This window comes from Homo sapiens, chromosome 13 (genome assembly GCF_000001405.40).
Source record: "Homo sapiens chromosome 13, GRCh38.p14 Primary Assembly".
Classification (NCBI taxonomy): Eukaryota; Metazoa; Chordata; class Mammalia; order Primates; family Hominidae; genus Homo; species Homo sapiens.
Window position 1 is genome coordinate 31,118,236 of NC_000013.11, and position 288,358 is coordinate 31,406,593.

General features: G+C 41.6%; 2 protein-coding genes, 2 long non-coding RNA genes and 1 pseudogene across 22 annotated transcripts, besides 10 other annotated features; 3 read left to right on the plus strand and 2 right to left on the minus strand.

The window, feature by feature from the left end:
* On the minus strand, positions 16,738-44,153 carry HSPH1 (heat shock protein family H (Hsp110) member 1). 12 transcript variants are annotated; one of them, XM_011534887.4, is made up of 19 exons: positions 43,747-44,153; positions 40,571-40,628; positions 37,279-37,419; positions 36,398-36,520; positions 34,617-34,716; positions 33,374-33,507; positions 32,712-32,956; positions 31,719-31,947; positions 30,139-30,245; positions 29,724-29,857; positions 27,328-27,533; positions 25,557-25,688; positions 22,887-23,024; positions 21,949-22,074; positions 20,765-20,872; positions 20,546-20,665; positions 20,172-20,333; positions 19,133-19,289; positions 16,738-18,882 (listed from the first exon to the last, which is right to left on the minus strand). In XM_011534887.4, the coding sequence occupies exons 1-19, from the start codon at positions 43,857-43,859 to the stop codon at positions 18,854-18,856; spliced, it is 2,562 nt and encodes an 853-aa protein (XP_011533189.1). In that variant the 5' UTR covers positions 43,860-44,153; the 3' UTR covers positions 16,738-18,853. The 12 variants fall into 12 exon arrangements, with proteins under 12 accessions (XP_011533189.1, NP_001336633.1, XP_016875851.1 ...); NM_001349704.2 differs by lacking the exon at positions 43,747-44,153 and adding an exon at positions 43,241-43,669; XM_017020362.3 differs by lacking the exon at positions 25,557-25,688.
* Positions 42,763-43,308: an enhancer, noted in NCBI's record as "H3K27ac hESC enhancer chr13:31735135-31735680 (GRCh37/hg19 assembly coordinates)". NCBI's record gives its function as "activates a minimal SCP1, AML or CMV promoter by ChIP-STARR-seq in naive H9 embryonic stem cells {active_cell/tissue: H9 hESC(naive)}" and the evidence as "EXISTENCE:reporter gene assay evidence [ECO:0000049][PMID:30033119]".
* Positions 43,309-43,854: an enhancer, noted in NCBI's record as "H3K27ac hESC enhancer chr13:31735681-31736226 (GRCh37/hg19 assembly coordinates)". NCBI's record gives its function as "activates a minimal SCP1, AML or CMV promoter by ChIP-STARR-seq in naive H9 embryonic stem cells {active_cell/tissue: H9 hESC(naive)}" and the evidence as "EXISTENCE:reporter gene assay evidence [ECO:0000049][PMID:30033119]".
* Positions 43,466-43,545: an enhancer, noted in NCBI's record as "active region_7549". NCBI's record gives its function as "activates an Ori minimal core promoter by ATAC-STARR-seq in GM12878 lymphoblastoid cells {active_cell/tissue: GM12878}" and the evidence as "EXISTENCE:reporter gene assay evidence [ECO:0000049][PMID:35858748]".
* Positions 43,676-43,795: an enhancer, noted in NCBI's record as "active region_7550". NCBI's record gives its function as "activates an Ori minimal core promoter by ATAC-STARR-seq in GM12878 lymphoblastoid cells {active_cell/tissue: GM12878}" and the evidence as "EXISTENCE:reporter gene assay evidence [ECO:0000049][PMID:35858748]".
* Positions 44,026-44,295: an enhancer, noted in NCBI's record as "active region_7551". NCBI's record gives its function as "activates an Ori minimal core promoter by ATAC-STARR-seq in GM12878 lymphoblastoid cells {active_cell/tissue: GM12878}" and the evidence as "EXISTENCE:reporter gene assay evidence [ECO:0000049][PMID:35858748]".
* On the plus strand, positions 44,425-53,534 carry LOC105370148 (uncharacterized). 3 transcript variants are annotated; one of them, XR_941825.3, is made up of 3 exons: positions 44,425-45,862; positions 46,919-47,007; positions 53,202-53,534. It is a non-coding gene; the product is annotated as an uncharacterized LOC105370148 (long non-coding RNA). The 3 variants fall into 3 exon arrangements; XR_001749804.2 differs by lacking the exon at positions 53,202-53,534 and adding an exon at positions 47,620-48,139; XR_001749805.2 differs by lacking the exon at positions 53,202-53,534 and adding an exon at positions 47,620-48,139 and having other exon boundaries at positions 46,919-46,990.
* Positions 81,381-81,440: a silencer, noted in NCBI's record as "silent region_5239". NCBI's record gives its function as "represses an Ori minimal core promoter by ATAC-STARR-seq in GM12878 lymphoblastoid cells {active_cell/tissue: GM12878}" and the evidence as "EXISTENCE:reporter gene assay evidence [ECO:0000049][PMID:35858748]".
* Positions 81,491-82,390: a silencer, noted in NCBI's record as "silent region_5240". NCBI's record gives its function as "represses an Ori minimal core promoter by ATAC-STARR-seq in GM12878 lymphoblastoid cells {active_cell/tissue: GM12878}" and the evidence as "EXISTENCE:reporter gene assay evidence [ECO:0000049][PMID:35858748]".
* B3GLCT (beta 3-glucosyltransferase) lies at positions 81,740-214,041 on the plus strand. 6 transcript variants are annotated; one of them, NM_194318.4, is made up of 15 exons: positions 81,740-81,919; positions 96,816-96,865; positions 104,717-104,756; positions 110,950-111,059; positions 128,788-128,864; positions 129,620-129,731; positions 142,711-142,847; positions 150,979-151,042; positions 156,274-156,393; positions 158,467-158,536; positions 166,413-166,526; positions 168,485-168,584; positions 199,331-199,450; positions 205,516-205,660; positions 211,266-214,041. In NM_194318.4, exons 1-15 carry the CDS (start codon positions 81,850-81,852, stop codon positions 211,431-211,433), a joined length of 1,497 nt encoding a protein of 498 aa, NP_919299.3. In that variant the 5' UTR covers positions 81,740-81,849; the 3' UTR covers positions 211,434-214,041. The 6 variants fall into 6 exon arrangements, with proteins under 6 accessions (NP_919299.3, XP_011533238.1, XP_047286067.1 ...); XM_006719768.4 differs by lacking the exon at positions 81,740-81,919 and adding an exon at positions 88,052-88,104; XM_011534936.2 differs by lacking the exon at positions 199,331-199,450.
* Positions 82,451-82,700: a silencer, noted in NCBI's record as "silent region_5241". NCBI's record gives its function as "represses an Ori minimal core promoter by ATAC-STARR-seq in GM12878 lymphoblastoid cells {active_cell/tissue: GM12878}" and the evidence as "EXISTENCE:reporter gene assay evidence [ECO:0000049][PMID:35858748]".
* Positions 90,755-91,282: an enhancer, noted in NCBI's record as "H3K4me1 hESC enhancer chr13:31783127-31783654 (GRCh37/hg19 assembly coordinates)". NCBI's record gives its function as "activates a minimal SCP1, AML or CMV promoter by ChIP-STARR-seq in naive H9 embryonic stem cells {active_cell/tissue: H9 hESC(naive)}" and the evidence as "EXISTENCE:reporter gene assay evidence [ECO:0000049][PMID:30033119]".
* Positions 183,738-184,350: an enhancer, noted in NCBI's record as "H3K27ac-H3K4me1 hESC enhancer chr13:31876110-31876722 (GRCh37/hg19 assembly coordinates)". NCBI's record gives its function as "activates a minimal SCP1, AML or CMV promoter by ChIP-STARR-seq in primed H9 embryonic stem cells {active_cell/tissue: H9 hESC(primed)}" and the evidence as "EXISTENCE:reporter gene assay evidence [ECO:0000049][PMID:30033119]".
* On the plus strand, positions 193,050-194,693 carry ANKRD26P4 (ankyrin repeat domain 26 pseudogene 4; annotated as a pseudogene).
* Positions 251,659-256,559, minus strand: LOC124903148 (uncharacterized). The gene is made up of 3 exons (XR_007063745.1): positions 254,560-256,559; positions 252,861-253,063; positions 251,659-252,070 (listed from the first exon to the last, which is right to left on the minus strand). It is a non-coding gene; the product is annotated as an uncharacterized LOC124903148 (long non-coding RNA).
* Between the last annotated feature and the right edge of the window lie 31,799 nt (positions 256,560-288,358).

A 288,358-nucleotide genomic window follows, 5' to 3' on the forward strand; every position in this document is an offset into this window, starting at 1 on the left:
TCCCAAAGCTATGGAAACCCGGGGTACCACAGAGACCCTGTGCGCCTGCCTGGTCTCCCTGTGCTGTGATGTGGTGGGCTTTACAGGGAAGCAGGGCAAATTAGTGCCTCTCTCTAGCTCTGTGGGTTATTTTGTTCCCTGTGTCCCACACTGGCCTTCTTGGGTCACAATCCCTATGACATTTGCAAAATGATAAAACCCCCTAACAATGCATTTCTCAGAATGGAGATGCATGACTGTATATCTTTTAAGTCAAGGAACCATTAAAAAATGATGCATACATCCCGTAAACATTTTATTTCAATTTGCAACGTTAAGATGTACATTCATTTGCCAATCTTTTGATGTAGAGCCAAGGCTGTTTCTTCAACTGAGAGATGAGTTCAGCATGGTCTTCCATAATGCATTATATATGATTTTCAATTTCCACTTTGTAAAAGTAGAGTAAGAATTTAATGATATTTGCAAAGCAATATGAGTGCAATATCTTTGCAGATTTTTATAATTTCTCCGACACTTTAACAGTGGTTTCACATATCCTCAATTCAGTATCACCCTTCAGCTAGTCTTTTCAAAGTCTTCACCTTAACTTTCACAAAGTTTTTTTTATGAATTTCATGAATTTTCATTTTATTTAAATAAATTTATCAGCACAATGAAATGCATGACGGGCACAAACAGGTTTGAGAACAAACCTTGTTCTAAGCACACAACTCAATCCCTCACCTGCTGGAGCAGAAGTATACCGGCCACTTTCACCACCTTCCAGGCATTAGTGTTCAGAGGGCTGTGGGCATTTGGCAGGGTGTTGACAGAGAGCCAGCTAATCCATCAACTCACCTAAGACAGTGTCTGCTGCAGCGATCCTTTGAGCAATGGATTCCCTAGAAATAAAATCAACACTTTCCCTGGGCAGCTTGGCTGCGGGACCAAGGACAGAGAGAGAGAACCCAGGAGGGAGGAAGGTGATGGCCCTGTGGTCAGCCCACGCATGTTAGTTCTACAAGATACCTCACGTACATTGTCTTAGTGTGGCCCAATTTCTCAAATAGCACACACCTTATTCAATATCAACAACATGTTGATGATCTTCCACCCAGGGATATCTCACCCATTTAGGTAGGAAATCACTAAATTCCATTGTTAGTTCTCACAACGTCCCTGGAGATGTTCTATTTGTTATCTCCACTTTACAGATGAAGAAACTGAGGCTTAGGGAGGACTTGTAATTTGCCAAACTTAAAACACCAATATGTGGCAAGGCAGGAATAGGATCCCACTTCTCTTTCTGCCACCCCACCGTGATAAGGCCTTGGAGAAGGGCTATTATAGGAGCATACAACGGAAGGGGTGTTGCTTACAAATGCTCCGAACACTTTGAAGATATGGACAATCGGCACATTGCTGTGGAATCAAGCATGTCCTTGCAAACTGCAAGCCAAATGATGGTGCTGGTGTTAACGAACAGACTCGCAGAGGCTGGGTCAGCTTACACAGAAAGAAGGAGAGAGATGGCCGGAGTGAGGTGCTTCCCAGGCTGTGCAGGATGAAGTGAGGCATGGAGAGGCGACTGGAAATCATCTCCAGAGAGGTGGGGCCAGGATGACCCAAGGGGATGTGTGTGGAGAAAAGTGGGTGCAGCCACCTCGAGTGCTCAAAGAGAAGGAGGGACGGATTGAGCAGAGATTGTAGGTCAGGCGAGAGGAACCAGAGAACAGGCAGAAAACAGTGCCACAGAGACCAAATATGCTCCAGGAAAGGGTGGTTGATACCTGGTACCCTCGGTAGATCAAGAGCATTCAGATCTGGTCTCAAGGTTTTTGTTGAAAATTCTTCATGAATATTTTCAAGGAAAGGTTGTTCAACATTTCCCTGTGCGATATTTGGCGGCCACCACTCAGTGCCAGGCGCTGTGCAGTGATACAACCACGGATGGAAAGGAGTCTGTGTCCTGAAGGAGCTCACACATCCCTGGCTGTCCCCTGACAGGATCGGAATGCAAAGCATGGTGGGGGTGCTCACTTGGGAGGTCAGCAGGGTGCCTTCCCAGAGGGAGAGAACTTATGCTGAGACCTGAAAGATGAGTAGGATGTGGCCATCTGAAAGGAAGCCTTAAGAGAAGGAAGAGCTGCTACCATGCGGATGAACCTTGAGGACCTTATGCTAATGAAATGAGCCAGTCACAGAAAGACAAATACTGATTCCACTCGCAGGAGGCACCTGGTGTCTTCCAATTCATAGAGACAGAAAGTAGAATGGTGGTTGCCAGGGGCTGGGGAGAAGGAAATGGGGAATTGTTGTTTCATGGGTGTAGAGTTTCAGTTTTGCAAGATGAAAAGCACTCTGGAGATGGATGGTGGTGGTGGTTGCACAACAATGTGAATGTACTTAATGCTGTGGAATTGTGCACTTAACAGTGGTTAAGATGGTAAATTTATGTTATGTGTGTTTCACCACTTTTTTTTTTTTTTTTGAGACAGAGTCTTGCACTATCACCTGGGCTGGAGCACAGTATTGTGATCTTGGCTCACTGCAACTTCCACCTCCTGGGTTCAAGCAATTCTCCTGCCTCAGCCTTCTGAGTAGCTGGAATTATAGGCACCTGCCACCATGCCCAGCTAATTTTTTGTATTTTTAGTAGGGACAGGGTTTCACCATGTTGGCCAGGCTGGTCTGGAACTCTTGACCTTGTGATTTGCCCACCTTGGCCTCCCAAAGTGCTGGGATTACAGGCATGAACCACCACACCCAGCCATTTTTCCACAATCAAAGAGAGACAGAGAAGAGCCTGAGGCAAGGCCACTAGGCAAGAGAGAGGGGATGTTCTGGATCTGGAAATTTCTAGTAGTTCAATGTGGTTGGCACAGAGCTGGGGGTGGCAGCGGCAAGGACAAGATGATGAAGGGAAAGGGTTTGAGGAGTGGAAGCAGATGGCTTTCCGAGGGGTTTAGACACATCCAGGAGGTAGGAAAGAGTGGGCAACATAGGATCAAGTAGAAGGGATTGACGGAAATATGTTTTTGCTGATGGAAAATGTGCAATGACCATGCTCTACCTGGGGTCTTTGCTTTAAGCAGGGGAAGCAGGGGGCCCTCAGGTGCCCAAGGAATCTGCACCCTGTACTTACCTGGTTATTTCCCACCAGGCTGCTGCTGGGGCAGAGCAAGCCCTCCTGGAGAGCACCTGTGCCAGGGGTGGCCCAGCATTCACCAGACCTTCCAGGGCCACGAGGTCGCCTGCGTGTCAGGTCTCAGGGAGAAGCCAGATTTGTCTGTTACTGGCTCAGACTTGTTTAATTTAAATTTTCTTACACAGGAAGAAGAAGGAAGTGAAGCTGCCCAGAAGGAGTCCTGATCATAAAGCAATTTCCTTGTCTGAGTTCTAAAGAGACCCAGCTGCTATTTTCTTTTCTTGGCAAATTTTTCCCTGTGCAATCAAAAGGTCTGACTGAGATTAAGCTTTGCCAGACAGGAGCAAAGAAGAGCAAAACAAGGAATGATTTCAGCCACCGTGGGCTTCTTCCCAAAACAATTAGAGCTTGAATTTAAGTGAACAAATCAGATTTGAGGTTTTTCTTCCTTGGAGGCCGTTTCATTGAGCAAAGAGCACAGGGCTGATGAGCTGAGCCGATGGCTCCCCAAGCAGCTCTGCCACAGATCGAAATGCCACCTACAGCATCTGCCTATAGGTGGGCTGAGGACAGTGGGAGAGAACCATGAGGCTGTTGGTGAAAAACACTGGCAGATTTAAACATTAACTTTGTGCCAGGCAGGCCTTGCTTCAGAGCTTAGATGTATTTGCATTTATTCCTAATAACATCTTTGGGAATAGATACTGTTATCATCTCATTTTACCAACCAGGAAACTGAGGCTCCCAGAAGTTAAGTGACTCACCAATGGTTAACAATGAAATGACCCAGGAGAATCTAGAGCCCGCGCTCTTAACTACCAGACTCCAGAGTTGAAGGAAATCGGCTCTGGGAATAAAATTAGGAGGCCAGTTGCCCTCTTCTTCCCAAGGATGGCCCCAGAGCAGCCACTTTAAAGCTGTAAGTGAGCAACCTCAGAAAGAATAATAGTGTGGCTGCCAGTTCCCAAGCACACAGTGTGCTGATCTCTTCACCAACATTGTGGAATCCTCACCGCAGCCTAGAAAGGGAACATCCAGTTTTACAGATGAGAAAGCTGGTCCTCAGAGAGATGAAGGTTTTGCCCAAAGTCACACAAACAAAAAAATTCACAATCCAAACCTTTGTTTGTTCCCAAACATTGAGCTGTCAACCTCCACCTATAATTCAAAGCCATCACTTTGCAAATGGAGACCGCAAGGGGCAGAGAGCCCCTAACTGCAAAGCTAGGCAATCTCTTGGGCCCTCCTCCAGTCCAACACTTGCCAGTACCCGCTCCCCACTCTCAGGTCCACCCATGACCTGTACCCCTCCTGGAGCAGGGCAAGGGGACCCCTGTCCTGGCCATGCGCCTACCTAACCACACCTCCTTCTCCAGGTCGTGGAACCGGGAAATCCCATGCCCAGACCACCCCAAGTCCATGTTCAGAACCTGCACGGCCTCCTCCCACATCCATCAGTCCCAAGAAGGGCCACACAGTCCCAGGCCCAGAGAAGTGGTTAAGGGGCCAGGGTTTGTTGGGGTGCGGACTTATACTGGACATGTTAGCTGGGGTGGGGGTATTCATGCATATGCACATTAAAGCCTCCACAGTGCAGAAAGAAGCTGGGGTGGAGGGAGAAGGAGGAAAGTAAGAGGCTGAGAGCCAGGGGCTGGCTCTCCCTGCATTGCTGCAATTGCCATGGAACTATGAGGACCCCGAGAATTCGACATCCACACTGGCCATCTGGGGCCTCAGGGAGCTGACAGTGTAGGAAGACAGAACATTCAGCATCTGCTAAATGTTGACCTAAGAGTTTCTCAACTTTCTCCTAGGACCATGGGAAAAACCATCACCAGGGACGTGAAAACCTCATCAGGACGGTCTTTCCATCTCGTGCCCCTGTGTGGTGCTCTCTCATGCAACCTCTCTCTCTGTAGACCAGGTCTCCCCACACTTCAGGAAGCATGGCCACAGCAGCTGCCAGGTTTCACTGGCAGCTTTTGCTCCACAGAGAGACTGATTTTTGACTTCTCTTGGGTTCCAAGTCCCAAATTGAAGCTTGCTGGCATATCTCTGGTCAGTGCTCACTTTGACCCAGCCAACTGAGGGCTGTGGGCTGGTCCCTCAAAAAATGGTTGCCCGATGGAGCCCCAGGGATGAGGAAGCCCAGCCATTACTGGGAGAGGAGGAGGATTCTGGGGCACAGACAATATGTGCGTGTCTCATGCATCTCCTGAGGCTAGACAGTTGGTTGCCATTGCCACGAGACTATCAGACTATGCCTGTCTGCCTTCCTGCCTGACTTCTTTTTTCTCTCTCTCTTTTCCTCTCCCTCCTTTTCTTCCTTCCTTCCCTCCTTTCCTTCCTTCCTTCCTTACTTCCTTCCCTCCTCCCTTCTTTTCTTCCTCCTTCCCTTCTTTCCTCCTTTGCCTTCTCCCTTCCCTCCTACCTTCCTTTCTCCTTCCTGATCTGGATTTGAATTCTGAGTTTTCTCTTTCCCAAGCTCTAGAGGCATAGAGGAGACCAGGTCCCAGCTCTGCCATGCTTGCTGATGGGTCTGGGCATCTTTCTTTCTCCCCTGAGTCTTTATTTCCTCAGCTGTTAGTGGGGGGCATTTCAGCTCCTCCCCCAGTTTTTCCCCCTCTGTTGCTGAGCCTTTGAGCCTCCTAAACAATCAGTCTCAGTAGTCCAGACCCCTTTTTCCAAGCTGCTTTTTATAAACCTTTCAATGGTGGATTTCTCTCGCTGCTCAACGAAGTGTTCCTTTTTCATCCTTGATTTTGGACCGCAGCATTTCGAGTTCAATCTCGGGGTCATGGCCTGTCTACTCAGTACTATTTTAAGTTGAGAGATCTGCGTTGATGCTGTTTCTCTGAGAGCAATGTTCCCTCCATTAACTAATCCCTCGAGGAAATAATGCCATTATATGAAGCCAGCAGTGTTCAAAACAAAACCCACCTCTATAAATCATGCCAAGCAGGGTTCCAGATACCTCCAGGTGCAGCTTCCAATTGGTCTGACCTGGATGGGAGGAAATGGAACCGAGAAGTGACACATCTGACTTCTTCCTGACCCAGCTCCTCTTTCTGCCCCCTTCTCACTCCCTCCTGCCTCTGCAGCCAGCATCCTGCTTTCCCATCTCCCTCGCGTCCATCACAGCAGGGGCAGGGACAAGTGTAACGATTACTCTCGGTTCCCTGCATTAAAGTGGGGGCATGTCAGGCAGGGGAGTGGTTCCCTGAAGAAATGAGTTTGGGAAATGCTGGATTAAAGACAGTTCAATGGGTCTGTTAACCTCAGTACTTTTCTGAGCTCTTAATGTTTTCAAGTGCCTGGTAAATCCCCAGGAAAGGAACAGTTTCCCAAACTTACAAGGAGCCCCTTATTCAAGCTGTGTTTTGTGGGATGAGTGTTCCAAGCAATATCCTTTGAGAAATGCTGTCTGAACTGCAACTCATCTGCATTAAGGCACTCCTCCATTCAGCCTCTTATACATTGTTTTCTATCTAATCGTCAACTTATTTTGCTTTGACATTGCTGAAGAGCTTCCACATCTCATCTTTCAATTCTCCCTCCCAACAATCCTGTGAGACAAATGCTGTTCCTCAGAATTTGCAGATGAGAAACTGGAGCTCAAAGGAGTCTCCTTTTCCCAGTTCTCACCTCCAGGAAGCCCAGAACCTGGCTGAGCAAATGTGATGACTACTGGTGAACATATGAGGAAACTGAGGCACAGAGAGGTAAGCTGTTTCAGTTTGCTAGCAAGCCTGGGACCGATGTTTCTGGCTTCCTGGATCTGTCATCTTTCACTTTCCATAAAGAAAAGCATGAGGCTTGTCAGCCAGCAGGCAGGGAGGATGGGAATGGGATGTCGTCAGAAGAGGGGACCAGATGGGATTCAGCATGCTGATGGCTGGCATTGGAGCAGGGGTCCCAGGAGAGTCTGAATATGCCCTACCATTAACCCCTTCTCCTGGTGAGATCCCAGAGGAAGACATGCAACGAGGAACAATGGAAAATGGAGCCAAGGCACCATTTTATTGTGAGCTGGGACACCTGGTAGTCCCCTAAAGCTGGAGGTTATCTTGGGCTCAGAGCCTGGGCAGGGTCTTTCCCTCCTCTTCACCCAAATCTACAAGAGGCTGAAGACCCTGGTATGAGTGACCCCACCCACTGGTAAATGAAGTCTAGTCAGGATCCTGGTCTCTAATCAGTTGTACTCGAGGAATGGAGCTGCCTTCTCTCCTCCTGTCTAGGACAACTCAAAGTAGCACCACTTGTCCAACTCTCAAGCAAATGTTTGTTTGCTTTTCTAGGATGCTTTGGTAGAAGGTAGGGGACCATCAAGGAGGGACCATGCTCCTCACCCCCTACTAACAGCTGAGGAAATAAAGGGGAGAAAGAAAGATGTCCAGACCCATCAGCAAACATGGCAGAGCTGGGACCTGGTCTCCTCTACCCCTCTGGAGCTTGGGAAAGAGAAAACTCAGAATTCAAATCCAGGCAGGAGGGAGTGGGAAGGGGGCAGAAAGAGGAGCTGGGTCAGGAAAAAGTCAGATGTATCACTACTTGGCTCCAGTGCTCAGAGGAGCCTGGCTACAGCTCCTAGAAGCTTGGTCAGGTCCTTCTGTTATCAGCACAGGGGATAGGATCATTCTTCTCAACCCTGGAGGCCAGTCTGTCTCATCTTAACCGTGACTACTCCCCCTCGCTCAGACTCTCTTCCACCTCCTGTTCCTCATCCCACCCCCTCCTTTCAGGAGCTAAGGTTAAGTCTGGGCCTGCCTTCCCCTTGCCATCAGTCCCAAGATCCCAAAGACTCTATTTTGTGGCTTAGATGCTAGTCTGAAATAACTTGGCTGGTATGACATATTGTACCTTCCCCTGCCTCTCATCTTGAAGCACACCCTCCTGTCTCCCTTTTCATTTCTGCCCTTGGTGGAGATTCTCATGCAAAGGTGTCATTTTTGTGCACCTTTATTATCAACAGAGGTATGATTGAAGGCTTACAAATTTAATCGCTGGTTGGATGTTCCTGGACAATGACAAAGCAAGCACATCTTGTCCAGGAGATTCCTCTCTGGTGAAACATGGGAAAACTTTGCAAGAAAGATTTAGGCAATGTTTTTTCTCATCCATTTGGGAATTCCATAGCGTGCTGAGTAACGGCCACCCAAAGATCCAAGTTCTAGTCCCTGGAACCCATGAATATGACCTCATTTGGAAAGGGGTTTTGCAGCTGTGATTTAGGATTTGGGATGGGGAGATTACCCTGGATTTCCTGGGCGAGCCCTAAATGTCATAAGTGTCCTTACAAGAGAGAGGCAAAAGGACGTAAAAGAAATACATGTGGAAAAGTAATGGAAAGAAGAAATAAAGGGATGTGGCCACAAGCCATGCAATGCAGGGCAGCACCAGAAGCTAGAAGAGGCAAGGACGGATTCTCCTCTAGACCCCTCGAAGGAGCACGGTCCTGCTGACACCTTGGCTTCAGACTTCTGGCCTCCAGAATTGAGAGAGAATAAATGTGGGTTGTTTCAAGCCACTCAGTCTGTGGTCATTAGTTATGGCAGCCCTAGAAAGATGACACTAAGACTTCTGGAATGGAGCACAGTTTTCTTTGGAATATGGAATCTGGCCAGTGCTTATCCATCAATTATTTCATTTGCTCATTTAGTTCACATTTCACTTATGTTTCAGGCTCTGTGCTAAGCTCTGGGGACACAAATAGGACTAAGAACCTATTCTTGTCTCCAGGAACACACAGTCTAGCAGCAGAGAGAGTTACAAACACATTATAAAGTAATGATTTAAATACAATAGGAGAGACACAAAGAGATCTCCATAGAGGGGTTGGGGACCAACTGGAACATTGTCAGGAGGTCTGGCCAGGGATTCCTAGGGAGGGAGAGGCCTGAGCAGCAGGAAGATGGACAGGTGAAGGCTGGTGGAGGGTGGGGTTGAGGGGTATGTGTGGTGCAGTGTGCCTGTGTGTGTGTGTGTGTGTGTGTGCATGCATATGCATGGGGTATGTGTGATGCAGTGTGTATGTGTTAGAGAGAGAGCATATGCACATGTATGTACACCTGAGGGTGGGAGGTTGGGTGGGTTTGAGCAGGGCTGCCATGGCCAGGGATATAGGATTTGGGGGTACATGGTGTCCCTTGGGAGTAACCCCTTCCTCCTTGAAGCCATGGTCCTGCCCCAACATCTCTACCACCTCTGAGGAAGGGCTAATCACCATTTTTAGGGACACTTTTCAACCAGTGCAGGACCTCCCCAACAACCACAGAGGATAGTTTCAGACTGAGGACTGCTCTTCCTTGGTTGCCAAAACTAGCTGTGATGCCCCCACCTCTCTTCCTAAAAGCAAGAGATTTATGAGCTTATGTAGGAAAGATGCACTATGTTAGAAATCTGAGCTCTGCACATGTCACTCCTGGGTAGGTCTCAATGACCTTAGAGCCCCTGGCCTGCAGACCTGCTTTCATGGGCCAGGGGGAGCCCCCAGACCAGTGTGTGCCCTCCAGTCCCCACCGCCATGAAACAAAGAGTCTGCCATGGATGGCAGTCTACATTGGGCCAACGTAGACTCCTATTTCCAAGCCTATTATCTCAAAAAGTCTTTGTGTCAGGCAATTTTTTAACTTCTGTGAGGAATGGTTTTATAGTTCATTATTGGCTAAAACTCTGAGGAGCATGGGAAGGGGGAGAGACTGAGTGAGTGGCTGCAGTTGATATCTCCAAGAGGTTCCTGATATGGTTTGGCTGTGTCTCCACCCAAATCTCATCTTGAATTGTAGCTCCCATAATTCCCGCATGTCATGGGAGGGAGCCAGTGGGAGATAATTGAATCATGGGGTCAGATCTTTCCCATGCTGTTCTCATGATAGTGAATACGTCTCATGAAATCTGATGGTTTTATAAATGGGAGTTCCCCTGCACAAGCTCTCTCTTGTCTTCCACCCTGTAAGACATGCCTCTGCTCCTCCTTTGCCTTCCACCATAATTGTGAGGGCTCCCCAGCCATGTGGAACTGTGAGTCCATTACACCTCTTTTTATTTATAAATTACCCAGTCTCGGGTATGTCTTTATTGGCAGCATAAGAACAGACTAATCCAGGTCCCAAGTAGGAAATGGGCAGAGGGGAATGGGCTAGCACTGGGTGAGGCCAGATGGACAGAAGGGAGAATCCAGGACACCCTGTGGGTTCTTTCCATTTCGATGGTGGCTGAAACAGGTGCCTCTGACTTCCAGACCCTGTTGATTCAGTGGGACCAAAGACAAGCATATGAAGACCATGATAAGTTGAACAAGGAGAGAACCATCTTCCTCTGACACCACAGCATTCATCACCCAAACTCCACCCCAGACTCTTGTGGAATGCATTTATTGTTCCAGTTTCCCACTCAATTTTCTAATTTTACACATGGGAGAGCATTCTCCAAATGCAATGTCCTTTGCTTCCTCACACTCATTCAGCTGCAACTGCTCTCAGAAAACGCCAGTTAACTCTGTGCTTCAGTCTAGTGCACATTCTGGTCTTCATCTCCTTTGGCCACTTTGTAGCACTCGTCCCTCTCCATCCCTTCCTCCTTTTTCTCCCTTGGCTTCTGTGACCTCTACCACCTGTTTCCTTCCAGCTCTCCCACCACTGTTTCCTCAGATGCCTTTCTTCTGCCCTGATTCTTAACATAGGCCTCCTGAGGGTTTCTGTTTTGAACCTCAATTCTTTGACAAATCCTGACTGAGCATCTACTAAATGCAAACCCTGTGCTAGGCACTTGGGCTATTAAAAAATGAATAGAACTGAGCCTCTTCCCTCTCACATGTGTAGATGAGGCTAAAAGCTCAGTAGAGGAGGGTGCGTATGACTCAGGTGCATGGGGGGCACACACAGGACAAAAATCCTTCACTTGGACTGCGTGCACAGCTGGCTTGTGTGTCTGCACCGAGAGCCCGGCTGTCCACTACGACTGCAGTCTGTATTTCAGCTCTGCTTTCTACCGAGTTCCACACCCGGGAGACTCTGCTCACTGGCTGGCTGTTGGCTCTGCACACACCTCAAATTCAACATGTGTCACGGTAAACCTGGCTCTCCCTCACCTTCTTCTCTGGCTCTCTCTCTGCGTGTTCTCCTTCAAGGAAGGGCACCGTTTTTCACCTTGAAAAGAGAGACTAAAGTCAGAGAGACCTGGGAGTCAGCCTGGACTCCCCACTCCCTCTCCCCGATTCAGAGCCACACAATAGCAGGGCAGGAGGCGCCATGCACAACACAGATGAGGACATCAGCGCCTGGGGGTTGGAGGATGAGCTTTCTGGGCAAACTGTGAGGGCCAAAGAGCCCTGCTCAGAGCAACGGCTTGGTGAATTGCTCAGGTTACTAGGCATGATTCCCAGTGGTGGGAAAGGAGTAACGAGTCCCTGCTTCCCTCCTTGGGAGCTGGGAGGTTCTCAGCATCTTGGGCCACCCTCACTTTGTGCAACCTCAGGGTCTGCTGCTTACACATGAGGTCCTAATGCCTATGGACTCAGCACTGAAGAAACATTTCCTGGCCAGTCTCCTCTGTGCCATGTTGGGAGAATGCACATGCCCTGGGATGCAGGGGAGAACGGGAAAAACTAGGTTACGTGCCGGGCAGATGTGCAGCTGGGTCTGCCCAGCATCCTCCATTCTCCTGGAAGCAGCATCCCACTTGCTTTGATAAATATTCTTCCCTCTACCTACTCATGGTTAGAATGGCAGCAGTCATGTTCTTGCAGAGCTCACTCTGGGCACAGTTTCGTCCCTGGGAGGGATGGAAATTTCCCCCTGGGACTTCTTGCCCCTGGGAGGTGTGTTAGTGGTGTCTGCTGGGGACTGCTGTTGCAGCTATGCTTCCCAACCTCCCCTAGAAGCAAGTTATCAGCAAGGATAGTGGAGAGGATTCCCAGTGTTCCAAAAGCCCGGCTGCCCTGAGTTATGCACAGACTGGTTAGTCAATGCTTGCTTTCACTACCTGCCATCCTTCTGCTTATAAATCCCCTTTGAACCAAAGTACTTTTAGGTGGGTTTGTGACATTTTACAACTGAATGGCCTAACTGGTACAGTGAAGGTGATGCCCCTTCTCCGAGGCCCAGGGCTAACACCTGTAGGGAGGAATTCCAGATGGGCAGGCAGGCACTCATGAGGAGTGTGACCAGAACACACCAGCTGTGTGTGGAAAATACATCAACCCACCTGTGTGCAGAACACACAGTATATGTGCCATAAACACATGAAAGCCATAGCAACTGTAGAGTCAATATCTGCTATTCTAGATTTTATTCTTGTGGCTGTGAAGCAGTGGGAACTGTTTATTCCTGGACTTGTATCACCCAATCATGGAGGAACAGTTATGACTCTGATCACTAGAACACTCCAGTAGTTTGTTAAGGTTAGGTCAACAAATACATTCAATATAATTTATGGCAACCTTTTGGTTGATGGGCCACATTTAATAATGCTTTTTGACATAAGTGGATACAAGTAATGCCTAAAAACAACTATCAAAGAAGCATTGTCTAATTCCTCTAACAAAGTAATCCTTTGGATAACATGCTTATGTATAGTAGCTATAAAATCTCCAAAATTCTCAAACAAAATTTACATCATTTTAAAAGTGTTGAGCTGATCATCGTTACCAAATAAAGTATATAATCTTTGTATCCTGGATCCAAAAATACAGTTGTAAAGGACATTTTTGATGGACAACTGGACCTGGAAATACTATTGTGTCAATGAGATTTCTTGGGTTTGATGATGGCCTGTGGTTCAGGAGAAGGTCCCTGTCTCAAGAAGGCACATGGTGAGAAGTGTCACAGTAACTGGTCACATGTTCACTGTGCTATTCTTTCAACTTTTCTAAATCATGGGAGCATTTTTTTTAAATGCTAGTCTGGTATTTGTCATTGTTAGAAGGGAAAGGGGTATTATTAAAAGACTTGAGAGATTTTATTAGGAAACCAAACAGCTTACACACCCTGGCAATAGTTTACATCTCTGGGACTGGGAAAATATTGTCCTCTGCTTATGGACTGTAAAGTCACAATTCTCCAGAGACACTTTTGGCACCCTTCGGCTTTTGAACGCCCCCAAACACTCAGACATGGGCAGTCAAGAGGAGCCACAGGCACCTCAGCAATCATAAAGACTCTTGGGTTCCTGCTAAACGCACAGCAGCCTCCTGGTTCACCAAGCAGGAAGAAAGCCATGCTCTGACTCCCTGGCAATGTCTACTTAAAAAGCCACACTTTCACAGAAACCACGAAGGGGGTAAATAAAACATCAGTGTGTTTGTGTGCAACGGTGGCAATGAGAAGTAAAAAGTGAACGCTGATATCGGAGAAGAAAGCTAACACTGAAGAGGTAGACGAGGGAGCACCTCCCCAGCCAACATAACTTGTAGAACTTCCTGGGTGTCCACCCTGTGCCAAGATCACTCAACACATCATGTGCACAAATTCCTTTAATCTTCAACAACCACCTTGTGGAGGCAGAAACTGAGTTTACAGAGGAAACCAGCTGGAGAGGTTAATGCCAAGGCCATATGGATTGTGAAAAGTGCAACCAGAATGTAAACCCAAGTGTTTGACTTAAAAGCCAAACAACCACTTACACTTTCCAGTACTCCTTCCCTGCTCAGCTGGGCCAGTACTGAGTGCAAGAAGGGGTTGTTTCCCAATTCTCCATGCTTTTCTGTATTTTATTAATAATAAGAGCCAGAAGCAAAAAGGAACACATTGATAGGAAACCCCTGGGATTGTGTATGTGTCCACGCGGGGGACGATGTACGTGTCTGTGCAGAGGATGTTGGGGGGTGAGGGGTGGTGGTGATGCAGGGAAGCAGCCCCTGAAAGCACCAGTCCAACAGTGAACTACAGCAAGATACTCAGCTGCCTTCATTCACTCGGCTACAGAGAGGCTTATTCTCAGTGGGACTCAAAGCTTCAGTGATTAATGCAGAAGTCAGTTAAACATGTACAAAACCTATAGAAAGGTGCAGAAAGCCATTTTGCATCAATCCCAAAATTCCTCCTGTGAGAAGCGGGAGAGGTATAGGGAAGTTGGGTATATGTAAGTGATACTTGAACATCTATAGCCAATGTGAAAAGGATAATTACAGAAAAAATGTAAATGGATGAGTCTATCATCCGTTTATCTACAGAATAGATCATCAGTGCTTTGAAAAGGAAACTTCAAATTCTTAGCACTGAGACATCAGTTATCAAACAGGACACCCCACATACAGTCAACAGCCCTGTGGTTGTCATTGGACTCACCTGGGAAGCTTTTAAAATCCTGATGCCCAGGTCCCATCCCAGACCAATTACATCAATCTCTGAGAGTATGTGTCAGTATTTTGTACAATTAGCCCCTGAGAAATTCTAATATGCAACCAGGGTTAAAAGTCAGTTTCTAGTCCAATGCTCAATGAAAAGGTATGCTTTGTTGTTTGTTTCTTTTTTTAATGAACAATTGCAATTGTCTAAGCCAGTATCTCTCAAACATTTTGGGACACGATCTTCAGTAAGCCTGGACCTAATTTATGCCAAACAGATAAAAGCATCAAGAAACAATCCTTGGCTGGGCGTGGTGGCTTATGCCTGTAATCCCAGCACTTTGGGAGTCCAAGGCGGGCGGATCACTTGAGGTCAGGAGTTTGAGACCAGCCTGGCCTCATACGTCTTTTAGTAGACACATGGTGAAACTCTGTCTCTACTAAAAATACATAAATTAGCCAGACGTGCTGGTGCATGCCTGTGATCCCAGCTACTCAGGAGGCTGGGGCAGAATCGCTTGAACCTGGGAGGCGGAGACTGCAGTGAGACGAGATCGTGCTATTGCACTCCAGCCCAGGCGACAAGAGCAAGACTCCGTCTCAAAAAAACAGAAAACAAAAACACCAATCCTCACCTTAACTCCTTATGATGCATTGATATTTTGTTTCATTAAATTTTTTCTTTTTTTAAAAAAAAATACTGGTCTCGATCGGCTTTACAAAACACTGGACTAAGAATCTGCATTTTGTAAAGAAAAGCTTCAGTGTTTCATATAAACATGGGTTTAGAAAACCGGATACAGCCTGGTGAAAAAACAGCAAATCTTAACATGGTTGGATTTTATGGCTAATTTCAGGGAAGAGATTTTGAGTCCTCCCACGGAGTTTTCAATGACGATACAAGTGCATTTTCACAGTGCTAGTCAACTTTCATCCCTGGCTATGTGCATGCCGACTTTGATCGCTCCGCCACCGGAGAGAACATGGGCCTTACAGTTAGATCTAAGTTCTAATTAACATATATTTTAGCTTGGTCAGAGCGTCACCCCATTTTCCCACCTGTAAAATGGGGGAAACAATGCAACAATGCCTTTCTGAGAAGATCGTTGTGAAGCCTGAGTGAAGACACCTGGCACAGTGCCGGATTGCTTAAAGATACTCAGAAAGGGCCATTTTACTTCCTTCTCTTTGAGTGTTATTTTGAAGTTCAAAGTCACTTTCCCTGTAACTGAAGGACAAGGGACATTGTTGGTTGTCACAACTGGGGTAGAGAGGTGCTACTGACATTTGATGGGTAGAAGCTAGGGATGCTGTTAAACATCCTACAAGGCACAGGACAGCCCCCACAATTGATTAGCCGGCCCCAAATGTTAATATGCCAAAGTTGAGAAACCCAGCACTAGAGGAATCCACCATGGCAGAGACTGGCCCTGTCAAGGTTATATAGATTTGGATGAGGAAATGGGGATTCACAGAAATTGGGTTAATTACCTAAAAACCATAGCACTTAAGGGGCCAGCATGAACTCTTGAACATGAAACAAAATCTTTTCCAACCCCAAAAGATCTTTCCACTATACCATACTGCCTGCCACCTGCCCTGAAGCAGTATAAGAACTGTCAACAGGCCCATGCTATGCAGTTCTAAGAAAACTAAACCACAAGTGACTGAAAAGCTGTTATCCTAGAGCTTTCAAGTATGCTCCCGTTCTTATTTCCAAATCACATGCTAATATGAACTAAAAGACAACTAGTTTCGACTAGTTGTCTTTTAGGAAGTCTCTAAGGCTAACAAACTAGACCAATACAAGAAAACCATAGCACACATGCCAGAGCAAATAGGGGAACACTTCTCATCATTCTGCCCACTTAGAAGAGCTTAACCGTACCAAAATTACTCAGTACTTGGAGAAAGTCAACCTCTCTCCAAATATTTGTATAGACTCCATCTTCCCAGAAAAGCTGATGTCATTGTTTTGTGCTATGAAAACTATGATAGATGGCAAGAGATATTACTCCACAACAATCAAAACACCACAGGCAAAATAGAAGTCTGGATATAAATTGACAAGTGGTAATGTAGAAAAAAAGTATCTTGAATGCTGCTTACAAACGCAAGTCATTAATCACAGTAGCTAAAGATTTTAGCCCTTCAGAAACTAACTTCCAATAGGCTATTTTGTAGAGGCAGGTTACACTAGTCAAATTAATTGCACTATTTCTTTTGATAAATAATCAAGCAAACATTGGGATTTTACTCAAGAAAAGTAAGTTAATCATTGCTCAGACATAATATTCATGACAAAGTAGACTCAAAATTCAACTGTTATTAAAAATGGACGTTGTTTAGAAATATTGTCACAAAATGACAATTTAAAATGAATTGTAAAATTTAATCTTTAAACAGCATTTATTCAAACTGGTGCATATCTTTGAGATCCTCGATGATTACTAGGTATATATCACAACTGTTTGAGCCAATGATATTAATACGTTATTATAAAGTAATCAACATGACAATACTTTTGCCCGCATCCAAAAGCGCAGTACACTGATTTAGGCCAGACTGACTGATGCTCCCTCCCGTCATCAGGTTCTATTTTAGGACAGGAGGAAAAACATGTTTTCCCATTCACAGTTTTTAAAAATCTTTTTTAATGGATGTCCTAATTGTACACAGAACACAAACCTATCTTCACTTCTCAATGTGTAAATGTGTATCTACTAAGTATACATTAATGTGCATTAAAGACATTCAGAAAACATAAAAACCAAAGAAACATATTAACTGCATAAAAATTTAAAGTTGCTAAATGGTAAAGCAGCTAGAAATTATAAAGTAGGGAAATGTTGAATAGCTGACATAAAGATTCTTAGTAAGAACATTTTACATTCCAATATTACAAATGAGTACAATATGCAATGCATGAAAAATAAGCCAATTCTGAGATGTTGAAGCACCTATCAGACGTACAAATGACGAGCTACCTGGTCTAGATGGAATGAAGTGTTAGCTTTAAAATTTGAGTTAATTTAATAACTTACATCTTCACCCAGGAAGCATCAGAGCTGAGGAAATAAACCTCAGCAGTCAAGTGTTACTAAACCTCATAGTTTGAAGATATTACTCCGTGATGTGTGGAGCACAGAGTAGCTAAATAGTACTTATAATAAATTGGCTATAGTTCTAAGATTAATCCCTTGTGGAAGAGGGAAAGTTGGCCCTCATCAAGATCATAAATGGCTGGGCATGGTGGCTCACACCATGTAATCCCAGCACTTTGGGAGGCTGAGGCAGACAGATTGCTTGAGCCCAGGAGTTCAAGACGAACTTGGGCAACATAGCGAAACCCCAGCTCTACCAAAAAAAAAAAAAGAATAAACTGTTGCACCCTAGTGAGGAGCTGGTTGTCACCTATCCTAAGTGCATGTGTCTTCTCCCCTACCTCCAACACTACTTCAATTTTGTGCTTACAAAACAACCAGATAGATTCATTGCAGCATTATTTAGAACAGCAAAAATGAGAAACACCTAAATCTACCAATAGCAAGATTGGTATTTTTAAGTACGTCTTTATAATGAACTCACTACATTTATGCAGTTACAACACTTGACTGTATTTACTAATTTCCCTGGCACAGAGTTTTTAAAAACAGCCTACAGCACTATAACATAGACACTCACACAAATATACCCCCATCATTAGGGGTAAAAGGCTCCAAGGATGTATAACGAAGTGTTAACAATGTTTTCTTCTGGGTGGCAAGATTTTAAGTTTTATTCACTTTATAGTATTTTTAAAATGCTTTAATGTAATAAACATATGCTATTTTTCTGTCAGGAGAAAAACATTTTCACTTAGAAAAGAGAGAACATAAGCAGTAAAAAAGAAAAACTGGACACTAACTTCATTTCTGCTAGAATAATTCATATTCTCCCTCATCTCATTTTTTAAATTAGTGACAAAATCAACAGTTTAGAAATGACACCATAAGATGAACTTTATTTTAAAGCTCATAAAAGTGTTCACAATCAGTTACAACAGGATCGACATTTCTTCCATTCCACACTTTCACATGACAATATACTGTATAGTGAGAGAGAAAGTTTAAAGTTTTTGTTCTGCATGCTGCTAACACATTTGACTAGCTTTTGTTTTACTCATTGAATTTTTAATATCAAAGCAAAAAGTCATTTTCTCTTGGACAGAAATGGTTTTAGAAAGCCCTTATGAAGTCAGACTTAGTCTTGTTTATAAACATCCACACCCACACACATGCTGAATGGAGAGCAAAATGCAAGAAAACTACCTTGGCAGGAACAAATGCTTAAAGATTTTAATCACAGCCCTCTTGAACAAGCAGTACAGTTTTTTTTCTCCAAAAGACAAAAGTCAGTTTCATCCTCAGTGATGCAAATGGTGAGACTGCACAGAAAGCTTAGTATGAATTCACAATTCCACAGGAATCTGAAAGTTACCAAGGCAATTTTCCCTTTTAGGATCATAAAGACTACAGACTTAAGCTTTTTTTCTTTTTCCATATAATACACAAAATTTCTAAATATCCTTAAAAAAGAAAATATAAATAGTTTCAGTATGTTATGTAGAGTCACATACTATGGCAAAAATATTTTATTAATTGAAGGAATAGGCCAATTTAAGGTTATCTAGTCCAAGTCCATATTAACAGAATTTTTCTCATTAGGGTAACATTCACCATTCTGATGTGGAGGTTCAGCACCAAAATTGTTTTTGTCTTCTAAATCTTCTTCCTTTTTATCAATATTTGGGCCATTTGGAGTTCTTTCCAGTTTGGGTGATTCAATTTTTGGTTTCGGTTGTGTTACAACGGGTTCACATGTGTTGTTCAATTCCTAAAGAAAACAAAAACTAGTTATCAGATTAACTCAGATCCATCCAGTTCATTTTCAACTGCTTCTCCACATACTCAACCCACTATTTTTCTACCAACTCCAATTACACATAAAATAATTACATTTTCTCATTACACTTGCCCCAAACCACAGTTTACATTCTGACCAAAATAGAGTATTAATATTCTTCCAGGATGTGTTAGGACTATGTACTTACATATATTCCTTCAATCCTCACAACAGTGTTAAAAGACAGAAATTATAATCTCCACTTCATGGAAGACAATGGTTCAAAGAGGTTAAGTAACTTCAAGATCAGGAAAACTAGTGAGGAAAGAGCTAGAATTCAAGTTTACAGCTTGAAACTGACAGTGCTTAAAAGGGTCACTTTTCCTTGACCTTCACTGTGTTTGAACATTACTCCAGAAGAACACTTTTCCCAGTTTCCTTCCAGCCTCACATACAACAAGACCTAGAATTTCCTAACCCCTTTTTCCTTACTTTGTTTCCCTATAGCACTTAACATCTCTGATAGATGACACAGGCTTGTTTACTGTTGGTCTCCCTCCCATTACAAGATGAGTTCCATAAGGGCAGAGACTACACTTTGCACACTTGTTTAATCCTGAGAACAAGGACTGGTACATGACAGGTGCTCAACAAATACACTTGTTGAAATGAATGAATAAATGGAGAAGTGGAAATTCAACAAACTTATGAGGTCTTCTGTATTTTGTGACAGAATAATAGACTAAGAAAAGCTGGTTTCAGTTAGGATGAGGTAAAAGATTTACAGGAAAAATGGCTATGTTGAAGGTTCAAATGATTGCAACTTGAGTCCGTAAGTGAACCCAGCAGTAAACACGAGACAGTAACACTCACCTTGATTTTTGTTTTAATTTCCTGAGCACGTACAACTGGATCCTGATCAAGACTCTTTTTAGCCTGAGCATTCATGACATTATTCATCCATTCCATCACTTCATTAACAGACTTCTCCACTTTTTTCATTTCAGACTCATCAATATGGTTGTATTTCTCATCCTGAACAAAAATAACACGGTCATTCTGTAGAATTTATTGAACAATAGTATCTCATTTGACTCAACTTTCCAGGAAGCTCAAGTTCAAATCTACCTCTAACCTCAAATACCAAAATTTCAAAGTTAAGACTATTCATGATGATTCCCAGCTTAAGTGTTAGCTTATTAAAATCTAGGTTAACTTCCTCCCTATGTACAAAAAGACTGACTCACCTTATTTCTGAAGTCAGCTGCTATCTTGGCATAATGCTGCAGCCTCTGTCCTAGTTCTTCAAACATTTTTGGCCGTTCTTCAGCTTCCTGAAACCGAACTTTAACTGGAGTGCCAATTTTCTAAAATAAAATGTAATAAATTAATAGTTATCATAATTTTATTTTAAAGTCTATAGTTTAAAACACAAGTACCACCTTTTGGGGGAGAAAACGACCTACCATTAATTCTTCCAACTTGTCAACATATGCTTGTTTAGCTTGGTCCTCTCCTTCTTCATACAGCCAGTCTTCAGTTTCTGTGAGGAGTCTCAAAAAATTTTGATGATCCTTAACACAAAATATGACAATATTAGTGGCACTCGTACTTCAGAATTTTTCACAACAAAACAAAGAGGTATTCTCACACTAGGTAGCTAATCTTATCTAGGAAGGCACTCTGATTTGGCTTCTCTGCCTTGTTACACAGAGACCTTGAAAATGGCTCTCATTGACTTAAAATATTTTATCTTAGAAGCCCAATCTGTACAATGAAATGTGGTTTCTAGAAGAGTATCTTCCTGCTCTCCAAAAAATAAAACCAGGTCTTAGTAACTTTTTGTTGACTTACACAACTATCAAATGCTGAAGGGGAAGCTATACAAATTGACAATCACTGAACACATGAAAAAATCATTCCTAACCGGTTCATGTATGGTATGACTTCTACTGTAGCCCTGGGAGGTCCTACCTGGTTCGGTCATCTCAACTTTAGAGATCCCACCATAAGAAACTCAGAGAATGTCAGGACAGAGCTAAGAACTGAATTACATTACAAGGTAGCCCAGAGACCTTAGAACTATTAATAAAACAGACTCCAAATTTCACTTTAAATGACCCGTAACTAAATCCTAGATTTTTATCTAGTCAGTTTCTTTTTTTCCAAGTCCTATCTTTCACAGTTGTGCTTCTGGGATTTACTCACAGCCATACTAACTGGGAGTCAAGAAAAGGGATAAGGGGAATAACGGGGCTTAGTAAGCTCTGGAATTACTGGATGAACACATCTTATGAGATGAAACAATGACAGGAACGCTACCAAGGCAGCAGTGTCACCGCATTTGACGTTTTTAAAAGCGAAGATTTTTCTCGTATTTATCCTAGACCCTATGACAGTAATGCCATAGACTCTACATAAATATTTGATAGGTTCTCTCTTCTAGATGGTAAAAATGAAGAGTTTTGGGGGTAGGCTAGTACAAAATAAAACTGCTCATCAGCAACAAGCCTTTCTCCATAACTTTGTTTTCTGTTTCTAAAAAGTTTAAGTTACATAATTGAGTAAAAGCTTAAGCCTCAACTGTCAATTTTGATATTAAACACTTCATATGAGACTATCTGAACAAAAACAGAGCTCTAAGACATACCTGCTCACATATAAATTTTTCATATGGTCCACACAGCTTGTCTCTGAACTCATACACATATTCCTCAACTGCATTTTTAGCATCATTCCTTTCTTTTTCCAATTTATCTTGCATTATCATCTTACCCTGTCAGGAAACAGGAAAGGTTAATTCCAGTCTTCTAGTTAACTCAAGCTAAATTCTAAATATGTAGACTCTGGGGTTTAAAAAAAATGATACAAAACAAATTTTAGTGTTAACACAGTTCCAACTTATACCTTGTCAAACTCTTCCTACAAACCAAACAGACATTTCCATTTTCTAAATACTCAGGCTGAAGTTTGATTTTTTTAACATTGTAACCGATTACACAGACTTCATATTTAATGCTAAAAAAAAAAAAAAAAAATCAAGCTACTGCTTAAATGTAATTTTGTTTTCTTGTATACAAATGGTTATCCATATTCAGATTAATACTGGCCAATGTATAACAGTCACACCACTCTGCCACATTTTTAAATCAAAGATAAATAAATGGACTACAGTTTATTGTTAAATAAACTCCTAAATACGATGTTCCCACCTCAGTATGGAAAAACCAAATCTCAATTATTTCACATATTATTCTAGAATTTCAGACTACTAAAAAAATACAATGTATTCTAATAGAAATATTTAGTGTGCCGTGAAATTCCAACTGTACTGTGCTCTGTTATGATTTATTGCCATCCAATTTTTTCACAAGAACTCAGCCAATCATGTTATATCAAGCAGAAAGATTTTTTTGTTAAAAAAAATTAAACTGCAAAATTCGTTAGTTTTGTCTTCATCCTATCCCTAAAACTATATAAAACTTGGGATGAGAAAGAATTATGGCCATTTATCTACTAGAAATATAGATATCAGGGCCAAGAAACTAAACATATTTCAAAATAAAAATATTTAATTGAAGTACTTACCTCTGTCTCAATATACATGTTAAGAAGGTCTTTCCCTAACTGCCAGACCAAGTTGGCTTCAATAGGCAGCTCAACATTCACCACCTTTATTTTGGGCTTTTTAGCTTCTGGAGGCTGGTCAACTTTTTTTTCATTTGCCTTGGGAAGAGGAATAAAAAAAGGAAAAAATTTTAAACAACCCACTTGGAAAAACACAAAAAAAATGTCCTCATACTTACTGATGACTTGGGCAAAAATAAAATCTCTAAAAATCATAAAGTTGGAAGGATCTACAGGATCACCTAATTCCCACTATTTTAAATCAGGGCTGCTATTAAATATGCCATACCTTCCTTCAGGAATTCACTGGGATATTTTTCTCTTCTATATTGAACAATCTCTCCTGCTAAAGCTTTTCTTCGCAAGTCTTTACTTTCTAAGCCCTTTAAATATTCTTGTAAATCCCATGAGTCAAAAAGTGAAAATTACTAAATTATCTTTATAGACTCTAGAACCTGTCACCTAAGGATAAGCTTCGACCAGTACAAAACACGTTAGGATCATCTTAATTCCTGTAATATTAAAGGCCCTATATGCCAGTATGCCTGCTTTAATTACAACTAGCACTATGCTGATGAGTGCCTTTTAAAATTTCCTTATTGAACTTGGAGTACATATATATATACTCCATACACATACATACACACACACACACACACACACACACACATTATTACTATCCACCTTTGAATTGTATCATTTCTCATAAGCAACTTTGCAAGGTAAAAAGAGATGAGTCTTAAAGTAGCAAATGGACTGATGTGACACATGCCAATCATTTATGTAGGTTTTTCAAAATATGTAAATACAGGGCTAAAGAAGTAAGTATCTCCTGTGGCCTTCAATTTTCCAAGCCTTTGCTATGCATTTCCATTTCTGCAGGTTCCTACTAATACAAAAATGACAAAGAACACAACTGAGCAGACTCAGTTGTATGACAGATCAGATGACAACCACAGTGTGTAACATGTATCCTGTAGGTAGGATGGTAAAACGGGAAGAGACTGGCCCATGAGGCACAATAATCATAGCCATAGATAATTTTGAGGAGTTACAATGGATTAAAAATCTTAGGCACTTTATCGAAGAAACTGGGTCTAGAAAGTTCAATGACTTGCCTAAAATTAAAGAGATGGAATTAGATCCCACGTTCCAGAGACTGATCTCAGTGTTCCTTAGAAATCACCTATCAAGTGCCATAAGCTGTATCACTACGGATGAGCTAGGCAGTCAGCCTACAGTCCTCCCCACATCATTTTCCTGCTAGTGCACACAATCCTTCAATACATTATGCATGCTCTGAGGGCATGAGCCACAGGAAAGAAAAATGAATCCAATCAAACATACACCTAGGAAGACACTGGAGAGCAACAGATGTTGGGAAACAAATGGATAACAGCACATGTACGGAAGTTAAATGAAGACAAGACAACCTGATAGTACCCAATTAAACCAACTACTGACAAAACCAGCATCACAAAATGGCATTTCAACATGGAATGGATGAGGAACCGTCTCCAAAGGGGTGAGTAATCATGCTCCAAAAGGTTTGAGACTAGTGGTCCTACCTACAACTAAGGAGCATGAATGAGATCCTACCCAATGTCATGTTCTAGACAGGTACTAAGACTATCGGCAAGAGTTGATGTGTATGCTCATCCCAAGTCAAGGAGTGTGCTGTTGAAACTAAGCATCTATTTTTCCAAATAACCACCATCATCACACAACTTAACAGTAGAAAACAGAGAGCAGCTTTCAGAAATCAGAGTCAGGACCCATAGCTCACATTGGGAGCCCCCAGGATCAATGAGGGGACAGAAAAATTAAAAACTGGAAACTTTTACATAGTATAGAAACCTATCCTGACCCAATGAAAGATTCTGTAATTTGCCTGAGGATAAAAAACTCTACCCTCAGAATATAAGAGAAACCAAACAACCAAGAGCAGGCTAATTATTTACATGTAACTTGTACAGAAAATAAAGTTCTACAAAACATACGGTGATTCATAGTTAACAACAGAAATTTTTCAATATCCTTCTGACCATGAATCTTAAAGGTTTGATTACAAACTGTCATTTTCCAAGGCACACAACATCACTATTTAAGTTAGCTTCCAATACCTACTGTGGAAGCAGGACAAAAAAATAATTACCTTGAAGTGCAATCTGGTTATTACCAGATCACCATAATTAATTTACTTAAATTTGACCGATGGCTTGAGAGGAGAAAGTTTACTAGACTCCTATAGCCCATATATTTATCATCTGATTAGTTCAAGTGAAAACTAATCATGTAGCCCTGGTAAATATCAAGTTCTGCCTTTGGTATTAGAAGATACCTCTGCTCTTTGAAAGACAACGAACAGTATACATTAGTCTCTTGTTACTTCGAGTGGCAGTTAATCAAGAGAAGCTTTTAAAAGTTTAAAGCAGGACATTCAATTCCCTTAATTGAGCTTGAATACCTCTAACTGGTTTTAGTTGAAAAATACATAGAAAATCAACAGAAAAAAATCCTACACAGAACGAAATCAATTGGTGCTTGCTCTTGAAACTGCAATTTAATGATATCATTAATGATTACACTTTGCAACATTGTCTAATGGAATGAACTAGAAGAGTCACTCACTTTGTCAGCATCTGGGATTTTGTTTTCTTCTGAGGTAAGTTCAGGTGAAGGGGGAGACTGTGAGGTTTGTTGAGCATCAGTTTGTACCTGGGGCTGTGTTCCAGCTTCACTGTTGTCTTGCTGGACATTTTTCTGAAATGAAAGCCCAGGCACAAAGGATGTAGAAAGCAGGTGTACTTGTATAAATTTTTAAAGTTAAAGGGCACCAAAGAAAGTACACTCAATTTCTGAAATCTTAACAGGTGGGGAGAAAAGGTACTGGATAAAAACAAAATGAACAAAGTACTTGAAAACTTCTGTAGAAATTCTAAACCTGTAAAAAAATTCTTTGAATGACAGTAGTTAATATCGTTAAATAACACAAGTAAGCATTTAATTGATGTGATGACAATCAAGAATCAAGAACTCTCCCTTAGGAAGCTCATCTAAGTTAGTACAGATATTAATTCTCTAAGGCACTGGAAATAGATTACTCCAGGCCTCTTTCCTAGAAACAAGCTTCCAAAACCTATTTTACCAGCAGCCATCATGGATCTCAACATATCTCCATTTCAATTTACTAAACAGTTACATAAAATGGCCAATTATCAGTTATTTCGGGATTCATCACTTCAGCTTATAGACAGCCAAGACTCACTCTGTCCCCACTTTCTGTGATCCAGCTATTTATACCTTAAAAGATCTCAGAGTAAAGAATAAATGCTACACATTAACAATCCTAATTAAAAATTTGGTAAAGAAAAAGAAGAATGAACCCTAGAGTTTCCTAATTTTCTTTTTTAGTAGCCCTCAATCCCTAATATATTAGTGCTTGCTTGATCTTTACCCATCTTTGGAAGAGGGCTGAAATACTCTAGGTTAACTACTTTCTGTCCACACTGAACTCTCTCATATTTTTCTTCTAAGGTCAAGATTCTAAGATAGACACTGAAGTATTTAGAAACAAGGCATTCCTGATATCCAAAAGGTACTAAAGAGATTGAGAAAGTATATGGCACTCATCATTTAACCCATTACTGTACATTAGAATTTTTCTAGATGAGAATAAAACTACGGTTCAGAATGTTTATGTTGCTTAGATGTTCTAGAAAGGTAACAGTGATCACTAGATAACGCACTTTCTCACATCTTAACTAAAACACCACACTGCCTCCCTCTTAAGCTATTTCTAGTTATTCCCTAGAAATAAACTGTAATTATTGTAATACTTTAGCTTCCTAAAATTCTTCTGTTGACCACACAGAACTAGCACTCATGCTAATGATGAATAACAACTCTTACTATACGCTACACAGACACTTCTCTTCCTTCCTCCCACCATACAGAAAACCATGTAAAAATAAAAACAAGTTCTAAAATATCAAAGCCAATTTTGCCATACAATTTAAAAAACTTTAATATTTGGTAGCTATTTCAAACAGTTTTTGTAGCAGTCTGTTTTTTAAGTTTCTTAAACGTCAGTCAACATTCGACTTCTCAATGTGTGGTCTATGTCTTCAAAAAACCAAAAAACTCCCAACTCAATAAAACATCATCTACTCTGTCATATACTAGTTACTTCAAATTAAGTTACACAGAATTTAGTCACAATTCACCAAATTTCAAGCTGTGTATTACCACTAACCGGCAAGCGCTATTATCATTACCTAAAATTCTGATCAAAATTATTCATGAAGGAAAACATTCATTTTAACCCTTCCCTACCCAATTCTCCTATAGCTTAGAACTAAGTCAACTCTATTCAAACACAAAGGTTTATCCACAAACTTACATCAGTGTCTGGGTTTTCTGGTGGTCTCTGATTCAGACACTCCATGTCAGCTTCAGAAGACATTTCATTCTCCTCAGTTGGGACTTTCTCCACCATAGATGCCGTAGAGATGGTGAAAATGCCATGGGTGTTGACTCGCACTTTGACTTTTACTCTAGATTTTTCTCCATCTTTCTGTGCAGAAACATTCTGAACTACAAAGCGGCCTAGAACAACAACAACAAAAATCACAAAATCACAATTTATTTAGAATTAAGTCTAAATCTCTGTAGAGGAGGCCAGGTGGGTGGTTCATGTCTGTAATCCCAGCACTTTGGGAGGCCGTGGTGGGTCACTTGAGCCCAAGAGTTTGAGACCAGCCTGGGCAAGATAGTGAGATCTGTCTCTACAAAAAAAATACAAATTAAAAAAATGAATAATAAATTAGCCGAGCACAGTGGCATGCGCCTGTAGTCCCAGCTACTCAGGAGTCTGAGGCGGGAGGACTCCTTGAGCCCAAGAGTTCAAGGTAGCATTGAGCTATGATCACATCACTGCACTTCAGCCTGGTGACAAAGTGAGACCGTGTCTCTTAATAAATCAATAAAAATCTATCTGTGTAAAGGAGACAGATAAGAAAAATACAAAGGCTAAAAAAATAACACTTGAGAACTGCTATTGTAAAATCTTCTACCTAGTCTTTACCAAATTGAAGTCCTCTAATATATACTATAACTATGACCTCTTAAAATATATACACTTGAAATTAATCTTAGCATGCCATAAAAACTTTCAAAGGTAAGGGCACTCTTATAACTATTTTAACACTAGGCAAACACTGAATCTAAGATACTGATAACAAGCAGTCCTTGTCTCCTCCTACCCTACTTCTCCAGATGGGTGAGCACAAACTGGACATGAAAATTTGTTTGCAAGCATAAGGAAGATGATAGCAAGCACATGCTGAATTTTAATCCTATAACCTTTTAAAGAGTACCATTCTCTTGGTTAAATAATCAAAACATTTAGCTGTTTTAAATAAGGGAGGTGAGCCAAAATCTGTATGAAAGCCTGAAATTATTATGTACAATACAGTGGGGTTCCAGAACATTACTAATGGTTAAAAGTGTAGACTTTAATCCAGACTGTCTGGGCTTGAATCCTGGCTGTGTGACCTGTTACAAAAGTTACCTTTCTATACCTCTGAGGATTAAGTACAGTGAGCACTTACTACAGAACCAAGTGCTAGGTGTAAGTTATAGCCACAAGTAAGTACTGTTACTCCAGAGACCACTGAGTCAAAAATAAGTATTTTGAACCTATTATGTGCAAAGCTCTAAATGGAATTTAACTGCCTAGTATTTAAAGTGCTGTCTATATAAACACACAGAACTATAGATTTAATTACAATGTCACTGAAAGATGAAGGAATACACCTTGATTAATTGTCAAATCAGTAGTTCAGGAAATATTTGCCAAAAGATCCATCTATCTAAAGAAACAGCATTTACTCTGGAAAGTGGGATGTAAGATGGCTCAAGCATGTACGACGTTTTCAGTTTCAATCAAACATGAAAAATTAGATGCCATGCCAAAGAGCTGGGATTTTATCTTCCACACAGTAACGAGTTAATGCACAGATTCCAATTTATCAAAATCTTACAAGTCTACATGCAATGATTTCTTTTCCTAAAAATAAATTCATGAAAACTGTTTTTAACAATACACCACAACTCTGGGTCAGAACATTTTAGCCTTTAAAGTAGTAAGAAAGAAAACACAACTGATCAGGTTGGACTCCTTCAAACAATTTATTTATGAAAAGGTGTGAGGCAAGGGTACGTCCTGAAAAGACCTAGCAATATTGGCAAATTTCACCTATGGTCTGGGAAAGAGAGTTACTATGGGTAAAAGTAGATGGATGGTGTCAAGTGTCCCCCCAAAATATGTACCAAAAAAAACTTATCTTTAGAAAAGATAACACAAAGGTACACTTGAGAAGTAGATTCACAATGGTCGCTGACTCAGGTTTTAAATTAGAAGTAACAGACTGCAAATTACACTTAATCTAGAGAAAAAGTTAGTATTAAAAGCACGGATAATCCTTTATATACAGACTGTATCAGAACAGTGAAAATATTAAAGTGTTCATATATATATACACACACACATACTTTTAAGTAACAGCAGAACTCCAAGTAACAGAACTACCAAGTCATTCTATCTCTAGACCAGCTGACTCCTCAATAAAATGAAGATATTTCTCCATCACCATTATTCTAAACAGAAAATGTCTTCACACAGAATTATGTTCCCCTCAACATTACTAAGAATAAGACAACTTTTAAAGTTTGTACAATGAGTGAGAAGCTAAGTCTTTAACTAAAAGAGTAAAATATACACAATGAACTCCTTACCTATTTTTGCTTCTGGATATGGAACTCCTTGGGGATCAGAATAGAAAGCTTCTAGCTCAAAAGGCCCCCTTCTCAGAAAGGTGAGAACTTTGGAGAAAGGAGCAGCATGGTTTCGACTAAAGACTTCATGAACACTAGAGAGAAAAGAAAAAGGCATTCAGCAGATGAAGAACTTAAAATATGCTTACTGTGCTACACAAACAGAAAAGAGGCTTTCTAAAATCTTTATCAATTCTATCTCATCATTTACAATACCAAAATGAGAGAAATATTTTGGTAGATTTGGTTGTTCAAAGATTCCAGGTAAATTAATGACTACTAGAGAAGTCATTTGTTAATGACTCTACTAGAGAAGTCATTTGTTAATTTTTCTTCTTTACATTATAGTATCTGAATGTTATTTTCTGCTACATACCCTTCAGTATCTTCTGAATCATGGTTCCAGATCAGAGATATTGGAAAAGGAACTGCATCTGTGACGGAAAATTCTCTAACTTTAAATGCCGGGGAAAGTATTGCACACTTAAAAAAAAAAAAAAAAATCATGAGCACATGAACACTTCCCAGTCATCTTTTAATATAAAACTCAATTCCAATGGATGGACAGGGTTTTCAAAAAAAAAAAAAAAAAACAACTCACATTCCAGAATTGTTTCCAGTATATTTCATCTAAACAAAGAATTTATTTTACCATCTAAATACTATGCCAATTACTAGGTACAAAGACAAATAATATATCTTAGGATAACGACAATTAATCAATAACAGGTTTCACAGGGGATTAGGAAAAAAGCCTGGTCTTTCTAGAAATGCCTTGCTGATAGCAATTTCAAATTGTATCACTTTTGAATATGTATAATACATACATACATGAACAGTTCTGTCTACACTGCTTTCCAAATGTCTGAGAAACCCCCCAAAGGGCCATAATGTTCATATTTTTAAGTAATTTTGTAAATGAAGCAAGCAATGGTAAATTCAAATTTGGGAAAGGCAACACCCAACAGATAGGTGGACAATTCCCTATTTAGACAGGACATATAAAAATAACTAAATAGATGATTAAGCTAAATAGACCAAAAAAGTCAATTCATCATTTACTATAGGATCCTTCAAAAGAGAGGCCAAAATTAGCTCTACTTCTGAAGAAAATATAAACTTCCATCATTTGAAGGAATCAGTTAATTAAGGAGGCATATTCCATTATGAAGAAAAAAGCAAAAACAAAAACCCCATAGAACAGGATGGATAATACAATGGATTATTATTAATATTTAGTATCTACATATTCTTCCTTTTATAAGTATACAAAGGCAGTCAGTCACTCTAAATACCTTTGTTTACAGAATCCTGTTTCATATTTTAAAAACTGCTACTAGCTTAAAACTCAAATGTTAACTTGAAACTTTATTTAAAACTATATTTAGATCTTGACTATAATATCCTAAATATAAACTAATTATTTTCTTTTTTTAACCGAATAACTTCTAGATTTGGTGTTTTTCACCAAACTAACTTCATGCTTCTGGGCTGCCTTTTTATCTGATAAGCAGATTAAAAATCAATTTGGGGATAAGAGAGGGTTATCTATTTTCTAAAACCATTTGTTAATATTTCTAACACCCTGAAAACTTCCCCTAAATCAATTCCTTATTATATCAGATTACCACTGTAATTCCCTGTGTGCTTTTTAAGTAACAACTGCCACTACTACACAGCTAATTAGTGTTTCAGCTGTGTTTTCTGTGATATCCTCAGAATCATGCCTGTTTTTGATTTCCAGCTTGAGAAACACCAGCTTGGTAGTTCTTTCAATTGAAATTTACTGGATCTTTTAGATTTGAGTAGCCTTATCTCCCTACAGCTTTACGGGTTTGTTTAAAATGTCCTTCTGCTACCTAGACACAGGTCTCTGTTTATTATCCCACCATGACGACATCCAGTGGAAACTGTTTAAAGACTGTACACCAAGCAAAAGCAGAGTTGAGAAAGTACCTGTAATGCACATCCTCTGGCTACTGCTTCATCTGCATTGAGTGTTGTGCTAATATCTTTTCCAAAGAATTTGGCAATTCTTTCCTTCACAGCTGGAATTCGTGTAGCGCCTCCAACAATCTCAACTGCACTCACATCTTCTACTTTGAGATGAGTTTGTTCCAACAGTGAATAAAGGGGTACTTCTATCTTTTGCAGAAGTTCAGCACAGAGTTCTTCAAATTGTGACCTTAGCAAATAAAAACTTGTTTTTAGAAAAGTTAAGACCAATATCCTGTCCTACTTTTGACAACCCAATGAATTTCATTATTTTCCCCCTCAGACACCTTGGATCCCACATGGGCCAAGTTTAGCTGTATTGTAGTTTATAGCTCTTTTGTTTTTGATAAATACACCAAACAGGTGCAGAAAGATGATGCGGAAGACAGTTCTCCTGGTATTACTCAAACAAATCATTTTACATGCTTATGACTGCCATTTTACCTTCTAAAATTTTTCCCCCTGACACAGAGTCTTGCTGAGTGCAGTGGCACAATCATAGCTCACTGGAGCCTCAAATTCCTGGGCTCAAGGGATCCTCCCACCTCAGCCTCCTGAAAAGTTGTGACCATAGGCATGTACCACCATGCAGCCCTTCTAAATGTTTTGATCTGATTCCATTACTTTCAATGGTTATTTCCAGTCCCTGCACAGTATCTCTGTGAAACGAGTTTTCAATTACTGGCCCAGAAATACTAAAAAGTGAAAATACCACGAAGACTTGAGGGTAGTACTTAGACCCATGAGAGTACTTAGCAAAGGTATTTTTAAAAGCCCTCTTCACATAAGTGCCCCTAGAGCTAGTGGTGATAAACAACAGCATCTCCAGCCACAGGCATGTAACACACAATTCTGAAATGTAGGCCAAGACTCACAACACCCACTAGAACTGACACCTGGGCTACAGTTTCAAAAGAAGTTCCATCTATTTAATCTGTAGAATTCAAGACACACCTGTTCATCTTTCCGGAAACATCTTTATCATTCATAAAGCATTCGATATTCAGTGGAAGGTCTGTGCTGTTAGAGCTCATTAGCTTTTTCAGTTTTTCACATTCCTGATACAGACGTAGGAGTGCTCGTATTTTGGATTTTGCATCCAACTTGTACTTAGTTTTAAATTCTGCACAAAAATGTTCCACTAACTTTTCATCGAAGTTTTTTCCTCCTAAGAAAGGATCAAAAGCTGTTCCCAGTACCTAATTTGGTTGAAACAACAAATAGTCTGGTTATTTTCAATCACATTTGTAACTAGAATCTTAAATATTACTACTCAAACAATGAAAGACTAAGAGACTCAAGACTATATTTAAATTATAACATGAAATCCAAATCAGTCAGGAATAAATCTCTAAGATATTTTTGACTTTTAAATGACTACATAGAAAATAACTGTAAAAAGCCTTTTCTTTCCTAAACAAGAACACTTAAGAGTATGCTAAGACAATTACATCATCTTTATGGAGCTCAACCTTAGCAACCGTTTCCTGTTAACATCTTTACCTAAAATAAAACTCTTCATTACCAAGAAGAAAAAGCCTAGTAAAGAGGCTCAGTAGCTTAAAGTCACAACACTTAACGTGTTTTGGACACTGAGTTCCAATGTATGACTTTACCTTCAATTTTCCCTTGTTAAAAGCACAAGCAGACACTTGAAAAGCTGAATGTCCCATATCAACAAAAACCACTATCCGAGGTTTCTCATCCAGGCTTGGGAGATCCTGCTTATAAATTCCGTAATTCAAAGCAACTACAAAAAATAAGTATGTTTCAATTCTTTGGTTCACATTTTCTTAGGAATCTCACTGTTACATAAAATTACACATGCAGGAAGCTTGACTATTAACTTGAAACAATTAAAGGTGAACACATTACATTCCTTTTATACCTGACTTCACACTGATTTTCTTGGAATTAATTATTACTCTCTTTCTGATTTCAGAACAATGCTCTATCACTTTTCAATATATGGAGATGTGCTAGACAAAACATATGGCGTGAATACAGTGAAACATAACCACGTATCACAGACAGTATCAGACTCATTATGCAATACTTACATTTTAACCACAACCTGCTAGGACACCGCTTATCCAAAAAAATTAAGAATTTAATATACAACTACAGCAACTATAGTTCCTACCAATTTTTAGATCTGAGCTAAATAGCTGATCAACCTTAAAAAGTTTTTTTCTGAACTTTAAACAACTGTATTTCTAAACATGTATACCTAAAAACATATTTTTACCAATATTTAACAGTTTTCCAAAAACCTAACAGAAATATGAGTAAAACTTTTCAGCATAAAAACTGATTTTTTTCCTTAACTGATTTTTTGTTCATCTGTAATCATAATAAACTACCAAAAGCTCAAGAAAGAGATGCTGTAATCACCTCTGTATATCCACAATACCTAGCCTAACACATTCAAATAGTACAGGCTTAAAGCAATATTTGATAAATGATCACCTATCTACAGTTCAGTAGATAAAAAAAAATTTTTTAAACTAAATCATTTACTTATAAGCCAAGGTAGTTTTGAAGCCCAGAATTTTAAGATTGTGGGAAAAATTGCTTCCTAACTATAAATGCAATGTAAGGAAACAAAGCTAAATCCAACCTACATTTTCAAAGGATTAAAAAACATGAAAAGAATTCTCTAATGAAAGCAGATTCATAAGTTTGATAAAATACCAATTTCTCATTAACCATAAGCATTTTAAGAGGTAGACTTTTGTTTTCAAATCTGACTTGACTTTTTAACAGGCTGTGTTTCTGTATCTATAAGAAAGTAATAGCACTGAGAACATCTTTAGTTCTGATAGTATATTCACTTCCACACAAATGCCTTTTCCTTACCAGCTGTCATGTCATTCATAAGTCTTAAACAGTTTAGGCCAACAATCTGTGCAGCATCTAACACAGATCGCCTCTCAGCATCTGTAAAGAAGGAGGGGACCTACAAACAAACAAAAAATTTTGAATTATCTAGAACACAAAATATACTTAGAAATTCCTCACAAACCACTTATAAATTCACAACAGTCCAGCTAAGTAGGTGCCTCGCCAAGTCACAAAACAGAAATAGGGCTTTAGTTTTCTGCAAGCTCCTTAACCTTCAGAAACAGTAACTACTTTTGAAAAGGCTGTCCCAAAATTACAGGATCAAAATAGTCTTTCTTATAACCAAGTTCAAGCTGAAATAAAAATTAATCAGGAGTTTCATAAGACATATTCAAAGTTACATAAATCTAAGAGAAAACTTGAAATTAAAGCAGATCAAATCTGCTTCCAAACTAGTTGTAAGTTTCTACTGGCATTAGGAAATTATAATGCTAGGTCAACATTTAATGTTCAACATAATTAAACTATAGGTAAAAACTACAGGAACTTAAAGAGCTAATTCTAACATATGCCACCACCCTTTCAGTTCTGCTATTCACTGAGGTGCTCTTTAATTCAGTCAACCTGTTAAGATTACAAAATCACTTTTTGGCAAAGCCTTTCAATTTTCCTAAGAGTAAAAACAACCCAAGGGCTGAGGTTTCTTACAGCACTGACTTGAGCTATTCTAGTTGTAATTCTTTTTTGACTGCCTTCTAGTGCAGCACTTCAGGATACTATTCAGGAAAAAAAGTATCTAACAACACATTCGTAGAATCATTTAAGTGCAAAGTACCTAAGAGAGAGTTTAGTACGGTGATTTTTCAAAGTTGTCCAAAATATTTGTAGATGCTTGAGAGAGAGACATGAGCAAGAGCAAAGGTGGATCTCTGCTCACCTTTCAAATCAGAACACTTCGTCCATCAGTTTCTCAGCTCACCAGGGGAAAAAAAATGTGGCAAAAAAAAAAAAAAGGAAGGGAGAGAGTGGGGAGGGAGAAGCCACTGACTTATAACTTAATTCTTTAATTTTGCCAGAGATTAAAACACTTCCCATCTTGCAAGGACAGCAGGAGAAATGTTAGTTCTTCTGCCTCATTCATTCATAAAGGCTTGTTGCTGACTGATCTCAGCCGGCCACGTTGCTCATACTATAGAGCAAAGACCATGCTGTATTTAAGTCCAAAAGCATACCCCACAACCTATCAAGAAGTGACCCAAGACACCTGGGTGAGCAGAATTTACCTTTTTGGTGTCCAAATAAAAGATGACTTTTGTCCATTTCAAGTACCCTTTGATAGTCTAACTAGTAATTGTCCACTGAAGGTAACAGGCTTGCTAGTGTTAAAAATTTAGGTTTTGTCACTACTGGTAAGCTACGTTTTAAAACTCCTAATACACTGGTTTCTCAACGGAGGGTAGAATTCTTTCACCTGTGAAAAGCTCCTGTGTTAAATGTACAAGCCTGATAGTGCAGCAACTAACTGTATTAGAATACTCACAAATGGAACCAGTCAAAATCTGTATTTTCAAAAAGTCTCACAAGAGATTTTGATTTCCAGTCAAGAACCTTTGCCGCTTCTGGCTAAAAATATCACTCAAATCTACTTTGTAATGCTCTGGAACACATGTTAATACAGTCCAGTAGAACACGGTCTCTAGTAACTAAAGAACAGCTTTCCCACATTTCATACTTAAAAGTAATACAAAGAACGCAAAAATGAAATAAAACACACTGCCTTGCTGAATTATACTTACTGAAATAACACAATCTGTTACTGGTTTCTTGAGGCTGTTTTCAGCAGTTTCCTTCAGCTTAGTCAACAACATGGCTGTTATCTGCTCCACACTAAATAGATGTTCTTCACCCATGTACATTACCTATATTGAAGGGAAAAAATGTTTTAAACATTGTAGTACTTTAAGCTACATGCCAATATTTAACTTCCAAAAATTAGCACACATTCCCTTCCACAAAATCTTTATTTTATTGTTGTAGTTGTTTTGGGAAGAAGGAAGAAAAGGAGGAAAAAGGGAAGGGGAAGGAGGGAAGGGGGAGAGAAAGGAAAAGAGAAAAAAAGAAAAAGGAAGAAAGAACTTCTACCTAAAGATGAAGAGGAGCGGAAGAAAGCTAGGGCAGATATACCCCACCCAAAATCTAAGTCAAAACATTAAAGAAGGTAGTAAATTTCCACTCTAACTGAAGAGATGAATCACTAGGATAAATATTATTGTGTGTTGATCACAAGACAGGAATACCTCTGCAAGTTTAAAAAAAGATTCCTGGTGTTACTACACTATTGCTCTCCAAACAACTGCAACTGGGCTGTCTCAGAACAGACTTTTGTTTGATACATGAACACAATGTCGATTTTTTTTCCAACATCAAATAAACCTAAATTTTACAATTGCCAAAAAGTCAGAAGAAACACAAATTAAGTTATAGCATATATATTACCATTTGAATAATATTCAAAGACAATTTAGCGTCTATCTACTATACTTTAAAAGGAGCTGAATAAAAAAAGAACAAAAAGACCACCTGGTGTAATTAAGAAATTTAAGTAATAACTCAAATAAGTTCGTATTTTTAAGTATTAATAAGTTGGTATTTTTCTAAGGTTGCTCAATTATATTACCTTTATTCCAACTCCACCATTTTTCAATGGAACCAAATCGTAACTCAAGTTTTCCTTCTCCTTTTGAATGAAGGGGTCATTGAATGCTCGGCCATGAAATCTTTTGAAGTTAGACACCGTATTGTTTGCATGAGTGATTTGCTGCAAAAAGAAGTTTGAGATTTTAATTTTTTTCTTTAATTTCACCACCTACCAGTAATTTTAGTAATTTTATTTATTCACTTTACAACTCAAACCAATCCTATGAGTGCACATAAGTTGCCCTGAGGCCCACCAATTTCACTGAATTTCCCATCTATGAACAGATTTTATTTATACTTTTTCCTTCTCCTATAGAAAATGCCAGAAAGTAAGCAGCAAGAGGGAACAAGAGGCAAAATAGTGTGACGACAGACTTTAAAGATTTCAAAATCTGCAAGATAAACTCAAAGACAGTGAAAACTATCACTAAAGCTCTGAACAAACACACTAGAATTTTATCACTGTTTCATTCCTTTTTTTCCCTGCTAAACTTGTGAGGTTTTATACCCAATGAATGAATAGATCTAGTAGCACTATAGCCAAATTATAATTTTGTTTAAAAAAGTTAATTTTTGGCCAGGCGCGGTGGCTCACGCCTGTAATCCCAGCACTTTGGGAGGCCAAGGCGGGTGGATCACGAGGTCAGGAGATGGAGACCATCCTGGCTAACACGGTGAAACCCCGTCTCTACTAAAAATACAAAAAATTAGCCGGGCGTGGTTGCGGGCACCTGCAGTCCCAGCTACTCGGGAGGCTGAGGCAGGAGAATGGCATGAACCCAGGAGGCGGAGCTTGCAGTGAGCCAAGATCGTGTCACTGCACTCCAGCCTGGGCGACAGAGCGAGATTCCGTCTCAAAACAAAAAAAAAAGTTAATTTTTATAGCTGGGCATGGCAGCACATGCCTGTAATCCCAGCTAATTGAGAGGCTGAGGCAGGAGAATCGCTGGAACCTGGGAGGCAGAAGTTGCAGTGAGCCAAGATAGTGCCATTGCACTCTAGCTTGGGTAACAAGGGTGAAACTCATTCTCAAAAAAAAAAAAAATTAAAGTTAATTTTTATAGTCTAATAAATTGCTAAGCGGCCAGGATAAACACTCTGTGCCAGAAAATGCATGGATCGCTACCTTTCCTAGCAATAGCATGAAATGCTAGTTATCTACACCAAAAAGTAGAAGGCAGAAGAGTAATTCAACAAGTTTCTAAGTGACCTAATGTTTTCAACTGCATGTGCGTATTCTGAAGACTTGAGAGCCATGGTTTTTAAAAACAAGAAATTGAACTGCTATCTTACACAACTGGCGCACGTTTGTTAAACTGTTGTAAAAGATGGTGTTTTTTTAATCCACCGTTTTGGTCAAATATTTTAGGTAAACTCTAGATTGAAAAGCCCCACTTCAGAGCACATTTCACTCAAGGGTACCTCATTTGAAACAAGAAATAACTGTAAGATTGAAAACTAAGACTTCTGAAATTATTAGCTTAAAAATACCAAAACAGTATATTATTTACTTTTTCTCTTACCTAATTTTTTGAATAAAGGGAAGAATACAGTTAGCTTGGCAGTACTAGTTTTCAAACAATATAGAATTCAAGCAAGTTTAGGTCTTAAAATTCCTTATGTGTCTAAAACTGAGATGAAGTATGTCTAGTAGTATACTGGCCAAATATGAGTCTCAACAGATTCTTCTCAAGTAATCACAAGGATGCAACAGAATTTTAGGTCTAGGCTATCAATATCCTCAATGGGCACATTTAAAGGATTGTTACAACTAAAGTCCCACTATCCTTTTGAACATATTTTGAGTGTGCCTATTTCTCCTTTCCTTTTTCACCCCTTTTAGTTATCTCTCTCTTCCAATGTAACAAGGAAATAAAGTTAAATCCAACCTACATATTCAAAGGATTAGAAAACATGAAACCATTTTCTAATGAAAGCAGATTCATAAGTTTGATAAAGTGCCAATTTCTTATTAAACATAAGCATTTTAAGAGATGTTTTTGTTTTCAAATCTGACCTGATTTTTTAATAGGTCAGTACTAAATACATTCCATAATATATAATACAGTACTCAATCTAATCCAAAATTTTCTTTCTTAGCAATCTATTTTCTGTATTTAGAAAAATGTTTTTTATTTCAAAGAGCCTCTCAAAGAGCATTTCACGTATCTTTTACTGTTTTTCTCTCCACCTCCAAGGGGTCTGTCTAGATCAGTGCTGTTCAACAGAATTATATGTAAGTCATAAAGGAGAGCTACCTACATAAAATTTTGTAGCAGCCACGTTAAAAACTGGTAAGAGATTAGATTAATTTCAATTAACTTAGGCCAATATATTTTAGGAACTATCACTTCAATAAGTAGTCAACAGAAAAAAATTGATCAGATACCGTACTTTACTTTTCAATTCGATTAAAAAGTAAAAAATCTCATGTGTATTTTATACTTCACATTTTGATTCAGACGAGCCACATTTCAAATGCTCAATACAGTACATGGCTACCATATTTTTTAAACAGCACAGGTCTGGACAAAAATTTCTCCCAGTCCTACCTTAATTACTAAGTAACCTGAAAATGCTTTTAAACACATAATTTCTTAGAAGTTCCTTCTATAAAAGGAATCTCTTAAATGAGTATCACGAGAAACTTCACAAGAACTTAAAATGCCTTGTTTATAATTTCTAAAAATTAGATAAATGAAAGGCAGCAAAAAGTTACTAAAAGTTAAAGTCAGCAGGCCAGGCGTAGGCTCACACCTGTAATCCCAGCACTTTGGGAGGCTGAGACAGATGGATCACGAGCTCAGGAGTTCGAGATCAGTCTGACCAACATGGTGAAACCCCATCTCCACTAAAAATACAAAAACTAGCTGGGCGTGGTGACACGCGCCTGTAATCCCACCTACTCAGGAGGCTGAGGCAGGAGAATCGCTTTAACCCGGGAGGCGGAGGTTGCAGTGAGCCGAGATCGCGCCACTGCACTCTAGCCTGGGTAACAGAGCGAGACTCTATCTCAAAAAAAAAAAAAAAAAAAAAAAAAGTTAAGGATGGCAGATTAGAAAGTTAAAGTCGATCTTAATAAAACAAGGGAAAGGGAACAGAAAGGAAAGAGTGTCATCATCTGAAGGTTCATAAAGAATACTTGAATTACATTTTTAAAACTCAAAAATACATAAACTTAGGCACACTTTACCCTCTTATATGTCTCTTGAGATTTTCCTTTTAAAAACTCCCCCCTTAAAAAGTGATCCGAATTCTCTTAAAGAACATACCTGATTTTTGGCTGCAACTCCGATTGTTCTATTTTTTGATCCAAATGATATGACTGACCTAGAAAAAAATATATTCCAAAAAATTAAAAAGCATAAAGGTTGATATTTTAAACTGATAAGAGAAAAATACTAACATAAATGTCCTACCCATTAGGGGATAGGGAACAAGCATAGCACAATTTTAAGGTCTATAGCTTTCATCAGATACTCAAAGGGGGCTTCCACTTAATTGCTGCTCTGAGATCCAACCTAGGTGGCAGTTCTACTACCCCAAAAACCTCTGCTCGTGGCTCAGGAATTCTCCAGGTTCCAGTTATTATGAACCGAACATTAACTTTGAAAATGTTTTAAATATGTTAACGGTATTATTAATTTGACCCTACACACGACTAACAAAAAATAGGATGTGACTCTACCTTTCAGTCACCAACTCTGTACAAATCTAAATGTCATTGTCATACCGACTTTTGTTCTGATATACCACCGGCTTCTTTAGGAATCAAAAGTTTTTATGCAAACGCAAGCAAATGAACCCAAGTTACACCTCTGAAGTTTAAAGAGCACAAAGAGGTTCCCATCTGGGAGATTCTGCCGGAGAAAGAAAAAAATGATGCACAACAAGTACCATGGCAAAACAGAATATAAATGTCGAGGGAAAGGAGTGACTAATCAGTTACATCAAATCTGTTTTGAAGAGATGGAAAGTGACTTACAACTGTGAAACAACCTTCTCAGCCACCATGGAAATGGAACCGCACAATAACAGAGCAGAGACTAGCTTAAAAAGTCTTGTGAGAAGAAGGTAAGTGAATTAGGTTTTGGATTAGAGGAGTTATCTAATTCTGGATTACTAATTCAAATATAATCTAATTTTGGGTGAGTTACTCCTACCTGCTTAGGTATGAGTAATGGTAAACGAGATGAGCAAAACGGGAAAATACTGAGGGCATTAAGTACCACCCTTAAGTTTAAATTTGCTATAATAGAAACATCCTCAAACTATATTATCTGAGCAAGTGTTAAATAAAATAGCATCCTAAAAGCCAGAGAAGTGTCCAAGCAGAAGCTAGACAAGAAACCGTCAAAATCAGAGCATCACTGTAAGCTCTGAATAACCATACACTTGCAGAATGGATCTACTCATTTTCCTAGGGGAGAATCAAATTAATTGTACTAAATAACAATTAGTAGCTGATACAATAGAATCCACCACAATTATAGTTTAACAAACATATTAAGGGGAACTCCAATACTGCCCTCAGTTCACATTTTTCAGGGCCATACCTGTTGTCTTTGATTTCACACAGTAGTCCCTGTATAACACAATTTTTTTTCCCACTCTCTTCTCTGAAAAGCTTTTCTTTGTTTTATTGGATCAACCAGAACAAAGTATAAACTGTATCTAGGCATGAAAGCCTGAAATACTGTTTTCTTTCTTACTAAACTCCAATTAAAAAAACCTTAACCAAAACACAAACTTAGATCTGCAGGGGTAGACGTACAGGTTGCTCAGAACAGTCTTCCTAACGTTACTAACATTGCCAAATATTTTGCCTCAGATTTTCCACTCAACTTTCATAAACGTTCTCAGCACCCAAATAATTGTATTACCCCAGTCATTCATTCTACCTTTAGGTTCAATGTTTTCATTTTGCACTTTTCATCCTGAGCTTGGGACATTTGAAAAAAATTAATAGGTACAGTATTTTCCTTGAGATGAAATCATTTGTTTTCATCAATGCACATGCAGATATGTTTGTATATATTCTCGTCCGAAAATATCCCTTCACGAAACTTGCTTTTTAAAATGTTGCCCTTTGCCCACCCTATGCTCCTATAGAATATTTAGTTCAGTGACGACATCCATCCTCTTTTGGCGTCCTAGCACAAAAGTATGCAATTTTTATTCTCTTTTAAATAAACTGTGCAAAATTAATTTTAAAAATACGGTTTACAATTCCTCATGAATGGCAAAGAGCAAAAAAAAAGACGTTTACATCTTTCGACAATGATCCCGGGCATTAAGGCCAACAATGTTAGCAACGAAGAGACTGGGTAAAAAGAGGTGGGCTAATCTTTCATAGGACTGCTTCCGTGGTCGCTAACAACAATCCGCCTGCTCACTGGACAAGCAGCGACACAAGCTCTGGAAGCTTCCAGTTCATTTCGAGATTCACAATGCGGAAGAAAAAGGCCGGCAGCCCCGCTCCGCGGTGCGCAAAGATATGCGCGAAGGGAGGAGGACAAGCTGGAGGCGGCTCAGCCAGCTCAGAGAGGCCGGGTGGGGATACGGGGGCGGCCGCGGAAGGCGCAGGCTGCAGCCTGCCAAGAAAAGGGAGCGAAGTTGCGGGCTTTGCCGCAGCCCGACCCCCAGTAGGTTTTGAAAACCCCCAATAGGAAGCCCGCACAAGGTGACGACCCTTAGAGTCTCGACTCTGGGACTCCTCTCACCCCCGTGAATCCCTGAGACAATCCCTTCTCCAATTTGTGATGGCAAGCCCCCCATCCCTCCTCTGGCCGGGTCGCTGGTCCCTAGTTCCACGGAGGGGTGCGCCGCTGCCCAAACGCCTCCGTTTGCCGCGGTGATCCGTACAGCCAGCCCGCGATCTTGGGTCCCCACACTAAGGGCCCAGAACCTCCTCCCATCCACCCTCGCAGACTCCCACTTACGGGGTGCACCGGTCGCTGAACTCATTGGCGATGGTCTCGATGCCCCCGGCCCGGGCTACCGCGATGTAGCAGCTCTGCGAGCCCACGTCCAACCCCACCACCGACATGGCCGGCTCGCGGTCCGCCTCCGCCTCGGGTCTCGGTCTGCGTCCTCCGGCCCCCTGCCTGCTTCTCCTGCCGCCGCTTTCTGCCCTGGCCGCGTTCTGCTCCGGCCCGCGGGGTCTGGCCGTTCCTCTGACACTCAGAAGGACACACAGACAGCCGCGGCCTGTCAGGAGCCTCCTACTCCCCCGGGGACAGCGGCGGCTGGCTGATAAGAAACCCTGGGAGAAAGCGGGGCTCAGCCTCCGCAGGTCGCTCCGCACCTCGGGTTGCCTGCCTCACTCTGCCGCGGCTCGCACACCGGCGCCGGCGCTGAACTACCGACCCAAAAGGGGAGGTCCCACTTCCTCAGCCTTATGTATCGCACTGATCAGAACTTTCCAGAATCTGCGGCATTTACTCACCGGCGCCTCCACCGGCCCCTCCACGTGCCACTTCCGCTTCCTTCTTCTCGAGCCTTCTGGAAAGATTCTACCCAATGGGCAGCCGGTCCCCGGAGAACGGCCGCCGTTGCCATGGCAGCGACAGGGCCGCTCCCGTGCCATTGGCTCAAACCTGCCTCCGCCCACTCCCGCCCTAGCCACAGGCGTTTTGCTGCCCTAATAAAACAGGCAACGAAGAATGACTCCAAAACTCGGAATAGTCACAATTTACTACCGGGAGGTGGTGTCCGATCCTTAACGCTAAAGGGAGGCTGGGCGGGCGGAGACAGACCCCATTTTTGCAGAGACCCCAGACACCGGGATGGTGGGGAGGCCGGCCAGCTGTCCGGAGAGCATGTTGGGAATCGTAGTCCCGCTGGGAGAAGTGTGCGCCTTGCATGCTGGGATGTGTAGTCCTGGCCGCAGTGCTTGCTGGGACCCGGCTTTGTCTTCTGGGACTCGCGAGAGAGGCTGGGTAGGGTTTTGTCTGGCGCTTTTGCGCGGGTTCCCTGGCAATAAGCGTCATTTTGTTCGTTTGTTTTGTATTCACTTCTATTATTGTCTGGATTACCCCGACAACTGGTGCGTTACGACTTAGGAGAAGGAACACCAGTTCAAACCGCTTATAATAAAAGCAAAGGGGTTGTGTTAAGTGTTCTTGTATTCATCAGGCAGCAGGATGATCTCTTGTGGAGTAAAATGTCAGGTGTTTTTTTTTTTAAGAAATCGATTTTTAGTTGTGACGTCATTTGGCAGGCTGTCCACGGTATCACTTTCTGCTTATTTTTAAAAGGTCTGATTTAAGCCGACGCTGTTCTACCCTGCCACTCCTAGCCATAAATTGGTACTGTGTGTAAGTTTTGCTTTTTGTTTGATCTGAAGCAGCTTTTGTTTCTTTCCCTCAGAAGCGATGTCCCCGTTAACTTTTGTTCAGTAAAGAGACAGTGTAAGAAAAGGTGGAACTGTGTTGCTGATAACTTATCAGGTCTTTTATACCCTTTTGTGTCTTTTTAAGTTTGCTTCTGATCCCTGAGTTTACCTTATGTCAGGCATGTGGAAGTATAAGCACAGTTCAAATATGTTATTGGATAAGCGTGTAATTGAATAAGGAGTTGTAACCTAAAGTTAGAAAAATCTAACTCATAAAGAGTATGGGAATTCCTCCTTGTCTATCAAAACAAGTTGGTTAAGTCAGAGGCAAGACGAAAGGCCCAGGTTTACATTACATGTAAATTGTATGTGCTTTTGCTAGTTTTCCTGCCACTTAGGTGGCTTACTTAACATGCTTCAGTTAACTCACCTTTAAAATGGGAGCAATAATAGTTATCACGGGGTTGTTGTGTTCTTACATTTGGACATATAGTTAGCTGTAACTATAAGTTATTTTTGTTATGCATCCCAAAAACTTGGTTTCTGTCCCCACCCCCCGCCCACCAACTTTTTCTTACATATCAAAACCTTATAATAAAATCCATGGAGACATAGCAATTTTGAACAGAAAGAACCTTTGAGATTATTTGGTCTGCTTCCCACATTTTAACTGCCGTACGAAGAGGAGACATGAACAGTTCTCAGTCTTTGGAGCCAGACAGATTTGGGTCAGGTTCAAATCCTTGGCACTCTACTAAGATGTTTTATATAAAGTACAGCTTGTAAGGGCACCAGGCCTCCTGGAGTCAGACATCATGGGCTTGAATCCTAGCTATTCTTATTTGTGAGCTGTGTGATGTTGCGATAATTACTAAGCCTTTCTGTATTCCATCTCATGGTGTTTATGTAATGATGGAAACTATATGTAAAGCACTAAACATATATAAACATAAACATATAAAGTCTGTCATCTTTGTCAAATTCCTCTTTGCCCTCTGTTTCCTCGACTGTAAAATGGAAGTAATACCTATTTTTGCTAGGATTTTGGAAGGATTAGATATAAATAAAACATGGTATGGTGGTATTTGATAAATTGTAGTAATAGAAGTAATATCATTCAGTGAAAGTCAGTACAAACTTTAATCTTGTACTGCTGTGGATGTGTTGTGTAGTCATGGTGTAGCCCCCTTTTATTTAATCGATTTGCCTTAATTATTCAGCACAACAGGTAAGTGATAAGAGGTTGTAAAATCTACCATATTTATTATCTAATTGAAATTCTTAGCTGGGCCAGGCATGGCGGCTCACATCTGTAATCCCAGCACTTTGGGAGGCCAAGGCAGGAGGATCACCTGAGCCCAGGAGTTTGAGGCTGCAGTGAACTATGATCACTCCACTGCACTGCAGCCTGGGCAACAGAACAAGAGTCTGTCTCTAAAAATAAAAAAATAATTCCTAGCTAGGTGCAGTGGCTCATGCCTCTAGTACCAGCTACATGGGAGGCTGAGGCATGTGGGTTGCTTCAGCCCAGGAGTTGAAGTCCTGCCCAGGCAATATAGCAAGACTATTAAAAAAATTCACTTTTAACACTTTATTATATTTTATTACTTTATATGTTTATATATTTTATTACATGTAGAATTTATCACACTTACTGTTGTAATGTCAGAAATTTTAAAATGAGACTTGGACCAAATAATGACAATCCCTACAAATCCTTGTTATGTAATTATGAATCCAATTATTAGGTTTCATTCCATATTTGTTTTAGAGAATAAGAAGGACCTCAAAATTGGAAGCAGAAACAGACCACTTCCAAAGAACAATAAAACAAAAATGCAAAATTAAGAAAAGCCCAAACAAAAATGCCATTCAAAGAGATAATATGCAGTAGATATAAAAAACTATGCCAGGCTTCCTTGAAAGGAGGAAGAGATGGGCAAAGGAGGGGATATGCAGATAGAGTAATATACATGAAAGTGCATATGACTTTGAATTTCTGGTATCAACCAGTATGGCAGTCTTCTCTATAACCAGCATAATGCCAGGGTCTGGAGGGTTACAGAAGTAGTATAAAACTTGTTCTAAATCAAGATGTGTTTTGTCACTTCTCTGCAATGCTGGGGCATCATGAATACTCAATTATCTGAAATCTTGTCCGTTTGAACCTTTTTCAATATTTGCTTACCAAAAGATTTTTGTTTTCTTCTTATATATTAACCTGAAAATGTATCTTTTAAACCTTAATTGGTTCTGCTAAAACCTATTTTGTCCTTATTTTAAGTTATAATAGAATGATCATCTAAAAATAGGAATGCATGGGGAAATCACGCAGGGAGCAGAGACTTATAAAAAGGTACACCTAGAAATAAGGTAAGTATGTTTTGTCTGGTAGGACATGGAAAAGATATGTAAAATGATGTTTCTTTTAGCCTAAAAAGGATCATATTTTGTAATAAATGTGGCAGACAAAAACTCAATGTGTAGGAAAATGTTCATGTCTGCCCCCAAACTCACTGTGAGCCACTTTGCCACTGGAACACCGTGCTCAGGCACACTGGCCCCCTACCCCACATCAAGGTGTTCCTTTATTCCCCTGCCTAGAAAATTCTTCCTCAGGCTCCTGGCTAGGCCAGTTCCTCATCCTTCAAGGCTCTATTGAATTCTTCACCATCTGTAGAGAAGGTTTCTGAATGCCCACCCAGTAAGCACATTACCCTTCCCCAAAGTACACCCAGTTCTTGTCCAGTTAAGGAGAAGCTGGTGCCAGCCCGAATGCGGAGGGTGGTCACTGTTTGGCTTAGGCCAATCAGCACATCCTATTCCCCTTGGCCACAGTCGTTGGTTCCAGGATGGTCAGGTGACCTAGGCAGCCCAATCAGGGTGACTTTCAGGGCTATGGTTTAGAATGCCTGGGTATGAGGGTATTTCTCTGCCCCTTTCCATCCCTTTCCTTCCACTCCCTCCATCTTCTTCTTCCTCCAGGCGCTGTTGTGTGAGGTTATGAGGCCCAGAACCATTACAACAACCTTACTATCATCCTGAAAAGGAAATGACACATGGAAGTGGATAGAACTAAGAAAATTAAGTTGGAGCCTAGGGCTGAAGTCAGTCTTGAGACCCACCCTACCTCTAGATTTAAGTTATGCCAGCCATACATTTCCTCACCACTTAAGCCAACTTGAATTGGGGTTTCTGTTACTTGCTACCCAAAGCAAGTAACCTCCTCAGGAAGGTCTTTCATGACCATATTACCTAAAGCACCTCCTGGTTCACTCTCTGTTGTTATCCACTGATTTCCTTCACAACATGTACCACACTCTATACTACAACATATAGCTGCAGTGATCTTGGGGTGTGTGTGTGTGTGTGTGTGTGTGTGTGTGTTAGGTACTTCCCTTCTTTGATTGTCTGACCCAGAGGGCAGTGATTGTTTTTCTTCTTTATAGTGCATTATAGATGCTCAATCAATATTTGTTGAATAGTTGAATGAAAAAACAAACTTATTGGGAAATGCTTTTCTCTAATGCAGAGTTTCTCAGCCTTGGCACTGTTGACATTTTGGGCTGGATAGTCATCGTGTGGGCTGTCCTGCACCCTGAATAATTAACTGCATCCATGGCCACATCCTACTAGTTGCCAGCAGCAGTGTCCTGCTCTTCCTCCCGCACCCCCCACACCCCCACCACCTCACCCCTGGCCCAATTGCAACAACCGAAAATGTCTCCAGACATTGCCGAATGTCACCAATGGACAAAGTTGTCCCTGGTTAAGAGCAGTAGCTTTGATTTAAGCCTAATACAAAAAGGGCAGAGTCTCAGAATGTGTTTGAAAGAAAATAGAGCACTGTTTGATTTCTGAGCCACAGAGGCTAAGAGATGGGAGAACGGTAACCCAGATCTGAATGAGTCAGACAACTCCAACCTGTATTAGGTTACAAGAGGAGGGACACATCTCTCATTTGGCTACGAGACATGCCTGCTGTTGTACAAATGTGCACTGCCTATTCCAAGAAGGTAATATTGAACTGTGGTTGAAAGTATTTTTGTGATTATCAATTACTTCCTTCAGAAAGGTACATACAATTCACTGTTTTCCTTTGCCTTGGGTTTTTTTGTTTTTTTTTTCTGAGACAGAGGCTTGTTCTGTCACCCAGGCTGGAGTGCAGTGGTGCAATCTCAGCTCACTGGAATGTCCGCCTCCTGGGTTCAAGCGATTCTCCTGCCTCAGCCTCCTGAATAACTGGGATTACAGGCGCCTGCCACCGCACCTGGCTAATTTTTGTATTTTTAGTAGAAACAGGGGTTTCACCATCTTGACCAGGTTGGTCTTGAACGCCTGACCTCGTGATCCACCTGCCTCGGCCTCCCAAAGTGGTGGGATTACAGGTGTGAGCCACAGTGCCCAGCCACCTTGGCTTCTTTACTTATGAAATAATAATTAGAATGCCCACATAGTGACTGAAAATTATTAATTAATTCTTACATTCATGGTTACCTTAGTCATTCTATCATAGAAAGGAGAAAGAAAGTTAATATTTGGATAACCAGAATCATTGTTGCCCTACATAATATTCTGATTTTCCACCCTGAAAACTAAATTTATATACCAGAAATAGATTCCTCTTTTCTTCTTTCTTTTGTTTCTTCAGGCATGTGTGAAAAGAAGGAAAGGAAGGAAGAGTTAGTATCCTGTGTCTCTTCTATTCCAAATTATGATGAGGTCAGTTCAAAGTCCTTGTACATAAAGATGAGTCATTTCAGTACAGACTCTTTAGGTTTGCTGTGTTGAAAAAAAGCACCTTCATTTTGGTGGGAAAATAACTACAAATTGTTGGTGTATTTTTCTGTGTGTCAGAGGATTCTGAAACCAGGATGTGTCTGAGCTCTTGAGACATATTACAGATGCCCTCATGGGGTAGCTCATTAAGCTGTTGGAACCAAGGGTGCATTCAGTTCCCCTAAACTAATTAATAATCCACTAGGGAGGGTGGGAGTGGTAGAATAAAAAACATTTTGGGTACCTGTTTTTATTGAGCAAGTCATACTGTTCTTACCTCATTTGTGCCAAGTGAAATGAAATTCCTCCTTCCGGACACTTCGGAAGAACTCACTATCTGATTGCAAAGTTACATCTTGGCAAGGATGTATATAACCACTTGTCTAATGGTGGATGACTAGAATAATGTGGAAAGGAGAGACACAACTCAAAGCCATACAAATTACGGTTGCTTTATTTAATTCCTTGGCATCAATGGGAAAACAGCAAAAAGGGAATTTCTTGCCTATTCTGAAGGATGAGGCACTCAAATTATTCTACATGCCTTTCAGCTGCTTTCCACACCAGCAAACATGAGGTTAAAATATATTGAGAGGAAGGAATAAAGCATTGGAGAAGATGAGACTTCCTAGAAAAAAATTCAGTTACTCTTAGAAAGCTAATATTGCTGGCCAACAACACTGAAACCAGCTTTTTAAATTCTGAAATGTAAATTAGACCCAAAGAGTCTGTACTGAAATGACTCATCTTTATGTACAAGGACTTTGAATCGACCTCATCATAATTTGGAATAGAAAAGATACAGGATACTAACTATTCCTTCCTTTCTTTCTTTCTTTTCACATGTGCCTGAAGAAACGGTTACAATTCTGTTTTTCCTGAGGAAGTGTGTAATTTGTTACTTTCATTAAAGAAGCCCATTCTCCATAAATACGTTAGTCCACCTTATTTCCTGCTTACAAAGGCTCTCTTAGCCTTTCACCATTTAACAACTCTTTTTATATTTTGACAATATAAATGTTTTCCCCTTTGTCTCTGAAAAGAGGGAACAGGGTCAGCCCAAGACAAAAAGGCAGGAGAGTGTCTTGAGCTCCTTGTCCCTGCCATGTCTCCAGCCTCTGTCTCTCCCAGGCCCAGGCAGATAACCCGCCGGCTGGTGCCTCCCAACTCCCAAAGCTCCTTTCGCCTGGGTTCTGGTGTGCCATCCATGCTTACGCATCTCTCTGTGCCCAGTGCCCTGCACTAAGCCAGGTGTGTAGCCGGCCCTCACGCTGTTAGCTGCTGTTAAATGCCAGCACTCCGCCCCACCCAACTCTGTTGTGGCTCCTCCGACTGCCAGCACGGCTACGTCATCAAACAGGTGCTCCCAATCATTCCCGGTCATATGAAAAAACCAAGTCACATAGATTTAAGTTTCCACTCCCAGAATGGAGATATTTTTATTAAATAAGTTCCACTTAAATAAAACCAGTTTCCCTAGTTGGTTATATTAAAGGCTGCATAGGAAGATATCCAAGGGGCAGTCTAGGCATGGTGGCTCATACCTGTAATCCCAGCACTTTGGGAGGCCGAGGCAGACAGATCATGAGGTCAAGAGATCAAGACCATTCTGTCCAACACGGTGAAACCCCGTCTCTACTAAAAATACAAAAATTAGCTGGGCGTGGTGGCACACACCTGTAATCCCAGCTACTCAGGAGGCTGAGGCAGGAGAATCGCTTGAATCCGAAAGGCGGAGGTTGCAGTGAGCCGAGATTGTGCCACTGCACTCCAGCCTGGCAACAGAGCAAGACTCTGTCTCAAAAAAAAAAAAAAAGAAAAAAGAAGATAGCCAAGGGGCATATGGCTCTGTAGGACTCTGCCTTATATTACCGTGGTCAGACTGGCTGGGTGCATAAGAATCTTTGTGGCTCCCTCCCAACAGCTCCCCACTGCCCCCTCGACCCCGCAACTCCATTCCTCTTGAGAAGAAAGGGGAGTACTGCTCCGCGCTCCCTGCTCTGCTCAGCTGCCTCTGATTTCTGTCTGAGTTGTTCAAACTTTAGGGCTTGTTTATTGATTCCCCCAAGGGCTGTGAGCTCCCGAAGACTGTCCTTTCTCTTTTTATTTATAGGCCTTTGTTGAATGAATCAAAAATTGCTCCTTTCCTTTTCCTTCGTTTCTTCCTGCCTTCCTCCCTTTCTCTCTTCATCATTTATTAATCATTCACTGTTGGTCATGTCTCCTAAATGCCCCAGAATGAAAATCCCTGACCTACCTCTGCCAAGGTTTTTTTTTGTTTTTTGTTTTTTGTTTTTTTGTTTGTTTTTTTGTTTTGTTTTGTTTTGTTTTTTAAGATGGAGTCTCATTCTGTCGCCCAGTGGCACAATCTCGGCTCACTGCAACCTCCACCTCCCAGGTTCAAGCGATTCTCCTGCCTCAGCCTCCCAAGTAACTGGGACTATAGGCACGCGCCACCACGCCTGGCTAATTTTTTGTATTTTTAGTAGAGATGGGGTTTCACCATGTTAGCCAGGATGGTCTTGATCTCCTGACCTTGTCATCTGCCTGCCTCAGCCTCCCAAAGTGCTGGATTTCTAGGCGTGAGCCACCATGCCCAGCCCTCTGCCAAGGTTCTTAAGCCATACATGCATGTTCTCTTCCTATCTGATTTCTTTTTGGTCTGCCATGGCTAAGAGGCCTAACCAGCAAGAGGGAGCCAGGCCTTCTTACATCATCAGCTGCAAGAAAGTGAAAAAAGTGTCCTTCCCTGTTTGCTAGAACAAACAACAAACCATTCCTCCTTTTCCCCCACCTGGGACCTGCACTGGCCTTTCCAATGGGGAGGGCAACTCATTAGGAGGAGGAAATCCACTCTAGACTATCGCCTTTGGTGGCAGAGATGAATAACAAAGGTTTTTCTTCTCCTCTGGAGTAATGGAAGCTCGACCCTTACTACTGTGACCTATGGCATGTCCTTGAGGATCACATCTGTCTTTGAATAGACCCAGAACTCTTCCCTGGGGGCAGAGTACCATTGTCTGTTGTTGTGTGTAAGGAGATGTGAGGGTGCTTGGCAGGGATGGTGAGTGGGGACTATAACATTGAGGAATCCTGGGCTGTTCCCAAAGTGAGGCAGGAGAATAGAGTCTGCAGGCAGGGAACCTAAGGCCGATTTAGGCTGACTTCCTAGAACTAAATCAAAAGGAAAACCCCAACTTTGCAAACCCTCCCTCCTTTTCCTGCATAGCAGACAGAAAATTGAAAGTACCTCTGACTGGTTGCTTTCCACAACCAATCAGATGTTTGCATACGAATGTAACTTTGTAACTTTGCTTCAGCCTCTTGATTGCGGACCACTACTTCATTTGCATGGGGTGTAAACCAAGTGGCCAATGGGAAACCTCTAGAGTGTATTTAAACTCCAGAAAATTCTGGAACTGGGGCCTTGATCCCCTATGCTAAGACCCATTCCCACCATGTGGAGTGTACTTTTATTTTCAATAGATCTCTTGTTTTGGTGCTTCATTCTTTCCTTGTTTTGTTTGTGCATTTTGTCCAATTCTTTGTTCAAGATGTCAAAAACCTAGACACTCTCCACCAGTAACAAAAGGAGGAATCCAAGGACCTTATTGGCTTTTTGGAATAGCAGTAGGTCTCCATGATATTAATTAGGATAAAATAAAACCAACATGGCCAAACCTTTATGGTTTTAAATGTCCTTATAGATTACATAATGAAAATACCTATTAGCCTTTGACTTGAAATGTTTTATTCTAGCAAGTCACCTTCGCACTTTCCTCATATAGAGTGATCTGGATGAACTCCTACAATGTGGCAGCCGTTTGCTTTGTGCTGGAGATACCATGACGAACAGCCCACGTTCCTGCCTTCAGGAAACTGAAAGAGAACCAACTCTCAGAACTGCAGCAAGGTTAAGGGCCTTGGCAGCTGTACTGTGCATTTGGTATTATAGTAATAGTCACAAGACAACCCTCTAGACTGTGTGTGGAGTCAGGCAGAGCTGGGTATAAATCCTGGCATCTGCAACCTTTCTCGGGCAAACTGCCTAACTCTTCTAAAATCTTACCAGTAAGATGTGGGTAAGAAATTCTACCTTGGCCAGGTGCGGTGGCTCACGCCTGTAATCCCAGCACTTTGGGAGGCCGAGGCAGGTGGATCACCTGAGGTCAGGAGTTCAACACCAGCCTGGCCAACATGGCGAAACCCTGTCTCTACTAAAAATACAAAAATTAGCTGGGGGTGGTGGCGGGCGCCTGTAATCCCAGCTACTGGGGAGGCTGAGGCAGGAGAATCGCTTGAACCCAGGAGGTGGAGGTTGCAGTGAGCCGAGATCGCGCCACTGTACTCCAGCCTGGGCAACAAGAGTGAGACTCCATCTCGAAAAAAGAAAAAAAAAAAATCCTACCTCATTGTGGTATTGTGGGGACCAATTAATAAAGTAATATCACCTAAGCCAGATGTCTTCCATTAAAAGGGCACACAATAGCTGACAGCTATGGTTGTTATTGCTTTGATTACTAATGCTTGGTTACCTAAGACACTTCCGAGTCACTTCACTCCCTTCATAACCCTCTCCCAGGATTATGAAAGAGAACAGCAAAACTGTTTCCTTATCTTCATCTTTCATATTGTGCTGTTCATATTGCGTGACTGCCTAGATAATTGATAGTCCACAAATTTCAAAAAAACTACATATATCTGTGTGAATATCTTTGCAGATAATTCTAAATCAGAGAATCAGATTTTAGAGGGGAGGTCAAAATACCTCCATTCCATTGTGAAAAATTCATAAGAATATTCTGAATACCACAGATTTAAAATCTATCACTGTCCTAGAAAGGTTAACTTTCTTTTCTTTACCTTTATTTCTATGACATTGTTCTTTTGGCCCTGTCTCCAGTGTTATTTTATAACACGTTATATTTCTGCTTAGTGGATTGCTATAGTGATGTTGGTACATGTTCTAAAGGGATATATAGTATCATGCCCTAAATGGACTAGTCCACGCACCTTTGTTCAGCACTGGAAATTTCCCAAGTCTATTCATTCATCCATTCATGCAACAAATATTTCTGGAATTCCTCCCATGGAAAGCCATCATGTGAAAGTGTTACAGTTGATTCAAGGGTCATTGTCAACAATGAAAAATGTTTGCCTGCCTGCTGGGGCAAGAGACCTAAAGATGTATAATGCAGAAGATGACAAGGAGCTGTAGGGGAAGCCAAGGGCTTAGGGGCCAGAGTGGGCTGTGTTCAGATCTCACCTCTCTCACTTTAACTGTGTGACTCTGGGAAAAAGTTTAAGCTGTCTGAACTTCATCATTTTCATCTTCAAAATGTAGATCTTCCATCATTCATTCAACAACCATGTTGACTTTGTGCTAGGTATATCTCCCTGTCATTGATTTATGCTCTCTTGTTAAATTCTCACTACAGTTCTCTAAGGCATCTAGACAGTAGTTCCTCAACAGGTGCTATTTTATCGACCCCGTACTTTTAATGAACATATCAATTCAATGAACTTTGCACGCCTGCTATGGGCCATACCGTGAGCCAGGAGACATATGGCCTTAAGAAAAAAAAGAGTTAAAAACTGTGCCTCAAGCTTCTCAGTCTGGTTGAGGACACACCCATAAACATAATTATCCAATGGAATCGTTATAATGACAGCTCTGTGAACAGAAAATTTTTGGACACAGCAGTGGGACACGTAGCTCACCTGGGCCAAGGATGTTGGAAGGGGGAATAAGGTGGGTGACGCCTGAGCTAAAGTGAGTAGGATGGAGGAAGAGGACTCCATTTCTCTGCCAGAGTATGCAAATACAGAGGAGACGAACAAATACATATGCGGATTAGGTTAGCGATTCTGAAGTACAAGGCTCAAAATAAGGAATGAGCAACAATGATGTAATAGGTGAGCCCAGCTCAGAAAGGCACATACTAAAGACGTGTTTCCAGGTAGTCTCTGAGTACTAAAAGATTGGTAAGTGTTCCAGGGACCTTTTTGCAGTAGCAATGGCTCCCCAGGATATTCATCATGACAAAATAAAACGAATATGGCCACACCTTCATGTTCTTAAATAGATTCTTACATCATGAAAACACCTATCGACTTGTAATTTTTTTCTAACTAGTCAGTTCTTCCTCAGACAGAATAATCTGGATGAGCCTAATTCCTCTGGCTAGGACTTTTAAAATCATGTTGGCACTGGGGCTTGTTCCTATAGCTGGTTGGTACAACCTTCTAATAATACCAAGATGGTGTTTTGTGTCGCTGACTGCTCCTAGAAGAGGGTGACCCACTGCCCCCCAACTTGGGCCACTCACTGTACCACTGACTCAAACCCAATTCAATGGCCACCCCAAGCAGGACCAGGGATGAGATTTGACCGACTGCAGACCCAGAACCACCACAGCTAGAAAAGCAGTATAACCATGAAAAAGAAATTTCTGCCAAAACATCTGTGGGCTAAGATTACACACAAGTATGTTTGAGACTAGGGGAGTCGAAACATAAATAAACTGTAGAAAGGAGCATGCTAGTGCAGAGAGTGGGACTCCTAGAAATGTGAATTTATTCTCTTTGCCACCCAGGGGAGCCAGAGACTCATGAAAATCTTACACAAGCTGTCAAAGTTACGAACCAGGGCAGGGAAAAACAGTATATTAGTTTGGATTTTTGCAGTTGCAGGCAACAACAACAAAAAAATCAGCCAACCAACAAAACAAAAATGGGAATTTACTGATCCACATAATTTGGAAGTTTTAGGGGGCATCTAGTTTAGGCTCAGCCATATCCAGGAGCTCAAGTGACATCCTCAGGACTTTCTCTCTGCCCATCTCTCAGCTAAACTCTGCTCTGCGTTGCTTCCCTTCTCAGATGGGCCTTCCTTATGTAGGGGCAAAGGCAGACCTTGCAGCTCCAGAGTAACATAGTTCTTACCGTAAGAAAGTCACAAAGAGACTGGGCATGGTGGCTCATGCCTGTAATCCCAGCACTTTGGGAGGCCGAGGTGGCAGATCACTTGAGGTCAGGAGTTCAAGACCAGCCTGGCCAACATGGTGAAACCCCATCTGCTAAAAACACAAAAATTAGCTGGGCATGGTGGTGCATGCCTGTAATCCGAGCTACTTGGGAGGCTGAGGCAGAAGAATCACTTGAACCTGGGAGGTGGAGGTTGCAGTGAGCCAAGATTGTGCCACTGCACTTCAGCCTGGGCTACAGAGGGAGACTATGTCTCAAAAAAAAAAAAAAAGTAGAAGAAGGGAAGAGAAGAGCCAGTGAGTGTGACCTGGTACCTGAAGTCACTGTGCAGAGCTATCTGCCCAAGCTACTGGTGAGGATGATGGAGAATCAAACCACCAGGCCCCCAGCATTACTGCAGAATGGGCAGGGATGGTGCCTCACAGACATGCCAGGCAGGCAGAAAAAATAACGCCCATGACAGCTGGCGAGAAGGGATTTTCACTTACTGAGCACCTCAGCACAGTGCTGGGTGCCATGAATGTCTTACATCACCTCCCAAGGTTCCTCTTAGATAGGTACCTTCTATTATCATCCCCATTCTGCAAATGAAAGTAAGGCTCAGTTGGATTAAATAACTTCCCTGAGGACAACCAGTAAATGGTAGGGCCGGGTATTAATGACCAAAACCCTTGCTTGATCAAACGGGGAGGAAAAGTGAAGGGGAAGGGGCACTGTCCTCAGCAGACTGGGAGCCACAGAGGTGGTGGGTGGGGACGCAGGCAATGTGAGAAAACAGGACAAAGTGCTTTAAATAATTTCTTATTTAAAGCAGAGCCTAAGCCACAAAATCTCTGACAAGTAAGCCCTGGTGAATGGGGCACAATTTTTGTTCTATTAGGAGAGCAAGTTAGCTGGGCGCGATGGCTCACGCCTGTAATCCCAGCACTTTGGGAGGCCAAGGTGGGCGGATCACGAGATCAGGAGATCGAAACCATCCTGGCTAACATGGTGAAACTCCATCTCTACTAAAAATACAAAAAAAAAAAAAAAAAGCCAGGTGTGGTGGTGGGCGCCTGTGGTCCCAGCTGCTTGGGAGGCTGAGGCAGGAGAATGGCGCGAACCCAGGAGGCAGAGCTTGCACTGAGCCGAGATCGTGCCACTGCACTCCAGCCTGGGCGACAGAGTGAGACTCCTTGTCAAAAAAAAAAAAAAAAAGGTATGGAGATGGGATGGGGTGAGGCTTCAGGATTCTGGGTGGGACAGTCCTCACGTCTGATCTCACACAGAGCAGATCACTAACCTGCCTCTGGTAAAGTGGCCCTGGAGGGGTCTGAAAGCAGCCTTAGGTGGTGAGTCCAGCCCTAAGAGGCTCTCCTATCCCGTGGGGCCTTCAGCCTTCAGTTGCTCAATCTCCCTGGTAATTGAGACCAAGCTGCTAAATATTGTCAGAGGGCTGCGCTGAGACCAGCAGAGGGTGAGCAGCCCACAGAAATGAATCTGGAGGCCAGTTGGGGCAGAGAAGGTGACTGACTGGATGAAATGAGGATTAACTGCATGTAGAGTGTGTTTGACTTTAAACTGTGAACTACAGGTCTCTGGAAAGTGTTTGTAATAAGAAAAGTTGGCATTTCAGTTTCTCCTTGAATTGAGGACAGTGTTCAGGAGTATACTAGGCAGTGGAAAATGAGACAACATCCAGAGCCAATGTGACCTGGAAATAGATGAAAGCTGAAGCCAGAGTAACCCAGGCCTCCCTCTTGGAAATGTAATCCATCTGTGAGTTGACTCTAGTTACTCTAGGAGCATGGGCCAAGCCCAACAGTAATTGCTTTCATGCTATTTGCATTTCTAAGCTTTGTTTTTATTTTACCTAAGACTTTTAAAAGACTATATTTTGTTTTAGTTGTGCTGCAAAGAGAAAAGTTGGGGCAGGTATTTTCTGAACTGTGTTGGGGGTTGATGGTATTTGGAAGGCGCTGAACGTCCCCAGGTCCTGTTTTGCCACAGCCACCTCCTCAAGTTTGTATAGAAAACAAGGTCAGGGAAAAAATCTCTACCTGTGGGAGGCTTTTGCCTTAAACCCCAATGTGGAAATCTGGTGTGGTGGCAGAGGGCTAGCAGCAGACCAGAAGGGCCTCCTGGGCTTTCTCTCCACTGGATCCACACATATTTACCACACTCTGATATTCATTTCTTCAACAAGCATTCCTGAGTGTCCACTAAGCTCCAGGCTCTCTTCTAAGCACCGAGTATTTGACAGTAAGTAGCAGACAAAACCTCTGCTTTTATGAAGTTTCCTGATTGATAGAGTTTGGGTATTTGTCCCCTCAAATCTCATGTTGAAATTTGATCCCAGTGTTGGAGGTAGAGCCTGGTGGGAGGTGTTTTGGTCATGGGGTAATCCTTCACGAATGGCTTGGTGCCATCTCGGAGGTAATGAGTGAAGTCTCCCAAGAGAACTGATAGTTAAAAAGAATGTGGCACCCCTCCCTTCTCTTGCTTCTTTCCTCTCAACATATGATGCTGACTCCCCTTCCCCTTCTGCCATGACTGGAAGCCTGCCTTACCAGAAACAGATGCTAGTGCCATGCTTCTTATACAGCCTGCAGGTCCATAAGCCAAATAAACTTCTTTTTTTAATAAACTACCCAGCCTCAGGTATTCCCCTGTAACACCACAAATTGACTAAGACACTAATGTTCTGACAGAAGGAGATGGACAAAACAAAACAAAAAAACAGTTTGTGGTAAGCACCATGAAGAACTAAAGCAGAGTAAGGGGGCAGGTGGTACAGGGAATAGTGTGTGTGTATGTGTGTGTGCGTGCATATGCGTGTGCGCTCCTACTTTAAAGGAGGTGGTAACCAATGAGCAGAAGCCTGAAAAGAGTGAGGGAGTGACCTGCAGATAGCCTGGGGAAAGGGATTCTAAGCAGAAGGGAAACACATGGAGAAGGCCTAGAGTAGAACCCTGCTTGGCATGTTCTTTGATTAGCCCTGAATGGAGAGGCAAAGGCAAGTGTGATAGGAGAGGGGGTCAGACAGGGCAGTTGGGGTCATCTAAGACCACCTAAGGCCTTGTAAGACACAGTAAAACTTTTATTTGCCTCTGAGCAAAATGCAAAGCCATTGGAAAGTTTTGAGCAGAGGAACGATGTTGAGAGGCGAAGCCGGCTGGGCTTCTGGGTTGGGTGGGGACTTGGAGAACTTTTCTGTGTAGCTAAAGGATTGTAAATGCACCAATCAGCACTCTGTGTCTAGCTAAAGGTTTGTAAATGCACCAATCTACACTCTGTAAAATCAGACCAATCAGCACTCTGTGAAATGGACCAATCAGCACTCTGTAAAATGGACCAATCAGCACTCTGTAAAATGGACCAATCAGCAGGATGTGGGTGGGGCCAAATAAGGGAATAAAAGCTGGTCACGGGACTCAGCAGCAGCAACCCACTTGGGTTCCCTTCTGTGCTGTAGAAGCTTTGTTCTTTTGCTCTTTGTGATAAATCTTGCTGCTGCTCACTCTTTGGGTCTGCACTACCTTTATGAGCTGTAACACTCCTTGAGAAGGTCTGCAATTCCACTCCTGAAGTCAGTGAGACCACCAACCCACGGGGAGGAATGAAGAACTCTGGACGTGCTACCTTTAAGAGCTGTAACACTCACTGTGAAGGTGTGTGGCTTCACTCCACAAGTCAGCGAAACCACGAACCCACCCGGAGAAACAAACTCCAGACGCGCCAGTTTGAAGAGCTGTAACACTCGCTGCGAAGGTCTGCGGCTTCACTTTTGAAGTCAGCAAGACCACGAACCCACCAGAAGGAAGAAACTCTGGACATCTGAAGGAACAAAGTTGGGACACACCATCTTTAAGAACTGTAACACTCAGCACGAGGGTCCCTGGCTTCATTCTTGAAGACAGCAAGACCAAAAACGCACGGGAAGGAACCAATTCTGGACACAGTGAGATTTATGATTCTCCAAGGCTCACTGTGGGTAGTGCATGAAGTCCAGGTCATGCCGCCTAAAGAAATATAATGTAAGCCACAAACGCAAGTGGTATATGTCATTTTAAAGGTTCCTAGTCGCCACACGAAAAAGTAAAAAGAAATGGATGAAAATAATTTTAATATACTTGACTGAACCTCATATATCTAAATTAACAATTCAACATAACAAAATTATTTCTATATATATATATATATATATATATATATATATATATAGAAATAGGAGTGTCACTCTGTCTCTCAGGCTGCAGTGCAGTGGTGCCATCTTAGCTCACTGCAATCTCTGCCTCCCGGGTTCAAACAATTGTCCTGTCTCAGCCTCCCGAGTAGCTGGGATTACAGGTGCCCACCACCATCCATCCCTGGCTAATTTTTTGTATTTTTAGTAGAGATGGGGTTTCACCATTTTGGCCAGCCTGGCCTCGAACTCTTGACCTCTGGTGATCCACCCACCTTGCCTAAAGTGCCGGGATTACAGGCATGAGCCACCGCACCCAGCCTATATTTTTTTTAATATACAAAATCTTTGGAATCTGGTGTGCATATTAGACTTACAGCACATCTCAATCCAGACTCATCACATTTCAAGTGCTTAATTCCTCAACTCGGCTCATTACCATATGGTATTATAGTACAAGTTCACGCTATAGGGGGCAGGTGAACACGGGGTCCCCAGGAAAGATGCTCTTCACTCGTCCAGATGACAGATAATGACGAGGCTAAGGGCAAAAGCACTCCAAGGATGAGCAACTCATTAGAAAATAGCTTCTCCTAAGGCCTAGGGTACAACTTGCTGACTCTCACCCCTGCTCTCTGCAGGGAGATGAAAGAACCCTATCGGGAACAGCTCCGGGCATACCTGTGACAGCCATACTGGAAGAAAAGAATCTGAAAGAAGACCTCAGCTGGCTCAGAGCTGCCATCCATCCCCATCACACTCCGCACTTTGGAGGCTCCGCCATCTCTTCATCCTCCCACCCCCCATTATCATGTAGAGCTTGACCTACCTTAGCAGCACTCTTCCACAAAGTGTCCTCTGAGGAGAGAGGAGGGGAGGAAGCCCTATTTTTCCCTGGAGGCCACAATTTCCTCATTTCTGTTCTTAGCTTTGTAAAACTAAATTTGAGAAGTCAACAACTAAATTTGTTACATGGGAATGCCTTATGTAACAAACTGCAACCTAGTTTAGTACTTAATCTAACGGAAAGCCTAATTTAAGAGTATACTCTTGTAACAAATTGTTGCGTCTTAGCAAGTCACAGCAGCTGAACTTCAGCCAATCACAGGTGGCAAAGGAATCAAAGCGAAAGGCCAGCTGTAGCCAATTAAGCAGCCTCTGTGCCTCACTTCCGTTTTCTGTCCATAATTGCTGCCCGACCACCTTGTAGGCCAGAGTTTTTAGCACCTGTCTGGCTCTGAGCTCTATCCTATTGGAGAACTGTTCTTTGCTCAAGTAAACTCAGTTAAATTTAACTTGTCTAAGGTTTTTCCTTTGTCCCACCAACTTTCTTTCTTTCTTTTTTTTTTTTTCTGAGACGGAGTATCACTCTGTCGCCCAGGCTGGAGTGCAGAGGCACGATCTCTGCTCACTGCAAGCTCCGCCTTCCGGGTTCACACCATTCTCCTGCCTCAGCCTCCCAAATAGCTGGGACTACAGGCACCCACCACCATACCCGGCTTTTTTGTATTTTTAGTAGAGATGGTGTTTCACCGTATTAGCCAGGATGGTCTCGATCTCCTGACCTCGTGATCCGCCCACCTCGGCCTCCCAAAGTGCTGGGATTACAGGCATGAGCCACCGCGCCTGGCCAGTCCCACCAACTTTCTGTTGCTCTCCAGAGGAAAGATTCGAGGAGAATTCCGGGTGCCCATTCTAGGGCAGCATAATTTTATGAAACCTTTCCTCCGTTGAGAAAAAAATACATGTATGTATGTTTACTATTGGGCTGGTAAATAGATGTTTATACTAACATATTTAAAAATTTTTGGCCGGGTGCGGTGGCTCATGCCTGTAAACCCAGCACTTTGGGAGGCTGAGGTAGGTGGATCACCTGAGGTCAGGAGTTCCAGACCAGGCTGGCCAACACGGCGAAACCCTGTATCCACTAAAAATATAAAAGGCCAGGTGCGGTGGCTCATGCCTGTAATCCCAGCACTTTAGGAGGCCGAGGCGGGTGGATCACCTGAAGTCAGGAGTTCCACGCCAGCCTGGCCAACATGGTGAAACCCTGTCTCTACTAAAAATACAAAAATTAGCCCTCCGTGGTGGCACATGCCTGTAGTCCTAGCTACTCGGGAGACTGAGGCAGAAGAATCGCTTGAACCCAGGAGGCGGAGGTTGCAGTGAGCCAAGATTGCGCCACTGCACTCCAGCCTGGGCATCAGAGCAAGACTCCGTCTCAAAAAATACTACTAATAAAATTTTTTTAAAAATACAAAAGTTAGCCAGGTGTGGTGGTGGGCACCTGTAGTCCCAGCTACTTGGGAGGCTAAGGCAGAATTGCTTGAACCCAGGAGGCGGAGGTTGCAGTGAGCCGAGATCGGGCCATTGCACTCCAATTTGGGTGGCAGAGTGAGATTCTGTCTTTAAGAAAAAAAAAATTCTTCAATATGAAAGTTGTTTTTTTTCTTTTCGAGACAGAGTTTTGCTCTTGTTGCCCAGGCTGGCATGCAGTGGCACGCTGTCATCTCACCGCAACCTCTGCCTCCCATGTTCAAGCAATTCTCCTATCTCAGCCTCCCGAGTAGCTGGGATTACAGGCATGCGCCACCATGCCCAGCTAATTTTGTATTTTTAGTTGAGACGGGGTTTCTCTGTGTTGGTCAGGCTGGTCTCGAACTCTCGACCTCAGGTGATCCGCCTGCTTTGGCCTCCCAAAGTGCTGGGATTATAGGTGTGAACCACCACGCCTGGCCTTTTTTCTGATTTAAAAAGAACATATTGTCAGGAGCCACTAAAAGAATTATGAACCCTAGGCACTGTGCCCGCCATGCCTAAAAGAGACGTTGGCCCTGGCCCTGGCCCTGGCCCTTTACAGAATTGCCCTCCCCATCCTTTCTGTGCTGCTTCCACCCTCCCAAATCAGTAAAGTGGGCATTTGAGACCCTCGAGGCCTTTATGAATGTCTCTTAGATATGGCTCCAGAGGCCTCTAAGGTGGATCAAGACAAGGTGTTCATTGTCATACTCGGGGTCCCACTCTGCAGCAGGCTGAGAGGTCATCAGTAAACCATTTTGATGCCCAACTATGTTTTCCTGGCAGGTTTATATAGAGCACCGGTATGAATCTAGTCCAAGTAATACAATGCTTTGTATGTGACTTTGTGTCACATATGATATTTTAACTTTATGGGTTTTGATTTTTTTCTCACAGAAAAAATTAAAGTGGAAGAGACATACAAATGATGTACTTTTTCCATTCTCCCCTATTCTGTGCAGTCTAGCCAGAGTCTCAGGTGCCTGGTAGTCTGGATTCTTGATTTAATGGCCCAGACTGAGCTATTAGCCACTTCAATTAATGTAACTCCTGCAAGGCTGGGCGTGGTGGCTCATGCCTGTAATCCCAGTGTGTCCGGAATTGGTGGGTTCTTGGTCTCACTGACTTCAAGAATGAAGCTGCGGACCCTCACGGTGAGTGTTACAGTTCTTAAAGGCGGCGTGTCTGGAGTTTGTTCCTTCTGATGTTCGGATGTGTTTGGGGTTTCTTCCTTCTGGTGGGGTTCGTGGTCTCGCTGGCTCAGGAGTGAAGCTGCGCACCTTCGCGGGTGAGTGTTACAGCTCTTCAGGTGGCACGTCTGGAATTGTTCCTCCCGGTGGGTTCGTAGTCCTTCTGGCCTCAGGAGTGAAGCTGCAGATGTTCGCGGTGAGTGTTACAGCTCATAAAGGCAGTGTGGACCCAAAGAGTGAGCAGTAGCAAGATTTATTGCAAAAAGGGAAAGAACAAAGCTTCCACAATGAGGAAGGGGACCCGAGTGGGTTGCCACTGCTGGCTCGGGCAGCCTGCTTTTATTATCTTATCTGGCCCCACCCACATCCTGCTGATTGGTAGAGCTGAGTGGTCTGTTTTGACAGGGCACTGATTGGTGCGTTTACAATCCCTGAGCTAGACACAAAGGTTATCCACGTCCCCACCAAATTAGCTAGATACAGAGTGTGGACACAAAGGTTCTCCAAGTCCCCACCAGAGTAGCTAGATACAGAGTGTCGATTGGTGCATTCACAAACCCTGAGCTAGACACAGGGTGCTGACTGGTGTGTTTACAAACCTTGAGCTAGATATAGAGTGCCGATTGGTGTATTTACAACCCCTTAGCTAGACATAAAGGTTCACCATGTCCCCCTCAGACTCAGGAGCCCAGCTGGCTTCACCCAGTGGATCCCTCACCAGGGCTGCAGGTGGAGCTGCCTGCCAGTCCCGTGCCATGTGCCCGCACTCCTAAGCCCTTGGGTGGTCGATGGGACTGGGCGCTGTGGAGCAGGGGGCGGTGCTCGTCGGGGAGGCTCGGGTGGCACAGGAGCCCATGGAGCGGGCGGGGAGGCTCAGGCATGGCGGGCTGCCTGTCCCAAGCCCTGCCCCGGCGGAAGGCAGCTAAGGCCTGGCGAGAGATTGAGCACAGCAGCTGCTAGCCCAGGTGCTAAGCCCCTCACTGCCTGGCCAGTGGGGCCGGCCTGCCGCTCCGAGTGCGGGGCCCGCCAAGCCCACACCCACCCCGAACTGGCGCTGGCCCGCAAGCACCGTGCGCAGCCCCAGTTCCCGCCCACGCCTCTCCCTCCACACCTCCCCGCAAGCTGAGGGAGCCAGCTCCGGCCTTGGCCAGCCCAGAAAGGGGCTCCCACAGTGCAGCGGCGGGCTGAATGGCTCCTCAAGTGCCGCCAAAGTGGGAGCCCAGGCAGAGGAGGCCCCGAGAGCGAGCGAGAGCTGTGAGGACTGCCAGCACGCTGTCACCTGTCACCAGCACTTTGGGAGGCTGAGGCTGGCAGATCACTTGAGCTCAGGAGTTCCAGACCAGCCTGGGCAACATGGCAAAACCCCCCGTCTCTCCAAAAAAAAACAAAAGTTGGCCAGGCATAGTGGCACACGCCTGTAGTCCCAGTCATTTGGGGTGCTGAAGCGGGAGGTTTGCTTGAGCCTGGGAGTCCAGGCTGAGACCACCACCTGCACTCCACACCACTGCACTCCAGCCTGGATGACAGAGCCAGACCCTGTCTCAAAAAATATGTATATATAACTCCTTCATTTCACTTATACTTTTGTTCTCCTTCCAGGAACGTTGTGTGGTAGCACTTTCCATTTAAATTTGTGCATGGCTATGTGATGTCCTTCGGTCACTAGAAGATGAATAGAAACGTCCTGTGTTACCTCTTGGTGAAAGTCTTTAAGGCAGTGTGCAATTATGTTCTCTTTACCTGCCTTGGCTCCACCATGTTGCAGATGGTGCAGGCGGAGGCCTGTGTCTCTGAGAAGCCGAGGTCCTGACTGCCTGAGATGAACATGTCCTGTGAGCAAAAAATAAGCCTCTTTTTCAAAGATTTACTTGACAATGAAGCATAACCTAGCCCAAAACACTTCCATGGTTGCATTTCTTCATTTCCAGGTCTCTTTTGTGTCTCACTTTCTGAAGTTCTTGGGGTCAACATAGAAGGTAAGAATGCAACAGCACCCATTAGATGTAATGCTGTTTATCCATATGCAGTGGCGTGCTTGTGGTGACCTTTTCTATAAAAGGATGTTAACACCCCCTTGCTATTGAACTCACATGTGGTCATGCAACTTACTATGGCCAATGAAATGGAGCAAAAATGATACGTAATTTGCTGCGTTTTCTCCCTTCCCCTTAGCAACTTTTAAAGTCTCAGAAAGAGGCTGCTATGTCATCCTGGGTCCTAGAGTCAAAGTGACATGAGGAGAACTGCACCTGGCCCTTGATGGTGATGTAGGGTAAGAGAGAAACACATCCGTATTATGTAAGCCTCTGAGAGTATGGGGGTCATTTGTTACGACAACCTGTTATGTAACACAACATCAAACCCACACAATTTAGGAAACCCAAGTAAATCGCAGAACTGAATATCCACGTGATGACCATTCTCACAGAAGTGGGGCCTGCTGGCCTGATTGGTTAGGTTTAAGACCTTCCTGGGCCTGTGCTCCGCTACTTGTCCTAAAGATCAGGACTAACAGGTGACATTGTCCTGTTTGACTTCCGGCCTCCACAGGGCCTTGCTCCAAGGCAGTGCATCATTCCTGATTATTTGACTGCCTGGATAGGTGGACTCGCTCTGCGTGTAGACCCAGCCATGTAAGATTTGGAAGGGAAGGAATAAAGAGCAAGAGACTTCACTCAAGCCTCCTGACCTCCACCATATTTATTCAGCTTAACTATTCATCTGACAATGGGGCCTTCCTAGTTATTGATCAAGCAGTATTTAGCTACTGTTCCTTGGTTGTGTGACACTTAGGAATAAACCCCCAGAGGGAAGATTGAATGAGTCGTCTGATTACCCCAAACCCCAGTGCAAACCTGGACTCCTTTGACTATACACAGTCTACATCAATCAGTTTCCCAAACAAAAGCAGCATTCCAAACAGACAGCGTGCTTGTGTATTCACCCATATTATTGTTACCAAGTAGCCCTTAGCAGAAATTTAATGTTGTCTTGAGGGAGAAGTAAACAGGGAACAAAATAAAGAATAAGTGCTCAGTTAAGACGCTTTAGAGACCTATTTCAAATTACTCTTTTTTCAAATTAAAAAAAAAAAAGAGGTTTTGCTTTGAGGATTAATTGCAGGGATGCTGAGTAATGAAGCTATAGAGCACAGCGTAGAGCCAAGACACATCCACCCAGCTGCCTCCCCCAGGCAGTCACATGGTGAGCAAGCGAATATGGCTGTCCTCATTGGACTCACATGCCTAATTATTAACACATTATATATCGTTGCCTACGTAGCTCTGCTATCAGCAATACAGTTTAAACAACTGGGCAGAAAGTTGTGGAGGACCACAATATAACAGTGTTTTTAAATGATTCTATTTTCTACAAGTACTTCACAGTCAGATAATTCTCATAAGAAAAAGCACTGAAGCTTGAATGCCCAAACTGAATAGAATTTTCAGAAATGGGAATTGTGACTGTTTAAAGTATATTCCTTTTGGTTTTTTTTTTTTTCCTCTCTCTCTCTCTTCTCTGATTCAAGACCTGCATGAATAATTGGGTTTTTGGCTTGTTTGGGGGAAGACTTTCACATTTGCAAATTAATGACCCAGTCCTAGCTGAGATGGTAACATCCAAATACTTCATTTAATAAACAAACCCATGTCTGGATTTTTAAAATAGCCCTAGACTATGGATTGGATTGTCATTCATTTGTGCTCTAAGGCATCAATCCGTGACCGACTGAAGAGGAAACCTAACCGAGCACACGTGTCAGGACTGTTTAAATGAAGGAAAGGAATTCACTTGACTTTGAAACTGCAGTTATTCAGATAAGTCAGTCAAAATACCAACTTCTGCAATCCGTCATTACTTAGAAAATGATGGGAACTCAAAACTATCTATTTTAAAAAACTATTTCTAAGGGCCGGGCGAGGTGGCTCACATCTGTAATCCCAGCACTTTGGGAGGCTGAGGTGGGTGGATCATCTGAGCTCAGGAGTTTGAGACCAGCCTGGCCAACATAGTGAAACCCCATTTCTACTAAAAATACAAAAATTAGCTGGGCATGGTGTTGCACATCTGTAATCCCAGCTACTCGGGAGGCTGAGGCTGGAGAATCACTTGAACCCAGGAGGTGGAGGTTACAGTGAGCAGAGATTGCACTCCAGCCTGGGCAAGAGAGGGAGGCTCTGCCTTAAAAACAAACAAACAAACAAACAAACAAACAAAAAACTATTTCTAATGTTATATAAGGTAATTATTTCAGCACTATAAGTACCTGACCTTTGTGTCAGGTACTGTGCAGATGCAATGACAAACTGGACAGGGTATCACAATAGAATTGTAATAGAATGTGATTGATGCTATGAACGTGATAGAAATATGGATGAAATGTGTGCACCCTGGGCTGGGGTTGGCGGTGGAGACAAGACAATCTATGGATGTCTTGGGACATCTTCCCATAGGAGATATGGGAAGAAAAAAATATAAAAACTTGCCCTAACATTTTTTATCTCATCCTTTAATTTGTTCTGTATTTGTGTATTTTAATATACATGATTGGTACTATGTGTGGTAGCAGCACACATACAATTTATAATTAGATATAGGCAGATATGGTGCATAGCTACCTGTGTAGGGAGCTCTGATAAAAGTGAACAGAAACAGGGACACTGTCATTTGATCCAAGGTGTGGAGGACTCAAGATGACTTTCCTGAATAAGAGATATTCCACCTGAATCTTACAGGGGGACCTGTGATTTCTCCAGGCAGAACAATTGTCAGAGGTGGGAATACTAGTTAGAAGGAAAACATTGCGGCCGGGTGCGGTGGCTTATGCCTGTAATCTCAGCACTTTGGGAGGCAGTGGAGGGCAGATCACAAGGTCAGGAGTTTGAGACCAGCCTGGCCAACATGGTGAAACCCCGTCTCTACTAAAAAACTACAAAAATTAGCTGGGCATGGTGGTGTGGGCCTATAATCCCAGCTACTCAGGAGGCAGGCTGAGGCAGGAGAATTGCTTGAACCTGGGAGGCGGAGGTTGCAGTGAGCTGAGATGGTGCCATTGCACTCCAGCCTAGGCAACAGAGCAAGACTCAGTCTCAAAAAAAAAAAAAAAAAAAAAAAAAAAAAAGGAAAACATTGCAGTGTTTCCTTATATGGCTGAAAGAAGAAAAGACTTTTACAAAATGTGGTATGGCCCAGGAGAGCATTGATGCACCTTGGGACAAGTGAGGGAAGAGAGAGGCAGAACCGATGGTAGAAAGGTTGAGCCCAGAGGGTGAAGAGCTTAGGGTGCTAAGTTCAAGACTCAGGTTTACTCCATAAAGTGAAGGAGAAGAGTGGGGGGAAAGAAAAGGATATGGTGGTTTTCTGGATAATCAGATCTTTCCAAGGCCCCATTGGACAAATCTGTGGGATTTCTTCTTAGTTATAATGCTAAGCGTGGGCCTGCCTCTGTTGGAGGAAGAAAGAAGAAGAATAAAAAAACTCCTTAGCATACAAAATGTAGCCCTGAGAATGAGAAGCCCTCATATTTTTAACAACTGGCCCATAATGAGTCCTCCTGCAGTCTATAACCAAATCCATATTGTTGGTTAGCACAGTGTTGATCTCAGACATAGGGTCAGATAAGCGTTATCTTTGGATTCACTCTCTTTTCTACTCCTAGTGATATTTTATTCTTATTACTAGACAACTGCCTAAAATCACAAATATCCAGATCATGCAACCAAGTGCCTTCTTGGACAACCTGCAGTACTTGACATTGTTGACAGTCTTTCCATACTGTTTGTGGGTCTTGGTTGCAAGCAACAGAAATAACTGTGGCTGATTTAGGTAGAAAAGTAAGAGAAAAATATTAGGTGTCTCAAATAATGTAGGGGAATGGGGTGGTCTTGGTGGATGGGCAGGGAATCAGTTGAGGAGGCTAGAAAGCCAAGAATAAGTCCGAAAATCATGCCAGAGATGGATCCAGGGAATCTGCTGCCAGCCCTGGATGCTGCTGCTTACACTGTGGGAGGCACCAATGCTACCTGCACCTGTCACTGCTGCTACCATTCACTGTCGTGTATCCTGCAGCATCCCTCGCTTCTTACGCAGAGCCTGAGGCACAGGTGCTGATGGGCAGAGTCCAGGTTGTACCCCTGCATCCTAGCTGCAAGGGAGGCTGGGAAAGTAATCAGGCTTTACCTAATAGGTGAGAAATTCCCCAAACATAGCAAAGGGGCTCAGATGCTGGAGAGTCAAAAAGAAAGCTAAATGTTCTTCACTTTCTGTCCCTTTCTGAAACACGTCTGTGTTGTTTCCATGACACTGTCTAATGTGGTTCCCTCCTCTCTGTTTTGCCACTAGCTTCTCTTCCTCAGGACAATGGCCCTTGTGATACCATAAAAAGATGTCTGGTCTTTGTCCCTGGTTCCTAGCACAGAGCTGCTAAAACCCTTGAAACTTCAACTGATAGAGGTGACAAGAGCTTCTTTTGTTCTAATTGTCTCAGTGGGCTCCTGGATAGCCTCAGGATGAGGGCTGGTTGCCAGAAAGACCATGCCTTGATTAGAAGCTTGGAAGTTCCAGCCCCACCCCCAATAACCTCTGGGGGGATGGGAGGAGCTGCTAAAGATTGAGTTAATCAGCAATGGCCAATTATTTAGTCAATTGTGCCTATGTGGTGAAACCTCCATTAAAACCCCTAAATAGGCCAGTGCGGCGTCTCGCATCTGTAATCCCAGCACTTTGGGAGGCAGAGGCAGGCGGATCATCTGAGGTCAGGAGTTTGAGACCAGCCTGGCTAATATGGCAAAACTGTGTCTCTACCAAAAAGACAAAAAATTAGCTGGGCGTGGTGGTATGCGCCTGTAGTTCCAGCTGCCCATCCAGGAGGCTGAAGCAGAAGAACCGCTTGAACCCAGGAGGGGTAGGTTGCAGTGAGCTGAGATCACACCATTGCACTCCAGCCTGGGCTACAAGAGTGAAACTCCGTCTCAAAAACAAAAATAAAAACAAAAAACTCTAAGTGATTGGATTTGGAGAACTTCTGAGTTGGCAAACACATCTATGTGCTGGAAGGGTGGCACAGCCCAACTCCAAGGGACAGAAGCTCCAATGCTCAGGACTCTTCTGGACCTCACTCTATGTACCTCTTCATCTGGCTGCTCATTTTTATGTTTAATAGTATTCTTCATAATAAACCAGTAAACATAAATAACGTGCCTTCCTGAGCTCCATGAGCCTTTCTAGCAAATTATTGAATTTGAGGAGTAGGTCGTGAGAACAGAAGTAGAAGTGCCCCAGACTTGTGAGTAGCATCTGAAGTGGGGTCAGTCTTATGGGACTGAGCCCTTTAACCTGTGAGATGTGATGCTGATTTCAGGTACATAGTGTCAGAATTGAATTGAATTGTTGGACACCCAGTTGGTGTCAGAGAGTTGGAGAAGTAGTGTTGGAAAAGACACGGAGTTTGGTGTCAAGAGGAAAAAAACTGAACAGCTCCCAAGGTGATGTCCCCAACTTGGTGTTATGACAATCGCCACTCTCTCTCTATACTGAATAACTCCTGTTTCTCTTCTCATTCTTTTGTGGGTCACTTCACATCTGTATTTTAGTTGATAACTATTCTCTAAGCTCCAGTCTTTGTGTCTACCTGATTACTGAACATTTCTTTGCAGATGGTTCACCTTCACTTCAAATGCAATTTGTCCAAAATGGAAAACCAGATCTTTTCAATTAACAAGCTCTTCTCTCTGACTTCTCTAACCATGGTACTTAGCCATTCAGATTCCAAACTTCAGAATCATTTTTTTAGTTCAGTCTGGTTAATCCTAAGTCTTTTTGATATATCCTTCATCCACCTTATTTTGCTAATTCTGTAGCCACCACTCTAGTTCATTTCCTTATTATGTCTAGACTATTGCAAGTGTCTTCAAGCAAGTCTCACTATCATCTGTCTAGACTCTTGCCAGTACATGCTGGACTCTGCCCTTAGTCTCTTCTTAGTGGGCTACTTAAATGAGTGTCAGTCTCTCAACACACAATGGTTCCCACTGACTACAGAAGAAAGTACAGCTTTGTAAAGTTGCCATTTAAGGTGACAAGAGTCTTGCCACAACTTCGTTACTTGTTCTAACATTGTATAGTCTAAAGTTAACTTCAAACATTTGAATAAACTAAGGGTTGTTATCTAGTGGGATAATAGAAGAATACGTTGATTCCAATCATTCAAAGGTCCCTTAAATTCTACACCTGTAATGTTTCATCTTGCAGTATCTTCTCTTCTATTACCACTGCCCTACTTCAGTTTCTTCCTATTGTCAGTTGGTTCCCCAAGGTCCTTCAATGAATCATGCAGCTTCCCTGAGAGCACAAAACACATGCATCTCAAAATTTGGGGTTTCCCGCTTTCCTCTCTTTTAATCTCATGTTTCTCCCAAAGTAGGTGTCAATGTACACAGCAGGGAAATGGAAACAAGACTTGCCTACTCTGTAGAGCCAAAGAACATGACAATTTAATTTAAACAAGATAACTCCAACATCCGTTTGACTTAATGCTAGTAAAATGCTATTTCTGAAAATTATATTTTCATTTGTGTAAAACAATTATGCCACAGCTATTTTATTGTTATTGCAGTTGGGAAATTTTTTTTTGGGAAAAAAAGACATAAAGCATGTTTTGGTCCTAGCTTCTTCAAGTAAAATAAATGATGTATGTATTTCTATGCCTAACATTCTTCCAGTAGATGACCAGAAGTCCTCAGGGCCCTGGTGGCCTCCTTTCCAGTGGATCTGGTCAGCCATACCCTTTCTTCCTCGGCTGGGACTTGGGTCCTCCCCAAGGCCAGTGCCCCATTGCTGGGCTTGCTACTGGCCTCTCCAGACAGCTTTCCTGTCTTCTCACCCCATCTTTGTGTGCTAGCAATACTGTTCCTGACATGATGAACTGTGGCCACATTGGTCTACTTGCCATCCTGCAAATATCGCTTGCTTCACTGACTTCATGTCTTCTTCATTTTCCCCCTTTTCTATTTCTACTAGTTTGGAGTCTTCCCTCATTTCATGACCTCTATTGAAATCCCACCTTCTCCCTGAAACCATCCTCAATCATCCATGTCAGAGTTTTCCTTCACCAAGCACACTCCAAACTGTTCAATTCATCTGGACCTCTCCTATAACTGCCCTGTTCAGTAATTATTTGTGTGGTTACTTGGTAGGTGGTAAAGAGCTGTACTAAAGTAAGATAACATTATTTGTAGTTTTATCTTTTCAGAGATTTTGTGAGTTCCTGAAGGGCAGAAGCTGAATTCTCAGCCTTGTTTCATGCTCTAGCATCTAGCACAGCATCTTTTCAAAGCAGAAGATGAGGTGTTTTAGCTTGGAAGTGTAGAGCAAGGGGAGGATTATTGGCAGTGCAGTGCCACTGAGACATGAGAATAGGGTCTGGAGGCAGGGAACCTAAGGCCGATTCATGCTAACTTCCTAGAACTAAATCAAAAGGAAAACCCCAACTTTCCACATCTAAGTAATAAAAGGACCTGAGACTACTCCTTTTGCAAACCCCCACCCCCTTTTCTGTGTGGTAGATGGAAAATTGAAAGTATCAATGATTGGTTGCTTTCCACAACCAATCAGTTTGCATAGGAGTGTAACTTTGTAACTTTGCTTCAGCCCGATTGGTTGCTTTCCTCAACCAGTCAGACTGATTGCGGGTCAAGTCTTTGTGTGCATAGAAGTGTAACTTTGTACCTTCACTTTAGCCTCTGATTGGTTGCTTTCCACAACCAATCAGACGTTTGCATAGGGTGTAACTTTTGTACTTTCACTTAACCCTCTGATTGCGGACCACTACTTCATTTGCATAGGGTGTACATTAAGTGACCAATGGGAACCTTTAGAGGGTATTTAAACCCCAGAAAATTCTGGAACTGGGCTCTTGAGCCCCTATGCTCAGGCCACTCCCACTCTGTGGAGTGTGTACTTCTGTTTTCAATAAATCTCTGCTTTTGTTGCACCATTCTTTCCTTGCTTTATTTGTGCGTTTTGCCCAATTCTTTGTTCAAAACACCAAGAACCTGGACACCTTCAACCGGTAACCACTGCCAATACCCAGCTCTCCTCTATTCTGGGACAGTACTTTCTCCCCCTTCAATGAAACATGAGCAGAAGTGACTTGTGACACTTTCACTGGGAGCACTGGATTGCTGGTGCTTGGCTCTCCAGCACACCCTTCCCCGGCAACAACGATTGTGGAGAACTTGAGTTGAGATGTGGCCAGACTAGAGCACTAACAATGGGGAACAGCTGGCCTGGAGGGTCGCCCGCACTGCAGCAGGCTTGGCATGACTTGGCATGACTTAGAAAGCCTTTGTTACGTTAAGCCACTGAAAATGTTGGGTTGTTTGTTACCATGGCATAACCTTGCCCATCTCATACTTATTATTTTAAATCTCTAATGATTGGGGGTAAAAGGTGACTTTGAGCCCGAGTTGGCTTCTTAGAAATCTGGCACCTCAAATACAGCAGATCTAAAACTAAACAGGGAGTAACCAAGTGCAGTGGGTAAGAGAAAGGATTTTGGAGTTAGGTTGATCAGGATTTTTGTGCTGGCTTCCACAATGTACAAATTATGCGTCCTAAGCTGGCAGTTTTCAAACTTTGTGGTCTCAGGATCCCTTTACATTCTGAAAAATTGAGGACTGCAAAGAGCATTCGTTTATGTCGGTTACATCTGTGAATATTTACTGTATTAGAATTAAAACAGAAATTTAAACATATGTATTAATTCATTTTAAATGAACAATAATAACCCTATCATATGTTAATATGTTGTTTTTATGAAAAATACATTTTCCAAACAAAAAACTTCATGCGAAGTGTATCATTGTTTTACATTTTTGCAGATCCTTGTAATGTCTAGCTTAATAGAAGACAGGTAGATTCTCATAATTTGTTTCTTCATTTTATTTATTTTGGATGACGTAAAGGAAGAAAATGCAGCCTCACACAGATACGTAGTTGAAAAAGGGTCATTTGGAAAATACTGTTTCTTCAAAGTATGCAGATCTTCCAAGGGTTGAGACATTTCATTACACAATATTTTAAAATCAAATTTGTGAACACCACCATTGATCTCATTAAAAAGTCTTTAAGGATGGGGAAGCTGTTAAACTCATGGCAGCACATACAAGTTTTCCAAAATTCTAATTTCACTTGGAAGGTTGATTTGTATTAATGTAAACAAATTACATCAGTTGTTTTCCTTAAAGTGACAAGCTCTTTTTTTGAGAAAATACCCAGCCCCTAAACCTGAATAACCTGAATAAGTTTGTCAATTTTTTAGTCAATTAAACATGGCGTTACATGAAAAATGCAGCTAGTTCAGCTTGCAACTCAAGCAATCTCACAAGTGTTTTTTCTTGAGACATCATGCTTTAATACGTAGAAGTACTTTTATGCTTACCCCTCAACTCGTTACACAAAATATTACAAAGATGAATACTCAAGGGTGTAATTTAATAAACTTAGTAATTTTTACTGCTTCATCAAGGACCTTGTAAGTGAACTTGGCTTATTTTGTTTTCCCACTGTAAGCATAGTTTGGTGCCACTACCTTGACTAGTGCTACAGCAGTAGATAGCACTTTTATCCATGATTGCTTTTGCACTATTGGTGGAAATACACACGCATAAAAGCAAGTAATGTGTTAGTATTGCTATAAAAGTAGTTTTGACCTTGTAAACCTGGATACCCTGAGTGTCAGGGACCCCTAAGAGAATCGCTGTCCTTAGGCAAGCTACTTAATCTCCCTAAAGTAAGAATGATAGTCATAAAGCTGTTTGGAAAACTAAATATTATTCAACATGAAATAAAGTACGTATAGCACTTAGTATAGTGCATGGTATATAACAAGCATTTCAGTAAAGATTAGCTATTACTATGCATCTATTGATAATGTGAGGGCATTGCTGTCACTTACACTAGCAGTAATGATCATCTTTCCTTTTTCTCCACAAACTCATTCCTCTGGCAGATCTCCGTTTTAGTTAATTGCCTCATTTGTCTCCTCTGTGGCCTCTCTCTTTGCTCCAGCATCGACTCACTCGCAAGTATAATTGATCTGACCCTCTGTTGTGCCCTCACAGCAATCCTTTCCCTTCTATTCCTGTTGCTACTACCTCCGTTAAATAACAGGGTTTCCATTAAAGGCAGTTCTGGCTGTTGGTATTTGACCTGCCTGAGACTCAGTTTACTAATCTTGTAAAGTGGGAACAGTAGTCCTGTCATAGGTTTTTCTTTTTTTGGTGTGGGGTTAACTGAAATAATATATTTGAAAGTAACTTGGGAGGCCGAGGCGGGCGGATCACGAGGTCAGGAGATCGAGACCATCCCGGCTAAAACGGTGAAACCCCGTCTCTACTAAAAATACAAAAAATTAGCCGGGCGTAGTGGCGGGCGCCTGTAGTCCCAGCTACTTGGGAGGCTGAGGCAGGAGAATGGCGTGAACCCGGGAGGCGGAGCTTGCAGTGAGCCGAGATCCCGCCACTGCACTCCAGCCTGGGCGACAGAGCGAGACTCCGTCTCAAAAAAAAAAAAAAAAAAAAGAAAGTAACTGGCAGAGTGCCTAGCTACTGCATGTGTTCAGTACATACATGTTAGTTTTCCTTCATTTCCCCTTTCCTCATAATTTTTTCTAGCCAGTCTTTTTTCTTTCTTTCCCCTCTCTAATCCATCCACAACATTAACACTGAATTAAACTTCTCACAGCACTGATCAATCATTAAATCAGTACCCAACTCACGTGAACTGAGTGTTCATCATGTGAATTCATCACAATTGAAATATTCATTATTTTTCTGATAGGGGTTGCCGAGTTAGGACACCAGGTAGGCCTTACGAGCTACAGTCTTGTAGTGGAGGTTTTGGTCATCACCTGCTGAAACATCCTTCCATCTATCCACTGCTCATTGCCCCACTCAAGGGAAGGCCATTCTCCTAGCACGGTGCCCAAGCCCCTGCTCGGTACGGTCCTAACCAGCCTCCCCTCCATGTTCCCTCGTGCTGGCCAAACTAAACAGCTCCTCAGTCTCTGAACTCTCGGTCTTCCATGGCATTTCTTGCTTGTCTCCTCTGCTTGGAATGCCTTCTCCCCTTCTCTCTTGGCAACCGCGCCATCTCGGTGAGGCCCCATGCAGCCCCACTGATGAATGTGCTTTCCTTCTCCTTGCCCTTGTTCGTACGCTTCTTAGGGGATTTCCATGTTCCAGGAGGGTTTATGGCTATTTCTGTATGTCCTGGTCCTCCTAACTAGACTGTGATCTCCCCCAGGAAAATGCATTTTCCTCCAAACTCAGCATGCCATATGAGGGCCTCATACATGCAGTTAGTCCGTGATACATTCGTCACAAACACATAAAATTTTTGTTGAGCTTATTAAGCAAGATCCTACATCTGAAAGCAGCTGTTGTAAAATGAACAACTACTTATTAGCAACAGCACCAAAAACACCAACACATTTTGTGTGGGCTGCTGAACAGTCATGCCCCACGCCTTCTGTTCTTAGTGAAAGTCAAATGCAGACACTTCCTGTCATGCCTGCTATGAGTGATTCCTGATCTTTACTGGGAACAGAAGGATATGTGATTCTACAAAGGAGAGCGAAACAGCCAAGTAGATCATCTATTTCTGATTAGAAGTTTCTAGGATAGCTTTCTTGTAGACAGGCTTTATATCACTCTGTGTCTTCAAATGTCAATGGCTTCAGATTTCTGGGCTTTCCTGGGGGGTCTGCTGAGATGGTAACCTGTTATATTTCCTGGATTTTGGTTCAGGGTTGTTAGGCTGTGAGAATCCCTTTGTTAAGCTTCTTTGAATAAAAATCTTGGTTGAAAGTTTGGTTTGACAGAATGGGTTTTGCCTAAATATATATATATATATATATATTTTTTTTTTTCCAGACAGAATCTCACTCTGTCGCCCAGGCTGGAGTGCAGTGGCGTGATCTCGGCTCACTGAAACCTCTACCTCCCCAGTTCAAACGATTCTCCTGCCTCCCCCTCCTGATTAGCTGGGATTACAGGCGTGCGCCACCATGCCCAGCTAATTTTTATATTTTTAGTACAGATGGGCTTTCACTACATTGGCCAGGCTGATCTTGAATGCCTGACCTCAAATGATCCACCCGCCTCAGCCTCCCAAAATGCTGGGATTACAGGTGTGAGCCACTGCACCTGGCCTTGCCTATAATTTTTGAATAGCTTTGGAAGCAATGTGAGACAAGCTCCCTGAGGGCATTAAAGAAACCACCGTATGTCATCAAAGGATTCTTCCTGAGTACATGCAGTGGGGCTGTGGCTCTGGGTCCTCTCTGAGTGATGAAAGTTTTGCTCCCTCTCTTCTCTTCCTGTCTCCCTCTTCTCCACGGGGATCATAGATTATCTTCCTTCCCAAAACGCTAAAGCGTAAGGTACAAGTGATGAGTCTTTCTCCTGTAACCCCCTAGTGTGCACTGATTGTGGGGTGTGAGGATGGTGAGCAGATGATTAAAGTACTGTAGCATAGGTCTGATATTATAATGACCTTAAGTCCCGGAGACCCTGTTTTAGACATTCTATTTTACTATTAAACCTTAAGACCTGATTTTAGGTTTGGAAAATAATCCTCAAGACCACTCATAATTCATAAACCTGCTGTTTTATGCAGGAAGAGAATAGTCCTCCTGAATTGTGTTGACTGCTAATCCACTTTAGGCCTGACACTGAGTGAAAGGGCACCGAGAGTGGGAAGAGTTGGAATATGCCCTTTGGGCTTTGCTAGTATAGAAACAGGGTGCCTGGGAGGCCCCTTCCAAGTCACAGGAGAGAGGCAGCAGGCTGGAGGGGGCACAGTGAGAAGCTGTTCCTCCTTGCAGCCCCTCTCCCCACCCGCCACACTACTGTTGATTTGCACATTCGTGCTGTGCCTCAGCCTGGGGCGCCTGTCCTCCTTTCTCAGCTCAGGAACCTGCTATTTCTCCTTTAAGATCCTGTGCAACAGTCGCTTCTTTTCTTACAGATTCCAAAGGCCCTGAGAGATTTTTTTTTCCCTGTGTGTTCCAAAGTGTGCTGATCTACGCATGCCATAGCATTTATAAGAAGGTAGCAAAGTTAGTTATGAACATTTTTGTCTCCCAAACTGGACCGTGAGTTCTTGGGCCCAGGACCATGTTTTATGCTCTTTAATATCTGCCCCAGAGCTTAGCAAAGGGCACATCAGCTAGAGGTGCTCCCTATCATTTGAATGAATGGAGTTCAGCCTTTTGGGCCTCAAGGATAACTGTTGTAAGATCAGAAACCATCTGTTTGGAACTTGTTCATTAGATTATTTGGCTCTCAGTGGTTTTAGTATGTCTTTATGTTCTCCTTTAGTATTTAGAAAATTATCTGTAAAATTACCAGTCTGTTTTAACCAGGTTGCGACAGTGCCTTCCCCAACAAAAGATGGCTCCTTGCTTCTTCCCCTGTCCCTCAACAAAGAAAGTTTCAGGGGCCAGCATGGAGGTGACAGCTGGGATTGAGTAAATCCCAAGAAGATGGCTTGCTTGTTTTCATATCACAATCTTAAAGTTTATAGGATTTATTTTTTTTCTACTTAGAGTTGTTCCTTTACAGTCAATGTTATAGGCAAGCAGTGCCTATCATGTATCTGTTAGTATCCTCATCAGTACGTTGCTCTAGGAAACTCTCCTGACATGTGATTGGGAGAGAGAACTCCCAGCAAGTCCATTTATCATATGACTAGAGTAAGTGAAAGGCAATTCTTTTTAAAATGTGAGTTATGGAGCTTTGTAATGTGCCATTTATCTATGTCTACTGTGGAAAGGAAGGACACCAGGGCAAGTTTATTACTTAAACGGTGTGTTCTCTGTTGTCCTTAGGGCTTAATTTTCCACACCTTGTTCTGGAACATAGTAATACTCTAACATGATGAATTTCCATGAAAACATTGATTAAGCACCAGGAGTTGCTTACCCACGTGGAGTAGGCATTTGACCCTGCTTATTAGTCTTCTGTGTCTAATTAAACAGTTTGGTTAAATGTTTACTACCCCACATATGCAAGGAATATTTTCTTGGAAAAAAGCGAAAACAGCTTTGGAAATTGGAAACAATCTAGAACTACTAGGCAGGTAAGCTTGAGAATTTCCCAAGGATAAAAGCAATGAATTCAGTCAACCATAGATTTGAAATGCTTCACTAAGAAATGAAATGGAAGGATCCCTACATTTCTTTTTCCTCCCATCAAAATGGTATTGACAAGAGACCATAAACCTTGGGCGAATGGAACAAAAGGGAACTATTTGCACTCACACTAAATGGATCACACGTGAAATATTTAGTTCCCAGTTTTAAGAAGTCAATATAAACCACACAGAGAGAAAATTCTTTGTCTCCAGGCCTCCTTTTCAAAACAATCCCAGCAGGTATTGCACAATTGCAGACAATACTGTCCTAATGCATTAGAGCCTAAGTCCCCTAAACGCATTCAAGTTAAGAGGGCTCAAGCCTACAAATGTTTATTCAGCACCTGCTTCTCTGTCTCCAGGACATCCTACTTGTATTCCCAGGGCCATCCTACTTGTACTCCCAGGGCCTCCTCCTCCTTAAATGTTTAGCAAGTAGGTGAATGTTGTATGTCCATGTGAAAGATACTGGCATTCCTAGGGTGCTTAGCAGAGTTGCAGTCACATAGTAGGTATCCAACAAATGAGTAAATATGAAGGAAAACATAGAAACTGCCTTCAAGAGGTCATGGGCTAAACTAGGGCTGGGAAAAGCACTTGGTCCTGTGCACTTCCTTGGAAACAGAAGTGAGCCAAGGCTTGAGGGAGGCACGAAGGAGTTCAGAACCACTGAAGGGAGCCTCTAGTTCTTACTTGTAATGCTTTCCCCTTCAGTGCACCACACAACACAACAGGACCAGTCCCCTATCAGGGCCACCACTCTACCGGGCTGGGGAGGAAAGCCCTTCGCAGTCCTGCGGGAACAGGAGGCACTCCCACATTGCTCCACTTCTCTGTATTCCAGTTTAATTAATTTTTATATTTTGAATAAAATTACACCCACTCTCTTCCATTATGGTGAACACTTAAAATTACATTTATAGAAAATTACATTTACACAAACTTGTTTAAAAGCCAAATCCCAGACCTAGGCTATTGGCCAAATTCCATTTAAAGGGGATATTAAGTAAATTAGTTGAGCTGATTAAAAACACCTTCATCAAAGTAGAGCATTGGTGCCAACAATATTAAGAGTTGAACTATTGATTACATTTTTTTTTCCACAGCAGATAATACATTAGCAGGGAGGAAAAGTGATTACTGCTCGCTTCCACTTCACAGGTAGAACTACTGATGGGGGTGACGCGGTAAGGTGGGAGGGCATGAAGGCAGGGGACGCGGCCTAGGTCAGGAGGGACGCAGAGGAGAAAGGAAGAGGAGGGGTGGAGGCTGGTGGCTGGAGGGGGCAGAGGTCAGACGCCTCGAAGGAGGGCGCCGTGAGGGCAGAGCCGCGGCCACCTCTACCGCAGCAGCCCGTCGGGCCGGACACCAGCCGCAGCCGCCAGCCCGGCAGACGCTGGAAGCGCGCACAGGGGTGCTCCCGCTCCCGGCCGCCAGAGGGCGCGGCCGGCGATGGCGCGGCGGAGACGGAGGGAGGAGGGGAGCCGGCAGAGAAGGGTCAGCCGCGGCGGCAGGGCGGCGGCGGCAGCGGCGCAGCTCCGCTCCCCGCGCGTCTCCCTTCCCCGCGCCCAGGTAGGGCGCTCAGCCTCCGCCGCCAGGATGCGGCCGCCCGCCTGCTGGTGGCTGCTCGCGCCGCCGGCGCTGCTCGCGCTCCTCACCTGCTCCCTGGGTAAGTAGCGGGCGGCCAGGCGCGCAAGGGCGAGGCGTGGGGTTCGCGGGCACAGTCGCCCGTGCCCCGGTCGGCGCGGGGAGGGAGGCGCAGGGCGGCCCAGCCCTGCCCCGCCGGCGCGCGCGTCCCGCCGTCCGGTCCCCGCCGCGCCGCGCCGTCAGCAGCGCCCTCTCGCGGCGCCCAGGTGGGACCCGGGCCCGGGACCCGAGGCGTGCCCGCTCGGCCCCTTTCGGTCTTGGGTCCCCGCTGCCGCCCCGGCCCCAGACTCGCGTCTCCCAGCCTCTGCCGCCCCGAACCGGCGGGCGACGGGGCGGCGAGGGCGCAGCAGCCGCCCCCACAGGAAGCGCGCAGGAACTGTGCCACCGAAGAAACTTTGCAACAGCGCGAGTGGCGGCGGCGGCGGTCCCGCCCCCCTGCCTTCCGCCCGCGCTCCGCCGTCCTGCGCGCCCCGCGCCGGGCGGGAGGCTGGACGGGAGCCGGCGAGGCGGCCCTCGAGGCCCCGCGGCTCCTGTTCGACCCCCGGGGGCGAGGACTGCGGTCCCGGTGTCCGCGCGCCCCTCCGCAGGGCCTTCGGGACGTGCCCTGGCCCCTGAGGATAAGCGGCCAGCTCGGCGCCAGCCCTTCCCGGATTCCGACCCGGAGGAGGACAGGGGCGCCCGCTGGGCCTCCGCGGGAGCTGGCGCGGCGGGGAGGCTTGCTCCTGTCTCGGGTCTCCGCTGGGGACATCAGGGGACACGTCTGCGAGCAGAGCAGTGCTTGCCCGGTCTCCTGCTGCTGTAATGCCCATTCTTTTTTATTTCTTTTCTCCTCGCAAGGGCATTTCCCCCCTTTATCTTAAAACGATGTGATAAAAGTTAAAAAAAAAAAAAAAGCAGCCTTGTAATTGACTTTCATGATCAGATTTGTTCAACTTTGAAAGCTTGAGCGAAAAATTATTTTTTTTTCAGACTGCTACAGAGTTTTTGTCCTCTAACCCAGACTTGCTGGTGTGAAAAGGCAATGATTTCAGATTTTTTAGTAATGGCAGAATGGTGCAGTTTAGGAAAAGACGTAGCGTTATTGCGCACTGCTCTTGTTAGCCCACCGGAACCTTGACAGCCTGTTTTTATTTGTATTTAAGCTCTCTGAATAAGGATTAATTTGCTGCATTTGTGTACTTCTGGCATTTCTATAGGCGCTCAGTAAGTGTGGGAAAAGAGCAAGATTAGTTGGTAATTGTTTACATGCATGATTAATTAGGCAGCAGTGTAATTAAAAATATTAGGGCACCTCCGGCAGAGAAGGCTGTAGTTGGTCTTGGGGAGCGACTGAATTTGGCTGGAATCGGCTTCAGTGGAAGAAGGGCATTGCTGGGTGGCAGCCCTGGGAGAAAGGGAGGTTGGAGGTTTGGGAAAGCGACTGGGTGACTCCTGGCTGCATCAGTTGGCTTGTTGCCTGGATGTTTTGCAACTAACCAAATGGGTGGGTGGTAGCTGAAATTGGTATTCTATTTATAGCACTGCACTTTATAATGCTGTACTGGGGGTATAATATTTGTATATAATATATACAACATATGGGCTGAAATGCACATTTGTATTGCTGTGTCTATTTTTTATTACCCCCAGGGGAATATTTGCACTGTCCAAATTTGATAATACACTGAAGGACATTCAGAATGCACTAAGATGTCAACACATTTTTAGAGATGTCTATTAGCCTTGTGAAGTTGTCAGATAAGCACAATAAATAAGACATAAAATGCATTAAAAGGTCCCTGTGAGACATTTGGCCTTTGGGAACTGGCTTTCATGGGTTGGCACAGACGGGAGGCTGTATTCTTCGAGGTCTGAAGTGAATCATGAATACCTTTTATGGAGCTCTGCTTCGATTTAGGGGAAGGGCACCGACACGTATAAAGATGTCCCCACTTACGATGTTCTTGGAATCTTGCTGAAACAGAATGTGACAGGCGTTCTGTCACATGTGAACAATCTTGATAGTTTATAAATACCTTAAATATTCCCATATAAGATTGGCCTGACTATATAGTTTAGTTTCCCCACAAACTAGAGCATATTTGTTTATATTTTTAGAGAAAAGTCAATATAGAAAATTTCTTTTAAACCCACATGCATATACAGACACGGTTCACTGCAACTTTGGTTCTAAAGTCTGGCACCAGTTTCAGAATGAGAAGATTGAGTCAGGCCTCCAGGTTACCATTTGTTAGCTGTGTGGCTTTTAGTGGCTTTGAGCTTCAGTTTTCTCATATGAACAGGGCGAATGGACTGGATAGAATACTAGCACTTTGCCACCTCTTACAGTTTTAACATACTGATCCCGTTGTAGCAGAGATTGACAGCCACCTGCGAAGTAACCCTTTAGCCCTTGTTTTCCTAACAAAACTAATATAATCTGGGTTGGGGGGAAGGATGGTGGGGTGGTGGTGGCAGCGGTGGCAGCAGCACTGTGAGACATTTCTCAGTGGCCTTTGCATATAGGGGCAGCTAGTGCTCTACAGAGATATCTTTAGAGATTGTTTGGTGGGGCTCCTGGTAAAGCTCATTCAAGGTGGCTGACTCAGCTGGGATGCAGGCCTTTTTGCTCTGTGTTATCCTCCTTCCCATTGCCTATTAAGTGGATCTGAGGGATGGAGCCATGGTGGCCATCTTGTGACCATGAGGTGACCTTGAAGATGGAAGCCAGTAGTAAGGATGGTAGAAGAGAAAGATAGAAGAAGCCTGGATGCCAGATGGATGTGGAGCATCATGTCAGCTCTGCATTTCCTGTTTGCAGACTTGTATTGCATGAGATTATATGCAGCCAAACCTAATCCTATTGCCAAACCTAATCCTAATTGATAGAAGAAGCTTATTCGAACCAATGATATTGATAAAATAATAGGTATTAGCTTTTATTTTTCACATGCCTGTCTGTCACTTCCCTGTGTGAGCCAACTTTGTATTTCTTAGCACCTGCCAAAATTGGGGATGGTTTTTCATTCTGAGCCAGGTCTTGCCCAGATTCCTTTCATTGCAATGAGTCAGAAATTTTAGGACACCAAGAGTCAGACCTAATTCCAGGTTGTTTTGTGTTTTTTGATTCTTAAAACCTTCTCTTTATTTCTTAAGCAGTATGCAGATATTACTGGCACAGATTTTAATCTTCTGGATGGATTCTTTGTCATCCAGGTAGTCCAGGACCTCCGAGTTGGCATGGCTCCCCAGGTCATGGACTTGACCCAGGGGAGTTTGCCAGTAGCCAACAGCTAAGCCAGTGGGAGGGAGGGAGAGCATCTGTTTCAAATAGCAGTGTGAATTCGAAGGAGGTGCTTTGACCCCTTTGGTAACTTCCTGCGGGACAAACATTGTGGGCTCGGTATTTGAGCACTTCCTTATAATTGGCTCTTTTGGAGCCAGGTTTTTTTGGTGTGTTTTACTAGACTCATTATGAAGCAAGCAAGCAAGCATAATTTTTAGGCATAAAGGTACTACTTAGAGAAAATTTGCAAATGTTCTGTTTTTCCTCTTGTAGCATTATGTGTGATCCATCTTTGGCTTTGCACAGATTACTTCTTAAGAACAATATATGGGAGTCCCCATAGGTTAATCTCATCTTTTCCATGATAAAGGAAAAGTTGTGAGTTTCAAGGGTTCATCAGACCTATTGAGGAAGTTCTTCCTTACTACCATGATTTCAAAGTTCTAGTCACTAAGCAACTCCCAAAGAAACCTGATTTAACGTAGGCGTTGACTTGAACTACTAGAAGAATGTCAATTTAAAAATAGTGTTAAAAAGAAAAACTGCCCAAAGCCTCTCATTTATTCAGAGTAATGTGGGTACCTACTGTGTGTCAGGCATCGTGATATTGCAGGAACAAGACAGATCTAGTCTGTCTCTACCCTTGGGGAGCTTGCAGCCCGAAAGGCAAGGTGATGTTAAGCAGTAATGACTACAGAATGAATCGTGTCTGTGCCAAATGCTGTGGAAGAGATGTTCAGGATGCTGTGAGAACATGCTGCAGGGAGATAGATGGCTTTTGCCTAGACTGGGGAGATGGATCTCAACAGGGAGCCATCTTGCACCCCAGGGAACGTTTGTTGCTGTCTGGATACTTTTTGGTTATCCCAGGGGCTGGTTTGGCAGAGGGTGCTACTGACATCTAGAGTCAGGGGTGCTGCTGAACATCCTACAAAGGCACAGGACAGTTCCACCCCACCATCGAACAATTAATTATCGGATCCAAAATGCCAACAGTGGCAAGCTTGAGAAACTGTGGGGTAAGGGTCAAGGAAGGCTTCCTAGAGGATGTGACGTTAGAGCTCAGACCCGAAAGGGAAGCAGAAATCAGGTAAGTGGGTGGCAGAGCTTGGTGGTGAAGGAGCCAAGTGGAGAAAGGACGGAGGACTGAAGGGCTGGCAAGATCATTAGGGGCCAGGTTGGGTAGGGCCTTGCAGATCAGGGGACATATTTTGGGGTCATCCTTAGAGCAGAGGGAAGTGTTTGAAGGGCTGTAGTGGGGCAGTATGTGATATGGCTGCCGTTTCCTGAAACTCACTCTGGCTGTCTGATGGAGCAGGAGTTGGAGGGGGCCATTGTGGATATAGGGAACTGTGAGGAGGCTGCTGGACACAGGTTGTGAGAGATGATTAATAATCTCTCAGACTCTGGGACTGATTAGGTTCAGTGTGCTGGGAGAAAGGGTGGGGGAAAGGATGAGTCATACATTTCTGTCACATCCACCATGGGTAGTAGTGCTGTTTACTAACTTGGGCACTGAAGGAGGAGGACCAGGTTTTTAAAAACAGTTTTATGTGGTTCAATGTACATAACATACAGTTTATTAAGTATAATGAATTTTAAGTGTATAGTTCTATGGCATTAAGTACTTACACAATTTTTTGAAATGTACTTTGACTTTTAATTTTAGGGGGAGGTGAAGCTGAGTAAGTTCAGTTTTGGACAAGTTGAGTTCAAAATGCATGTGAGATGGCCAGGTACCATGTTAGGTGAGCAGTTAGATATTTGGGTCTGTAGAGGACAGGTCTGGCTGGAAGGTATTTTGGGGGGTCATTATATTAGGTGGCAATTTGAGTAGGTTTTTTTTTTTTGTTTTTTTTTTTAAGAGTTGGGTGTCTGGTCGGGCATGGTGGCTCACACCTGTAATTTCAGCACTTTAGGAGGCTGAGGCAGGCAGATCATTTGAGGTCAGGAGTTCAGGACCAGCCTGGCCAACAAGGTGAAACCCCATCTCTACTAAAAATACAAAAAAATTACCCGCGCATGGTGGCGTGTGTTTGTAGTCCCAGCTACTTAGGAGGCTGAGGCAGGACAATCGCTTGAACCCAGGAGGCCGAGGTTGTAGTGAGCAAAGATTGCACCACTGCACTTCAGCCTGGGTGACAGAGTGAGACTCCGTCTAAAAGAAAAAAAAAAGTTGGCGGGTCTGGCTATATTGCCCAGGCTGGACCTGAACTCCTGGCCTCAAGTCATCTGTCTGCCTTAGCCTCCCAAGCAACTGGGACTACAGGAATGTTCCACTGCACTTGGCTGTTTTATGTTTGTTTGTTTTTAAGGAAGAGAGTCTTGCTTAACAGAATAAATTCATTTAAGCATTTACTCAAAATGTGTATATACCAAAGATTTGGTAGAAGTTGGAGAGGAAAGCAGTCTTTATCTACATATATCTGCATGTTGTAAAGCTGAGGGTTTAGACAAAACAAAAATAAAAACAAAAACAAGTATAAGTATCATCAAATAAGAGTTGAATGTATCTTAAGTATAGCAGTGCCATTTCCTCCTAGGGATATGACTTATTTTCACTCCTAAAAGAATATTTTATGTAGCTGAAAAGATGATATATTTTAGTTTATATCATTGCTTCCCGTAAGAAACTCAAGGCTCTTTACACATCACGTTGAATTTATCTTCTCCAGATCCTTGATGGGGGATATGGAGGAGCTTGTTTTTCGTTTACGAGCTAAATGAAGTAAAGGACGTTAAATGGCCTCAGCCCGTTGTGAAAATAGCCCCATTCAGTTCCCTTGAGTTCCTGTCTAGTTGCCCTTCCCAGTGTGTGTCAGACTTCAGCACACATGAGAATCATCTGTGTGTCCTAAAGAAGCCTGTATTTGTTAAAATGCAGATTCCTGCGTTCCAGCTCCAGATTTTCTGATTCAGAAGATCTGAAATGAGACTTCCAGGTAAGTTTTCTGTGAAGCCAGGTGTGAGAACCCTGCCTGGGCCACCATAGGCCCGGATATAAACTAGGACTCTTACTGGGTGATTTCTGTGAACATCTGTGGAATATAAAGATGATCAAGCCCGGGCGCAGTGGCTCACGCCTGTAATCCCAGCACTTTGGGAGGCTGAGGTGGGCGGATCACGAGGTCAGGGGTTCGAGACCAGCCTGGTCAACATAGTGAAACCCTGTCTCTACTAAAAATGCAAAAAAAAAAAAAAAAAAAGGTAGCCGGGCATGGTGGCGGGTGCTTGTAATCCCAGCTACTCGAGAGGCTGAGGCAGGAGAATCGGAGGTTGCAGTGAGCCAAGATCATGCCATTGCACTCCAGCCCGGGCGACAGTGCGAGACTCCATCTCAGAAAACAAAAAAAAACAAAAGATGATCGGTGGTTGTTTTGCCTTAAAGTAAGGAGTTGTTCTGGAGAGAGCAAAGTGTGGCATTGAGGCCTACTCCTCAGTCAGGTCTTTTGTGTACTTGGGAAAGGAACTGGAAACACCAGAACTAAAACTATGAAGTCTGTCTCAGGCTCCAGGATCATTTGGCAAATTTTTAAATGCTGCTGAGGAGACCATAGTCCGTGGAGCATGAGTATCAAAAGTTAGAGCCGTGAGTTGTTAAAGCAAAGGTTTTTGGGCAATATACAAATAAGTTTCTAAAGGCTTAGAGCGTCTCAGATTGTGTGTACCATGGATTGAGTGGTACTGAAAGGGGTACTTACTTTATCTGTATGTCTGTTTATCCATCTACCTACCCATCTGCACACTAAGGGGGTACTTTTAAAGACCTACTTCTTGTAATTAATAAGATGCCCAAAAGTTAATCATAAATTATATTTTTATAAGTTAAGCCTGACAGTTAACTGTTCCATAGTACACTTGCAATTTAAAGGAATCGCGTAAACTGCTAATTTTTTTTTTTTGTTTGAATGTTTGCTGTGTTCCTCTTTGATGTGTTCTGTAGTAGGCTGTGTGACCAGGGATTTTTCTGACCCTTCCTATGACTTAGGCTATGGAACATGCTAGTGAGGGTGGGGTTTTAAATCTCACCCCCAAGACTGTTTTGAGTTGCAATTTTCTGGTTTGCATATCCTGAGTGACGGTTTTTAAACAAGATGCAAATCAAAGTATGAAATGATCTTTTCCCTCTTGAATATATATAGTTATTTTCTATTTTTCTCTTTTTTTTTCACTATCTACTGTGCTTCCTGTAAAATATATTTACTCTCTGGCCCATAGAATATGTTGGTCTCATCAAACTTTGTTGTCAAGTGAAGAAAAGCTAATATTCCAGTGTTTCCCATGACTTCTGTAATAAAACAGGAGAGGAGTTTCAGATGGAACTAGATCATATCTGAGTCGATAGTAGGCTCAAAGCAGGAATATTGTGTCTGCATGCTTGCTGCCTCAGTGTGGTGGGAGGCTTGGCCTCCTTCCTCACTACTTCTCTCCACTGGCTGAATTGTCCTGGCATCTTTCCCAGCAGCAGATCTCTTTTCCTAAGAGTTTACTGTTTGGCACTTGAGCAAAAGGCTCAATAGGTTTTACCATAGGCCAGGTACTGTTTTGAACCTGAACATACATGAACTCACTTAATTCTTGTTCCATTTCTTCCCTCTACAGGGAGGGAAACAGAGGCTCAGAGAGGTTGCTTAACTATTAAGTGGCAGCGCTCGGATTTGAACCTAGGAGGTTTGAGTATACTTTGTCTTTGTACTTTGTACTCTGTACACAGTACAAAGTACTCTGTACTTTGACCTTATGCTGTATGACTTCTCAGGCAGGGCCCCGGCCCGGGTCTCCTCTACTGCCACATCTTTCTGTTGTACAGTGCAGCTTTAAGGAGAGAGTTCTTTGAAAGGATTCATTAAACAGCTGCCTTCTCTCCTGCTTCTCCTCCCCATCTGGCCATTCCTTTTGTCTCCTTTGCAGTTTTGTCCTTAAATGTTGCAGTTCCCCTGAGCCGTCCTTGGCCTCACGAGCCTTGGCTTCCGTTCTGGTGCGCTGTGGAGACTCTAGTGCTGCAGCCGCTATTGCACGCACACCCCTGTGCTGGGCTCACCCCTGCACCCGGCTCTCCTGCCTGTCTGCACTTGCGTATCCTCAGGACGCTGGGCACCAAGTTGCCTTCCCTCACACGTGCTACCCTCCTTTATTCTAGGAAGCCCCAGGCCCTCCCTTCCCGTCTCACCCCCCACCCGGGTGCTCTGTCTCAGAGCCTGCAGCTTCTGCTTCTTTAGTGGCCCCCCCCCCCCGCTCACTGCCACCTTCATTGAGGCCCTTAGCGCTCTTTGCTTGACTCCAGTGGCCTTCCCACTGGCATGTTTGTGTCCTTTCTTGTCCTCCCACAGCCGTCCCACACACTGCCTCCAGAAAGCTGTCTTGGGCACACATCTCAACAGGGCATTCCCTCCTTAAAACCTCAAACAGCTGTTCCTGGCTCAGGAAAAACCTGACTCCCCAATACCACCCCCTCCCATGATATGGCCCCTGGTACCTTCAGCCTCATTTCTAGCCCCAGCCACCCGTCCCCACAGGGGTTCCTGCCCGGGTCACCCCCTCCTCAGAGGGGTCCCTGCCCGGCCGGGTCACCCCCTCCCCTCAAGGGACCCTGCCTGGGTCACTCCCTCTTCTGAGGTATTTCTGCCACCAAGTGTGTTGACCCTGCCATTGGCCTGCCCTGTATAAAACCCAAGAGGGAGAGAATAAAATCCGATGCCCCTTAAAAAACGTACGGAGTGACAGGGCCTTCCATCCCATGGTTGGAGGTGCTGTCCCATGGTAGATGGAGCTGCTACCCAGCTTGTCTGCTACTGTGGGGACAGGGGACAGTGGATTTGTCCCAGTAGGGTGGAGAAAAGGCAGACTTTACCTCTGTCGCTGGGCTGCAGGGGTGTTTGTTTCTGTCCCTCTGCTACCATGGATTATCTTCAAAGTGGGTACTTGGAAACAAGTAAGTTGGCTATGCGCCATGCATCCTGGAGCTTAAGGCCCCCTGGAGGACCTGGAATTAATCCTGGAAAGCTCCACGGAGAGGCAGCTGCTGGAGGCTGGAGCCAGCTGGGTGACATGCTTTGTAAGTAGGTCACAGGAAAGAAAGTGAAGCCCCAAAGGCTTCCTCCCCCAGCGTGTTAGAAAAGAAGTGGCAGCCTGCATAGCCTGGAAGGAGCGCCTGAGCCATGTGTGCTTCCAAGACGGCTCTCTGTGAGCTTTGGCCTGGGTGGCAGAGCCACAGGTACCGGGTTTTATGCTCTCCTGGCTTTTGTGCAGGGCAGGCAACCACCTAGACACTTCCCAGACTGCCAGTCATTATCATTGTGGTCACCAGCATGGCCACAGCTATTGGCTGAGCTTTTTTATATATTCTGAGCTGATGCCAAAAGTTTAGGCATTATCTCATTGGTTCCTGCCAGCGCCCTCTGAGGTGGAGTTATTTGGCAGCTTAGTGGTTTTCTTGTTTTTACTGTTCCGTTTGGTTTCTATGATAGATGTTCCTGGGAAAGTTTGGGAAAACAAATTAAGAGAATTGGGACAAAATCAAGTTAGGAGGTAGAAGGCACAATCATCTTTCCTGCGTGGGAATGGGGGTCCCTTGCTCCCTCACAGGAACAGGGAAAGAGAGTTGATTAGTGCTGCTTAAATGTGTTGCAATTAATTACTCGCCAGTTTTCTTGCACTCCGGGGCTTAGGCTGGCCTATAAATCTTAGTCCCAGGTTAGTTGTAAAATCTTGATTTATCTCTCTGTCTAGATGTGCTAACACATTTGTTGGCTTGAATTATTTAAAGTTATCATGAAAAAGGTCTGATTTCTATTGCCTGCCCTGATTTGCACTTTAAATATAGTTCCCTGTTGCAGTTTACCAGAATTCATGTTGAAAATGGAAAAGGGGAAATTACTTTTAAACAGCAGTTTGGCATGTAAAAGCATGATTTACCCTGGAATATTTCTCCAACTGCACATTAAAGCACTAAGGCCAAATTTTCAACAATATTTTCCCTACTGAATCTGGAAATTAATATGAAGCAAACAGCAAACATTGAGCCTCAGGTAGCCACTCCTGTGTACCCCTTTGGTTGGGGCCAGGTTGGAGGGATCTTTCCCTCACTCCTTCTTTTCTTTGTCAGTCACCAGCCCAGACTCAAATTGCAGTATGCACTCGTTAGCATTGTTGAAGGTGACAGGCAATTTCTTACCTCCCTTGCTAATTTTTCTCACTTTGCTCATCTCTTTGCACCATCTCTCTTTCATTTCCATGAAACCAGGATTTTTATGGATAAGAATTCTGTAAATGGTTAGTTATTTTAATATTGGATTTATTAGTGGTATAGCATATTCAGTGCCTTCACAATATATTTGGTTCCTTTTTATTTTTATTTTTATTTTTTTAAGAGGCAGGGTCTCTGTCACCCAGGCTGGAGTGAAGTGGCATGATCATAGTTTACTGCAGCCTGGAACTTTTGGATACAAGGAGTCCTCCCACCTCAGCCTCCCAAGTAGCTGGGACTACAGGTGTGCACTAGCAAGCCTGGCTAAGCATTAATTTTTTCTTTTTCTTTTTTTGGAGAGATGGGGTCCCACCATCTTGCCCTTTTGACCTCAAGCGATCCTCCTGCCTCAGCCTCCCGAAGTGCTAGAATTACAGGCACGTGCCACCACGTCCGGCCACGTTTGGTTCCTTGATGATTTCTTTTGATTTATTTAGATTACACAAATTTAAAGATAAAACCAACTGGCAGCCGGGCATGGTGGTTCATGCCTGTAATCTCAGCACTTTGGGAGGCCGAGGTGGGTGGATCACCTGAGGTCAGGAGTTTGAGACTAGCCTGGCCAACATGGCAAAACCCCATCTCTACTAAAAATACAAAAATTAGCTGGGCATGGTGGCACGTGCCTGTAACCCCAGCTACTCGGAGGCTAAGGTAGGAGAGAATCGCTTGAACCTGGGAGGTGGAGGTTGCGTTGAGTTGAGATAGTGCCACTGCACTCCACTCTGGGCAACAGAGTGAGACCTGTCTCAAAACAAAACAAAAAACAACTGGAATTTTTTCTAAGGATTATCTTGTTTTATGATTTGCTCCTACAACTGAAAGTAACTCTGATGCATTTTTTATGTCATTGTTTTAAATATTATAATTTGTATCTATCATGGGAAAAAGGTATTTTAAATTTCACAGCAGAGTGATAAGAAATGACAGACTTTTTTGGTTTGGGTTTTTTTTTTTTTAAAGGGATATTTTAACTCTAGGTCTATATTTTTGGACAGAGCTAGAATCTAGTTTAACTTAGCTCAGTTAAGCTTTGTCTGGCTAAAGGAATGGTGTGTTGATTACGACAAGCAGAATTTATGGAATTTATTTGACATATTGGCAATATCTTTCCTGTATGTAATTCCTACTTTAAACAGTTACATCATCAAATATTAGCTACTTACTCACAAAAGGTGATACATTAGTAATTTTCAGAACCAGTACCAAATAAAGATACCTTCCCTGCACTATATTCTACATTCTAAGGGCTAGGGACTTTTGTGTTCACATGCACTTTGTTGTCATATAGCTGTCTGGCCTCGCAAAAAAGTGAGGTAAAAGCAAACACTGTTATTAGATGATGCTACTGGACCTGTTACATTAAGAAAGTTATCTTATTTGATTAAAGAGGAAATTGTAACCCCAGAGATATTTGACTGTCCTGTTTGAAATTTGGAATTAATTCGGGAGGGGTAGATGGAAAATTTTTTTTTTTTTTGAGACAGAGTCTCGCTCTTGTCCAGGCTGGAATATAGTGGCATGATTATAGCTCACTGCAAACTTGGACTCCTGGGCTCAAAGGATCCTCCCACCTTGTCTTCCTAACTAGCTGGGATGACAGGCATGCTCTAGCATAACTGGCTTTTTTTTTTTTTTTTTTTTTTTTTAAGACGGAGTCTTGCTCTGTCGCCCAGGCTGGAGTGCAGTGGCATGATCTTGGCTCACTGCAAGCCCTGTCTCCTGGGTTCAAGCGATTCTCCTGCCTCAGCCTCCCGAGTAGCTGGGACTACAGACATCTGCCACCATGCCTGGCTAATTTTTGTATTTTTAGTAGAGATGGGGTTTCACTGTTTTGGCCAAGCTGGTCTCAAACTCCTGACCTCGTGATCCGCCCACCTCGGCCTCCCAAAGTGCTGGGATTACAGGCGTGGGCCACTGGGTCCGGCCGCATGTCTGGCTAATTTTGTAGAGACAGGGCCTCCCTATACTGCCCAGGCTGGTTTCAAGCTCCTGGCTTCAAGGGGTCCTCCTGCCTTGGCCTCCCGAAGTGCTGGGATTACACAGATGTGAGCCACCACGCTCAGTGGGAGATGGATTTTTGAATCAAAGTCATGAGTTAGTTTGACCACAGTTTTTATATCTTGCAAGTTCTCAGAATATTCTATTTTCTGGAATTCTGTGGTGCTAAGATATGTTAACATGTTGCAACCTCTCTGTATGATATTCCTTAAGTAATTCTGTTTTTGATATCTTCTTCAGGGTTTTAAATGTGCATATTAGCTTAGAGGTAAATAAAATAAAGCCAAAAAATTAAGTACCCAGAAGCAGAATTTAAATGACTTTGCAGTTTAATCTCTCCTTTCTTCTTAGAACTTGAAGAAATGATTGGGCTTTGTGTGTGTGTGTGTGTGCACGCGTGCGCGTGTGTGTGTATGTGTGTGTAAAGTGAGAAAATGCATTAGATCCTGGTGAAAATAAAGGTGAGGGGCACTAAACGTCTTTGTTCTACTGGGTAGGCGCTGCCTGGTATAGAGAGCAGGTGGTCCTTTTGTGATGTGACTCTAGGGTCCCCCATAGTGAAGACTTTCACTCATTCATTTATTAAGTAAATATTTATTGAGTTTCTTCTATGTGCTAGCTGTGCTTTTGGTGTGGAGACAAATGGTAGATAAAACTGTATTCCTGGTGGGGTGGTGGCTCAGGCCTGTAATCCTAGCACTTTGGGGTGCTGAGTTGGGCGGCTTGCCTGAGCCCAGGAATTTGAGGCCAGCCTGAGTAACATGTTGAAACCTTGTCTCCACAAAAAACACAAAAATTAGCTGGGCATGGTGGCACATGCCTGTAGTCCCAGCTACTCGGGAGGCTGAGGTGGGAGGATCATGAGCCCAGGAATGAAGGTTGCAGTGAGCTGAGATTGTGCCATTGCAGTCTAGCCTGGGCAACAGAGTGAGACCCCATCTCAAAAAACAAAAACAAAACAACACCCCCCCACCCCACCCCCCCCCCCCGCCAAAACTCACTATAACTGTATTCCTGCCCTTGTGGAGCTTATAATCAGCTGACATGTAAGATAAGTGATAAACAAATATATATGTCAGTTGGTGATAAGTGCTCTGGAGAAGAGTAAAGCAGAGTGAGGTGGATAAGGAGGGTGTGGAATTGGGGATTTATTATTTTACATGAGGTGGTCTTGGGGAGGCCTTGTATAATGTCTACTGTTATCTAAATTGTTCACATAGAGGTTCACATGGCTTACATTTCAGTTTCACCCTGCCTTTTGAAATGTCATTCTGGAAATGGAAACGATGAAACCATGTTAGTCATTTGCTTCTTAGTGTGAAGATGTTTTAGATTTCTTTCTTTTGAGCAAATGTTAATGCAGGATTTGAGGCAATGGATGTCTGGGGGTGGGGATGGGGAGGGATTAGAAGGGATCCAAATGGATGAAGTCGTCTCCTGCTTCTGATTAAGGTCTCCTCTGCCACCCAGGGAGCCCCTCTGCTGACACTCCTTGTACATTATTGTTCCATGGTGTCACTTCTCCCACCCTTTTAGTACATCACTGCCCTATGTCATTGCCTTTTACTCCTGGGAGTGCTAATTGGAGAAAGTGAACTCTGCAATGCTTTCCTCTTAGCTGTTGGGGAGAAATGTACTGTAAAATGAAGGGTACTATTTTTTGTTCTGTTAAGCTTCCTGTTTGGCTTGTCATTTTGCTTTATATTTTCAGAGTGTTACTGTCATGTTGTTGTTATTATTTTTAATGCAGAGCCTAAATGTGGCTCTAGGGATATCTTCGTCTGTGATGGCTCTGACTCCAAACATTCATTCATTCTAAATGGAGAATGATTTTAATTCCCCTCACTCTCCCGGCCCCATTGCCTTAGTAGGGTTCTGTTAGGGTTTAGTAGGGTTCTGTGCTTGCTGGTAGCAGTATCTGCATCACACTTCTAACCTTGCAGCCCTTAGGAAAAAGCTTGCTCCAAATTTAGCTCTGTTGCCTGCCAGGCTCTGGCAGTGATTTTGAGGGTGAGAATCTGTACTTCTTCCTCCTGGATTCTCAGGAATTCCCCTTTGCTTAAGAAGGCACCAGACTTAAGGTTTCTAAGAAATAGTATTTTGTACACATCTATTTTATAGTTTATGTCTATAGACACAAATGGCATACACAGATTTGAATTTGTCTGATGTACTGTTTCTTTTGCTTGGTAGCCTAAGCGTGTTGGCTTCGTGTTGATGAATAATTTTAGGTCTGAGATGAAGAAAGCCAGTAATACAAGTTTGCAGCAATGCAGCTGCTTAAAAATGAGCAAAATATGTCTTGTTAAAGTATCTTTTTTTATTATAAGCAAAACTGTTGGATGTGAGAATTAACCTGAATTGCTAATTCTAAGGTAGAAATATTTCTTTTTTTTTTTTTTCCAGCTTTTGGTTTGGCTTCTGAAGATACAAAGAAAGAGGTCAAGCAGTCTCAGGTACTAATCCCAATGATCAAATCTTTTCCTCCCTTCTAAGATTCATTTGTATTTTCTCTGATAGGAATAGTAATCATTTCATTCTTCAATTGTTATTTTTATTGTTACATAATTCATATAATGTGGTCAACATGGATTTTGAATCCCTAATGCAACCTATAAGATAGACTTGCTTTTTACAAATCCTTTAATATTTAAGGCTGATCCACTTGGTTTTAAAGTTATTTTGAGAAAAAACGTGTTTTGACATAGAGTTGGACATTTTAATAGTCTTGCTTGGATACCATAGTTTTCCCCAGTCTTACCAAATACCTTTTTTTATTTCTTTTTTGCGACGGAGTTTCACTCTGTCGCCCAGGCTGGAGTGCAGTGGCACGATCTCAGATCACTGCAACCTCTGCCTCCTGGGTTCAAGCGATTCTCCTGTCTCAGCCTCCCCAGTAGCTGGGAATACAGGCATGCGCCACCATGCCCGGCTAATTTTTGCGTTTTTAGTGGAGACGGGGTTTCATCATGTTGCCCAGGCTGATCTCAAATTCCTGACCTCAAGTGATCCACCCACCTCAGCCTCCCAAAGTGCTGGGATTACAGGCATGAGCCACCGCACCCGGCCCAGTCTTACCAAATATCTTAACCTTGGGTTTAATTTTCTCAGTCTATGAAAGGATTTTACTATGTCACAGGTGTCACAGAAACCTGATTAGTCTCTCCTTGAAGGTGGCAATGTGTGAGAGGGCATGCTGGGGCCTGGGCGGGAGACCCAAAGGTGACTATGCTACCAGAGAGTCAGAACCAGAAAGCTAGGCCAGGGGACTCGCAGAGAGCAGGCAGTACTTATCCCAATCTCAGAGCTGCTGCTTTTAAATCACTGGTTGTAGTCAGGGAATGTCTCTAAATGTTTACTAGTTGGGCTTTGCACTAGATCAGTTTAGCATGTAAAAAAGGAAACAGTAGTTTAAAATATCAGTTGTTTTTGTCATATTAAAGCTCAGTTGACTATTTTTACCCCACAATTGGTGTAAAAGCATTTTTTTAATAGAATGTTTCTTTATCAACAGGGTGTTTATTATCTGTTTTAACTGTACTATGAGATTCTTACACAGGGGAAATGATAATACTAATTTCTTACGATTTTAGGACCTTTTATGATTAATAAAGCATTTCACACATTTAATTTAATCTTCTTAATGATCCTGTTATTTGTTAAAGCAAATATTCCCATTTACAACAGAGAAAACTTAGCGTCAGGGAAGTTATGTGATTTGACCAAGGTCACATGATTTTTTTTTCTTTTCAACTTGTGTTTTAGGTCAAGGGGTACATGTGCAGGTTTGTTTGTTTGTTTTTCTTTTCAACTTGTGTTTTAGGTCAAGGGGTACATGTGCAGGTTTGTTACATGGGTAGATTGCATGTCATAGGGGTTTGATGGATAGATTATTTTGTCACCTAGGTAAGAAGCATAGTACCCAATAGGTAGTTTTTCAATCCTTGCTCTCCTCCCACCCGCCACTCTCAAATAGACCCCAGTGTCTATTGTTCCCTTATTTGTGTCCATGTGTACACTGTGTTTAGCTCCCACTTATAAGTGAGAACTTGTGGGTTTTCATTTTCTGTTTCTGCATTAATTGGGTTAGGCTAACGGCCTCCAGCTCCATCCATGTTGCTGCAAAGGCCATGTTCTCATTCTTTTTTATGGCTGTGTAGTATTCCATGGTGTATCCATACCACATTTTCTTTATCCAGTCTACTGCTGATGGGCATCTAGGTTGATTCCATGTCTTTGCTATTGTGAATAGTGCTGTGATGAATATATGTGTGCATGTGTCTTTATGGCAGAACAATTTATATTCCTTTGGGTATATACCCAGTAATGAAATTGCTGAGTTGAATGGTAGTTCTATTTTATGTTGTTTGAAAAATCTCTTTCTGCAGTGGCTGAACTAATTTACATTCTCACCAGCCATATGTAAGTGTTCCCTTTTCTCTGCAACCTTGCCAGCATCTGTTATTTTTTGACTTTTTAATAGTAATAGCCATTCTGACTAGTGCGAGATGGTATTTCATTGTGGTTTTGATTTACATTTCCCTAATGATTAGTGATGTTGAGCATTTTTTTCATATGCTTGTTGGCTGCATGTATGTCTTCTTTTGAGAAGTGTCTGTTCACGTCCTTTACCCATTTTTTAAATGGGGTTGTTTTTTGCTTGTTGATTAGCTTACATTCCTTATAGATTCTGGATATTAGCCCTTTGTCAGATGCATAGTTTGCAAATATTTTCTCCCATTCTGTAGGTTATCTGTTTACTCTGTTGATAATTTCTTTTGCTGTGGAGAAGCTCTTTCATTTAATTAGGCCCACTGGTCAAATTTTGTTGTTTTGCAGTTGCTTTTGTAGTCTTCATGAAGTCTTTGCACAGACCAATGCCCAGATGGTATTTCCTATGTTTTCTTGTAGGGCTTTTATAGTTTTAGGTTTTACATGTAAGTCTTTAATTCATCTTGAGTTGATTTTTGTGTGTGGTGTAAGGAAGGGGTCCAGTGTCAATCTTCTGTATATGGCTAGCCAATTATCCCAGCACCATTTATTGAATAGTGAGTCCTTTCCCCATTGCTTGTTTTTGTCAAAGATCAGATGGTTGTAGGTGTGTGGCTTTATTTCTGGGTTCTCTAACCTGTTCCATTGGTCTATGTGTCTGTTTCTGTAGAAGTACCATGCTGTTTGGTTACTGTAGCCTTGAAATATAGTTTGAAGTCAGGTAATATGATGCCTCCAGCTTTGTTTCTTTGGCTTAGGATTGCTTTGGCTACTTGGGCTCTTTTTGTTTCCAAATGAATTTTAGAATTTTTTTTCTAATTCTATGAAAAATGTCATTGGTAGTTTGATAGAAATAACATTGAATCTGTAAATTGCTTTGGGCAATATGGCCATTTTAACAATATTTATTCTTCCTATTCATGAACAAGGAATGTTTTTCCATTTGTTTTGTTGTCTCTGATTTTTTTCAGCAGTGTTTTGTAATGCTCACAGAGATCTTTTACTTCCCTGGTTAGCTGTATTCCTAGGTGTTTTATTCTTTTTGTGGCTACTTTTTTTTTTTTTTTTTTTGAGATGGAGTCTCACTCTTATCACCCAGGCTAGCATGCAGTGGCGTGATCTCAGCTCACTACAACCTCCGCCTCCTGGATTCAAGCGATTCTCCTGCCTCAGCCTCCCGAGTAGCTGGGATTATAGGCGCCTGCCACCACATCTGACTAATTTCTGTATTTTTAGTAGAGAATTTCACTATGTTGCTCAGGCTGGTCTCAGACTCCTGACCACCAGTGATCCGCCTGCCTCAGCCTCCCAAAGTGCTGGGATTACAGGTGTGAGCCACCACGCCGGGCCTTTTTGTGAATGGGATTGCTTTCTTAATTTGCTGTCAGCGTGGATGTTATTTGTGTATGGAAATGCTACTGATTTTTGCACATTGATTTTGTATCCTGAAACTTTGCTGAAGATTATTAGAGATCTTTTCTAGGTATAGTATCTTACTGTCTGTGAAGAGAGACACTTTGACTTCCTCTTTTCCTGTTTGGATGCCTTTATTTCTTTATCTTCTCTGATTGCTCTGGCTAGACTTCCAATACTATATTGAATAGGAGTGGTGAGAGTGGGCATCCTTGTCTTGTTCCTGTTTTCAAGGGGAAAGCTTCCAGCTTTTACCCATTCCGTATGATGTTAGCTATGGGTTTGTCATAGACGGCTTTTATTATTTTGAGGTGTGTACCTTTGATGCCTAATTTGTTGATAGTTTTTAACATGAAAGGATGCTGAATTTTATCAGAAGCCCTTTTTTTTTTTTTGCTTCTATTCAGGTGATCATGTGGTTTTTGAAAAAGCCCTGGACAGATAGATTCATAGCCAAATTCTACCAGATGTGTAAAGCGCTGGTTCCAGTCCTAGTGAAACCCTTCCAAAAAATTGAGGAAGAGGGACTGCTCCCTAACTCATTCTGTGAGGCCAGTATCATTCTGATACCAAAACCTGGCAGAGACACAACAAAAAAAGAAAACGTCAGGCCAGTATCCCTGATGAACATAGATGTAAAAATCTTCAACAAAAACGCTAGCAAACCAAATTCAGCAGCACATCAAAAGCTAATCCACCACAGTTAAGTAGGCTTTATTCTTAGGAGGCAAGGTTGGTTCATCATAAGCAAATCAATAAATGCGATTCATCACCTAAACACGTGATTATTAAAAAGTAAAGTTAGAATCCAAATTTTCTGAATCATTGAATATTTCTCACTTTACTGTTTTATATTACACAGCCCTGTGCATTATGATGTGTGTATTTGGCAATAATGAGGATCATTTGTGACACATTTAAAGTGCTACCTAATCCTGTGGTAGCACTCAAAGTCCTTGTGACTTTGAGCTCTGAATGACAGGCATAAGGTTAACACTGGTCACGAGAACCAAAGTGTTGAAGTTCATCTCTTCTCCACCACTAGCCAGTTGTGGGGCTTAGTGAACCTCGCTGTGCTCAGCCTCCTCATCTGTAAGATGGGGTAGTAGGACCTACCTCACAGGGCTGTTTTGAAGATTAAGTGTGCCTGTTTATAGCTTAGAACAATGCCAGGTCCTGTTTAAACGTTTACCTGATAAGACAAGAACAATTCCTATAAGCAGCCTTTTAAGAGGTTGCATAAGCCATCTTTCCTACCTGAACAAATCAAAGTAAAGAGGAACTGCTTTTGTCTGTTACATTTGTTTTATGGAGGTAGTTGACTTCATATGAAGTAGTTGATGATAATGATGAAAAAAGGGTAGGTGCCAATATTATTGAGCATTTGCTTTGTGCAGACCCTGTGCTCAGCATTTTACTATCTTGTTCAACCTACAACACAATCCTGTGAAGTGGGTCTTGTCATTATTATTCCTATTCCAGTTGAAACAGGCCTGAGCTAGTTGGTGGTGCAGGCAGAATTAGAGCCCAGGGCCGACTGAGTGTAATCATGAACACATCTCATTATTTTATTCAGAATCTCTAGGGCAGTGGTGGGTACTTGTGACTGGGTGGAAGATTCCATTTTACTTCTCTTCCCTTTAAAAGATTCCATATAAAATTCTTTCGAGGGTGTCATATCTTCTTTTAATGAAGGACTTATGAACTAAGCATTACATGTATGGATTGCAAGTGTTGTTCAAATCTTTTGTGACTTAAAAAATAAAACCTGTGTCAAAGGGTGACTTTAATGTGCCTTTTCCTGGCTAGCATAGGAGCTTTCTGTGGGGTAGAGATTAATGGCAAATCTCTTTCGTATCTGAATAGCAATTCAGTTGACTTATAAAACCTTGACAGTGAGCACATTTTGATTGATATTGATAGCGTAAGAAACATCTGGTAGCAGAAATAATAAAACAAACCATGTGTTTCCTTCATTTTAGGAAGAACTAAGTCTTTTCACAAGGGAAGCTGGAGACAGAATTTTAATTGTTCTGTTAATTTAGTCTAATTTTCTTTCTCACAGGGGAAATTAGTCAAGACCATTTTGGTTCCATCTCAATTCACCTTATTCAACTGTTTCTTGCATATTTGATTTTTACAGTTTACAAATTGAACCCCTTGAAATGGCTAATCATTTCCTAGCTATTGTGTCAGTCAACAGAGCTGCTGTGTTTAATGGCAAAGAGAAAGATGTATCATTTTTGTTGCTATTCTTTGATTTCACAAAGATAGCTATCTGATGGAAAGTCCAGTTGGCTTTTCAGCTTCAGTTGCTTAGTCTAGAACTGTAGCATTCTGGATATTTTTCATCTTTTAACTTGTTGATGAAGGTGACTTTTGCTTTCTATATTATTTTTTAGCTCACTCTCAAAATCTATTCACATCTAATGATGTGTATTTTTTAAAGCATGCTTCCCGAGGAAGGCTGGGCAGGCGTTATCATGGCGGTGTGAGGAAGAGCATTGGGACCGAGTTAGGAGACCTGGTTTGTAATTCTGGTTCTGTGGCCAGAATGACTGCTGGACCTTGGGAAAATGATTTATCTTTTCTGAGCCTCTGTTATCTCATTTGCAAAAGGGGAGTGTTGGGTTGAATCATCTCCAATGCTGTTTTTAGATCTAACAATTCTATTTTTCCAGGAGCCTCAGCTGGCAGCCAAAGCTGTGGCATCCAGAAGGCAGCTTGGCCTGGGGCAAGTGGTGGGTTGCCAGTGGAGCCAAATGGCTCCTCTGGAGCTGAGGCTGGCCCCTTCCCTGAGGGCAGGTTGTCTTCCTGGTCAAGAGTGGCATTTAGAGTAAGTCTGCGCATGCTGACTTACGGTGATAACCTGGCTTTGGTTCAGTGCATTCAGGGAACTGGATTGAACTTTCCAGTCTTTTTTAGTAATTTCTTCCAGATCTACCTGTTTCATCAGGATTAAGTTAGGTGTCACTTGATCCATCGTGAGAGTTAACAAATCAGCATATAACTATAGGTTCTCCTCTACTCAGTGGCATTTCTAGTCTCGAGACAAAGATAATTTCAGAATATGCCACTAAAGGTAGTCCCTCCCCTGTGTTTAGCTCTCTCTTCCCCGAGTGTTGTCATGGTCCCTTTGGTATTCTTAGAGGATGCATCTCTGTGGATACGTCTCTTGGCTTTTAAGCCGCTCCCAATTTTGTTGGTAAGGGCTCACGACCACATTTCTTGTTGCAGTCTGTGAAGAAAATTGAAGGATATTTGCCACCATCCCGTTGTCATAATTATAGCATATGACTGTTGAAAGCAAGAAAGGGCAATTAGGGAGAAAATTCCTTCTTAGTCTGCAGAGAAGACAATGAAAATGGCACATTTAGCTGCTGACACTTTGCACTTTGCCAGATAAATCTTTTGAGAGTTCCTCCGTTGATTTACACAGAGTCGAGGTCAGGTATTTCTGTGCCCACATCCAGATTTCTGTGTCTGGAGCTCTCCAGCTCTTAAGGTGCCCCTTCTGTGCTCCTGATTTTTTTTTTTTTTTTTTTTTTGATATGGAGTCTTGCTCTGTTGCCCAGGCTGGAATGCAGTGACACGATCTCAGCTCACTGCAACCTCCGCCTCCTGGGTTCAAGCGATTGTCCTGCCTCAGCCTCCTGATTAGCTGGGACTACAGGCGCCTGCCATCATGCCCGGCTAACTTTTGTATTTTTAGTAGCGGTGGGGTTTTCCGTATTGGCCAGGCTGGTCTTGAACTCCTGACCTTGTGATCCACCTGCCTCGACCTCCCAAAGTGCTGGGGTTACAGGTATGAGCCACCGCACCCGGCCTCTGTGCTCCTGAATTCTGGTGACCACCATAGGCTGGCCTCTGAGGCCCTTTGCAGGCCCCTAGGACTACTCCTCAGGTTGGAGAGAACATTGTGGTAACATTCTTGAAGATAGCATGACTGCACCCAAAAGATGATAAAGTGCAATAATTAGTAGAACTTATCTTCATGAGGAGCACCCTGCCAGGTTCGAGACTATCCTCTGATATGTTCCTAATGCTTTATGGTTTACAGGGCTTTAAAAATGGACCCTCCTGAGAATATCATGAACCAGTTAAACATTCACTGCATCTTACACAATAGGAAAGAGCTTCAGCTCAATCAATTGACTTGCCCAAGATCACATGAGAAGGGCACAGCCCCAACTAAGAAGTCTGTCATGATACAGAAGTACATCATTGCTCCGTGGTCCCTTAGGTTTCGGTCTCATTTCTTTAGGGAAGCGTTTCCAAGCTCCGTTTTTCAAATCTTCCTCCCATGTGCTGATACATACCATGCACCATGCATGTTTACTCAGTGTACTGCTGGCTTTGTTATGTACTGAGATTCATCTTTTTCTCTTTCATTTAAAATACAGGATTTGGAGAAAAGTGGTATATCAAGGAAAAATGACATAGGTAAGTAATGATTTTTTTTACCTAAGAGTGTGTACTTAGGTATATTTTGTATGAATTATATTTCCATGAAGTGATTTTTTTCTGATTTTATTTATGGGGTAAATATTGTTGTTCAAATATTCTGTCTTTGGCCCAGCCTAACGTTTGCTCTCCTGAAGATGTGGGGCAAACACCTCTCAGATGGGCATGTTGGCATGTGGTGGATTTATGTTTACTTAGTGAGATATGTTGGATTTAATTCCCTCTGGCATCATTCATTGAGCTTCCAGTAAGGATAAAGCACCATGCCTGGTGGGCTCTCTGGGGGAATGCAGAGGGGAAGGAGACATGGTCCCTGTTATTAAGGACCCACATGATGTGGGAGAACAGAACAAGCTGTGACATTAGCGCAGGCCGTCCGGGAGCAGGCTGTCCACTTGCTGACCTGCAGACACCTCCATGCCTTTCAGGAGTCAGCTCACCAGTCACGTCTGCCAAACTTGTCCCGAGCATCCTGGCCTGGAAGCCGTTACTCCTTCCTTTGTAAGGCATCATACTTCTATCATTGCCCATTCCTTATTTGTACTCCTTTTGAAACACCCTCTCCGCCATAGTTTGTAAGTATCTTCAGAAATGTGACCAGGAGTTAGACTTTAAAAAAAAATTAATGGGAAGCATGCCCAGTGTGTAAGGCCACACCTCTGTGTGTAGGGGTGAGTTTGTCCTTGAAGGGTGTGAATTTTGTCAATGTCTTTCCTCCCAGGGTAGGAGGAATGACCCAAGTCTGGAACACAATCAGCCAGGACCTGGACACCAGTAGCAGTGGAACCTCACAGGAAGCCTATGGTGTCAGGGGGTATGCGGTCCATGGGAGAAGTCTCCCTTCAGACACAGGGGGTTGGCTCACCTCCAGTTTCATGATGGATAAGCCTGGGTTCCAGGAAACAAGAAGGGAACAATATGCTCTTCTTGCTTCCTCTCCACTATTTTCCATGGAGACCTGGAAGGCGAGCTCTAGATAAGAGGGAAAAGGATAAAGGAAAGTGTTCCTTTCTAGGCCTTCCCTTCCTGGGCCTGGGTTCTGAGGGGTGCAGAAGTTCAGGAGAGACCCCCGCCCCCGGGTGGAAGTGGGAGGATGACCTGTCTTGGGCACGCATATCTAGGGCCCACAGGGGAGTGTTTTGGGGTCTGCGAGCAGCTGTATTTAAGGAACCACGTCAATTTGTTGCTTTTTCTTTCTATTATAACACCCTGTATGGTTTAGCCACGCCTTTCCATGTGGAGATTTTCTTCCCTGCTACCAACTCTGTGGCTTTGAGCATTTATTTGTAGTTTATGGGAGCAGATGAGTCTCTGGTTATTAAATGAATTAATGATGCAAGTCTGGAACATGGGCTTGAAACTACAAAGGGGAAGTTACCTTGGACAAGTAAATTTATATTCTTGCAATTGCACATGGCAAGTCGAGTGATACCTAACTTGGTATCAGTTCATCTGAAAAAGACCCAGGGGACTTCTTTGTCACAATCTTTGTGTGAGCCTGCAAGACCAGGAGGCTACTAAAGATCCTGGGCAGTTGCAGTGACAACAGTAGATTCAGGGCACCGAGAGCATGGCTCACAGTCAGAGCTGGGAGATAGCCTCCATGCACGGGATGCTGTTTCTCCTTCAGCTTGCTGCCTAATTGATAGATTCACTAGTATATGATTATTCTCACCAAGTAAACATAATTGGAGTGGCCCGCTTTGTGTGTGTGTGTTTGTGGGTGTGTGTGTATGCATGCATATTTTTTCCTCAACTTTAAATCATAAGGCTGCTTGTTACAGCTTATATCAGAAGTACATCGTATTGGTTTTTCATCAGAAAAACACCAGCATGATGAAACCCATTTTTCTAGGTAATTTCTGACCAGGAAGATGAGCACTTTACAGTACAGTGCTTGGCCCATGGTAGGTGCTCAGCAACTGAAGACATAGAGAGCATTGGTTTCTTCTGCTTTCATAGAAGAATCATTGCTCTTCAGCATCCATTTTCTAACTATCTCTCTGTCCTGCTGCCTTTCCTGAGCACTGTCTGCCACTCACCATTGGCTTTGGCATTGCATTGGCCCTTTAGGTATCCTTTGCTAATTTCTTTATCTTCCCCTTTTAGCCTGTCACTCTGATTATTATTGTCAGGCACTTAGTGTGCGGCCCATTTATTGCCCATTCCTGGGGGAGAAACAATGACAATCCATCTTGAGTTGTGACAGTGTTTGCTGAAGGCAGATTGCAGTGAGTTTAAAGAAGTGCAACCAAGATGATAAGGAAATCATGGAATTGTCTTATTTAGCTCTGTGGACTGGGCAGCAGGAGCTTAAGAGTCAGGTGGTTGGATGGCATACACAGAGAAGACAGCTACCAAGATAAGCTCTGGGATCTGGACTCAGCCAGAATGTGATTCAGTGAAGGGATGGCTTAGGCTGTATGTCAGAAAATATTTCTTGGTACTGCTATAAAGAACAGCAGGAATTTAAACACATAAGCTGTTTTCAGCACCGAACTGTACTAACTATACTAACCTGGTTCTTTTCTGGAATGGGTTGGGGCTGACTAGCATGTCAGTGATCTTCCGGCATTCATTATGATCAGGGTTGCAGGAGCTCCCCTCCCCTTTAGCCTTGTCCTCGATAATACCCCCATGCGTCCTGTTCCTTGGCTATACCTAACCGTTAGTATTTTCCTGCCCTAAATTTGATTCTGTCCCAAACTTTCACTGCTCCCTCTGTGGGGAGGGTCTTCCCACCCCTTTTTTCCCCCATCTTCGGGACAGTGTCCTCCTTCCCTCCTTTGGGAAGTCCCCACTGCCTGGGACCCCACTTGGCTCATGAGGCCCTTCCCCCATTTGAAAGTGATTAATCTAGAGCCCAAGCCTCTCAGCATGGTATATAAATCCCTCATGATTTGTCTTAACGGATCTGCCTCCGTTTCTAACTTTATCACCTACTGTACCCCGCCGTGCTCCTTTTCTCAGAAATGCCTGACAGACATGGTCGTTCACTCAGGGAGACTGCAGAGATACCACAGGCTGTGGGCTCTGTGGTGATCCCACTGATCTGCTACCCTCTGTGTGTGTGTCTGCTGCTTTTTAAAGGAAACTCAGGAAATAACCTCCTCCTGGAAGCTCTCCTTGCACTCGCCCCCGATTGTCTGGGCTCCAGTGCCCTGTGCTCAGTTAGCTCTGGCTTTCCACTTACTGCTTTGTGTTACAATGGCCTGCCTATGAACGAGGCTCAGACACTCCAGGGCTGCGACTGGGCTCACTCGTTCTTGTATCACAGAGCCCTACACTTAGTAGGTACTCAGAAGATGTTTGCTGAATGAATGAATGAAGCGTGCATGATTGAAGTATAGGAAAAAGGGAGAGGCCAGCATGATTTCTTAGTGGCTATGTTAAAAAGAGGACAGATACAACTCACAGGACATGACCCAGGTATGGGAAGAATTTGCTCTTTAATCTTGCAAATCCTCTTCCCTGTATGGAAATGCTGTTGTCTTCAATGAGAAGACAGTGGGAGCTTTGCTGAGCTGGTAGGAGTGGCAGGAGTTGGTTACTGTGATGAGCGGTGAGCGCAGGATTAAGCTTTTTTTTTATTTTTATTTTTTTTTAGAGATGTAGTCTTGCTGTGTTGCTCAGGCTGACCTCAAACTCCTGGGCCCAAGCAATCCTCCCACTTCAGCTTCCCAAGTAGCTGAGACTTCAGGTGCATGCCACCATGCCCAGCTAGGATTAACCTTTTGATAGAGAAATCTACTCTTTAAAAAAAGTATTAGGAAATAATTTGAACATATAAGAAGTTATAAAGAGAATAATATAATGAACATTCATGTATTATATGTTCATTAGATTAAGAAATAAAATATCACCTAGATTAAGAAATTAAATACCATTAACACAGCTGAAACCTTTTAACCATTATCCTGATTTGGTATTTATCATACTCATGTAATCTTTTATACCTTCACATGCTATGTGTGTATATGTTTGGTATATATACATTTTAATATATTTATGTTTATATTGTTGCAAACTATTATATAGTTATTCTTTTGCAACTTGCTTTTTTCAGCATTATGACTATGGGATTTATCCATCTGGATTGATACATGTAGTACTGGTTAATTTTTATTGCTGCATAGTATTCAAGTTAATGTATCTTGTTAGTGGATATTTTTGTTGCTTCCCATTTTTTTCTTTTACACAGTGCCACTGTAAACACTTTTGTCATATATCCTTGTGCACACATCTGAGTTTCTCAAGGATGATTAATAAGAGTGGAATTTCTGGGTCATTGGGAATGTGCATCTTCTTTATTAAATTAAAAAAAAAATTATTCTCTGAGGCTTATTTACTCCATTCTTAACAAAAAGAAATCCTTATAACTCCTCTTTAGATGTGTCAGTTTATATTAATGTTTCAGATGTAGTAGATCCAAGATAAGAATTCAGTTGAAACTGAAGACACCCATTTAAGTCTTACCCATGTGTCCAACATATAAAGCCGAGAAGCTGGTTTAAAATAGAGACAGGTATATGGAATGTTCCTATTTATATAAACTCCTAAAGAAAAGGAATTAGGTCATATTCAGTAGGCTGTTCAGCATTTCCTTTTACATATTTTATTTAGTTTTAACCAAAGAGCATTTTAGATTATTTTTAGGATCTAGATGGCTCACTGTGGAGCTATCTGTTGTGTGAATATTTGAGCAAGTGAATAAATGAATGGACCTATAGAATAGAGCATAAGAACAATAAAATATAATGGAATAAAATTAAAATCAAATTAGGTTCTCTGAGCTGAGGTGTTAAAGAGAAAGATTCATGGTGGGGGAAAGGTCCCCACATGGCTTTGCTGACAATCTGGCTGAAGGCTAGAATTTACGTGGCACCTTCCTCTGCCGACATTCCTGTCTGGTGGCAGGGTGCTGACACAATCACTGTTTTATCCATTTCTTTGTTATAGGCCCAGAACCTGGGGAGGCCTAACGTGTTTCTCTGGGAGGCAGCCTTGCTACTGCCATTGGCAAGCCCTCTGATGGTCTTTGTGGGCAGGACATACTCGGGTTTCCTTCCTGTTCGCCGTTGTAAAAAGCTGGCTGCCTTCAGGTGCATCTCTAGCAGGCTGGTGAATACTGCCAGCATGGGGTGTTATAGATGGGCTTTATGCAGGACTTCACGCTAAAGCCCTGTTGCTGAGGAATTGCTGTGGCCGTTTCCTGGAGATAACACCTAATCCTGGCTAGGTGCCTTATGAGGTAGGGTAGGGATTATTGAGTTACTTATTTGCAAACCCTTCTGAACTCATGGGAGATGGGCAGTTACTGTTGAGTGTCACCTTAAAGGACCATTCAGAACATTCTTGAAGTAGTGTAGTAGTGAGCTAGGACTACATAACAAAGTACCACAAAACGTGGCTTAGTACAAGCAACAGAAATGTATTGTCTCACAGTTCTGGAGGTTAGAAGTCTGACATCAAGGTGTGGGCAGGGTTGGTTCCTTCTGAGAGCTGGGAAGGAAGGATCTGTTCCAGGCCTCTGTCTTTGGCTTGTAGATGGCTATCTTCTCTGTGTGTCTCCTCATATCATCTTCCTTCTCTGTGTGTCATTTATGTGTCCAAATTTCTAAGGAGACTGGTTATATTGGATTAAGGTTCACCCTGATGACCTCGCTTTAACTTGATTACCTCTGTGAAGACCCAATTCTAAATGAAGTCACATTCTGAGGTATTGGGGGTTAGGACTTAAAAAATATGAATTTTAGAGGACATGTTTCAACTCATAACAGGTAGCAGCACAGTGTAGGATTATGTGGGAATTGTTAAAAAGCTACTTGTGAAAGTTAGATTTTCAGCTACTGGGAAGATTAGTGTTCTAGATATTTTCACACATTTTCAGCCATTCTTTCTGACATATGCGGGAGCACATTCTCAGTTTGGTGCCATAGACTGGGTCTGGTACAGTCAGCTTATTTACTTGCTAACTTCTAGGAAGGAAGCTTGGGAAACAGTTTAAAAAGAGAGAAAATTTTGTCTCTAGAATTACATACGAATTGATTTTTTCCCATTAAGAGTTTACTGCCTGAAGGTTTGCTTTGTAGCTATTTTTTCACTTGTTTTCAAGTTTATTTTAATAATTTTGTAAAAAGAAATACCTGAAAACTATTTTTTTTTGTTCTAGACTTAAAAGGAATTGTATTCGTCATCCAGAGTCAAAGTAATTCTTTTCATGCAAAGAGAGCAGAGCAGTTAAAAAAAAGCATCTTAAAGCAGGCTGCAGATCTTACACAGGTACGTAGCGATGGCTGGGGGGTCTGCCAGTTATGTATTTCTTGATTACCTTGATGTTTTCCAAAACACTGGATCCGTGGAGAATCAGTTTTTATTTAGACGAGAATAACTCCTCTGACTCATTTTGCTTATTTAATATTGAGTATTTGTTGTTGAAAATGTTTCGGTCAGCTGGGCGTGGTGGCTCACGCCTGTAATCCCAGCACTGTGGGAGGCCAAGGTGGGCGGATCCCTTGACGTCAGGCATTGGAGACCAGCCTGGCCAACATGGCAAAACCCCATCTCTACTAAAAATACGAAAATTAGCAGGGCCTGGTGATGCATGCCCGTAATCCCAGCTACTCAGGAGGCTGAGGCAGAAGAATCGCTTGAACCCAGGAGGCAGAGGTTGCAGTGAGCCAAGATCACACTACTGCACTCCAGCCTGGGTGACAGAGTGGGACTCCTCTGTCTCAAAAAAAAAAAAGGAAAAAAACGTTTTGGTTAATTCCTAATGCACAAATTATCATATTCTGAATTTTTTTTTGTGTGTGTGTATATATATATATAAAAATATATATAAATTTAAGAGAACTATATAATTGTGTGGGGCAACTGTAGATTTGTCACGAAGTATGATAAAAGCAAGTAGAAGAAATAACTTTCTAAAGGCAAGGCTTAAAATAGAGATAATTAATGTTCAAAATTTTGGTAACAAGTTCTAAGGCAATTTTCATGTTGGAATAACATTTTCATTAATCTTAGCGCAGTGCTTCCTCTATGAGTCTCTTAATCTACTTTTTTAATTGGATGTCATTAATTTAACTTTTGAGTTGATTTATAATGTAATATTCCAGAAGGATTATGGAGAGAAAAATCTACGCATATAGGTACATTTTAATAACATTTAAAATAGGCATGAACAGAATATAAAGCTGCTCTGAATAATACTGGAGGTTTGGAGTGAGGGAGGATCTACCTTGTGCTGCCCTATAGGTGCTTTCCTTCTTTAGCTAAGTAAGTCCATCAAGACCTCTGCACCATGTTGTGATGTCCTTCAAGACCGAAGTGCTTGCCTGTAGATAAATGCTATCCCTTTGTTCTCCCAGGAAAGAACTCTTTGACAAGAGACATATGTGCGTGACAGATTGTTTTCTTTCTCTTCATGGGTATTGGAAAATAAAGGGTCAGAAATGTCAGTGGAAACATAAACAGCCTTAACAGTATTCAAGGCAAGGAACTGCTGGGAATAAGGTTTATTGTTCTTAATATTTAAATGCTTTATATATAAACTGTATCAAACTGTCTTGCGTCCCTGCAAGGCCAGGTTCTCTGGGTTGCTCTGCTTGAAACATCGTACTTTCTCAAGGGAGAGGAAAGTAACACATGCTATAGATTGTTTTTCAGTAGTCAGAGATAGGAGCAGCTTGATAAGTTAAAAATTTTTCTTTTTTGGCTGGGTGCAGTGGCTCACGCCTATAATCCCAGCACTTTGGGAGGCCGAGGTGGGTGGATCATGAGGTTGAGAGATCGAGACCATCCTGGCCAATATGGTGAAACCCTGTCTCTACTAAAAATATAAAAATTAGCTGGGCGTGGTGGTGTGCGCCTGTAGTCCCAGCTGCTCAGGAGACTGAGGCAGGAGAATCACTTGAACCCAGGAGACAGAGGTTGCAGTGAACTGAGATCGCGCCACTGCCCTCCAGCCTGGTGACAGAGCAAGATTCTGTCTCAAAGAAAAAAAAAATTTTTTTTTCTTTTTTTTGGAAACCTAACTTTTGGAGGTTTTCTCCTACTAAATCTTCCTGGATTTTATTAGAGAGGCAGACATGCAGCAACCTTGACTGGCTGGCTTCTTCCATCTGCTTTGCTGGAGGCGCTAGTGGGGTGGCCACGCGCAGGCTGCTGCAGGGAGGAGGAGGAGCCAGGAGCCCAGGTAATCCATCCCTCAGGTGGATCCAGGGAAGCTCTAACTGGATTTTGCTCAGTCAGACCTTGCCAGTTACCCCAAATTTTGTGATCAGTGATGACATCAGAACCACAGTTAGGCATCCCTTACTCATATGAATTAAGAGCACACTTTTCCCTATGTCACCTGCATGTGCCCCTGCTCCCAGCAATACCTTTCTTTTTGCAGATACAGATTTGTGTTTTTTAGATTATGTATCTTCCCCATTTAATCCATACCAGTGGTCCTTTCCATGGATACGAATAGCGACGCCCCTTGCCATCCAAGTCTAGTTGATTGCATATGCCCCTATACTTCCTCTACTGTTCATCCACTCTTATTTTATTTTTGGCCAATTTTGTTTCTGTGCAAATGGATATTCATTGCTGGCTCTCTACCTGCCTTTCCCCTTCTGTTCTTCTGGGAAGAGTAGTTTTTAGAGCACCTTCGAGCAGGGCAGTGTTCCTGGGACTTGGTTTACAGCAGGGATAAGGCATGTGGGTACGTTTTGGTGGGAAGCAATAGAAATTATAAAGTATTCCTTCTTCTCCTCTTCCCCTTAGGAAAAATGAGAGTTGGCAGGCTGTTGCTGGGGGCTGGGTATGCCTGCTTCTTTGAGAGGCCCTGGGGCTCCGCAAAGGATAGGGCCCAGGTACAAGAGCACTGGATGCTTAAAACTGACTCTAGGCTCTGGGGAGGATGGTTAGAGGTTCCTGTGTAAGCTGAACTTGGCAGTTGTATTTAGGAATGGAGAATGTGTTATAGCTTCTCTTTGGTGTCTGTCAGGATTGAGGCAAGATGGTAGGCAGCTGAGCAGGTGTGGATTCAACAGAGCAGAAGGAACCTCCATTGCTTGTTACCTTGTGCCAAGACAGTTGCACCAGAGCTTATTAACTGAAGTTCCTGTCTCTAGATCCCAGCTTCATCTTCCACCGCTCATCCCCTTGTGCTTTATTTGCCAGTAACTTCAAACTAGTATATGGTTCTAGGATCACTTGCCATATTAGTCCATCTTTGCATCGCTATAAAGAAATATCTGAGACTGGGTCATTTATAAAGAAAAGAAGTTTACTTGGCTTATGGTTCCATAGGCTGTACAGGAAGCATGACAGCTTCTGGGGAGGCCTCAGGAAACTTTCAATCATGGCAGAAGGTGAAGAAGAAGCAGGCACATCTTATGTGGCTGGAGCAGGAGGGTTAGAGAGAGAGGGGAGGTGCTACACACTTTTAAGCAATCACATCTCTCAATAACTCACTCTCCTCACGACAGTACCAAGGGGGATGATGTTAAACCATGAGAAACTGCCCCCATGATCCAGTCACCTCCCTCCAGGCCCTACTTCCAACATTGGGGATTACAATTCCACATGAGATTTGGGTGGGGACACAGATTGAGACCGTATCACATGCTATGCCCCTGTGGCTTTGTATATTGTAGATCCTGTCTTCTTGTCAAGCTCATGTATCCCCATAAAGGTTTTCCGTGCACCATCTTGAGCCGCCGTGCTAAGCTACTTCCTTTTTGGTTCCACTTTTGTATCTTGGACAAACTTCTATTGTATACTTTTCATTGTGTATTATTTGTTACCTGTCTCTTTTACAAATTTTGAGAGCAGAGAATAGACTATGTCTTATGAGTTGATTCTTCAGAACCAAGCACTGAATCCTTGAAATTCATGATCTTTTCTTTCCCAGAGTTACTTTCTTCTCTATTGTAATAGAAGTTTCCTTGTATTTCTCCTACATACAGTATGGACCTTTGGCCGTATGTACGCATGCATGCACACACATGCTGTATTAAATCACAAGTTCTTTGAAGGCAGACACTTCTTTTGATCCTTCCATAGCACCTTGAACATAGTAGGTATTCAGCATATGGCAATTGAATTGACTCTAAGAAATTTATCAAATGAAAATGAAAATTTAAGTAACTTATGTATTTTATTCCTGTTAACTCTTAAATGGATAATGGCCAACCTCCCTCTTATTAAATATAGTAGCTATTTATTTCTCTCAGTGAAACCGCAGAGTTTAGGAAGAAGAGTAGAAAAAAAATTAGGTATGAGTTGGTTCTAGAAAAATATGATGTTATGAATAATTAAATCTTTTGGAGATAATATGAAAAAGAACCAGAAGATTCACTTGACTAACACAGACAACATAACAGTGACTTAAAGAAGATGGAAATCCTTCAGTATTGAAACAAAATTAAAAAAAAAAATGGAAGATGTACTTCTCCCCACCCAACAGTCTAGTTGGTGGGGGCCTGGGGAGGCAGCTCTGCTCCAGGTTCCTCTGTCCTGTTACTTGGATGAAGTGTCTTGTCCTGCTTGGTTGAAGCTGACCTACATTCTGCATTCCAGTGTGTGTAGGCCAAGCTGCTTCCTTTTAAGGATTTTGTACCTTGCAGTTGTATATGTTGTGTCCCTTTATGTACCTATGTCCAGGATATATCATGTGGGTACACTTGGGCTGGGAAGTGTAATGTCTAGTTGGGTGGCCCTGGATTCAGCTAGAACTCAAGGGGTTCTAATCTTTAGAAGGGAAAGGGAGCATGGATACAGAGGGACAAATCGATGTCTCTGCCAAAGTCAGGATTTTGTTTTCATATCAAGGACTCACTTAGTCTACAGAATTTATCTATGAACCTCTCATTCATTCTTTTGGTATTTGAAGACATACTACGGGCAAAGTACTGGGGATACAAAGATCAACAAGACATAGTCTTGGTACTTGAAGAATGCACAGTCCCAGAGAGGAGAAGGGCCATCAGCAGGCAGTTTTTCTTTTTTTTTTTTCTTTTCCTTTGTTTTTGAGATAGAGTCTCACTCTGTCGCCCAGGCTGGAGTGCAGTGGCGTCATCTCAGCTCACTGCAAGCTCCGCCTCCCGGGTTCATGCCATTCTCCTGCCTCAGCCTCCCGAGTAGCTGGGACTACAGGCACCCGCCACCACACCTGGCTAATTTTTTTTTGTATTTTTAGTAGAGACGGGGTTTCACCATGTTAGCCAGGATGGTCTTGATCTCCTGACCTCGTAATCTTCCTGCCTCGGCCTCCCAAAGTGCTGGGATTACAGGCATGAGCCACTGTGCCTGGCCAAGCAGGCAGTTTTCAAGCAAGGTGGAAGAGCAGTGATAGAAGGGTACTTGGGACACAAAGGAGGGCCCCTACCATGGTGAAGTGGGGCAGGGGAGCTGAGGAGGGGATGTGATGCTCAAGGAGGGATTTCTGAAAGTGCTGAGCCTGGAACTGAGCCTACCTATTAGGCACTAGCTAGGTTGAGGCTGAGGTGGGAGGGGAGGGCTTTCAGGGTAAGGAGGACAGCAGGTAAGGTGGCCAGGTGAGAGGTGGAAGCACAGGTGTGTGGGCTGTGATGCTGTCCTGGGGCCAGCGGATGGGGGGTGGCAGTGTGGGCCACAGGCCTGGGAAGTCAGGATGGATCATGGTCACGCAGAATTGTATGTCCTCTGGGGAGCCAGGCTTCTCTGGGGGCTTCTCTGAGGGCCCTCCTGGTATTCTGAGGTGTATCTCTTTGGTATACAGGTGTTTAGCATCTCTCGTCTCTGGCAATACATGTAGCAGTGACCCTGGTCTCTATTACAGTTAAAAGTGCCCCTTGGTTGAGGATTACTACCAGGGAGTGCCGTTAGGGAGTAGACCTGGTAGAGTTTGTGTTTTAAAACCATCCCCTGGTGGCCTTAGGGAGAATGGCATTAAGAGAGCCAGGACTGGGCGAGGAACCTCATTCTAAGGTCGTGGGACTAGTCTTGGGCCATGCTGCACAGGGCGGGTTGCAGACTGCTGTGTGCCCTCCACCACAGCAGTTTGAGAAGCCCTGGGCTGGGGACAGGGCCATGGATCTGGCTGGGGGTGGCGTAGGGGTGCTGCAGGGCCAGAATGGTGGGAGATGGACCCAGGCTGGAGAGAATGGCAGGGACGCTTCCAGCTGGGACTCAGATGAGGTGGGGCTGCTGAGTGAGATTGAGGACAGGTTCTCAGGTTTAGAGGGTGATGATGACTTTGGGTGTCATATCTGAAGTGAGGGTGTGAGTAGCTGGAGGCTGGATATTTGTTTTACGCTCAGGAGAAAGATTTGGCCAGAAGATGGTAGATTTGAGAGTCAGCAGCATACATAGGTAGTGGCTAGAAGCTTGAAGGTGCTGCTTCCAGGGGAAGCCATGGGCCCTGCGGGAAGACCAGTGTCTAGGGGCTGGGCAGAGTCGGAGCAGACTGAAGGGCCATACGAAGGGATACAGAGAGGAGGGGCAGTGTGGGATGCTGGCTACCTGAGGACTGGCCCGTCAAATTGCCATCAGTAATGCGACATTCTCTGGAGAGGCCTCAGAGAGACTGGTCTCAGACTGCCTGACTAATTGGGACTGTGGCCTGCGCACTGACCTCAGGATGCATCCCACTCAGTGTGCTTCGTTGTTGCTGGCACCACCACTGTTATTATTTTTTAATTGTAATAAAAAACACCTAAAATGCACGTCTTAAGTGTACAACTCAGCAGTGTCAAGTGGAATCATGTTGTGTAACAGATCTCCAGAGCTTTTTTATCTTGTGAAACTAAAATCTGTATGCATTGAACAACTCCCCATTCCTCCCTACCCCAACCCCTGGCTACCACCATTCTACTTGCTGTTTCTGTGAATTTGATTTTTCTGGATTTCTCGAAGAGTGGAGTCATAGGTATTTGTCCTTTTGCGACTGGCTTCTGTCACTTACTAATGCCTTCAGGATTTATGACAGACTCTGTGTTGTTGCAGGTAACCTCAGTCCACTGTGATGGACATTTTCATCTGTAGACACCTATTTCCTTGGATGCTCATTTGGCATTTCACGTATGCACCCCCAAGGTGTACTTTGTCCTTCAGTGTATCTGTTCTGCCTTCAGGCTCCAGAGGGAGGTGGGACCTGTTCCCTATTCCTTTTTGCATCCCGCATAGCACGTAGTGGATTGCCAAACACACACAGCATTAGAACCTGTATTTCCATTGATTCATTGTCCTTAGCTTTTGAAGCTTAGGAAATAGCTACATTTCTTTAAAGTATTTGACTTTTTAGTGCTTTATTCTATGCATCTATTTAGCTTTATCACGCTTATACTTAATTTTTATTGTCCTTTATTTGCAGTTTTCTGTTTAGACAGCCTGTTGAGTAGGGGACTTAGATTGCCACTAGGTGGCAACATTGGTTTTACATTTAAAGGCATGTAATTAACCAATATTGTTAGGCAATGCACCCCCATCACCCCCAGCATTTAATTTCTGTGATAGTAAGTAGAGCCTAGACTAAAGCAATAAGGAAGCTTCCCTTTAATTATACGAAGGTCGGTTATTGTTCTGAAATTCTTTGCTTGGATGAAGCCAGCTAAGAGCACCCAAGTAGTTATGACCAAACTTTAATTTGGTCACAAGATCCATAGTGAGCTGTTACAGCTTAGGTAATTTCATTTTTGGGTTAACAAGTCTTTTGGAAGTTGAACTGTCCAGAAAGATTTTAGGGTTTGCAATTATACTTGATTCTGGATCATTTTTTCTTTTACAGAGTTTTTTATGCCACATGTATGATTAAAAGTTGACTTTATTCCATGAATAGCACTTTAGAGATCCATGAATGGGGCCAAGTATGGTGGTTCACCCCTGTAATCCCAGCACCTTGGGAGGCCAAGGTGGGCGGATCACCTGAGGTCTGGAGTTCAAGACCAGCCTGGCCAACATGGTGAAACCCTGTCTATACAAAAATACAAAAATTAGCCGGTCGTGGTGGCCAGCTCCTGTAATCCCAGCTACTCTGGAGGCAGAGGCAGGAGAGTTGCCTGGACCTAGTAGGCGGAGGTCGCAGTGACCCGAGATCGCACCACTGCACTCCGGCCTGGGCAACAGAGCGAGACTCCATCTCAAAAAAAAAAAAAGAGAGATCCAAGAACAAGAATGGCTGACAGCTAACGTAGGGTCTGTAGACAATACTTAGGGGGCAATGATGAGATAACTTCACCTGGAACTAAATGAAAATAGAGAAATAAGATCAACTTCTGAGAATTAAATGCTGAAATTCACAAAGCATAGGGAGGCAAAGTCACTTTAAAGAGGCAGGAGGGCTCCTTAGTTAAAACTTAGCTGGAGGCTGTTTTTTTTTTTTTTTTTTAGATGGAGTTTTGCTTCTGTTTCCTAGGCTGGAGTGCAGTGGTGCGATCTCAGCTCACTGCAACCTCTGCCTTCTGGGTTCAAGCGATTCTCCTGCCTCAGTCTCCAGAGCAGCTGGAGTTACAGGTGCCTACTACCACGCCTGGCTGATTTTTTGTATTTTTAGTTGAGACAGGGTTTCACCATGTTGGCCAGGCTTCTCTCGAACTCCTGACCTCAGGTGACCCACCCGCCTTGGCCTCCCAAAATGCTGGGATTACAGGTGTGAGCCACCATGCCCCGTCTACTGGAGGCTGTTTTAAGAAATGGACATGCTCAAGAAAGAACTGGTGACTCCGTCAGCTGTGGGAGCTGAGAAAGGGAAAAACTAAGAGGCATAAGTTGTTGGCGTCCCAGTGCTGTGGTGGGAGCAGGCTGGCTCCTCAAAGGGGTGTCTCAGCAGCTTGGTGTGGCAGGTATGCACCGTGCCTGTAAGGGACGGGATGTCTGGGACCCTCATGTCACCTGGGACCCCAACTGTGAAGCATGAAGGTTGCAGTTTTGGTTTCTTCATCAATTTGCCCACCATGAACATTCGTAAAAGTTGCTTGGTGAGGCAGAAGTCAGCAGTAAGTTTTATCATTTGAATATTTATCTGATAGCTCAAAATATATATTCCTCCCACAATACCAGATGTCTAGAACTGCTGTTTAGTCATTACTCTGTCAGGTTGCACTTGACTACAAAGTCTGCCAAAAAATTAAGGTGCAAAAATTTAATGACTTCTGTGATTATGCATCTGTTTCCAGCTATTCTCTTTGCTTAGGCAAGTCATTACCTATGCCTGTTTTGCCTCAAGGTGCTAAAATGCAGCCTTATTAAAAACGGAAACATTTTTCATCATTACAGCATGAATCTAAAAAGAAAGAGCGTAAACTAACTTTTTATCTGACATTTAATACTGTGTGCAGAGTTGTTAGTAGAAGAGTTAAACTGTTTCCCTTGTTTTCTGCAACAAGGGTCATTGTAAGTAGTCATTTCCATCTCCAGTTTTGAAGCTTATCATGCAGTTATAATGGTGCTGAGGTTGATAATTTTATGTTCTTTCCAATCTATAACTCAGCTGACTTCATCAGGTTCTATTCTATGTGCAGAGTATCATTCTAAGTTGCTCTGTCACAAAGGATTAGAAAGGAATTTAGTAGAATGCGTATTCTCGTTTTTATAAAGTAGATGGTAACTATTTCATAATATAAGTGAGTATATCATTAAGCAGAAATTGTAAGTACAGAATCAGTGTTTTAAAGAATCCACTCAATAGGCCAGGCGCACCTGTAGTCCCACCTACTCAGGAGGCTGAGGCAGGAGGATTGCTTGAATCTAAGAGTTTGAGACCACCTTGGGCAACATAGCAAGACCCCATCTCAAAAGAGAAAAAAATTGACTCAACAAATATTAATTGAGCATCTATGGTTATATTAGTCATTTTTGAATGCAAAAAGACATCTGTAGACAACACATGGGGGCCTTGAGAATGACGATAACGTGTTTGAAGCTGTGTAGCAATATGTAAAAAGTTTGAGTTGACGCTGTGCTAATTGTGCATGTGAAGCCTGAGAGGAGAAGGCGGGAAGACTTTTGTGAAATCACTCAGGAAAGACAGGGAAAATGAGCTGGAGGACATAGGTTTAGAACATAGTTCTGGAAGATGAAGACATGAATTGCCAGAAGGTCTGCTTTTGGGATGCCAAGTAGGAACTGGAATTTGTAAGGGAACAGTTTGTGGGATGGGTAAAGTGTGTGTTGGGAGTGGAATGTGATCTTTGTAGATTGCAGTGAATGGAAGGGAGGGTCGGTGAGAGTGGGGATGTGGCTGATGACTACGGCTTCCTAAATGCAGATCTGCACATAGAGGAATACAGAGTTTGAAGAAGAGCTATTTTTTTCCCTGTTTTTTTCCTCCCTGTATCACAGATGGAAGGGTAATGTGAAGTGATCGAGACTGACTATTTAAAGAGGTATGCAAACAAAAAGCAAAGTGGAGGTGAGACAGACAGAAACCCATAAGGAGAGTTTGTGCAATGATCTAATAAATCACCTGTTTGAGTTTATTTTGTTCAGATGCCTATTATGTGCACTGCATCTGTGTCAATTATGATTTGACATCTGTTTTTTTGACTTAAAATTCCTTCTGGAGTGGATATTTGTGTAAAAATTCTTATATTAAATATTTTGTTAGTTACATGAAACAAAAGAGCAAACAGCTCAGGTTCTAGAGATGATACTATTAAGTATCTTGAATTTATGTTGTGATGGCAAAGCTGTCACCTGAGTCTTTTTTTTTTTTTTTCCTTCTAGAACCTGGGGTCTAGCCACCAAGCGGATCCCATGCTGAAACAATCTTTCCTGTAGTTTCAAAAGCATATTAACACCTGTCTAAAACCATTGTTGTTCTCCAGAGGAACTTTACGTAAGATTAAATTGGAAACAATGAAGGAGAGAAGATAAAGCATAATTGCATTGCTTTCAGTAGGTTCTAGTAAAGCAAGAATCCAGGCACCATTTGAAGACACTAAAGTAGGAACTTTAACCTCAGCACAAGGCCAGGGTCTTGCTTGCCCAGGGAATCACTTTGGATGGGGAGCAGAGAAGTAAGCCACTGTAGAAGGAATATTTGGGGAGAGGGGTAGGACAGTGTTTAGAATTAAGGCAGGAGCTGAGAAATAGGCAGAACCAGAGATACATTATGGTTCCAGGCAAGGCAACCTGCAAATACTGCCCCCCTCTCTAAAAAAAAATCAGAAGTCAGGATGCTTAAAAGGGTTTCATTATTGGGGGCAGAGGTCGGCGGGTCAGAGGTTGGATTACATTTTCTGCTTTAGACCAAATGGAGCTAACCTAGCTGCTTAGAGACCTCTATACTCTCTCCACCTGAACTATGTAGCTTTTGAAGAGAACTGACACTTCTAATTTTGTAGCCTTTTGTGGTGAGACTATAAACCCTTTATTTAAAACCTGGCATAATCTCAACTTTACAAATTATTTTTTTTCTGCTGTTTGCAGAAAGTTTTGGAAATCACTATTTTTCTTGAAAAGAGTTAGGCCCTTGCCTCTTTAGTTTTTTTTTTCTTTTTTTTTTTTTATATTAAAAACACCTGATTTTCATTTGTTAAGCCAGGAGAGCTAGCAAAGCCTTTCATAGATTAGTGTAAAGAAGCTTGAGAAAGATGGCCTGGCGTTTTCTAATTTCAGAATTTTTTTTTATTCACAGGGAGACTGTGAGTTACTTCATTAAAAGGTTAACTTTGAGAGTCATGAGTGTGATTTATTGCCTCAGCTTTTTGATGCTGTATATCATTAAACTTTTCTTTTGAAGTGAAAGGAGTTGGATGCTTAATAGTTTACTAAAAGTTAATTTTATTTTTAGAAATTGATAGGCATTAATTGTATTTTTATTTATTAAATTCGAGACTTTATTGCATTGCTGTTGAATGCAAATTTATCGACCCATTCATTCAACAAATATTGATTGAATACTTACTTTGGGCAGCGGCCTGGATAGGATGCTCCAGGAGAAAATAGAATTTTTTTTTTATACACATTCTCTCACTTAAATAATACTGTCCTTTTTCACATATACAACTGGCATTCTTAGAAACATCTTTTATACATGTGTCTTTATATAGAACTTCATGCATCACAGGAAATAGAACATTGAGATTCAAGGCCAAGTTGCTCAACAGTAATGAAATCTTCACACCATTTGGAAGGCTGTGTCATGACCCTTTGTCTCTCTTTGGTTGCCCAGCATTTGAACCCCTTTGCTTCCTGGAGAAGTCTACACCCTGTGTCTGGAGGGAGCTGGGGCTCAGCCCATTAAGGCAGACGGAGGCCAGGTGCTCGGGCTTCCCAAGCTCAGGGGAGGGTGGGCCTCCCTTCCAGCATGGCATGTTGGATGAGTATGGAGCTGGAGACCCCAAGAATCAGGTAGCTTTAGACCTCCCTCCTCTGGGTGTCTAGTGGTGACAGTGGAGGCCAAGTGCAAAGCCAGCACATGCAAGTGTGCAGAGGAGGTGGGGGCTCCATGAACATGGTGCCAGTGGTGTGTGATGCCCAGCAGGGATGGCCTCTCCAGGGTGTAGGTCACTGTAGACTGTGCCATGCCCAGTGCCTATTGCGGAAATGGCACCTGCCCTCCAGGAGGCTCATTCTAGTTGGGGGAGCAGGTCATTCCACTGGTTGAGTTGCTGTATGAATCAGTACAAACATGGCCCCCTGAGAACATAGGCAAGGAAAGCTGTGACCCCATCTGGACATGCCAGTAAAGGCTTTTTTATGGCATTTGAACTAAGCCTTGAAGAAATGTAGTATAAGTTTGGTAGACTCCCATCTTGGGCAGCTTGAGGACTGTCACTGAAGGCGGCAATACATCGTGGGTGTCACTGGATATTAGGGAATGGATGAAGAAAAGAGGATGAGCTACTCTCAGCTAAGATGATGAGTTCATTTTTGGAAAGGTGGAGTTTGAGGGATTAGTGAGACATCTAGTTTATGGGCCCAGGGTTTGGAGTAGAGAGAGTTGGAAACGACAGTAGTTATTGTAGCTTTTTTTGAGTGCTCATAATCATTGTTATTTAATTTAGTGCTCATATTGGTACACTATGCTATGCTGTTTTCAAGCATCAGCTCATTTAACTCTATGAATTAGTTGCTGTTATTCTTGCCGTTTTGCAGAGAGGAAACTGAGGCTTAGAGAGATTAATAAAATAGTGGAGTCAGTCCTATACCTCAGTTCTGAGGGGATCCAAAGCCTATTCTCTCTGCCTTGCTGCCTCCTGACTTGCAGGTGGGGCCATGATCCCTCGTGCAGCAGAGCCATGTTGATAGGTAAACAGTGTGCTATTCAGTCTGTCTCTTCATATAGCTCTGTTCTTATGGCTTCTATCCCTGACACATTATATTGTAGATTTATTTGCTTGTTGCCTGTCTCCCTCATGAGAACATGAGATCCAATAGGGCAGGGACTCTGCCTGTCTTATCACAGCTGTTTACTGTATTCCTAGAACAGTACCTGGTACATAGTAGTTGCTAAAAATTATTGCAAAATTGATATTGTTAATAGTCATCACATGCTTACCACATGCCAAGTGCCTGGCATGTATTAACTCACTTGCTCCCCTTTGCTGTTGTCATCTCACATGAGAGAATGAGGTGGCAGAGCCACAACTAGGATAAGAAACTCACTCGAGTTGCATGGCTCAGAAGAAATAGAGCCAGGATTCAAAGGAATTTGGCTCCAAAAATCAGATCCTTAAATACTGAGCTTTACAGCCTTTTGTGAGTGAATGAATTATTAGTTAAAATAGATTTATATGAGCTATAAAATGGACGGAGTAATGCTTTTCAAAGTAAATTGTTCATAAAAATAAAAATTTCTAAATAATGAGGTAATATTTTATCTTGTTAGGAAAGGACATTTAATGATTAAGACAGGTATCTAGAAAAATCTTTTCTTTTTTTTGTAATATAGACTCAGATTCCTAGAAGGTATGTTATTATAACATCACATATAATCTGCTGGGGGCCATAAATGAATACTGGATTTCTAAAGGCTAGTAAATCTGTCTGATACATGTTGCAAATAGCATATTACAGATCTCTGTTATCCTCATAAGACATACGTACCTCTTACAGAAGAAATTGTAACAATAAACAGATGTTAATTTTCACCATAATTTATTTGTTGTTCTAAAAGCTCAGTTCAGTGCCTCAGAATGATGTAATAGTTGGAATTTAGACAAACAGTTGAAATGGAATCAGTCTTAAAAGTTCAGTTTTTTAGAACCTTTGCCTAATGCTGATCTTACTTTCTAGTTTAGCATGTAGTCTGAATAATAAAACTGAATGAGACCATAAACCCATGTACTTCTAGGTTTAGAGGTTAAATTAAGGACAAATGACAAATACTGGCAAATAGTCTGTTGACAAGGGAAAGACCAGCACCATGTAGTTTAATTGTTGAATTATTTCCAGACATGCAGAAAAACTAAAATGGTTCAAAACCAAATCTGCTGAATAATTAAGGTTATTTATGATATTTTATATATTCATCTATTTTAATCCATGTTCAAATGTTAGCTTTTTCATTCATACTATTAATATTTCTACATATAAATTTTTAATGATTTCCCCTCCATGTCAAGAATAATGACCCTTCTCCATTCTAAAAATATTGTGAGAATACTCAGCTGTGATATTGGAATCAAACCCCTTTCCCAAATGAGGATGATGAATATGTATAAGAACCAACTAATGAATTAGAATGTTGGTTTTAAATTTGTTTGCTCTCAATAATTATTAGCTGCTTTAAATATGAATTCATGCCTTGATAACAAATATGTTCCAAGGAAGTACCGACTGAAAGTTCAGTAGGCTTCCTGTCTTCAAAGTGATTATGATACCAGTGGATGCTGATAAAGGCAGACTTTAATTCAAAGAGATAAATAGAGTTGACATGAAAGTTTAAATTACTGCAAGCGACCTTTTCATTTTCTTTCCCTTTTCTGTCATTTATCCATATTTGATCATTTGTATTTTTAGCTCCTTTATGCCTGCCTGTTACGGCATTATCTCATTATCGAGAGAATTTTGAATTACCTTTTAGGTTTGAAATAGTAGCATGATTAGGCATCATTTAGATTGACGACAGTTGTTGCATGCATGAATGCCTTTACTATGTCTTTATTCCAGACAGCTCTTGGTAATGTTGATATAACATTTTCTTATTTTCCCCTTGAATTTTAATTTGAAAACTATTTCTTAGTTATTCAGCCAGTTACTTATTTAAAAACTTGCTTTGAGACTGGGCACGGTGGCTCATGCCTGTAATCCCAGCACTTTGGGAGGCCGAGGCGGGTGGATCACCTGAAATCAGGAGTTCGAGACCAGCCTGGCCAACATGGTGAAACCCTGTCTCTATTAATAACACAAAAATTAGCCAGGCGTGGTGGTGCACCCCTGTAATCCCAGCTACTCGGGAGGCTGAGGCAAGAGAATCACTTGAACCTGGGAGGCAGAGGTTGCAGTGAGCCGAGATTGCGCCATTGCACTACAGCCTGGGTGACAAGAGCGAAACTCTGTCTCCAAAAATAAAAATAAAAACTTGCTTTGAATCTAAAAATGGTATCATTTAGTGACACTACCTTTAAGGAGATCTAAATCTTATGATGGCGATAGATGGAACATAAATTATTATAATCCTAAGTGGTAGGAACTGAGATAAGATCATTTGATAGAAAATTTTATTGCACCCTTTTTGATAATTACCTTTAAGGTGCTACTACATCTAAGTGTAATATTACATCTGTTTGGGTCTCTGTGTGCATTCATATATATATATGTGTATATATGTGTGTATATGTATATGACAAGAATAAAAGCTCTTGGGCATTTTTGGGGATTAGTAGATTAAAATTTATTTACAATTAAGATGACTTTGGCTTAATCAAGAGTTAATCAAGAGCAGGTTTCTGAGTGCCAAAGTAGCACCTACTTTGTATTTTTGAGTACTCACCTTTGGAGAGTGTTATTAACAAGGCATGCTAGCTTTTGAAATGTTGTTATATGGAGATACAGAGAGACAGAAAATTTGACTGATCTTGTGTTCACAAACTGAAGCAAATATGAAATCTAGTATATGATTTACTAAACAAATATAATGGAGCTATGAATGACTTTAATCTACTGATAATCCATAGAGTTTATTTCAATCTAGGATGTGATTCCTTGTTTGCACTACCTAAACCTTTGCCTCCCACATTTTATGTTGTGGCAGAAATTATTAATAAGCTTGTCTTCTAATCTCTCCCAGGAAAGTGCTTTTGTAGCCTTTCTGCTGAGGTTACCGTCAAGGTATCAAAGGAAGCCTTTTCTCAGTTAATAGCTGTTGATATTACATTATATATATATCCTATAACTAGGAAGTATAATACTTGTTTGGAAGTAAATTTTTGAGGTGCATTCATTTTCCTTCAATGTTTAAAAAACTTAGCTATGTTTTAATTGAAGGATTTTTAAAGCATATATCTCATTGTTCTATCATCTTGACACAAATATTTTCACTTCCTGGTTCTTCTAGTCTCTGTTCATCTAGGATTTTGTTTTATTCTTGGAATCATGTCTGGTTTTTTTCTATTAAACATAAAGACATTTCCGTTGTTATAAAGTTTTCATCATAATTTTAATTGATACATAATAACTCATTAGCTACTTTTATGTAAAACTTTAAAAAGTATTTGCTATATTTCTTTTCTTGTCTAGCTCACATTTGCATTTACCCATAATTATTCCAAAGTTTTATGCAAATAGTAACATCATTAGTTTCTTTACACATGATTTTCTGCTCTTATGTAATCCTTCATGAATATATATATTTGCTGGAATTTTAAAAAGACAATGAAAATTACTGCATAATTCAGAAGTAACAGTAGGAAGGCCCTGAATTATTTATATTGGGTAACTGCTAATTCAGCCTTAAGGTTTGCTCTTTCTAACATACCACATTGTTTGTCTGATTTAACCTGTGATTACTGTTTTTTGCATTTCATATTTCTACATGGAAGTTGAAATGAATATTATATAAAATAAATGAGATTTACTTGAAATTTAATTCCAAAGATTTACATTAAAGACTATTCTCTTCTTAAATAATAAATATCTATGAACTTTAAGACAGCTGTGAAATCCACATCAGTGCAGTAATGTTTCAGATACTTAGGTACTTGTTCTTGAATTCTTTTGTCTGTAATGGTTACTAGGAATATAGTTTTATGGCTAGTATAAAACACAGGATATAATAAAGTTTGTTGGGGGAGGAGGTTTAAGCATATGAGATATGAAATTTTTGACTTTTGGCTTTTGTAACAACTTGAAATATAGGGAATAGTGTTTTGCTTCAAAGCTAACACTCGTAGCCTTAAAAATATTAATCTCTCTTTATATATGTATACATAATTTATGTAAGCACAGTTGTGCCTTATTTCTGAATTTTAGTTCCTCCTATGCTTATAAATTTGTCAATTCCATTATTATGCTATTCCTGTTATTGCCTGAGTAATTAAGGATTACATTTCTCGACCAAAACTTTTTGTTATCAGGGTATTTTAATGTGTTTAGAGAACTTTAAAAAGTAAAGTAATTTTTGCACATGAGGTAGATCAAATATTGTATCCTCTAGTTTAGCCAAAGGGTTTTCATTTTCACATGTTCCATATGTTGTATATAAAATAAAAAACTGCTTCTGTGCCTCTGAGTTATCCCTGACTACTTCCCCCAGGCTCTTCCCTTCAAGTCACCTTCACAGATTTCAGGTTGGCTCGGAGTCACGGAAGACCCTCCTTGTAGGTCTTGAGCTCTATTTGGGTGTGTGGGTGGTGCAGAGTGTAGAGGTTGCATGGATTCAGCCAAAATACTTCATTTCCAGTAGCTCCTGGAGAAAATGAGGAAAAAGAAGTGGTTTGAAGAGTACCATGTCAGGTCTCTAGAAACAGCTGCATTTTAAGCCAAGCCTTTTCTTTTTTTCTTTTTTCTTTTCTTTTCTTTTCTTTTTTTTTTTTTTTACTTTTTTTCGGAGTAGTCAATTCATACTTATCTTCTTTGATCATTGTTTTCTCAGGAGCTCCCCAGTGTCCTCCTCCTTCATCAGCTGGCTAAACAAGAAGGTGCATGGACCATACTTCCGTTGTTACCGCAGTACGTTTGTTTAACTCACCTGTGAATTACTGACATTCCTACCTGAACACTTTTACGCCCTTAGTCTTTTTATTAAGAGGGTGTGGTTTTCCTCAGTCAGTAAGTGAAGTAAATTTGAGTTTTACTTTTTATGATTACTACCTTAACCAAATTTCTTGATGATTGGTTCTTAATCATGAATAGCTTTTTCTTTTTTTTTGGAGACAGAGTCTCGCTCTGTCGCCAGGCTGGAATGCAGTGGTGACTTGGCTCCTGCAAGCTCTGCCTCATGGGTTCAAGCAATTCCCTGCCTCAGCCTCCCGAGTAGCTGTGACTACAGGCGTGCACCACCACTCCCAGTTATTTTTTTATTTTTAGTATAGATGAGATTTTACCATGTTGGCCAGGATGGCCTTGATCTGTTGACCTTGTGATCCGTCTGCCTTGGCCTCCCAAAGTGCTGGGATAACAGGCGTGAGCCACCACACCCTGCCCTATATATGCTTTTTCTTAAAGAATAAAATGCTTCAAGTTGATATTTGAAAATTATTTATCCCCTGAACTAGTGTTGTTATGGAGAGAATTAACTTTACGAACTCCAGCTGTTTTTTAAACCATTAGCATCTGGCTTTTCTATAAGCTGAAGAAAAATATAGAGAAAAAAATTAGATATGCCATTCTGTGTACCCTTCATTCACTTCCTACTGATCAGTTTTAAACCTTATTATTAACTTATTTTACAGAAGTGATTACTGAAACTTGTTTCTTTTGGTCAGTTTTTCTGTAACATATAGCAGAAATTCATCTTGGATTTTCTTCTGTGAAGAAGAGACAAGAATACAGATTCCAAAACTCTTGGAAACCCTCAGAAGATATGACCCCTCTAAGGTGAATATAACTTCAATACCAGTTCTTATTTTGGGGGACAGTGTTTCAAAGGAGATTTAATTTTGATTAAGAAGCTTTTGAATCTAATAAAAAACCACTTAGTTTAAAATTAAAAAGAATGAAACATTGTTGAATATCTGAGATATGTTAAGTAATGCTCTTTGAAGTTTGTAGCTTATAGAGGGACAGAGCTTATAATGAGCCATTTTAAATGAAAAAAATCTGTTAATATATGTGTTAGCAATTTCAGAGAGTTGGAAACTATAACTTGAAGTTCATAAACTGCTTTTCTTAGCAATAAACTTAAGTTGGCTATTTCTGCTTATTAGACAGTGACCATATATTATTTTAGATAGAAAATTTTTTTTGAGTGCCAGCTGTATACTGAGCACTGTGGATGGCGGAGGCTAGAACAAAACAGACAGCGATTCTGAACATGTGGGTGGCACAGAATAGCAGGGAGAACAGACCATTAGAGAAGCAGTTATGGTTAGAAGGAAAACATCTCTAATAAGGAAGACTAGGGTGCTGTTAGAAGCATATAACAGGGGCATGGAATCTAACCTGGGAGGGTCAGGACAGGAAGTGACATTTAATCTGAGTTCTGTAGGATGAGTAGGAGTTAGCAAGAGAGAAAGAGGGTCTACCAGGCAGAGGGAACACGATTTGAGAAAGAATGGGGGTGGGAAGGGATGTATCTTGAACTAGAGGAACTCAGTGAAGTCCACTACTGCTTTTACATTTTCAGATCTTGTTTTTATTTCATGCAGATTTGATAGAGCAACTGGATTTTGTTTGCCTTGAAATCCCTAGCCCTTAGCAGAGTGTTTAACACTTAGTAGGTGGTCAGTGAATATTTGCGAATGACTTTATAACCCTGTAATAATCAGTTTTGCTGCTGGGCTATGTTCAAAGGCTCGTTAGGTTTAGAGAGCTGCCTTGGAAATGTGTCAAGAGTAAATCGAGCTCATTCAGTTCTCTTTCAGAGGAAAGAAGCCCAGGTTACAACCTGATCACTTTTTGGAATTCTTTAAACTTGAGATAAGCAGAGATGGGCCCTTTCTGGTCCCAGTGGAAACCTGTCCCACCCACCTTCGAATGCTCGCTCCTGAGATGAATCAGATGTAATGAGCTCATGGGGAATAAAAGGCAAGCTTCTGGGTTCTGCTCGGTTTGTTGATGTAGATGTCAAACACTGGGCAACAGTGATCGTTAGATTAATTTCTCCAACCCTGGAAAGCCTGTTACTATAATAGAAACCACTGCTTTTGATGATCTTTAAATGCTGGAAAGATCCACTATGATTTTTCTTCATGCTTTTAATTTCTGGGAAGCTTTAGATATAATTGGATGAGAAGGTCATTGGGTTAAAAAAATAATTCTTTCAAAGAGAAGAATTATGAACCTGTCTCATCCAGTCTTTTCAGATGACACTAACCAGCATCTGTGCACTTTCTGCCATGTTTTATGCAAACCATTTGTTAGGCTTTTATGTTTCCTTTTGGCTTGGGAAAAACTCCCAAATCTTTTTTAGGATGTAGGAGTTTTCACCTCCTCCTAGTGTTCATTTCACCTGGAGGTTATTTTTCCATTATCCATAGCTCTAATTCTGTACAGGAGATGGTGACTCACTTTGCTTTTTAATGAAAATTGGGATGATAAATTTAAAAGTTCAAAGCAAGTTCATGAAAAGCAAGTACAGAACAGAGGTAAAAGGAGATGTTTTCTCCCTCTTTTCAGAACTCTGCCATGTGTAAAAAAAAACCATCCAGGATGCTTTATTTCTTTTGAGACTAACAGTAAGAAATGATAAAGATTATATGATGTTGAAGTTAGCTCAAACCAGTGTGATTTTTTTGTCCTCTACCATTTGAAGGGAAAAAAGTATAAAGCAAACCTGGCTTTGATATTTACACAAATAAACTTTGAGTACATTAAAATAATTATGTAATGTGTGAGGGTATAAGGTATTTTGTTTGATTCTGATTTATTTCCATCATCATCTTTCAGTCATTCTTACTAATGCAAATGTATACTGTCAAAATATTTTAAATGTAAAACTTTTAACTTTTATTAATCTTTATTAAATTGCCTTCCTCGGTGATTTCTATAAATTTTTGTATGTTGTTTGAAGTCTTTCCTTTGTAACCACAGTATGCTTTTAATATATGTGTATTTTATGAGGTGTGTTGACTTTAAATTTATTTTGTTTTATTTTATTTTTTGAGACAGAGTCTCGTTCTGTCACCCAGGCCGGAGTGCAGTGGTGCAGTCTTGGCTCACTGCAACCTCCACCTCCCAGGTTCAATCAATTCTTGTGCCTCAGCCTCCCAAGTAGCTGGGATTACAGTCTTGCACCAGCAAACCTGAGTAATTTTTGAATTTTTAGTAAAGATGGGATTTTGCCCTGTTGGCCAGTCTGGTCTTCAACTCCTGGTCTCAAGTGATCTGCCTGCCTCGGCCTCCCAAAGTGCTGGGATTACAGGCATGGAGCCACCACACCTGGCCTAAATTTATTTTTAATAGAGATAAAACACAGGTGCTTGCAAAAAGTAATTCTGAGGGGCGTCCGCCATTGCTGAGGCTTGAGTAGGCAATTTTACCCTCACAGTGTAAACAAAGCCACCAGGAAGTTCAAACTGGGTGGAGCCCACCACAGCGAGGCAAGGCCTCTGCCGCCAGACTGCCTGTTTAGATTCCCTCCTCTCTGGGCAGGGCGTCTCTGAAAAAAGGCAGCAGCCCCAGTCAGAGACTTATAGATAAAACCTCCACCTCCCTGGGACAGAGAACCTGGGGGAAGGGGCAGTTGTGGGCGCCACTTCAGCAGACTTAAATGTCCCTACCTGGCAGCTCTGAAGAGAGCAGCGGATCTCTCAGCACAGTGTTTGAGCTCTGATAAGGGACAGCCTCCCTCCTGAAGTGGGTCCCTGAACCCCCGTGTAGCCTGACTGGGAGACACCTCCCAGTAGGGGCCGACAGACACCTCATACAGGAGAGCTCTGACTGGCATCTGGCAGGTGCTCCTCTGGGATGAAGCTTCCAGAGGAAGGAACAGGCAGCAATCTTTGTGGTTCTGCACCCTCCACCGGGGATACCCAGGCAAACAGGATCTGGAACGGATCTCCAGCAAACTCCAGCAGACCTGTAGCAGGGGACCAGACTGTTAGAAGGAAAACTAATAAACAGAAAGGAATAGTATCAACATCAACAAAAAGGACGTCCACTCAGAGACCCCCTCCGAAGGTCACCGACTTCAAAGACCAAACGTAGATAAATCCATGAAGATTGGGGAGAAACTAGCACAAAACGGCTGAAAATCCCAAAAACCAGAACACCTCTTCTCCTTCAAAGGATCACAACTCCTCACCAGCAAGGGAACAAAACTGGATGGAGAATGAGTTTGACGAATTGACAGAAGTAGGCTTCCGAAGGTGGGTAATAACAAACTCCTTCAAGCTAAAGGAGCATGTTCTAACCCAGTGCAAGGAAGCTAAGAACCTTGAAAAAAGGTTATAGGAATTGCTAACTAGAATAACCAGTTTAGAGAAGAACGTAAATGACCTGATGGAGCTGAAAAACACAGCACAAGCACTTTGTGAAGCATACCCAAGTACCAATAGCCGAATCGATCAAGTGGAAGAAAGGATATCAGAGATTGAAGATCAACTCAATGAAATAAAGCAAGAAGACAAGATTAGAGAAAGAAGAGTGAAAAGAAATGAACAAAGCCTCCAAGAAATATGGGACTGTGTGAAAAGACCAAATCTACATTTGATTGCTGTACCTGAAAGTGATGGCGAGAATGGAACCAAGTTGGAAAACACTCTTCAGGATATTATCCGGGAGAACTTCCCCAACGTAGCAAAGCAGGTCAACATTCAAACTCAGAAATATGGAGAACACTACAAAGATACTCCTCGAGAAGAGCAACCCCAAGACACATAGTCGTCAGATTCACCAAGGTTGAAATGAAGGAAAAAAATGTTAAGGGCAGCCAGAGGGAAAGTCCGGTTACCCACAAAAGGAAGCCCATCAGACTAACAGCGGATCTCTCAGCAGAAACCCTACAAGCCAGAAGAGAGTGTGTGCCAATATGCAGCATTCTTAAAGAAAGGAATTTTCAACCCAGAATTTTCATATCCAGCCAAACTAAGCTTCATAAGGGAAGGAGAAATAAAATCCTTTACAGACAAAGAAATGCTGAGAGATTTTGTCACCACCAGGCCTGCCCTGCAAGAGCTCCTGAAGGAAGCAGTAAGCATGGAAAGGAACAACCAGTACCAGCCACTGCCAAAACATACCAAATTGTAAAGACCATTGATGCTATGAAGAAACTGCATCAACTAAGGGGCAAAATAACCAGCTAGCATCAAAATGGCAGGATCAGATTTACACATAACAATATTAACCTTAAATGTAAATGGGCTAAATGCTCCAGTTAAAAGACACAGACTGGCAAATTGGATAAAGAGTTAAGACCCATCAGTGTGCTGTGTTTGGGAGACCCATCTCATGTGCAAAGACACACATAGGCTCAAAAAGGGATGGAGGAAGATTTACCAAGCAAATGGAAGGCCAAAAAAAAAGCGGGGGTTGCAATCCTAGTCTCTGATAAAACAGACTTTAAACCAAGAAAGATCAAAAGAGACAAAGAAGGGCATTGCATAATGGTAAAGGGATCAACACAACAAGAAGAGCTAACTGTCCTAAATATATGCACTCAATACAGGAGCACCCAGATTCATAAAGCAAGCTCTTAGAGACCTACACAGAGACTTAGACTCCCACACAATAATGGAGACTTTAACACCCCACTGTCAGTATTAGACAGATCAACAAGACAGAAAATTAACAAGGATATCCAGGACCTGAACTCAGCTCTGGACCAAGCAGACCTAACAGACATCTACAGAACTCGCCACCCCAAATCAACAGAATATACATTCTTCTCAGCAACACATCACTCTTATTCTAAAATTGACCACATAATTGGAAGTAAAACACTCCTCAGCAAATGCAAAAGAACGGAAATCATAACAAACAGTCTCTCAGACCACAGTGCAATCAAATTAGAACTCAGGACTAAGAAACTCACTCAAAACCGCACAACTATGTGGAAACTGAACAACCTGCTCCTGAATGACTACTGGGTAAATAACGAAACGAAAGCAGAAATAAAGATGTCCTTTGAAACCAATGAGAACAAACGCACAACATACCAGACTCTCTGGGACACATTTAAAGAAGTGTGTAGAGGGAAATCTATAGCACTAAATGCCCACAAGAGAAGGCAGGAAAGATCGAAAATCGACACTCTAACATCACAATTAAAAGAATAGAGAAGACCGGGTGCGGTGGCTCATGCCTGTAATCCTAGCACTTTGGGAGGCCAAGGTGGGTGGATCACGAGGTCGGGAGATTGAGACCATCCTGGCTAGCATGATGAAACCCCGTCTCTACTAAAAGTGCAAAAAAAATTAGCTGGGCGTGGTGGCGGGTGCCTGTAGTCCCAGCTACTCGGGAGGCTGAGGCAGGAGAATGGCGTGAACCCGGCAGGTGGAGCTTGCAGCAGTTGTCTGAGATTGTGCCACTGCACTCCAGCCTGGGTGACAGAGTGAGACTCCATCTCAAAAAAAAAAAAAAAAAAAAAAAAAACTAGAGAAGCAAGAGCAAGCAAATTCAAAAGCTAACAGAAGGCAAGAAATAACTAAGATCAGAGCAGAACTGAAGGAGATAGAGATACAAAAAAACCCTTCAAAAAAAATCAATGAATCCAGGAGCTGGTTTTTTGAAAAGATCAACAAAATTGATAGACTGCTAGCCAGACTAATAAAGAAGAAAAGAGAGAAGAATCAAATAGATGCAATAAAAAATGATAAAGGGGATATCACCACCAATCCCACAGAAATACAAACTACTATCAGAGAATACTATAAACAACTCTATGCAAATAAACTAGAAAATCTAGAAAAAATGGATAAATTCCTGGACACATGCAAGACTAAACCAAGAAGAAGTCGAATCCCTGAATAGACCAATAGCAAGTTCTGTAATTGAGGCAGTAATTAATAGCCTACCAAACAAAAAAAGTCCGGGACCAGACAGATTCACAGCTGAATTCTACCAGAGTTACAAAGAGGAGCTGGTACCATTCCTTCTGAAACTACTCCAAACAATAGAAAAAGAGGGAATCCTCCCTAACTCATTTTATGAGGCCAGCATCATCCTGATACCAAAACCTGGCAGAGACACAACAATAAAAAGAGAAAATTTCAGGCCAATGTCCCTGATGAACATCAATGCGAAGATCCTCAATGCTGGCAAATCGAATCCGGCAGCACATCAAAAAACTTATCCACCACGATCAAGTTGGCTTCATCCCTGGGATGCAAGGCTGGCTCAACATATGCAAATCAATAAATGTAATCCATCACATATACAGAACCACATGATTATCTCAATAGATGCAGAAAAGGCCTTTGACAAAATTCAACAGCCCTTCATGCTAAAAACTCTCAATAAACTTGGCATTGATGGAACTATCTCAAAATAATAAGAACTATTTATGACAAACCCACAGCCAATATCATACTGAATGGGCAAAAACTGGAAGCATTCCCTTTGAAAACTGGCACAAGACAAGGATGCTCTTCCTCACCACTCTTATTCAACATGGTATTGGAAGTTCTGGCCAGGGCAATCAGGCAAGAGAAAGAAATAAAGGGCATTCAATTAGGAAAAGAGGAAGTCAAATTGTCTCTGTTTGCAGATGACACGATTGTATATTTAGAAAACCCCATAGTGGCCAGGTGCAGGGACTCACACCTGTAATCCCAGCACTTTGGGAGGCCGAGGTGGGTGGATCACAAGGTCAGGAGTTTGAGACCAGTAAAACCCCGTCTCTACTAAAAATACAAAAAATTAGCTGGGCATAGTGGTGGGTGCCCATAATCCCAGCTACTCGGGAGGCTGAGGCAGGAGAATCGCTTGAAGCCGGGAGGCGGAGGTTGCAGTGAGCTGAGATGGCGCCACTGCACTCCCGCCCAGGTGACAGTGCAAAGACGCTGTCTCAAAAAAAAAAAAAAAAAGAAAACCCCATCATCTCAAAAGCTCCTTAAGCTGATAAGCAACTTCAGCAAAGTCTCGGGATACAAAATCAAGTGCAGAAATCACAAGCGTTCCTATACACCAATAACAGACAGAGAGCCAAATCATGAATGAACTCCCATTCACAGTTGCTACAAAGAGAATAAAATACATAGGAATACAACTTACAAGGGATGTGAAGGGCCTCTTCAAGCAGAACTACAAACCACTGCTTAAGGAAATAAGAGAGGACACAAACAAATGGAAAAACATTCCATGCTCATGGATAGGAAGAATCAGTATTGTGAAAATGGCCATACTGACCAAGGTAATTTATAGATTCAGTGCTATCCTCATCAAGCTACCATTGACTTTCTTCACAGAATTGGAAAAAACTACTTTAAATTTCATGTGGAATAAAAAAAGAGTCCACATAGCCAAGACAATGCTAAGCAAAAAGAACAAAGCTGGAGGCATCATGCTACCTGACTTCAAACTATACTACAAGGCTACAGTAACAAAAACAGCATGGTACTGGTACCAAAACCAGATATATAGACCAATGGAACAGAACAGAGGCTTCAGAAGTAACACCACACATCTACAACCATCTGATCTTTGACAAACCTGATGAAAGCAATAGGGAAAGGATTCCCTATTTAATAAATGGTGTTTTGAAAACTGGCTGGGCATATGCAGAAGGCTGAAACTGGATCCCTTTCTTACACCTTATGAAAAAATTAAAATGGATTAAAGACTTAGATGTGAGACCTAAAACCATAAAAACCTCAGAAGAAAACCTAGGCAATACCATTCAGGACATAGGCATGGGCAAAGACTTCATGACGAAAACACCGAAAGCAATGGCAACAAAAGCCAAAATTGACAGATGGCATCTGATTAAACTAAAGAGCTTCTGCACAGCAAAAGAAACTATCATCAGACCAAACATGCAACCTACAGAATGGGAGAAAATTTTTGCAATCTATCCATCTGACAAAGGGCTAATATCTAGAATCTACAAAGAACTTAAACAAATTTACGAGAAAGAACGCCATCAAAAAGTAGGCAGAGGATGTGAACAGACAATTCTCAAGACATTTATGCAGCCAAAAACATATGAAAAAAAAGTTCATCATCACTGGTTATTAGAGAAATGCAAATCAAAATTACAATGAGGTACCATCTCATGCCAGTTAGAATGGCGATCATTAAAAAGGAAACAACAGATGCTGGAGAGGATGTGGAGAAGTGGGAATGCTTTTACACTGTTGGTGGGAGTGTAAATTAGTTCAACCATTGTGGAAGACAGTGTGGCGATTCCTCAAGGATCTAGAAATACGATTTGACCCAGCAATCCCATTACTGGGTATATACCCAAAGGATTATAAATCATTCTACTATAAAGATACATGCACACATATGTTTATTGTGGCACTGTTCACAATAGCAAAGACTTGGAACCAATCCAAATGCTCATCAGTGATAGACTGGATAAAGAAAATGTGGCACATATACACCATGGAATACTATGCAGCCATAAAAAAGGACGAGTTCATGTCCTTTGCAGGGCCATGGATGAAGCTGGAAGCCATCATTCTCAGCAAACTAACACAAGAACAGAAAACCAAACACCACATGTTCTCACTCATAAGTGGGAGTTAATCAATGAGAACACATGGACACAGGGAGGGGAACATCACACACCAGAGCCTTGTGGGCGGTGGGGGGCTTAGGGAGGGATAGCATTAGGAGAAATACCTAATGTAGATGACAGGTTGATGGGTGCAGCAAACCACCATGGCACATGTATATCTATGTAACAAAACTGTGCTTTCTGTACATGTACCCCAGAACTTAAAAAAAAAAAAGCAATAATTCTAAGATGCTAGTGGAACACTGAGTTATTCTTTTAAGGTTTTTCTTGATTATAATTGTCCTTTTAATGAAATCATTAATAAAGTCATTAAGAAAGATTGGGGAGTGGCTCTATGCATAGATTCTATAATAATTTTTTTAAAAGTAGTTTACAGTATAACCCACACAAAAATATTGAAAAACAATCATATACTATATAATAGCTGAATACTGCAATTAAGAGATAAAACATAACAACATGTTTTCCATAAAACTGTATTTGCAACCAGAGGTTTTAATCGTGAAAGGTTTTAATAGTGAAAGATTTGTAAGACAGTTTTCAAAATATACTGAGATGTTTATTTTCTTTATACAAGCTATATTGGCATGGTATGTAAAATACAGTGATTTTCATATTGGTTAAGGTTTAGTCACTTGATAAAGAGCTTTATTATAGATTTTTTTTTAAGGTGTTGTATTTTTCATCTCAAGCTGAGGTCATTTGTCTTGGTTGTTACAGGGTATTCTTCTTACCCAGTAATGATTTAATATACCCATAGGCAAAGTATCAAGAAGAAAGTCATCATATGGATCTGTGAATCTAAATACATTTTTAATGTTAGATGTAAAAGTTAACAGCTGTCACATATGTTCAGTTATGACCTGTTGCTGAATTGAGGAAAAGTAGGACTGTGGGAGGAATTTGCAATACAACCACAAGCAGAATAAGGCTCTTAAGAAATACCTAAGAGTACTCATGTATGGTGTCTTCTTGATTTTATATTCTGATAAATAATAGAGAGTGAGGTGGTCTTGGTTGGGTAAGAGAAAATATACAAAACTTTTAGAACTTAGGGTACTTGATTCATATTGTATGCTCTAGTTTCTTCAGTAGAGGCGAGTTGCTTTTTAAATCTTTCCTGGACTTGCTGCATTCATTTGACAAAAAGTTACTGTGCATCTATTACATGTTAGGTGTACTGGAGATATAGCAGTGAACAAAATGGACAACATCCCTGCCCACAAGGAGATGATGTTCTTGTTTCAGGGGAGATAAGCAATAGAGAAAAATGCAAATGTATAATGTGTCGGATGGTAACAAGTGCCGTGGAGAAGAACAAAGCAGAATAAGGGAGTAAGGGATGCATTGGGAATGGGCTTACCTGTCTATATAGGGTGTTCAAGGAATACCTCATTCATCAGGTCACATTTGAACAGAGTGAAGGAACTGAGGGAGTCAGCCATGTACTCTCTTATGTTAAGCTGCCTACTTCATACTGTTGCTTATCTAATAGGAACCTAAAACTCGACATGTTCAAAACTGAACTCTCAATGCCTTTCTAAACCTCTTCCGTCTTCAATCTTCCTCATCCAGAAATGCATCACTGTAACTGTCTATCTGGTTGCTCATATTAAAAACCTAAGACTTGAGATTGGTTCATCTTTTTTTCTTCAACTTCATGTTGGCATGACCAGCTGGTTCTACTTCCAAAATATATCTCCTGTCCATCTTCTCTCCATATTTAATACTACTACGCTGTTTCAGGCTATCATCATCTCCTGCCTTGACCATTATTAGATCCTCCTGTTTCAGTGGTTTCCCATTCCACCTAAGATATTTTTGCTGGGTATAGCATTCTGAGTTGGGAGCAATTTTCTTCCATTACTGTACAAATGCTCCACCATTGTCTTTCCCCTCTCATCATTTCTGTTGAAAACTCAACTGTATATCTTGTTTCTGTTTATTTGAAAAAAACATGTATACTGTCTCCCTCTATGACTTCCCCTGCTGCCAGCTGCTTTTAGGATATTCTCTATCTTTAATTTTCAACAGTGTTACCATTATGTGCCTATGTGTGATTTTCTTTGTATTTGTTCTCACCGGAGTTTATAGAGCTTCCTGAGTCTACAACTTGATGACTTTTGTTAGTTTTGGAAAATTCTAAGCCTGTATTCTTCAAGTATTCCTTCAGTTTCATTCTGTCTCTCCTTAGTTTCTAATGTCATGCATTTTAGCCCTTTTCCTTTTGTCTCATATTGCCATAGCTCTTTTCTTCCCTTTTTTTTCTTATATCAGTCTGGATATTTTTTACCGGACTTGCTTTCCAGACTGTTAGTCTTCTCTGCTATTGTGTTTAATATTTTTTTGAATTACTAACTTCAGTTCTTTCATTAAGTTTTAGATTTTTCATTTGGCTCTTGTTTATAAATTGTAGTTCTTTGGTGCAATTTAAAAAATCTTTTTATCCTTAAAGAACACATTAACCATAGCTGTTTAAAAGTCTTATTTGATAACTGCAAAATCTGTTTTATCTGTGCATCTCCTTCTATTTTTCACTTTTCTTGTTTCTGGTTTGGTCTTGTTTCTTGCTCTGCTGGGTGAGTTTGGCTAAATCTCAGATGTTTTATGTGAAAAATTAAGAAGGCTATGGATGATAGGACTTCCTATAGAAGGATTTAATCTTCTGGGTTGTAGATGTTGTTTGGGTACGTCTATTCATAGACTGCCCTTACTCCAGAGCCATTTTGTCCTGGCAGTCTGAACTCCAACCTTGATCTCCCGGCACTACAGTACTGCTAAAGGCTTTGCTCAGCTTTTTAGCCTCTCCACTGCTGCTTTCTGCTTGGTTCTTTTTTTCCCCCCTTGGTTTTTGTGCAGCTTAGGTCATTGAGGGAAACTTGCATGCGGCATCTTGGGACCCCCTTACATCTCTTCTCTTTCAAGGTCTCCAGCTCCAGACTCCGCCTTTCAGTCCAGCAAGGCTGCAAGAGCCCCCAGCTGCTGCTTTTGGCTGTGTGCTATCTGCAGCTCCAGGAATCAGCAAACTCCTTGAGGAAAGGAGGGGCTCCCATGGATGGGCTTTCTAATTCTGAGATCTTAGTCCTTTATGTCCTTTCTGCCTTTGTTGTTTTCTGTTTTTTTTTTAATTTTATTATTACTATACTTTAAGTTTTAGGGTACATGTGTACAACGTGCAGGTTTGTTTTCTGATGGCTTCAATCATTTGCTTTGTGTAATTTCTCCAGCTTTTAAACTTGTTCTCAACAGGAGAGTAGATGCAATCCAGATTGTTCTATTGTGGTCAGAAGTGGAAGTCTTTCGTTACACTTAGAATAAAGTCTGTGCTCCTTTCCCCTGGCACATAAAACTCACCCTGGTCAGCCTTTTGCCTGTCTCTTTTGTACCTTATTCCCACACCCAGTAGCTCCAGCCACTGGATTTCTTTTTTCATTGACTGTATCAAACTTTTTCCCACCTCAGGGACTTTGCATTAAGTCCTTTGACGGCTCTTCCTCAGATTTTTGCATAGAGCTGGCTCTTTGATATTATTTCATCTCAGTTTGCTACTGAGGATGAACAAAATGCTAGTCTTCATTAGATGACTAACAGATTTTTGCATAGGTCCAGCTCCTTGATATTATTTCATCTCAGTTTGTTACATCATAATAGATTTCCCTCTCTTTTCAGGGCAGCTCCTAGTCACCCTGATTTATTTTCATCCTAGCACATTTCAGTCACTACCTGAAGTTATTTGATTTACTTTCTTAATTTCCATTTCTCCACTCTAGGGTAAGCTATGTTCCTGCCTGGTGTGTGGTAGATTCTCAATAAAAATCATTTGAATGAATGAGTAAATAAATAAATAATCACTGATTCTGAAAGGAATTTTTCAAATTATTCTTTGAAAACCTCAGTAGGGTATAAGGGCATACTATTTTCTTTGCCCTAATAGTCTTTTTATATGGAATATTCTATAAAATACAACTTTTATACATTTATGGTATAATGAGGACTAACATTTTGTTCATCTTGATGATCAGATCTTGAACTACTTTTTTGTATACAAAGCTTATATTCATTATCATACTAGTGTTAATTATATTTTTGTTCACATTCTCTAGAAATATTTAATCTGTGCTAATAACTCTTTATCACCCAAAATATTTAATTATCTGAAACCAATAGTACCACCTTCTATTGGTCTTACATGAAATGATTGTTTTTAAAGTGACATGTTATATCTTTATTTAACAGGAATGGTTTTTGGGAAAAGCATTACATGATGAAGAAGCTACAATAATTCACCATTATGCCTTTTCCGAGAATCCTACAGTTTTTAAGTATCCAGACTTTGCTGCAGGCTGGGCCTTAAGTATTCCACTTGTAAACAAGTAAGAATTTATTGGAATTTTTTCGGGGGGCGGGAGGGGTGTGCATCAACTTTAATTTCATTGAGTACTGTAACTGATGGATCTCAGGATCTCAAATGAGTTTTTCAGCCAGAGGCAGTGTGTGGTAAGATCTGGAAAAGGAGCCAGATGCTTGAGGGTTTCTGCTTCAGCGCTGTCATTTACTAGACCCTTCAGACAAATCATTCAACCTCTCTGTATTTCTTCTCACTCATCCAAAGATAACAAGTTGTGAGACTAAGGGAGAACACAGAATTGCTCTGAGAACCATGCACATGGGAGCATCATTACTGTTGTTAAGGGATCTACTTAGCTATAGGTGTAACTTTGATCACCAGTAAGAAAATGAAGCAGTAACTTGCTGGGGTTGAGAGTTGATGACTCATTAGGTGCATGGGTATGCATACTTAAACACTGGCCAGTCAGGAGGGACAGCTAGTGGAAGGTACTATAGGTCGTCATACCTAGCTATTTGTGTGTATATTCACAATGGTGCTCTGTTAGATGTGGAAAGTGAAGATAGTTAAATTGTAATTCAGGAGAAGTATGGTTGTTGACAAGCCCTTCAGATTAATCATTATGTTTTTGTTCTTTAGGGAATGGAAAGTTGATAAAGCACTTGTGGCTTTTATATCTTCAGAGATGAAAGAGTTTCTATCATTAAGTGTCCTGTCTCTAGGATTTGGGGTCTTGAAAATCTTATTAGCCCATTGTAGATATACAGGATATTACATACCTTGTCATTCACAGCTGGACAAAACTTCTTGACTACTCCTTTCACATTTCAAAGTTCTCTACAGTGTGATACCCTCCTTTCCAGGGTAGAATCCAAACAACAACAACAAAACCCCCTGTGTTTCCTAGCTTTCCTTGCTACTAGGAAGCAGCCGTATGTTGTAGGTTCCATCAGGTAGATGTGTTATGTACAATTATTTTTGGGAACTGAATTGTGTGGGGAAGGAGACAAAGCATGGGGGACCATTTGAATTGAGACTCGTAGCAAAGGAAGAGTCGTTTGCAGTTGACAGCGGCTTCCTGATGATGGCAGAGTCTGAAGCTCCTACGCTGCTGATTTCTGTGGTACAAATCTGGGGGTTCTTGGAATCTCAGCTTACAGTCTGTTTACTCAGACTTTCCAGTAATTCCATGAGCCATCTATATGCTTTAATAAATGTACGTTATGCTTTAACTAGCCAGAGTGGATTATTTTTGTTTGTTTCCAGTTAAGATCTTCGACTCACGCACTCAGTCCTGGGCCTGCCGGGCAAGAATGCCCATCTCCCGGCCCCTGCCAAGCATGCCTAAGAGCATCTGCACAGTTTCCCTCCCTTCATTCTTAGAAGGGTCAAGGAGGAAGAGGAGTGAAGACAAGAAGAAGTAGTGGTCATTCCCTTCTCACCGTCTACTGGTCTGCTTAATTCTGTGCTCTGCAGGGGAGAGGGGAATATGTTCTGCCCTTCAGCAGCCTTGGGTCGTGTTTCTTCTCAAATTAAATACACTTTGGTTTGCTACAGCTTGAGGACCAGGAGCTCCCAGGACATTCATTTCCTGCAGTGTCCAGCAGCCTTATGTTTGGGGCCAGTTTAGCCACCTTTGTTGAGTCTGGACTCTTAATGAATAGAAGCTGTGACCTGCACTTTGTAGGCTGAGCCACTGTTCCTTTTCCCTTCCTCAAGTATTCTTCTCATCCTCGGCCACAGGAGGCTTCCTCTAGCCTTCCTCATTTGATCTCTACTTAGTTTTATAGTATAGAAAGATTTGGTCTGACTTCTCCATGGGAGAAGTCCCACGTGGCTGTGATTTTTCTGACTTGGGACTTATAACCTCTGTATAAGCCTGTTTCTCTCCCATTTCCCATGTGCTATGAAGTCCCTTGAGAGAGGAACAAACACAGCTCTTGCCTGCCCTGTAAAGTGCTGTTAAGTGCAGCAGGTTCTTCTTCCTCCAGGGCTAAAGAGGAAACCAGTGGGCCCAGGTAGAGCTATATGGCAAGCGGGGGTGTAATCATTTCCTTGAAGCCAGTGTAGCTCTTTTCTTCATCACTGCCTTCTGATCCAGGAGGCCTCTCATCCTGAAGGCAAATCCTTATAGTCTAGAGTTTTACCTTCCTTCTTCCCATCACAATTTCCTGTCTTCCTTTAGCAAGACTTTCTTGGAGACCTCTTGATGCTGAATTCAATTCCGTTTTTGTTGAATTAGGTGTTAGAAGTAACTATTTATTCTTGCTTCCTTTGACTTACTGTCTGAACCAGGTGCAGGTTGATGGAAGTGATCCTGTTTGAACACATTTTTGACTCCTGGCATCCCTATATAGGGCAGTTCAACCTAACTCTTATGGCTGACATGCTGGCATTAAGTATAACCTGTTCTAGGAAACCTCTGTCCTCTGCTTCACTGCTCATCAAGTGTAGCAGCACCCAGAGCACTGGCAGGCTTTGTTGGCTCTGGCTAGTGCTCACCTCATTACTGTCTCATGCTCACCACATGACTAGCTTCCAGGGGTTCATGAACCAGGGTTGCAGGTTGTGCACTAGCTGAGATGTTAGCTTTATTAAGGGGCGACTGTATGTTCTGGATTATCTGGCATTTTGCAAGGTAGTCCCACAGGAGACCACAGGTCCATGATTCCCTTCCCCATTGTGTTTGTGAGATCATTGAACACATCTGTTGACAAGGGAAGGTAGCCAGTGCCCAGCTTCCATAGCGGTTTCACATCTCCCTTTCTAGTCAAGTTTAACCATATTTAGGAGTGAGAACTGAGGGCCTTGTCACTGCAGCAGGGTGTGTAGGCATCTTAGTCTGTTTGGGCTGCTATAAAAAAATGCCATAAACCAGGTAGCTTATAAACGACAGCAGTTTATTTCTTATAGTTCTGGAGGCTGGAAGTCCAAGATAAGGCGCTGGCAGATTCAGTGTCTGGTGAGTGCCAGTTTTCTGGTTCCTTTCCTTCTTGCTGTGTCCCCTCATCTGGGAGAAGGGACGAGGGGTCTTTTTTATAGGGGTGCAGTCCCATTCATGAGAGTTCCCTCCCCATGGCCTCATCACCTCCCAAAGACCCTGCCTCCTAATAACATTGCCTTGAGGGGTAGGACTTCAGCCTATGAATTTGAGAGGGGACACAAACATTCAGACCATAGTAATAGGGAACTATGACTAAGGGAATTAAAGCCAAGAGGTTAATCTTTTCCACAAAGCTCAGGAAATTCCCAGCACTTCCCCGTGACTCCAGTATGATAGAGGAGTGAGGCACCAGATAGCCTTCTGCATGGTGTGTCATCTGCTCGTCACAACGCTCAACAGTGACCAACAAACCGTAGAATGTGTATAGTTCATTGATATCCATGGTCTTCTCCCTACCTCCTCTCCCTTTCCTCTGCCAGGAAAAAAAAGCAAAATAAATATGCAGACTCTACCATAATGCCATATTTAAAATTCTACTTACCTTAGATCATATTTCCTTTCCCCCGATGCCAACAAGTAATCAAGCAAATGATATAACCCATCTAGCATAGCAACTATCTTGTGGTCAAGATATATTTTAAAATGGCTTTCTAGTGGGGATTCTTATTTATTCTTCAAGAAACTGGTATTATACTCAGGACTAAAGGAAGGATAAAGTATTCATTAGCCCCATCAGCTGCAACATTGGATCTTCCTAGTTGTTGTTTTCCCAATTCAAAGCTAATGTGCTGACTTTATTTCTTCCTATTATTATTAGCTATATCAATTAGCATGCTTTTGGATGCAAGTAATAGGAAGCAACTCAAACTGGATTAAGGAAATACTTTTGCTGTAATTGGGGTGAGGTCTGTGGTTGGTTGATCTAGCAGTTTATCAATATCATTGAGGACCCACACTTTCTCTGTCCCTCTAGCCTATAGTACACAGAATCCATTTATCCTAAATCTGGTTCCTCTTGTGGTTTCAAGACAATAAGGGCTACATATTTCCTGTTTGCATCCAATAGTAGATAGCCTGTTCCCAACCATGAATGGTAAGTGCTTGTCCTCAGTCTGGTTGGGCCAACTGCATGTGTGTTCTAATCTCCAGACTATTAACAGTTGCGCAGGAATTTCATTGATTATTAGAATTATTAGAATTTTCAGTTCTAATCCCCAGAGTATTAACAGTTGCCAGGGAATTTCATTGATTATTCTGGCTGGCCCAGAGTAATCAATCTCTGACTCTGGAGCCTGTATAATTGTTGGGCTCAATATTAATCAAAACCAGAATTTGTTTAGAAAGAATGAAGGGGAAACTCTGTATTATATAGACAACCAAGAAGGCCAGTCCAGGAATGTTGATTCCCTTTGTGTCCTTTCCTTGACTTTACGGCCCACATTGTAGGTAGCGTAACAACTTACAGTTACTTAGGTGTTTCTTCTGTCCTAGTCCCCAGGACAACTGGTTACCTAAAGATAGCTCATGAGACACACTTTCTTAGACTGTTTCCAACCAAAATTTTATTTGGCCTAACAATTCCACATCAGTTTTGAGTTCACACTGCCTAATATTTCCTGGCAGTCCATCCATTTGATCAATTAAAACAATACTTTCATTTTTGGAGAAATTTTCATTAACTACCAATAAGATGATTTCTTCAAATATATGTCATTCCAGGACACTGTTTCTGGTTTTCTCCATTGTTTTTCCACCAGCAAACCTTATCGAGATTTCCTTCAGCAGGTGGCTCTGTTGACTGATTCACAAGTGGGACTGAAAAAGTTAGCCTGGAAGTGGGACTGAAAAAGTTAGCTAGGAAGTGGGACTGAAAAAGTCAGCTAGGAAGTAGAATTGAAAAAGTCAGCTAGGTATTGAGTTGAAAGGACCCTCAGTCATTTGCACATCTGTAGCCTAGGTGGTTGTGTCATTAGAACTGTGCTATTGGGGGCATGACTTAACTTCTTTTTTTTTTTTGAAACGGAGTCTCGCTCTGTCGCCCAGGCTGGAGTACAGTGGCGCAGTCTCGCTCACTGCAAGTTCCACCCCCGGGTTCACGCCATTCTCCTGCCTCAGCCTCCCGAGTAGCTGGGACTGCAGGTGCCCGCCACCACACCCGCCTAATATTTTTGTGTTTTTAGTAGAGACGGGGTTTCACCGTGTTAGCCAGGATGGCCTCGATCTCCTGACCTCATGTTTTGCCCGCCTTGGCCTCCCAACCTCGTGATCCGCCCACCTCAGCCTCCCAAAGTACTGGGATTACAGGCATGAGCCACCACACCCGGCCCAATAATTCTAAAAATTAGGAAAGCTAAGTACCAAACTTCGTGTTTTCCAGGAACTGAATATTTAATGAGGAAACATTTCATCTAAGTAACTGGAATTTCTGGCTTTCATTGGTTTTTTGGTATTGTTGGTTACTGAAACTAGCATTGGAAAAACCTGTTATCTTGCTTGGTGTATAGAAAACTGAAATCCAGTTACCACTATTAGGTATTGCCTTTTAAGTTAGTTGGTCACCCTGCACACTCTTAGAACTTGAACTTGTTTGCAAGGTGACTGGATGACTGACATAGGCCTGAGATGGCACGTGAGGCTAACTCTTCCACTAGAAGTCTGTGATATTGAGGTTGTGGTACACTCTGTGGGCTGCAAGAGATTGCCACTGAAAGATAGCCATGTATATATTCATTTGTCCTCTCATCAGTCCTTCTCTGTCTCAGAAATTCTTTTTTATTTTTATTTTTTGAGATGGAGTCTTGTTCTGTTGCCCAGGATGGAGTGCAGTGGCATGATCTTGGCTCACTGCAACCTCTACTTCCCGAGTTCAAGCAATTCTCCTGCCTCAGCCTCCTGAGTAGCTGGGATTACAGGCATGCACCACCATGCTTGACTAATTTTTGTATTTTTAGTAGAGACGGGGTTTCACCTTGTTGGCCAGGCTGGTCTTGAACTCCTGACCTCAGATGATCCCCACGCCTCAGCCTCCCAAAGTGCTGGGATTACAGGCATGAGCCACTCTCAGAAATTCTATCAGTGGTTTTCACTTTTTCCCCTTCTGAGGTTTCCCTCAAAGAAAAAGAATTTTCAAGGATTGAATGAGAAAGAAACTTGAAAAGCCAAAAAGATGGAGAGCATGTTTAAGGTAACAGTACTAAGGTGTTTACTGACTGTTATGAAGGGGCCTATGAAACATTGCCATCTAACAGTGGAGGTCACATGCCTCTTGTATTCTAATCACAACTTGGTGTTCCTTGCCTGTGGCAATAAGCCCGGGTATGACTTTTCTGTCTTTGGAGCCTGAATGAAATGAATACTTACTCTTTGTGGTCTGATTAGATTTTGAAGGCATGTGGCATGAGTCCAAATCCCAAAGTTACCTTGATGCAGTTTATTTATGAAAACATGCTCCAACTGAGCAGAATTCAAATTGAACAAGATCTCACTTGCCAGGGCAGACATTTTTTCTCTTAAGTATATATTTGGAGTGTATCTGAGGATATAGTCTCTCAGTCCACCCCACTTATACTCACAGATCTGTGGGCAAGTATTGAGTGGGAATGTGACAGATATTATATGGGGCTTCTTTTGGTGCTACCTGCTACCAAGCTGTGTTAGTATCAGCTGTGAGACAAATGCTTTGTAATGAAGCACATTTATCCTGTGTCTGCTTTCTGTCTTCTTCTAATCAGAAGTGAATTTTTATAGAAATCTTTCGTGGCCCAACCAGACAGATGTAATTAAAAACAGTAGAAAAAAATGGAAACTTACTAGTATTTTTCCTTTTTCTTTTAAAATTTTTGTTTCTTTCTTTTTTTTTTTTTCTTTTCGAGACAGGGTCTCTGTTGCTCAGGCTGGAGTGTGATCATAGTTGACTGCAGCCTTCAACTACTAGGCTCAAGCGATCCTCCCACCTCAGCCTTCTGAGTAGCTAGGATACAAGTGCACCATGCTTGACTAACTTAAAAATTTTTTTTTAATTTGTTTTAACTTTTATGTTAAACTATGTTGCCCAGGATGGGCTCTAACTCCTAGCCTCAAGCAGTCCTCCTGCCTTTGCCTCCCAAAGTGCTGGGATTATAGACATGAACTACTGTGCCTAGCCTACTCTTTTTAAAATCACTATTATTTCTTTGTAGTGAAACTATGTATTAGGAGGTTTGTAATTTAATAGTCTAGTCTTGAGCTCTATAAATAAATAAAAAACCATATGGTATTTTGGTGATTTGGGTAAGTATTCCTCCCTCGTTAGCTTTGAATCAAATAATATGTTGTCTAATTCATTCAGGGAGTTCACTGAGTGCTCACTGTGGTCAGGTGCGGTGGGCAGTGCTGGCAAGACAGAGGAGAAAGTATAGCACAGAGAGAGTTATGTATGCACCAGATTTTAATGAATGTGGTAAAGCTGATAGGTCCGTGCTTTGTACTCTGGTGGTCAAGGAAGTTTCCATTTACTCTGATGGGCAAACCTGGAAAAGTTTTACAGAGAAGATACCCATGAGTTTGGTGTTTACAAGTTTGCTCAGTAAAGGTTGGGTACAGGCACTCTAGGCAGATGTCCATTGGGAGAGAACAATGGGGAGGTGTGTGCTCTGGGTGTAGCAAGTGGGTGCTGTGATGCTAGAGATGGTCAGGGGAATGGTAGGGCCCTCAAGACTGGCTCAGGAGTTTGGGGCTTTATTCTGTATGGGAAAGGAGCCATTGAAAATGTTCAAACAAGACAGTGACTTGAAATAAAACAAAACCACATGCTTTTCCCCCATAAAACCCAGCAAGATTCATTAAAGTGAGAAACAAAAAGTGGCCATTGTCTTTCTCAAGCATAATTTATTTCCCTCTTTCTTTTTTCTTTCTCTGTCATTATTTAGTGTAAAGATGATAAGGAGTCAACAAAGCTTATGACTTTTTTCCCCAAGGCATTGTATTGTATTGTACGTTGTTTGGCAGATGTTGGAATAATGAATGCTACTTTTGCAACCAGGCTTGCATTCATTTATTGGTCAGCCAGCCGTTGGGTTTTCACAGTCCTTTCCCTCAAGGAATTTAAACTGTTATTTTTATCTTTAAATCTGTATGTTTATCTGTTTTCAAACACTAGAAAGTCTCAAGAATGTGTTAGTCTTGCTTGACACTTCTTTTGGTTAAAAAAAATCAAATTGTCTCTATTTTCTAGGCTTACCAAGAGACTAAAGAGTGAATCCTTGAAATCCGACTTTACAATAGATTTAAAACATGAGGTATGTCATGTTTTGTTTGATTAAAAATCTTACTAATCAAGAATTCATGTCCTTTGATGTAAAAGGTATTTTGCATTCCCTAATCTTGCATTTTCCCCACCCACATCTACTCCCCACAGAGATAATTTCATAGCACTCCAGCGAATTAGGTGCTTTTATTTTAAGCTCATTTCAGTTATGTAGATGAAGACAGAACAGTGAAAAAGGTTGCATCTTGTGATTCATGATTCTTTACTTTTAAGCTAGATGAATGGGTCCAGAGGTAGATTTCTAAAAAAATGCAAAAATGTCATTAAAAGTACCTCTGCTCTTACTTGATGCTTCGGTTGTACGTATGCCAGTGTAGATTGAATGATCATGTCCCCGCCCCCCTAATTCATACCTTGAAACCTGAGCCCCAGTGAAATGGTCTTTGGAGGTAGACCTGTGGGAGGTGATAGGGGCATGAGAGTGGAGCCCTCATCAATGGGATTAGCACTTTTATAAAAGAGGCCGCAGGGGGCTTCCTTGCCCTTTCTGCCATGTGAGGATACAGCTAGAAGGTGCCATCCATGAACCAGGAAGCAGGCCCTCACCACTTAATCTGCCAGTCCCTTGATCTTAGACTTCCCAGCCCCTAGAACTGTGAGAAATAAATTTGTTATTTAGACTCCACTCAGTCTATGGTATTTTACTGTTGGAGCCTGAACAGACTAAGACGTATGCCTTTGTTGTGTGTCTGTGCTTGGCTGTCTGGAGCAGAATTGAGCCTATTGGTCCCAAGCAGGCAGCCTGGAGCCCTAACACTCCTGGTTCCTTCACATTTACTGGACATCTGTGACCAGTTATTCTAGAGGCAGGTGGCAGTTGTCCCATCATTAATTATTCTCGAATCATCATTAAGAAGGCCCTTTTTGCATTTCACTTGTGGGCATGCCTGACTGCACAAAACAGTCTTGCCTCTCATTCTCTGCAGGAATCTGTATGTTAGGACATTAAGGTAAATCTTGACATGTAATTCAGTCCAGCAGTGCTGATGGCCTTCCAGGGACAAGAAGGCACACACAAGACTTTCTGACTTCTCAGCTGTCTTTAAATGGTAATACAGAATATTTGAGTAGAAATAAACTTAGAAAAACATAATTCTTCTCTTCCACAAAGATGAAAAAAATGGCTTGTTGAAAACCAAGTTCTGCCTAGATAGGATTAATGAAAAGTCAGCTCTAGATACTTAGGTTTGGAAATCTACTAAACATTGAATATATACAAAATAATATTTCTAACATATATGAAAGGTATAAAGATTAATGAACAAAATACTTAACTAGCTTGCCTGGTTTAAGAAGGAGACAACTATGAGTGACCTTGAGGCTACCTATGTGCTTCTTGAGGAGAGGCCTCCTTCCGTCTCCCCACACTAAACTCTCTTGAATTCTCTCCCTCTCCCTTACTTTTCTTCATATTTTATTACGTATGAATGTATTTCTGAATAACATGTAATTTTGCATCCTTTTGGGCTTTATATAAACAAAATTGTATACAAATGCTGCAGGATTTTTTGCTCCTTAGTTCAGCTAATCTGGATTCTTGTCTCACAACCAGGAAGAATTAGGCACACAGACACATTGAAGGGTGAGGAGGATGGAATGTATTTAAGTGAAAGGAAAGCTCTCAGCAAAGAGAGGGGGTCCTGTCAGCAGGTTTCCACCTCATAAAATGAATACCAGGGCCCCTACACACGAGTTGAAGAGGACTCTCCTCCCCTGCATAAGGCGTGAATTCCTGGTGGCTCCACCCCATTCTTCCAGTGCATGTGGGCCTCCATGCATGTGGGCCTCCAGTCCACTGCAGGCATGCCTAGGCAAACCCCCTGTGCAGGTTCCCATATTCGGACAAAACATTTGGTGTAAATAAACACTTGTGGGGTTGATCAGAGATTCTCTGGGGGCCCTTCCCTATCTGCCTAGGCATTTGGCTGTCTCCCACCTCTATCACAAATAACTGTTCTAATTTGAGACTCATCCATGTTGATTCATGCAGCTCTAATTAACTTATTTTTACTTTCTATAGTAGTCTCCCATATGACCATAATAATTTATTTATCCGTTCTCTTGTTAATGGGCTTCTGATTGGCTACTGGTTTTTTGCTATTACAACCATTGCTTCTATGAATATTTTTAATGTGTATCATGGTGATCATCTGCAAGAGTTACTCCAAGGCAGAAGCTTTTAAACTTTTTTTTGACTATGACCCACTTTAAAAAAATAAATTTTCATCATGACCCAGTATATTTGTGTGTGTGGTGGTGTTTCTGTTATTGATTTCTAACAGTATTATTGTAGTCTATACAACAGTCATTTGAGATACTTTTAGGCTTACTTTATGGCCTAGCTCATGTTCAGTTTTCATATCTATTAGATTGAAGAAAGTATTAATGATGCTTTTCAGATATTTTCTTCTTTACTTCATTGCTTCAATCCTTCATTTTACTTTTGTTTTGTCTGCTTATCATTTACTAAGGGAGGAATGTAGAAATCGTCCATAATAATGGTGGATTTTTCCTATGGAACTGCCAACTCTTGCTTTTTATACTCTAAGGCTATGTTAATTAGATGCATACAAACTTAGAATTGTTACATCCTCTTAGTGAATTTGTCTTTATCTTTAGTAATGCTGTTTGTCTTAATGTTTATTTTGTTGACATGAATATTTCAATGTTAGCATTTTTTGGTTGTTTGCCTCATAATCGTTTTTTGTCTTTTTCTTTCAATCCTTTTGTGTCCTTATCTTTTTTAGATGTGTCTCTTTTAAAGAGGACATGCCTTTTCCCCCCACCCTCCAGTTTGAAAATCTTTATCTTTAAACCAGATAGCAAATTTACCTTTATGTTGATTGTAATTACTGATATATTTGACTTCTATCACTTTATTTTGTGCCCCTCTCCTTATTTTCTATTTTTCCTTTTTTTTTTTTTTTGAGACAGAGTCTTGCTGTGTCACCCAGGCTGGAGTGCAGTGGCGCCATCTTGGCTTACTGCAACCTCCACATCCTGGGTTCAAGCAGTTCGCTGCCTTAGCCCCCTGATTAGCTGGGATTACAGGTGCCCGCCACCATGCCCGGCTAATTTTTTTTGTATTTTTAGTAGAGATGGGGTTTCACCATCTTGGCCAGGCTGGTCTTGAATTCCTGACCTTGTGATCTGCCCACCTTGGCCTCCCAAAGTGCTGGGATTACAGGAGTGAGCCACCGTGCCCGGCCCCTCTATTTTTCTATTTTAAAGTTCCTTGTCTTCTTATTCATTTATTTATTAGTCCATATTTTTTCTTTTCTGCTATTTTAGAAGTTAAATCTGTCTGTACTTTACTGATTATTTTAAATATTTAACATGCTTTCTTAACCTAACAATGGTTTATTAATCAATAGCCAGAAAATTTGAGGGCCTTAGGATAATTTAACTCTGATTATCCCACTCCCAACTTACATGCACTTGTTGTTCAATATTTTTGTCCCTTTTTCTTTTCACCCTGGAAACTTAGATATTGTCATTATTTTATGCAGTTAACATTTTTATTAACTCATCATATATTTGCCATTGTTTTTGCTTATCATTCCATCTTGCTTCTTAGGCCTTCCAATTGAATCCTTTTTATTCCTCCTGAAGTGTATATCCTTTAGAATTTCTTTTAGTGAGGTGGTAAATTCTCTCAATATTTTTTCTTTAACAATATTTATTTCAACTTTGTTTTTGAAGCATGCTTACATCATGTAGATGATTCTAGGTTGCCAGTCATTTTCTGTCATCACAAGTTTTATTCAATTATTTTTCTTTTTTCTTTCTTTGTTTTTCTTTTGAGACAGAGTCTCTCTCACTCTGTCACCCAGGCTGGAATGCAGTGGCATGATCTTGGCTCACTGCAACCTCCATCTCCCGGGTTCAAGCAATTCTTCTGCCTCAGCCTCCTGAGTAGCTGGGACTACAGGCGCGTGCCACCACGACCAGCTAATTTTTGTATTTTTAAGTAAAGATGGGGTTTCACCATATTGGACAGGCTGGTCTCGAACTCCTGACCTGGCGATCTGCCCGCCTCAGCCTCCCAAAGTGCTGGGATTATAGGCGTGAGCCACCACGCCCAGCCTCAGTTATTTTTCAAATGTGCTTACTTGTTTTGTGTAATCTTTTCAAAATAATTTTTTCTCACGTTTTAAAGTTTTTCTTTTCTTTATAAAAATATATTAAGCATAGTAATTTTATAATCTGTTTGATAATTCTGATAGCTGAAGTTTTTTGAGTCTGATTAAATAAATTATGTCTGCTGGCTCTTGTTCGTTATCTTATTTCTTTTTTGTGTGTGATTTTTTTTTCTCTGAGTGATTGTTCTGTAAGCACCCTTGTTCCTTTGGAAAAATCCTCTGAGCCGTATATTAAAGTAGTGGTTCCTTAGTAAGGATTTACATTAGCTTCTGCCTGTTGCTAGTGGGTTATACTGACGAGATAATTTAAATTATCAGTTTGAGATGTTTTGGGACCTCACAGGTGGCACAAATTAGGGAGGCCTGGCTTTTGGTTGCAAAATCTAAGAGGAGATTTAGAGATTATTCTTTTCCCTCCATTTAGACCCATGGTCCTAGCTTTATGTAGGGGGATTGCTGTTGGTCACACCCCACCTTGGGTGGGTCATAGACTTCAGTCTCTTCACTCCTATCAGAAACTCAGCCTTGCCAGAGGTCAGCTGATACCTACTAGGGAAAACTACCCTTGGTGCCTTTTTTTCCCCAGGATCTCACTTTCCCATTTTTGTTCTCGCAGATTCCACATTTTTGTGCCAACTTAGCAATACATGTAAATATTTAAGGGCATTTTACCCAACATTTGTAGATGTTTTAAGCAAGTTGAGTATTTGGGGTATGTGATTACCATACTAAGGAAACTGGAGCCATAATATTTTCTTACATCTCTCTCTGTGATGTTGTAGAATGTGTTCTTTCCTAAAACCGCATACTTCGGAATTTTTTGGAGGTCAGAATATTGATTCATAGTTAATTGCTTATTGTTAGTAATAGATTACATTTATTCACATGGAATTGTCATTTTTTTAAGTTTAGGAAGTCCTGTTGAATACTGACAAATTGATATGGTTCAGCCTACTCTCTATGGAAGATGTGTTCTGCTTTCCCTTGAGATATTTTGTCCCTTCTTATACTTGTGTTGACTGAGTTCTTTCATCACTGCCTGTCTCCTGTCTCGTGGCAGATTGCCCTCTACATCTGGGACAAAGGCGGAGGACCTCCCCTGACCCCAGTGCCTGAGTTTTGTACCAATGACGTGGACTTCTACTGTGCTACCACATTCCATTCTTTTCTACCGCTTTGTGTGAGTAACAGAAGAAAAACTTCTTTGCATATCAAAGGAAAAATTTAGATGCTGTGCATAATGTCATCCTAGCACTTTAAAATGAATTTTAAATTCAGGGCATTCATGTGCAAGTTGGTTATAAGGGTATATTGTGTGATGCTAAGGTTTGGGCTTCTGCTGATTCTGTCACCCAAATAGTGAACATGGTACCCAATAGGAAGTTTTCAAACCTTGCTCTTCTTCCTTCCTCCCCTTTTTAGAGTCCCCAGTGTCTGTTGTTCCTATTTTTATGTTTGTGTGTACCCAGTGTTTAGCTTCCACTTATAAGTGAGAACATGCAGTATTTGGTTTTCTGTTTCTGCATTAATTCACGTAGGATAATGGCCCCCAGCTGCATCCATGTTGCTGCAAGTACATTATTTCATTCTTTCTTATGGCTGCATAGTATTCCTTGGTATATCTGTACCACATTTTCTTTATTCAGTCCACCATTAATGGGCACCTACATTGATTCCATGTCTTTGCTATTGTGAATAGTGCTGCACTAGCACTTTACATACTAAAAAGAAAATCAACATTTTCCCTGTGCCAAGTAAGAACTATATATCATGACTCTAGTAATAACAATCATACAAGGTTTAGTACTATTGTAACTCCATCTTACAAATGAGAAGAGAGAGGCACAGAGAAGCCAAGTGCTTGCTTATGGCTACACAGCTAGTAGGGAGGGAAGCAAGGGCTCCCCTTTACTCCAGAGCCTTTGTGAGGGACTGCCCACCATAGCGCTTTAGGGTTAGTGTGCCCAGACTCATTTCTTTTGTTGATGATGTAGGATGCATTGATTAGAATTTCTGTTCCATTTCCTGGAAAGGCAATTTCCAGTGCTTTCTGTGACACCCACGCCTTCTCCACAAGCCCGCACCCTTTACTCTTTCAGCAGGTGGCTCTGCCTTTCATCTCAATGACAGCCATCCAGAACTTTCAGAATGAATTCACTTGTTTTGGCAGACCCAAGGTCCAGCCCCAGTATGAGCCTGGAGACCCTGACACTCACAAGGTTGTTAACAGCTTTTCTCATAAGAAAAAATGTGTTCACCAACCTCAGATATTGTCGTTATTCTCAAGTCAGTCACACACAAGTCTGTGTGTGCCATTTGAAGAGATAAATACATAGACACACACACACACGCACACACACACACCCCAAAACACAGTGCAGCATTGAGAGAGAATCTGTAATTGTTTGCAGTTCCAGAGGGGGAGACCAGTCTTTCTAGGCAGAATGCTTGCTTGCTCTTTCAGTGCTCTCCTAGTGCCTTGAGTGACATGACAAAGCTGTAGTTAGATGTCACTATAAACCAGCCCCAAATTATACAGGAGTCATGATTAACTATGATTGCAGGCCTAAGGCAGGTAATAAAGGGGTCATGAAGGGCTTGGGTGTGTCTTGTTGACAAATCCCTCTTTGTGCCCCCTTTCATCTGTGTGATCAGCCTGGGCTCCAGGACTGCCCCCACCCCATCTCCACCAGGTGTTTCAAGGAATCCTACCTTTGGCAGAGGAGAAAACATCCTTAGCCTAGACTTGGGTCGCCAGTAAAGAGGCCGTAAAAATGTTTTCAACATTAAAGTAAGGCCAGGCCCAGAAAAGGGCAACATCTCTTAATTTACACTAAAAAATCCCCCCTATTTCTCTCTTTTTGTCAAAATCTTCACCAGCTGGAGAAAGGAAATGAGAGGTAACTAACATTTATTGGTCAGTTACTATGTGCTTAATAAATTATAGTAATAATAGCAGCCTTGCAGTGGTTATTATTTTTTTTTCTAAACAAGCAGACTGAAATTCTGGAAACTTGTTAAGGGGATGCACAGTCCGTGCACAGTGTAGCAGGCAGGTCCAGGGCTGGCTGACAGAAAGGCTATGTTGTCAGCTGACCTATGTTTCCATTTCTCCCCTAAAACTTTATGCCGGAAATATGTTTGGTATCCTTGACATTGGTTAATTTGAACTCTAGAGCGTGTGAGATCTAGTGTGGGTGTGAAGTTAACGCTGACTCACATATGCATACATTTTTTCTTTTCTTTTTTTTAGAGAAAGCCAGTGAAGAAGAAGGATATTTTTGTTGCAGTAAAAACATGCAAGAAATTTCATGGTGACAGAAGTATGTTTTGGGTTATTCATTTTATTGAACGCTAAAATCCAGACTACCTTCTAAAGAAAAGTACCAATGAATTCTTGAGTGTAAATTCAGAAAAGGGATAATGACAATTCGGATGTTGAAGTGAAAGCAGTTATTTAATCAATACTCCTCATTGCACCATTTCAATCACCAAGATCAATTAGGAAAGAAAATTTTGTATTGAAACGTGAGTGGTCATAGCCGATACTGCTTATGGCAGTATTTTAAATTGGAAATGGAAAAGCTCAGTGTGGCAGTCTTGGAGACTGTGTGAAAAACAGTCCATTTTGTCAAACAATGTATTAGGTCTGTGCGCAGTCTCTAAACGGGATGAAGAATGTCAGGGGATTTCAAGGTAACAGCATGCCAACAAAGAAAAAAGACTTTTTCTTCTTTTTCAATTTATTTCAAATGCTTACCTTGGAACTTGTTAGTTAAGAGATGTATTTGCTCATGAGTAGATAATATTGGAGAAGAAGAAAAAGCCGCGGTACAAACAGTGAATCTCTTCTTAAGGAAATCCTGGCATGCAGATTAATGTTGTTTTTATTCAGGTTTTTGATGTCATTACAGAATTCTGCTAAGTTGTGACGATAATGTAAAAAAAAAAAGCCCATCCTAAATATAAATAGACATAATTTCTCTCTTTTTGCACCTTATTTCAAGCAACACTTTTCTGAAATTGAAAATTAGGCAGTCTTTTGCATTTTCTAATTTTAGTGCGTATTTTAATTTTTTTCCCCATGAAAAGACTGTCAATTTCACCAAGGATGTGGTATTTATGTAGGAGAGATTTCTAAACCAACTGTCATTTTCATGGGATTGGAACTACTGAAGAAGTTCATTTATATATTTTATGTGATAATATGATACATACAAATTATATTTTACAGGGGAAGATGTTTTCCAAATAAAATAATATTATAATTTGAGATTATAGTATTGTCTAAGACATCAACATCAATTAAAATCCAGCTATAATCAATTATATCTTAAAAATACATTAACTATAAACCTTCATATTTGCCTAAAATGGCCACACTAAATTCCAAATCCTATTAAATCAGTCTATATGAATACATTTGTTATGCAACAAGTCCTAAGATACTGTGAAGAATCAGTATAGCAGTTAAAATAAAATTTTTATTTATCATAAATTTAACCTAAATTTAATATCCTTTTACTTTTTTCATAATATGGAAGGGTTTTGTGGGATTATTTTGACAAATACCTTCTTTAAATAGGTGTTGGGGAAATGAACTATACCGCTTTTTGTTTTGTTTCTTTTACAGCAAGCAGGAACTGTTTGAATTGATTTAATTGATCTTGAAGCTACACTTGGAGTAGTGATTGTTTTCACAATATTAATGTTAAGGATGGTGTTGCTGGTACTTTTTCTTTGAAACACATTTTTCAGGTCACAGTGAAGCAGTAAAATTAGGGACACTCCCTGTTGTATTTTTTATATTCTACAGAAATGAAAAAAAAAATAGTTTGTTAATTTTGATTTAGTAATTTTGAATAATCTAGTTTACTGCTTTCTTATTTTGCATAAGTTTGAGATACTCTTTTTAGATATTCATGAAATCCTTTTCTGTTTGAATTTTGAGTCAAAAGTCTTTAAAAATTACAAAATCTTAAAAGCCTATTAGGAGCATTAGAAACAAACCTTCCAAAGCCAGATGCATTGATTTACTGCTGTTAATTTGAATCTGGGATCATTAAAGCATGAGGCCTAAAATGTATCATGAAGTTTTCATATTTGGGTTTCTGTGGTAAGCCGTTTTTCAACTTGGATATGTTTGTTTGAAAAGATAGTCTAAGGCAACAGGATTTCAGTGACTTTGAAGTCCATTTTGCATGACTTCATGTAGCCTGCCAAGCCACCACTGGGCTCTGCCCCTCATTTTAGAAGCCTAGTCCAGCCATCAGTTGGCCCAAAGAGTTATCCAGTAATACCAGTTACAAGGATAACATCACACTAACTGCTTCTAACTGCTAATATTTCTTACATTTTCTGGTGTGTTTTTCACATATGTTCTATTACCTAGTTTCATGTTGACACTTCCTCGTGATATGATAATTATTGTTATTCACTTGTTGTGGAAAAAGCTGAGTATGGAATGATACACAACTGGCTCAGTTTCTTGTATCCTATTGAGTAGCAGAGCCAAAGACTTGGGTTTTCTGGCTCCTAAGTCCCACATTTTTTTCTACCACAGCACAGCTATACTGTAATCTCCTTGGATGTATTACAAACTCCATACTTGATAAATAGTCTTTGCTATTCATGTTGATGTCCTGCTATGCTCAAGGTCAGTTTTGACTTGGCCAGAAGCTGTGAAAGTAGGCTTTCCATTTTTAGTAGCAATGGGGATGGCAAGGAATTGAAACCCACACAGGATCTAAAATACAAATCGAGCTGAGAATTTAGACTGCCACTCCTATCTAAGCATATCACTGCTATAGTCAAGCAGAATACATGGTCTGGGGTGTTGGATTTTTTTTTCATTTTCTTTTCCCTGTGCACTCTATTAGTGGGGGAAACCAGCCCCCAATATTCAACGTGAGTCCTTTTCTATTTTCCCTAAGTGTTGGCCAGTCTGAGAAATAAAGGGAAGGAGTACAAAAGAGAGAAATTTTAAAGCTGGGTGTCCGGGGGAGACATCACATGTTGGCAGGTTCTGTGATGCCCCCTGAGCCGTAAAACCAGCAAGTTTTTATTAGTGATTTTCAAAAGGGGAGGGAGTGTACGAATAGGGTGTGGGTCACAGAGATCACTTGCTTCACAAGGTAATAAAATAGCACAAGGCAAATGGAGGCAGGGCGAGATCACAGGACCAGGGCGAAATTAAAATTGCTAATGAAGTTTCAGGCACACATTGTCATTGATAATATCTTATCAGGGGACAGGGTTTGAGAGCAGACAACCAGTCTGACCAAAATTTATTACGCAGGAATTTCCTCATACTAATAAACCTGGGAGCGCTACGGGAGACTGGGGCTTATTTCATCCCTTATCAACGACCATAAAAGACAGACATTTCCAAAGCGGCCATTTCAGAGACCGTCCCTTGGGAACGCATTCTCTTTCTCAGGGATGTTCCTTGCTAAGAAAAAGAATTCAGCAATATTTCTCCTATTTGCTTTTGAGAGAAGTGAAATATGGCTCTGTTCTGCCCAGCCTACAGGCAGACAGACTTTAAGGGTATCTCCCTTGTTCCCTGAATATCGCTGTTATCCTGTTCTTTTTTCAAGGTGCCCAGATTTCATATTGTTTAAACAATTTGTGCAGTTAACGCAATCATCACAGGGTCCTGAGGTGACATTTCATCCTCAGCTTATGAAGATGACGGGATTAAGAGATTAAAGTAAAGACAGGCATAGGAAATCACAAGAGTATTGATTGGGGAAGTGATAAGTGTCCATGAAATCTTTACAATTTATGTTCAGAGATTGCAGTAAAGACAGGCATAAGAAATTATAAAAGTTTTAATTTGGGGAACTAATAAATGTCCATGAAATCTTTACAATTTATGTTCTCCTGCCATGGCTTCAGCCGGTCCCTCCGTTTGGGGTCCCTGACTTCCCGCAACACTCTGTGGTAGAAATACTTCAGTAACAAAGGCCAAATGATGAAGGAAAAAAATCTAGAGAAACTGTACTTGTGTTTGCCAAGTTGAGAGTGGGGTGTACTGTTAATTGTGGGCACAGTGTCCCCTGGCACTGGGTGGTGATGGCCCCCACTCCTGCTTCATTATATGTTGGTTACCTTCTGGGATGAGAAGGAGAGATGGAACATGTTCTGCTCAAGGCCGTAGTCACAGCAAGGGAAAATATAGATTGCATTTATTTTTTATACTCTCATGGAAGAATTGATAATAAAACCAAGTTTCACAATGAAAAGAAATATTTTAAATATTGTACTTTCTTGGCTTAACAATAACACATTTATGTAATTGCTTTTGTCTGGATTCTGACTTAAGTGAAACAGCATTCTTAGAACACAACAAGCAAAAATATACTCTGTCTTTTGGCTCAAGGAAGTAATACATATTGACATCATTGAAACAGCAGCACCCTCTGAGAGGCAAGCATTTAGTAGGATTTTAAAGAAACTTGAGAACTGTTACATAAGGTGATGAATTGGGCATAGCATGTAAAATTATATTTAAGCAAGGAAATGATCTCTGGTGTTTTAATATTCAACTTGATTGCTTCCTCTTGGGTTCTGTGTTTCCCACTGTGTGACCTGAGCTGTCAGAAAACCTTAAGAATTTTCTTTGCATCATTTTTCCATGCAGTTTGTGTACATGTCTCATGTACCTCGTGGCAGCCACTGGTTTTGTTCATCAAATGGTGGGTTGTGGGATGCTCTCCTGCAGTCTCCCTCTAATTAAAGAGGTTAAATTGCCGTTTGCTCAGCCTTTAGTTCCTTTCCACAGCTTCCTAGGCTCTTAAAAATTAGCACTATATTCCTTTCAGATTAAAAAAAAACAAAAACAAAAACCTGTTTGCTGTCTTTACTGCTGTGGTCTTGTCTAGAGGCAAATCTGAACAAACTGATTGAAAGGGGTGTTTGGTGGCTGGTGTTCTCTTTGACTAAAGAGGCTTACATGTACTGTGGTACAGTCTGCTTACTTAAAAGGTGAGGCTTGAATTAAAATACAGCCAGATAGAAGGCCAGACTCTAATCAAATGAGGTGATTAGATCAATGAATGAAGAGAGGAGAGGAGTCAGGTGTTGCCTTTCCCTGGCTGTTGAATAGCTGATGTTCCAGATTGCCCTACAGTGTTGTGTTAGGGCATCCAGGAGGGATACTTTTCAGGCTTAGGTACACCTCAGTCTTTAAAATGAGGAATTAGGACACATTCATGTGTGTGTCCCTAATCTGCTCCTGAGAAGAGAAGTGCAATCAGGGTCTTATTTTGTGACCACTGACTTGCACACTGAGACAAAAGGGCCATCTGCAAGCTGAAAATAGTGGATTCCTTAAAATAAAAACTATTCACATTTGATGGTGTGGTAGTTTTAATAAAATGTTCAAGTGTCAAGTTCATTTTCATTTATAATCTGAGACAGTTTTATAAGTCACCTCCCTGGGGGTAAAAATGCATGTTCTGTCCTCATAGTGAGACACATCTTCTGCTTAGAGTCTAGAAAGCTCTAAGAAAGATTTATGCCATCTGTGCAGCTGGCATTTTTATAGTAAAATTTTTTTTACTTTGCTCCAAGTTTAAGTTATCTCATGACAAACTTTCTTGAAAGAGGCATTCACTATTATTATAGGAAGTATACTTCTTTATTGAAAAGGAGATAATGTATCAGGTAACTTATTAAAGTATTTTCTCAAAGTTTAGTATCTTTAGGAATACAGTGCCTCAATACAATATAAAATATTTTGTAAATAATAGAATGAATTCATTTTAGAATTTAAATGATGCTAATAAAATAGACCATTATTCTAAAAGTTTAACTAATTTAGAATCAACCCTGGTTGAAAATAAAGCCTTAAGCTGTTTTTTTGGAAGACTTTAAATCCTTTATGGCTAAGAGATGACAGACAGGGCCGAGTGCGGTGGCTCATGCCTGTAATCCCAGCACTTTGGGAGGCCGAGGCGGGCGGATCACGAGGTCAGGAAATCAAGACCATCCTGGCTAACACGGTGAAACCCTGTCTCTACTAAAAAATACAAAAAAAATTAGCCGGGCGTGGTGGCGGGCGCCTGTAGTCCCAGCTACTCAGGAGGCTGAAGCAGGAGCATGGTGTGAACCCAGGAGGCAGAGCTTGCAGTGAGCTGAGATCACACCACTGCACTCCAGCCTGGGCAACAGAGCGAGAGAGTGAGACTCTGTCTCAAAAAAAAAAAAAAAAATGACAGATGCATGGAGGTTATATTGACAAGGGGAGAGATGTACAAACTGTTGAATGCTTTAGGTATTGTAGAATCATAATATCTTAGTATATCTAAATGGTTGGCTTGTTTTAAAATGATTAATCAAAGGCTGAATTGCCTTTATGAATAAAACCTTCCTTTAACAAGCTTCCACAAATAATCCTAGGCCTTTTATTGAAATGCCTACAAAATTCAGTCCTCATTCAACTGTTTATTGAGTGTCTACTATGTCCTAGGCACTGTGCCAGGTGTTGGGAAATGAGTCATACACACACTAATTCTTACCTTTAGTGTAATTTCTATTTTACCTGTTTCAAAGTAAAAGAGAAAGCAAAAGTGCTAACTCACCCTTGATTTTGATTTTAATTTTATTTAACTCAGTTAATTGAGAAGAAACACCCGTGTTCTTTAATAAACCTATTAGAGCGAAAAAGGACTGAAAGCCTAAAGGCTGAGGAAATTGAAAGCAAAATTTGCACAGCCTGCAGGACCCTTGCTGGGGACTGAGGAAAGTTCTTGACCTTTCCTCACAGCTTCTTCCAGCATTATGCAATGGAGGATATTTTACCCAACAGTGTGAACTTTTAGTGGCTGCAAGCTGCAGGGAGCCCTTTCTGGGGTAAGTTCTCTTGCTTATTGTATGCAAAGCAAACTGCCACAGCAGTGCCAAGGTTAACATTTTTGTTGTGCTGAAATTTGGAAGTAGAACAGAGTGAAATTTTTTAACATTTCTTTTTTCCTTTTTTTGTCCGCCAGTAGCCCTATTATTTAGTACATCTTTGACCATTTTGACATGTAGAAACCTTTAGAACTATCTGCTTTTTTATGGTTGCAGAAAAATTATATTTTAATATATGAAATTAATATTTAACTGGTAATTTGGTAATTTTAGCAGATGTGCAGAACTCAGTTTTTTTAAAAAAAAAGCCAGTGAAAGAGATTATAAAATGATGCACTTCTGTATTTTCTATATAAGGGCTGTCTGAGCTGGACTCAGAATTTGCTTACTTATTAGCTAAACACTTAAATTTTACATTGGAACATCAGTTTTTGTATATATTTCTATTAGAGTTGGGAACAGGGGAAAGATACATGATCTGATAAAGTTTCTCAAAAGTTAAGTGAAGATTTGGTTCATCAGAGTTTTGACAGGATATAAAATCTAAATGTTTTTTCTATTGAAAAAACAAGAAACCACTTTTTAAAATTCAGAGATGCATAGGCAGTAATTTGTTTTTTAAGTATAGAAGAAAAGAATTACTTGGTCAGGTGAATTAATATCAAGTAGTGGTAAGTCTATATGTCAGGTATGCAGACAGAGCTATCTTTGAGCCTCCAAAGCCAAAATACAGAAAACCAGGACAGCTTTCTGTTGTGTTTATTGTGTTAAAACAATTTAGCTGCTAATGATAGAGTTTTAAAGCCTGCAGTAGTTTTGAATGTTAGTACTTCCACATTTTTCAAAAGTACAACATCGTAATATCAGTCATCATATGCAGTGATTCTCATTTGGCAAGGTCATGCCCTTTGTAGGGTTGGGTAGTTCTGTTAGAATCTTTGGGTGGGGACATGCATAGTTTGCAAAGGTCTTCTCATGCTCCACGGTAAGAGGGATGGATTTTCTCTTACCGTGCTCCGTGGTAAAAGAAAAATTAGTTAACATTAATGTAAACACAATAGCATAATCAAACCAGAAAATTTATCATTATATGGAAGTAAGTGCATTCATCACCAGGAATGAGAAATGCTTTACTCTAGAGAATGTTGAAAATGCTTCAAGAAGAGGGTTTTAGTCAACAACGTTGGCATTTCTCAGGGTTGGAAGCAAGCAACTCTTGGAACACCTGAAGAACAACCAGTAATGTTTCTCTTCCTTTGTAGATGATTATACTGCCATTTTGAATTTTTAAGCTTCCTTGTGTAACTGTGCCAGTGATTGTCACCTCTGTAATTTTTTCAGTACCTATTGTTAAGCAGACTTGGGAGAGCCAGGCAAGTCTCATTGAATACTATAGTGACTATACTGAAAATTCCATTCCTACTGTGGATTTGGGAATTCCTAATACAGATAGAGGTGAGTCATAATTCTTACTACTCTCCTTATTAAACATTGCCATTCTGTAAATACAGTAAATTAGGTTAGGATAAAAATGAAATGTTTTATAAGTGCTATAATTTTTGCCTCATATTAGTTTTTTCCCTTCTCTCAGATACTGATTGGTTCTTTCAAACTAAGGGCTTTATAGTACGAAGTGTTGCAAGTTTTTAGTAGCTTATATCCTATAATTGAGCACATGATAGTTACAGCAGAATTTAACAATAGATTTTTCATACCTTCATAATTCTTTGCGACCATGATGGGGTGTTTATTATATTCCCACATAAAGCTTCTCTCCTTGTCAGTCTTATAGTCTAGTTCACATATTATATTACCCGTGAGTACCACCTAATCACATTCTACACTAGTTATATGTAGAATAAACTGTATTCTATATGTTAAGATTTTAATTAGTAAATTGTTGGAAATAAACCTGCTTTTCTCTTCAAATTGCAGGCTTTCTAATTAAAAACACTTTTTAGGACATACAGAGTGGAATGGTAGACATTGGAGACTCCAAAAGGTGGGAGAGTAGAAGAGGGGCGAGGGATGAGAAATTACCCACTGAGTACGATAGACACTCTTCGGGTGATGGCTTCACCAAAAGCCCAGACTTCACCACTGTACAATATGTCGATGTTACAAAACTGCACTTGTACCTCTTAAATCTATAAAAATTTTAAAAAATTGTGTCAAAAAATGGAAGTGAAAATTTGGCCACCTCATCTTCAGATATTCTTTATTCATCTTAAGTTTTATCCAGTGTTCCTGCCACCCTTTGTTCTTTAGTTTTTTTGTTCCCCATGCCCTTTTATGAGTAAAAAAAAAAAAAAAAAAAAAAAAAAGTAGCAAACTGATTATGTTCTATACAGTAATTTATCTTATTTTATGTTAGTGTCACTCATAATTCTTTCATTAATATAGTACAATGCAGAATCAGATATGCCATCTCTGTAGTTACCAATTCTTCTAACAAGGTTAAGTGTATTACTGAGTCTGTCTGTTGCTGTTTGATTTGGAAAAACGATTTTAGATTGGGTTTAATAATCATGTATTTACTTATACCTTATTTGATGTCTTCATTACTAGTCTGGTCTTATTGTCTATATTTATATTTGTTCTAAAAGGGATTTGAGGTGGCTTTGAAACACGTATTGTAATGGTTAAAAATACACAGAGATCAAGAGTAAAGAAAATAAAGGTCAAATTGAGTGGTTTAATAGTCATTAATATAAGTTAATATTTGTGCTCCACTGTGTCACCAAATAATTAAAATGAGGGGCATATTCCTGTTTATCAATTTGACTACTCTTCCCAAGTGTTTTATTTTTGTCCAGCATTTACCATTAAAGCATTGTAATTTATCTATTGGTATCTGAAGGACTGTTACTCTGTCTTACTCAGCACTATATCTTTAGTGCTTAGTACCTGCCACAGTATCTGGCATGTTAGAAACTTAGTGGTAGTAAATATTTACAAAATAAGTAAATGAAGGTATAAGCTTCCGCCTTTGCACTGCTGCTTCCCTGTGGCAGTGGTGCCTGGGGTTCTAACAGCTCCTTCAGAATAAGTTTATCTAAGAAAGGATGCCATTGCTCATTGCTGTGAGTCTTAAAACTTTCTTGCCTGGACTGAAGTTACTAATTCTATCTCTGCCTCAGATTATCTGTGTGACTGTGTAATTCCACTCATCTCTCTAGGTCTCCATTTCCTTGTGTGAGAAATGAATGGCTTGAATTTCATTATCTCTAAAGTTCCCACTGGTTCAATGTGTCTGTGAAAATTAGAGAAGGCTATTTTTAAAAATTTTGAACTTTTAAGCTGCATTTTGGCATGTAAGCTCTTAGAACACTTCAAAACTAAAAAGAAATGAACAAATTCTATATATTTTATAAGAAATAATACATTGTAAGTTTTTTTCTTGCCTTTTCTAGGTCATTGTGGAAAGACATTTGCCATTTTGGAAAGATTTCTGAATCGTAGCCAGGACAAAACAGCATGGTTAGTCATTGTGGATGATGATACATTAATAAGGTAAGGAGTCATTCTCATCCTAAATGGCTTTAAATTCTACATATATTCATATTCAAAAAACTAGATGGGTACTTTTTCTGGCCAAGATGAAGTAACGGGGACGGGGTTTACCCTTCTATCTGAACCAATCCTCTTAAGGAACAAAATATATAAAACAAAGGTTTTTAACACACTGAATATTAGGTGCAAAGGAAAATGATCCAAAAGAAACATGAAGCAAATGAGGTGAGTTCTATGACTGCCAGAGCTGACTGCCTTAAGAGAATTCCAAGTTACTGCTTAGGGAGGGAGCACCAGATGGAACCTGACAGACTCTGTGGGCGGAAAAGATGGAGCTGAGAGTCTCAGGAGACCAAGGCTATTACAGTTTGCAGGACAGAGTACCAGAGAGGAGAGAGCTATACAGAAAGGGAACACTGGAGGTAGGTGAAGAGCCCCCTTATGTATTCAATAGAGTATTGATCAGTGCATATGTGTGAGGAAACTACCCGATGCTGGGGAAAGACCCAACCAGATTAGAGGGAATTGTGCCTGACACTCACACATGCCTGGGCTGGAAAACCCCTGTTCACAAGGTATTGAGAACAGCGTGTAAGAGGGTCTTGCCTCAATAGGGGGGATAGTTAACCCTAGACTAAGCACTTTTCCAGTCCTGCCTAACATATCTGAAAAGCAAGAAAATACAAGAAAATGAAACTGTTTCCAAGTAGTAGCCTGTGTCTGAGAACAAAACTCAAGAAGACTTACAGAAATACAAAAATAACCAACATCTAATAAAGTAAAATTCATAATATCTGCCATCCAATCAAAAGTTGCCAGGCATATAAAGCAGCAGGAAAATACAGAAGTGAAAAAAAATTAGCTTATTGAAATGGTTTCAGAATTTATACAAGGTTAGAATTAGAAGTTATTAAGCTGTTACTATTAAATAGTTATTATACCTCTATTCCATATGTTCAAAAAGACATGGAATGTCTCTTAGTCTTAAATAAGTTTAAATCATACCTCTAGAGATGAAAACTACATTCTTGATTGAGGTGAAAAACCCACTGGATGGGTTTAATAGCAAATTCATTTAAGAAGAAAGTATCAGTGAACTCGAAGACATTGCAATAATAACTATCCAAACTGAAACACAAAGATAAAAAATAATTTTAGAAAATTAACACCATCACTGAGCTGTGGGACAATTTCAGGTGGCCTTGAATATATGCAATTGAAATCTCCAAAGAGAAGGAGCACATAATTATTTAAAGAAATATTTTTCAAATTTAATGAAAACTGTAAACCCATAGATCCAAGAGTGTCAATGAACCCCAGGCACACCATAAGCACAAAAGCAGAGAACAGCCACCTCCAGGAATGCCATAATGGACACTTAGGACAGTACCCACTGCCCCACTCTAGGCAGCTGTGGAATTGAGGACTAGCATGCTTAACCCATTGTAGCTACCCACAACACCAACATGGACCTCTTGGGTCTCAGTGGGTTGCTCCACCACCACTACTGCCATCATTCACATCATACCAGCTGCTCAGGGGGCTAACAACTTGTCCACACACCTAGCCCACTGCTCTCATTACTAGCTTCTAAGCAAGCAGTTCACCTGCAGGCCCAAGAATCAGCCATTCAGAACTCTCTAACACCACAGCCAGCATAAGCTGCTTTAGGGCCTAAAAACAGGCATATTCACCCTTCTGCTGCCACCACTGGGGCCCAAAGACTGACTCAGTTGGCATCCAAGTCCCCAGCAAAATTTCACAGCTTCAGCTAATAACCATACCCTAAGCCACTGAGGAAATTACACATACCACGAACCTTGTGTACTACTGAAAAAGTCACACAAAGACCACACTACAACAGCACCAAAAATAAAAGCCAAGGTGTCTTACTTAACCAACAACATATATACATCTTCAGGAAAAATATTCTCCCCTACAAAAGCAATTTTTAAAAATTGGAACAACAATACCAGATATGCAGATATCAATGGAAGGAAACAGGAAACATGAAAAAGCAAGAAAATATGATACCAGTAAAGGACCACAACAATTTTCTGGGAACAGATCCCAATCAGTAAGAATTCCTGAAATAACAGATAAAGAATTCAAAATATTGATTTTAAAGAACCTCATTGAGGTACAAGAGAAATCTGAAAACCAGTACAAAAATAAGAAAATGAATTCAAGATGTGAATGAGAGATATACCAAGGAAATAGATATCTTTAATTTAAAAAACCAAACAGATTCTGGAACTGAAAATTCATTGAAGGAAATACAAAATACATTTGAAAGCTTTGGTAATAGACTAGACCAAGCAGAAGGAGGAATTTCAAAACTTGACGACAGATCTTTTGAAATAATTCAGCCACACAAAAATAAGGAAAAAATGAAAAAGAATGAAAACAGCCCTCAAGATGTCTAGGACTACACAAAATGACCAAACTTATAAATTATCAATATTTTTGAGGGGGAAGAGAGATCAAAAACTTTAGAAATCCTACTGAAGGACATAATTGATGAAAATGTCCCAAATGTAGCAAAAGAGTTAGATATTTAGATACAGGAGATCCAGTGATCTTCATGTAAATACATTGAAAAAAGGACTTCACATGGCATATTAGGACTTCACATGGCATATTATATTCAGAATGTTTAAATTCAAGTGAAAGAAAGAATCTTTAAAATTAGCAAGAGCAAAAGCATCAAGTCATGTATAAAGGACTAATAGTGGACTTTTCAGCAGAAACCTTATAGGCCAAAGAGAATGAGATGGCACTTTAGCCATCGTGCTAAAAGAAAAAAAAAAAGCTGTGAGCCAAGAATTTTATATCCTGCCAGAATAAGCCTTATAGATAAAGGGGAAATAATCTTTCCCAGACAAGGAAATGCTGAGGAAATTTGTCACCACTAGGTAGGGACAAAGCCTCACATATCAAGATTAACCTTGAATATAACTGGATTAAATGCTTCACTTAAAAGATACAGATTGCCAGAATGGATTTTTTTTATTGTTTTATCTGACATTTTCCAATAACATTGGTAGTTTTTTTTTTTTAATTATACTTTAAGTTCTGGGGTACATATGCAAAATGTGCAGGTTTGTTACATAGGTATACACGTGCCATGGTGGTTTGCTGCACTCATCAACCCATCATCTACATTAGGTATTTCTCCTAATGCTACCCCTCCCCTAGCCACCCCACCTTCCAACAGGCCCTGGTGTGTGATGTTCCCCTCCCTGTGTCCAGGTGTTCTCCTTGTTCAACTCCCACTTATGACTGAGAACATGTGGCGTTTGGTTTTCTGTTCCTGTATTAGTTTGCTGAGAATGATGGTTTCCAGATTCATCCATGTCCGTGCAGAAGATGAACTCATGCTTTTTTATGGCTGCATAGTATTCCATGGTGTTTATGTGCCACATTTTCTTTATCCAGTCTGTCACCGATGGGCATTTGGGTTGGTTCCAAGTCTTTGCTATTGTGAATAGTGCTGCAGTAAACATGTGTGCATGTGTCTTTACAGTGGAATGACTTATAATCCTTTGGATATATACCCAATAATGGGATTGCTAGGTCAAATGGTATTTCTAGTTCTAGATCCTTGAGGGATCGCCACACTGTCTTCCACAATGGTTGAACTAATTTACACTCCCACCAGCAGTGTAAAAGTGTTCCTATTTTTCCACATCCTCTCCAGCATCTGTTGTTTCCTGACTTTTAATGATTGCCATTCTAACTGGCGTGAGATGGTATCTCATTGTGGTTTTGATTTGCATTTCTGTAATGACCAGTGATGAGCTTTTTTTCATATGTTTGTTGGCCACATAAATGTCTTCTTTTGAGAAGCGTCTGTTCATATCCTTTGTCCACTTTTTGATGGGGTTGTTTGTATTTTTCTTGTAAATTTGTTTAAGTTCTTTGTAGATTCTGGATATTAGCTCTTTGTCAGATGGATAGATTGCAAAAATTTTCTCCCATTCTGTAGGTTGCCTGTTCACTCTGATGATAGTTTCTTTTGCTGTGCAGTAGCTCTTTAGTTTAATTGGATCCTGTTTGTCAATTTTGGCTTTTGTTGCCGTTGCCTTTGAGGTTTTAGTCACGAAGTCTTTGCCCATGCCTATGTCCTGAATGGTATTGCCTAGGTGTTCTTCTAGACTCTTTATGGTTTTAGGTCTTACATGTAACTCTTTAATCCATTTTAATTTTTGTATAAGGTGTAAGAAAGGTTTTCTGCATATGGCTAGCCAGTTTTCTCAACACCACTTATTAAATAGAGAATCCTTTCCCCATTGCTTGTTTTCGTCAGGTTTGTCAAAGATCTGATGGTTGTAGATGTGTGGCATTATTTCTGAGGCCTCTGTTCTATTCCATTGGTCTGTATATCTGTTTTGGTACCAGTACCATGCTGTTTTGGTTACTGTGGCCTTGTAGTATAGTTTGAAGTCAGGTAGCCTGATGCCTCCAGCTTTGTTCTTTTTGCTTTGGATTGTCTTTTTTTGTTCCATATGAAATTTAAAATAGTTTTTTCTAATTCTGTGAAGAAAGTCAATGGTAGCTTGATGGGGATTGCATTGAATCTGTAAATTACTTTGGTCAGTATGGCCGTTTTCACAATACTGATTCTTCCTATCCATGACCATGGAATGTTTTTTCATTTGTTTGTGTCCTCTCATTTCCTGAGCAGTGGTTTGTAGTTCTCCTTGAAGAGGTCTTTCAGATCCCTTGTAAGTTGGATTCCTAGGTATTTTATTCTTGTTGTAGCAATTGTGAATGGCAGTTCACTCGTGATTTGCTTCTCTATTATTGGTGTATAGGAATGCTTGTGATTTTCGCACATTGATTTTGTATCCTGAGACTTTGCTGAAGTTGCTTATCAGCTTAAGGAGATTTTGGGCTGAGATGATGGATTTTCTAAATATATGATCATGTCATCTGCAAACAGAGACAATCTGACTTCCTCTCTTCCTATTTGAATATCCATTATTTCTTTCTCTTCCTTATTGCCCTGGCCAGAACTTCCAATACTGTGTTGAATAGGAGTGGTGAGAGAGGGCATCCTTGTCTTCTGCCAGTTTTCAAAGGGAATGCTTCCAGTTTTTGCCCATTCAGTATGATATTGGCTGTGGGTTTGTCATAAATAGCTCTTATTATTTTGAGATACATTTCATCAATACCTAGTTTATTGGGTGTTTTTAGCATGAAGGGGTGTTGAATTTTATCGAAGGCCTTTTTGCATCTATTGAGATAATCATGTGGTTTTTGTCATTGGTTCTGTTTATGTAATGGATTACATTTATTGTTTTGCATGTGTTGAACCCGTCCTGCATCCCAGGTATGAAGCTGACTTGATCATGGTAGACAAGGTTTTTGATGTGCTGCTGGATTTGGTTTGCCAGTATTTTACTGAGGATTTTCACATCAACGTTCATCAGGGATATTGGTCTGAAATTTTTTTTCTTGTGTCTCTGCCAGGTTTTAGTATCAGAATGAGGCTGGCCTTATAAAATGAGTTAGGGAGGATTCCCTCTCTTTTTATTGTTTGGAATAGTTTCAGAAGGAGTGGTACCAGCTCCTCTTTGTATCTCTAGTGGAATTCGGCTGTGAGTCTGTCTGGTTCTGGGCTTTGTTTGGTTGGTAGGCTATTAATTATTGCCTCAATTTCAGAACTTGTTATTGGTCTATTCAGGGATTTTACCTCTTCCTGGTTTAGTCTTGGGAGGGTGTAGGTGTCCAGGAATTTATCCATTTCTTCTAGATTTTCTAGTTTATTTGTGTAGAGGTGTTTATAGTATTATCTGATGGTAGTTTGTATTTCTGTGGGATCAGTGGTTATATCCCCTTTATCATTTTTTATAGTTTCTATTTTATTCTTCTCTCTTTTTTTTTTCTTTATTAGTCTAGCTAGCAGTCAATTTTGTTAATCTTTTCAAAAAACCAGCTCCTGGATTCATTGATTTTTTAGAGTTTTTTTGTGTCTCTGTCTCCTTCAGTTCTGCTCTGATCTTAGTTATTTCTTGTCTTCTGCTAGCTTTTGACTTTGTCTGCTCTTTCTTCTCTAGTTCTTTTAATTGTGATGTTAGGATGTTAATTTTAGATCTTTCTCACCCTCTCCTGTGGGCATTTAGTGCTATAAATTTCCCGCTAAACACTGCTTTAGCTGTGTCCCAGAGGTTCTGGTACATTGTGTGTTTGTTCTCATTGGTTCCAAAGAACTTATTTCTGCCTAAATTTCATTACTTACCCATAGTCATTCAGGAGCACATTGTTCAGTTTCCATGCAGTTTTGCGGTTTTGAGTGAGTTTCTTAAATCCTAAGTTCTAATTTGATTTCACTGTAGTCTGAGAGACTGTTATGATTTCTGTTCTTTTACATTTGCTGAGGAGTGTTTTACTTCCAATTATGTGGTCAGTTTTAGAATAAGTGTGATGTGGTGCTGTGAAGAATGTATATTCTGTTGATTTGGGGTGGAGAGTTCTGTAGATGTCTATTAGGTCTGCTTGGTCCAGAGCTGAGTTCAAGTCCTGAATATCCTTGTTAATTTTCTGTCTCGTTGATCTGTCTAATATTGACAGTGGGGTGTTAAAGCCTCCCACTATTATTGTGTGGGAGTCTAAGTCTCTTTGTAGGTCTTTAAGAACTTGCTTTATGAATCTGGATGCTCCGGTATTGGGTGCATATATATTTAGGATAGTTAGCTCTTCTTTTTGCATTGATCCCTTTACCATTATGTAATGCCCTTCTTTGTCTTTTTTGATCTTTGTTGGTTTAAAGATCTGTTTTATCAGATAGTAGGATTGCAACCCTTGCTCTCTTTTTTTGCTTTCCATTTTCTTGATAAATCTTCCTCCATTCCTTTATTTTGAGCCTATGGGTGTCTTTGCACATGAGATGAGTCTCCTGAATACAGCACTCCAATGGGTCTTGACTCTTTTATCCAATTTGCCAGTCTGTGTCTTTTAAATGGAGCATTTAGCCCATTTACATTTAAGGTTAATATTGTTATGTGTGAATTTGATTCTGTCATTATGATGCTAGCTGGTTATTTTGCCAGTTAGTTGATGCAGTTTCTTCATAGTGTCGAAGGTCTTTACAATTTGATATGTTTTTGCAGTGGCTGGTACCGCTTTTTCCTTTCCATATTTAGTGCTTCCTTCAGGAGCTCTTGTAAGGAAGGCCTTGTGGTGGCAAAATCTCTCAGCATTTGCTTGTTTGTAAAGGATTTTATTTCTCTTTCGCTTATGAAGTTTAGTTTGGCTGGATATGAAATTCTGGGTTGAAAATTCTTTTCTTTAAGAATGTTGAATATTGGCACCCATTCTCTTCTTGTGGCTTATAGGGTTTCTGCTGGGAGATCCGCTGTTTGTCTGATGGACTTCCCTTTGTGGGTGACCCGACGTTTCTCTCTGGCTGCCTTTAACATTTTTTCCTTCATTTCAACCTTGGTGAATCTGACGATTATGTGTCTTAGGGTTGCTCTTCCTGATGAGTATCTTTGTGGTGTTCTCTGTATTTCCTGAGTTTGAATGTTAGCTTGTCTTGCTAGGTTGGGGAAGTTCTCTTGGATAATATCCTGAAGAGTGTTTTCCAACTTGGTTCCATTCTCCCCATCACTTTCAGGTACAGCAATCAAACGTAGATTTGGTCTTTTCACATAGTCCCATATTTCTTGGAGGCTTTGTTCATTTTTCATTCTTTTTTCTCTAATCTTGTCTTCACACTTTATTTCAGTAAGTTGGTCTTCAATCCTTGCTATCCTTTCTTCCACTTGATCGATTAGGCTGTTGATACTTGTGTGTGCTTCACAAAGTTCTCATGCTGTGTTTTTCAGCTCCATCAGGTTATTTCTGTTCTTCTCTAAACTGGTTATTCTAGTTAGCAATTCGTCTAACCTTTTTTCAAGGTTCTTAGCTTCCTTGCATTGGATTAGAACATGCTCCTTTAACTCGGAGGAGTTTGTTATTACCCACCTTCTGAAGTCTACTTCTGTCAGTTCGTCATACTCATTCTCTGTCCAGTTTTGTTCCCTTGCTGGTGAAGAGTTGTTATCCTTGGGAGAAGAGGCATTCTGGTTTTTTTTTTGGAATTTTCAGCCATTTTGCACTGGTTTTTCCTCATCTTCGTGGATTTATCCACCTTTGGTCTTTGATGTTGGTGACCTTTGAATGGGGTTTTGTGTGGACGTCCTTTTTTTTTGATGCTGATGCTATTCCTTTCTGTTTGTTAGTTATCCTTCTAACAGTCAGGCCTCTCTACTGTAGGTCTGCTCGAGTTTGCTGGACGTTCACTCCAGACCCCATCTGCCTGGGTATTACCAGTGGAGGCTGCAGAACAGCAAAGATTGCTGCCTTTTCCTTCCTTTGGAAGCTTTGTCCCAGACGGGCACGCGCCAGATGTCAGCTGGAGCTCTGCTGTATGAGGAGTCTGTCGGCCCCTCCTGGGAGGTGTCTCCCAGTCAGGAGGCACAGGGTTCAGGGACCCACTTGAGGAGGGAGTCTGTCCCTTAGCAGAGCTCCAGTGCTGTGCTGGGAGATCCACTGCTCTCTTCAGAGCCGGCAGGCATGAACGTTTAAGTCTGCTGAAGCTGTGCCCACTGCCACCCCTTCCCCCAGGTGCTCTGTCCCAGGGAGGTGGGAGTTTTATGTATAAGCCCCTGACTGGGCATCTGCCTTTCATTTAGAGATCCCCTGCCCAGAGAGGAGGAATCTAGAGAGGCAGTCTGGCTACAGCAGCTTTGCCTAGCTGTGGTGGCCTCCACCCAGTTAGAACTTTTAGACAGCTTTGTTTATACTCTGAGGGGAAAACTGCCTACTCAAGCCTCAGTAATGGCAGATGCCCCTCCCCCCACCAAGCTCGAGCATCCCAGGGGGACTTCAGACTGCTGTGCTGGCAGCGAGGATTTCCAGCCAGTGGATCTTAGCTTGCTGGGCTCCGTGGGGGTGGGGTTCGCTGAGCTAGACTACTTGGCTCCCTTGCTTTAACCCCCTTTCCAGGGGAGTGAACAGTTCTGTCTCACTGGCATTCCAGGCACCACTGGGGTATAAAAAAACTCCTGCAGCTATCTCAATGTCTGCCCAAATGGCTGCCCAGTTTTGTGTGTGAAACCCAGGGACCTGGTGGTATAGGTACCTGAGGGAATATCCTGGTCTGCAGGTTGTGAAGACCGTGGGACAAGTGTAGGATCTGGGCTGGAATGCACCATTCCTCATAGCACAGTCCCTCTTGACTTCTCTTGGCTAGGTGAGGGAGTTCCCCGTCCCCTTGTGCTTCCCAGGTAAGGCGACGCACCCACTGTTTCTGCTCGCCCTCTGTGGGCTCCACCCACTGTCCAACCAGTCCCAATGAGATGCACCAGGTACCTCAGTTGGAAATGCAGAAATCACCTGCCTTCTGCATTGATCTCACTGGGAGCTGCAGACCGGAGCTGTTCCTATTTGGCCATCTTGCCAGCCATCTCCTGTTTTGTTTTGTTTTGTTTGATAATTATTTCTCATAGTTCTGGAGGGCTAGAAGCCTGAGATCAGGGTGCCAGCATGGTTGGGTTCTAGTGAGGGCTCTCTTGGGTTGCAGGCTGCTGACTTCTTGTATCTTCAAATGGTGGAAAGAGAGCAAGCTAGCTCTGTGGCCTCTTCTCAGAAGGGCATGAATCCCATTTATGAGGTCTCCACCCTCGTGATCTCTTCACCCTCCCAAAAGGTCCCACCTCTAAATAGCTTCATATTGGGGATTAGATTTCAACATATGATAAAATTTGGGGGGAACACAAACATTCATTTCATAACAGCTACTAGTCTTCTCTTAGTATAGATTATCAAATACTAAGAAAAAGAAGGGTCTATTTTTCAATAGAGATGATGGAGAAATACTGTAAAATTATGTAACATTTTTTTTTTATCACCATCTGGTTCATCCACCATATGTTTCTTTTTCCTTTTTTTTTTAATTGTGGTAAAGTACACACAACTTCAAATTTACCATCATAACCATTTTTAAGTATACAGTTTAGTAGTATTAAATACATGCATAATGTTGTGCAGCCATCTGCATAACTCTTTTCATCTTGTAAAACTGAACCTCTATATCCATTAAAAAATAACTCTCTATACTCCCCTAACCCCATCCCCTGGCAACCATCATTCTATTTTCTGCCTCTATGATTTTGACTACTCTCAGTACCTCATATAAATGGAATCATACAGTACTTGTTTTTTTTTTTTGTGACTTGCTTATTTTACTTAGCATAATGTCTTCGAAATTTATCCGTGTTGTAGCATATTGCAGAATTTCCTTCCTATTTAAGGCTGAATAACATTCCTTGGATACAGTATGGATAGACCATATTTTGCTTATCCATTCATCTGTTGATGGACACTCCATCAACATGGGGTTGTGGGTATGCACCCAGAAATTGAATGACTAGATCATATGGTAATTCTATTTATAATGGAACCATCACACTGTTTTCCCATAGAGGTTGTTCCATTTTACATTCCTACCAGAAGTGCACAAGGTTTCCAGTTTCTCCACATCCTTGTCAACCCCATTATTTTCTGGGTTTTTTTTTTTTTTTTTTTGATAGTCGCTATTCTAGTGGGTGTGAATTTTGATTTGCATTTCCCTAATGATTAGTTGGTTAGGAAAAAACTGAGCTATTTTCCCCTCTGTTCTCACACTGCAATAATCATCAACACAGAAGACAACTTCCGTGACCAAAAGTGTGGAGCAGGGAGAGTTCTCCTACCCACCAAGCAATCAATCAGTTCTGCAGTGGACACCAAATGGGTGTCCTTTAATTCAATTTTAACACTGTCTACCTGGAGATAGTGCCAATTCCCACAGTTTGAGGGCTCAGTCCCCAAGACTGCCCTACCACCCCATACACCAGACACCAGTCATTAAGTCCAGGCGTCCAGAACTTCTGACTGATGAGCTTCACGTCGGGGTTCTTACAACCTCCTCTGTGGGTTTATTTAATTTGCTAGAGTGGCTCTCAGAACTCAGGGAAATACTTTCTCACATTTACCAGTTTATTATAAAGGATATTACAAAGATACAGATGAAGAGATGTGTAGGGTGAGGTATGAGAGAAGGGGTGTGGAGCTTCCATGCCCTCCAGGAACTCCACATGTTCAGATATTCTAAAGCTCTCTGAAGCCTGCTCTCTTGGGGTTTATGAAGGCTTCATTATATAGCCACGATTGATTAAACCATTGGCCACTGATGATCAACTTGACTTTCAGCTGCTTTCCCCTCCCAGGAGATTGGGGGGTGGGACTGAAAGTCCCAACTCTCTAATCATGCCTTTGCCTTTCTGGTGACCAGTCCCATCTTGAAGCTGTCGGTATACGTTAGCCTACAAAAAGATAGCAATTTGGACGTTCCAAAGATTTTAGGATTGGTATGTCAGCAAATGGGTGATGAAAACCAAATATATATTTCATAATATCACAGCCTACCCTCGTTCTTCAGATACCTTACATCAAAAGAACATACAACTCAAAAGATATTGCCACATTAGAGTCTCATTCCATCATTAATAACTAGTCTAGTCCACTATATTGTATTAATGTTTCCCAGAGTGAGTCCACTCAGGTTTGCAGGCTTCCCTTCAATCTTGTCAGGTTCCAAAGCTGGAGCGGTCTTGGCAAACAAATAGCTTTACCTTTTTAGATATCTGTTATAATTGAGCTGAGAGACAATGTCATCTGTTTCTCTAAGGGTCTTTCAAGGTGTTAATGTAATGTTGGATTTCCCTCAATTTATAACCCATTATTCATTCCTTTACCCTCAACTACTATTTCTCTTTCTCTCCGTTAATACCCAAATGTTTCCACCTTTGGAAGAGACATCAGAATCACTACCGTTCTGGTTTAGACTGCAGGCAACAATGCTAGTCTAGCAGGTACCTTCTCCTCAGCCTACTCCCATGCAGATAGGGTAAAGTTATGTAGGTGCAAAGCTAGTGGGTTATTTTTACCACCAGGCAATATAGCTGCATTCACTCTTAGCCCCAGCTTTGCTAAGCGGGGTGAAGGAGCAACACAGTCACATCAGGCCCTAAGGAATTTTGACATAAGCTTTAAAAACATAGTTATGGTTTTTTGCTTAGAAATCAGCCCTGCTTCCAGCACTGGCAGTTGCAGGCCTGGTCCTAGGGCCACTACGTCAAGTAGGAGGGAAAGAAAAGGTTTTAGTGATCTGATTTAGGGAAGAAAGAAAAAATGATCATTATTCCAACGTACTCCTGCCTTGGCAAGATTTGCATAGTCACCCGAGCATCCTCTTCACCCCTTCTTCTCCAGACCAGCCTTAGAAAAACAGGAACATCTAGTGGGCAGACTCCTTTAGTCCCACTCATGTTGAGTATGAGCACACACTCTTGAAGGCATGTAAGCCAGCCTTTTATGTTTCCAGTGTTTTAATTACCTGTTCTATTCATCTATCAAACTATGACTCTGAGGAGACTATCTCTGTGCCCATTGTTGGACATCATAGGCTGTACAGTGTGTTCCTTGGTCTGAAGAAATGACGATTGGCCATACAAATCCATGCAATATCTTCTGTTTAGTTGTTTTTTTAATGGTACTCAGAGTATTTGCATGTTCCACTGAGTAAGCAAAAGCCATGCCAGAGTCATTGTCTATTCCTGTCAAGACCCATTTGTAGCCCCATAGGGCCACTAGCACCAGTCTCTGTATTGCCAGCTTTGTTTAGGACCTTTGCACCAGGGAATCTGCCCCATAGCCATTATCAGTCTCTGCCTTTTTTTCTGGTGGAGAGAACAGTTCTTATTGGCATTTTGTGCCTGAGAGGATGCAAAAGGAACATGTCTAGATTCAGCCCATCTCTGCCTGCTGCCGTACCCCCATATCCACTAATTTCATGGATCCAGGTGACCACCTCAAGGAAGTCCACAGGGATACCTGCTTGTCAATTCCATTCACCTTCCAAACCTGGAAAGGGGCTCTTCTGATTGACATTGACTTGTTCTACTTTAATGCACCCCTCAAATGTCCATGGGGCCATGCTTCATATGGGCATCCTTTTAATAGGCCAAGTATCCATTGCCCTCTTGCCTAACTGTATGGGCAGGCAATTGGTCACTGCCTATGAGTTAGTAAAATCCTAAACACAAGTGTTTCTACCACTGTTCAATTCTTCCATTACTGTTAGGAAAATGCATCCAATACAGCCCACTGAGATTATTTGTTTTTACCTCCTTTGGTCAAAATAGCAGACTTCCAAACAGGATGGTATTCATTTACCCTGGTATTGAATTGCCATCCTCAAACCAAGTAGCTCTTGGTTGGTCAGTCAAGAGCTGCTTACAGGGTAGTGTAGAATCCAGTGGCTCCTCACATAGTTCCAGAGTCAGTTTTAGGGGAAAAGAGTCCCTCTGTTTGTGAGGATCTCCTCCTTGCATTCCCCAGGTAGCACGATCATGTATAAATTCTGTTTGATAATGGAATGGGCATTGCCTCCCTTACTAAAGTGTTCCTCTGACATCACCCAAAACAGCATGGGCATTTCAGATATAAATGTAATTGCCCGATGTGTTCTTCCTGCCTGCTGCACAGATAAAACCAGTTCATTAAGACTGTAATATTGCAGTAAAGAGTTTAATTAATGCAAGACTGGCCAAGTGGAAGGACTGGAGTTATTACTTAAAGTAGTCTCACTGAGAACTCAGAGACTAGGGTTTTTTGGATAATTGGGTGGGCAGGGGGCTAGGGAATGGTTACTGCTGATGGGTTGGGAATGAAGTCCTAGGGATGTGGAAACCGGTCCTTGTACAATGAATCTGGCTTTGGTTGGGGACCACAGGACTGGTTGAGTCATGAGTCATGGGTCTGAGTGGGTTCAGTTGGTTACCAGAAGGCAAAAATCTGAAAAACATCTCAAAAGACCAATCTTAGGTTCTACAATAGTAACGTTATCTATAGGAGCAATTGGGGAAGTGTCAAATCTTGTGACCTCTGTCCACATGATTCTTGAGCAGTAAGGGATGATAAAAAATACACTTTAGCAAAGTTCAGGCCCCTCCCCTGATCCTAATCTTGTGGTCTTTCATTAGTTTTTGGTCCCTGAGCAAGGAGGAGATTAGTTTTAGGGAGAGACTGTTAGCATCCTTCCTTCCAAGTTAAACTATAAACTAAATTCCTGCCATGATTAGCTTGACCTACGCCCAGGAATGAGTGAAGACAGCCAGCCTGTGAGACTAGAAGCAAGATGGAGTCAGCCAAGCTAAATTTCTCTCACTGTCATAATCTTTGCAAAGGGGGTTTCATCAAGATCACTTTATGTCCTTTAGTCATAGGAGTAGCCTCAGTTAATGTCCTGTAGCAAGGAAGTAAATGCCCTTCAAGTGGAAATTCTCTAGTTCAAAGTCCTAGTAGTCATTGCTGGGAGGCACTCACAAACCTTTGCCATAAGCCCCAGGAGGTACTCTGCAGAGGGGGCTATCAAATGGGGAAGTTGTCCCCACCAGCTCTTCAGTTTCTGTTCTGCACTATGTGGGCCTGGGCAGTCTTAACTGGTTCCAATTTTAGCAAGTTCCATTAATACTGCTCAAAGGATTTACATATCTTCTGTTTTACAGTACTGGATAGGGGGAACATTTCCCAGTCAGATAAAATGTCTCTTCCCATAATGCAGTCAGGTAAAAGAGATAAAACCATTTCACATGAAGTATGTTCAAATATGGCAGCTTTCATAATCCTAACAACCGTTACACTTTTATGTTCTAGTCCCAGGAATTTCCCCTTTTCATCCCCAGATCATTTTACCCTTTCTTCTGCAAAAGGCTTTGGGTCCCCAGCCTGGAGTCCCACCAGGAGACCCTGGCCTCTCTCTTAATTGTTACCTTGATTAACCAGTCTAACAGGTAATTATAGATGGGGTTTCTCATTTTAATCTTTATCTTCTTGTCTTTAAAAGTTCTCCAAACTGGGGGAAATGCAGCAAACTGGTTTGGGCCCTTAAATGTTGAGAGATCAGCCAGGGGTCCCTTTCCTCCACTCAGTCTTTAATAATGTTGTATTAAGACTTTTGTTTTAACCCCATCAATTTCTACTTTATTCATTCCATTTTTTAATAACCACCTAAATATGTCCACCCTCCTGGGGTGAGTCCCATGGCTCTCCCCTTTCTTTTTCCTCTTACTTTCATTCCTATGAATGTTTTCTGTATTCATCTTATTTCTTACAAACCATTTAAAAATTTCCACCTCCCAGGATGAGTCCTTTGACTCTCCCCTCTCCCCTTCATCATTTTCTTGTTAATTAACCTAATGTCTTTATTAGCATCTGTAAGACCTCAAGGTAAAGCTTAGACCACAAATTTGATAAGGCTTCTGGAACTGTCTTGGTTTTGCAGCAGTAAGTTTATATGAGGTGCCTATGCAAAATGGGCCCCTTTAACAACAACATGTACCATGGCCTGGATAACGGTCATATTCAGTGGGTGAATATCCCAGTTATCATAAAGCTAGTCCCGGGGAGGAGCCAAGATGGCCGAATAGGAACAGCTCCGGTCTACAGCTCCCAGCGTGAGCGACGCAGAAGACGGGTGATTTCTGCATTTCCATCTGAGGTACCGGGTTCATCTCACTAGGGAGTGCCAGACAGTGGGCGCAGGCCAGTGTGTGTGCGCACCGTGCGCGAGCCGAAGCAGGGCGAGGCATTGCCTCACCTGGGAAGCGCAAGGGGTCAGGGAGTTCCCTTTCCGAGTCAAAGAAAGGGGTGACGGACGCACCTGGAAAATCGGGTCACTCCCACCCGAATATTGCGCTTTTCAGACCGGCTTAAGAAACGGCGCACCACGAGACGATATCCCACACCTGGCTCAGAGGGTCCTACGCCCACGGAATCTCGCTGATTGCTAGCACAGCAGTCTGAGATCAAACTGCAAGGCGGCAACGGGGCTGGGGGAGGGGCGCCCGCCATTGCCCAGGCTTGCTTAGGTAAACAAAGCAGCCGGGAAGCTCGAACTGGGTGGAGCCCACCACAGCTCAAGGAGGCCTGCCTGCCTCTGTAGGCTCCACCTCTGGGGGCAGGGCACAGACAAACAAAAAGACAGCAGTAACCTCTGCAGACTTAAGTGTCCCTGTCTGACAGCTTTGAAGAGAGCAGTGGTTCTCCCAGCACTCAGCTGGAGATCTGAGAACGGGCAGACTGCCTCCTCAAGTGGGTCCCTGACCCCTGACCCCCGAGCAGCCTAACTGGGAGGCACCCCCCAGCAGGGGCACACTGACACCTCACATGGCAGGGTATTCCAACAGACCTGCAGCTGAGGGTCCTGTCTGTTAGAAGGAAAACTAACAACCAGAAAGGACATCTACACCGAAAACCCATCTGTACATCACCATCATCAAAGACCAAAAGTAGATAAAACCACAAAGATGGGGAAAAAACAGAACAGAAAAACTGGAAACTCTAAAACGCAGAGTGCCTCTCCTCCTCCAAAGGAACGCAGTTCCTCACCAGCAACAGAACAAAGCTGGATGGAGAATGATTTTGACGAGCTGAGAGAAGAAGGCTTCAGACGATCAAATTACTCTGAGCTACGGGAGGACATTCAAACCAAAGGCAAAGAAGTTGAAAACTTTGAAAAAAATTTAGAAGAATGTATAACTAGAATAACCAATACAGAGAAGTGCTTAAAGGAGCTGATGGAGCTGAAAACCAAGGCTCGAGAACTACGTGAAGAATGCAGAAGCCTCAGGAGCCGATGCGATCAACTGGAAGAAAGGGTATCAGCAATGGAAGATGAAATGAATGAAATGAAGCGAGAAGGGAAGTTTAGAGAAAAAAGAATAAAAAGAAATGAGCAAAGCCTCCAAGAAATATGGGACTATGTGAAAAGACCAAATCTACGTCTGATTGGTGTACCTGAAAGTGATGTGGAGAATGGAACCAAGTTGGAAAACACTCTGCAGGATATTATCCAGGAGAACTTCCCCAATCTAGCAAGGCAGGCCAACGTTCAGATTCAGGAAATACAGAGAACGCCACAAAGATACTCCTCGAGAAGAGCAACTCCAAGACACATAATTGTCAGATTCACCAAAGTTGAAATGAAGGAAAAAATGTTAAGGGCAGCCAGAGAGAAAGGTCGGGTTACCCTCAAAGGAAAGCCCATCAGACTAACAGCGGATCTCTCGGCAGAAACCCTACAAGCCAGAAGAGAGTGGGGGCCAATATTGAACATTCTTAAAGAAAAGAATTTTCAACCCAGAATTTCATATCCAGCCAAACTAAGCTTCATAAGTGAAGGAGAAATAAAATACTTTATAGACAAGCAAATGCTGAGAGATTTTGTCGCCACCAGGCCTGCCCTAAAAGAGCTCCTGAAGGAAGCGCTAAACATGGAAAGGAACAACCGGTACCAGCCGCTGCAAAATCATGCCAAAATGTAAAGACCATCGAGACTAGGAAGAAACTGCATCAACTAATGAGCAAAATCACCAGCTAACATCATAATGACAGGATCAAATTCACACATAACAATATTAACTTTAAATATAAATTGACTAAATTCTGCAATTAAAAGACACAGACTGGCAAGTTGGATAAAGAGTCAAGACCCATCAGTGTGCTGTATTCAGGAAACCTATCTCACGTGCAGAGACACACATAGGCTCAAAATAAAAGGATGGAGGAAGATCTACCAAGCCAATGGAAAACAAAAAAAGGCAGGGGTTGCAATCCTAGTCTCTGATAAAACAGACTTTAAACCAACAAAGATCAAAAGAGACAAAGAAGGCCATTACCTAATGGTAAAGGGATCAATTCAACAAGAGGAGCTAACTATCCTAAATATTTATGCACCCAATACAGGAGCACCCAGATTCATAAAGCAAGTCCTCAGTGACCTACAAAGAGACTTAGACTCCCACACATTAATAATGGGAGACTTTAACACCCCACTGTCAACATTAGACAGATCAACGAGACAGAAAGTCAACAAGGATACCCAGGAATTGAACTCAGCTCTGCACCAAGCAGACCTAATAGACATCTACAGAACTCTCCACCCCAAATCAACAGAATATACATTTTTTTCAGCACCACACCACACCTATTCCAAAATTGACCACATAGTTGGAAGTAAAGCTCTCCTCAGCAAATGTAAAAGAACAGAAATTATAACAAACTATCTCTCAGACCACAGTGCAATCAAACTAGAACTCAGGATTAAGAATCTCACTCAAAGCTGCTCAACTACATGGAAACTGAACAACCTGCTCCTGAATGACTACTGGGTACATAACGAAATGAAGGCAGAAATAAAGATGTTCTTTGAAACCAACGAGAACAAAGACACCACATACCAGAATCTCTGGGACGCATTCAAAGCAGTGTGTAGAGGGAAATTTATAGCACTAAATGCCTACAAGAGAAAGCAGGAAAGATCCAAAATTGACACCCTAACATCACAATTAAAAGAACTAGAAAAGCAAGAGCAAACACATTCAAAAGCTAGCAGAAGGCAAGAAATAACTAAAATCAGAGCAGAATGGAAGGAAATAGAGACACAAAAAACCCTTCAAAAAATCAATGAATCCAGGAGCTGGTTTTTTGAAAGGATCAACAAAATTGATAGACCGCTAGCAAGACTAATAAAGAAAAAAAGAGAGAAGAATCAAATAGACACAATAAAAAATGATAAAGGGGATATCACCACCGATCCCACAGAAATACAAACTACCATCAGAGAATACTACAAACACCTCTATGCAAATAAACTAGAAAATCTAGAAGAAATGGATACATTCCTCGACACATACACTCTCCCAAGACTAAACCAGGAAGAAGTTGAATCTCTGAATAGACCAATAACAGGCTCTGAAATTGTGGCAATAATCAATAGTTTACCAACCAAAAAGAGTCCAGGACCAGATGGATTCACAGCCGAATTCTACCAGAGGTACAAGGAGGAACTGGTACCATTCCTTCTGAAACTATTCCAATCAATAGAAAAAGAGGGAATCCTCCCTAACTCATTTTATGAGGCCAGCATCATTCTGATACCAAAGCCGGGCAGAGACACAACCAAAAAAGAGAATTTTAGACCAATATCCTTGATGAACATTGATGCAAAAATCCTCAATAAAATACTGGCAAACCGAATCCAGCAGCACATCAAAAAGCTTATCCACCATGATCAAGTGGGCTTCATCCCTGGGATGCAAGGCTGGTTCAATATACGCAAATCAATAAATGTAATCCAGCATATAAACAGAGCCAAAGACAAAAACCACATGATTATCTCAATAGATGCAGAAAAAGCCTTTGACAAAATTCAACAACCCTTCATGCTAAAAACTCTCAATAAATTAGGTATTGATGGGACGTATTTCAAAATAATAAGAGCTATCTATGACAAACCCACAGCCAATATCATACTGAATGGGCAAAAACTGGAAGCATTCCCTTTGAAAACTGGCACAAGACAGGGATGCCCTCTCTCACCGCTCCTATTCAACATACTGTTGGAAGTTCTGGCCAGGGCAATCAGGCAGGAGAAGGAAATAAAGGGTATTCAATTAGGAAAAGAGGAAGTCAAATTGTCCCTGTTTGCAGACGACATGATTGTTTATCTAGAAAACCCCATCGTCTCAGCCCAAAATCTCCTTAAGCTGATAAGCAACTTCAGCGAAGTCTCAGGATACAAAATCAATGTACAAAAATCACAAGCATTCTTATACACCAACAACAGACAAACAGAGAGCCAAATCATGAGTGAACTCCCATTCACAATTACTTCAAAGAGAATAAAATACCTAGGAATCCAACTTACAAGGGATGTGAAGGACCTCTTCAAGGAGAACTACAAACCACTGCTCAAGGAAATAAAAGAGGACATAAACAAATGGAAGAACATTCCATGCTCATGGGTAGGAAGAATCAATATCGTGAAAATGGCCATACTGCCCAAGGTAATTTACAGATTCAATGCCATCCCCATCAAGCTACCAATGACTTTCTTCACAGAATTGGAAAAAACTACTTTAAAGTTCATATGGAACCAAAAAAGGGCCCGCATCGCCAAGTCAATCCTAAGCCAAAAGAACAAAGCTGGAGGCATCACACTACCTGACTTCAAACTATACTACAAGGCTACAGTAACCAAAACAGCATGGTACTGGTACCAAAACAGAGATATAGATCAATGGAACAGAACAGAGCCCTCAGAAATAATGCCGCATATCTACAACTATCTGATCTTTGACAAACCTGAGAAAAACAAGCAATGGGGAAAGGATTCCCTATTTAACAAATGGTGCTGGGAAAACTGGCTAGCCATATGTAGAAAGCTGAAACTGGATCCCTTCCTTACACCTTATACAAAAATCAATTCAAGATGGATTAAAGATTTAAACGTTAGACCTAAAACCATAAAAACCCTAGAAGAAAACCTAGGCATTACCATTCAGGACATAGGCGTGGGCAAGGACTTCATGTCCAAAACACCAAAAGCAATGGCAACAAAAGCCAAAATTGACAAATGGGATCTAATTAAACTCAAGAGCTTCTGCACAGCAAAAGAAACTACCATCAGAGTGAACAGGCAACCTACAACATGGGAGAAAATTTTCGCAACCTACTCATCTGACAAAGGGCTAATATCCAGAATCTACAATGAACTCAAACAAATTTACAAGAAAAAAACAAACAACCCCATCAAAAAGTGGGCGAAGGACATGAACAGACACTTCTCAAAAGAAGACATTTATGCAGCCAAAAAACACATGAAGAAATGCTCATCATCACTGGCCATCAGAGAAATGCAAATCAAAACCACTATGAGATATCATCTCACACCAGTTAGAATGGCAATCATTAAAAAGTCAGGAAACAACAGGTGCTGGAGAGGATGTGGAGAAATAGGAACACTTTTACACTGTTGGTGGGACTGTAAACTAGTTCAACCATTGTGGAAGTCAGTGTGGCGATTCCTCAGGGATCTAGAACTAGAAATACCATTTGACCCAGCCATCCCATTACTGGGTATATACCCAAAGGACTATAAATCATGCTGCTATGAAGACACATGCACACGTATGTTTATTGCGGCACTATTCACAATAGCAAAGACTTGGAACCAACCCAAATGTCCAACAATGATAGACTGGATTAAGAAAATGTGGCACATATACACCATGGAATACTATGCAGCCATAAAAAATGATGAGTTCATGTCCTTTGTAGGGACATGGATGAAATTGGAAACCATCATTCTCAGTAAACTATCGCAAGAACAAAAAACCAAACACCGCATATTCTCACTCATAGGTGGGAATTGAACAATGAGATCACATGGACACAGGAAGGGGAATATCACACTCTGGTGACTGTGGTGGGGTCGGGGGAGGGGGGAGGGATAGCATTGGGAGATATACCTAATGCTAGATGACACATTAGTGGGTGCAGCGCACCAGCATGGCACATGTATACATATGTAACTAACCTGCACAATGTGCACATGTACCCTAAAACTTAGAGTATAATAAAAAAAAAAAAATTAAAAAAAAAAAAACAAAAAAAAAAGCTAGTCCCACATGGCTTACAGATGAAATGTATCAGCTGCATAATTTGGGGTGTTCTACTTGGCATTTATAGGTGGAGTCTGGCAGTCCCCCTTCTCAGGGTAAACAGATCTTACAGTGGCTTTTATTCAGTCCATCAGGCTTGCTGTTCCCTCAGGAATAACCTCCTGTGTGTCTGGATTATGTACACCCATGTGCAATTGTTCAGCATTGAGTTGTGGGTCCTGCATCAAACCAAACATGCTCTTCCATTCTGCAGCATTCAAAACCAAAGATACTGCCCCTAAATTAGTTATTCTCATAATCCATTTTTATAAAGGTTCCTCAAGAGGTGGATGATACAGATCTACAAAATGGAATAGTTCCTTTACACCATACCCTCTAGTTTCAATAATTATTTGGTTCTTCCCTTCTCCCACAGGTCACCACAGGTCTCAGAGGTACTTTCTGTTGTTCCTGCATAATTTTTCCCTTGTGCCATGGTTCTGAGGCTAGTGGCTGAAGCTTAGACTCACTGAAATCTAAGTTTGGTGTATGTAGTGTCACGGTCTAACCCAGCACTTTCTTTTAATTTTATTTTAGCTAGTATAGATAACAATAATCAAGGGATTGAATAGTTTGCTTTTTTCTGATTAGTTTGCATTTTCTTATGCATCCGGTGAACCAATTCTCCATCTCTAAATTCCATTGGTAACTTTTACCTTTAGTAACTCAGCAGAGCACTGTGACTTCATATCACAGGTGATTGTTTGGCCACCCAGGAATCAAGGGTTTCTCATCCCCCAGGCTTTTATCCTTTCTCTTCTCAAACCAAATGTTTCTCTGAACCTGAGCCATTCTAGCTAATCCCACTTCACTAACATCAATTGTTCCTGAAAAACTCTCAGAACATTTTTTTCTGTGTTCTTATACCACAACAATCAATGAGGAAGACTTCTGTGACCCTGAAATATGTGGGAATTTCTTCTCCCCAGCAAACAAGCAGTCCTCTTCCTGCTGGGTGTCCTCCAATTCAGTTCTGACACCATCTGCCTGGAGATAGCCTTAGATCCCACAGGTTGACGGCTCAGTCCCCAAGACTGCTTCCCCAGACACCAGTCATAAGTCCAGACCTCCAGATCTTCTGACTGACTGACTTTAAGTTGGGGTTCCCACAGCCCCTTCTTTGGGTTCCTTTAATTTGCTGGAGCAGCTCACAGAACTCAGGGAAACACTTAGGTTTACTGGTTTATTTTAAAGGATATTATCAAGGATGCAGATGAAGAGATGTGTAGGGCAAGGTATGGGGGAAGGAGTGTGGAGCTTCCTTGCCCCACTTGGGTGCTCAACCCCCAGGAATCTGCACATGTTTAGCTATCCAGGAACTGTTCAAACCCTGTCCTTTTGGGGTTTTATGGAGGCTTCATTATATAGGCATGATTGACAACCATTTAAAAATGTGATTGAACAAGAAGCCCATGTTCTAAACCCAGAAAGACCTCCTTATTCAGACTTTTCTTGGCCTCTCTGTGTAGTATTTCTTCCTCTAGGTTATGGGGCAGGACATTTTCTGGAATTAGAGTCTTTTGACCCACAATCAGATTAAATTCCTACCTTGGGCAGGTACAAGGACACTGATAGAGGCAAGAGGCACACAAATTCCTAGGCAGAAACGGCCAGGTCCCCAGTGAAACCCAACCTTCAAGCCAGGCTATCAGCTCAGGGTGGGGTCCACAGCCAGGAGTGAGAACTTCCTCGATGCCTTTTAGCTAATCAAATGGTGCTTTTCCCAAGCCCGCCTATGGACCAGTCAGCACACACTCCCCGATCCTGAGCCCATAAAAACCCCAGACTCAGCCACATATTGGGACTACCTGCCTTAGTTAGGGCACCCTCTCATACAGAGGGCTACCCACTTTGGGTCCCGTCTTGTGTTGAGAGCTGTTCTTGCATTGAATAAAACCCTCCTCCACCTGGCTCACTCTCCAGTGTCTGTGTAACCTCATGCTTCTTGGATGTGGGACAAGAACCTGGGACCCGCTGAACAGTAGGAGTGAAAAGGGTTATAACACTTTCCTGGCTGGCTCACTGAGCTGAGGGTGGTGACACACTCCTGTTCACTAGAGCAGCAACCCTTCTAGGGGCCTAGACCTCAGGATTCCCTGAGCCAGAGCTGTAACACTGTAATCCTCCCACCCTTTGCTGGTGCTGGGCAGCTGCCCCACATTATGGGAACTGGCAGCGGTGGGGCTGGGCCAGCCCAGGAGCCACGGGCTGGAGTGGGGTGGCAGGACCAAATGAGCTGGGACATGCCCCCATTCACGAAAGCATGCAGATGGTAGGAATGAATGAGCTATAACAGGAACAAGCTGTGATGCTTCCTGGGGGCTCAGAGCTTAGGACTCCCTGAGCAAAAGGGTAACACCCCTTGGGGCTCCGCAGTTGCTGGCATCTCCAAGTTTTCAGGCTCTGCTGCATCCCCCACCCCTTGTCCAGATGCTGGCACCCAAGGCAGAAGCCAGTCACAGCATGCCCAGCCCAGCTATGGGCTGAGCACAGAGCCACAGCAGGTGTGGAACCTGGGCCAATAACATGAGCTAAGCATTGCCTGCCAGGCTTAATGGGCAGAGCAAGTCTAGTGGCAAGCCCAGAGCTGAGTGAGGCCCCGGCCAGAGGTGCAGCTGGCCAACCGTGGAGATTTCTGGCTGGTGAAGCAGCACTGAAAGAATCTTGTGTCAACAGGAGAAGGTCAGAGAGAGAGATTGTTTCCTGACATCTGCTCCTGAGGCCTAATAAAGCAACCCAGCATTATAATAAAAGACTAACAAGGGCTATGGGAGTTAAGAGCCAGGAACTCTGGATGTAAACCAATATATATGTATTAGTCCATTTTTACACAGCCAAACCATATCAATATATAATCATAATATCACACCAGGACAGTGGACAGCTCAGTAGTCTGACAGCAAGAATATAATGCTCAATTCTAAACTGGAGAATGTAAACACAGCAAGGAAATCCTGGATACAGCGTTGAATTGTACCATGCTAGACTGGCTGCTGCTCTCCATGATTTTGATCTGTCACACATCAATAAGAGACCTAGAACTTGCTTTCCTGAGAGCAAGAGATGAGTAGTTTTGTTTGTAGGACACAGTTAATTTTGATGCAACTAACCTAAAAGATAAGCATATTCTTTCTCAACCACTTTGTAAAGCTGAAAGTAAATTCAGTAGCCTAGAAATTGATCTCCATCATACAAGAGATGCTCTCAGAGAAAAGACCTTGGTTTTAGAATCTGTACAAAGAAACCTAAGCCCTCATGCATGGCACCAGGTCGGGGATAACCAGGTCCACATGTCTTTATGTCTTTCCACAATGTCAGACTTTTACTGATACTATTTCAGCCACAAAAGCCATGAGCTACATGGAGTTCCCAAGGAATCGATTCTCAGTACTTCCTTTTCAGTCAGTAGAGCCATAGGCACACAGGTTCAAGTCACTCCACAAGTCAGTCAATATTGCAAACCATAATAGTATACTTAATATATAATTTTATAGATTAAACTTCCCATAACAAAGTAACATTTAACATCAAGGAAAAGGGGATAGGAAAAAGGGTTAATGAACCACTCCAGGGAGAGAGACATTGACAAAAAGAATATCCTGGTCTGGGGCAGGCAGTCCCTCAATCTTGCAAGGAAAAGACTTTGATGTGGGCAGAGCCTTCAGTGGCAAATGCCGGGTGCTTATCACAAGTGACAGCAAGACTGTCAGTTAAGATGGCCGTTTGAGCTGCTGAAGTCTTGCTCTTTCTATGGCCACAGAGTCCTATGGTGAGGACTGAAAATGGAGGAATGTGCTTGGTTATGTCCTCATTTGATTGAATAGAGTCTTTATTGATCAAGTAAAACATCTGGCCTCTGTTGGCAAAGTGCCTAATGAAATGTAAGATGGAGTCTTTTTCTGAGATAAAGTTACTTATGTCAAGGATACTCTATGTGTAAGCCAAACACAGTGTCAAATGAAGTAAATCAAGCAAATGTATTAGAATGAATAAGATAAAGTAAGTAAATACATTGGAAAGCAGAAGTCTGTAAAAGAGGGATTATCTTGACTATAGAGTAAAAATAGAAAGCCCCAAAACTTATATGGAAACAAATTTAGTACAACAAGAATGTGGAAACAAATTTAGTACAAGAAAGAGACCAAAGAAAGAGTAAACAAGATATAGTAGAAAAGTTAAAAGAAAATCTATCTTTGCAGACACAAGCAGCATCTTGAGAGAACTTAGTTAAGAGAGAATAAAGTTGCTTCAATAAGAAGTCGCAGGGAGCTGAGAAAGATCTGAAATCTGAACTCTCAAAAATGAAAACTTTCCATAAGACTAATAAAACTGAGTTGGAAAAATATAAGCAGCTCTATCTACAAGAATTAAAAGTTAGAAAATCATTGGCAACTAAACTAAACAAAACCAATGATAAAATAGCAGAGGTTAATAGCAAACTTCTTGTAGAGAACAGCAGATCAGATTTTTACACCACTCTTATTACGAGGCAGTCCTAGAGTCACTTTGTGTGCCGAAAACAGGATAGTGTTCAAAGAACATTTTCTAGTCACTCAGAAACCATCAACATTGTCAGAGGCCTTGACCTTCAGACAGATATAAACCTGATTGGAAGTCTTGTGAACTCTTTGAGCACCAACACTTGTCACTGGTCAGAGTTTCTTTTCATATATTAAATTCGTTTTCTTCACTTTCAGCTTTAGCTTTATTAGCTAGGGTATTTTTATAAGACTCATGAGTGGGGATGGGAAAGGTGATCTTTTCATGTACTTTGTTTTGTTCTTACCCATCCCTCCCACCAAAAAATGAGACCAGAACTGTTAATGTTACTATTGCTCTGTGAGAAAAGATATCTTGGTGAATAATTTAGAGACAGGGCTCAGAAGAAGAGAGGAAAATGTGGGAAAGTTTGGAACTTTAGCCTAGAGACTTGTTGAATGGCTTTGCCCAAAATGTTAATAGTCATGGACAATAAACTACAGGTTGAGGTGATGTCAGATGGAAATGAGAAACTTGTTGGGAACTGGAGTAAAGGTGATTCTTGCTGTGTTTTAGCAAAGAGACTTGTGGCATTTTGCCCCTGCCCTAGAGATTTGTGAAACTTTCAACTCGAGAGAGATGATTTAGGGTATGTGGTGGAAGAAATTTCTAAGCAGAAAAGCATTCAAGAGCTGACTTGGATCCTGTTAAAGGCATTCAGTTTTACAAGGGAAGCAGAGCATAAAAGTTTAGAAAATGTGTACCCTGACTACGCGATAGGAAAGAAAAACCCATTTTCTGGGGAGAAAGTCAAGCCGGCTGCAGAAATTTGTGTAAGTAGCAAGTAGCCGAATGTTAATTCCCAAGATGGGGGAAATGTCTCCAGGTCATGTCAGAGACCTTCGCAGCAGCTCCTTCCCCTGCTCCCCTACCTCCGCATCACAGGCCCAGAGGCCCAGGAGGAAAAAGTGGTTTGTTTCGTGGGCTGGACTCAGGGTCCCCATGCTGTGTGCAGTCTGGGGACTTGGTGCTGTGCATCCCAGCCACTCCAGCCGTGTCTAAAAGAGGCCAAAGTACAGCTTGGGCTGTGACTTCAGAGAGTGGAAGCCCCAAGCCTTGGCAGCTTCCATGTGGTGTTGAGCCTGCGGGTACACAGAAGTTAAGAATTAAGGTTTGAGAACCTCTGCCTAGATTTCAGAAGATGTATGGAAATGCCTGGATGCCCAGGCAAGTTTGCTGCAGGATAGCGGCCCTCATGGAGAACCTATGCTAGTGGGGAAGGGAAATATGAGGTCAGAGCCCCCACACAGAGTCCCTACTGGGGCACCACCTAGTGGAGCTGTGAAAAGAGGGCCACTGTCCTCCAGACCACAGAATGGTAGATCTACTGACAGCTTGCACCATGCATCTGGAAGAGCCGCAGACACTCAATGTCAGCCTGTGAAAGCAGCCAGGAGGGAGGCTGTACTCTGCAAAGCCACAGGAGAAGGGCTGCCAAAGACCATGGGAACCCACCTCTTGCATCAGTGTTACCTGGATGTGAGACATGGAGTCAAAGGAGATCCTTTTGGAACTTTAAGATTTGACTGTACCACTGGATTTTGGACTTGAATGGGGCCTGTGGCCTCTTCATTTTGGCCAATTTCTCCTATTCAGAATGGCTGTATTTACCCAATGCCTATACCCCCATTGTATCTAGGAAGAACTAACTTGCTTTTGATTTTACAGGCTCATAGGTGGAAGGGATTTGTCTTGTCTCAGATGAGACACTGGACTATGGACTTTTGAACTAATGTGGAAATGAGTTAAGACTTTTGGGGACTGTTGGGAAAGCATGATTGGTTTTGAAATGTGAGGACATGATATTTGAGAGGGGGCAGGGGTGGAATGATATGGTTTGGCTGTGTCCGCACCTAAATCTCAACTCGAATTGTATCTGCCAGAATTCCCACATATTGTGGGAGGGACCCAGTGGGAGGTAATTGAATCCTGAGGGCTGGTCTTTCCCGTGCTGTTCTCATGATAGTGAATAAGACTCATGAGATCTGATGGGTTTATCAGGGGTTTCCACTTTTGCTTCTTTCTCATTGTCTTTTGCTGCCACCATGTAAGAAATGCCTTTTGCCCTCTGCCATAATTGTGAGACCTCCCCAGCCACAAGGTGGAACTGTAAGTTAAATTAAACCTCGTTTGCTTCCCAGTCTTGAGTATGCCTTTATCAGCAGCGTAAAAATGGACTAATGCATTACATTGGTACCAGGAGTGGGGTGTTGCTGAAAAGATACTCAAATATGTGGAAGTGACTTTGGAACTGGGTAACAGGCAGAGGTTGGAACAGTTTGGAGAGCTCAGAAGAAGACAGGAAGATGAATGAAAGTTTGGAACTGCCTAGAAACTTGTAGAATAGTTTTGACCAATGAAGTCCAGGCTGAGATGGTTTCAGATGGAGATGAGGAACTTATTGGGAACTGGAGCAAAGGTCACTCTTGCTGCGTTTTAGCAAAGAGACTGGTGGAATTTTGCCCCTGCCCTAGAGATCTGTGGAGCCTTGAACTTGAGAGAGGTGATTTAGGGTATCTGGTGGAAGAAATTTCTAAGGAGCAAAGCATTCATGAGGTGACCTGGCTTATTCTGAAAGCATTCAGTCATATTCATTCACAGAGATGGTTTGAAATTGGAACTTATTAAAAGGGAAGCAGAGCATAAAGGTTTGGAAAATTTGCAGCCTGACTGTGAGGTGAAAAAGAAAACCCCATTTTCTGGGGAGAAATTCAAGCCAGCTGCAGAAATTTGTGTAAGTAACAAGGAGCTGAATGTTCATACCAAGACAATAGGGAAAATGTCTCCAGGGCATGTCAGAGATCTTCACAGCTGCCCCTTTCATCACAGGCCCAGAGGCCTAGGAGTAAAAGTGGTTTCGTGGGCCTGGCCCAGGGCCCCACTGCTCTATGCAGCCTCAGGACTTGGTGCCCTGTGTCCCAGATGCTCCAGCCATGGCTAAAAGGGGCCAAGGTACAGCTTGGCTTTTGCTTCAGAGGGTGCAAACCCCAAGCTTTAGCAGCTTCCATGTAGTGTTGGGCCTGCAGGTACACAGAAGACAAGAGTTGAGGTTTGGGAACCTCTGCCTAGATTTCAGAGAATGTACGGAAATACCTGGATGTCCAGGCAGAAGTCTGCTGCAGGGCTGGGGCCCTCATGAAGAACTTCTGCTATGGCAGTGCAGAAGGGAAATGTGGGGTTGGAGCCCCCACACAGAGTCCCCACTGGGACACTGCCTAGTGGAGCACTCAGAAGAGGGCCACCATCTTCCAGACCCCAGAATGGTAAATCCAGTGACGGCTTCCTCTGTGCACCTTGGAAAAGCCGCAAGCACTTAATACCAGCCTGTGAAAGCAGCCACAGGGGCTGTCCCCTGCAGAGCCACAGGGGTGGGGCCCAAGGCCTAGGGAGCCCACCTCTTGCATCAGCATGTCCTGGATGTGAGACATGGAATCAAGGAGATTTTGGAGGTTTTATATATATATATATATATATATAAATTTTTTTTTTTTGAGACGGAGTTTCGCTCTTGTCACCCAGGCTGGAGTGCAATGGCACGATCTTGACTCACCGCATTTGGAGGTTTAATATTTAATGATTGCCTGGCCAGGTTTTGCACTTGCATGGGGCCTGTGGCCCCTTTGTTTTGGCCATTTTCTCACATTTGGAACAGGAATATTTACCCCCTGTATCCCCATTGTATCTTACAAGTAACTAACTTGCTTTTGATTTTGCAGGCTTATAGGTGGAAGGGACGTTTCTAATTGGTGTAGGTTCTTAAAACATAGAAAAAATAGGCTTTCTTAGTACTACCCTTTGTGTCTACTTAAAAAAGTTATTTTTCGATTTTATTTTCCTATAAATTCATTGTTTTCATCCAAACAGCAGCTGCAGTTGCAGGCATTTTTATGACCAACTCACGGATAGTCTTACTTTAGAGAACCCAGACTAATACACTGCCCTTTGTAAGCTGTTGTTGGTAATGTGTGTTAAAGGCAGATAGGGGCCAAAAGGTATTCAAAAGTATAAGCAATTAGACACAAAAAGTTCTCAGACTTGGGTGGCCTTATTGAGGGAAACGAGCATGGTTGTGCCTCATTATCTGAGGATTTCTAGGATAGCCTCACTGCCCAAATTCTCTTCCCCACCTGCCAGCCAGGGGCCCAACATGCATTTGCATCTCAGTGGCTCCTTTTTAGGCCATCAGGAATTTTTTTGTTAAATACCAAGTTCATCTGAAAAGATGTGAGGATTAGTTCACACTCACTTGAAAACAGGACTGGTAGAAATAAGATCTAGAGCACACTGGCCAACTTCACTTCAGTAACCTGCCACTCTCACCACACAAATCAGGCAGCCGTATTATGGCAGGGGCTTGTAAAAACTGAGGAACAAGCCCCTTGTGTCTCAGTTTCTCTTCTGTTTCCAGTAATGTACAGTGTTCATGCATTCTTTTCTTTTTTTGTTGTTGTTTAAAAATTTTATTTATTTTATAAGTCACTCAAATTTCTTCTCTTAACTATTTCAGTTTAGTATTACACAGTATACAGAGTGGGATGTAAGAACCATAAACTGTTCCATAACCACGTTTGAATCAAATAATCATGATTTGTGTTCCCTTTGGCATCTCAGTATCTCCAGGCTCCAGCACTTGCTTAGCTGTTATGACTCCGGCGAGCCTGTGTTTCTGGGAGAGCGCTACGGCTACGGCCTGGGCACTGGTGGCTACAGCTACATCACGGGAGGAGGAGGGTAACTATGATCACAGCTTTCTTCAACTACTTTAAACATAAACTTCCCTTTCCACACGAGAGGTAGGTCTCTGGCACTGGGATCTATACTGTACGTGAGTACTCTGTGAATGGTGGTTGTTACTATAATAGGAAAGTGAACATTATATTTGCTAAATATTAAAAGAACACTCAGTAAAGAATATTTTAGCCCTTGAAGAAATGATATAAAAAAGTATGTCATACTTGCTAGAATGTCCCTAACAATGGTTGCTTCTAGACAGCCAACTAGTTTTGATTGTCTATTTAAATGGAAAAAAAAAATTGGTTATAGATTTTAATCTCAGAGAATAAGCCATTAGACTATTAAATTATGTAATGCTTAATAAATCGCCTTTGGAGAAAGTGTAGTATAGAAGCTTACTTAGGCAATTAAGTAATATTTATGTAGGATTTATAGGTTTTAAATAACAGTTAAAAATCAGTGTTTTAAATGAAGCATCTGCCTAATCTCATACGAAGAAAGATTTTAACTTGATTTATATGGGTAAATCAATTAAGCAGTTTTCCCTATTACTTCTGTAGTCTTACTATTGGTGCGTGTAGGCAAAATCTTATCAACGGTAGTCATTTAAATTCACTCAGTAGATATTTGTTGCATGTCTTCTGTGTTCCAGGCAGCATTCTAGTTTATAATCTAATGGATTATACACTTCTGGAGGGCTAGGACCTTTAATTCCTACTTTGCAATTCCCTAGATTGGAACAATTCCTACAGGAACCTGCAGGATCTCAACAGTCGTACTACAGGCATCCTGATTTTGTTTAGCCAATACAGTGGTGAAGATAACACGGTTATGGTGGTGGCTCTTTTGTAGTGATAACCAAACCTGAGCATGTGTGCTGATCTTTGTTAGACGATGGCTTGCATCTACCTGAGGTCATTAACAACAGGAGGGGGAGTCCAGGGAGGCCTTTGAAAAGACACTAGAGTAAGCCCAAGGAGTGTTGACCTCCTTATCAAAAAAGGTTCAAGCTATTTGCGGCCTTACTGTAATGCATCGGGCTTTCTGGGTGAAGAGTTAGGGCCAATTAAGGATCAGAACATGGCACCCATTGAGCCAGGATGTTCCACTTTGAAAGTGGCCCTGTTATTTGTATATGGGTTTATATACTTTATAGCATGATGGCGTTCATATAATATTTTTAACACAGAAGTGACTTGTTATATGATTTCTGCAAGAAAACCATTTTGTTGTCTTCATTGCATATTGGATTTAGCTGTTGTTTCCAAGACTGGCACTCAAGGCCTTCTGAAACCTCACTTTACCTTACCTATCTAGAATTGCCTTTCATCATCCCAGTTGGTTGTTTATTCGTTCAACTGGCCTTGTGTGGGCCAGGCACAGGGAATGCACAGATGAAAGCTGCACAGCCCCTTCCCCACAGGACCTCACAGGCCAGTGCCAGATTTGCAAATACATTGCATAATTGTCACTGCTCCCCCTTCCCTTGCCCCTGGCAGGCTGTGCTAGACCACCAAGGTGGCACCTTTAACTTCTGTGCTCAGCGTCTACCCTGCCCCTGGGTACTTCCCACCACCTCTAGTTTTTCTGTCTTAAAACTTCTCACCACCACCATGCCTTCTCCTTCCTACCCTGCGGAACATCTTGAGTTCACTACTCTATCTCCATTTTCTCAGCTCCATGCTCAGCCTTCTAAGAGTCATAAACTCCCAGCCTCCTAAACTACCTCACCAAGGTTTCCAGCAACCTTGCTGTCGCTAAATCAAATTAATAATTTCCAATTTTTATCCTGTTTCACTGACAGCCTTTAACACCAGTGACTGTTGACCTGAAACACCCCTTTCTCTTGCTTTCCAGAGCGCCATCCTATCCTTGTTCATCCTTCTTTCTGGTCATTCCTTCTCAGTTGTTTCTGTCTATCCCTTCAATGTCTTGTGTTACTCAGGCATCTTTTCTAGTCCTCCTTCTCACCCTGTATTGTCCCTGGGTGATCTTATGGCTTGATGCTGAATGTACCCAGAACTCTTTCTCCAGCCTAGAACTCTGCTGGCCTCTGGATTCATAGATTCAAAGGGCATCTCCACTTGACTGATTGACAGACACATCACACTCAACACCTTGTCATTTCTGACCGTAACCCCTGATTTGTTCTTCCAATGTCCCCCTCTCAGGGAAAACATTGGCATATATGAGTTCTTATCCCAGGAGTCTGTGAGTCAGCTCTCACCCTTTCTTTCCTTCTTTCCCCACTCCCTGCAATCAACTGAATCACCCAGTCCTGTCCATTTTATTTCCTAAATCTCTCTTCCATCAATACTTCTCTCTACCTCCAGTAATCTCAGCCAGGTCACTGTCATATCCTATATGAGCTCCTGCCACAGCCTCCTGTTCCCCCTACTTTTTGGTCTTAAACTCCACTCCATGCTGTTGTCCACACTGTAGTCAAAGGGACCTTTCTAAAAGCAGATCTGGTCCTGTCTCCCCTCTGCTCAGAGGCCCTCAGTGGCTTCTCATTGTCTTTTCTCCAAGAGTGTGAACCTTTTTCTACTTTTGACATCTAAGACAAAGAGATGATCATTTAGATTTTAACAAGAGTCAAGTTGATCTGGGATGAGTCCTCAATTTAATCTTCTCTAGTTTGCCTGATTACCAGCCTCCCTGGGTGTTGCTGAGGCCACTGCTTTGGGCCCGAAAGCCCAAGAAAAGTTTTGTCTTCTACCCACTTACCAGGCCCAGTTTGCCGCTGAAAGCTGCCATGGCTGTCTTGCTACTCCCCTAGCAAGGATTTTTCTCTCTAGAAATTCATTCATCTAGGCTTCGTGTCATTCACCTCTCTTCAATTTCATAATTACATATGATTTTCCTGTTATTTGAATATTTTTATTTGAGTGTTACCATGGCATGAAAGTCTTTTGCATCTTCTGATATCCTAACTGGCAGTAGAACTTCTCCCATTGCCTTTAGGATCAAGTCTGCACTCCAAGGCTTATAAGACCTCTCATGATCTTGGCAGATGCTGTTTTACCTTTCTAGCCTCATCCATCTACACCCTTATCTTAAAGAACTCTTGCTGAACTTGTTTCAGTTTCTCTGAAGCACTATTTTTTTCCTCTCCTCCCAAGATACGACATTCGCTGGTCTCTGCATACCATTGTTTCCCCAACTTTCTGCCTGTCTAGTTCCTCCTTGTTCTTTTGGACTCACCATAGCTATCACCATTTACTCTTGAATGCCTTTAGCCCAATCTAGCCTCTCAAATCTGGGTTTAATGCATTTCTAATGTACTTTCATAGCATATTATGCAAACCATTATCATTTAATTGCCTATTTACTTTTCTATTTTCCACTTAAATTATGCATTATTTGAAGGCAACACCTGTGTGTTTCATTTCTCGTTATTTCCTCGCTTCTTAGCATAGGGACTCATGTTTTTCAAGGTACAGTGAATAAATGAATAAACAAATCCATGAACACAAGGCACTGATCTTTATATAGCTAACATTGACCAATGTGATGTTCTGTCTTTAATAGCGCTTTTACAAAGATGCAGGAACATTCGTCATGAGATTGTCTCTTACATCAACCTTTGATAAAAGCTGTAAGACATAATGTTGAATAGTTTCTCTAGTATTACAGCAGAATTTTCTGATGCTCTAGCTTGAGAACCAATATGCCTTTTAACAGCAAGTCAGAATCAGTGGCTTGTAAAACCAATTCATGGACCATGACTAGCATTTTAAATTAATGAACTATTGAGTGGAATAGAATAAAATGGAAAATATCAGAGTGCATTCCATGTCATAAGGGTAAGTATTGTTTGTGACATTTTTGTTTCAGCTTTATACATACCCATGCACACTCACACATGAAACATATAAATGGTTGCAATGTGAAATTAATTTCTTGTTTTCTGATGGCGGGTCACAGTCCAGTAAGTTTTTGAAAACCACTACCTTAAACCATCCATCTTAGGTAAGGATGTTTTGACAGAGCCGAGTCAGACATGTAGGTTCCTGTGGTTTCTGTGTAGGTATTTTGCGTTGTTTGGAGCATGAGACCTTTGTACTATTTGAATCCAAGTGTCTGTTTTTCACTTTGTTGCTTACTCCATGAAAGTTTTGGTACTTGGAGAAAATAAATTGAATGACCATTTTTTTTTTATTATTTCAACAGGCTTTTGAGGGGCAGGAGGTGTTTGGTTATATGAATGAGTTCTTTAGTGGTGATTTCTGATATTTTGGTGCACCTGTCACCCAAGTAGTGTACGCTGTGTCCAGTGTGTAGTCTTTTATCCCTCATCCCCACCCCTCTTCCGAGTTCCCAAAGTTCATTGTATCATTCTTATGCCTTTGCATCCTCATAACTTAGCTCCTACTTATAGGTGAGAACATGTGATGTTTTGACCATTTCTTTTTGAAAATACTTATTTACATATGTGCATTTAGGTAGGAAGCTGTGCTTAGGCTATCTATCATCAGCCTTTTTGGCAGCCTTGGGAGCAAATGACTACACCAGAATAAGATGTTGGGCAATGTCCTCGGAAGAGGCCGCAGGCAGTGTTACCCAGAGAGACTGCCATGACCTATTTATTGGCTGAAGGCCAGGAAGGGCAGGCATGTTTCTCATGCATGTTCCCTTCCTACATCGTCTTGATCTGCACTGTGTTCTTGGGCAAGTCCCAGACTCCCATTTCAGTTTTTCTTATTTTAAACATTTGTATATTGTATATTGAAGGAAATAAAATAATCCTGTAGCCTTTCAACATCTTTTTAATGTTTAATAGTTGGTGGCCAGAGCAGACAAGTGTTCTTTCCCACGATGATATGACTGGTAGTTTTCCATTTTGGGGAGCAACCTTATTTGGAAAGAACTCATCAGCATGCTAATAAACAAGTGTTATTAACGGCTCATATTCACTTAGTTTATGCAAATAATTAATGTAAGACTGTGTGAGTAGGCAAAAGTATAAAATAATTACATATTAAAATTTCATGCTCACGTTTCATCTTCCTATAAAGTTAGTTTTTCAGAGAGCGGATCAAAAAAATGAAAGTCTTTCTCATTTTTTCTCATTTTACTAGATGCTGACAAAAGAAAAAAAGCATTTTTACTATTTACTGTCAACACATCTTCTCATGTGTGCTCTTTTCCCGGAGTCAGTAGCTTGAGCCCAACGTGGCCGATTGGGTGTAGGAGTTCCACTCAGCCACAAAAAATGTGGCCAGGGAGGTTTCACTGTGGACAGCAGGCTTTCTAAGAGAAAGGCAATTTATGGTGGGTTTTCAGACTTGCAGTTTTCCTTTCTCTGTAGTTGACAGGAACTTTCTTTTTATACCTTCCTATTTTGTTACAACATCTTAAGTAAAGAAATTCTCTTGTCTAGTCAAGGGCAGGGAGGGAGTTCTGCACTGTTGCAGGGGACGGAGGAGGGGGTTGGCCACTAGCATTAGGTAAAACTGCTGAATTGAGCCCAGCATGTGGAATCAGTATTTTTGATTCAGGGATTCAAGCTCTTTGTCCTTTTTTCCTTCCTCCTAGACTGATTCATAGAATGTTTCCTCCCCCAGGAAGAAGGTCTTTGTAAAGGCGACTTTGTTCTCACTTGTTTGATGCATCAAACTTCCATTGAGTGCTGTGGGCAAGGCCCTATATGTGGCAGTGGGACTATATGGATGAATTTTAAATAGTTTTGCCTTAAAGAAAGTCTTTGATGATTGAGACTGAACTTATGAACCATATTGTTTCCTTCGGCCCTTTCAGTTATTGAGCTTTTTATGGTATGAAAAGATTCATTTCTACCTTAGGATCAGAATGAAAACAAGAAACCAATCTGTATTTTAAAACGAAGAGAAATTATTTTGGGAACTTGGTACAAAAGTGTTGGAAAGGGCCAGAAGACTAAAAGAGAACAGGTAGGGTTTTACCTAGAGCTCAGTAACTAGAGAAAGCTACTATTGCCTCTCAGTCTGCAGGAGTAAAGTCCTGTTTCCCGGGGCCCATTTGTGCAGCAGCGGTGTCTGTGGAGCTTCTCTAACCCCTTTCTCTGCTCTGGCTCCCACTAGAATGGTCTTCAGCAGAGAAGCCGTCAGGAGACTTCTCGCCAGTAAATGTCGATGCTACAGCAATGATGCTCCCGATGATATGGTCCTGGGAATGTGCTTTAGTGGCTTGGGAATCCCTGTGACACACAGCCCTCTCTTCCATCAGGTGAGGAAATGGTTTTTATTCTTCCCTCATGGCAGGTGAGGGACAGATTCTTCTCACTTAAGGATTTGACTTCTTTCTCTTCACATATTCGGGAAACAGACTAAGAACTGTGTTGACAGGCTCCAGGGGAATGTCCTTAACCAGGACTGTTACCCTGTTTGATGTACACACTGTCTCATGTACGTCATGAAGATGGGAGGCAAAAACGTCTCGAAAACCAAGTGGCGTTTGACCAGGATCCTCGCCATGTAGGACCAGGGAAAAGCTGTTTTTTGGTTTATCTTTTTAGTTAAAAGGATTGGTAGCATTTAAAAATTATTGGATACTGCCTAGAAATATATAGGACTGACCTAATATTGTCCTACTGGCCACTGAGTCTATGTAATTCTACACCATCCTCAGTTTTTACGCTATCTGTCTTTTCACTGAGCTTTTTCTCCTTCACTTGCCATTAAAATGAATGGCTAAAATCTATTAAGTTGCAAATGGGTATCTCAATAAGCATATATTCTGAGGGTTATGGAAAAGAAGAGATGAGCTTATGTTTACCAGGGACGGGTAGTGCTTTTAGCCTCCCCATATTGCAGTTTGGGGGTTGGAGAAGGAAATCCTCCTGCATTATGTTTAGTATCTTTTAAGAACCAAGTCAGTGAATTTTCTTTTAAGAATAATAGCAGTTGTTCACAAACTAAAAATAACCATAGATCCATACCCATCTAATATCCTCCTCAAGAAATTTAAAGTTTTTGAAACTTGAAGTGTGTATGCATAAGTATTTTAGATGCCTTCTCTTATATTGAAAATACTTTTTTTATGCCTTATTTATTTATTTTTATTTATTTATTTATTTTGAGATAGGGTCTTGCTCACTGCAACGTGGCTCACTGCAGACTTGATCTCGTGGGTTCAAATGATCCTCTTGCCTTAGTCTCCCAAGTATCTGGGACTACAGGCGCACACCGCCATGCCTGGCTAATTTTTAAAGTTTTTTATAGAGATGGGGGTCTTACTATGTTGCCCAGACTGGTTTCAAACTGCTGGACTCAAGCGATCCTCCCACCTCGACTTCCCAAAGTGCCAGGATTACAGATGTGAGCCACTGCACCTGGCCCATGCTCTATTTATTTGGTAACCAGTAGCAAACATTATCATAGCAATATAGAAAACTTAGCATGACAGAAATAGTATACTATAGAAAACAACTCGAATAAGACTAAGAAAGTGTTTGCATCATCAGGAAAGGCAGAATCCATTTCTGTATCCTTGAGACAATAAGAGAGGATAAAAAGAGACCTTTAATATAAGGAAATGTATGAGAAACCTCCTTCCTGGTGTCAGTTAGAAGATACTTACTTGTCCTTTAGGACTTTGAGAGGTCTTACCCACTTTAAGCCTGTGTATTGTGTTAGGATGACTTAGGAAAGAAAGCGTTATTCTCTGCGGTTCCCTCTCTTGCTCTGTCTCATGGTGTTTCAGTCACGCAATAAAAGGGGTAATTAAAACTGTTAGTGTATAAGGGAAATAATTTATCAAGGTTAGTGTGACAGGTCTTAGATTTTTGTAGCAGCCCTTTTCATTTAGGGAAGAATAAATTAGCTAATAAAATGATAAGGAGAAAAGAAGGAAAATCATCTATAGGCAAAAGTCCTTTGAAGATAATTTTTTTAAAAATAAGGTTGTTGTTTCCCCCACTTTAGAACCCTTGATTTCTCTAATTCACATACATTTTAAACTTTTCCAAAATCATAAAATATGTTTAAAACCTATCCTCCCCAACAGATAATGCTGTATCTTCCAATTCTTAAGCCTCTTTTAGAGAGTTTGGTAACGATTTGGATAGTGCTTTCCATTTATAGTGTTTAAACACTGATCCAAACTGTGTTTGTTCATCTTCACAAAGAAATATGAGGCAAAGAGATAAAATTTAAGAATCCTGATGAGCTAGAGACAGAGTGGGCATTTGGAAGCAGTCTCATATGCAAAATTGCCTGGGCCGTCACATTTCTTCTGTTTTTAGAGAAAGTTATTGTGAATTCGCAGATTTAGAAGGGGACTCCAGGGAAAATCTAGTATTTCCCTTTGTTGAAAGCACAGCACCTAGAGCATATGGTTTTCTGTTCTTCCAAAATTATGTGCCACTAATGGACATGGCAGTGTGCAATGATTGGTGGTTGCTCAACTCTGGAAATTTCCCGAAAAGTTTTAGACCACCGTTATGGTGGGTAAACTGTATGGGATGGAAATCATTTTTCAATACAGTTATAGAAAGGCACTTGTCTAAGGAAATGTGATTTTAATCTCCATTTGCTGCCCTGTTTAGTGTGCTCCAGTATTTACAGATGAAAGGTTCTAATTTTGCCCAATGTAGGAGGTCTTTCCCTTTTTTTTTTTTTTTTTTTTTTTTTTGAGATGAAGTCTTGCTCTGTCACCCAGGCTGGAATGCAGTGGCATGATCTCGGCTCACTGCAACCTCTGCTTCCTGGGTTCAAGCGATTCTCCTGCCTCAGCCTCCCAAGTAGCTGGGACTATAGGTGTGTGCCACCCGCCTGGCTAATTTTTTGTATTTTTAGTAGAGACGGGATTTCATGTGTTAGCCAGGGTGGTCTCGATCTCCTGACCTTGTGATCCACCTGCCTCGGCCTCCCAAAGTGCTGGGATTACAGGCCTGAGCCACCACACCTGGCTGTAGGTCTTTCTTAGGCAGTTTCAGCCCCTCTCTCTTCCTGTATGCAGATGCCTACCACACTCTGTGTCTGTTCCTCAAGTTCTTCACCACCCCTCATCCTGCCTGTTTGGGATTTCCTCTTGACATTTTGGGCACAGAGATATGATTATTAGAGGCTGCATAGAGTTCTTGGTATTAAAGATACCATTTTGGATGTATTTCACTTTTCTGGTTTTGTCTAATGCTTTTCCATTACCTCATTTGTCAAAAATGACCAGTAAATTGTAATGTTTAATAAGCCAGCTCTTTTAATGCATGTATAGCCTCCCTGAGATGCAGCAAATCACTTCTAGAATCTGCATTAATAGAGTGGAAAATGTTATGGTTTATTTTTTTTCCTGTTAGATGCATTTCTATCTTCAACAGTTCATTTTTAAAGGTGAAAAACCAGCAAGGATTTGTTTCCATTGCTTTTACAGTAGTCCTTCCTTAACCACAGGGGATACATTCCACAATCCCCCCAGTGGATGTTTGAAACCTTGGCTATACTGAACCCTACGTATACTATGTTTTTTCTTATATTTTACATACCTATGATCAAGTTTACTTTAGAAAGTAGGCAGAGTAAGAGATTAACAACAATAACTAATAATAAAATAGAGCAATTATAACCATATGCCAGCATCACTACTCTTGCTTCAGGCTATTCTTAAGTAAAATAAGGGTTCCTTGAACACAAGCACTGTGATACTGCTGCAGTTGACTGGATAATGAGGCGGCTTCTAGCGACTCAGGGGCAGGGAGTGTAGACAGCATGAAGATGCTGAACAAAGGGAGGATTCATGCCCAGTGCGGGATGGAGTGGGACACCCCAGATTTCATCCTGATACTCAGCAGGGCCCGCAACTTAAAACTTAGGAATTGTGTATTTCTGGAATTTTCCATTTAATATTTTCAGACTAAAATTGACTGTGGGACACTGACACTTCAGAAAGTGAAACCATGGATAAGGGGGAACTACTGTATTTCTTTCTTCTGGGATCATTGTGGAATTATCTTCTAACGGAATTGAGAGGATGTTTCTCCTTGGTTTTCTTCCTTGCCAGTAAACTCTCAGAGGGCCTTGCAAAGAAACGTCGTATAATAAATGAATTCCTTCAACTAATATTCAAAACTTTCCCAACTCTGTTAGACTGTATTCCAGTGTGTATTTTTTGTCTGTCTCACTGTTTTTTCCTTTTAAAATTCCTTTTAGATTTTTAACTCCCTGAGCAGTTATAATTTCTTAAAAATAGCAATTGTGAAAGTTCTCCCCTTAGATTATTTTGAACTTTTCTTCGCAGATATTATTGTTGGAACACTCATCTGAGCAGTATATTTGTACTGGTGAAGCTAGGTTAGGCCAGGTGCTGCTGAGTGTGCCCAACCGGCGGTAAGATGGCTTGAGCAGAGGCAGCCGGTGTCCTGGCAGAGCACTGGCCCTGGGCTGAGCACCTCTCTCTGGTCTCTATTCCAGTGTTTGCTAGTCATGTTACTTCTGGGAGCTCTGGTTTTCTCAGCGGTAAATTGGAAGTGAACCATAATATTCTGTCCATTTTATAAGGCTGTTTCTAGGATTCAATAAGGCAAAATTTAACAAAGGTATTCTGTAAACCATTTAAGTGAGTTTAAGTATTCATATCAAAGATTTAGGCAGACTGTAATAAAAAAAGTAGCCTACAAAAGACTTGTTTTTAAAATGCATCACATCTAGTTTTAGTAGTCAAGACAATTTTAGTATTGATGACCTAATGAGTTACTTTATAAAACAGTGGCCCATATAAATTAATAAACAAATTTAAGATGATTACTGGCTGGGCAAAGTGGCTCACGCCTGCAACCTCAGCACTTTGGGAGGCCAAGGTAGGTGGATCACCTGAGGTCAGGGGTTCGAGACCAGGCTGGCTAACATGGTGAAACCCCCGTCTCCACTAAATACAAAAATTAGCCAGGCATGGTAGTGCATGCCTGTAATCCCAGCTACTTGGGAGGCTGAGGCCGGAGAATCGCTTGAACCCGGGAGGCAGAGGTTGCAGTAAGCTGAGATTGCCCCACTGCACTCCAGCCTGGGCAGCAGAGTGAAACTCCATCTCAAAAAAAAAAAAAAAAAAAAAAAAAGGTTTACCGAGAGAAACTGGATACTTTGCTTAGAGAAAACAAAATAGTATCTGATTTCAGTTTCCTTCTAACCCTATATGCTACTTCTTCAATCTTATTCTAACCTGTATCTAGTTCTGCTTAAGTTTTATTTTCTAACTTCTAAAAAATTTTGCAATGTAGATAATATAAAAACTTTTTAGGTCCTTTCACAAACTATTTCGGGTTACTTGCAATTCTCATTTACACCTCTGGAACTAGACTAGATATTTGGTCAGGAAGAGAGCATGAGTTACATTATCCTCCTCCCGAGTGAGCTCCTTGTTTTCTTTCTTCGAATGACATCACCTAATTACACATTAGAGCAGTAGAGAGGCCAAGGGAAATCTGAGAAATCCTTGTCCCAGCCCCCCACAACAAACTTACGGCCAGTTTCCTTAGAAGTACCTGGAACATAACAGTTTTTCTGTCTTTGTGCAGAAGTGATAATAGTAACTTAAATGGCTTATCAAAGAAAGCTTTTTGTATTTATTACTATTGTTTAGGAATCTCCCAGAGGCAAGACTATGGAACATAGAAGCAAAAAGCAGTGCATTTGGGGTATTAAGGTAATTGGAGACACAAAAGCAAAGCACCTGGAGTTAGAAGAAAGATATCAGAAAATAGTTTCCTTTTTGCTTTTAGATTCCTATAGCCAATGTTAGGTAGTGAAGTAAAGCAGTCCACTTTATAAATTCAAATGCTCTTCTGCAGCAAAATTATATTCAATCAACAAGGAAGCCTAACTCTCTATTTTTCCTGCAGGCTCGGCCGGTGGATTACCCTAAGGACTACCTTTCTCATCAAGTTCCCATATCGTTCCACAAACACTGGAACATCGATCCAGTGAAGGTGTATTTCACATGGTTGGCACCCAGTGACGAAGACAAAGCCAGGCAGGAGACACAGAAAGGTTTTCGAGAGGAGTTATAAATCAGGGTGACCTGTGCGCCTAGCCTGCGCAGGGAATGAACTGGAGACTGTGGCCTCATCCCACTGTGCTGTGCTCACAACACTTGTGTCTGCCACATGGCATTGGGTGCTTCCTGACTTTAGGGGGAGATTTTATGTATGGTATTTTTTGACAGAGGAAGAAAAGGGGTCACAGGAGAAACATTTTTTTTTCTGGGAAAAATCACTTGCTTTTGACTTATGCAGTTGTTTTAACACTTAGTGATGACTGTGTATTCTCCAAGCTGTGATACAGCAGTTTTTTTTTATTGTCACAGGGAAATAAATGGTACCAGAAGTCCCTTTCCTGTTCTGTCTCTTCATTGTAATGGAAGTTTCAGTTGGGCATGAGCCTGGAGAGATGTGACTGTCTACAGTTCTATTTGTATATATAAAAAGAAGACTGAAAGTCTTTTGACATGGATATTGTGAATGGTATGAACTTTTAAACCATATTATTGATGATGAAAATTATTTCCTGGGAACTCAGTAGGAATAATACCGTATTAAGGAATAATACTGTACATAAAACATCATGAAACCCTAGATATGAAATCCCCTGAAGTCTGTAATCATGGTGGTTATGTTTTGTCTATTCTTTTGCTGTTTGTGCCTCATAAAAAGAGAATGAGGTCTTCTGCTAGAGCTTCGTATTGCTTTGGAAGTTCATCTGTGTTTTATTTCTCCCTGAAGCCCTATCTTTATGGCTTACTTGTAACATGAAAGTAGTAGATGCTGCCAGAAAATAGTGTCCTCAATATTTTAAAACAATGTTGACATGTTTTGTTCAAGTCAGCAAGCTCTATGTGAGTCTCAGGAAGTGAATTAAATTTGGACCTTATGTTTTACTCTTGTTTTTTTTTTTTTTTTAAATGTTACTTAATGACTCTCTCCTGACTCAGGAGAGAAACCCCTTGTGGAAGGACAGCATGGTGATCAGGCAATTTCTCTGGGTTCCCAAAGAATGACATTTGAACACAGTATTTTGAAACAGCTCTAGTTTTCAAATTATATCTTTAATATATAGTAATGTAACATATTCAGTATTAATGTATAAAAAGCACTCTAATTATATAATTCAGTTTTTGTAAAGGTATTTGCATAAAATTTAATATGTCTTAAACTAATTTTGGTAAATTACTTCTTTTTTTTCTTTTTAATAAAAACTGTTACTCATTAACTTTGCTTATAATGCTTTTTATAGCCCAGCACAGAATTTAAAGCCATACCACCAAAAGTACCTGTGTGTGTTAATATGTTTTTCTTGTAGCATAGATTGACTATTTGCAATAGTATTAGTATTTACCATTTTTCCAAATTAGCAACTACCAGACCTCACGTGTTGCAGTGATAACACAATGCATTGGATTCAGTTTTGTGAAAATGGATTCTGTGGCCATCCAAGGGATGTATCAGGGATGATCAGCTGATGAGAGGCTCCAGAAGGATTTCTAGATCGCTTCAAGCCTATACTGATGGCCTTAGCTTTGTTCAGTCATTGTAACTGGGATTGTTGTCATTGCTACCGTGGTAGTCACCTTCATGTCATCTATAATAGTACTCCTGGAGAGCCCTGGCTGCCTACACCAGTGGAAAAGAGTCTCCAGTTCTGCTCTGGCCTACTAACTGTTACCACTGAGAGAACAACATGTTCATTTGACATGATTGAAGCTGGCATCCGTATATGAAGATCCTTGTCAAGCTTTCTTCTGTGGTCTGATTAGTGCCTTCTACTGATACCGGGGCACCTCCTCTGGTACTTTTAAGTGTTTTGTTAATTATATTTACTTTTTGGAATGGTGTAAGCCTAACCACAAGTAAAAGATCTTTGCCTAAGTTTTTGATTTCTCAAATATTGTGTTCATTAGTCTAGACTGGGAATGGGGAGGGGAAATGGGGAAAATGAATGAATGAAATCAGAAAAAAGTCAGCGGCTCAGTAAATACAGTTTAAAGAGAGAATAATTACTTCAGAGCTACCCTTTTAAGAGAAAACCATCAGAAATTGATAATGTTTATATAAAGTTTATAAAGCCATTGTGTTTTGTTATATAACAAATCAGAGATGTTATTTTAGAATCGATTCCCATCTAAAGAACTCAATTTTGAGTCTGACATTTCCAGGACCAGATATTGTCTTACTCACATTTCCTTTGCTTTGAAATAGGGCTTTCCTTCCAAATGGCTATTTTTAGGCTAGGGATGTTAACATCAGGGATTTGTGTGTGGAATAACTGGAATGTCATTTTTGCTTTTAAGCCATTTCTGATGATATAGCCAAAGCAGGTTGTCTGACTATGTAGGATTTTTACATCTTGAAACTAAATCAGAAATCCAGACATGAAAATAACCTTTCTAGAATGCCTAGGAGCAGAAAACAATAATAGCATGCTAAATCACAAATGATGCTATGTATGGGTATGTAAATATCAGTGCTGTCTGCATTTCTGGGTTTATTGAAGACCTCTTGTTGTATATATCCTCAAAAATTAATGTAATTGACATCTTCAAGAATGTTTCTATTGTCTTCCATTCATAATCAGAGATGTAATTTGTATGGACTAAATAAAAACTTTATTATGTAATGAAAAGTTGAACACTTTCTTACAAAGAAAACTCTAGGCCCAGATGGTTTCATCGGTGATATTCTCCAGGCATCCAAAGATGAAATACTATGTTTATGGGACATAAACTCTTTCAGAGCATAATGAAAAAGGAAACATTTCCCAGCTGAATTTATGAGACCCAAGTTTCTCTGACACCAAAACTTGACAAAAGAAAATCACAGACTAACAACTTTCATGAGCATAAAAGACAGTGATCCTAAACAAAATGATCAGCAATATGTAAAAAGAGGATACATAAAAAGGATAGTAACTCATGACCAAATGGGTTTATTCCAGGGATGCAAGGCTACTGTAACATTCAAAAATCAAGTAATTCACCACATTAATAGAATAAAGGAGAAAAATTGTATAACCATTTTAATAGCTGCGCAAAAAAGGAGGAAAAAAAGCATTTGACAGAATTCAGCAGCCAACCTTGTAATTCTCAAACTAGGTAAATTCGTCAATATAATAAAGAGTATCTACAGAAAAAAGTATCATAAATACCTAATGCTTTCATATTGAATTATTTCTCCCCCTAAATTTGGAGGAAAGACTAGAATGTTTACCATCACTACTTCTATTCAACATCGTTTAGGAGATCCCAGTCAGGGGAAAGAAAAGAAAATTATATAAAGAGTAAATAGAAGTAAAAAGATATTTACAGATGACTTGATTGCATACAAACAGAATCCAAAGTATTTTATAATGAATTTAGTAAGATCACTAGATACAGGACTGATATAAAAAATAATTGTATTTCTACATACTGGCAACAAACAATTTGAAAATAAAATTAGGGAAACAATGTTATTTACAATGGTTTACAAATATTAAATACTAAGGAAATCGATCTTAAATGTTACCACCACTGCCAAAAAAAAAAAAAAAAAAAAAAAAAAAGCAGGAATGGATGGATATGCTAATTGGCTTGATTGTGGCAATCATTTTACAATGTATACATATATACAATCATGTACACTAAGTATATACACTTTTTATGTGTCAAGTATACCTCAGTAAAGCCGGAAAGCATTAGCAAGCATCTAGAAATATCTAGAAATAAATAGTTGCAAGATCTCTGCACTGAAAACCAGAAAATCTTGAGAGATATTAAAAAGGAACTAAGGTTTATCATTTTATGTACTGAAATGTTCAATATTGTTATGACTACAATTATCTCAAATTGATCTACAGATTTATTTCCAGTAAAAATCTGAGACTTTGTGTGTAAAAATTGACAAATTGGTTCAAAATATAGAAGGAAATGCAAAGGACCGAGAATAGCCAAGCCAATTATGATGACAAAATTCGAAGATTTACAAGAACAGATTTCAAGACCTACCAAAAAACTACTCAAGTGTTTTACTGGCATGACGATTGAAGTTAGGTAAATTGAGCAGAATCCATATATAATATGATTACTTAATGTAAGACAAAGGTGATACATGCAGTTCATGAGGGAAATGATCTTTTCAATAAATGTAGAGAAATTAGATATATGGAACAATATGAAGCAACTACTAACTCGGATTACAGACATTATATTCAAAGATTAAGCTATAAAGCATCTAAGAACAGTACTTTTCAACTGGGGGCCTTTTAGCCCTGGGAGACATTTGGCAAGATTTTTGAATGTCACAACTGGAAGGGGGTGCTACTGGCATCTCATGGGTAGGCCAGAGATGCTGTTAAACACCCTACAATGCACAGGAGAAGAATTAACAAGGAATTATCTAGCCTCAAATTTTAGTATTGTCAAGGTTGAGAAACACTAGTCTAGAGGAAAACCAGACTAAAATATCTTCATGATCTTAGGTAAGCAATGAATTATTAAACAGGTAATAAAAAGCCACTATCTAGGGCTAGTGTGGTGGCTCACGTCTGCAGTCTCAACATTTTGGAAGGCTGAGGCAGGAGAATTTCTTGAGGCTAGGAGTTCGAGACCAGCTTAGGCAATGTAATGAGACCCTGACTCTACAAAACAACAACAACAAAACGCTATCTACAAAATTAAAAAGTGGATACATTTGATTTTATTTTAAATAAAACATTTTTTTTCTATCAAAGGAAAAGGCAAGTTACAGACTGGAGAAGATATGTATGATATATCTGACAAAGACTCTGTGGCAGACAACTCTAAAATAGTCCCCATGACCCCTGACTCCTGGTATTCATACCCTTGTGTAATCCTCTCCCCTTGAGTTTTCATGGGACCTATGTGACTTGATTTTAACTAATTGGATATGGGATGTATGTGATTATGTGTATGTGAATCTGTTCCATAAGCCTGTAATATTCATCTCATGAGGAGATACTCTTCCTTGTTGGCTTTGAGGAAACAAGCAGTCATGTTGGGAAAGCCTACATGGTGAGAAACTAAGGGTAACCTGTAGGCAACAGGCAGCAAGAAGCAGACTGGAAAGCGGTATACCACAAGGGACTGAACACTGCCACCACATGAGTTTGGAAGAAGATCCTTCCTCATTTAAGCAAAAGATGAGACCACAGCCCTGGCCAACATATCTATTGCAGCTGTGTGAGAGATCCTAAAGCAGAGGACCAAGCTAAGCCATGCTGAGACTCTTGACCCACAGAAACTGTCAAATAACAAATGTATGTTTGTTTATACCCCTAAGTTTGCAGTAATATTGCTATGCAGCAGTAGATAATACAGGTTCATAGCCAATACAACTCCTACAAATCCGAGGACACAACGCAGTCAAAAATGTCCAAAACACTTGAACAGGCACCTCACAAGAGAGGAAATACAAATGGCCAATACATGTATTTTGAGTGTTCAACATCATTAATGAGATCACAAACCCACTGTGAGACATGCTATGCGGTTACAACAATGGCAAAACTAAAGAGACTTGATACTTTTGAGTGTTGACAAAAATGTGAAGCATGTATTGAATTCTTATAAAGTATTGCTTAAGAGTACTAAATAGCCACACTGCAAAATTATTCTCAGCATTTTCTACTAAAGCAAACCAAACATCTATGCCAGGGTTCAGCCAACTGCTGCCCATGGGCTAAATCCAGGCCACCACCTGCTTTGGTCAACAAAATTGTATTACACAGGCACGCCCATTTGTTTGCATATTGTCTATGGCAGAGTTGACTCATTACAATGGAGAACGTATGGCTTGCACAGTCTACATATTTCCTATCTGCCTTTTACAGAAAAAGTTTGCTGACCTCGGGTCTACACTATGTCTCAGTAATTCCTCTCCTGAGTGCACAGTTCCACAAAATGAAATGTTCAAAAGAGTTCATATTTGCTTTATTATAACAGCCCCAAATTGAAAAAAAATTTCTACCAAGAAGAGATGGATAAATTATTATATATCCGTACAGTGATGGATAATTACTTCACAGCAATTAAAAGGAGAAAACTATTGGTAGACATTACAATGTTAATGATTCTCACAGGTATATTGAACAAAAGGAGGCAGACACGAAAGAAAGCATAGATTCTTTTTATAGGAAATTCAAGAATAGGTAGAAATAGTTGATAGAAGTTGAAAAAATAGGAATTCCTGGTGGTGGGGTAAAGAAAAAAAGCTGCCTAAGGGGCGTTCACTGTCAACTCTTAGTGGAGCCTTTGCTGGCAGTGGATAGCAAAAAACTACAATTCTCCAAAAGGATTTGGTGTGTTGGCTACTTCATATGGCTAAATATACATTTATGTGTTCTGGATGCTAGAAGAGGCAGGGATAGGATTGCCATTCTATTGTGAAAGTTCAGAAATCTTATTCAGTATTCTTATGTAATTGGGAGACAACACCACCTGTGGAAGAACATGAGGGGTGGCAATTAGAATCAAATAACAGTAGGTGTTTTGGGGTCAGACTGAGCAGTTGCTGTGGCAGCACCTCACAGACTAGGGGATGTGAGGGCCAGAGCTGAGTGTCGACTTGGGCCCCCACATTTGCCCGAGTGCCCTCCAAGTCAGATGGGGTGAGGTGCCCTTGTGGCTGTGGGCAAGGTTGCTCTGAACTGCCCTGGCAGGACAGTGGAGGTTGAGGAGTTTCAGTTTTCTGAGGAAAAAAACACAGGTGAAAACATGATGTGAAGATGGAAATTGTCCATAAAAAAGCAAAGCCTGGTGGAAGTGGCACTTCAGGTTGGGTCCCAGTGGCATCATTCTTAATATTGGGATGTCGGGGGTTATGGGGTGAATCCATGCCCTGGCAGCCTTTCTGCATTTGGCAGGAGAGCTTCTTCTTGAAGCAATGAATCAGGTGATGGGGGAGTGGCCATGGGAGGTTACCCCAAAGAGGTTGCAAGAGATTAAAGAAAGAGTAATTGATGAAGGTAAAGAAATGGATGCTCACTCCTATTCAACATAGCATTGGAAGTTCTAACCAGGGCAATCAGGCAAGAGAAAGAAATAAAGGTATTCAAATAGGAAGAGGGGAAATCAAACTGTCTTTTTTTGCAAATGACGTGATCCTATATCTAGAAAACCACATCATCTCAGCCCAAAAGCTTCTTACGCTGATAAGCAACTTCAGGAAAGTCTCAGGATACAAAATCAGTGTGCAAAATTCACAAACATTTCTATACACCAACAATAGACAAGCAGAGAGCCAAATCATAAATGAACTCCCATTCATAATTGCTACAAAGAGAATAAAATTCCTAGAAATACAGCTAACAAGGGAAGTGAAGGACCTCTTCAAGGAGAACTACAAACCACTGCTCAAGGAAATCAGAGAGGACACAAACAAATGGAAAAACATTCCATGCTCATGGATAGGAAGAATCAATATCATGAAAATGGCCATATTACCAAAAGTAATTTATTTAGATTCAGTGCTATTCCCATTACGATTGACATTCTTCACAGAATTAGAAAAAACTACTTTAAAATTCACATGGAACCAAAACAAAGAGCCCATATGGCGAAAACAATCCTAAGCAAAAAGAACAAAGCTGGAGGCATCATGTTACCTGACTTCAAACTATATTACAAGGCTACAGTAACCAAAACAGCATGGTACTGTACAAAAACAGACACAGACCAATGAAACAGAATAGAGAACTCAGAAATAAGATGGCACATGTACAACTATCTGATCTTTGACAAACCTGACAAAAACAAGCAATGGGGAAAGGATTCCCTACTTAATAAATGGTGCTGGAGAACTGGCTAGCTGCATGCAGAAAATTGAAACTGGACTCCTTTTTTATGTGAAACTGGACCCCTTCCTTACACCACATACAAAACTTAACTCAAAATGGAGTAAAGACTTACATGTAAAACCCAAAACTATAAAAACCCTAGAAGAAAATCTAGGCAATACCATTCAGGACATAGGCATGGGCAAAGATTTCATGATGAAAAAGTGAAAAGTGACTGCAACAGAAGCAAAAATTGACAGCTGAATCTAGTTAAACTAAAGAGCTTCTGAACAGCAAAAGTAACTATCACCACAGTGAACAGACAACCTACAAAACGGGAGAAAATTTTTGCAATCTATCCATCTGACAAAGGTCTTATATCCAGAGTCTACAAGGAACTTAAATACATTTACAAGAAAAAAAAAAACATTAAAAAGCGAGCAGAGGACATGAACAGACACTTCTCAAAAGAAGCTATACATGCGGCCAACAAACAGGGAAGGGAACAACACACACAGGCCTGTCAGAGGTGGGTGGTTAAGGGAGGGAGAGCATCAGAAAAAAATAGCTAATGTATGTTGGGCTTAATACCTAGGTGATGGGTTGATAGGTGTGGCAAACCACCATGGCACATCTTTACCTATGTAACAAACCTGCACCTCCTGCACATGTATCTTGGAACTTAAAATATTTGGTAGAACTTAACAGTGTTGGGGGAAGAAGAAGTTGAAGCTGACAGAAATGTTCACACTCCCAGTCTTATCCTAAAAAAGATTTGAAGAGGGAATTCACTGAAGTCTTTTCAAAGGAAATTATTTGAATCTCTGTGATCCATGCTTCCATGGAGTTTGTGTTCTAGGAACCTTTCTCTGACCTTCTTTTTGAGAAGCCAAAGCCACCACCCAATGGAGACAGCCAAGTGAATCTGCTGCTGCAACCTCAGCAAAGAGGGATGCCTTCACAATGGTTTGGAGAGAATTGACTGCACATAAGAGATGGAACTCCAGAAACTAGTTTCCAAACTAAAACCATCAGATTTTAGAAGGCCATGAGCCAATAAACATGAAATATGGACTGAAAAGTTTTATAAAATGGGTGTGATAATAGCTCTGCCTGTGATTTTGTGTCCGGAATTGGTGGGTTCTTGGTCTCACTGACTTCAAGAATGAAGCCGCGGACCCTCGCAGTGAGTGTTACAGCTCTTAAGGTGGCGCGTCTGGAGTCTGTCCCTTCTGATGTTCAGATGTGTTCAGAGTTTCTTCCTTCTGGTGGGCTCATGGTCTCGCTGGCCTCAGGAGTGAAGCTGCAGATGTTCGTGGTGAGTGTTACAACTCATAAAAGCAGCGTGGACCCAAAGAGTGAGCAGTAGCAAGATTTATTGCAAAGAGCGAAAGAACAAAGCTTCCACAGTGTGGAAGGGGACCCGAGCGGGTTGCCAATGCTGGCTCGGGCAGCCTGCTTTTATTCTCTTATCTGGCCCCACCCACATCCTGCTGATTGGTAGAGCCAAGTGGCCTGTTTTAACAGGGTGCTGATTGGTGCGTTTACAATCCCTGAGCTTGATACAAAGGTTCTCCACGTCCCCATCAGATTAGTTAGATACAGAGTTTCCACACAGGTTCTCCAAGGCCCCACCAGAGCAGCTAGATACAGAGTGTCGATTGGTGCACTCATAAACCTTGAGCTAAACACAGGGTGCTGATTGGTGTATTTACAATCCTTAAGCTAGACATAAAGGTTCTCCAAGGCCCCACCAGAGCAGCTAGATACAGAGTGTCAATTGGTGCACTCACAAACCTTGAGCTAAACACAGGGTGCTGATTGGTGTGTTTACAAACCTTGAGCTAGATACAGAGTGCCGATTGGTATATTTACAATCCCTGAGCTAGACATAAAGGTTCTCCAAGGCCCCACCAGAGCAGCTAGATACAGAGTGTCGATTGATGCACTCACAAACCTTGAGCTAAACACAGGGTGCTGACTGGTGTATTTACAATCCCTGAGCTAGATATAAAGACTCTCCACATCCTCACCAGAGTAGCTAGATACAGAGTGTCGATTGGTGCACTCACAAACCTTGAGCTAAACACAGGGTGCTGATTGGTGTATTTACAATCCCTGAGCTAGATATAAAGACTCTCCACGTCCCCACCAGACTCAGGAGCCCAGCTGGCTTCACCTAGTGGATCCCACACTGGGGCTGCAGGTGGAGCTGCCTGCCAGTCCTGTGCCGTGCGCTCGCATTCCTCAGCCCTTGGGGTGGTCAATGGGACTGGGCACCGTGGAGCAGGGGGTGGTGCTCCTCGGGGAGGCTCGGGCCGCACAGGAGCCCATGGAGTGGGTGGGAGGCTCAGGCATGGCGGGCTGCAGGTCCCGAGCCCTGCCCCGCGGGAAGGCAGCTAAGGCCCGGCGAGAAATCTAGTGCAGCGCTGGTGGGCCAGCACTGCTGGGGGACTCAGTACACCCTCCGCAGCCACTGGCCCGGGTGCTAAGTCCCCCATTGCCCAGGGCCAGGAGGGCTGGCTCGCTGCTCCGAGTGCGGGGCCCGCCAAGCCCACGCCCACCCGGAACTCCAGCTGGCCCACAAGTGCCGCACGCAGCCCCAGTTCCTGCTCGTGCCTCTCCCTCCACACCTCCCTGCAAGCTGAGGGAGTGGGCTCCGGCCTTGGCCAGCCCAAAAAGGGGCTCCCACAGTGCAGTGGGGGGCTGAAGGGCTCCTCAAATGCCACCAAAGTGGGAGCCCAGGCAGGGGAGGTGCCAAGAGCAAGCAAGGGCTCTGAGGACTGCCAGCACGCTGTCACCTCTCAATTTGGGCTGGGAATTTTATTCTGGGCAGTCCATTTTTTGAATTATACTTCTTGCCAAGGCTGCTTGTCTCAAAAAGAAAAGGAGTATAGGGAGCTTATTAAAGGAGTGTCAGATTATAGCCTTCACAATGGCAAGTAAGGAAGCTAGAGGGACTCTGGCCTAGTGAAAGTCTGTTTCCTCCTTTTCTTACTTTTCACCCAATAAAACCCTGCTTTACTCACCCTTCAAACCATCTGTGAGCCTGAATTTTTACAGCCATGGGACAGACAAGGACCCTGTCTTTATCTAAACTAAGGGAAAGTCCTGCAACATTTGTGGCACACAACGTGGGGCTCGAGAAGTGTTAAAATTGATATTTTGGGGGTGGAGCCAAGATGGCTGAATAGGAGCAGCTCCAGTCTACAGCTCTCAGCGTAAGCGATGCAGAAGACGGGTGATTTCTGCATTTCCAACTGAGGTACTGGGTTCATCTCACTGGGGAGTGTCGGACAGTGGGTACAGGACAGGGGGTGCAGTGCACCAAGCGTGAGCTGAAGCAGGGAGAGGCATTACCTCACCCAGGAAGCAGGTCAGGTAATTCCCTTTTCTAGTCAAAGAAAGGGGTGACAGACGGCACCTGGAAAATCGAGTCACTCCCACCATAATACTGCACTTTTCCAATGGTCTTAGCAAACGGCACACCAGGAGATTATATCCCGTGCCTGGCTCGGAGGGTCCTACGCGCATGGAGCCTTGTTCATTGCTAGCACAGCAGTCTGAGATTAAACTGCAAGGCGGCAGCGAGGCTGGGGGAGGGGCGCCTGCCATTGCCGAGGCTTGAGTAGATAAACAAAGCAGCTGGGAAGCTCAAACTGGGTGGAGCCCACCGCAGCTCAAGGAGGCGTGCCTGCCTCTGTGGACTCCACCTCTGGGGGCAGGGAATAGCCAAACAAAATGCAGCAGAAACCTCTGCAGACTTAAATGTCCCTGTCTGACAGCTTTGAAGAGAGTAGTGGTTCTCCCAGCACACAGCTGGAGATCTGTGAACGGACAGACTGCCTCCTCAAGTGGGTCCCTGACCCCTGAGTAGCCTAACTGGGAGGCACCCCCCAATAGGGGCAGACTGACACCTCATATGGCCAGGTACTCCTCTGAGACAAAACTTCCAGAGGAACGTTCAGGCAGCAACATTTCCTGTTCACCAATATCCGCTTTTCTGCAGCCACCACTGCTGATACCCAGGCAAACAGGGTCTGGAGTGGACCTCCAGCAAACTCCAACAGACCTGCAGCTGAGGGCCCTGACTTTAGAAGGAAAACAGAAAACAGAAAGGACATCCACACCAAAACCCCATCTGTATGTCACCATCATCAAAGACCAAAGGCAGATAAAACCACAAAGATGGGGAAAAAACAGAGCAGAAAAACTGGAAACTCTAAAAATCAGAGCACCTCTCCTCCTCCAAAGGAATGCAGCTCCTCACCAGCAACGTAACAAAACTGGACGGAGAATGACTTTGACGAGTTGAGAGAAGAAGGCTTCAGACGATCAAACTACTCTGAGCTGAAGGAGGAAGTTCGAACCCATGGCAAAGAAGTTAAAAACCTTGAAAAAGAATTAGAAGAATGGCTAAGTAGAATAACCAATGCAGAGAAGTCCTTAAAGAACCCGATGGAGCTGAAAACCACAGCACGAGAACTATGTGACAAACGCACAAGCCTCAGTAGTCAATTCGATCAACTGGAAGAAAGGGTATCAGTGATGGAAGATCAAATGAATGAAATGAAGCGAGAAGAGAAGTTTATAGAAAAAAGAATAAAAAGAAAAGAACAAAGCCTCCAAGAAATATGGGACTATGTGAAAAGACCAAATCTACATCTGATTGGTGTACCTGAAAGTGATGGGGAGAATGGAACCAAGTTGGAAAACACTCTGCAGGATATTATCCAGGAGAACTTCCCCAATCTAGCAAGGCAGGCCAACATTCAAATTCAGGAAATACAGAGAATGCCACAAAGAAACTCTTCAAGCTAGAAGAGAGTGGGGGCCAATATTCAACATTCTTAAAGAAAAGAATTTTCAACCCAGAATTTCATATCCAGCCAAACTAAGCTTCATAAGTGAAGGAGAAATAAAATACTTTACAGACAAGCAAATGCTGAGGGATTTTGTCACCACCAGGCCTGCCCTAAAAGAGCTCCTGAAGGAAGCACTAAACATGGAAAGGAACAACTGGTACCAGCCACTGCAAAAACATGACAAATTTTAAAGACCATCGAGGCTAGGAAGAAACTGCATCAACTAACGAGCAAAATAACCAGCTAACATTATAACGGCAGGATCACATTCACACATAACAATATTAACCTTAAATGTAAATGGGCTAAATGCTCCAATTAAAAGACACAGACTGGCAAATTGGATAAACAGTCAAGACCCATCAGTGTGCTGTATTCAGGAAACCCATCTCGTGCAGAGACACACATAGGCTCAAAATAAAGGGAGAGAGGAAGATCTACCAAGGAAATGGAAAACAAAAAAAGGCAGGGGTTGCAATCCTAGTCTCTGATAAAACAGACTTTAAACCAACAAAGATCAAAAGAGACAAGGCCATTACATAATGGTAAAGGGATCAATTCAACAAGAAGAGCTAACTATCCTAAATATATATGCACCCAATACAGGAGCACCCAGATTCATAAAGCAAGTCCTTAGTGACCTACAAAGAGACTTAGACTCCCACACAATAATAATGGGAGAATTTAACACCCCACTGTCAACATTAGACAGATCAACGAGACAGAAAGTTAACAAGGATACTCAGGAATTGAACTCAGCTCTGCACCAAGTGGACCTAATAGACATCTACAGAACTCTCCACCCCAAATCAACAGAATATACATTCTTCTCAGCATCACACCATAGCTATTCCAAAATTGACCACATAGTTGGAAGTAAAGCATTCCTCAGCAAATGTAAAAGAATAGAAATTATAACAAACCGTCTCTTAGACCACAGTGCAATCAAACTAGAACTCAGCATTAAGAAACTCACTCAAAACCCCTCTACATGGAAACTGAACAACCTGCTCCTGAATGACTACTGGGTACATAACGAAATGAAGGCAGAAATAAAGATGTTCTTTGAAACCAATGAGAACAAAGACACAACATACCAGAATCTCTGGGACACATTAAAGCAGTGTGTAGAGGGAAATTTATAGCACTAAATGCCCACAAGAGAAAGCAGGAAAGATCTAAAATTGACACCCTAACATCACAATTAAAAGAACTAGAGAAGCAAGAGCAAACACATTCAAAAGCTAGCAGAAGGCAAGAAATAACTAAGATCAGAGTGGAACTGAAGGAAATAGAGACACAAAAAACCCTTCAAAAAATCAATGAATCCAGGAGCTGGTTTTTTGAAAAGATCAACAAAATTGATAGACCACTAGCAAGACTAATAAAGAAGAAAAGAGAGAAGAATCAAATAGACTCAATAAAAAATGATAAAGGGGATATCACCACCGATCCCACAGAAATAGAAACTATCATCAGAGAATACTATAAACACCTCTATGCAAATAAACTAGAAAATCTGGAAGAAATGGATAAATTCCTGGACACATACACCCTCCCAAGACTAAACCGGGAAGAAGTTGAATCTCTGAATAGACCAATAACAGGCTCTGAAATTGAGGCAATAATTAATAGCTTACTAACCAAAAAAAGTCCAGGACCAGATGGATTCATAGCCAAATTCTACCAGAGGTAAAAGGAGGAGCTGGTACCATTCCTTCTGAAATGATTCCAATCAATAGAAAAAGAGGGAATCCTCCCTAACTCATTTTATGAGGCCAGCATCATCCTGATAACCAAAGCCTGGCAGAGACACATCAAAAAAAGAGAATTTTAGACCAATATCCCTGATGAACATCAATTCAAAAATCCTCAATAAAATACTGGCAAACCGAATCCAGCAGCACATCAAAAAGCTTATCCACCATGATCAAGTGGGCTTCATCCCTGGGATGCAAGGCTGGATCAACATACGCAAATCAATAAATGTAATCCAGTATATAAACAGAACCAATGACAAAAACCATATGATAATCTCAATAGATGCAGAAAAGGCCTTAGACAAAATTCAACAACGCTTCATGCTAAAAACAATAAATTAGGTATTGATGGGACGTATCTCAAAATAATGAGAGCTATCTATGACAAACCCACAGCCAATATCATACTGAATGGGCAAAAATTGGAAGCATTCCCTTTGAAAACTGGCACAAGACAGGGATGCCCTCTCTCACCGCTCCTATTCAACATAGTGTTGGAAGTTCTGGCCAGGGCAATCAGGCAGGAGAAGGAAATAAAGGGTATTCAATTAGGAAAAGAGGAAGTCAAATTGTCCCTGTTTGCAGATGACATGATTGTATATCTAGAAAACCCCATCGTCTCAGCCCAAAATCTCCTTAAGCTGATAGGCAACTTCAGCGAAGTCTCAGGATAAAAAATCAATGTGCAAAAATCACAAGCATTCTTATACACCAATAACAGGCAAACAGAGAGCCAAATCATGAGTGAACTCCCATTCACAATTGCTTCAAAGAGAATAAAATACCTAGGAATCCAACTTACAAGGGACGTGAAGGACCTCTTCAAGGAGAACTACAAACCACTGCTCAATGAAATAAAAGAGGATACAAACAAATGGAAAAACATTCCATGCTCATGGATAGGAAGAATCAATATTGTGAAAATGGCCATACTGCCCAAGGTAATTTATAGATTCAATGCCATCCCCATCAAGCTACCAATGACTTTCTTCACAGAATTGGAAAAAAACTACTTTAAAGTTCATATGGAACCAAAAAAGAGCCCACATTGCCAAGTCAATCCTAAGCCAAAAGAACAAAGCTGGAGGCATCACACTACCTGACTTCAAACTGTACTACAAGGCTACAGAATAGAGCCCTCAGAAATAATACTGCATATCTACAACCATCTGCTCTTTGACAAACCTGACAAAAACAAGAAATGGAGAAAGGATTCCCTATTTAATAAATGGTGCTGGGAAAACTGGCTAGCCATATGTAGAAAGCTGAAACTGGATCCCTTCCTTACACCTTATACAAAAATTAATTCAAGATGGATTAAAGACTTAAACGTTAGACCTAAAACCATAAAAACCCTAGAAGAAAACCTAGGCAATACCATTCAGGTCATAGGCATGGACAAGGACTTCATGTCTAAAACACCAAAAGCAATGGCGACAAAAGCCAAAATTGACAAATGGGATCTAATTAAACTAAAGAGCTTCTGCACAGCAAAAGAAACTACCATGAGTGACCAGGCAACCTACAGAATGGGAGAAAATTTTTGCAATCTACTCATCTGACAAAGGGATAATATCCAGAATCTATAATGAACTCAAACAAATTTACAAGAAAAAAACAAACAACCCCATCAACAAGTGGGCGAAGGATATGAACAGACACTTCTCAAAAGAAGACATTTATGCAGCCAACAGACACATGAAAAAACGTTCATCATCACTGGCCATCAGAGAAGTGCAAATCAAAACCACAATGAGATACCATCTCACGCCAGTTAGAATGGCAATCATTAAAAAGTCAGGAAACAACAGGTGCTGGTAAAGATGTGGAGAAATAGAAACACTTTTACACTGTTGGTGGGACTGTAAACTAGTTCAACCATTGTGGAAGACAGTGTGGCGATTACTCAGGGATCTAGAACTAGAAATACCATTTGACCCAGTTATCCCATTACTGGGTATATACCCAAAGGACTATAAATCATGCTGCTATAAAGACACATGCACACGTATGTTTATTGCGGCACTATTCACAATAGCAAAGACTTGGAACCAACCTAAATGTCCAACAACGATAGACTGGATTAAGAAAATGTGGCACATATACACCATGGAATACTATGCAGCCATAAAAAATGATGAGTTCATGTCCTTTATAGGGACAAGGATGAAGCTGGAGACCATCATTCTCAGCAAACTATCGCAAGGACAAAAAACCAAACACCACATGTTCTCACTCATAGGTGGGAACTGAACAATGAGAACACATGGACACAGGGAGGGTAACATCACACACCGGGGCCTGTTGTGGGGTGGGGGGAGGAGGGAGGGATAGCATTAGGAGATATACCTAATGTTAAATGACGAGTTAATGGGTGCAGCACACCAACATGGCACATGTATACATATGTAACAAACCTGCATGGTGTGCACATGTACCCTAAAACTTAAAGTATAATAAAAAAAAAGAAAAGGAAGCTATAGGTAAGGGTGCCTTAAACCACTTGTTACACTGTCTAAACCATGAAGACTTTTAAAGAATATTCTCTTTAAGGTGAAAGAGAAGCCCTGGGAAAGAGAGTTTCTCCTGCTCTAATGGTACCCTGGCAACTAACTGGGCCACAGCTTAGTCTATAGTCAGGAGCTGTGTTTCCAGTGGAGACCATTAATGTGACTGATGAGAAGGCAGGAAGACATCAGGAGCTTCATGCTACTCTTAAGAAATTTGATAGAGGCCCTGGAGCTTGCATATTAGTTGTCGATTAAATATAGGTTTGTTGATTAAATGCCCAGGAGAATCATGGCTTTACCTCTTTCCTCTGAAATTGAAAATACAGAGAAAGGTGTTTTTTTTTTCTTCCAATAGCATAAAGGTCTATTTATCATATGCCAGTGTTGCTTCTTGGTTTCCCTTGGAGAATTGACAAGTCTGGCTATTCAGGATGTTCTCAATGTTGAGTGACGGCTACAAAGATTGGGTGGTGGCTCTTGTGCAGGTTGACTATGAGAGGGCAGCCCAGTTAATCCTGAGGAAGTGCTGCATCAGCAAAATGCAACATTAAAAATTTCTGTAGTTAACAAAAAATTACGTCTCTTAGCAACTTGAGTTTTTTTAGGGTTAATTCCAAAAATGATGAATAAATTCTTCATTGAGAACATCTTTGAAAGATTCTCCCTGGGCCCTGAAAGCTTGAAGGGATAAGTAACTCCTCCTTCCTCAGGCCCAGTCCCAAGGCATAAAGCCACTTGTGTCAGCAGCGTACGCCAGCAAGATAGCAGAAGCAGGAAGAGAGCCAGCCAGAAGACACCTACCCTGGCTGGAAGACACCTAGCCCTGAAGATCGAGGAAGAAGCCATCTGGGTACTACGTAGCAGTCACATCAGACTAGGACACTTTCTGTTTACAGAGGTCTATAAAACCCCGTCCCGTCCTCACTTGGGGCTGGCGCCATTTTAGGCCTCAGCCCACCTGCACCCAGGTGCTCATTAAAACAGCATGTTGCTCCACACCACCTCATGTTGTCTGTTGGCACGCTCTCGGGCTTCAAACCGATTCAAGGACCTTACAGTATTGACAAGTAACATTGGGATTTATAGAAACTGTCAAGTTGCCTGGTGTTTTAACTACCATACAATCATTTAATATTAGTGGAGACTAGTTTCCTGACAGCAGGGAATCATTGTGGATACCTAAACCAGATTGTTCCAGACACACACGAGGGGTAGCTGTGTTCTTGGTCCAAGTTTAAGTCAAGATCAGAGTATTCTGAATTCAAGACACAGAATCCTAGATCAGATTGAGGTGCTATTGAGAGCAAATGGCCTTAACAGTACCTGGGCCATTCCTGCTTCTCAGAGTATCAGAGGATTTTTTTTGACTATTGATTATTGTGTATTATAGATTTTTATTTACTGTGTTTTGATCAATTCCAGTCATCCATTTTGATGCTCAGAGGTTACCCTTAAGCTGGCTCTTGGGTTCTTTTGACATGACCTGTTAGTACATGGGTACTTCTGTGCTTTCTAGAACAAGGCCCACCTACTTCATTCCCCATCCCAAACCTGGAATCTGTCAGGATGCATTCAGTAGCGTAATAGCAGGATGGTGTTTTGAAACCAAAACCTTGGCATCAGATGCTGTATGAATGCCATGTTGTCACCAATGACACGTGCTTATCAAAATGTCTAACTTGAATCCTGTCAAGACTTTAGAACTTCCAGTTTACCGGAAATGTGAGGAAGAGAGGAACAAGTTAGAAGTGACATGGGATGAAAACAATCAGACAAATCCAGACTGTGAGGTATTCTACCCTGCAACCTGACTTGGTTTCTTTAATGAGTCAATATCAAATACTCAAGAGAATCATGTGACAAAGGTGGCTGGAGATTTAGAGAGACTAAAGAAGTGTAACAAAAGCAATATGGGGTCATTAATGGAATCCTGTTTTGAAAAAAAGTACTGGCCAGGCGTGGTGGCTCATGCCTATAATTCCAGCACTTTGGGAGGCCGAGGCGGATGGATCACAAGGTCAAGAGATTGAGACCATCCTGGCCAACATGGTGAAACCCTGTCTCTACTAAAAATACAAAAATTAGCTGGGTGTGGTGGCATGCGCCTGTAGTCCCAGCTACTTGGGAGGCTGAGGCCGGGGAATCACTTGAACCCAGGAGGCGGAGGTTGCAGTGAGCCAAGGTTGCACCACTGCACTCCAGCCTAGCGACAGAATGAGACTCCATCTCAAAAAAAAAAAAGTACTATAAAATAATTCTGAGACTGTTAGGGGACTTTTAATGTGGACTTAGATGATACTAGATAGTTATTAATTTTTTCAAGGTGCGACAATGTTATTGTAATTGCTTAGCTGGATATTTTTTGATGATATGTACCAAAGTGTTTAAGGGTAAATGTAATGTAGCTTATGTAAAATGATTTGACAACAATAAAAACTAAAAAGAAATGTTGCATAACAATAAAAATATATATTATGTAGATGTGAAGCAGATGTGGGAAACATTGTTGAAGAGTTGTGACGGTTACTACGGGACTGAATGAAGGGGGGCAAACGCAGAAATGAAAACAAAAACAAAAGAAACTGTTCTAAAGAAGGGGCCGGAGGCTCCTTGCTTCTAGTGAGCAAAGGCCTTGAGCTTCCACAGCCCTTCATATTTATTGGGTAGCAATAGCAGGGAGGAGGAGCTCACAGTTGATTAGCTGCTTGATCACAGGTTCACATTATTGCTAACAGGCTTCAGTAGTGCCTGTAGATAATCATAACAAACACTACGCCTGGGGCGTAACTGCCCTCAGCATTCCTTCTGGGCGGCAGATGCAATCTATCAGTTTGCCAACATCCTGCTTTCATGAGAACAGTTTGCTGTTTACTCATATAGCCTCTGGTGGTATACTGAGTTGATCATGACCCTCATTCTTTCAGCCTCTAGGTGATGGGTATTTATTGTACTATTCCCCCTACTTTCCTATATGTTTAAAGTTTTTTGTTCTAAAAGAAATATTTTCAAAGGGAGGTGGAGAACTCCCTGACTTTGGGATGCAGGCAGCCACTTGCTCCTGAGAGCTTTCTATCAGTGTTTCTTCCTACATTTCCATAGTCCAGGAGCTGCTATCACCATCCTTCCAGTTTCCAAAGGGATGGGAAATGTCCTCATCCCCTCTTTCTTGTTCAGCCTTTTCATTTGATAAGAACTGCCTTCTTCTAATTATATCTTCTAAATATGTCATGAACCAGTCCATACCTTTGGCCACGATCCTGGAGGCACCCTGGCAGCAACCCTCCAACTGGCTCTCCCTAGTCCATGACCCTCTTTTATCCACAACCATTCAGCCCCCAGAGTAATCTTTCTAAAGTGCAATTCTGATCACGCTGCTTCCTGTGACTCTCATTGCTTAGAGGATAAAGTCCAAGCCCCTCACATGGTGTATGTGGCTGCATGACCAGCATGACCTTCATCACCCGTCCCTGCTTCAACATGGGTCTGCTCCTCTGTGCCTTCCAGTTCTGTGCTCCTCTTGTCTTCTTTCTGCTGCCCTTTGCCCCCTCTTCCTCTGACTCCCTCCTCATGGGCATACTGAAATTCTCAAATGCAGAAGTCCCCCTACCCCAGGAGAATTCCTTGGCCACACCACTTCCTTACTGGGCTGCAAGTCCCCCATAATAGCATGTGCCCATGGCAGTATTCACACTTGCTTATACTTGTGGGAGGCAGCGGGGTGCAGTGATTGGAGCCAAAATGTCTGGGCTTGAATCACAGCTCTGCTGCCCACTCACTCCTTATGTGACCTCGGGCAAGTTACTTTACCCTCCTATGCCTGCAGTTCTCATTTATGGAGTCAGGATAATAGTAAGAGACCCAAACTCACCAAGTGCTGAGTGTGAAGTGAGCCCAAATGTGTACAGTTTAGAACAGTAACTGGCACATGATAAGCACGCAATAAATGCTAGCCATTATCTGAACTGTGTTCCTAGCTCCTCACTTGATGGTGAGCTCTTTGAAGTGAGGGGCAGTATTTATAAATATTACCATGTGCCAGGCGCTGTGTGAGGTGTTTCTATTTCAGCCAGTCCTCACAAATGAGGTAAGTGCCAATTCTTCCTCCCTGTGGCCCTCCTCACCTCCTAGCTCCTTCCCTCTTCCCATCTTCTCTCTGTCCTTCCTTCCTTTCATACATACTTTGGTGTCAAGTCTGTGCCGTCATCCCTATTTGACAGATGAGGAAGCAGCCGCCTGCGGAGAAGCTAAGGAATTTGTCCATATGCACATAGCCAGCTGAGCGGCAGTCCTGGGGTGGAATTCCTACTGCCTAATTCTTGAAGTTGCTGCAGGCAACACTGCTGCATTTTATACTTCTTTTTTGTATCCCTAGCATGTAGCATCCTGACTACCATTTAGTGTTCACTAAGTATTTCTGAAATGAATGAATAAGTGAATGAATGTGAGTACATTAAATGAAAATGAAGGACAGATGAGTGGGGGGTGTAAGAACTCAGGTTTGGACAAAGACATTCTATGCTCTGAACACTCACAGCTCAGGGTCAGGTGGACAATCTGCTGAGCAGACAAGAAGATCCTTGAGGACATGTGAACCAGCTTTTTGAAAATCTTGCATTTTGCTGAGAATTCACATTAAACTCAGCAACCTGGACCCAAATCTTCATTTTCCTCCCTTGTGGTGAATAATCAGCATGTTTGTGTTTAGCTCCCCTTTTATCCTCCATAATTCCAAAAAGATTACTCAATTTCCAGGATTATGTCTCTAAATTCCTTCATGCTTTTAGCTATTCTGAGCAGGATTTAAAATCATTAGCTGCTAGAGACTCTTTTATTACTTCCATAGTTGAATGTCCTCTTTACTACCTCTGCTGGGATTTTCCAGTCTGAAAGTCATTCTTCTTGATGATACCATCTGCAGAAAGGCGCATTTCCATTTGAGTAGTCAGCAGACAGCTTCATCAGTGAAGCCATCATCAGTGAAGCTGTCATATTGCTTCATCAGTGAAGCCTTCCATGACGGTCTTATCTGAAGTTGTCCCCCAATCTCCATCACTGTCACATCACCCTATGCTATGGCCTTAATAACATTCATTTTCTTTAAAATTATCTGCAGCCATAAAACCTGTGTTTTCAGCCCCTTTCTATCAGAATGTAAGCTGTTCACTGCTGGTGTGTGTACTGGTGCTGCCCAGTAAATACTTGTTGAATGAATGAAGTGGGGATGTAAGCGGCATGGAGAAAAGATGATGCAGAAAAAGGATTAAAAGTAGTGCAGAGTCCCTGTGGGACATTATGCTATTGCTTTGTATTCTATTATGTCTCTACCACTAGCCCACAGGCCCTGAGAGCTTGGTGCTGCTTGCTCACTTTTTCATTTGTTTCATTCATTCCTTTAATTCACTCATAAAAGACTTACTGAGCATGACTGTTGGCAAAGCGGATGTTCTGGGAGCTGGGTATTCCTATTTTGTTGACAAAAGATGAGAGATCAGACATTGCAAGACCCTCTTCTGACCATAATTTTACTTGTGGCTAAGCCTGCAGAAGAAATAGTTCCTTTTCCTTTTGGCCCAGAAAGTCTGCATTTATAAACTGTCAGCTGCAGGAGAGCAGTCTGCTCCTGTAACCCAACCTCAGTTGGTGGAATCCTTAATCAGTGCATGCTCAGCAGGCCCCCACGGGAAGAATGACTGCTTTGCACTGGTAAGGGGGTCTGCGGTGAGAGATGACCCCATCTCCACCTCCGGGGCTGTGGTGGTGCCTCTTTCAGCAATTGGCGTCGCGTCTGCCTTTCCTTTGTCCCAGTGGGGGTCTGCATTTCCTTGGTACCAATGGGGATTTTGCCGGGCTGCGCTGCCCCTCCCTAAGGGGTGGTCTGCGCAGAGGGTTAAATATGCAGGGGACCCACAACTCCCCAGGGACCGCTAACGGAGTCATGTGCTGGCTAAAGTCGGAGCGATTGCAGGGCATGTCTGCGTTGGTCTCGGGGTGCTGGGGCCCCAGGGTAAAGGGAATCCAGGCAGTGGAGCAGCGCCAAAGGTGCACAGCCAGGCGGCGCCCTCGACTCTTCCTGGGTGTGAGGGGGTGCGCCAGGGCTGCGCGAGCTGGCCACTCTGTTCCCAGGCCATGCCTCATCGCCACTGATAGCGTTGCCCTGGGTCTCGGCGGCAGAGTGGCTCCCCAACAGCTTAGCAGCCAGCAGACCGTCAGAGGCACGAGGGGAGCAGAGAAGCTCCTCCATCGACCCTTTCGCTGGGCACTGAGCTCCTGGGACGGGAGCGGGGTTGACTTCAGCCAGACTCTCGCTGCTTTTTTCCTGTGCGCCCCAGCTTCCTCGCGTGGGCCCTTCTGAGGAGAGTGTGATTAACGCATTTGGAGTCCATGTGTGACTGAAGCACAAAATGCTCGCCTATACTCCGAATGACCAATGCGGTGGGATGAAAAGGGACCAGAAGTTTATGAAGGTCCAGAAACCAAAATAAGGTTAGCACTGAGTGCTGTCCAGCTCCTAAGGAGACAAAAATGGCTCCACAGCCTGCCCATCTGTATGCTCCCCTAGAGATTTGAGCAGTGGGGCACTGAAGAAGTGAACCACACCCGCATCGTGCACCCTGCAAGGGAGACAAGGTAACTTTTCCCATTTCACCTAGGTAAGATGTTTTATTTTTCTGGGTCTTACCCAGTTTTTTGACGGAAAAATGAGATAATTATATCTATTGCAATTTAACCAGATTTTGTAATAACTACGGTTTTTTCATGTTAACCTACTTTAAGAATAGTATTTTCTATTTGTTAATTTAATAAACCTAATGTGAAGTTCTAGCCTAAATGCCGTGTTGCCCCCCTGTAAAAACCCCTCTTTAGGATTACATCTCTGTGTAATATGGACTCCCCTGCTCATAGTAACCTGCTGCTTTCTGCTCTTTCCCCTAGAACACTCCCATGATACTACTCTTCTTGTACTTCTCTTGCCCAGTATTACAGGTCTATATTAGACCATCCTGAACAGGAGCTTAAGCAAACGTGACATTATTTTCAAATACTGAACTCAACTTTGCTCTTGAGAAAAAATATAATTCAATCTTTCCCATTCTGGCATTTCCAATCTAATCCAGGGATTTTTTTTCAGCCACACTCAAATGTTATTTTCTCAATCACTGTCAAGTTCAAAGCTTATCATTGTAGGATAAATGCTGTTTTTCACAGTTTCTTTCCTCTTTATTTTCACCTGCCTTTCTTCCTGGTGGTGATATGAGTGCAACAGGTTGGGGAGGATGTATTTTCCAGCATTGGAAAAGGGATAGCTGCTTTCCAGTGGGCACTCTTTGCGGGGCTTCATCCTGCTCAGTCTATGGGTATCACTCTCTGTCCCGATAGTATCTTCTACAATGTGGCCGGGGGCCTGAGCATCAGGTGTCTAATACTGGGAATCCACCAGGATATGATACTCCCCTCCCCTGCTGACGAAAGTCCCTGCCATTGTCCTCTGTAACTTTCTCTTCCAAGTCTGAGGCCATTTCTGGGCCACTTTTGCTCTCAGAATTCTAAAGTCTCCTTGGGAATCTGGGAACATTAGTCAACTTTCTCTACACTGCATGGGAACAGGGTTCCCATGGGGGTTATGGGTTGTAAGGTTCCTCTTTAGCCTACCCTTACCTATGGCAACAGTGTGGGTAGTGTCCTGCCAAACATGGAATAAACCCTCCAAATAATCAACCCACAACAAATTTTACTTATTTTTCATAAGTTTACTAATCTGCCATTTGAAGAGATGTCTTCAGTTGTGATAACCCAGGCTCAATGGTTTGTACAATATTATGCATACTTGTAGGATGCATCTGTATTTCAGGACACAGATTGCAGAAATATCTCTGTCAAATATAAACCTCAATTTGTTTTTCAAGCTGTCAGTCTAATAGGGTGATGGGAAATGAATCTCAGACAAATTAGGGAGTCTCATTCTCTTATTAGCCCAGGGCCTTGGCTAGGGTCCAGTCTCAGGTGTGTCTTTATCAGCAGCATTAAAATGGACTAATATAGTAAATTGGTACCAGTAGAGTGAGGCACTGCTGTAAAGATACCTGAAAATGTGAAAACGAATTTGGAACTGGGTAACACGCAGAGATTGGAACAGTTTGGAGGGCTCAGAAGAAGACAGAAAAATGTGGGAAAGTTTGGAACTTCCTAGAGACTTGTTGAATGGCTTTCACCAAAATGCGGATGGTAATATAGACAATGAAATCCAGGCTGAGGTGGTCTCAAATGGTGATGAGGAACTTGTTGGGAACTGGAGAAAAGTCACTTTTGTTATGCAAAGAGAATGGTGGCATTTTGCCCCTGCCCTGAGATTTGTGGAACTTTGAAATTGAGAGAGATGATTTACGGTATCTGCTGAAAGAAATTTCTAAGCAGCAGAGCATTTAAGAGGAAGAAGAGTATGAAAGTTTGAAAAATTTGCAGGCTGACAATGCAAAAGAAAAGAAAAATGCATTTTCAAGCTGGCTGCAGAAATTTGCATAAGTAATGGGAAGCCAAATGCTAATCACCAAGACAATGGGGAAAATGTCTTCGGGGCATGTCAGAGACCTTCACAGCAGCCCCTCTCATCACAGGCCTAGAGGCCTAGGAGGCAAAAATGGTATCCTGGGCCAAGGCCCCTCTGCTGGGTGCAGCCTAGAGACTTGGTGCCCTGTGTCCCAGCTACTCCAGCCATGGCTAAAGGGGCCAACATACAGCTCAGGCTGCTGCCCCAAGTCTCAGTGGCTTACCCATGGTATTGGGCCTATGGGTGCACAGAAGTCAAGAATTGAGGTTTGGGAACCTTTGCCTAGATTTTAGAAGATGTATGGAAATGCCTCGATGTCCAAGCAGAAGTCTGCTGTAGGGGTGGGGCCCTCATGGAGAACCTCCGCTAGGAGAGTGTGGAAGGGAAATGTTGGGTTGGAACCTCCACACAGAGACCCCACTAGGGCACTACCTAGAGGAGCTGTGAGAAGGGAACCACTGTCCTCCAGACCCCAGAATGGTAGATCCACCAACAACTTGCATGGCACACCTAGAAAAGCCACATTCAATGCCAGCCCATGAAAGCTGCTGGGAAGGGGGCTGTACCTTGCAAAGCCACAGGGGCAGAGCTGCCCAAGGCCATGAGAGCCCACCTCTTGCATCAGTGTGACCTGGATATGAGACATGGAGTCAAAGGAGATTATGTTGGAGCTTTGATTGCCCTGCTGGATTTTGGACTTGCATGGGTCCTGTAGCACCCTTTCATTTTGGCCAATTTCTTCCATTTGGAACAGGTGTATCTACCCAATGCCTGTATGGCCATTGTATCTAGGAAGTAACTAACTTGGTTTTGATTTTACAGGCTCATAGGTAGAAGGGACTTGCCTTGTCCCAGATGAGACTTTGGGCTGTGGACTTTTGAGTTAATGCTGAAATGAGTTAAGACTTTGGGAGACTGTTGGAAGGGATGATTGGTTTTGAAATGCAAGGACATGAGATTTGGGAGGGGCTGGGGCAGAATGATATGGTTTGGTTCTGTTTCCCCACCCAAATCTCATCTTGAATTGTAATAATCTCCATGTGTTGTGGGAGAGACCTGGTGAGAGGTAATTGAATCATGGTGTGGGGGTTTCCCATGCTGTCCTTGGGATAGTGAATAAGTGTCAGGAGATGTGATGGTTTTATAAAGGGGAGGTCCCCTGCACGTGCTCTCTCTTGCCTGCTACCATGTAAGACGTGCCTTTTGCCTTCTGCCATGATTGTGAGGCTTCCCCAGCCCCTTGGAACTGTGAGTCCATTAAACCTCTTTTTCTTTATAAATTACCCAGTCTCAGGTATGTCTTTATCAGCAGCGTGAAAACAGACTAATACAAGGGTTAGAAAAGGCTCAGGAGGAAAATGGAAAGTGAGATCCAGTGGCTTCCGGAGGCCAGGTTTTCCTCTTCTGGCCTGATGTTTGTTCTGTCTACCTGGGGAAGGCAAATAGGTTACTCAAGTGCTTCTATGAGAAAGAGAGAAGGGGTTATAATATCCCATGGCTTCAGGGAGCCCACTGATTCTCTGTCACTTGTCTGTACAGCATCCACTGTGGTGTCCGTTGTTGCATTGGGCCCACAGTTGCTGGACTATATAGGGTGCTGCAGGGATGCCCCTGGGTCCCACTCTCTTGCCCCCTCCCTTTCAGTTCCATTGATATACCATGTCTCTGGCACATAGGAGGCAACTTCTGATTTTCAAGCTAGTCTGAGCTGTATAGAAGTTTTTGGCGGCCATCTAAGACCCCGTCTTTTGTTACCCCCTTTAACCACCTATATATTTTTTGAGTCTAGCTGCTTCTCTATGGGTTTCCCTGGAAAATAAATCACAGACCCAGGTCTCTTCTTCTTGGGGTCCCCACAGACCTTGCAGGGCATGACATGGAGAGTGGGGTCTCTTCCAGAGACCCATGAACCATCCCTCATACCTCTTCCTCTCAGTTCCTCCAGGAAGCATCTTCTGTTATCCCTGGGGGCAGCTGGGGGAGTAGGGTGTTGGGCTCCAACCCACCAGGTTTCCTCTCAAATCTTTTGAGCCAGAGGCTTTTCTGTTCCCATAAAGTAGTAGGCTTTTGAAACTCAAAATGCAAGAAGATAATCTTTTCCCTCTGCTCTCTGTTATCATCATCTCTCTTTGCCAAGTGCTTTGAGTCTTACTGAGTTTTACTGCTGGTGCCCCAGCCTGACGGCCTGAGAGGAGGGAAGGTTCAGACAGTGCCTAGAAGCCAGAGCAGGTCAGCGTTGCCCAGCACCCTGTCCTTTGCTGCTTCCGGATGTCTACACCAACATGTTAAATGAGGAGGCTATGCTTTGAGTTCCTCCACTTTACTTGAAAAACTTGTACATTGATATCTTGGGAGAAATGTCTTTTCCGCTTTTGACCTCCAATGGTTAGTGATGCCACTGAACTGGAATGGTGTAGCCTGCCCTGCCTCTGAAGAAAACATTTTAGGATCCAGTGAAAAAGCTGAGTTTGTTTTTCTCTCTTTTCATTTTCTATTTAGTAATGAAAAACCTCTGGCGTGGATCTGGGTGGAAGGGAACATAATGGAAATGAAATCAAGTGGAATCCAGAGGCTAGGTTTTCCTCTTCCAGCCTGATGTTTGCTCTGTTCACATGGGGAAGGCAAATAGGGAACTCAAGTGCTTCTATGAGGAAGAGATAAGGAGTTATATTATCCCATGACCCCAGAGAGCTCATAACTATTTCTCTCAAGAAGTCCCTGCAGTTGCTTATGGATTTAAAAACGTGATGATAACACTGAAAACCACTGAAAGCAAATAGAACACAGAACAGAGAGAAGAACTTCAGCCAAGGGCATAGTTGGCTTTCCCTGAGCACCAGGCTGGGATCTCTGAAGAGGATGGCTACTCTTCCTCTTCCTGCTCCTGCTCCTAGGCCTCCCACCACTGCTGCTAGCTAACATTCACTGAGTGCATGTGCTATGCCAGACACCTTTTAAAGGTACTACACTAATTAACCCACTTGACCCTCACAACAACTCTATGAGGTAAGTACTATTGTCATCATCCTCATCACGAATGGCTTAGCACCATCTCCTTGGTGTTGTTCTCATGATAGTGACTTTTTGTGAGACCTGGTTGTTCACAAGTGTGTAGTGCCACCCCCCCGACCCCGCCCACTTGCTCCTGCTTTCATCATGTAAACTGACTGCTCCCACTTTACCTTCCTCCATGATTATAAGTTTCCCAAGGCATCCCTAGGAGCAGATGGCGCCGTGCTTCCTATACAGCCTACAGAGCTGTGAGCCAGTTAAACCTCTTTTTAAATAAATTGCCCAGTCTCAAGTATTTCTTTATAGTAATGTAAGAACGCACTAATACACCGGCTTATAGGGATGACCCGAAACATACAACTGAACTTTTTGAGTCTATCGTTATCTCACCTGGGCTGATGTTCAGAGTCTCCTTAGCATTTTATTGGCATCCAAAAACCATTGTCTAATGCTAGAAAAGGCTCAGGAGGGGGCTGACCAGTCACACACAGAAGATCCTAATAACAAGGTAAGGGCCAGCACCAATCTGGCAATGCCCCCTTTATAACCCCAAGTGGAATCTGAATGACAGGGAGGAAGATAAAATCCAACAGTTTTGGCATTGTATTTTGATGGGGCTCAGGAAGGGTGTCCCTAAAAACCAAAAGCATAAACAAGATTCAAGAAATTAGACAAGAAGTGGAGGAGAACTCATTAGCATTTTGGGAAAGGATTTTGGAGGCTTATTGGAAATATACAGATGTAGCTGCAGTCTTGAGAATTCCAGGTTAATTAATATGACTTTTATAGGGCAGAGTATGCCTGACATTCAACAGAAATTGCAAAAATCAGAGGGCACCCTAACATTGCCAATATCTCACTTGGTTGATGTGGCATACAAGGTCTTTCTGAGTCTAGAGCAGACTAGGAACAACAAAAGGAGAAACAAAAATTGCAGGAGATGAAACTGCAGGCTAAGTTCTCAGCCACAGACTTAGCTGAGGGTCTGGAATGGCCTCCTCAAAAAGGGCAAAAGCCACCGCCCACACACACCTTAGGAAAAACTAGTGTGCTGATTGCAGAAAAGAGAGACACTAGAACAAAGATTGTCCTAAGTTGAATAGAAAGGGGCCAAGACCCAGCCTTGCAAATGGCTGGATTCAATGGAGATGACCTGAAATGTTGGGACTCTAAGGCTTTTTCCACCTTTCTTAATGTTACCTGCCAGGAGCCTAGGATAGCCATTAGATTGAGTGATAAATTGGTCAATTTTCTGATTGATGCTGGAACAAGCTACCATAACTCAAATGTAACTTTTTTTTTTTATTTCAATAGCTTTAGGAGTACAAGTGGTTTTTGGTTACATGGATGAATTATACAGCAGTGAAGTCTGGGCTTTTAGTGTACCTGTCACCTGAATAGTGTACATTTTACCCAATAGGCAATTTTTTATTCCTCACTTCCTTTCTCACCATCCCCCCTTCTGAGTCTCCAGTGTCCATTATACCACTCTGCCTTTGTGTACCCATAGCGTACCTCCCACTTACAAGTGAGAACATGCGGTTTTTGTTTTTCATTCCTGAGTTATTTCACTTAGGATAATGGAATCTGGTTCTATCCAAGTTGCTGCAAAAGATGCTATTTCATTCTTTCTTTTGGTTGAGTAGCATTCTATGGTATGTATGTGCTACATTTTCTTTATCCACTCATTGGTTAATGGGAACGTAGGTTGATTCCATATCTTTGCAATTGTGAATTGTGCTGCAATAAACATATATGTGCCTTTTTGGTATGATGACTCTTTTTCCTTTGGGTGGATACCCAGAAGTGGGATTACTGGATCAAATGGTAGATCTACTTTTAGGTCTTTGAGAAATCTCCACGTTTTCCATAGAGATTGTACTACTTTGCATTCCCACTAGCAGTGTATAAGCATACCCTTTTCACTACATCCACATCAGTAGCTTTTGTTTTTTGACTTTTTAATAATGGCCATTCTGCCTGGGGTATCTCATAGTGGTTTTAATTTGCATTTCCCTGATTAATAATGTTAATCATTTCTCCTATGATTTTTGGCTACCAAATGTAACTCTTAAGGCTGTTTCTACTCTGAATCCTTTCTACCCTCCTACCAGGGAAACTCCAGCTTCCTGTTCATGATTGCATTCAAATAATTGATCAAGTTTACTCTAGCAGACTGGACCTCACAGACTTGCCAGTGACAGAACCTGATGAAGAGTTCTTCACTGATGGAAAAAATTTTGTGGAACAAGGAGTCAGAGGGGCCAGGTATGCTGTAGTTACTGCTCAGCAGGTAATCGAAGTGCAGGCCCTCCCCCAAGGGACGTGCACCCAAAGGGCTGAGCTTTATTTAGCCAGAGTTCTACATCTGGGTAAGGGAAAACAATTCAATGTTTCACCCAAATATGCTTTTCTAATGGCCCATTTTCATGGGGTAATTTCAAAGGAAAGGGGCCTCCCTCATTTTCAATAACAAATAAAGCATGGTCCTCAAATGTCTGTATTATTAGAAACAGAAAAATGCCCAGAGAAATAACAATTGTTCACTGTCAAGGACACCAGAAGGCAGGCACTCATGTTGCACAAGGAAATATGAAGGCTAGCCTAGCTAGGCGAAAAAGGCGGTCAGGGAACCCGCTACCTGGATGGCTCTTGTTCCCACTCTGTTTGGAGACCCATTGCCCAAGATATTTGGAGGCTGATCTTAAGAGAGATGAGGAATGGGGGTTTTCTAAACATGCCAACCATCAGTGGCTTAAAGAAATAAAAATTCCCCTTCCAAAAACTTTGATTAGACTGATTCTTGAGAAAATCCATCAAAACACTCATTATGGGTGCAAGGCTACTCTACACTGGATACAGTCTTATCTTTTTGGGCCTGACTTGCAATGAACAATACAAACCATAGTCCAAAGTTGCCCTATCTGCGTGAAAAATAACCCAAAGCTCCTGGAAGGCACGAAAGCTCCTTTTAAACAAGGAACTCAATGGAGAAGTACTAATCCTAGATAAGTCTCATAATCAGATTTCACCATAATGCCCCTGGCCCCTGGATTGTTTTTGATATTTGTTGGTTTTGGTTGATATCTTTACACAGGCTGGGTTGAGGCTTATGCCGCCAGGCCTGAGAAATCTACTGAAGTTGTAAAAGCTCTAATAGAGAAAATAATTCCTTGATATGGACTCCTAAGAACTCTAATGAATAGGACATTAAAGACGCCTCTAAAATTTGCCAAGAGACAAATCTTCCCTGGGAAAAGAACTTTCCCCTTGCCCTGCTGAGGATATGGCTAGCCCTGCCAGAAGTGGATTGGCTCTTAGCTCCTTTGAAATATTATATGGGAGACCATTTCCCTGACTCCGAGACTCCCTGTCACTTGAGGATTTTTCCTCCCTTGAAACAGAAGCTAAGTCACATATAAAACAGTTAGGAAATACACTAAGTATATTGACTAGTCCGTCTGAGTTTGTTTCCAACAGACTCCACTTCCTTACGGACATGCCTCTCTACTCTTTGAAACCAGGAACCAAGTCTTGCTGAAGACCTAGAAATCCTGCCAGGCAGAAGACCAGCTGCAACCACAATGGGTCAGCCCTTTTGAGGTGCTGCTGACCACTCAACTTATCTGTCAGGTTAGCCAGTGTTAAGCCATGGATTCACCAATCAGTCCCTCTGTGATCCCTCCAGGGAAAATAGTCATGGTCTCGTGAACCCTCCCACAGCCTTAAGTTAATATTCAAAGCTCAGCCAAAGAAACCTACATAAGAAATCATAAAGGAAACATGTGCTTTTCAGGTTGTTATTGTTCTCCAGATCCTTCCTGCTCCTGGATGGATGACTCATTAATTTATATTTCACAAACTCTTGCTTCATTGGCCAATTATTGCCACTGTTATATATGTCACTCAAAACCCCAATATGGCTGGGTGTGGTGGGCTCATGCCTGTAATCCCAGCATTTTGGGAGGCCAAGGCTGGTGGATCACCTGAGGTCAGGAGTTCGAGACCAGTCTGGTCAATGTGGTGAAACCCTGTCTCTACTAAAAATACAAAAATTAGCCAGCTGTGCTGGCATGCACCTGTAATTCCGGCTACTTGGGAGGCTGCAGCAGGAGAATCACTTGAACCCAGGAAGCGAGGTTGCAGTGAGCCAAGATTGTGCCACTGCACTCCAGCCTGGGCAACAATAAAACTCTGGGTCGAACAAAACAAAACAAAACAAAACCAAAACCCCCAATCTGCTCTAGACCATAGCGACCCCTTAATCCAACCACTTCATAGCTTTTTGCATGTCCCTACCTGCACATTTGAACATCTGAAGACCCCTAAAAGAACAGTGTACTGAGCATGCCTTATATGAAAAACCTTTTAGGGACTACGAAGTCCCCCTGTTTCCTAGAAGAAGGCAAGTGCCTCTTTTCCCTTGATGGTGACCTGAACAGCACTCCATTTGATTGGGATGTGATGAATCAGGAAGACTTGTGGGTAGGCATAAGATTGTTCTCTTGGATTCCCACAGGGGATCCCCTCCATACTCTCCGTTATCTTAAAATTTGGGTTATCTATATTATTGATCATCCTAGTTCAATGTGGCTTAAGATGCTGTTCTAAAACCATTAATAAAAGTATGCTCAACTTTAGTTGAGCTGGGAGATGGATTTGAGACTTGCCTCCTGTCTCTCTGGCTGACATCCCCGGCAATAAAGCCTTCCTTCCCTGGCAGTACTCATCGTCTCAGTGATTGGCATTCTCTGTGACAAGCCACTGGGCCTAGGCTGAACCCCTGGTGTTCAGCAACACAATCTTAACAATATTTAACTGAATACTTTAGGAAAATTTACATGTTAGTGGCTCGAATGTCTCCTTGACCCTCCCTCTGCCACTTATATTCAGGCCTAAGCACCCCTCTTTTGGGGGAAATATGAGGATGCCATTATAGTACTGGGGTTATAAGCACAGGGACTTTCAGGAACCAGGTGGGTCACAGTGAAATACATTTCCACAGAAACTGTGGACTTGGCTCAATAAATAGAGCCATTTATAGTCACTCAAGGCCCCCACGTCCTGAACCTCAATCCATGCATGGTTTTATAACCCTTGCTTGTGCAGGAGAAGACAGCAATTGGAGAAATGCTTCAGATGGTCTTCAGTCTCCATGCGCTGAGTCATTTTTCCAGACTGGGAGAAGCTGAGTTCCATCAGCCGAGGCTCTTCAGGGTCATCAGGATCCAGGGACTGTACACATTACTGCTCCTTAGGGGCAGAGGTACTATTGTACACAGACTTCAGGGTATTGGCTGATATGTCTCAGAGCCAGAGGCCACACCAGGAACCACAGAGGGAGTCAATTATGTATCCATATTTTGATACACCCCTTAACAAAAATAACCACTTGAAGCACTTTAAACTCTTCCAGGTATAATGTATTTCAAGCAGCAAACCTAACAGGCATTTTCCTTTATACAACCTGGCAGAAACATTACGTCAACCTAAAGTACACTCTTAGAAAAAAACCATCACATTTAATTAGGCATGTCTTGCCTATGCAGATTTTCAAGTACACTGCCAATGCAGACTTTCAAGTTCTCTGTCAAGACCAAATCTCCTAATTCCAATCTCATGAAGGGACCTTTCTCTGGACTCATCTCTAGGGATAGCCTGACAGTGTGGTTTTATTTGTGAGTGCCCCTGCCAGTCACAAGCAGGCCTTTGAGGGCATGCTCCACATTGCTGCAGGAGGGCAGGCTCTGGGTAGACCTAAGAGGACCTGATGTCCAAACCTGGCTCTGCCTCTCAAGGGCTATGTGATACAGGGCAGACCTCTTCACCTTGCTAAAGGCAGTGTCTTCTGTAGAAAGGGCACTATATGTCTAACTCACAGGAATGTTGGATAGTGCACATTTAGTACAGGGACACAGGCAACATTCAACAGATTTTATTCTTATAAAATAAAGTCCTACAGTTACTAAGAGGCACAGGAGGGGCTTGCTTAACTCATGCTCTTGTGCTATCTTTGTTTTCATTTGAACAGTTTTTAATGTAAAACAAAATATACAGAAAAATGCATAAATCTAGGCAGTTTAGCAAATACTTGTAAAGACAGCACTTGTGTGAATTTTCAAGGAAAGGACAACATTACTGATATCCAAGGAGTCTCTTGTAGGTCCCACCCCTCCGTTTACTTCCCTCTCTGCCCCTCCCCTGCCTGCCCTGACCCCCTCCTCTCACACAGCGTCCAAATAGACTAGAGCTGGCTTGGCTTTTGGAAAAAGCCTTCTCTGGCAGTGAGCAGCAATCCCTGTAGCACAGGATGCTGAGCACTGGAGGATGGCAGAGGCGCTAACAGACGAGCCTACCTGCCCTCCCATTTCCACCTCCCACACAGAAGTGCATCAGTGCCCCACAGGCCACGGCCTCCCTCCAGGGCTAAGGGATAGCTGTGTGTGCTGAGAGGAACAGGCACCCAGGGGAGTCGGGGTGCAACCGCTTTTTATTTCTATGTTTCCTGACAATCTGTCTTTCCTAACCCCTTCAGAGACCAAATTCCGTTGCTTCTTTTTCTCCTGATGCCTCTGATGGCAGTGACTGCTACCATCATTCCGGCTGCAGCAGGGAGGTGCAGCTGGAGCTGCATATTCCATAGAGCCGGGGTAGGGGGGTCCTGCCCCTTCTGAGTTTGGAGGGGAGCTCTCTGTGCCACTGCAGCTGCCTAAACCACAGGTGCAGACCCAGGCCTCCTGCTCTGCGGAGCAGGTACAGCTGCCCAAACTGCGGCTGTGGATTGGTGCCTCCCTGTGCTCCTGGGGGAGCTTGGGAACAGGCGGGATCTGCCTTCCTGCCACAGATGCAGACCTGGACCTCCCACTCCATGAAGCAGGCAGGAGACTGGGACAAGTGGTAGCCCTGCCTCTTCTAAGTTGGCGGGGTGGGAGCTCCCGGGTGCAGCTGTGGCTGTCCTCCCAGGCACAGGACCTGGGCATCTCTGCAGCCTGCACCCTCGGGGGCCCCAGGAAGGAACTCCCCTCAACCCCACCATCCCTGCAGGCTCGGGGGTGTCTGCTCCCACTGCCTGGCCTCTCTACTCTGGGCGCCTGCTCAGATATCTGAAAGGGTGATTGGGGCAGAGCCCTAGGGCCATGAATGACAGCAGGAGGCAGATTGATTTCTGGCCAGAAGTGGGTGGGTGCCCAGTAAGGCCCCACCTTCAGGCCAGAGAGAGCCTGAAGGTTGGGGGCCTGGCTGCCAGTCCTGCTGACTGGAGCGGGGACTCATGTTGCCTCTTCCATGGCCACCCATGGATCAACTGGCATGCACTTCCTCCCCTCTGAGGTCCGTAAAAGCCATAAGCTCAGCCAGAGCAGGGCAGAAGATGACCAGAAGCAGAAGAGGGCAGAGAGATGGGACCACCAGCTGCAGAGATGACTTGCCAGCAGAGGGGAGCTGCTCTGTCTGCTTAGAGTTTCAGAGACCTGCAGAGACCTCTGAATGACTTGCCTGTGGAGATGAGCCATTCTCTCTAGGGCCTCCTCTCTGATGAGAACCCAACACTGGACAACCTGCTAACAGAGAGGAGCTACCCACTCCTCTGAGCTGTTCTAACACTAAGTAAAACAGTTCCTCTTCTTTGCCCTTCACTTGTCTGTGTTCCTGGAAGCAGGACGAGAACTCAGGCAAAGACACCACAGCCACAGAGGTTTCCGGCCAGAAAAATTGACACCCCAGAGATCCTGTGAACATTTTGGGGGCTTGTTCAGGATCTGTAGAAGGGTAAAAACGATTCTGTCCTGTTTTTTGGAGTCTCTAAACTCCACAATAGTCAAAATGAAGGAAAAATACCGGGCCTCTGTCAGCCAGTTAAAAGTGACTAGAGCAGTTGCAGGACTTAAGACACAGAGGACAGGCTTGCTGGGGAGGACGTTGTCAATCCCCTATCACCCTTGGGTGTTGGGAATGTTGGCTTTGTTCCAACCCAATTTCCCTTCCTGGAGGTCTACCCATTGCATGGGACTGGAAGGAGGTCCTGGGGCAACTGAGGGTATCTGGCCAAGGCCATACCTCAGTATTATCCAAAGGCCTCTGAACTAACTCCAGTCCCCAACTGCCCGTCGGCACTAGGACCTCCAGTCTTTCCTATTGTTGTTTATTTCTTGCTTTCTTTGGTGGCTGTTGTGGTTCCTATCTCTTTTCTATACAGTGTTAAATGTTAAGGATGTTTGTTGAAAACCAGGGATGTTACTGCCTAGAATGAGCATTTAGCTTAGTCATTGAAAGTATAAAATAGAAGATTGAGTAACACAAAGTGGAGTGTGCCTTGGTGTCTGTAAGTAAACTCGTGGTAAAAATGTCCTTGTAGTTTACTTGGTTGCCAACTTAGTGCCAAGCACCTTGAGGCACAGAAAAGAAGCATTGCCTCAGGAAGGAAGCTTTTCTGTAAACACGAGGGCAAATGGTCCAAGGTCCCCCATGTGCAGGCCTTCTTTGCCTTGCAGTGTAACCCTAACCCAGACCTTTGCTGACATTGTAGGATTGATTCAGCCCTCTTAGTGGCCATCTCAGGAGAGGTTACAAGGGCAATCCCAGGGAAGTAGGGAAGCAAACTCCAGAGCTACCTCCAGCAGGGGAATCAATCTTCTCTGCTCCTCCCTATCCAGGTTATCTTTCAAGTTTACCCCAGCCTAGGAATCCTGGTTTTAGGCAGGTCCCAGTCTCAACTGCCCCTACAACAGAGGCCTGGTGAATATGGCCCCATTAAGGTCCAGAGGTCACCCTTTCTCTTCAGGACTTAAGGCAAATTAAGGGGGATCTTGGCAGGTTTTCAGACAGCCCTGATAGGTATATAGAGGCTTTCTAGAACTTAACCCAAGTATTTAAACTCTTCTGGAAGGATGGCCATGTTCCTTTTTGAATCAAACCCTGAAAAGTAGGCCCTTCTCAGCAAGTGGGAAAGAATGTTGGGAATGAGTTTTATTTACATCTTGTATAGGGCCAGGGAAGGGGCGGAACATTATCCAGTTGGAAGAATAGCAGTACCATTGGAGGACCCTAATGGGACCCCAGTGATGAAGTGGGACAATGGAAGGAAAAACTCTCAGGTGTGTATATTAGAAGGCTTGTGAGGGACTGGGACTGGGCCTCTCAATTGCACTGGGCTATCCATGGTAGATCAGGGATTGGATGGGAGTTCCAGTATCTTCCTGGAAAGGCTAACAGGAGTCTTGGTAAACACACCCCTCTATCTCCTGATTCAATAGAGGGACAGCTGGTCCTAGATCAGGCAGCCCCTCGTATCAGGAGGAAGCTGCAGAAAGAGGCCATAGAATCAGGTAGTACCTCCTGAAAGTGGCCACCTTGGTCTTGTACAATAGGAATCAGGAGGCCCAAGAGAGGGAAAGGCGACTCAAGAAAAAGGCAGAGGCTGTAATAGCCATATTGCAGGCTCACAAACCCCAGAATTCTTAAGAAGCACCTGTTGACCTCTGCAAATGTAAACCACTGGAGGGCAGACTATTCCCAAGACATGGGTTGCTGGGTCCAGGGCCAGTGTCCCAAATGGAGCAGCAGGGCTGATGGGTTCCAGGGTTCCTTTTCCTGGCTTTGGTGATTCAGATCATCATTGCCATTTAGGAGCCCTGGGTGATTCTGGGGATTGAGGGGAGGAGGATGGACCTCTTCGACTCTAGTGGGCCTTCCAATTCTCCTCTCCGACCTATGCCCTCCTTTTAGCATTACCGTGAGGGGGTCAGGAAAAGGTCAACCTCTTAGTTGTCACCTTCTTAGGCCGGGTCCCCAATTCCTGGGACTCCCTTTATCTCCCTTGTTTGAGGAGGACCTGGTCCCACAGCTTCACCTGCTTGTGTTAGGGAGGCAACAGAGAGTGGCCCCTACCCGTTGCTAGATGCAATTTAGCAAGGGCCATCTAGGACTAATTTAAAGGGTTCATACACCCTTCTGAGGTACCTTTTTATCGCAACACCTCTAGGGTCTTTCCCCTGGCCCCTAGCAGCATGCTTGCAGAGAGGCATGGCAGCTTGTCTTTAGGTAGATTGCTTATGTTTCAGATAGAAAACGAAATCCTTGTCAGACATACTATTGAATCTATCCTTGAGTGTATGAATTCTCAAGTTTGGTTGCATCTTGTTTAGACTTTGTTCTCAAGTATTTAAAAAATGGCTGGCTTTGTTCTTTAGGATAACAAGCTCCTTTAGTTCGAAAAGCTTCCCACTTCATTTGATGATTCAGTATTAATGTAGTGCCTCTGTGAATGCCAGGGCAGGGTTGGGAGCGCAAGGCCGAGGTCCTGCCATTTGGAGTAAGATTTTCCAGACAGGGCAGGGCTGGGCTGTGAATCTATCAAGACCACCCTGGCCCCTTGCCCTGTGCACAATCCCCAGCAGTCACTTCACAAACATGTTGGTTTAATTCAACTTCAGGACCTCCTGGGTGACTTGAAACAGGAGATTCTGGGTCACTTCTGGCTGGATAGTGACCCTGATGGTATAAATCTTTGATTTTGGGAATTCTGTAGGAAGTAATCTTAAGAATTTAATATGGCAAATCCCTCATTCTCATGACCCATCCAGGTAGCACTTCTACAAAGGCACAGTGAGACAGGTGACACACCAGCTGTCTGCATACAGCCATGTAAGCCTCTGAGGGACAAGAACCAGGCAGGGGTGCCAACCCTGCCCAAAGCATCAGGAGGCTCAGGGAAGCCACCCAGGGGAGTCCTGGCATCAAGGTCAATGTTTGAGCATTCACTCCAGTATATCCTGGGCACACCTAATAATTACTCAGAGACATCAATCTAAATGAGGGCTTTTTTGAGGAACAAAAGCCTTAAGCTACAGTAAATTCTTAGTAAAAACCTACTGGGTTAAAGTTGAGTTATTTAAGGATATACTTTTTTGGCATTAAGACAGCTTAAAATGGAATTCAGATCATTTACCAGATATGTTGGCAATAACCAATAACCCACAAAATATTTGGATTCTTACTATATGTGAGTCTGCATTTCAGTAGCTGAAAGCTTAAGCTTAGAGGTAGTGAGATAATGTATCCAAATGCAAAATGATTTTTCTGTGTAACTACGGAAAGTACCATGATGCTTTTTCCAAGGGCCCACAGAGACTGTCAAGTCTATTAAAAATGGGGTTGGTGAATTGTATTTTGTTGTTTCCCTATATTATCTTCCTATTAATTTAGCAAATAAGGAAGTTAAAGACCTCTTTAGTGAATTAAATATCTTGTTAATGTTACTGTATGATCTTTTACATAGTCAAGACCAAGCCAAAACAAACAAAGACAGATATGGGGCAACCACATTTTATCTCATTAGTGAACAATGGAAGGCATCCAGAGAGGAGGCCAGAGCACTCTACCATAATAGAGTTGCCTTTGATTTGAAATAGAATTTATTTTCTAACATCAAACATTCCAACTCACTTGGTGAAGGGGAAGAAGGTGGTCATCAAGACAAAAATTTGACAGTATTTAGATTTCCAAGTTACATGCTGGTGTGTAGTATCACTACAGAATTTGTAGTGTATAATAGTAGCAGTTAAATCTTATTCTTTATACCACCTGAAACACGTAATCTTACATGAGTTTGTGCAAACAGGAGCATATGTGTTTATGAAATAAAGTCTACATTAAGAGTATGTGGGGAGCAGGAGAGGAGGGAACAAAATGCCGAAGACAGAGACAAGAGAGCAAACGGAATTAAGTGCTTTTCGATATAGTTGGAAAGCAGAGGAGATGTGTGCTGGTGGTAGGTGGTAGGTGGTAAAGTTAAAAAACAATTAGAGAGGTAAGCCAGGACTGGATCCAGGGCTGGATTTTGGCTTGTAAGCCAAAATAAGGAATTTGGACTTCATCCTAAGAGCAATGGGGGACTTTTAAGCCATTTTCAATAGGGAAGAGACATAATCAGATTTGCATTTTGCAGAGATACTTTGATCTGCATTGTGGAGAATAGACTGGAGTGGCAAGGGACAGGGAGCTGTGGGTGCAATTGGAAGAGCATCACAGTTGAAAATGTTAAGAGGATATGTGCTCTCCTTCAATGTCCACATTTCTGGAAATCACATACTAAGAAGACGAAGTCCTCTTGATAAACTTTATCCAGTGGATCCTGACTTCAGGATGGAAAAAGACTCTGTCATAGGCTCTTGCTGCAATGCTGTCCAGCGTCTGTCCAGAACATAGATAGGATTTAGGATATGATCATTGTGTGCATGACTACTTCTCAAAGTGTCTTTGAATCAAATAGGTTGTATGTTAAGGATAACAAACCCTGATGTCTTTTGATATTTCTGGCAAGTAAGTAGTAGCCCAAGAGCCAGGAATCTTCATAATCTCCAAGTCTGGCTGAATGGTTGAATTCATGGCTTATTTTCGCTTTGAAAAAAGTTGGATTTCTCAGTAGGATGAACTTACCGTAACTAGGAAGGCTTGTGTTTTCTAGCCATGTTTTGAAAGACTGAGGAATGCTGAGAGAGAACATGAGAAAAGGTCACCCCAAGACAATGTAAAAGTTTGGGATCGAAGGCTTTCTTCAGTCGAAGATTATAGCATTCATTTTAAGGCTTTTTTTTTTTTTTAAGTTTCAAGGTGCACTGACAGTATACACTGTGTTTGGGTTCTGATGTACACTACTACCTATATTATGTAAATATTTATGATATATATCCTAGGAATCATTGGTAAGAATGATCTAAAATGCTACAGTAGCTTTCTTCATACTTTAAGTAGAATCTCTTGATTCCTAAGGGAAATCACTGAAGAGGAAACTTGTTTGGATTTATTTTGAGAAGACAGACTTTTAGGACATAATTTGGCACCGAAGAGACATCCACAAAAACCAAAGCTGTATTGAGCTACCTATTCTGTTTTCTCCAAAACTCCATTTTTAAACTTTAATAAACACAATTTGTCTACCTAAAATAAGAATGGCTAGAGAGGTTCTAACTGTTGTACTCACTCACTAAAGGTGTATCTTTAGGCCACTTGGTTTTTTTCCTTTCACGGCGTTTCAGTCCACCTCAGTGGGACGGACTCATGCACCAATGTCCAGAACACTTCTACTGGCCGTTGGTTCATGTCTGCAAAACTGGCTTCAGTTACCTCCTTCCTAAGAGTTAGTCATGCACAACACAGCTGATGTTGGTCAACTGACTTTGAACACTGAAGGTAGTTAAAAGATGGAAAAGTGCCTGGTTAGAGATAGATGTGGCAGGTTTAGAAAGAAAACTTAAGGTGGGTATATTTTCAAAGGAGTTGATTGGTATGCCTTCTATTCATATAAGTATACAAAGACAGGGAACTCGCTCTGTCTCCCAGGCTGGAGTGCAGTGGTGTGATCCTAGCTCACCGCAGCCTTGGACTCTTGGGCTCAAACAATCCTTCTGCTTCAGCCTCCCAAGTAGCTGGAACTACAGGTGTGTGCCACCACACCCAGCTACTTTTTAAATTTTTTGTAAAGAAGGGGCCTCACTGTGTTGTCCAGGCTGGTCTCTAATCTTGCCTCAAGCGATCCCCTGGCCTCTTCTTCCTAAGGTGCTGAGATTACAGGGGTGAGCCACTGCATCTGGTGTCTATTCCTACTAGATTTTAATTGAATATTTACTATAGAGCTGTATGGGTAATACTGTGTCAGGTAACATGAGAGGTCTAAAAGTAATCTAAGAACCATCCCTCTTGCCCTAAAAAACTTCCAACAGTTGAAACGATAAGACACATATGAAAAGTTAAATAATAAAAGGCTGTATACAACCACAATAAATGAAGTTGATTTGGGGGAGTATGCAGTGAGGTGTGGGGAGGCCAGGTGCCTTTGAAGGAGAAATGAAGCAGGTGGGGTAATAAAGTGATTTACAAGAAATTATGGCAGAAGAATGTTTTACAGGCAGAGGAGATGTTCTCCAGAAGACAGAAGAAACAGCAATATAAGCAAAATCAGAGATATGAGAGTGTTTTGTTGAGCATCAGACCTCACTGATAAGCTCTGAATTATTAGCATCACAGAGAGGGAGGAAGAGACAGGAGGTGACATTAGAAAGCTTGGACCAGATCACAAAAAATCAAAAAAATTCATGCCAAGGATTTAACTTGTTGACAATGGGGCTTCATCTAAGCTTTTAAGTGGGGAAATGTCACACAACTTATAAGATAGGCATTTTTTATAAAAAAATTAAAAATAATTTAAAGTAATCAAAAGAAAGGAAAACATGACAAAATGAGGCTGCTGCGGTGTTAGACATCAGTGTCCTTTTCATAGCTGAGAAGATCTCTATTCAATGCTGTTCAACATGCTAGGAAATACGATGGTAATGAAAACAGATAAGAAGTGCCCTTCACTGGGCTGTCTTTTTGGGGGTCCTGAATGTCTTCGGAGCAAGTGACCTAATGAGCTACAGAAGTCAGGAGACACAGAAACAGAAACATCAGTGTCAGGAGCTTTGAAGGGCCATGCAGAACTGGCAGGTATTATACAGCAGAGTGCAGAGCTAACACTGCCTGAGGCTGACACCTCAGTGCCCCCTCTTGGTCTCTTTTGCCCCTACTTCTAATCATTAGAGCCACAAAGTTCTCAGGGTTTACCCTCTGCAGCTTTCTCGCAACTTCCTGGAAATCTAGATAAAATACTGAGGTTAGAATGTCAGTGGCCACTCCAAACTCACCTGACAGATCACCGCAGAATAAGAACCGAAACCTGTGAGCTTTCCATAGTGTCATGAGGCCTTTGCCAGAGGTGTGAACTTCCGCCCGAGGGATTCTCCAGGAAACCTGAATTTCCAAATTCTGAACCTGCCTCTGTAGATTGCAGTGGTACTTTTCCCTCTTAACTTTAACCGACTTTGGAGTTCAACATCCTGTCTACCCCACCTTTGAGGCCCTTCTCCCTGTAAGCACTAGCTCTGTTAGCTGGGTTCTGCTGGCCTTCTGAAAAGGACAAAATGGGGGCCAGCAAGAAACTCGGCCAGGTCATGGTTGGCAACAGGTTGGGCCTCAGGACACTGGGAGGGGCAGGTTAGGAAACAAAATGACTAGAGGTGGTCAGGGGAGTCTCGGGGTTGGCCTGAGGGCCTGCTCTATAGAGGTTTGCTTTAATCACAGGCACAAAATTGACCAAATATATTTGTCATTGGTGACTACGGCAAGAGTATGTATGGGATGGGAGGCTGGAGAGACGCTCATTGTCACTCGTTGTATGAGGAATGGATAGGTATACATATTTTAGACTAAAAGGGGAAAGTTCGCCTCTAATTTCAAGCAGGAGCTTTTTATGTTAAAATGTAAACCTCATCCCCCACTTCCTGCCCTTTTTTTTTTTTTTGTCCAACAGAGTCTTTCTGAGTTTGTATTTAGCTGTTGAGATTAGTTTAAAAAACACCTCTCTGATGACCACAGCATGTAGGAAGAAGCTGGGTCCGAAAGAGAGAATGCAATTGCCAAAGAGAACACAGAAACAGGTGCAGCAGGCTTGGGCTGGCCTGAGAGGTCATTAGTGGCCACTGCAAACTTCACCAGCCCAAGTGGAGAGAGGCAGAGCTTCCCATGAATCCAACCAGGAAAATATTGCAGTTTAAAAAACACCTCTCTGATGACCACAGCATGTAGGAAGAAGCTGGGTCCAAAAGAGAGAATGCAATTGCCAAAGAGAACACAGAAACAGGCACAGCAGGCTTGGGCTGGCCTGAGAGGTCTTTAGTGGCCACTGCAAACTTCACCAGCCCAAGTGGAGAGAGGCAGAGCTTCCCATGAATCCAACAATGACAACATTGCACTCCGAGACTGTTCCTCCAGCACCCGCCTAGGCAAAGTCCAGGTCTCAGAAATAAGGACACCACCGCAAGAAGAGGACTCCCAGTGACAATCTACTCCATGGGACACGAGGAAGAGGATTGAAACCTAACTGGGATGTTTCCCTCCCAGCTCTGGCTAAGGCTTACCATCTATTTCATAGCATGGAAAAATTCCAGGCTCATAGCAGCACGCGTTATACAAAGCTTTTAGTTTCCAGCAAGTTTCATTTGTAAGAAAATACACACAATTCACATATACGGTGACCTTGTAATTCTCCCTCCTCCTGCTTCTTTTCCCAGCAAAAATTCTATTTTACCCCCTCATGATCCCCCTTCCAAAGCATTCCTCGGGATTTCTAGGTGCGTTTTCCTTTGGGATCTGAATGCCCCCTTCTACTAGATCACTTTGCTCCCAGAAGCACCTGGAGGGAGGCATGGCCACTTCGTCATGTGCCTAAGAGACCCCCTTCCTCCATTCTCCTGCTCCATTCCCCTCACAGAGGCCACTCCCCGGCTGCCACCAGCTCCCCTGGATCACCCCTCTGTTGGCACTGGAGTGCACATGGTACGGTTCCTTTACACCCCAGCCCTCTCCTTTCTGGAGCATACTGCACTGAGGCGGGGGAAGCCAGACAAGCTCTACCCAGCCTCCCAGGGAGCCACCCAACCCTGCTGCCTGGCCGACATGCTTTGCTGCTCTGCTGTGCCCTTGGATAAACTTCTTTATTCATAAGGATTTTCTCCTGGAACTGCTCTACTTTTCCCCTTCAGTCTGGTTTCTTTCTGGGACACTCAGTCCAGCAGAAATATCTGAATATCATTGGTTTCAAACATCCCTGTGGAGCTCCTTCTCCTTCAGGTTCATCAAGAGATGTGGCTGGACACTGTGTCAGTGGCAGTTAAGAGGTTTCCCAAAGTTCTGTGACAGTTAAGAGGCCGTTTGTCTGCAGCAGGGAGGCTGACCTCTGGGTCAGAGGTCATGACTTCTAAGGTTTCTCCGCTCTGGCCTGGATACAATGTCCTTTTCCACGTGTATAACAAACTATGTATTATTTTCAGTCATCCCAGGTGCATGTTCCCAGCTGAGGTTGAACAAGGCCACAGTCTGCCTTCCCATCTCAGCTCTTATACTATAAGCAAGTGTCATCTTTGTGGTCTCTTTAGTGTCACGTTTTTAGCATTTTTTGTGCTTTTTGTTGGTGACTTTGCTGTTTAAAATGCCCCTGTCCAAGTGTAGTGCTCAAGTGCTGCCCAGGATTGCTGAGTGCAACAAAGGCTGTGATGTGCCTTATGCAGAAAATACGTATGCTAGAGAAGCTCCATTCAGAAGTGCGTTTTAGTGCTTTTGTCTGTGAATTAAATGTTAATGAATCAATAATATATATTAAATAAGGTGTCCTTAAACAGAAACCTACATAAAATAAGATTATGCTTATTGGTTGATGAAAATGTTGTGGCCAGAAGCTTGCAGAGACCTGACTCTGTATTTCCCCTAAGAGCGATGGTTTAGTGTTTGTTAATTCAGCATTCCTGACAACCTTATGGGAGATAGCTACTGTGAATAACAAAAATAGACTATATTGTCTAGAAGAATAAGAGAGTGCATGAACTACGGAAGTATAATACCATTGTTGGGCAGCCATCAGGGCCCACTAGACTTTCAAGATCATGAATTTAAAGTAAGACAATCAATGTGACTGTGTTTTCCTCCAGCTACATTAGTGAGTCTGATGAAGCCATACAGAGGAAGAGCCATACAAGGGAGTGATTATGATGACTGTCCTTTATGGTTTATGTCTGTGTGTGTGTGCGTGTATATATATATATATATATATAGTCCCCCAAAATTGTTAGCATAACGGGAGCCAAGAATATCTTTTTAATTTAAATAAAATTTTTAAAAATGCATATTTCTCTGACATCCCTCAATAAAAATAAAGACTGTTTCCTAGGACATATAAACTGTGACCAATATCTTTGACTAGTAGATACTAGAATTTGATGGCATCCACTCAGGGACACCTGGCTTTCCTTGTGTGCTTTGTACACACTGAGAATTTTCTGGTAAATCAGGCATGATTCAGTTTTCTTTTCTCTTTGTGTATTTAGTTCAGGATTTGGGGGCATCTGGTAGTTTGTCAGGACTGGAATCCATGCCTCACCAATTACTAGCAGAACAACCTCTTTTAACCTCAGTTTTCTCATCTAGAGATAATGTTAGTGTCTTCTCACTGGGTTGTGTAAACTTAAAAGATGATATTTGCAAGGTGCTTTAAAAGTAGTGTCAAACACATAGGATGTCCCTACAAGCTAGTAGTAGTTGTTGTGGTGATGATGATTATGGTACTGGGAAGCTGGCCCATAGTTAGGAATGTAGAAAGTAGTAGCCGCCAGTTCTTACTTCAGACAATAGGGACTGTGTTCTGACTGGAGAAGAATGGGTCTCAGCTCAGACTTGGGAAATGTCTCACCAGGTTCCCGAAGAGCCCACTTGGTATCTTTAGATCATAAAAGAGTAAGATGTCAGAAAAAGAGACATTCTTGGTGCACATACAGTAGTTGTTGGCCTGCCGACCCTGGGCCAGGTCCCAGGCTGTCAGGCCAGCCTGTGGGAGAGATACAGAGAGGGAAGAAGAGGGAGTCCCAGTGGTTGGATGGGGAGGCCACCCTCTGAAACAATCATCAACAGAAATCTTGCTAGAAGGGAGGGAATAAGTTACACATTGAGTTAAGGCCAGATGAAGCTAGAGAAGTAGATGAACTGGACACCACACATTGCTAAACCAAAAAGCTAGAGAGAGGTGAGGCAAGAGAGGGTTGGAGAAAGAAGGGTGCTCCGGGTGAGGCAGTGAAGACAACAAGATGTAGATTAGGGGAAGGACCCACTGGAATGGATCATTATTGAGGGACCCCCCCACCCTGCTTCAGTGGAGGGGTCTCCCTTCCTCTCATGTGGGACTTGGTGCTATTGTTATTGAACCAGAGGCAGGTGGTTATCGTGAAGGGGCCGGGTTGGATGCCAGCAGCTACCTGTCCAAGATTTAGGGAGCAGATACTCAATTTAAAATCTGCCCTCCCTTCTGCAGAGTGGCATGACAATATTTGCAGACTGTATCTCCTATTTTTTTTTAAATTGAAAACTAGATTTTTTTTGTTTTTTGTTTTTGAGGTGAAGTCTCACTGTGTCACCCAGGCTGGAGTGCAGTGGCATGATCTCGGCTCAGTGCAACCTGCACCTCCAGGGTTCAAGCGATTCTTCTGCCTCAGCCTTCCCAGTAGCTGGGATTACAGGCACTTGCCATCATGCCCTGCTAATTTTTTTTTTTTTTTTTTTTTAGTAGAGATGGAGTTTCACCATGTTGGCCAGACTGGTCTTGAACTCCTGACCTCTAGTCATTCGCCCCCCCTTGGCCTCCCAAAGTGCTGGGATTACAGGCATGAGCCATCGCTCCTGGCCTGAAAACAAGTTGTTTTTTGTTTTTTTGTTTTTTTTTTTTTTGAGACAGAGTCTCGCTGTGTCACCCAGGCTGGAGTGCAGTGGCGAAATCTCGGCTCACTGCAACCTCCACCTCCCGAGTTCAAGCAATTCTCCTGCCTCAGCCTCCCAAGTAGAGTAGCTGGGACTACAGGCGTCCACTACCGTGCCTGGCTAATTTTGTATTTTTAGTAGAGATGGGGTTTTGCCATGTTGGCCAGGTTGGTCTCAAACTCCTGACCTCGTGATCCGCTCGCCTCGGCCTCCCAAAGTGCTGGGATTACAGGCATGAGCCACCGCACCCAGCCACAACTAGTATTTTTAATATATCCTTGGGATGGTTGAAAAATTAAGGTAAACAGAATCTAAATGTTCTTCTGGGTTAGCCAGGAAGGGTTTCATGGAGAAAAGTAAGAGGAAGAAGAAGACTTATTAAAAGAAAAGAAACAAAGGGAAAGGGGCAGATAGTTCCAAAAGAGAATTCTCTTTCAGGTGTGAAGAAAGGTCTCAGAGTTGGGGACAAGAATTGAGGAAAGGGAATAGAGATGGAGCTGGCAGTTGCTTGGTAGCTCAAAGGTGGTAAACTTGGGAATAGGAACTGCCAAGGAAATATAGGAAGGGGCTGGCATCCCAAAGAGGAAATTAGGAACTGAAATGCTAGCATTGGATCTGTGGGGTAGAGGAAGAGGAAACTGTGAGAGAGACAGCATTATGACCCACACCATGACGGGTGTGTGGGAGGCTATTAACAAACAGGACGTTTCTTCACCACACAAACAAATGAAGGTGGAGAGGGGTGGCTTGCTCAGCATGGCCACCTGGACTGTGGTTGAGACCTGAGCCTCTAGTGTCAGCCAAGGCATGGCTCTGATCTGTCTTGACAGGAACAAATGCTTGCTATTCAGACACACATGCTCCACAGAAAAGGAGATTTGTAGAAGCCAAAGAGAAAGCTTCTCTTTTCTCTTTGCGTTATACAATATTTGACATATACAAACTAATATATGCAAGTCATGAAGAAAAATGCACAAAGGTACAAAGGCAACTAGAAGAGTACTAATGCCATTGAAATTGTTTCAGGTCCTACTGGATTCCATTATTCCCTGGGGTTAAACCATATTTCAGAGTGATCTGAAGTTGCACTTACCTGATTTTAAGTTGCATTTACCTGATTTCTAATGAGGTCAAGTATCTAAGGTCCATTAGTGTTTTCTCTTCAGTTTGAAATAAGTACTTGTTTAAATCTTTTTCCCATTTGCCTCCCTCATTGGTTTATCTTTTTTATTCATTTGTACGAGGTTTTAAGATTTTTGTAAAGAATTCTCCATAATGACCACTTATCAGTTAAATTTGTTGTAAATATTTTCTTGCTTTTCTCACTTGTCTTTTCACTTGATGACAGCTTTTGTTTAACAGAAGTTCTTAATTTTAGAGTCACAATAATTTTAGAGCACATAGAAATCTGTGAACTCATCACACATATCTTTCCCTCAGGGTGACATGTTACGTAACTGTAGCATGATATCAAAACCAGGAAATTCTGGCTGGGTGTGGTGGCTCATGCCTGTAATCCCAGCACTTTGGGAGGCTGAGGCGGGTGGATCACCTGAGGTCAGGGGTCCGAAACTAGACTGACCAACATGGTGAAATGCCATCTCTACTAAAAACACAAAATTAGCTGGGTGTGGTGGTGTGCGCCTGTGATCCCTCGCTACTCAGGAGGCTGAGGGAGGAGAATCACTTGAACCTGGGAGGCGGAGGTTGCAGTGAGCCGAGATCATGGCAGGAGAATCGCTTGAACCCGGGAGGTGGAGGTTGCAGTGAGCCGAGATCGCGCCATTGCACTCCAGTCTGGCTGGGCAACAAGAGCAAAACTCTGTCTCAAACAAACAAACAAACAAACAAACAAAAAACAAACCCCAAACCACCCCCCACAAAAAATACCCAGGAAATTCACACTGGTACAAAACCATTAACTAGATTACAGACCTTGTTCAGTCTCTGCCAGTTTTTACATGAACTTCTTGTGTGTGTACACGTGTGTGTGTGAGTGTGACCTATATGGTTTCACAGATAAGTTTTACCAAACTTTCAGGAAACAGATGATTCCAATCATATATTACATTGTTCCACATAAAATATTACTATTCAACCCATGGAAAATTGACTCTGAGTAGTATATTTGATATAAGTATGATTCAAGTTGTAATATCGAGAATTTACAACAATATTGTGCTTGTCAATTTTGCTTGACTATTGAAGTGACTTTTTAATTGTTTGTATTTTTCCATAGAAGTAAACAATATATAGTGCCCTTGAAAAAAATGCAAATGAATACTTTCTTATATCAATTTAAACCGGAACTCCATACAGCTGAGGCAGATAGAAGCACCATTTTGCCTTTGGAACAGCTCTTTTAGTAAAAGGATTATTTAACGATAGTTTGAAAATTTTATTCTAGAAATTAGAGTTTCATAATTGAATCTCAAAATAGATCCAAGTCTGTTTTAAATAAAAACAAATTAAAAGCCAAGCCACAAAAAAATAATTCAGAGATTTGGAACCAACTCAAGAAATGTCTACTAAGAACACCTGGCTACAGTAGGGGAAGGGGAAGAAATTGGACAAGTGACTCTAACATCATTTCAAAATAAAAAATTTAAAAATACACGGAACTGTTGCTTCCTACTTTTATTTTCATTTCATGTATTTTTAAATTGTTTCTGAAACAGACACAAAGCATGCAGTATTTACCTCTCAATCCACCTTACTGTTGTTCACACTAACTAGAATGGAGTCCCTTAAAAGGCTGCTAAAAAAGCAGAGTTTCCACATTTATTTTTTTCAAACTTGGCTCCAAAAAAAAAAAAAAAAAATCCCAAGAAAGTAACCCACAGTTCTTTGTCTACCATCTGAACTGTAAGTTAGTATAAATAATCTAGTTTTATGGGAATAATAGACACTGTGGACTACTAGATGGAAGGAGGGAGGAAGAGAAGTGTGGGTTGAAAAACTACCTGTTGGGAACTATGCCCACTACCTGGGTGCACAGGTACCCATGTGACAAACTTGCACAGGTACCCCCGTCTCTAAAATAAAAGTTAAAATTTTTTTAAATCTAATTTTGATAATAATTAAAGAGACAAGGGTGGATAGTGTCATCTACTGAATGATGTCCAAAGAGCTTCATAAAGATGATAGTTAAATGTTAACCCATCCACAGGAGGTAATCATTAGAGCATTATTGTAGCAAATCCTCTCACAAACTTTGTATTCTTAGGTTTCTAATACCAATTTAAAATCCCTTTGATTCATTTGGTGCCATTGCTTCACAGATCCATTTCCAATCCCCGGAGTGTCAGAGATTACTCTGCACTCTAACTTGAAAGTTCCCTCTGTTCCCAGGTATAGAGGCATTTTTGCAATTGCCCGGTGGAAACTTTTTTGTCATCTCTCCTGTCAGTATTGCATTAAGTGCACTCAGCCCACCATGTGGGCCTTCACTTGTCATTTTAATGGATCGCTGGGCTGCTGCTACAAAGGAAGTCTGTCCAGGAAACACTATGACTGGAGAGCACATTCAAGAGAAGCTCACAGAGCAGTGATTAGTAGGAGCCTTTTCGCCCCTATTGAATACCAGTCTTTTTATAGCTGATTGTCAGAGGCTTTGAAAATAAGCCACCTTGTGAAATGAAACAATGTGTCCACATTTTGGATGGATAAAGGATCCAGATTCATTTATGCAGTTTATGAAAAAACTAATAGTTTTTAGCAATTAAGCTACTTTCAATTTTAAGTCTATTTCTAATGTTCTAAAATTGAAATGGTAGAAATATTTTCACACACCGTGTAATTCCTTTTTCTGCCATGGGTGTCCGTGGATGTCTCAGGCTGGTCAGTCAATTACATGCCTCAATTCTTTGCCTTGACCAAACCTGCCGCAATGATGGGAGAAAGACTGCCAGCATCAGGAGAGTATTTTGTGCTGTCAGAGACCTCCGAGGTGAAAATAGTTGGCTGTATTTCTTGTGCCTTTGTGCAGTGGACAGTCCTATCAGGAAGAGTAGACATGAGTTGGAGAAAGTGCTGAGTTGAGATAATCACTGCTCTTCTGGCCTTGAGCCTTTTCTGTACACAGCAGGGCTGCACCAATCTTTGTTCCTTCAATCTTCCATGAGGCTTCCTTGGATTTCTCCTTTTCTTCACCCAGAAAGGGTCCCCTTAGTTTCCTTGGAAGCAGACTACTTGGTAGAAGAAAACTGAGTGACTCCCACATTTCAAATGTATTATTATTATTAATATACTTTTTAGTATTGTCATTTGCTTCATTTAAAACTGACTTTGGGCCGGGCATGGTGGCTCATACCTGTAATCCTGGCACTTTGGGAGGCTGAGGTGGGCAAATTGCTTGAGCGCAGGGGTTCAAGACCAGCCTGGGCAACATGGCAAAACCCGTCTCTGCAAAAAATACAAAAATTAGCAGGGTGTGGTGATGTGCCTGTAGTCCCAGCTGTTTGGGAGGCTTAGGTGGGAGGATCACCTGAGCCTAGAAGGTCAAGGCTGCAGTGAGGTGTGATCACGCCACTGCACTCCAGCCTGGGTGACAGAGTGAGATCCTGTCTTAAAAGAAAAAAAAAGTACACGAAAAACAAACAAAAACCCCTGACTTTGTCTAAGTTAATGTTGGAAAAAGAATTCTAATAATTTTCAAATATTTCCTTTTATTCTTTTTTCTCAGCTTTCTCGAGGTATGATTGACAAAAATTGTATATATTTAAGGTGTACAATGTGATGTTTTGATTATATGTGTACTTTGTGAAACGATTACCACAATCAAGCTAACATATCCATCATCTCACCTAGTGTCTTAGTTCATTCAGGCTGCTGTAAAAAAAGACCTTAGACTGGGAAATTTATAAACAACAGAAATTTATTGATTGGGGTTCTGGAGGCTGGGACGTCCAAGATCTGGGCACCAGCAGACTCAGTGTCTGGTAAGGGTTTACAGTCTGCTTCATAGATGGCGTCTTCTTGCTGCATCCTTACGCAGTAGAAGGGACAAACAAGCTCTCTTGCCCTCCTTTGTCTCGGCTTACTGCAAACTCCACCTCCAGGTTCAAGCAATCTCCTGCCTCAGCCTCCCGAGTAGCTGGGATTACAGGCATGCGCCACCACGCCCGGCTAATTTTGTATTTTTAGTAGAGATGAGGTTTCTCCATGTTGGTCAGGTTGGTCTTGAACTCCTGACCTCAGGTGATCCTCCCACCTCGGCCTCCCAAAGTGCTGGGATTACAGGCGTGAGCCACCGTGCCCGGCCTCTTGCCCTCTTTTGTAAGGGCACTAATCCCTTTAACTAAGCACCTCTGAAAGTCCCCCCTTCTTAATACTATTGCATTAGGAAATCAGTTTCAACATATAAATTTTGAGAGACATAAACATTCAGACCATTGCACCTAGTTACTATTTTTGTGTGTGTGTGGTTCTACTCTCTCAGAAAATTTTAAGTATGCAATACATTACTATTAAGTATAGTCTCCATGCTGTACATTAGGTCTCCGGAATTTACTTGTAACTCAGGAATCTGTACCCTTTAACCAACATCTCCCCATTTTCCTCCACCCCAGACCTTGATAACCACCATTCTACTCTCTGCTTCCATGAGTTCAACTTTTTAATATTCCACATATAAGGGAGATCACACAGATTTTGTCTTCTGTGTCTGGTTTATTTCATTTAGCATAATGTTCTCCAGGTTCATCCATATTGTCACAAATGGCAGGATTTCCCTCTTTTTTAAGGCTGAATAATATTCCACAGTGTATGGTGTTTGTATGTATCACATTTTGTTTATTCATTCATCTATTGACATTTAGGTAGCTTCTGTATCTTGGCTACTGTGAATAAAGCTTCAATAAACATGAGCGTGCAGATGTCTCTTTGAGTTAGTGATTTTATTTTCTTTGAATATATACCCAGTAGTGGGATTGCTGGCTAATATGGAAGTTTCATTTTTAGCTTTTTAAAGGAACTTCCATACTGTTTTCCATAATGGTTATACCAATCTACATTTTCACCAACAGTGTACCAGGGTTCACTTTTCTTCACAACCTTGCCAACACTTATTATGTTTTGATTTTTTTGATAATGGTTATCCTAACAGATGTAAGGTGATACCTCATTATGGTTTTGATTTGCATTTCCCTGATTGTTAGTGATGTTAAGCAAGTTCCTCATCTTTATTCTATAAATGTATCACCTTATTTCCAGTGACTCATCCTGAGAAAAGGGTGTTATTTCATAGATAGATAAATCACGGCTCATAAAAGACCAGGATCCTTACTTTAAAATGCCAAATCACTAGGTTCTCAGGTCCCATTGCCAGTCTTGATTTGACCTGTGTCATCTCTAGCCTCTCGACTTTGAGGGTAAAGTGATCTCTAATGACCTTTTTCCGGAATCTTTTATTTGAGAGGCTAGTCGCTTGAAGTTCAGAAAATAAAGGGAGTAGAATTCCTGGCTGACTTTTAAGAATGACAACAGAAATCAATATTGCTGGCTCTTAGCTTCACTGGACTTCAATTTAATGAACTGAAGATGTCTTTCTAGTTATTTGAGGATCCTCTGACAATGACATTTGAATCCCTCACAATCATTGGCTTTGAAAATTGAACAAATAGTATGGAGCCAAGAGCTGGGCCATAGGGATAGAATGAGTGTTACTCTGTGGCAGTGCATCCCCAGGTCTCCTAGAGATGATGCACTATATGATTAAGCCAAGGGTCAGCCTCAGACCTCTTTTCTTTCCAATGCTCGCAGGGAAGATTGCCCAGAGTGAACACTCTAGATGAGATCCATTTGCCATTGCTGAGCTGGATGATAAAGTCTATAGAACCTGGTGGAGACCTGCTTTGGTTTCAAAGATCTTGCTGAATAAAGATGAATTACAGACTCATGATGGCTGATAGTAAAATGACTTCAGATGTATAGAAAATAATATTTTTGTTGAAAGTTTGAAGGAATTTACTGATATCTTACAGGACTTCTGAGGCATAACTTAGTAAACGCCCTAAGGAAAGTACATTTAGGAAAAGGAATTGCAGAAAAGAGTCTTCTCCATCCTGCTGTAGCATATTAGATATTCAAAAGCCAAATATAAACGATTTGTTACTACTTAATTTATTTCTACATTTTGTCAGTATAGCTTCTTGAGACTTAACTGTGTGACCAGTCAGCCAGTCAACACATGTTGTGTGCCTACTGTGTGGTAGAAACTAGCAGTTTAAAAACTTAAGGCCTGATGCAGTGGTTCATACCTGTAATCCCCATACTTTGTGGGGGTGAGGCAGGAGGATTGTTTGAGCCAGGAGTTTGAGACCAGCCTGGGCAACATAGCAAGACTCCTTCTCTACAGACGATAAAAAATTTAAAATTAGTCAATTGTGGTGGTGTGTGCCTATAGTCCCAGCTACTCAGTGGGAGATTGCTTGAGCCAAGGAGGTTGAGGAAAAATAAAAATGTAAACACATGCATTACTTAACGTTGGGTAATACAAACAGCTTTTGTTTTTGTTTTCGTTTTTGAGACAGGATCTCACTCTGTTGCCCAGACTGGAGTGCAGTGGCAGGATCTCGGCTCACTGCAACCTCCACCTCCCAGGCTCAAGCAATTCTCCCACCTCAGCCTCCTGAGTGGCTGGGACCACAGGCATGCACTACTACTGCTGGCTAAATTTTTTTTTTTTTTTGTATTTTTTGTTGAGATGGGGTTTCACCATGTTGCCCAGGCTGGTCTCAAACTCCTGGGCTTAAGTGATACGCCTGCCTTGGCCTCCCAAAGTGCTGGGATTATAGGCATGAGCTACTGTGCCCGGCCACAAACTACTTTTTAAATACAAGTTGGTTGCCATTGTTAGCGAGTTACATGGATTCTTTCCTTGTTAAAACTTTACCTTTAATATCAGTTATAAGGCAGCAATGCCTAGTGGTTAGAACCAGACTCTGTAGCCAGACTGTGTGCTCTTTGGTTCAAATACTAGCTCTGCCGTATTCTGGCACTGTGACATTGGGTAAGTTACCAAACCTTTAAAAATGAAGACAGTAATACCTACGTGATATAATTTTTTTTTAACTTTTAAGTTCAGGGGTACAAGTGCTTGTGTGTCTGCTTGTTAGGGTCTGGGGTTTTTATAGGCACAGGATGGGGGCATGGCAGGCCAGAGTGGTGTTAGGAAATGCAACATTTGGGCAGGAAAACAAAAATGCCTGTCCTCATCTAGCTCCGTGGGCACAGGCCTGGGAGTGGAGCCCTAGCCAGGGACCACGCCCTCCCGTACCCAGCACTTCCCCGCCCCCTTCTGTATCATTTAAAGGGACCACGCCCTTCCCTTCCCAGCACTTCCATATCATAAGGATCTGAAAATTGTCAAAACTGGCACTCAAATTCATTTACATAGAACACTGCCTAAGAGGAACATGCATATGTCTTCCATCCTCTGGCTTCCATAATACAAAACAAGCAACCACCAAAGAATAACAACTAAAAGGCAGGCAAATGGGTTGAGGTTCCATTGTTTATGCCCTGGCAACATGTGCCAGTGCTTATCTACATAGTTGGGGAAGTGGGGGATGGAGAGAAATTTGTTAAAGGATACAAAATTGCAGCTAGACAGGAAGAATATCTAGTGCTCTATGCCACTGTAGGATGACTATAGTTAACAATAGTATACAGCTTCAAAACGCAAGAAATAGGATTTTGAACGTTCTCAGCACAAAGACATGGTGAACGTTTGCAAAGGTGGATATACTAAGTACCCTGATCTGATCACTCTACATTATATGTATTGAAACATCACTATGTACCCCATAAATATGTACGATTATTACGGGTCAACTAAAAAAAGTATTTGATGTATCCCCTCCCTTCTCCTGCCTCTCTCTTTCTTATTAATAGCAACTGGAGGTGCAAACAGACATAAGGGAATTCCACCAGGTAAAGGGTTGAGAGTGCTCATAACTGACTTAATGGTGAAGCCAAAAAAGGAGAACTGGTTCCTCTGCCCTTGTTAATAATTCAACACTGCCAATAATTAGATTATTTCTCTGGTGATTTCATTCCACTGACTGACTTCAGAGGAATTATAAACAGACGTAGTCTTCTTGTGTTTTCTTCCAGAAGTTGTTTTTTATTTTATCTTTAAATCTATGATCCATTTTGAGTTAATTTTTGTATATAGTGTGAAATATGGATTGAAATTTCTCTCTCTTTTCAATTTTTTTTGGCATAGAATATCCAATTGTTCCAGTACCATTTATTGAAAAAACCTTTTTTCCCCCCATGGAATTGCCTTTGTACCTTTGTAAAAAAATTAATTGTCCATATATGTGAATCTATTTCTAGAATCTCTATTCTGTTCCATTGATCTATTTGTGTATCTTCATGCCATTTCCACACTGTCTTAATTACTTTGGCTTTATAATGAAACTTAAAATCAGGTAGAATTGGTTCTCCAACTATGTTTTTCTTTTTCAAGTTGTTTGGCTAATTTAGATCCTTTGCATTTTCATATAAAGTTTAGAATTGGCTTGTCAATTTCTATACACAAAAAATGCCAGCTGGAATTTTGAGTAGGATCTCACTAAATATATAGATCAACTTGGAGGGAATTGGCATCTTAACATTGAGTCTTCAGAGCCACGAATATGGCATATCTATCTATTTAGATCAAGCTTGTCCAACCTGTGTTCTGCAGGCTGCATGCAGCCCAGAATGGCTTTGAATGTGGCCCATCACAAATTCATAAACTTTCTTAAAAAATTATGAGTTTTTTTTGTGATTTTTTTCAGCTCATCAGCTATCGGTAGTGTTAGTGTATTTTATGTGTGGCCCAAGAAAAGTCTTCTTCTTCCAATGTGGCCCAAGGAAGCCAAAGATTGGACACCCTTGATTTAGATCTTCTTTAATTTATCTCATCTATGTTTGATAGTTTTCAGTGTGCAAGTCTTGCATATTTTTGTCAGATTTGTTTCCTAAGTATGTCATATTTTTGGAAGCTATTGTAAATAGTATTGTTTGTAAACTTCAACTTTGGGTTCTTGTTAATATATAAAAATACAATTGATTTTTGCATATAATCTTGTATTCTGCAACCTTGCTAAACTCACTACTTCTAGTAGCTTTATTTTTTTTGAGGGGGAGTAAAATACCATCAGATTTTCTATGTAGACAACCATGTCATCTGCAAATAAAAACAGTTTTACTTCTTCCTTTTAATCTGGATAGAGTTTATTTCTTGGTTGATTGCACTGGCTAAGAACCTACAGTTGAACGTGGAATAGCAGGAGTGAGAGCAGACATAACTGTCTTGTTCTTGGTCATAGGAGAAAGCACTTAATCTACCATTATGTATGTTTGCTATAGGTTTTGGTAGGTGCCCTTCAGCAGGTTGAAGAGGACTCATTTTATTCCTAATTATTGAGAAATCGGTTTTTAAAAATCAGGAATGAATGTTGGATTTTGTCAGATGCTTTTACTCTATCCATTGAGATTATAATGTTTTTTTTTCTTTTTAGTTTGTTAATATGGTCAATCACATTGATTTTCTCATGTTAAACCAACTCTGCATTTCTAGACTAACTCCTACATGGCCTCATTGTATTTTTCTTTTAATATATTATTGAGTTCTTTTTGCTGAAATTCTATTTAGAATTTTTATCTGCATGTTATACCAAATTTTAATAAAGGGGTGTAGCAATCTCTGACTGTAATTTTGGATTTGTCTATTTCTCTTTGCAATTCTTTTTTTTTTGAAACGGAGTTCTGCCCTTGTTGCCCAGGCTGGAGTGCAATGGCATGATCTCGGCTCACCACAACCTCCGCCTCCTGGGTTCAAGCGATTCTCCTGCCTCAGCCTTCCAAGTAGCTGGGATTACAGGCATGCGCCACCATGCCTGGCTAATTTTGTATTTTTAGTAGAGACGAGGTTTCTCCATGTTGGTCTGGCTGGTCTCAAACTCCCGACTTCAGGTGATCCACCCGCCTCGGCGTCCCAAAGTGCTGGGATTACCAGCATGAGCCACTGTGCCTGGCCTCTTTTTTTTTTTTTTCTACTCCTGCAGAGCGGGGCTACCCCCAAAGGCAGTACGTTGAGAATTGCCTCTCTTTGCAATTCCATTAACTTCTGTTTCATGCAGTTTGAAACTCTTTCTAGGTATACAAATAATTATGATTTTTGTTTGTTTGTTTTAAGGAGTGGAGAGTTTAATAGGCAAGAAGGAAGGGAGAAGACACAAGCAAGAAGCTCCCCTGTACAGAGACAGGGGGAGGGGGGCTCCAAAGCTGAAAGAGGAGGTCCTCAAGTGCGGTGGACACCAGCCAGGTGTATATGCAGAGGCTGGAAGAGGCGATGTCTGATTTGGATAGGGGTCAGGGAATTGGTTTGTCCAAGTATGTCATTCACGTAGCCTGCAAAAAACCTGGCCCTCCCACCCTAGCCTTTTAATATGCAAATGCATGGTGCCATAGATGTTCTACACACGTGGGGATATGTGGGGGCAGCCATGTTGCCAGGAACATGTGGGGAAAGGGCAAGAAGGCCCAGCAGAATCGCCATATTGGATGGACTCATTTTCTAATGGCTTGCATTTGCATATCAAAGTTGCCGGCCTGGCTCTAAGGGCCAGAGCTTTACAAGAAACTTTTCGGGAGATGCTTTAAAAAATGAAAACTTCCCAAGGACTCCTTTTCCTCTCTATCTGCCTAAAATAATTTCTTAATAACTCTTACAACATTTCCCCTTGTGGAGATGCCACACTAACTGCTGCTAGGGGGTTTTGGGCGATGACTCTTTCTGGCTACTTCCTGCTGAAAAGGGGTATTCAGTGGGAAACAACAGCTAGGGCTCCTCCTGGGGTCCATCTAAGGGTCCTCAGACTAATGGTGTGTCCATGTGTGGTTCAGTTTACAGCACTATTTGGAATTTGATTGCTTCTAGGCGAGAAGAAACAATTTGAGTCATAGTATTGAATATAGAGGGTCCAAATGTTAATACAGACACATAAGCAAGAGAGGGCTTAATAAAGGGGCTAACCAATTTCATAAAGAAGACTGGAATTCATTAAAGAGGGATTGTAGCCATCCAGGGCTGAAGCCAGCATTTTCCCTGAGCCTGTCAATAATTTTTTTTTCTTTTTTTCTTTTCTTTTCTTTTTTTTTTTTTTTTTGAGACTGAGTCTCGCTCTGATGCCCAGGCTGGAGTGCAGTGGTGCAATCTCGGCTCACTGCAATCTCCGCCTCCTGGGTTTACGCCATTCTCCTGCCTCAGCCTCCCTAGTAGCTGGGACCACAGGTGCCCACCACCACTCCTGGCTAATTTTTTATATTTTTAGTAGAGACGGGGTTTCACTGCCTTAGCCAGGATAGTCTCAATCTCCTGACCTCGTGATCCACCTGCCTTGGCCTCCCAAAGTGCTGAGATTACAGGCGTGAGCCACTGCGCCCGGCCGCCTGTCAGTAATTTTTTTTTTTTTTTTTTGAGACGGAGTCTTGCTCTGTCGCCCAGGCTGGAGTGCAGTGGCGTGATCTCGGCTCACTGCAAACTCTTCCTCCCAGGTTCATGCCATGCTCCTGCCTCAGCCTCCCGAGTAGCTGGGACTACAGGCGCCCGCCACCACACCTGGCTAATTTTTTTTTTTTTTTGTACTTTTAGTAGAGACAGGGTCTCACCGTGTTAGCCAGGATGCTCTTGGTCTCCTGACCTCCTGATCCGCTCGCCTGGGCCTCCCAAAGTGCTGGGATTACAGACGTGAGCCACCGAGCCCGGCAATAATTTTTATTTGATCTTTAAGTACCTCTACTTGACTGGAGGTGTTAATTTAAAAACAGCATGTTTTGTTTAAAAGTGCATCACTAAACTTAATAAAAAGTCCTAGCAGACTCAGTCATAGTAAAACTTTCATGCTTTTTTTTTTGTCAACTATTATCCCTGCTATAAGGCTAATAATTAAGCAAAATAGTACTGCAATGGAAACTCTCTGTCCAATATTTCAGTTAGAAGGTGTAACCATGTATAACCCCACTGCAAATAGTAGAGTGAGCATAGCAGTTCCCACAAGTGTGGTGTGGTAGATAATTTCTGTCTAAAATTTTACTTGCCAAGATATAGAATTCCCCGTTGGGAATCTATGAAGTTTCTTGGTTTTATTTTCCCAAAACAAACAAACCAACCCCTGGGTTATGGGCACCTTTCTCACTTTCATTACCTGGCAGAATTTGCAGGATAATTGCCCAGAACCAGCATATTGATTCACATTTTTACGTTACCCATCCCTTTTTTTTCCCCAAGCTGATCACCACTTGATTCACAGGAATAAGCAGGGTTACTCTAAAATGTAGGCAAAAAGCTTAAAAATAATTAAAGAGACTAGGATGTAATGACAAATGTATGATAAGATTTGCAGCAAAAAATTTTTCTCTCCAGTCCTCACTTTTGGTAAAAACTAATTATGAGTAAACTTTTGTCTTATACTTGGCCTGATTATTTGCATAAAGTGCAGCAAGAATGGTTATTTTTACACAGGCCTTTTGGATTGGCTTTGATGAAACTCTGTTCCACAAGGAATTTCAAATAAGACTTTTAAAGCTGAGCCCAGCCATGGGTTTGTATCCTCTAATACCTGTGAGTTGGGTGATCCTCTCCTCTTGAGGTCCCAAGATAAACTTGGAGCTTCCAGACCTGTTAGAAAGTGACATTCTTTACTGACCACAGGTTAGGAACCCTGTGCAGGGACTGTGTAGACAAGGTATAAGGCCAGCTGTTCCCAAGGAGATTTTATTGGCTCTGCATGTCAAACCTGATTCCTTAAAAGGAAACACACCCTTTCAGTCAAAGCCTTGGTAACAGTTGTGACCTGTTGACAAAGAAAAATGGATTCTTATTGCACTGATGCAAACAATTATATTGCCATAAGTTAAGAGTCTTCCCAGATAGTTAATTTTAGGGGAACCAGGCAGAGAAGAAAAAACATGCTCCAAATTTTGTTCATAGGAATATACCTTACTCAATTATTAAAGGCCATAAAGAGTTTAAACTAAGTTTCCTTCACTCTGAAAAACAAAACAAGGATTAGCAATATTCCAAGCAAAAGTTAAAAAGTTTGCTTTAACTTTCTGAGTGTAGTACATTTAGTTAACTCTTGTTTTGCTTGGTATTTGTGAACATGTTAGTTCTTTATGAGTCTCGTACCTTATTTCTCTATTCCAATGTTACAATCCTCAAAGCTATTAACAACCTGTATTTGAGAACAACTGTTAAAGTCTTTAATATAGCTTGATTATAAACCATCTTTTGAGAAGGAACAAAGCAAGACAACAATTGTCTGCAAATGGCAACATTTCCAGGATAGTTACAGTTAAAAACATGACTGACAAAGAGGTTTGTTTATCTCTGTGGTTTACAATAACTTTACCATTAATTATGATGATAGCATATACTTAGACACCAGAATTTTAGAAATCTCATACAATTTTGAACACATATTAGTATTATTCACCAAAATGTAACTTAAAGAAGATTGGACATCATTTTGGCAATCTCATGTGCCATAAATTATTTTGCAGAAATGATGACTCAAAAGGCAAAAATCTTTTATTAGCCTTTATTATGACATCAAAATCCTGTTTAAAGCCAAATTTTACCCTTGTATTAGTTTGTTAATGTTAACCCTAATTTGTTTAAATGAAACCTTGTAGGTCATTCCATCTAATTCTAACCAACATGAACATGAGGTGAAATTACTACAAACCTTTTATAATCATTTTACTAAAGGGCACATAAGTGTCTTAAGACCTCCTTCTTATGCTTTTATTTCAAATAATTATAATTTTTTATGTCCTCTTCATGCCTTGACTATTTTATCTCTATGAAACTTCATCTTTGGTAATATTCTTTGCTCTAAAATATACTTTGTATTATGTTATTAATATCATTACAATAGTTTTTTTTTCTAACTGGTATTTGCATGGTACAACTTTTCCCATTGTATATATTGGTACAAATAAAAGTCGAGATTATATATACAGTCATATAACACATAATGACATTTTGGTTAACAATGCACTGCATTCACAACGGTGATCCCATAAAATTATAATGGAGCTGAAAAATTCCTATGTCGTAGCCATCATGGCGCAATGTATTACCTTTCCTATGTTTAGATACCTAAGTATTTATCATTGTGTTACAACTGCTTATAGCAGTGGTCCCCATCCTTTTTGGCACCAGGGACTGTTTTCGGAAGACAATTTTTCCATGGACCGGGGCGGGGGTGGGAATGTTTTTGGGATGATTCTAGCACATTACATTTATTTCTTTATTATTCTTTATTATTATACTATTATATATTGTACTTTATTTCTTTATTATTATATTATAATATATAATGAAATAATTATACAACTCATCATAATATAAAATCATTGGAAGCCCCGAGCTTGTTTTCCTGCAACTAGGCTGTCCCATCTGGGAGTGATGTCCCATCTGGGAGTGATGTCCCATCCAGATGTCCCATCTGGGAGTGACACCTGAAGTGTGTTGCTTATGTCCAGTCTACTTCATAATCTTGTTTTGGTTGCTGTCACTGCAGAACACTTTGCTTCACAAAGATAGGATGTTGGAAATGGAAGCAGGCTTCTCAGTACTTTTGTGGCAGTCTCGGGATATTCTGCCTTGACTTTGATCCAGAACGTATGGAGATTTGAAGTTGTCTCAAACATACTTTTAGGACAGCTGTCATTTATGATCTCAAGCAGTTGATTTTCTTCTATCAAAGACTAAGTCAATTCTCTTGGCTTATTCACCAATGGGTCATGGATCCATTCCCTCCCAGTTTGGAGGTCTTTTGTGGTTGGGAAGTAATGCTCAAACTCTTTTGAAAGATGAGCTAGGTGATCATGCACCAGCTGGGAGAAAGAATACCCTGGCTCAGTCTCTTTCGAAATCTCTGCTAATGATTGAAACATGTCAAAACTCCCAAAATTTACTCATCACTCCCATGATTCCAGTTTGGCTTTGAATGCAGCCACTTTATCTGCTGACTTGAACACAACTATTCTTCTCCCCTGAAGTGACAGATTGAGTTCATTGAGAAGGTTGAATATATCACACAAGTAAGCAAGTTTTGTGGCCCATTCTGTGTCACTGAAATCTACTGCCAGTGGTGACTGTTTCTGAAAGAACTGTCTGGAGCACCTCTGGTAACTCAAAAACGCTGGCTGGTGATCTACCCTTAGAAAGCCATCTCACTTTTGTATACGAGAGAAGACGTGTGTGCTCTGTGCCCATCTCTTCACCACAAAACTGTGTGAACAGATCTGAGTTAAGGCCATGAACCTTTTTTTTATTTTAATTTTTTTTGAGATAGAGTTTTGCTGTGTCGCCCAGGCTGGAGTGCAGTGACACTTGGCTCACTGCAACCTCTGCCTGCCGGGTGCAAGTGATTCTCCTGCCTCGGCCTCCTGAGTAGGTGGGATTACAGGCATCTGCCACCATGCCTGGCTAATTTTTGTATTCTTAATAGAGATGGGGGTTTCACCATGTTGACCAGGCTGGTCTTGAACTCCTGACTTCAAGTGATCTGCCTGCCTTGGCCTCCCAAAGTGCTGGGATTACCGGCATGAGCCACCACACCCAGACAAGGGCATGTACTTTAATGTGATTGATAATTTTAATCACATCCTGCAAAACGTTAAGTTCAGGTCACATTTTTGGCTAGCCAGCATTTCTCCACGGATGACACAGTGCATAGACTCACACTCAGAAGGGACCTCTTTGACCTGAGTAGTGAACAGAAAGCTGCCCATGCATGTACCAACACAAAATGACCAATTCAGATTTCCTGATATGTGATCATTCAAAGATTTGAATAGTTCTGTAGCTGTGGTGCTGGTTAACAACACAAGTGCACATAACTTACCCTCATGCACATCCTACTGAAAAATATATTGCACAAAAACAAACATTTTTGCCTCGTTTTTAACATTGGTAGACTTATCAACCTGGATTGCGTACCATGGTGACTCACTGATCCTCTCTAACAATTGTGCCTCAATATCCTTTGGTATTTCATCAATTCATCTAGTTACGGTGCCACCTTTTGAACTGTAGCCTCTCCTAAAAGTTCATGACAAATATCCTAAGTAGCAGGCAAGATCAACTCTTCACCAGTAGCGAAGGACTTCTTAGCTTTAGCAATGTGGTTAGCCACAAGAATGATGCTCTGAGTGCAGACACATTTGATGAAGTGGTGCCTTCAACAATTACTTCTGTTCTTTGTGGCTACGTGTTTTCTTTTGAAAAGCTCCAAGCACTTGTCTTTTAATGCAGGTTGCTTTGTCTCCATGTGGTGAAGCAGTTTTGAAGGTTTTATGGCTTTGTTGAGTAGCCGGTAGCCACATATAATACAAAGTGGGCTTGGAGAATGTAAATCATCTGTTGTGATGAACCTGTAATTTAAGTAGAAGTCTTGGTATTTTCTTTAAAATGCAACTTTCTTTTTGTTGGCAGCCTTAGAGTCTTCTGCTGTCTCATCATTTGAGTTTATTCCCCCTTTCAAATAAGCTCTACAGTGACATTTGTTTATTACTCATTTTGGCTAGGATTAGCTTGTGGGCCTACCAAAACTGTGACTGAGACAAGTATATGGTGTGGGAAAGAGGCACGGATGAAAGTGGTAAATAAAATAATGGTCAGGCCACTCATGGACTAAAATAAATGTCAGATTCTGACTTAAAGACTCCCACCAGATGCAGCTTAATTGTCACTTGCCACTCACTGATGGGTTTTGATATGAGTCTGCAAGCAATTGATTGATTATATCTCTGTGCAGTCAAACCTCTCTGCTGATATTAATCTACGTTTGCAGCTGCTCCCCAGTGCTAGCATCAGTGTCTCAGCTCCACCTCAGGTCATCAGGCTTTAGATTCTCATAGGGAGCACTCAACTTAGGTCCCTCACATGCGCAGTTCACAATAGGGTTCACACTCCTATGAGAATTTAATGCCTCCTCCTGCTGTGTGGCCTGGTTCCTAACAGACTACAGCCCAGTACCAGTCCGTGGCCTGGGGGTTGGGGACCCCGGCCTATAGTATTCAGTACAGTAACATGCTGTACAGGTTTGTAGCCTAGAAGCAATAGGCTACACCATAGAGCCTAGGTGTGTAATATACTATACCATCTAGGTTTGTGTAAGTATACCATGTTGTATTCATACAGTGATGAAATTGCCTAGTGATGCATTTCTCAGAAAGTATCTATGTTAAGTGACACATGACTGTATACACACACACACACACACACACACACGTATGTAGTCTTGAATGGTAGCGTACGATTGGATCCTCTTTTATACCTATTATCTGTTAGGTATAAAGAACGATCTTCAAAAGATATTAAATAACTAAAAGTTACATAACTGATGTTCTCTTTTCTTTTTATATCTATATTTTCCTCTTTTGATCAGTTATCTTGTGCCTGGAGGACTTTTTTTTTGTGGGTGTGGCTTTTTCTTTTTATATATATATATATATATATTTTTATTATACTTTAAGTTCTAGGGTACATGTGCACAATGTGCAGGTTTGTTACATATGTATACATGTGCCATGTTGGTGTGCTGCACCGGTTAACTCGTCATTTACATTAGGTATGTCTCCCAATGCTATCCCTCCCCCCTCCCCCTACCCCACAACAGGCCCCGGTGTGTGGTGTTCCCCTTCCTGTGTCCAAGTGTTCTCATTGTTCAGTTCTCACCTATGAGTGAGAACATGCAGTGTTTGGTTTTTTGTCCTTGCGATAGTTTGCTGAGAATGATGGTTTCCAGCTTCATCCATGTCCCTACAAAGGACATGATCTCATCATATTTTATGGCTGCATAGTATTCCATGGTGTATATGTGCCACATTTTCCTAATCCAGCCTATCATTGTTGGACATTTGGGTTGATTCCAAGTCTTTGCTATTATGAGTAGTGCCGCAATAAACATACGTGTGCATGTGTCTTTATAGCAGCATGATTTACATTCCTTTGGGTGTATACCCAGTAATGGGATGGCTGGGTCAAATGGTATTTCTAGTTCTAGATTCTTGAGGAATCACCACACTGTCTTCCACAATGGTTGAACTAGTTTACAGTCCCACCAACAGTGTAAAAGTGTTTCTATTTCTCCACATCCTCTCCAGCACCTGTTGTTTCCTGACATTTTGATGATCGCCATTCTAACTGGTGTTAGATGATATCTCATTGTGGTTTTGATTTGCATTTCTCTGATGGCCAGTGATGATGAGCATTTTTTCAGGTGTCTGTTGGCTGCATAAATGTCTTCTTTTGAGAAGTGTCTGTTCATATGCTTTGCCCACTTGTTGATGGGGTTGTTTGTTTTTGTCTTGTAAATTTGTTTGAGTTCTTTGTAGATTCTGGATATTAGCCTTTTGTCAGATGAGTAGATTGAAAAAATTTTCTCCCATTTTGTAGGTTGCCTGTTCACTCTGATGGTAGTTTCTTTTGCTGTGGAGAAGCTCTTTAGTTTAATTAGATCCCATTTGTCAATTTTGGCTTTTGTTGCCATTGCTTTTGGTGTTTTAGAGATGAAGTCCTTGCCCATGCCTATGTCCTGAATGGTATTGCCTAGGTTTTCTTCTAAGGTTTTTATGGTTTTAGGTCTAACATTTAAGTCTTTAATCCATCTTGAATTAATTTTTGTATAAGGTGTAGGGAAAGGATCCAGTTTCAGCTTTCTACATATGGCTAGCTAGTTTTCCCAGCACCATTTGTTAAATAGGTAATCCTTTCCCTGTTTCTTGTTTTTGTCAGGTTTGTCAAAGATCAGATGGTTATAGATGTGTGGTATTATTTCTGAGGGCTCTGTTCTGTTCCATTTGTCTATATCTCTGTTTTGGTACCAGTACCATGCTGTTTTGGTTACTGTAGCCTTGTAGTGTAGTTTGAAGTCAAGTAGCGTGATGCCTCCAGCTTTGTTCTTTTGGCTTAGGATTAACTTGACAATGCAGGCTCTTTTTTGGTTCCATATGAACTTTAAAGTAGTTTTTTCCAATTCTGAGAAAAAAGTCATTGGTAGCTTGATGGGGATGGCATTGAATCTATAAATTACCTTGGGCAGTATGGCAATTTTCACGATATTGATTCTTCCTATCCATGAACATGGAATGTTCTTCCATTTGTTTGTGTCCTGGAGGACTTCTTTAACACTCCTTTCTTACTGGTGATAAATTTTTCAGCTTTTGTATATCTGAAAAATGAATTATTTTGCCAGAATTTCAAAAGATGTTTTCCTTGTTTATGTATTGTTATATAATAATTTTCTTTTTTTTTAATAGCATAGCTATTTTTTGAGCTCACTACAGGCTAGTGATATGGTTTGAGTCTGTGTCCCCACCCAAATCTCATGTCAAATTGTAATCTCCAATGTTGGAAATGGGGCCTGGTGGGAGGTGATTGGGTCATAGGTATGGTTTCTTGCCACTGGTTTGGCACCATCTCCTCAGTACTGTCCTTGTGACAGTAAGTTCTCATGAGATTTGGTGGTTTAAAAGTGTGTAGCACCCCCTGCCCCGCCTTGCTCCTGCTTCCACCACATAAGAAGCTTGCTCTCACTTTGCCTTCTACCATGATTGGAAGCTTCCTGAGGCCTCCACAGAAACAGAAGCTGCTATACTTCCGTTTATGCTTCCTTTATAGGCTGCAGAACGGTGAGCCAATTAAATCTATTTCCTTTTTAAATTACCCAGTCTCAGGTATTTCATTACAGCAATGCAAGAATGAACTAATACAGCTATCCTACTTCTTAGCCTTTTCCCTTATCATCTATTTCTTACAGCCCAATGAGGTAGGAGCTACCATCATCTAATTTTGCATGTGAGGGGACTGAGGCACAAACAGGCTGTATCACTGGCCCAAGGTAGAGTAGAAAATAGGCTCAGAAGTCACCTGCCTTCAATCTCCCAGACAGGAAGTGGGGCAAGACTCTAAACCCACTCTGCTCCAGGGCAATGTTTTAAGCAGGGAAGGGATAAGGTCAGTTCTGCACTTTAGGAAGATGGGACTGGATGCAGTGCTGAGGACTGGAAGAATGCAGCGTCCTGAGAAGTTTCTAGATTAGTGCCCAAATCACCCACAGCATGCCCTACCCACAGGTCTCAGCCTACTTGAAACAGAACAGGAATTAATAGAGAAGTGCTGTAATACTTTTTCTTTCAGGACTTTTAGAATGCTATCCACTATCTTCTTGCTTGCTTTGTTTCCAATAAGAAACTGCTGTTATCCTTAGTTTATCTTACCTAATGAATCTTCCTTTTTCTTTCACTGAGTTTAAGGTTTTTTTCTCTTTATCATTGTTTCTGAGAAAGTTGATGTTCATTGTGTTTCTTGGTTGTAGGAGTTTATACATTCATCAAATTTGGAAGTTTTTTTGTTAACTATTATTTCTTCAAGTATTTATATTTTCCTCCAGTCTCCTCTTTTTTAAGGATTTCAGTTACACTAGTATTAGACCCTTGAAATGTGATACATAGTTAACTAGTGCTTTCTATTTTCTTGAAGGCTTTCTTCTCTGTGTTTCAGTTTAGATTGTTTCTATTGCCCTATCTTAAAATTGCTGCATATAAGTATGTATTTTAAATCATTTCTGGATTATTTATAATACCTAATACAACGTAAATGCCATGTTATATGTTATTATTTAGGGAATAATACAAGAAAAGACATTTGTACATATTTAGTACAGATGCAACCATCATAGGCCTAACTGTATTTTCAACTCATGATTGGTTGAATCTGCAGATGTGGAGTCTATGGATATAAGGTGCTGACTGTATTTTTTATGCTATCATAAATGGGATTGTTTTCTTAATTTTAGGGGTAGTTATTATTACCATAGAAATACTACTGATCAGTTTTTGTTGATTCATATCCTGCAACTTTACTAAATGTATTTATCAGTTCTCATGTGTTTTTGGTGGAGGCTTTTCTATCTATAAGATAATGTTATCAGCAAACAGAGACAATTTATTTTCTGTCTCCTATTTCAAAATGCCTTTTATTGATTTTTTTCTTGCCTAATTACTCTGGCTAAGACTTCCAATAGTATGTTGAATAGAAGTGGAGAGAGTGGGAATTTGTATTGTCCCTGATCTTAAAGGAAAAGCTTTCAACTCTTCACCATTGAGTATGATGTTAGCTGTGGGCTTGTCATGTATGACCTTTATTGTGTTGAGTAACATTCTTTCTATATCTTTTTTTTGGGTATTTTTTTTTCAATCATGAAAGGATGTTGAATTTTGTCATATGTTTTTCTTCATTTATTGAGATGATCATATATATGTTTTTTGTCTTTTATTCTGTTAATATAGTAAATCACATTTATTAATTTGCATATGTTGAACCATCCTTGCATTCTTGGGGTAAATCCTTCTTGGCCTTGGTGAATGATCCTATAAATGCTGTTGAATTTGGGTTGCTAGTACTTTGTTGAGGATTTTAGCATCTATACTAATCAGGGATATTGGCCTGTAATTTTATTTTCTTGTAGTGTCTTTGTCTGGCTTTGGTATCAGGGTAATTTCTGTCCTCATAAAATGAGTTTGAAAGTTTCCCCATCTTTGATTGTTTGGAAGAGTTTGAGAATTGGTACTAGTTCTTTAAGTGTTTGGTAGAATTCACCTGTGAAGACTTCTGGTCCTGGGTATTTCTTTGATGGAAGACATTTTATTACTGATTCAATTTTCTTACTTACTATTGGTGTGTTTGGATTTTCTATTCCTTCATAACTCAGTTTTCGTCAATTATATTTCTAGGAATTTATCCATTTCTTCTAGGCTATCTAATTTGTTGGCATATAATTCTTTATTTTATCATTTTATAACCCTTGTACTTTTGTGGTATCAGTTGTACCATGTTTCCTCTTACATTTCTGATTTTACTTATTTGAATCTTTTCTCGTTTTTTCTTATTCAGCGTAATTAATGGCTTATCAATTTTGTTTATCTGTCTTTTCTATTGTTTTTATAGTCTCTCTTTCACATTTACTTCTGCTCCTATCTTTGTTATTTCCTTCCTTCTGCTAAATTTGAGCTTAGTTTATTATTCTTTATCTAGTTCCTTGAGGTATAACATTAAGTTTTTATTGATATCTTTGTCTTTTTTGATGAAGGTTCTTATTGGAATAAAATTTTCTCTTTGAACTGCTTGTGCTGCATCCCATAAGTTTTGGTATGCCTGGTTTTCATTTTTGTTTGTCTGTCTCAAGGTATTTTAAAATTTCCCTTTTAATCTCTTTCTTAACACATTGGTTGTTAAGAAGTATATTGCTTAATTTCCATTTATTTGCACATTTTCAGAAGTTTCTTCTGTTGTTGATTTCCAGTTTTATTCCACCATGATTGGGAAAAAATACTTGATATAATTTTAATCTCTTTAATTTTGTTAAGACTTGTTTTTTGGCCTAACATATGCTCTATCCAAGAGAATATTCCATGTACACTTGAGAAGAATATGTAATCTGTTGCTGTTAGATGAAATATTCTGTATATGTCATGAGGTTCTTTTGCTGTAAAGTATAGTTAAAGTCCAATATTTTCTTACTTATTTTCTGCTGAAAAATCTGTCCATGTCAAAAGTGGGTTACTAAACTTCCATATTATTATTGCATTACATTCTGTTTCTCCTTTCAGATCCTTCGATATTTGCTTTATATATTTAGGTGCTTTGATATTGAGTGCATATGTATTTATAATTGTTACATCCTCTTGATTAATTGACTTCTTTTTGTTATATAATGACCTTCATTGTCTCTTTGTATAGTTTTTTATTTACAGTCTATATTGTCTGATGTAAGTATACCTACCTTTGCTCTCTTTTGATTTCCATTTGCACAGAATGTGTTTTTCCATCCTTTCACTTACAATCTGTGTGTTTACTTAAAGGTGAAATGAGCCTCTTGTAGGCAGCAGATAGTTAGGTTTTTTAAAAAATCCTTTCTGCCACCCTATGTCTTTTGATTGGAGAATTTAATCCATTTACATCCAAAGTTATTACTGATAACTAAGGACTTACTACTGTTACTTTATCAATTGTTTTATAGATTCTTTGTTCTTTTGTTTTTCTTTCTTTCTTGGAGTCTTTCTTTATGGTCTGATGGTTTTCTGTAGAAGTATAATTTGAATTTTTTTTAAAAAAATCTTTCTCATTGTTGTAATTCCAGCACCTTGCACAATCCTAGTATACTTCAGATACTCATTGTTCGTTGAATTCAAAGGAAATAGCTTCAAATCATGTTTAAAACTACGGTTACCTTTTGTTTCTGTTTCCCTCAACCAATATTGATTCTTCTTACATAATTATATTTATAATTATCCTTTCTTGTGAGTCTCACTACCTCAATTTTAGTTCAGACCTTTTTAGCCTCAAATCTTTATCAGTGCTAAGCTTCCAAAATGCCTCCAGCTTTCCAGGGGCTCTTCATTACTCCTTTCATGAATACTGTCTCCTCAAGGTAATGTCAAGCCACTTTGATCATTTTGATGCTAGTATGTATAGGTTAAAACCACATCCCACTGGCATTAAGGTCTCTGCAATCTGATACCCTTCAACATATGCAGCCTCATCTATTTCCTAACTTCCCCAGACCATAGGAAAATATTATGTTTCAGTGGAAAACTAGAGCATTATCTCTCAAGGGGTAATTTGATTCTGAGTCTGTGGGAGTTCTGCACCTTTCAATATCTTGAAGCTATTTTCAAACTCTGTAAATGGTAGATAACTCATAGCAATGCAAAATAATTCTTGTCTATAGATGTCTAATTCAGATGTTATCTAAAAGTTAGTTCAAATTACAGACTTGAAAAGGTTATTTATGGGTCGGGCATGTTGGCTCATGCCTGTAATCCCAGTACTTTGGGAAGCCGAGGTGGGCAGATCACTTGAGGCCAGGAGTTCGAGACAGCCTAGCCAACATTGAGAAACCCCATCTCTACTAAAAATACAAAAATTAACTGGGCGTGGTGGCACGTGCCTGTAATCCCAGCTACTCAGAAGGCTGAGGTGGGAGAATCGCTTGAACCCAGGAGGCAGAGGTTGCAGTGAGCCTAGATTGTGCCACTGCACTCTAGCCTGGGTGACAGAGCAAGGCTATCTCTCAATTAAAAAAAAAAAAAAAAAGAAAAGAAAAGAAAGAAAAAGTTATTTATGAAACAATATAGTAAGGAACCATTAAGTAGAGGTGAAAGATGTGGAAAAGTTTAAACTATAGAATATTCCTTAAAACCTGATAAAGAATTGGAAGCATTTGGCTAATTAACATTTTCATAGTTAAAGCTTTTAGTCTTCATTAAAGTAAGAAGTATTGTAAAAATGCATGGGCAATTTGACAATTCTTTTTTTAACATAGTTAAGCATGAAGCTGGATTTATCACAGAACCAAATGTCACATATATGCTTGCATTACTTCACACTATGTTTACTGCCGTACGTGGATAGTGTGGTTATTGGTCGTGTGCCTTAAGTGAATTACTTAATTGCACAGGATGTATGATGGCGTTGGTGAACTTGGGGATGTTGAATTGAGTATCAGGAATAAAATATTCATTATGTGGGTTTTCTGGGGCCCTAGGAAACACTGTTGGCTAGGGAAAATTGAGTATGAAAATTTAGGGTTGGTTTCCTGTTTATTTGTTTTTGCTCTAGTTTTCATTCCTTTGCTCTTTATTCTCCTCTGATTTTGCTTGTGTATCCATATATATAAAATCATGATTTTATTATTTTAGTTTGGTTTTTATTTCGTTATGTGAATAGTTGTTTTGCTTCCTATGCACTTCTAGCAAGTCATCTTCCGTTCCATTTATCTGGAATTCCTAAACTACTTTTGTCAGGCCTGCAAGAATTAATGGAACACGCCAGCTTTTTATCCTTAAACTAACCTTGGATTTTAGCCTTCCTGGTACTTTGTGTTAAGTATACTCTCACAAATAGAATTTGAGTCATATTTCTCTCTCTGCCTAACTTCTCCAATATTTGTAAACTATTCATGAATATTCTTAATTCATGTGTTCTTTTGCATACATTCAAGCAGGGTCGCCAGGGTCGCTCAGGGAGAGAGAACCCAGACACCTGGCACGCAGGCATAAGGGTAAGAATTTCTTACCAGTCAGTCTTGGGCCTCTTTCTCTCTATGCAAACTGGTTAATCTCCTTTGTGAAGTTTTAAGTTAATTGGTTTAATAATAAGAAGAACTTAAATCAAATATTTTGTCAGAAAAGTGAAAAACGTAATGCCTTTTATTTAGTTCATGTGACTTGAGTAATCTTTGGGAAATAAAGACGGTTTTAAAGATTGTTAGTAAAACAATTGTCTTCAAAATGTAAACATGGTCTAAATTATGTTCAACTGTCAGGTTTGCTAAATGCTTTAATGCCATAAGCTGCTTCTTTGGCTTTTGAAAATTGTTTAACTTGCCTGCTTTCCAGCTAAGTAAGGCCTGGGGACATGTGGAGTTGGCCACGCCCCTAGCTGTGCTGGAAATAGTCAAACCTTATCAGAATATAACTTACCAGGTTTTACATTAAAGTTAAAATTGCTAGGAGTCGCTATTGTAACATGCAATTAAGACTACTAGAAACAGTTTTACATGCAAGATGTGTAAGAACAGTAGAATATGGAGTTTTTTTTGTAAAAGGATATAAAAGGTTTTTGCTTCTTTAAAACTTCTGAGTCATCATTTTGGCAAATAAATAATTTACGGTAATGTGGAACCCCAAAATCAAACTTCAGTTTAAAAATTGTCTTTCCTGATGCCTGAAAACATCCAGAAAAGAGGTAAGCAGGATTATTTGACATGTTTACATACATGGGATTGCCAAAATGATGTTTAATCTTCTTTAGGTTGTATTTTTGTGAATAATACTAATACAGATTCTAAAATTGTATAAAGCTACTGATACAAGTAAAACAAAAAATTAAATATAATTAATTAATATTAATTTCATGTTAAACCAGCTAATACTTAAATTGTTTAAAATAGCTTATAACCAATGCTTGATCCCATATTCCTGAGAAAATAATTAAAGCTTCAGGTACATTTGGTCACCTGGTCGGCCATTTAAACATTTATAAAGGGATTTCATTCAATTGTTATTTTCAAGGCATGTTTTCTGGTTGTATAAAAGCTTTCCTATGCCAGAGGACTGATGTTATAACAGTAGATTATTATGCTACAATGTATTTTCACTATGTAAAGAAAGCTTTTTTTTTAAACTTTTTTTTATTTTTATTTTTTTTGAGACAGAGTCTCGCTCCGTCGCCCAGGCTAGAGTGCAGTGGTGTGATCTCGGCCCACGCAAACTCTGCCTCCTGGGTTCAAGCTAGTTTCCTGCTGCAGCCTCCCAAGTAGCTGGGATTACAGGCACCTGCCACCGTGCCTGGCTAATTTTTTTATTTAGTAGAAATGGGGTTTCTCCATGTTGGCCTGCCTGGTCTCGAACTCCTGACCTCAGGTGATCCACCTGCCTTGGCCTCCCACAGTGCTGGGAGCTGGTTTGCTCCATTACTTCCTGCAGGCCCGAAAAAAGTAGTTTAGGAATTCAAATTTTATGGTTTGAATCTTCTGGAAACATCACAGAAAGACTATCCTTGCCATCCACACTACAACAAAACTTTGGGACCTTGAACTTTGAGTTCATAATCTCACAACTGAGAAGGGCACCTCCATGCTCTTGGAGCTGTGCACCCACTGGAACGCTTAGGTTAAAACTGACCACAGAAATTTTTCCCAAGAAGAAGATGGCATCCTTGATGTGAACAGCTTTTCCCAAGTTCACAGATTAAGACTTCTACTGTCACAAAACTCTTATCTTTGAATATTTTTTCTTGCTTATGCCTCTACGAACAATAGAAGTGGAAAAGGGATCTGTTATGTGCACTTATGGGATATACTTTTATTTGTGAAGGAGTTTGCAGTCAGCCTTATACATGGATAACTTTCTACTTTGATAGATAAAAGATGAAGGCCCAATGTAGGTAAGAAACTTTAATGCTACATGCGTTGCCTCATAATCAGTCAAAAACAAAACACTGGTTCACTCCTCTTAACCCATATCATGGATTAAAGAGAATATTGACGGAAGGCCTTCACTCTTCTAAAAGTCCATCATTTGTTAGGTCCGTTTTCCATGGTTTAAAGTAAAAGAAGCAATGATTAGAAATGTATCCCTCATGATAGCTTCTATAACAAATTCTACCATAAAGGCTACAGTTACACAATAGAATCTAAATTCTCTTCTGAGAGTTATGATAGAATTGGCTAAACAGAGAAGTGTCTGTGAAGCTGCTGGCATTTGTGGCCTATGGAGAAATACATCAAATGAAGATTATAGAAATTCAGTGGTAGGGCACTGACGAAGAAAATGCTTCGTCAAGTGGGTAAGCTCTTTATCTAGCTCATTCTTTGACCTATTTGATTTTAGGAGGTTTAGTTTATGGGGACCATGGGTAAGGAGCATATTCCAAACTCTTGGTATTATCCTCCTGATAGTCATAATAATAGCCTCCCTGGTGCCCTGTATTCTCTCAAGGGTTTTAAATACTTGCATGCAGCCATCTCTAGAATGTCATATGGTCTCTCTTCAACTGGAATGAGAAGAGCTGAAAGAAATGTGCAACCATGAGGACACCGTAACCTATGAATGATGTGCTGAGATGGGAAACCCAAAATGATGGTAACTGAGAGTGGCGCTAAGGCCCTATGTTTTGGTCACACTCTTACCTAAGTGAGAATTTGACCAAAAAGAGGGAATTTTTTTAAACAAAATTCTGAGAGTCCATTGTTTTGGACTGAGCTCATGTACTAGGCCCCAACAAACCAAACCAAACCAAACCAAAATGGAGTCGCTTGTGCTAAGACTTTAAGGAAACACATAGATTCTAGAACAGACCAGGTTTTGTTTTTCCTCCTGCAGATCTCTATAACAAACATTTCTGATAGCATAGATATCCACCCCCTGAAGTTCCCATTAAGTCTGTTAACCAAATTCATTTCCTTTCGCCTAGAGACCATCAAACTTATGATCGTGTAACAAAAGTTCCAGCCAGTTCCAGGTGAAGACACCACCACTGGCCATCAGGAAGCTACCCTGCCTCCACGA

What these genes read in the sequence shown, in the direction of transcription:
- HSPH1 (NM_001286504.1), bottom strand. Translation starts at nt 43,859, where the DNA reads ATGGCAACGGCGGCCGTTCTCCGGGGACCGGCTGCCCATTGGGTAGAA. An exon ending in AGGGGCCGGTGGAGGCGCCG is followed by an intron (nt 40,629 to 43,746) that starts GTGAGTAAATGC and finishes ATTTTTTTCTAG; the next exon opens with GTCAGTCATATCATTTGGAT. An exon ending in AAATCCCAGATGCTGACAAA is followed by an intron (nt 23,025 to 25,556) that starts GTGAGTGACTCT and finishes CCTCTTCCCAAG; the next exon opens with GCAAATGAAAAAAAAGTTGA.
- B3GLCT (NM_194318.4), top strand. Translation starts at nt 81,850, where the DNA reads ATGCGGCCGCCCGCCTGCTGGTGGCTGCTCGCGCCGCCGGCGCTGCTC. An exon ending in AGGCTGCAGATCTTACACAG is followed by an intron (nt 111,060 to 128,787) that starts GTACGTAGCGAT and finishes TTGTTTTCTCAG; the next exon opens with GAGCTCCCCAGTGTCCTCCT. An exon ending in CAATAGATTTAAAACATGAG is followed by an intron (nt 151,043 to 156,273) that starts GTATGTCATGTT and finishes GTCTCGTGGCAG; the next exon opens with ATTGCCCTCTACATCTGGGA.